This window comes from Mastigoproctus giganteus, chromosome 3, assembly GCF_048544385.1.
Source record: "Mastigoproctus giganteus isolate SK-2022 chromosome 3, ASM4854438v1, whole genome shotgun sequence".
NCBI lineage: Eukaryota > Metazoa > Arthropoda > Arachnida > Uropygi > Thelyphonidae > Mastigoproctus > Mastigoproctus giganteus.
The window spans coordinates 10,587,714-10,837,001 of record NC_143577.1 but is presented as its reverse complement, the minus strand read 5'-3'; the positions used below and the strand labels follow the sequence as shown (position 1 = coordinate 10,837,001).

Below are 249,288 nucleotides of genomic sequence, written 5' to 3'. Positions count from 1 at the left end.
AGTGTCTTTTTTTGCGCATATTTCTAACTTTATTTCTTGTACCGTCTGGGCGGGAGGGGGGTTCCGCGCTTAGGATGAGTGGGGTATACCACTTATCTATCTTCCTTATGGCCTGGTGTTGTGTTGTTCTCGAAGCAATCCTTAAGGTTAACTATCGCTGTTTTCTGTTGCTCTATCAGGTGTATCAAGCTCTTCCTCCCTCTTTCCGAGGTAGTGTTAGTCTCTCCACTGCTGACTTCGGGTGGTGTTGGCGGTTCTTGGTCATCATTGTCCTTCCCTTTCGCATGATATCTTCTACTCGGTGTAAGTCAAATCTATGATCCTGAATGTGTATGTTAGTACTGGAGCTGCATAGGTGCTTATGGCTTTAACCGAGCTCCCGCTGTTCAATTTTGATTTCAGCAAGCTTCTGAGTCTCCGATGATATTTTTCTGTGAGGCACTTCTTGATTTCCTTGTGTTCTAACTGCTCAGCCAGCATCATCCCCAGTTATTTGTAGGTCAATCCTTCTGTCATAGCTTCGATCTCTTTACCAGTCGTAGTACCTTATAGACCTAGTCAAGATCCTTGGCTTATTCTGAATTAAGACAGCAAGATTTTGGAAGTTAATTAATACTTAAGTGTCCGTAGATTTCCCGTTCGTAACGCTGCCATTTCTATAAGATACAAAGTTATATTCCGAACTAGATAGCGTTAGCTTAGCTTAGTATAGTATAGTATATTATATAATATTGTCAATTAATTAGAAAAATCTTTTAATCTTGTTAAACTTCATTGTCAATAAATTGTACGTTTTAACTAAAGACATATAACGACTTAGATATTACAAACGTAACATAATTAATTACTACATAACTTGATACGGAAGTTATATAAACGGAACTTGTAGATAATACTCGATACTGAAAAAAATATATAGATATATAGTGTTATAAATGAGTTAGGATACAAGTTTAGGGTTATAATTTTGTACTGAAATTGAAATTTTTAGCATTAGCATTAGCATTAGTAGAGGCATTTGATGCAAGAAAGCAAACTTATGCAGCATCAGCCAAAAAAAAAAAAAAAAAAAAAAACCCACTTCCACTTCACCCCTCTGTTCGTTCAAAATACCTGTCCAGCTGAGCCTTAAACTTATTTAGGCTATCAACCTCCACTACAAGGATGGAAGTCTGTTCCACCAACCAATGATATTAAGAGTAGGAGACCGGCGGAATTACTTAGCAAGTACAGGTCACTGTTGAAAAAAAGCCGTGAATTAGGATTGAATTTGAAAGTGTCTGCAATTCTGCCAGACACGATAGGAGGGAGTATATGATGAGAGCCTTGTCGATCAATTCGGCCCTGGAGGGATTGTGCAAGGCTCAAGGGGTAGAATTTTTTTCAGCCTGGACTGTACTTGTTAACAGGAGAGATTGCTTCTACAGGGATGGGATACACTTAAATAGAAAGGGTGCAAGAATTTTTGCTGATGCTGTCGAGGCAGTGTTAGGTGGGTCGGAAAACTGCTAGTTGGGGGGGGCATACAAGGACTAATAGATTAACAGTAGCCACTGGCAGAGGTGGAAGTGATTCTTGCACTACTTCTATTGAAATGAGCAGAAGCCTGAAAAACAAGCTGCAGGATATTTCAGAGACTGCTGGGAGTCATTGCGGTACAAGAAAACACATGGGTTGTGTTAGGGTAGCTAAGAATAGAAACAGGTGCATGTATACCTGCGTGTACACCAATGCTAGGAGTTTGGTAAATAAATTTGATGAATTTGAGGTATTGCTCAAAACATCAAAGGCAGATATTGTTGGGATATCAGAGACGTGGTGTCATACAGATATAAGTAATGCGAAACTGGAATTTGAGGAATACAATGTGTATAGAAAGGATAGATAGGACAGGAGGGGAGGAGGTGTTATGCTATTAATTAAGAAACCCATAAAGTCCAAGGAAGTGAAGCCACTCGACATCGATGGACAGGGCAGTGTCGAGTCAGTTTGGTGTGACATAAGCATAGGGAAATCAAAATTGAGAGTAGGAGTGTGCTATAGGCCTAATGACTCTGGTGAGTATAATAAGATATTGTACAGGGAAATAGAGTGGGCCAGTAAATCAGAGAGTGTTATAATGGGTGATTTTAATTTCCCAGATATTGACTGGAATTTGTGGGTTGGTCACTCGCACACTAGCAAGGCTTTTGTGGATTTATTGGATGATTGTTTTCTATATCAGCAAGTTCGTGAGGCAACAAGAGGGAGCAATACTCTTGATCTGATTATCAGTAGTGATTCTTCATGCATTAAGAATCTGCAGATAAATGAACCACTAGGTGGCAGTGATCACAGTGTGTTGAAGTGGGATTTACTCAAGGAGGTAACTACCATCAGAGGTAAAGGGAAGGGTTTTTGTTTTCGTAAAGGCGACGATGATGGTCTGAGACAGTATTTAAATTCTATACAGTGGGCCCAACTGATGATGTTACCTACAGCAAACTCAAAATGGGAAGCATTCAAGGAACTAATCTTGGAAGCTACCAGGCTTTACATACCAACTAAGAAATATTGTTCAAGGTTTAGGACTAAATGGTTGTCAGACGAACTAATGAGACATTTTTTTTTTTTTTTTTTTTTATGAGAACCCGAAACACGAGAGGTATTAAACCTATAGTACTTAGTACCGTGCTTGGGTTGGAGGTTGAGAAGACGAAAGAAGATATTTGTTGATATTGGACTTGAACTTCTGTAGATTGTAATTTTCAGGAAATACGTATGAAGGAAGGTTGTTCCAGAAAACGGCAGTTGAATGAATAAATGAGGAAGATGAAAAGTTGGTTCTGTGGGTTTGAAGTTGGACAGTAAATGGATGTTGGCTGGTGGCGGCACGTGTTCGGGCTGTTTTGAAAGAGAGAGCGGGAATTATAGAAGCCAATTCAGAAAAACAGTGCCCATGGAAGTATCTGTAGAAGAGGCATGCAGCAGAAACAGTGCGTCTATGAGACAGCGAGTGGAGAGACTCTGTTAGAGATGAATCATTAATTAACCGAACTGCCCTCTTCTGAATGGAATCAAGAAGCCTGAGAGAGGTTTTGGGGGCACCACCCCAGATGTGGGAACAATATTCCATGGCAGGGCGGATTTGCGATTTATACAGAGTGAGCAGCTGTTTGGGAGAAAAGTAACGCCGAGAGCGAAAGAGAAAACCAAGTTTTTTAGATGCAGAGGAAGCAATATTTGTAATGTGCTTGTGCCAAGAGAGATTAGAAGTCAGGGTAATCCCCAAAAGAGATATATCATTTTGCCTAGAAATCGGAGTGTCACTAAAGATAAGCATAGGAGCAGAAGAATCCTTTTTGCGAGATATAAGACAAGATTGAGTTTTAGAAGGGTTGAAATCAACTAAGTTGTCTTTGCCCCACTGGAGAATTACCTGAAGATCGGCATTTAAGGAATTGGCAGCAGATTTTAGAGAACTTAAAGCTGATTGAGCTGGACAAGGTTTCTCAAAATGGAAAGTGGAATGCAATGTGCTATCATCGGCAAAACTATGGATAGGATTTCCAGTCAATGGAAGAAGGTCATTGATATACAAGAGGAAAAGAGTGGGGGAAAGAACTGAACCTTGGGGGAAAGCGGCATTAGTGGAGAAGTTAGAAGACAGAGAGCCATCTACCATCACCCTCAGTGAGCGATCAGAGAGAAAACTGGATAACCAATTACTAAAAACAGTTGGCAAACCATAAGATGGAAGCTTGTTTAGAAGACCTTTATGCCAAACACGATCAAAAGCCTTTGAGATGTCAAGAGCAACTACTTGTGTTTCACCGAACCTTTCCATTGAATTAGTCCATAAATGGGTAACATAAGCCAGAATATCACCAGTGGATCGACACTGACGGAATCCATACTGGCGATCGTTGATCAGACGGAAAGTTTCTAGGTAGTTTAAGAGTTGGCGGTTAATTGATTTCTCCATTACTTTAGAAAGAGTAGAAGTAATTGCAATGGGACGATAATTGGATGGGAGGGATTTGTCACCCTTTTTAGGAACTGGCTGGATATGAGCAAATTTCCAAGCAGAAGGAAAAACACCTTTGGAATAAGAAAGTGAAAAAAGGCGGCAAAGAATAGGAGTAAGTTCAGGAGCACAGGTTTTGAGAACAAGTGGAGAAATACCATCAGGACCTGGAGCTTTCTTAGCATCAAGATTCATCAAAATCCTTCTGATATCCTTTTGACGGAAGACCACAGGAGGCATTGAATGGAGCGTGTTAGGAATGGTGGGAGGTGTTTTACCAAGATCATTAATACATGAGCTCAAAGAAAAATGGGATGCTAGCAGGTCAGCTTTATCCTTGGCTGAAGTGACAACAGAACCATCTGGTTTGGACAGAGGTGGGAGCAGAGATGGGCAAAATTTGCGGCCAATAGCTTTGGCAAGAGACCAGAATGCTCGGCTACCATTAGGGCAAGAAGCAAGTTTTCTACTCTTAGCCTGTTCAAACTCTAGTTTGGACTGATTAATAACTGCTTTACAATTGTTTCGAGCTTTGGTGTAGGCAGAAAATGAAACTGAAGAATTAGAAACAAGCCAATTACGATATGCAACGTTCTTCTCTTGGACAGCCTTAGCACATTTATTGGAAAACCAAGGTTTAGATAAAGGACGAGATTTTAAAGTGGAGTGTGGGATAAAGGATTCCATTCCTGCAAGAATAATTTCACTGACACGATCTGAGCAAACGTTGACATCAGAAGTTTTGAAACAGTAATCAGACCAAGGAAAAGAAGAAAAGAAGTCTCGCAGGTCATCCCATTTTGCATTCTTGTAATGCCAAACAATATGAGTTTGGGAATAGCCATGAGATAAAGGTTCCATTGGAGAAGAGGCAATCACCAAGTTGTGATCTGAAGTGCCTAAAGGACCTCTCACTTCAACCTTGTACTTAGAAGGGTTGTTTGTGAGAAAAAGATCAAGCGTATTGGCTGTATGATTAGGATTGTCCGGTATTCTTGTAGGTAAATGAACAATCTGTGCTAGGTCATTAGTAATTGCAAAAGCCTCAGCATCTCGACCTGCTGCGTCGGTGTGACTAGAAAACGGAAGCCAGCTGGAGTTGTGAACGTTAAAATCACCAAGGAAAATTACCTCACTGTTGGGAAAGTTGGACTGGAGAAAGTGAAGTTGCAAAGAGAGGAAGTCAAAGAGCTCCAAGTGATTAGTGGAGTTGGGAGAACGGTAGAGACAACAGATAAATTTTACATAATGAGGTAGAGAGATTTTAAGCCAGAGAAGATCAAAGAGAGGAGATTCCAAATTGCCAAGTCTCTGACAGGGAATATCAGAACGGACATATGCACAAGTACCACCTTTGAGGCGAAAGGAATCATACAGCAAATAATTTGGACATCTGAGATGAGCAGTAGTTGAATCAACTGATAACTGAGATTCAGTCAGAAAAAGTACTTGGGGTTTGGAAGACTGCAAGTGGAAATGGACATCGTTGAGATTAGAATTGAGACCACGTATATTTGTGAAATGAATTAGGAAGTCCTTGGGAGGTTTAGATCTTTTCGCAGATAAGCTTGCTCTATTATTTTGACAATTCATGGTGTATTCAATAGTAAGAAAAAGTGGGTGGGACATGCTGTATGAAGTAATGAAATTTTTGGATATGGCGTACATGTGGTAAGAATATACCCAGATCCTTGACATAACGTGGCCTCGACAATGCTCCCCGCATACACACTACTCGGACTCCCTCCAGTCACTATCTGGCAGAGTAGAGGTAGCAAGATTATACACTAGCTGATCCGGAAGCTTCCTAGAGAGTTACCAATAGGTTCAGTCCGGTGTACTAACTAGCGGCCGGCCTGCGAACACCGTTTTAGAGCTGTACCCTCGAAATGTAAGGAATATTGGATCTCGCCACGACATTCATCAATGTGGCAGAGAAGCAACATGTGGCAGAGAAGCAAAATGCATGGGATACATACAAATTAATGGGTAACATGGAAGCCTATGATACATATAAGTGGGTCTGTAACCAAGTCACAAAGGAGATTAGGCAGGCAAAGGCAGACTACGAAAAATCCTTGGCAAAGTATGCAAAGATAAACAGAAAAGAGTTCTTTACATATTTAAACTCAAGAAGGAAAGGGATGAATCAGATTGGTCCACTGGATATTGATGGTTCAACAGTTGAGGATCCTGCTCAGGTGGCTAACAATCTAAACGAGTATTTTGCATCTACATTCACGCATGAGGAGTTATTCAGGAAGGAGAATGATGTAGGTAAAGTAAACATTGGCAGTGAGCTGGATGATTTTGTAATAACTGAGAGGAAAGTGGAGGAGAGATTGGTGAGGATAAACATAAAAAAGACACCTGGCGTGGATGGGATCTATCCAGTTATATTAAAGGAGGCAGCAAAGGAAGTAAGCAAACCCCTAGCCATAATTATGAGAGCTTCTTTGGACTCAGGGGAGGTACCCATAGACTGGAAATGTGCAAATGTGACCCCAATTCACAAAGGAGGATCAAAGGCTGACACAAGTAATTATAGACCTGTGAGCTTAACTTCTGTTCCAGGAAAATTAATGGAGGCACTGGTTGAAGAAGCACTGCAGGATCATCTAGACAAGAATTCAGTTATAGCTCAGACGCAGCATGGTTTTGTTAAGGGCAGGTCTTGCCTGACCAATTTGATTGGATACTATGATGTAGTCACAAAAGAACTGGATGCAGGGATTAACTTTGATATTATATATTTGGATCTTAGAAAGGCTTTTGATACTGTTGCACATGGAAGACTGCTGCACAAATTGGAGCAGTGTGGCATTGGAGGCAAATTGCTGCTATGGATAAGAGGATGGTTGAGTGGCTGAAGACAGAGAGTGGTAATCAATGGACACTGCTCAACGTGGACTAATGTTATTAGTGGAGTTCCTCAGGGTTCAGTGTTGGGTCCGTTGTTGTTTTTGATGTTTATGAATGATATTGATGATGGGATATCAAGTTTAATGTCCAAGTTTGCAGATGATACAAAGGTTGGCAGGGCTGTTAAGGACACTACTGACGCTATGCTGCTGCAACAGGATGTGGAAAGGTTGAACAGATGGGCTGAGAGGTGGCAAATGAAGTTTAACATTGACAAATGTAAAGTACCACATATGGGAAACAGTAACCCCAGAGCAACGTATCAACTCTGCGGTACTACACTGACAGGGGTGGAGAATGAAAAGGACCTGGGGGTAATTGTGCAGGCAGATATGAAGTTCTCTGAGCAGCGCAGACGAGCTGCAAGAGTAGCTCATGATGTCTTGTCAATGATATAAAGGAATTTTTCTAGCAGGGATAAGGAGGTGATTATTCCCTTGTATAAGGCAATGGTTAGGCCACATCTTGAGTACTGTATACAGGTCTGGAGGCCTCATTTCAAGAAGGATGTAGAGCTGCTGGAACGGGTACAGAGAAGGGCAACAAGATTAGTGAATGGAACAAAGGGTTGCTCTTACGAAGAAAGGCTTAAGTTTTGCAAATTACAGAGTCTGGAGACTAGGCACCGGCGAGGTGATCTGATAGCGGTGTATAAGGTTTTGAATGGTTTGAGCATGCTCAATGCCAATGGGATTCTTCATCTTGCTCAGAATAATCACCTCAGAGGGCATAAATTCAAATTGAGGAAGGACGGATGTCGGATAGATGTGCGGAAATTTGCCTTTGGCCAGCGGGTGGTTGGTTGGTGTAACCGACTTCCATCACTTGTTGTTGAAGTTGATAGCCTAAACAAATTTAAGGCTCAACTGGACAGGTATTTCGAGCGAAAGGAGGGGTGAAATGGGAGTGGTGTGTGTGTTTTTTTTTTTTTGTTTTTGGCTGATGCTGAATAAGCTTGCTTTCTTGCATTATAAGCCTGTACTAATGCTAATGATAATGCTAACCAATCACCCGCTGGCTAAAGGCAAATTTCCGCACGTCTATCGTACATCTGTCTTTCCTCAATTTCAATTTATGCCCTCTCAGATGATTATTCTGAGCTAGAGGAAGAATCCCATCAGCATTGAGCATGCTCAAACCATTCAAGGCTTTATACACCTCTATCAGATCACCTCGCTGGTGCCTAGTCTCCAGACACTGTAATTTGCAAAACTTAAACCTTTCTTCGTAAGAGCACCCCTTTGTTCCATTCACTAATTTTGTTGCCCTCTCTGTACTCGTTACAGCAGCCCTACATCCTTCTTGAAATGAGGCCACCAGACCTGTATACAGTACTCTAGGTGTGGCCTGACCATTGCCTTATACAAGGGAATAATCACCTCCTTATCCCTGCTGGAAAAATTCCTGTATATCATTGACAATACTCCATGAGCTACTCTTGCAGCCCATCTGCACTGCTCAGAGAACTTCATATCTGCCTGCACAACCACCCCCAGGTCCCTTTCATTCTCTACCACTGTCAGTGCAATACCACAGAGTTGATACGTTGCTCTGGGGTTGCTGTTTCCCATGTGTAGTACTTTACATTTGTCAATGTTAAACTTCATTTGCCACCTCTCAGCCCATCTGCTCAACCTTTCCAGATCCTGTTGCAGCAGCATAGTGTCAGTAGTGGCCTTGACAACCCTGCCAACCTTTGTATCGTCTGCAAACTTGGACATTAAGCTTGATATACCTTCATCAATATCACTTATAAATACAGAAAACAATAATGGACCCAACACTGAGCCCTGAGGGACTCCACTAATAACATTAGTCCACGATGAGCAGTGTCCATTGATTACCACTCTCTGTCTTCTCCCCCTCAACCACCCCTTTATCCATAGCAGCAATTTAGCATTAGCATTAGTAGAGGCATATGATGCAAGAAAGCAAGCTTATTCAGCATCAGCCAAAAAAAAAAAGAAAAAAAAAAAAAAAAAAAAACCAACCACTACTCCCATTTCACCCCTCAATTCGTTCGAAATACCTGTCCAGCTGAGCCTTAAATTTGTTTAGGCTATCAACTTCAACAACAAGCGATGGAAGTCTATTCCACAAACCAACTGCCCGCTGGCTAAAGGCGAATTTCCGCAAATCTATCCGACATCCGTCCTTCCTCAATTTGAATTTATGCCCTCTCAGGTGATTATTCTGAGCAAGAGGAAGAATTCCATCGGCATTGAGCATGCTCAAGCCATTCAAAGCCTTGTACACCTCTATCAGATCACCTCGGCGATGCCTAGTCTCCAGGCTCTGTAATTTGCAAAACTTAAGCCTTTCTTCGTAAGAGCAACCCTTTGTTCCATTCACTAATCTTGTTGCCCTTCTCTGTACTCGTTCCAGCAGCTCTACATCCTTCTTGAAATGAGGCCTCCAGACCTGTATACAGTACAAAAGGTGTGGCCTGACCAATGCCTTATACAAGGGAATAATCACATCCCTGTCCCTGCTAGAAAAATTCCTGTATATCATTGACAAGACACCATGAGCTACTCTTGCAGCTCGTCTGCACTGCTCAGAGAACCTCATATCTGCCTGCACAATTACCCCCAGGTCCTTTTCATTCTCTACTACTGTCAGCGTAGTACCACAGAGTTGATACGTTGATCTGGGGTTACTGTTTCCCATATGTAGTACTTTACATTTGTCAATGTTAAACTTCATTTGCCACCTCTCAGCCCATCTGCTCAACCTTTCCAGATCCTGTTGCAGCAGAATAGTATCAGTAGTGTCCTTAACAACCCTGCCAACCTTTGTATCGTCTGCAAACTTGGACATTAAGCCTGATACACCATCATCAATATCATTTATAAATACAGAAAACAACAATGGACCCAACACTGAACCCTGAGGAACTCCACTAATAACATTAGTCCACGTTGAGCAGTGTCCATTGATTACCACTCTCTGTCTTCTGCCTCTCAACCATCCCTTTATCCATAGCAGCAATTTGCCTCGAATGCCACACTTCTCCAATTTGTGCAGCAGTCTTCCATGCGCAACAGTATCAAAAGCCTTTCTAAGATCCAAATATATAATATCAAAGTTATTCCCTGCATCCAGTTCTTTTGTGACTACATCATTGTATCCAATCAAATTGGTCAGACAAGACCTGCCCTTAACAAACCCATGCTGTGTCTGAGCTATTTGCCTCCAATTTGCCTCCAATGTCACACTGCTCCAATTTGTGTAGCAGTATTCCATGTGCAACAGTATCCAAAGCCTTTCTAAGATCCAAGTATATAATATCAAAGTTATTCCCTGCATCCAGTTCTTTTGTGATTTGCATCATGGTATCCAATCAAATTGGTCAGGCAAGACTTCCCCTTAACAAAACCATGCTGTGTCCGAGCTATAACTGATGTCTTGTCTAAATGATCCTGCAGTGCTTCTTTAACCAGTGCCTCCATTAATTTTCCTGGAACAGAAGTTAAGCTCACAGGTCTATAATTACTTGTGTCAGCCTTTGATCCTCCTTTGTGAATTGGGGTCACATTTGCACATTTCCAGTCAATGGCTACCTCTCAGGAGTCCAAGGAAGCTCTCATAATTATGGCTAAGGGTTTGCTTACTTCCTTTGCTGCCTCCTTTAATATAACTGGATAGATCCCATCCACCCCTGGTGCCTTTCTTGTGTTTATCTTCAATAGTTTCTCCTCCACTTTACTCCCAGTTATTTCAAGATTCTGTAGCTTACTGCTAGAGTTGAATACACCTCTCACATTCCCCTCGCTGAATAACTCCTCATGTGTGAATGTCGATGCAAAATATTGATTTAGTTTGTTAGCTACCTGAGCAGGATCATCAACAGTTGACCCATCAATATCAAGTGGACCAATCTGATTCATCCCTTTCCTTCTAGAGTTTACATAAGTAAAGAACTCTTTGCTGTTTTTCTTTGCATCCCTTGCCAAGGATTTCTCGTAATCTGCCTTCGCCTGCCTAACCTCCTTTGTAACTTGGTTGCATATCAACTTGTATCTATCATAGGCCTCTGTGTCATGTGTTAATTTGTAAGTATCCCATGCATTTTTCTTCTCTGCCATATGCCTCATTAGTTCATCTGACATCCATTTTGGCCTAAACCTTGAACAATATTTCTTAGTTGGTATGTAAAGCCTAGTAGCTTCCAAGATAAGTTCTTTGAATGCTTCCCATTTTGAATTTGCTGTTGGTAACATCATCAGTTGGTCCCACTGTATAGAATTTAAATACTGTCTCAGTCCATCGTAGTCGCCTTTACGGAAGCAATAACCCTTCCCTTTACCCCTAATGGTAGTTACCTCTTTGAGTAAATCCCACTTCGGCACACTGTGATCACTGCCACCTAGTGGTTCATTTATCTGCAGATTCTTAATGCATGAAGGATCACTGCGGATAATCAAATCAAGAATATTACTCCCTCTAGTTGCCTCCCGAACATGCTGATGTAGAAAACAATCATTCAATAAATCCACAAAAGCCCTGCTAGTGTGTGAGTGACCAGCCCCCAAATTCCAGTCAATAACCGGAAAATTAAAATCTCCCATTATAAGACTCTCTGATTTACTGGCCCACTCTATTTCCCTGTACAGTTTCTTATTATACTCATCAGAGTCATTAGGCCTATAGCACACTCCTACTCTCAATTTTGATCTCCCAATGCTTATGCCACACCAAACTGACTCAACACTGCACTGTCCAGCGATGTCGACTGTCTTCACTTCCTTGGTTTTTATATGTTTCTTAACTAATAGCATAACCTCTCCCCCCTTCCTATCCTGTCTCTCCTTTCTGTAGACGTTGTACTCCCCAAATTGCAGTTCTGCATCCCTTATATCTGTGTGACACCACGTCTCTGATATCCCAACAATATCTGCCTTTGATATTTTGAGCAATACCTCAAATTCATCAAATTTATTTACTAAACTCCTAGCATTATTCCTTCCTGGGTGGTCACTAGTGCAATTTTATTGAAATTAAATCGAAATCATGACTCAGACCAGAGCAGCAAAGCAAAAGGCTCAAGCTAAATGGAGTGCTGTGGCTCAAGGGAGAACTGATGGGGGAAGTTGCCCTAAGAGGGATATCAGAGACGATATCAGAGATGGGAACCGAGAAGCACCTTCAGCAACAATTCCAGATCGCCGAAGAATTCAGCAATGATATTAGGATGGAATTTGGTGTAGACAAAGGGAAGACCCGGATTGCACCAGGGAAAATTAGTCAACCGAAACTACCAGCTGCAGACTGGTAAAGAGATCGAAGCCATGGCAGAAGGAGAGGCCTACAAATACTTGGGGATGATGCAGGCTCAGCAGTTACAGCATAAGGAAATTAAGGCCTGCCTGACTGAAAAATACCATCAGAGACTCAGAAGCTCGCTGAAAACAAAGCTGAATGGAGGGAACACAGTTAAAGCCATAAACACCTATGCAGTCTAAGTGTTAACATACTCCTTCGGGGTCATAGATTGGAATAACACCGAGTTCGATGATATCTTGAGAAAGACAAGGACAATGATGACCAAGAGCCGCCAACATCAGCAGAAATCTGCCGTGGATTGACAGTTGCCCCGGAAGGAGGAGGATATCTTGAGAAAGACAAGGACAATTGTGACCAAGAGCCGCCAACATCACCAGAAATCTGCTGTGGAGAGACTGACAAATGCCCAGGAAGGAGAGAGGGGTCTGATAGACCTCACTGTGCAACAGAAGACAGCGATAGTTAACCTGCAGGATTACTTCCAGAAACACACAGCAGCACTCCAACAGGCCATACGGAAGATAGACAAGTGGTATACCCTATTCAACCTAAGTGAGGAGTCCCTCCCCACAACAAGGAAGTACAAAGGAAGCTAAAGATGGGCAGAGAAGACACTACAATGATCTCCACCAATATCACATAGATAAAATTGCTTCCAATGCATGGCTCACAAGTGGGATGCTCTTCCCCGAGACTGAAAGATTCATGCTCACCATCCAAGATGAGGTAATCAACACCAGGAACCATAGAAAATACATTGCCAAGGAGACGAGTGTTCGATGACACATATCGACAATGCCACCTGTCCTCGGAAACGATCCAGCACATTACATAGGGAAGGAAGGTGATCACCCAGATTGAGTATGCCCATAGATATGACCACGTAGCCAGGATAATACATCGGAAGCTAGCGAGGAAATACCTGTTGACCAAAGAAAGTGTACTATACAACTACAAACCCCAGACAGTACTAGAGACCCCAAACCACAAGCTGTACTGGGACCGCACCATAATAACTGATAAGACCATCCTGCAAAACAGACTGGACATAACCCTTGTCGACAAGATGGAAATACTACTTACCTGATTGACATAGCGGTTCCCAATGCTGGCAATGTCCAGAAAACCCATGAGGTAAAAATTAGAAAGTACACGAGCCTGAGACATGAGGTTAAGATGTGGCATATGGAAGAAGTAACGACCATCAGATCATTGTGTGAACCACAGATATGGTGCCAAAGACCCTACATAACAGCCTAGCAGCAATAGGTCCTCCAGAGAACACCTACAAGGAACTGCAGAAAGTCGCAATCCTGAACACCTGTAGGATAGTCAGAATGTTCCTCTACCAACAGTAACACCAGACATACCAAGTACACAGGGTGGTCCCTGTGTACTTGGTAATAATACCCATCATGCAGTGGAATCCCCTAATCAGGAGAAATAATACAAGAGCAGTAAAATAATAATTCAATCCAGGAGAGTAGTCACCTCCTGTGAATCAGCGCTATCTGATGGTTAGTGCCTCGGTTTGTAGGGTTTTAAGGAAAATTATGTTTAAATAATTTAGTAAGCTATTTTGATAAGGATTTAGGGAACAATTTTGATTAGTTTATTTGGATTTTCACACGGCATTTGACTCTCTCTCACTCCTGAATGGTTACTGTATAAGCTGGAACATGTTGGGATTACTAGAAGAATTCTAAGATAAATTGCAGGATGGCTGAAGGGTAGATGGCAGAGTTGAATTTAATGGGTATTCTTCGGATGGCTGTACCATGATGATATCCAGCTGAGTACCCTGGCACCCTGGGTGTGCCAAGCCCATAATCACCAGATGTGAGCCCCTATTTATGGCTTTGAATGAATTGAATAAGCTTAATGCTAATGGAATCCTTCCTCTTGCTCAGATTACACATGAGGGGGCCATAAATATACTGAGGAAGGTTGCTGTAGGTAGATATGAAGAAAGTTACCTTTAGCCAGCAGTTGGTTGATTGTTCGAACAAACTTCCATCTGGTTTTGAAGGGGTAGGTGGTTTGAATAAATTCAAGGAAAAACCAGGCAAACTGTTAGAAGGGATGAACAGGTGTTATGGAAGTGTAGGCCATTTTATCTAATGCTGATAAGCTTTCTTTCTGGCAGCATTTGCCGCTATTAATACTAATGGTTATATAAAAGAAAAGTCTTCAATCAAAGCAATTGTCTGTCACAAGTAGTAATATAGTGTCCCAGTTAATCATAGATTTTTTTCTTTAACAATAAGTTTTATCAACAATATTTTTAAGCTAAGTGAAATATGTAAAGATAAAGATAATGTTCCAATACCTTAATCTGCTCCTGATTAATTTTTAACAGTAAAAATTAATTATGAGCAAAGTGTCTTGTGTAAAATGTCATCGGTTTACATTTGATGAAATTAGAAATGGTTCAGTTGCAACTTGGAGTTTGGTGGAATACCCTCAGCATACCAAATTATCTGCTATTTTGTCAGACTTCAGCAAACATACAGATCACTTAATACCCAAATTTGGGAGCCTTCTGCTATTAAAACAAAATTTATTCATATTAGAGATGCATGTTCTATTGTCTACATCTGTATCAGTTGTATAATGATGTATAATTCCACTGGAGTAAAAACATTGACTCATACCCCCAAAAATTTTCTAATATGTGAAAAAATTATAAGTGACAATTAAAAGCATGCATTTGTAACACTGTATCAGGGTAACTTAACCAATAATTTAAACTTTAGATTATGTTGAGCCAAGTGTTTCTCTGTCATTAACTAGTATCATTCATTCCATAATATGTCTTCACCAAGATCCAGAAGTGTAGTGAAGACATCATTCATTCCATATTATGTCTTCACTACACTTCTGGATCTTAGTTGATTTCGTTAAGAATTCCGGAATATAAAAAGTAGCATGCAAAATTGCAAATCAGTTATACTCAATCAAACTACATATTTTTTATGGTTTAAAAAGGAAATAGTGTGATACGAAGTTTGAGCAAAAAGTTTAATGAATGCTCTTTTAATTTTTTTTTTTAGGTGCATCTAGTAGTAGTAGAAGTAGTAGATCTACTACTCAGGCCATATATACACCGATGAGCCAAAACATTATGACCAGCGAGTTGTTATGCAAATCGAAGCAACTGCAGGTGAACTACAGCACATCACGGCTCAGGACACGGTATAAAAAACACCTGATACTGAGCTCCGTTAATCAGTGTTACTCTTGTTCTTCAGATGGGAAAGGTAGCAGACTTAAGCGGATTTGACAAAGGCTAAATTGTAATGGCCAGACGACTGGGTCAGACCATATCTGAAACAGCACAGCCGACGGGATGCTCACAGTCAGAAGTGGTTAGTAACTACCGAAAGTGGTCCAAGGAGGGAAAAACCCACGATCCACTGGGGAGGTGTTGGATGACCACAGCTTATTGATGCTCGAGGTGAGTGAAAGCTCTCCTGAAGAGTATGTGACAACAGAAGAGCGACTGTGGCGCAACTCGCTGGTGACAAGAGTAATGTGTCACAACACACAGTACATCGAACCCTGCTGAAAATGAGGCTGCGTAGCCGCAGGCCACTCCGAGTGCCCATGCTAACCACGGTTCATCCGTGACAGCACCTACAATGGGCATGTGAGCATCAAAACTGGACCTTGAGTGATTGGAAGATCGTCTGGTCCAATGAATCAAGTTTCCTGTTGCACCATTTGGACGGCCGGGTACGTGTGCATCGTTTACCTGGGGAAGTGATGGTGCCTGGATGCACCATGGGATGAAAACAAGCCAGTGGCAGTGGTGTCATGCTTTAGGTGATGTTCTGCTGAGATACTCTGGGTCTAGTCATCCATGTTCCGGGCACTCTGACGTCTACCACCTACCTAAACATCATTGCTGATCAGGTACACCCTTTCATGGCAATGGTCTTCCCCTCTGGTGAGCTTTCTTTCAGCAGGAAAATGCACCATGCCACACCGCCCAAATTTTTTGAGACTGGTTCGCAGAACATGAGGAAGACTTCCAGGTATTGCCCTAGGCTCCAAATTCCCCCAGACATCAATCCCATCGAGTATGTGGTTTGTGTTGGAACAGCAATTCCAATGTGCAGTGTCTCAACCACGGACCTTACAGGAGTTAAAAGGATCTGCTGGTTACGTGTTGGTCCCAGATACCACAAGCCAAATTTAGAAATCTTGTAGCATCCATGCCTCACTGGATACGAGCTGTTTTGGCTGCATGTGGAGGACCAACATCATATTAGGTAGGTAGTTAATGTTTTGGATCATCAGTGTATAATATGCCTGTAAATTGCATGTGTTCTCCGACGTTTTCAGGAGAAAAACTGTACAACCCCCACTTGAGGCCAACTAATTCAGCTATGTTGTGAAAATGACTCCAATAAAAATTTCTCCCATCATTTACGGGATTTGAACTCAGGTCTTTTCCATTCAGTGTAGGGAGGGCAGCGATTATTTCAACTGTGCTACCCACAAGGGCTTTTAATTATTATTTTGAATACATAAGTGAAAAGCAATAGCAGAAAGATCATGATTGGGGCAGTAAAAGATCTTCTGAGCATGCATACACCAAGTTTAAACTTATGTGTCAGTCTAGTGGCAAGCTGCTTTGAGTGAACACTTGCTTTTCTCTCATTTATCATGTGTACTAAAAATGACTAAATTTGAAGGCAAACAATTTTGACAAAACACATATTCCCATGCTGAACCTGCCTTATTTCCTTGATTTGGCACCGTGTAAATTTTTGGCTATTCTCAAAATTAAAACAGGAAATTAAAGAGCAATGATCTGAGTTAATTCAAGAAATCCAATCAAGCGCAACAAACCATCTAAAAGTGTTCACAAAAGAAGACTTCCAAAAATGTTTTGATGAGTGGTAGGCATGAAGGAACAAGTGTTTGGTTGCAGAAGGACATTATAATTGAAGAATATTAAAAATATAAAAATTTTTCACTGAATAAAATTAATATTTTGCAACATCCACTGAACTTCTTGATCAAACCTTGTGGCATTGGAGGCAAATTGCTGCTATGGATAAAGGGATGGTTGAGTGGGAGAAGACAGAGAGTGGTAATCAATGAACACTGCTCTTCGTGGACTAATGTTATTAGTGGAGTCCCTCAGGGTTCAGTGTTGGGTCCATTATTGTTTTCTGTATTTATAAATGATATTGATGATGGTATATCAAGCTTAATGTCCAAGTTTGCAGACGATACAAAGGCTGGCAGGGTTGTTAAGGACACTACTGATGTTATGCTGCTGCAACAGGATCTGGAAAGATTGAGCAGATGGGCTGAGAGGTGGCAAATGAAGTTTAACATTGACAAATGTAAAGTACTACATATGGGAAACTGCAACCCCCAGAGCAATGTATCAACTCTGTGGTACTACACTGACAGTGGTAAATGAAAAGGACTTGGGGGTAATTGTGCAGGCAGATATGAAGTTTTCTGAGCAGTGCAGAATGTGTGCAAGAGTAGCTCATGGTGTCTTGTCAATGATACACAGGAATTTTTCTAGCAGGGATAAGGTGGTGATTATCCCCTTGTATAAGGCAATGGTCAGGCCACACTTTGAGTATTGTATACAGGTACTGTTGTACACAGTACTAATCTTGTGTATACAACAAGATTAGTGAATGGAACGAAGGGTTGCTCTTATGAAGAAAGGCTTAAGTTTTGCAGATTACAGTGTCTGGAGACTAGGCACCTGCGAGGTGATCTAATTGAGGTGTATAAAGCCTTGAATGGTTTGAGCATGCTCAATGCTGATGGGATTCTTCCTCTTGCTCAGAATAATCACCTGAGAGGGCATAAATTCAAACTGAGGAAAGACAGATGTAGGATAGATGTGTGGAAGTTTGCCTTTAGCCAGCAGGTAGTTGATTGGTGGAACAGTCTTCCATCTTTTGTTGTGGCTGATAGTCTAAATAAATTTAAGGCTGAGCTGGACAGGTATTTGAAATGAACGGAGGGATGAAATGGGAGCGTTTTTTTTTTTTTTTTTTTTTTATGGCTGCATAAGCTTGCTTTCTTATAATTGTTCTTTTGTACTCTAAAACCCACTTGTAATTTACAGTACCTTTAAATACTTTTTTTCCTAAATTTCTTTATTGCATCTGGTTGCACGTGCTCATTTTTAATCTAAACATTTTAAAGGATGCTTGTTCAACATACCCCTACTTTATAAAGACATTAAATTCATACATTAAAAATTTGCATAAAACAGGCAATACTAGTGTTCTATTTATACTGAATTTATCAATTTTGTAATTAATCAAGAAACACAAAATTGCAATTAATTTCTTTTTATTCTACAGCTACACAAGTTTCACAAAAATAATTGCTACTTCTTATATTTCTTAAACACAGTTGGCAAACAATCATGGATGGCTTGTGTGTTTATCACCATATATTTACCTTAGAAGGTTTCCATCAAATTGATTTAGCTAATGGCCAGATACACTTTTTTTTTTTTTTTTTTCACAAAAATATAAACTTCACTACTAGGTAATGTAATACCCTATAAGCTATCAAAATGTCATAAAGGAAGGATATATATTACAAATAATCAAGAAAAAAATATTTCAATAATCTTGTAATCTTATGTACAAGCAGTTGTTTGTACAGGGGGACTTATCTGAACACCTTGCTTTAAAACTTCACTCAAAGTTCAACTTTCTAATCTATTTTTAAATGGTCTCAAAACTGAACAAGAATGTTGATAAATAATGATGGCTCCACAAAACTAATGTTAGATGGGGAGGATGGGGTGGGGAAGTACTTCATAAAATGGTATCATATTTCAGATTTAATCCAATTCCTGAAATTAAATTTTTAACAGTTAATACTGCATTGTTAAGCGCTGGGGGGGGGTGGAAAGAAAAAAAAAAAAAGAACTGGAGAAAGCTTAAAATAAAAAGGCACTTCACACAAAATAGTGTGATAAAAAAACACTACTCAAAAAAAAGTTTATTTTAAAAGAGACATTAAGGCCAGGCCACTTTCATATGAACATTTGTTTGCACACTACATACATTTCAAAAAATAAAGACTTATATACAATCAAATTCATCTAAGAAAATCATAGCAAATAGTATCCAGGGCCAATTTAAGGCATTTTGCCCCCCCCCCCACTTCAAGACATATGAAAGTCTCTTATATATATTATTTATAATTATACATTAAACATCTTTTGCATGTGGTGCCTTAAGGCGATCACCTCTCTCTCTCTCTGCCTCATTTATTGGTCAGGCCTTGAACACATCTCTTAATTGATTCTGACGATATAACTTTATATAAAAGAGTTGCAAACTGCAATTTACTAAGCATACACAAGAAGCGTGCATTAACTTATGTAAAGATCAAGACAAAACATTTCAATAAATTAACATGGTGTGCAAACAAACACTCATTTGCAGCTTAAGGGATCCTAATATAATAATTGACATATAGTAAAAGACATATTTAAGGCATTTTAATAAAAACAGAAACAAATTCACAAGTTTCATATAAGAATAATACACAGATAAAAATATAAAATACCAAACAACTAAAGAGTATTATTTTGTGATTGATTAGTGCTACCTTTATTAACAAAAATCTATGGTAGCCTTGTTAATAATCACAAAATATGTACTTTAGTATAGCAGGAATATATATATATATATATATATATATATATATATATACACACACACACACACACACACACACCACACGTACAGAAAACTCTGTAAAATCTGGCATTATCTGAAATTCTTTAAAATCTGGCACAGTTTACAAAAAAAATAATTTTTACAATCTAAAAATATTAAGAAAGCAATTCCATGATCACATTTGCCTATAAGAAAACATGCAAAAAAAATGGGGCAACATTTTTATCTTTTAGTGTTATTGCTCAAACTTCATAACTTAGTGTGAACTGCTTTTACATATTACTACATGTGGCTAGTCATACAGCAATTGAGTGAGCTGTGGCCAGTTTAACATTACTTTAGAATAGCTGAGAGAAAAGAGATAGAAAATGCCCAGTGTGGGTACAAAGAGAAAAATGTATGCCTGATTTAATCTATAGTTAATCTCTTCCATTAACAGCAATTTACTGATGATCACACCATACAGCTTGTCAGCTACACAACAAGTTATGATGGCAACAAAAATAAAAGCAATCTTTGTTATTACATGCAAGAAATTGATTGAATTTCTCCACAGTATATTATTCAAATAAAAATGTCATGAAAATTGATAAAGACTGCATACAAGTCATAATAGAAGAATAGTTAATTATTTTTTTCTTCCACTGTGAAAGTATTTTTTTTCTTGGAAGCACATTCATTGATATTCCTCTAGTACTATATTGTGCATGCATTTCAAATTGAAATTATTGTGCATGACATCATTTGCTGTGACTTGGTTTATTGCCATTTGTTGGGCTCCGGTAGCCATGTTATCAAGAGCGCAAGACTGTACTGAGTGGAGTGTGCGGGGTTTGAGACCAGCTGTCGGTAGTCGTGGACTTCCTCCTAAGTAACTCGAGTTAGTCAGTCTCAAGGCAAGGCAGGGTGTTATTAGCAAGTCAAATCCAAGGATCCTGACTAGAAATGCATTCGAAATAAATAAATAAATAAATTGCCATTTGTTGACAATTAACAAATTTAACTGTTATCCATATTTGTAATCACTAGCATTACCTTTTAGTCATAAATGTTTAGAGATATAAGTAGGTTCAGTTGTTAGTGCTTAATATTCATTGAAATGTGCCTCTCCAAAACTGCTCAAGTACTACAAATCCGTAAAATTTTAAAAAATATGGCACTTCTCAATCTCCAAGGATGCTGGATTTTAAAGAGTTCACTGTATATGAATTGCATTTTGTAAACAGCACATTTCACTAAATAAGACTATCTATACTTGGATTTTCTAGCATATAAACAGATGAATACATTCAATGAGTATATAATATTTCCCATATTAACATGACTAGTTTATAGCCTGTAATGAGCTTAATATGATTGTATTAATACAGTAATATCAACACAAAGACAGGCAAGCATTCAAATGTTCACCAAAATGCACGTGCACTACAACACGTTACATATATTACAAGATCACAAAAATTATGAAGATATAGATTAATCATATAATCTATTTACATAGAAATATTGTCTATAAAGAAAATAATATATATATATATATAGACACATTACAAGATATTTTAACAATGTATTTTTTGTCAATAAATATTGTTATTCCAATTTAAATAATTTTTTTCCCAAAACATATTATTCCAGTAAAGCAATTTCATTTTATTTTCTCTCCCTCTCTCTAACAAGTTATAACATATCAATAAAAATATTAAATCTATTTTATGTGTTTTAACTGTTTTTAAACTTTAAATAAATTTCTGACTCATTTGTGTTTTTTATGTAAATGACTCGTTAATAAATCTGAATTTGAACAACAATGCATACTGAGCATTTAAACAAATAAATGCCTATGTATTCAAGTTAGGCTAGTTAGTGAGAAAACTGGTTGCTACTTGACTATCATTGGCAACCTCTTATTATTTCAAAATGTTAACTTATATATAAAAAAAATCCACTCTAATATATAATTCACTGAAAGAATGAAATATCTGTAATGCAGGTTCAATGTCATTTCATTCCATTTTAGCAGACAATACAGCAACCAAAAAAAAAAAAAGTTAGCCTGTAGTAAGTTTATGAAATGTAATTCATTCAATCATTAATAATATTCATACAGTAAACCCTCAATATAACGGATTTCGGATTTAACGGACCGGACAAATAATAATACAGTAATGTACATCTCGACCATATATTTTTTTTAGGTTATACAAAACTTCAGTGTTATTATTAATTAAAATTTAATAATAATTACCTATTTCCATTATTGTTTTGATAATTGCCTTTTATTTTTATAATCAAATTCAGGAAATTGTAGTCAGGAAATTGTTTTTTATTCTTTCTGAAAACGTGTTCAAATAGCTCTTTTCCCAGATTACAGATAACAGCAGGCGGTGACTTGCGAGCTGAACATGACTCAGGACACTAAACTGCAGGTCTACCGACTTGCTTTGTTTTGGTCTCAGTCTACCTCAAGCTATCGTGCGGTCAGGTTTTATATAGAGTGTTTCTGTGATTTCTGAATTGTGACTTTATTTATTAAATAAATTTGCAATCCTTACAATTTAAAATGTAATCAAGGGATAGAGGAGTTAAAAGAAAATGTGTGAACTTAAATGTGGCACAGAAATTAGAGCTAATTGAGAAATTAGAACAAGGCTTCTCAGTAGCACGTGTTTGTGAAATTTACGCCGTAAAAAAACAAACTGTTTCTGATATCCGTAAATCAAAGGCCAAATTGCAACATTTTATATTTACAACAGAATATTACATATTCTTTTTTATAATTTAATAATTTTATATTGTACAGTACTGTATATTGTATTAACTAATTAACAAACAATCAAATAAAATAATAATAAAAAAAAATAAGTAAAAAAAAGTAAACTTTCCTTTCATTTGGTATCTGAATCCATTCGGAACCTACAAACATTGCCATTTCCTGAAGAAGTGATGCTTGGAGATGGTTTTCTGTCTATATTAGTTCATTTACCTTAGTTCATTCATTGTTAAGTGGCAATTCTGGTGAGTGCATGCCTCCCCCCCATTTTGACTGATAGCTACTGCTGTTTCCCATATTAACTCAAGGTAAAAAAAATGAAAATAGCAAATTCCTAAATAAAGTGGAAAATTACACCAAAATGAGATGATTTTGATGTAATTTGCAATGTCATTTGCAATGTTTATAAAAGAGATCTGGATGAAAAAAAGGTTGAAGTTGAAATGAGTAAACATTAACTGTAACTCAAACTGTAAGAACACAATCAGATAAAATAGGAGATTTATTTAGAAAACAAGAATGATTTGTATTACGCTGCACAGAGATATGCTACTGGATTTTTCAAATAAAAGGAAAAAATAAGCATTACATAATTTGGCAGATATAATGAAAATTAAGAAACATACATCTGAAATAGCAACCAAAATAGCACTGCTTACCAGACTTACCTCACTGTACTCATAACGTCCACTGCTGAAAGCTTTTTTCTAATGTCAGGGACTAAAAAAATATTTACATTCCATAGCTTTTTGTTTTTTTTTTTTTTTTTTACTTTAATTATTTAATAGCTTTAATAGCTTATTTAATAGCTTTAATTATTTACATTCCATAGAACGAGTACAGAGAAGGGCAACAAGATTAGTGAATGGAACAAAGGGTTGCTGTTACGAAGAAAGGCTTAAGTTTTGCAAATTAAAGTGTCTGGAGACTAGGCACCAGCGAGATGATCTGATAGAGGTGTATAAAGTCTTGAATGGTTTGAGCATGCTCAATGCTGATGGGATTCTTCCTCTTGCTCAGAATAATCACCTGAGAGGGCATAAATTCAAATTGAGGAAAGACATGTAGGATAGATGTGCGAAAATTTGGCTTTAGCCAGCGGGTAGTTGGTTGGTGGAACAGACTTCCATCCCTTGTTGTCGAAGTTGATAGCCTAAATAAATTTAAGGCTCAGCTGGACAGGTATTTCGAACGAACGGAGGGGTGAAGTGGAAGTGGTTTTTTTTGTTTTTATTTTGGTTGATGCTGCATAAGCTTGCTTTCTTGCATCATATGCCTCTACTAATGCTAATGCTTCACAACAGAGGCTGAACAGTGTGGCCACTATCAACACACACAATTACATCATAAAAACATCAAGTTAGAAGCAAGAAACCTTGGCAGGAAAATTCATAAGTAAAATGAACACATAACAATAACAAAAGAATTATGACATTCTACAATTATTTATTCATAATTATATTCATAAGGATATGTTCTATGTTCACACAGAGTAACTCAGATTGTGTGCACAGCAGATATAGTAGCTGAGGTTCACTTCAAAGCTACCACAGTCTCTGAATCGAACCTCAAATAATTTGCACACTCCAGTGCTCATGATCATAGATACACACTCAACACTGGATCTGCACAATTCATTGTTAATTGTGGTGCAGGTATACTGGCTGCCTTAAGCAATTAGAATGAGGCTGTAATGTCTTCTGATCACACATCATTGGATTTATGAGTTTCTACTGTACAAAGTACAAAAGAAAAGGATAATGACTTTTCTGTACCAAGTACATTAAAGTCAGTATCCTTGGAGACATAACACAATTCTGTTTTTTTTTTAAGGTAATGTACATAATTTAAGATTATTCAGGGGTAATTTGTTATTTTTATTAGATAATAAAAATATTGACCATGTAGTAACCCACTATGTGATTTTATCAGATAATAAAAATATTGACCCGTGACCACGTAATGACCCACAGGACCATGTGCAGTAATGACTCCGCCTCGACCGCCTTTATCCCATTCTACCCGAACCTATCAAAACAGATTTCTAGTCTTAAATGCTCATGGGATAAAGTGCTTACAGCTCCTGGACAGGTAGTTGAGATCCCTCGTTTCAAGAGTTAAAACATCATTTCCCTCCCTGATGCAGAGTGGATTAGTCTACCGTATTCCCAGCTGTGACTGCACTGCTGCTACGTTGAGGAAACTGGCAGGAAGCTCAGTAGTTGTGTTTCTGAACACGAAAAAGCTATCCGTTTAGCGGACGTGGAGCACTCAGCCATTGCTAAGCACTTGTGGTCGACCCAGCACGACACTATCCCATGGCATGGTCATGATTACTGATCGGTTTCTACTGTACAAATCATCATCACCGTTGACGTGCCTGGTTGGAATCACTGCATATCTCATGCTGTAGCGATTCCTTTAACTAGAACAGAGGATGCTGTGTCCATCCTCTTGACAAACATTGGCATTTGCAACATTCCAAGGCATTACAGCTACAACTACAAGTTTTCCCTTCTAACAGCTAACTGTTACTTACATGCAGTTCACCATTCATGACTGCCATGGCGTGCACATAGAGTTCTATATTTTAGATTAATGGTCACAACTGATGAAGGACGCCTTCCAGTCAGAAAGCTATGTATTACTTTCCTGTATTATTTTTACTTGTGCTTTGTTTTTGTTTGTGTGAACATCAACGTATTTTTTACTGCAACCTGTCATTTTCTTTCCATTTTTGCTCTGTGGAACAATAATTTATTACTATTAATATGAATCCAGAGCACGTAGGCCTTTTTGCTTATAGTATGGAATTTGGACTAGACAAATGCAATACCCATGGACTGCACTGAGAAATTAGTCAGCTGAAACTACCAGCTGCAGACTCATAAAGAGATGGAAGCCACAACAGGGCACAAAGAGATCAAGGTCTGGCTGACTGAAAAATACCATCAGAGACTCAAAAGCGTGCTCAAAGCAAAATTGAATGGAGGGAACACAGTAAAAGCCATAAACACCTATGTATTCCCAGTGCTAACATGCTTTGGAATCACAGATTGGACTAACACTGAGCTGGAGGATATCATGAGAAAGACAAAAACAATTAGCATTAGTAGAGGCATACGATGCAAGAAAGCAAGCTTATGCAGCATCAATGATGACCAAGAGCCGCAATACCACCTGAAGTTGGCAGTGGAGAGACAGACCATAGCACGGAGAGGAGGAGGAAGGGGCTTGATGACCATATTGAGAAGCAGAAGAAAATGATAGTAAAACTAAAGGATTATTTCGAAAAAAAAAACAGCGGCCACTCTAACAGGCTATAAGGAATATGAACACTAGGAACTATAGAAAATACATCATCAAGGAGCCTGGAGTGACAGCTGACACATATTGACAATACCATCTGACCTCAGAAACGATCCAACACATCACCACAGAATGCAGACAGAGTACACTTTTAGATACAACCAGATAGCCAAGATAGTACATCAGAAGGTAGCAATGAAATACCAGTTGATTAAAGAAAGTGTACCATATTACAAGAACCCTAGGCCATACTAGAGACCACAACACACAAACTGTATTGGGACTGTGCCATAATAACAGACAAGACAATAGCACACAATAGACCGGACATAACTCTCGTCAACAAGAAGGAATAGATTACTTTATCTGTTCGAAATAGCAATGTCGAACACAGGCAACCTCCAGAAAACTCACGAGGAAAAGATCAGGAAGTACACAGACCAAGGCAGGAGATCAAAGAGATGTGGCATATGCAACAAGTAATGACATTCTGATGGTGTCAACCACCAGTATTGTGCCAAAGCCCCTACACAAGTGCCTAGCAGCAATAGGTCTCCCAGAGAACACCTACAAGGAACTTCAGAAATTCATAATCTTGAACACCTGTAGGATAGTCAGAGAGTTCCTCGACCAACAGTAACACTGGCACCAAGTGCACAGGAACTGGTACCTGTGATTTTGGTGCCAGTAACCATCACAGGGTGGAACCCCCCATCAGGGGGAAATAATAGAACAACAACAACAACAATAATAATAATAATTTTGAAAAAAAAGCTGTGAGTTAGGGTTGAATTTGAAAGTGTCTGCAATTCTGCACAGACACGATAGCAGGGAGTACATGACGAGAACCTTGTCGATCAATTTGGCCCTGGAAAGATTGTGCAAGGCTCAATGGGTAGAATTTTTCTCAGCCTGCTCTGTGCTTGATAACAGGAGAGATTGCTTCAACAGGGATGGCATACACTTAAATTCAAAGGGTGAAGAATATTTGCTGATTCTATCGGGGCAGAGTTAGGTGGGTCCGAAAATTGCTAGCTTGGGGGGGGGATACACGGACTAATAGATTAACAGTAGCTGCTGGCAGAGGTGAAAGTGATTCTTGTACTGCTTCTATTGAAATTAACAGTAACCTGGAAAACACGGTGCAGGAGATTCCAGAGACTGCTGGGAGTCATCGCGGAACAAGTAAATACATGGGCTGTTAAGGTAGCTAAGAATAGGAACAGGTGCACGTATACTTGTGTGTACACCAATGCTAGGAGTTTTGTAAAAAAATTTGATGAATTTGAGTTGTTGGTCAAAACTTCAAAGGCAGATATTGCTAGGATAACAGAGACGTGGTGTCACACAGATATAAGGAATGCAAAACTGGAATTTGGAGAGTACAATGTATACAGGAAGGACAGACAGGAATAGGAAGGGAGGAGGGGTTATGCTATTAGTTAAGAAACACATAAAATCCAAGGAATTACAGCCAGTCAATACGGTTGGACTGTGCAGTGTTGAGTCAGTTTGGTGTGACATAAGCACTGGTAAAGCAAAATTGAGAGTAGGAGTGTGTTATAGGCCTAATGACTCTGATGAGTATAATGAACAACTGTACAGAGAAATAGAGTGGGCCAGTAAATCAGTGTCTTATAATAGGGGATTTTACTTTTCCCAGATATTAACTGGAATTTGTGGTTTGGTCACTCACACCTGGCAAAGCTTTTGTGGATTTACTGGATGATTGTTTTCTACAGCAGCAGGTTCGGGAGGCAAATAGAGGGAGTGAAACTCTTGATCTGATTATCGGTAGTGATTCTTCATGCATTAAAAATCTGCAGATAAAGGAACCACTAAGTGGCAGTGATCACAGTGTGCTGAAGTGGGATTTACTCGAAGAGGTAACTACCATCAGGAGCAAAGGGAAGGGTTTTTGCTTTCGTAAAGGCGACTACTGTGGTCTGAGACAGTATTTAAATTTTATACGGTGGGACCAACTGATGATGTTACCAACAGCAAATTCAAAATGGGTAGCATTCAAAGAAATAATCTTGGAAGATACTAGGCTTTTCATACCAACAAAGAAATATTGTTCAAGATTTAGGCCTAAATGGATGTCAGACGAACTAAGTAGACATGTGGCAGAGAAGAAAAATGCATGGGATACATATAGATTAACAGGTGACACAGAAGCCTATGATAGATATAAGCTGGTCTGTAAGCAAGTCACAAAGGAGGTTAGGCAGGCAAAGGCAGATTACTAGAAATCTTTGGCAAAGGATGCAAAGAAAAACAGCAAAGAGTTCTTTACTTATGTAAACTTTAGAAGGAAGGGGATGAATCGGATCTGTCCACTTGATATCGATGGTTCAACGGTTGATGATCCTGCTTAGGTAGCTAACAAACAAAATGAATATTTTGCATCTATATTCACACATGTGGAATTATTCAGGGAGTAGAATGCCAGAGGTGTATTAAACTTGGGCAGTAAGCTAGATAATTTTGTAATAACTGAGAGTAAAGAGGAGAAATTGTTGAAGATAAAAATAAGAAAGGCACCTGGGGTGGATGGAATCTATCCAGTTATATTAGCATTAGCATTAGTTGAGGCATTTGATGCAAGAAAGCAAGCTTATGCAGCATCAGCCAAAAAAAAAAAAAAAAACCACTTCCACTTCACCCCTCTGTTTGAGATGTTGAGGCTTTCGCAATTAATAATGACCTTAAACAACCTAATAATGGCTATTAGACAATGTTAACCACACAGCCACTGCTCTTGATCTTTTTCACACAAACAACACCCAAGTATACAGTCAAGATCAGTGGTCTTCTAGTCACCTCAGATCAAAAAATTGTGATGGTCACTTCTCCAATGGTGCCTTTCTCTTGTGGCCAGTCTCAATAACATCCTATTTTGGCAATACAAGCATGCAAAATAAGATGATCTGAAAGAATTCTATTCTTCTTTTCCTTTGTTTGATTGCAGTTTTATATCTTCTGATGTTAATTTTTCCTTGGAGGCAGCAAAGGAAGGCAGCAATATTAAAGGAGGCAGCAAAGGAAGTAAGCAAACCCTTAGTTATGAGAGTTTCCTTGAACTCAGGGGAGGTACTTATGGACTGAAGATGAGCAAATGTGACCCCTAATCCAAAAGGATTATTAAATTGAGACACAGCCTGTTAGTTTAACTTCTGTTCCAGTGAAATTAATGGAGGCACTGCTTAAAGAAGCATTGCAGGATCATCTAGACAAGACTTCAGTTATAGCTTGGACACAGCATGGTTTTGTTAAGGGGGAAGTCTTGTCTGACCAAGACTTCTCCCTTAACAAATTGGATACTATGATGTGGTCACAAAGGAACTGGATGCAGGAAATAACTAATATCATATATTTAGATCTTAGAAAGGCTTTTGCACATGGAAGACTGCTGCACAAACTGGAGCAGTGTGGCACTGGAAGCAAATTGCTGGTATGGATAAAGGTATGGCTGAGTGCGAGAAGACAGAGAGTGGCAATCAATGGACACTGCTGTTCGTGGACTAATTTTATTAGTGGAGTCCCCAGGGTGTTCAGTGATAGGTCCATTGTTGTTTTCTGTATTTATTAATGATATTGATGATGATATATCAGGCTTAATTTCCAAGTTTGCAAAAAATATGAAGGTCGGCAGGGTTGTTAATGACACTAATGACAGTATGCTGCTGCAACAACATCTAGAAAAGTTGAGCAGGTGGGCTGAGAGGTGGCAACTGATGTTACATTGACAAATGTAAAGTACTGCATATGGGAAGCAGTAACCCCAGAGTAATGTATCAACTGTGTAGTACTCCAATGACAGTGTACAGTGTGAAAAGGACCTGGGTTTAATTGTGCAAGCAGATATGAAGTTTTCTGAGCAGTGCAGACAGTTTGCAAGAGTAGCTCATATTGTCTTGTCAAAGATATACAGGAATTTTTCTAGCAGGGATAAGGAGGTGATTATCCTCTTGTATATGTCAATGGTCAGGCCACACCTTGAGTACTGTATACAGATCTGGAGACCTAATTTTAAGAAGGATGTAGAGCTGTTGGAACGAGTACAGAGAAGGACAACACGATTAGTGAATGCAACAAAGGGTTGCTCTTACAAAGAAAGGCTTAAGTTTTGCAAATTACAGTGTCTGGAGACTAGACACCTGCGAGGTGATCTGATTGAGGTGTATAAAAGCCTCGAATAGTTTGAGCATGCTCAATGCTGATGGGATTCTTCCTCTTGCTCAGAATAATCACCTGAGAGGGCATAAATTCAAATTGAGGAAAGACAGTTGTAGGATAGATGTGTGGAAGTTTGCCTTTAGTCAGATGGTGGTTGATTGCTCGAACAAACTGCCATCTGTCATTGTAGAAGTTGATAGCTTAAATAGATTCAAGGCAGAACTAGACAAACATTTGGAACGAGTGGAAGGGGTGAAAAGAGATTTTTTTTTTTTTTTTTTTTGGTGATGCTATATAAGCTTGCTTTCTTGCATCATGTTCCTTTGCTAATGCTAAAATATTTTACAATTTATATTTTTTATACACTGCAATTTAATTTTTCAGTATTTTTTTAAATTTAATACCTATTTTTAAATAAGGCTGGGTGATGATTGGGAACCATAAAAATCATAAAATATTAAACCAGGAGTGTGATAATTAAACATTTAAAAGCATTCTCATATGAAATGAATGAAATAAAAAAAATCTGTAAAGAGATAAGCATGACTTTGGTTTGTCAAAATGAAGAAACACAAAACTTAGGACCACTGGAAACTAAGTTTTTGAGGATGTTCACCTTTGTCTAATATGAAAATAAAAAAGTGGAAGGTAGTGCAAATGAACTTATATTATGGAAGGGTCACATATCAAAGATAGTAATTTAATATTATAAATGGCTAGAAATCTCAACAGGAAAATAAGCATTAAGCAATTGGTTATATTAAAATGTCATAATGGCCAGAGATTTAAATATTTATAATTTATTAGCTAAATGCAGTTTAAAATAGGCTCAATTTTGTTTTTACACGGTGAATGGCAAAAACAATTGCATTGTTTATTAGTCACATAAAATTTACTTATGTCACCAAAACTAAAACCAGCAGTTATATATGTACAACGCACACATGGTTGCTGGTTTCAGTTTGCTTCAACTGGGAGTTTTATCTATAAAGCAACATTTTATTCAGTCATCAATCATGTTAAATCACCATTTCCATGACATTTTAAGTTTTCTTCGGTATCCTTTGCTGCTGAAAAGGATACCAGAAACAATATCAATATATGCAGCTAACTGTGGATTTATCTATTTTATTGTGAGTATTATCAGTAAACATAATTATGTCAATTGCAATCTCAGTATTTGATAAGTCTGTATTGGTGGAAAAGTAACAGAACTTTGCATTCGAAAAAATAACACAAACTTGATCAGAATTTATAAACAAGTAAGCTTCTCATAAAAGTCGGAAGACACGGTAATAGTATGTGGAAGCACTACCCTGGTAACAAATGTTAGCTGATTTAAATTTCATTACTGGCATTAATATTAGCAAGTCTTATCTTCATATAAGTTGACAACAACCTCAGAATACATAAAAATTTATTTTACAAAAAATATTCAAGGATTTTAAAAGGATTTTAATAAAAAGCATAATATTACTGTGTGTACCACAATTAAATTGTGCATAACAATATTAAAACATTTAAGCACATAGGATATACATGACAATAGAATAAATATAGTTCCAAAGTAGAGTCAATTACTTGAAAAGCTGCTTAAATATTTTTAATTGAATCATCATATTTGAGATTAAAATTGATGATATTTATGAAATAGCACAATTAGTATTTCAAGAAGCACTCAGAATTATCTAATTAAAACTATGTTCCATAATTAACTCCTGATATTATACAAAGTGCAAAATACTTTAAATTGTAAGGATAAATTAATAATAGCTAAAGCAATAATTCCAATTTGAAATACTGATTTGCAATTTATTATTAAATATGATTTCAGTTTAATTTAAAATATATTAAAATTTTATATCTGAATGCTCAAACACATGACAATTGAGAAAGGCTAATTTAAACATTCATTAAGCATGTAAATGGAATGAATAAAATGCAAACAATTTTATTCATAATTCGTAACAATTATATTTAATTTCACAATTACTAATATGAAGACAAAAAAACAAATATTTTAATATGAAAAATATATTAATGCCACAATTCATTTCACGTGAATAAATAATTAACATGCAAGGTTTTATTATCAAAATATAGTGATAATTAGAATTTCACTATTTAAATATTATATTATATTACAAGATGATTGCCATCTATATGTTCCTTGCATCAAATAAAAAACTACTTTCCTAATAAAAAAAAACTAAAAAACAACATTACTACATGACTAGTTTGAATAACAACCATAATTTTTTTTCAGTTTAATTATTCAAAAATTATTTTACACTTCTTTATAAATTCTTCATTTAAAAATTATAAAAAATGCAATAAATATTAATAAAATAAGAACATATGAAGGAAAATAAGAACATATGAAGAAAGGAAAGAATGAATAAAGAATATGGTAACCAAAATAACGTCCTCAAAATATAAGTTAAGTGAAAAAAAATAAAATAATAAAATAACCACAATACAGAAGTTATGTGCCTTAACTAGTTTTATATTTTGAGTTCTCAAATTCACATTCGAAGTTCTTGAAAGTTTTGATTCTCTATCTCTAGTGTGAATTAATAAGAAAAAGTTTTCAAACAGCATAATTTAGGGAAAAATGACAGACAAATGAAAAGAATTCATTTGCTAAATTAAATGAAAAACTTTAAAATTTCTGTTAGACAAATGGATTCTGTTTATTTGTCTATCCTTTCATGACTTTTTATTCTGATGATATCAGTGATGAGCTGGAGTCGGTTTGCACTGGTTCACACAAACCAATTACTAAAAATTTTCATAATCTGCAAACTGGTTTGCAGATTATGAAAATTATGAATAATCTTAATTTTATAAAATGGTATAGAAAATAATATGGTGTACAAAATGAACTTTAAATGCAAAGGAATGCAAATTTCTAGTACAGTGGTTAAGAGAGCCAGTTCTATAACTGCACATAAGTATTCAAGTTTGTCCTAACGCGAGAGCCGAGGTGAACGTCTAGTTTATTATTTTACCAACAGGGGTCAGTTGCATATGTTTTGTTCTTTATGTTGATATGAGCATGCAAGTCAAGTATAATTGCTGTCAAAGTTCTTCCTGTGCAGAGAGAGAGAGAGAGAGAGTTCCTTATTTTTTGTATTAATTTGTCGAAGGTGGACTTACTTAACCGTTTTGCTATACAATTCAACATGACCAGTCATAGTCTCTGTTTGTTTCTAATAAACTGCATGTGATATTTCAGTGGGTAATACTAATTGAGCTGTTGTTGTACGACTGAAGTTTTCTATTTAATATTATTTTCCCTTTATTAATGAAATGCCAGAAAAGCATTAGTAATTGGTTTTCCAATAAATTGAAATATTATTAGTTTGAAATTTTAGTAGTAAAAATAATGGTTTAAATACTGAAAATGCAGATGACAATAATTTTGGTGATGAAAAAATTTTAAATGTTGAATCATCTGAAATTGTATCTGTTAGAAATAGTTATTGTTCATCAATGATTATTGATGGAGGTGGCATCTTACAGAGAATCTTTCAAAGTTCATTGCCAAGCAACAACAAGCCTGCGAAGCAGTTCAAGTTTTTACTTGTTAGTTATAAAATATTTTTATGTGACGCGATCTTTTGCAAATTCATTATCTTTTATCTATGTAACTTGATTTAAAGTTCTTAATAAAATATTATTAAAACTAACAGGTTATGGGCCCAGTTGACAGTGTGCGTCGTAAGTGATCAAAAATTGATTCACTTTTTAACGTGATGCAATCCATTGGAAATACTTCAGTTCGATCGTATTTTGAAAAGCTTGAAGGTAGCTTGAATTATATTGATTGGAAATACATCTAACGAACTGTGGTGATTTGTGGGATTACATGGACGGCACAAAATCTGAAAACAGGTTAGAAAAACGTGCATTAGCAGCCACTGTGTCCGGTGTCAAGTCATACATTTACACGGAGATTCATGAGCTGAAAACTGACCTAGAAGTATGAGAATGACTGGAAAAGTATATGAGTCAAAAGGACTTTCAAGCGTAGCTGCATTTATTGAACAATTAGTGATGATTCATTATTCTGAATGTAAAGGTATAGATAAATATCTTAATGAAAAGGTAAGATAAGAATTTCGTTATCAATAGCCATTTAAAGGCTATTGATAACGAAATTAAAGATGTCATCTTAGTCGCATTGACATTTTTTAGTTTTCCCGATCATTATAAACTGTTAATTGTGACACTTGAAAATTGCAGTGCACAGTTTACAACTGATTTGGTAAAAGGACGTCTCTCTCTCTCAGCCAAAGCGTTGAAATACGAAAATGAAGGCAAGGATTCTGCTTTGTTTACAAAATATAAAGTGACAAATAAAAATAATGTGAAGACTCTGGCGCAACGGTGCACCTCACAGGACAAAAAGACTGGTTAACAAATGTTAAGCAGTTAGAGAATGGCAGCACTGTCACAAATGCATCGGGACAACATTGTCAAATTACTGCGATTGGAGAAATGATGATTTAGCTTCGAGTCAAAGGAGAAGTAATCGAGACACCAATTCGAGATATAAGGTACTCAGAAGGACTCAAGTTTAATTTAATCTCTTGTCAGCAGCTGGGAAAAAAAGGTGCGAGGATGACATTCCAAAATGCAGAGATGTGTGAACTGACGGATCGTGCAACTGGCAAGCTGACTGCAGTAGCAAAATCAACAGATGGGGAACTCTACAAACTGGAACGCGTTCATGAGACCACATGTTTTATGAAAAGCAGCAGCAAGTACGAGATTTGGCATCATCGACTTGGACATCTGAGTACAGGCGGCATGGTACGATGAAACTTTGAGAAGGAACAGTAACGGGCATCAATTTTAAGGATAAACTTACAAATGATGTTTGCATAGATTGCGTGAAAGGAAAACACAGGCTACCATTTCCTAAACAGAAGGCGAATTGCGCTACTTGCAAACTTGGTCTGATTATTCAGATTTATGTGGACCAATGAAAGAAAAATTGATTGGCGCAAGAGTTACATATTCACCTTGATTGTTGTTGTTATGGGAGTTTAATGGGGCATAAGCTACTATGGCTATAATGTGCTTATATTCACCTTGATGGATGACTCGATACAAAAAATGTTCATATACTTTCTCAACAGCAAAACTTGGAGGAATTCAAGGATTCAAGGTTCGAGTTGAAACTGAGACAGCGCTCAAGATGCATGCAATTCATACTGATAATGGAAAGGAACATGTTAATCGCGATTTTGAAGATTTCCTAAAAAAACATGGGATTCAACATCAGACGACAGTGCCATATACCCGAGCAAAATGGCACTGCTAAACAAAAAAATAGGATGCTTTGTGAATAAGCATGCTCAATGCTTTACGATGCAAATTTACCAAAGGAATATTGGGCTGAAGAGGTAAATATGACATGCTACTTGAAGAATTTGAGCCCAACAGTTGCTGTAAAGAACATGACATCTGAGGAAGCGTGGAGTGGAAGAAAACCAGACCTGACAAGGCTACGAGTTTTCAGATGTGTAGCCCACGTACACTTACCACAAGGGAAAAGAAAGAAATGGGACACAAAGTCAGATGAGTACCTCTTTGTCGGTTATTTTGAGGGTTAAAAAGCATGCAGACTTATTAATATGGAAACAAAAGTGATCAAAAAGGCCGAGATGTAATTTTTTATCAAAATAGATTTTTAGCAGCCAAGAACGTACGCATTCCTGATGAATTGTTCTCCGATAATGAGCCAGCGGTCGTTATTCAAGAAAAAGAAGGTGACACTGGAAGTGATCAGCAGAAAACAAGGAGTATTCAGATGCCAATAAAGAAGGAAAATTTGATTTCAGAAGAGGAAGATGACATTGAAAAAGAGACCACCGTCTATTACAGTGATGAATCGAGCAGTAAGAAGAGCATCGAATCATCAGACAAGACTTTGTGCAAGGACTCAGATAGCTCATAAAATGAAGGCGACAATGCATATTCGAATGAATCGACATTACCAGAAAATCGGACCAATTAAGGACACCTTTGATGTGAGTGTAAATTACCAGGAAGATATGATGATTATGTCATGGCTGCAGCTATGGATATCGAGTCAAGTGGTGATCTGAAGAGCATCAAGGAAGCTCTTTCTTGCAGCAATGCAAAGCAATGGTGACAGGAAATGCAAAAGGAATATGACTCACTCATCAAGAAGGGTACCTGGAAGCTGGTCAACCTTTCAAAGGGTGAGAACCTATATCCTGTAAGTGGATTCTAAGAAAGAAGAAAAACAATGCTAAAAATACAGATTTATACAAAGCATGGCTGGTTGTTTGCAGTTATATGCAAGTTTACGGCATCAACTTTCGCACCTGTAGTGCGAGGAACGACTCTTCGATATCTAATTTCCTTGGCTACCATTTTATATTTGGACATCGATCAAATGGATGCTGTGATGGCATTTTTGCAACCAGAATTGGATGACGATATCTATATGGAGCAGCTTGACCCTTTTGGTAGACAGAAATGAGACAAAGGCACTCAACAGGTCTGCAAACTACAAAAGGCGATATATGGTTTTAAACAATCACGATGCCTGTGGAACTAGAAGCTGGATAAGAAGTTACGTAACCTTGGTTTTACTCGGCAAAGTTCAATATTTCTGTTTATTACCTGATCGTCGAAGATAAGATCGTTATAGTAGCAATTGACATGGACAATTTCATGGCATTTTCAAATCACAAGAGGAGCAAGAATTAACTCAAAGCTGAGCTAATGAAGCGATTTGATACGAAGGACCTGGGCAAAGCAAATCATTGCCTTGGAATACGAATCACAAGAGATCGAGAATAGGGACAGACTCCTTTGGACCAAGAGAGCTACACAGAAGAAATCCTCAGATGTTTCAGTATGAGTGATGCGAAACCAGTGACCACATCGATGGAGTGTGGAAATAAATTGAGCAAGGACATGGCTCTGATCAATGATGCCAAAAAAGAAGATATGAAACATGTGCCTATATCAAATTGAAATTGGCAGTATGCTTTTCGCAACACAAACTACACATCATCCCGACATATCATTTGCAGTGGCAGCATTGAATAAATTCAACTCCAATCCTGGAAGAGAACATTGTCTGCAGTCAAAGGGGTCATGGGGTACCTGAGAGGATCTAAAATGCAAGAATTGTCTTCACAAAGACCAATCCAGCCAAAATCGTTGGCTACGCAGATACAGATTTTGCTGACAACCGAGCAAAATCAAGGTGGCAAATGGAGTGATCAGCTAGTCCATTGCCACCCAAAATTCCGACAGCCAGAGTCCTGATGGCCAAAAATCCCGACTGTATTTAAAAAACAAAATTAGAGTCTATATCTCAGAAACTGTTTTTGCAATAAAAAATATTTTTCATGTAATCAAAACGGCCACTAAAAACATTAAAATTTTATTATATATATCAGTTCACAAAAACCACATTACTGACAATAATCACAGTTTAATGATATCAAAATCACAGATTAAAATTTGCAAAAAATCATACAAATTATAATCAAACGTTTAAGTATTATAATAATAAGAAGAAAATGGGATTTTTTTTTTCGGGGATATTTTTTCCTGTTACCCCTTTCAAAATATCTTGCTGGCGCCCATGGTGCTTGTCAAAGAAATTCATGAAAGTACAACTAATAAATAAATGTATAAATTTATTTATTAGTATAATTACAAATTATACTAATAAATAAATGTATAATTACAGATAAATGTATAATTACAGTTTTAGTTATGCTAATGATATTTATGACAAATGTTATGCAGCTGCCAAAATGCATTATGCTAAATTTTCATATTCTGAAAGTATTCTTATTTCAAGTTTTTTATCTTTAGCATTGTGTACCTATAATTATTGCTCAAATGCCCTATACAAATACCAAAATTTGACTTGAAAAATTACCAATTAAATGCAATATAATAAGGTAAAATTAATTAAGCCGTTTTTATTTGGCAATCATATTTTAAAACTGTTTGTTTCTGTAACAGAAAACATGATCTTCAAATTGAAAGAGGTATTTGTCATTAAAATTTTTATTTTTTATATTCTTTCTATACAAAATTAATCTAATATGGTAAATTTTTACTTACTAATAAATATACAGAATTATATTAATATATTTTTACAATATATAGTAGATACTGTTGGGATTCTGGGCTGTTGGGATTTTCGGCTGTCGGGATTCTGGCCAGACCCCAGCTGGTCAAGTAAAAAGCAGAAAACTGTGGCTCATTCAACAACTGAGGCTGAGTATATGACACTCGCCTATGCTATGCAGGAGGTATTATGGTTGCACATGATGATCGAGGAGTTGAAAGTTATGGACATTGGAGGCATAATACCAATCCATACTGATAAAAAGGTGCATTGGACCTTACAAGGAATTCAACTCACCACACGCACACCAAACACATTGATGTGTTTGGTGTGTGTGTTCATAATTTCATTCGTGATGTAGCAAGAAATGGCTGAATTGAATTTTTGAAGGAGATCACGGAGCAGTGGTGGCAGATTCTCTAACAAAAGCTGTCAATTGCTGCAAACATGAGTGGTGCCAAGCTGAAATGGGCATTCGTCTCATGTAAACCCTTTTTTTTAGAACCTAGGAGATGCACCTCATCAAGGGGTGTTAGAAATAGTTATCATTCATTGATATAGGTTTTGACAAACACAATACTTAAGAAAAATTTAATCAGATTTTGTTCTGATGGTGTGAGCACCATGCTTGGACATAAATCTGGAGTTGCTACACAACTGATTTATGATTTTCCAAACATTATAATTTGCCACTGTTTGAATCATCAGCTACAAATGGCTTTAGATGATGCTATAAATGTCAATGAAATAAGCCATTTTAAGATTTTTTTGGAGAACATTTATGCAATTTTTCAGCAGTCAAATAAAAGTCAGTTGAAACTTAAACAATTTCTGAAGAACTATACTGAAATCATCAAAATATGGCATTTTTGATCCAGGCTTCTTCTAGCCTTAGTTCTGTGAAAGTGGTCTGGAGAGCTTACCAGCTCTTTATATTTACTTTTCAAAATATAAGAAATTTTCTGGAATGGAAAAAACGATTGAAAAACCAGAAATTTTTAAAAGATTTAGCACTAATGATCCACATTTTGGATGAACTTGCATCGTTATCAAATGCATTGCAAGTAAGGCAATTAAGTGTAGGAAAGGTAAATAAGCTAAACTAAAATAAGTAAATAAGAATGATTCATTTTTCATACAATTAAAAGACAGTTTTGGTATTCACAAAAATAAATTTAATGAAATGTTAGAAAGTGATGCCTTTAAATGCATAGTTTGAAGATAATGTAAGTTTTAAATAACTGCCGTGAGACAAAGTCATAGAGCGTATTATTGAAAAAATTAAGGTAAGACATTCAGTCAAATAACAACCCAGTACAACAGTGGTAACCAAGGGACATTTCAGTATCTTGTTATGACTGAATTGGGTTCCATTCCAATCAGCAGAGAACAAGACAATATGGATAAAACGGGGTCAGAAACACTAACACCAAATAATGGAGGACTGAGAAAATGTTGCTAGTCTGATGAATCCCTGCTGTTTCACACTGATGGGAGAACCGGAATATTACAATAACATCATAGATCCATCTGCTGGGTGTTAACAATGCAGGCTGGTGGTGTTGGTGTAATGATGCAAGAAGCATTTTTATGGTGGACATTGGGTCCTTTGATACCAGTGAAGAAACATTTGAATGCCACAGATTATCCAGAAATTGTTTAAAAGGCCAGATGTTCTGAGGGCTAAAGGAAAATCTATAGCCTTCATACAGTGTTCCGTTCATGAATAATCTGGATCATTTCATCCCCTAAATATTCAACAAATGCTTCCCAAAAGGCTCTTGTAATGAGTGTTATAAAGCTGTATGTATCCCTCAAAAAAAAAAAAAAAAAAAAAAAAAAAAAAAAGGAAGGTGGCTGGGTGGTGTTGGGGAATTCCTTGATCTGTTGAGTCTTGTTAGTTTGACAACTTGAAAATGGGTAGAATCAATATCAAGTAAATACAAGAGAAAATATTCTACCACTTCCCGATATACCTAAACGAATTTCAAGAAGTAGTAATAACTGAGGGATGCAAGCCAGAACAATGTTTTAGCATCAGTTCATGTACACACCATTCTGAGAATCAGGGTTGAGCATGAATTAACCATTTGTTAAACAAAGCAAAAGTCATATGATAGATAAAAAAAGAACTTATTAATTATAAAAGTTTTCAAAATTAAGGACATTCAAATTTTTTATTATATCAGAACTAATGTTTTTTATACTAGTGAAATCTTTTGATTTTTTTTATTATTCTTTATAATATTCGTGTAAATACACCATGTTTACCCACAAGTTTAACTACACAAGTAGTGTAAAGGCATCGTTTGATTTTATCTCATATTGTGGCTACCTTCACAACGAGATACCAGGTATTGCACTACTTTGAATAAACAACGCTTCTCTAATAGAGGAGACTACTGTTATTTATTCCCAGTGGGCACCACCACCCAGATGGCACTGTTTCGGAGCTTGTTGGCTCACTCATCTGTGGGCCGGCAGGTACCCTGGTAATGCAAACATGCCATCACGGTTGCAAAGTTAATTCCACAATATGAGCGATGCCAAATGGTATAGGTAATAATAATATTTTGAAGACTAAATGCACAAGGCATAATATGTTATTGGTTGAAGTTAACTATATAATATTGGTGTAAATACACCATAGTTTACCCATGTTTGTTCGAAGTAGTGCAATACCTGGTATCTCGTTGTGAAGGTAGCCACAATATGAGATGAAATCAAATAATGCCTTTACACTACTTATGTAGTTAAACTTAAGGGTAAACTATGGTGTATTTACACCAATATTATATAGTTAAATTCAACCCATAACATATTATGCCTTATGCATTTAGTCTTCAAATTATTAATCTTTTAAAAAATGAAAAGATTTAATGAGACCTAAAAAAATAAAAATAAGTAGGATAAACTTGTGAACTTGATGCAAAATTTTATGTAATAAAAATTTACATCAAGTTTATAATCCCTAATTTGAAAATGCCTATGCTCCATGAAAGTTTCAATAAATGCATCCACCAAAATCAGCGGTCACCAAAATTTTTTATGCTAGCAGGCATAATATGACACTTGTTGAAAAGGCAGCAGGTACCAAAAGAAAAAAATCTTTTATGTGTAAAAGTCGAAACATTACATTATATAATCATAATGCATAAAATCTGGAAAAGGATAATGCTAAAACATTAGTAGTGAGAGATCTATTTTGAGTGTTATGATAGAAATCTGCATTAGCTTTTATAAAGTATTCAAAATACAAATTAGTAATAAGATATATCTGAGTATTCTGTTTATCTATAACACAGCATGTTAGCTACTTATGCATATAAACATATTTTTATAGTTTATAATTGTTAAAGTTAAACTTAAAAAAAAAAAAAAAAAAAATCAACAGCAATTCTTTCTTCAGCAACAACCAGGTAGGTAACTTTAATCATGCCACAGACAAAACTAAAAGGTATAATGTTTGTGACCATAACTTTAAACTGTCAGCTGAAATAATTATAATCATACATTGATATTTTTATAAGTGATTTCATTAGCACTTATTTGTTATGGGTGACATCATTTTTTTGTATAACATTCTATTACTACATTAAAATTATACTATTTTTAAACTATACTATTGAATTTAGAGATTCCTGAATTTAACTTAATATAGAAACAATGCATTCTTAGAATACAATCTATAATTTTTTATGTAATTATAACTTATATTGTTTTTGGCTCTACAGGAAAATCCACTTTAAAAAAAGATTTCCTTCATTAATGTTTGACTCAAAATATTTAAATCTCCTGTTTCATATTTATCTTATTTTTCATTTTTAAATCCTGAAACAAGGGCAATTTAGTATTACTAAATTTAGTATAACAATTCATATATATAAGTATTATATATGAATTGTTAAAACAACACAAAAAACAATATACATTCAACCTAAAAGATTAAGTAAACATTAAAAATATGTACACCCCCCCCTTAGATATAAACAAGATAAAATACATCTTTAACTGATAATTATAGCAAAAACACAACAGAGGAATCAAATTAAACATTCATAAATAAAACATAAATAACAAATACCATTTTGCATTTATAACAATCACAGACAATCTAATATCATAGTTGAAATAGCATCACATGGAAACATATTAAAGCATATTTCAGCATGGAAACATATCAAAGCACATTTCAAAAAAAGATATCTGAAAATAACAAACAAGAGATATTTTTGAATTATAATAACAATAAACTTGGAGCAGAGTAAAATTTTTGGAATTTAAAACCACAAATGAGTTGAATATTTGAATATATGATTATATGATATCCTTTTCACATTTCAGTTATAAGTATAATTTCATCTTACATCGCTGTTTCCACACAAGCTACTACATTTGTAGTGGTAGATGCATTCTGAATAGTAATATCCAGCAAAGGACCTCTGCGAAGATCTTGTTGTGGTCCCCTTGCTCTACTTTCACCACGAGCTCCAAGGTTATTTGGGTCAGGTCCTCGCCATAAAGATGGATCAGGACCTTTATAATTTTTTGGATCTGGACCAACCCATGGCATATATTCCTTCCTGCAAATGTTTAATATAGTTGTACATTTCATACCATATGTTAGTTCTTAATAATTAAAAACCATGTTGTTATCATTGTTATTATTTATTTATGTCCTTTTTTGTAAATTCACCTTCAAAATGAAAAATACTAAAAGGAATTTAAGACAGTTTTTTTATTAATGGTACTTACAGTAAGTGGCTTTCGCATGGTCCCTTCCTAAGTGTAGCATCTGGTCCTTTAGACCTAGTTCTATAACTGGACACAGGTACATGATCTTCTCGAGTACTGGTAGCTTTGGATACCCTATAAGAAAAGTTACTACGACATGCATATTTTGTATTTTTAGTATTTTTAATATAACATTTAATTCATTTTAGAATATTACTGCAATGTCCACTTTATTAAATATTATACAATACTCAATGAAAGCTAATATAGTGACAAAACTCCTTGCTGTTTACATACAAAAGTGCGATAAATTTATAAATGCATGCAAAATATTTTGACACAAAATCTCCATAATGTTGAAAAAGATGATAATTTTGTTTAGAATGTTTTTTGATCTGTGCAAAGATGGAGTAGTATTTTTGTACAGACAAAAAACATTTTAACATTAATAAAATAATTAGATAAGGAATCTATATACTGGGTGTCTCAAAAATATTGGTACAAACGTTTAGGGGAGGTAGGTAACATCTAAAGGAATGTGAATCGCATAGAAACCCAAACCGGAAACGTCACCATAAGTCGGTACACGGCGCTGTTCATCAGTTCACGAGAGGGAAAATTTCTGGTTTACTCATTCAAGCAGTAGTCGCCACACGAAGAGCATGCATTGACATATGAACTGTGAGCTGGCAGACATGCATCTAGTGTATGGATTAGCAGAGGGCAATGGACGGCTCGTCCATTGCCCAAATTTATGGAGAACGCTTCCCAGACAGACATGTACCAGACCACCATTTGTTTGCACATGTGCATCAAAATTTGTGCGATTATGGGTCATTTAGAGGTAACAGGAGTAGTGCGGGCAGACCACATTCGACGCGAACTCCCGCCATGGAAGAAAGTGTGTTGAATGCTGTCCAGAATAATCCTACTACCAGCACATGTGCCATTGCCTCTGCCTTAGGAGTGTCTCATTGCAGTGTACAGCATGTCTGGCACGACGATTCCTTACACCTCTATCATCTCTAAAGGGTTCAGTTACTGCTCCCCCAAGATCATTCTGCACGTGTGGCTTTTGCGCAGTGGTTTCTCCAAGAAAGTGTTCAAGACTTGAATTTTCCAGCCTATGTTTTGTTCACGGATGAGGCTTATTTCACTCGGGAAGGCTTATTCAATCAGCACATTGCGAAGCGATGTTGTGCCCACACATGAGCATTGTGCTTATTCAATCAGCACAATGCTCATGTGTGGGCACAACATCGCTTCGCAATAAATCTGTGGGCAGGTATGGTCGATGACTGTTTAGTCGGCCCATACCTGTTACCGTCCCGTACGAACTCCGCTAAATATCGGATCTTTTTTGAACAAGTTCTACCAGGGTTACTTGACAATGTTCCAGCAAATGTCAGATGCAACATTTGGTTTCAAAATGACGGGGTGCCTGCCCATCAAGGAAGGTGTGTTCGTGACAATTTGAACAGGCGTTTTGAGCGTCGATGGATTTGCCATGGTGGACCCGTTGCCTGGCCCCCACGCTCACCTGATTTATCGAGCCTTGATTTCTTTCTGTGGGGGCCCTCAAATCTATCGTGTATGAATCGCCTGTGGAGACAGAAATGGATATTTCCGCCCTCCACAGGCGATAACAATAACTGCCCTCTTCTGAATGGAATCAAGAAGCCTGAAAGAGATTTTGGGGGCACCACCCCAGATGTGGGAACAATATTCCATGGCAGGGCGGATTTGCGATTTATACAGAGTGAGCAGCTGTTTGGAAGAAAAGTAACGCCGAGAGCGAAAGAGAAAACCAAGTTTTTTAGATGCAGAGGAAGCAATATTTGTAATGTGCTTGTGCCAAGAGAGATTAGAAGTGAGGGTAATCCCCAAAAGAGATATATCATTTTGCCTAGAAATCGGAGAGTCACTAAAGATAAGCATAGGAGCAGAAGAATCCTTTTTGCGAGATATAAGACAAGATTGAGTTTTAGAAGGGTTGAAATCAACTAAGTTGTCTTTTCCCCACTGGAGAATTACCTGAAGATCGGCATTTAAGGAATTGGCAGCAGATTTTCGAGAACTTGAAGCTGATTGAGCTGGACAAGGTTTCTCAAAATGGAAAGTTGAATGCAATGTGCTATCATCGGCAAAACTATGGATAGGATTTCCAGTCAATGGAAGAAAGTCATTGATATACAAGAGGAAAAGAGTGGGGGAAAGAACTGAACCTTGGGGGACACCGGCATTAGTGGAGAAGTTAGAAGACAGAGAGCCATCTACCATCACCCTCAGTGAGCGATCAGAGAGAAAACTGGATAACCAATTACTAAAAACAGTTGGCATACCATAAGATGGAAGCTTGTTTAGAAGACCTTTATGCCAAACACGATCAAAAGCCTTTGAGATGTCAAGAGCAACTACTTGTGTTTCACCGAACCTTTCCATTGAATTAGTCCATAAATGGGTAACATAAGCCAGAATATCACCAGTTGATCGACACTGACGGAATCCATACTGGCGATCGTTGATCAGATGGAAGGTTTCTAGGTAGTTTAAGAGTTGGTGGTTAATTGATTTCTCCATTACTTTAGAAAGAGTAGAAGTAATTGCAATGGGATGATAATTGGATGGGAGGGATTTGTTACCCTTTTTAGGAACTACTGGATATGAGCAAATTTCCAAGCAGAAGGAAAAACACCTTTGGAATAAGAAAGTGAAAAAAGGCGGCAAAGAATAGGAGTAAGTTCAGGAGCACAGGTTTTGAGAACAAGTGGAGAAATACCATCAGGACCTGGAGCTTTCTTGGCATCAAGATTCATCAAAATCCTTCTGATATCCTTTTGACGGAAGACCACAGGAGGCATTGAATGGAGCGTGTTAGGAATGGTGGGAGGTGTTTTACCAAGATCATTAATACATGAGCTGGAAGAAAAATGGGATGCTAGCAGGTCAGCTTTATCCTTGGCTGAATTACCCTTGGCTTAATTAGACCGGGGTTCGAGACCGTGACCACCAAATACGGAGGATGCGGAAAGGTCAGGAAATGACCACCGCATATCCCGGAGCAATATGGCCTTAGTTGCTAATGCTCCTAAAAACCAAAACAACAACAACAATTTATAAGCATATAAATTAAAAGCAAAAAATGAAACCTTCCATGACAAATGCATAACACATACTGAACAAGGATTAGCGAGAAACATCCACGCTCGCGATTTTGTCAACCCTCTCCCACTCACCCACCCACTGAACGCTGATTTGACTGGGAAAGATAATTTTAGCCACGCCCATGTTTGTTTATGGCGGAAGATATTCACGGCGCTTTAAAATTCACATTTTTTTTTTAGGTTTCATTTTATATTAAATCAGCGATCGCGAATACGCGAAACCGCAAATACAGATACCATGAATAGCCGGGGTTTACTGTATAAAGAAATTTTTATGGTATAGATTCACCAATTAAAAAAATAATCGCAAGCATTTTGAAACTGGAAACCATAATGGAGGAATAATAAAATTCAGGTGCACATAATTTTAATATACAGGGTGTTTCAAAATTATGTATACACACTTTAAAAACAAAAAATATAAATTTTTTTACAACAATAAAACTTTAATTGTTCAAACTGCCCTCCATCAGCATTAATGCATGAGTGGCATCTATCTTCAACAGATCGACATAATGAAATTCAAAAATCAGGTGAAATGTTTTCTGCTTCTTGTTGCATTTTCATCCACAATTCCTCCAATGTTTGCAGTTTGTGACTGTAAACCCGATTTTTCAAGATCCCCAACAAAAAAATCGAAAGGGGTGAGATCTGGCGACCTTGGAGGATATTCAAAAGCACTCCCTTGATGACCTATCCAGTGATCATGAAATTCATTGTCAAGATAATCGTGCACAGCTGTATGATAATGTTGAGGTGCACCATCTTGTTGAAAATATACCAATGTACCTGCAAACATGTCTTTGATTTTTGGTACAGGACAATCCCTCAACAAATCCAGATAATTTTTTCCATTAATAGTGCCATTAAATCGATAGGGACCAATTATTCCATGTGAAGACAGCCCCATCTACACAGTAATGCCTGGTAGATTGACATCTTTCTTAGAGTGATGTGTGGATTTTCAGTGGTCCAGTTTGCTTTTGTTCCATATTGCAATTTCCAAGCATGCTGAGGTTCATTGACATTTTTATATTTCCAATACCATTTTATAATTGCCATTCTTTCTCCAAAACTTAATTGGGTACTCTCCATCGTTTTAGAGGTATCTATAAAATAAAACAAAAATTAAATTATTGTAAAAAAATTGTCTATTTTTAAGACAAAACTGGAGAGACAAGTGTCCCCAGACAGTAGAGACAGAAAAAATATAATACTGAATAGCATTCTTTTCTCAAACAAATTACACAAACATTTTACACTAAAGTGATCATTATGTTCAGAATGAACATAAAGTGAAATATGTTTCTTTTTAACTTTATCGGTATACTACCTTCAGTTACAATTAAATTTTATGTGAAAAAAAAAAAAAAAACTTCTTTTTCACAAAATGTCAAAATGTCTTTTTCACAAAATACTGGAGGCTGAAAAGGGAAAAAAAAAAACAGTATTAGGGTTTAGCAACTTGCTATCCTACACTTATTAAAACTGCTCTGTTCAAAATGTGTTCCAAAAATGTTTAATATGTATATCAATGCAAGTTCTTGCTACAAAAGTGTGGTGTCATTTCAATCACTGTTTTCATTTATGCCTGTGAATATATGTTAGCTTTCAGTAACTATACTGCTTCATGTTTATCATAATGAGTTTAGTTATGAAATAAATATTTTGCTCAACACAGAATATGATACATTTCACACTGTATCAGAATTGTAGTATATATAGAACTGACCTTATAAAGTGAATGTAGGAACTATTAACCAAGTAAATGTAAGGCAAGCTCAGTACAGTAATGGGCACAAAGGCAGTAGCATAAGATTAAAAAGAAACAAAAAAAAAAAAAAAAAAACAAAACAGTTATGAACTTACTTGATAATTTCTTTTCTGAATTTTGGACGATTCTGTCCATCTGTTGGCTTTCTTAAGGGGGAAGCAGGTTTATGGCTATAAAACACAGAAAAATTTCTGAGCAGTCATTAAGTATAATCGATGTAGCATGATTACCTGAGCACAACTCTGTGATTTATGACATCTTAAATAAAATGGCCAAATTATAAAATGTATTTTTTATTTTTTATGGTGGCCCAAAAACGCAAGATATTAGAACCTACAATATTCTAGCGCTGTGTATGAGTTGAAGGTTGAGAAGATATTTGTTGACAATGGACTTGAATTTTTTTGTATATTGTAATTTTCAGGAAATGCATATGAAGGAAGGTTGTTCCAAAGAACAGAAGCAGAAGAAACAAATGAGGAAAAGTTAATTCAATGAGTTTGGGATTAAACTGCAGACAGATGCTGACACCAGTTCAGGAAGTGTTTTGGCTCCTAATTCTGGAGAATATTATTGATGGTCAGCTTTACAACATGTAGCAGAAACTGATTCAATTGCTATCTCATATCATACTCTTCCCACTACCAGAAGATACTGATCCAGCTTTCCTTTAAATTTCATCAGATTGCCAGCCTCAACCACTCAAGAATGCAGTTTTTTTCCAATGTAATCTACAACTCACTGACCAAACATAAACTTTCATAGGTTTTATCTATTTATTATTATAATTAGCCATATGGTGCAAGGAAGCCTGAGGCTTTTGCTGCACCAGTCAAAAAAAAAAAAAAAAAAAAATTGAGTTTGTGTGTGTGTGTGTGTGTGTGTGTGTGAGTGAGAGAGAGAGAGAGAGAGAGAGAGAGAGAGAGAGAGAGAGAGAGAGAGAGAGAGAGAGAGAGAGAGAGAGAGAGAGAGAGAGAGAGAGAGAGAGAGAAAGAGTCAGAAGTAGAGGGGAATCACCAAGAAAGAGAATATCCAGCTCATGACCCTGGGTGTGCCAAGCCCATACTCACCAGATGTGAGCCCCTGGGGTAGTATAAGTATAAACCATTGGGTATTTCACCGATAGTTTATATTTAAGCCTCCTAATTTATACTTCATTTTAGTATGAATATTCCACTATTATACAATTTTCACTATTATACCCCTCAATTCTGGGATGTCTAGTTTCCAAACTCTGTAATCCATTATGTTCCTGATTTATCCTCACCAGATGAGATGGCTGTTTTTGGTCCGCTCAAAAAAAAAATGAAGTACCAGGTACATAATAAGTTGCTGTCGCTCTACTCTGAGACTGATAGTGTCACTGATAATGTTACAGTGGCAGCCATTAAAATGTCTTTACTGCAGGAACTCATTATGAAACTGGTATAGTAAAATAAATAAAAAAAGTATTGCTGCATTATTTTTATTGAAAAAATAATTTCAGTACAATGAAATAATTCGTATAAAATATATTATAATAACAATAAAATTATTATTATTATTTTTTTTATGTGAACCCCAAACACGAGAGGTATTAGAACCTATAGTACTTAGTACCGTGCTTGGGTTAACTGTTGGTCTGTGGTAACTGAAATAAGATATATAATTTTGACACTTAAATGATTTTAATTCCCGAGTGAATACTCCATCGATTGTCATTCCATTATGTGTAGTATTTACTAAAGTATTTGACTTAATATCTAAATTGAAGACATCTTTCATAAATTTACAAAACTTCTTTCCAGCCTCAGAATTTAATTCTAGATTGAAATCACCAACGAGAACTATAGGTATACGTCCAGTGGCTCTTCCAATAATTTTGCACTTTCAATGGAATATGGCATCAAATTCTTGTTTGTGAACTTTTGAATTATATCTAATAACATCCCTGGAGTGATGTATATGGCAACGATGAAAATAGAATTACTATTGAATTTGCACAAAGATCCACAAATGTCTCCAATTTCATCTGATACCGCTGTCGCATTGCTGCTATTATGTTGTGCAAAGATATGTGGTGTACTGATGATAGTTGAACCTTCATGTTGCTATATCGCAACATCGCCACTATGAACATCCGACCTTTTAAATTGAGTCACACATTGGAATAGTTTAAGTAATATATGTTCATCATTATCCAACCACGTTTCACTTAATATCAATATTTTGGATTGCTGTAAGATTGTGTCCGTTTCGATATCTTGAACATGGGCCAGTAAACTTTGTACATTCATTGACGATATAGATATACCACTTTGTATGAAATCTTGCAGTTCATCCTGTAGAGAAGGTAGCTAATTTTTCAAGCGATCTAGTTCAGCAGGAAGTTCTATATTACTAGTAGCTTTGCCGTGGTGAAATGTGAAATCGTCGTGGGGATTTGTAATATATAAACCTTGCAACGAGGTCACTCAAGATAACACTTCATATACAAGTTGCTGTTGATGATCTTTCTCATAATTATATACAACTTTGTCGAAGGTCCCTCCTTGAGATTTATGTATAGTCAAAGCATAAGCACATACTAAAGGAAATTGTATATATCTACATATTAATTTCCTATTGTTCTTGAATGGAATCGTAGTCGATCGTTTTATAATAGGTATGGATTGACTAGGTAAATGTTTACCTTTCACATATTGTTTATAACGAGATTGAAGTAACTGTAACCTATTTTTGACTCAGGAAATTTCATCCATACTCGTTTAACTGTTTTGTCGTAACTTAAATTCGAAATATACTAAAGTACCGATTGCACCATTTACCAATCCATCGACCACATCTATATTCATAGTAATCATGTAAGGTTTTCCTTTAAATTATGGTAGAATGTATGGAAGTCCTGCAGTTTCAGTCACTGACATTTTATGAATTTTATTTCGAATCCCTTGCGGACATAAATTAGTAGCATCTTCTTTGGTAACAAATCTCAATTCTATAATTTTAAGTTCATCTGGTAATAAGGCTTCTCCATTGCTTATTTTTATAAGCATTTTAGAAAATGTACTATCGGACTGCTGAACAATTGTACTAATTCATGAAATTGTAGTGAATACCATAATTCTGGAGCAATCTCTAATGACTTGTTTATCAATTCTTTCGATTCTAATATAGAATGAGTAATGTTAGCTGTTATTCTTACTGATTTAAATGTAATTTGCAAATTTTCTGCGGTATGCATTTGCATAATTTTCATTGCCATATATAGCAAAAGTTAGGGAGTTACTCCACAATGATCAGATCTAAGAATTTCACTCAATGTCGTCATAAAGGGAGTAATTTTCAATCCATTTTTAAATTTCAGTGCATGTCCCAAAGATACAGCTAGAAAAGAAAGTTCTTCTACATGTATATCGAATATGAAACTTGTTGGAGATGATTTCTGACCCAGTGCTATACATAAATATTTATTTTCAGACCATAATAATGTTTGTTGTTGAATTAATAATAGTTCATCATTGTTTACGGTTTCCACAATTTCATCTGAATGTTCCTGTTCACTATCATCATTTGTCCCCAAGAAATCGTCACTCACTTTTATGCCGTAGAATTTATACAAAGGTGAATTTATCAAATACCGTAACCATATCTTCACTATTTTCTTCTGCATACATCCTTGTAGATATGGTTTATGTATGAGTTTTCATTTTATATGTACATTAATGGCATAATCGTCATCAATTCTCTAGGTAATTGATGAACCATCGTATTTACGTTAACTGGTACATTTATTACTTGTCCAATGATCCCATAACGTAAACAACGAATTTGCATAAAAGATAATTGTTGTGATATATGAAAGTTACATCCAGTGGAGGCAAATGAGTAGGATATGTTGGATATATAAATCCAGTCGATGTGGGCATAGTTGGTATCTGTCCCTCTTTTAATGAAGTATGACATGTATTACACATCATGAAAGTACACACTTCTGTAGCCAGGTGGGAAGGAGCCGCAGTGCATAGCACATGCTTCTTGATTAGACCGGGGTTCGAGCCCGTCACCACCAAATACGGAGGATGCGGAAAGGTCAGGGAATGACCACCGCATATCCCGGAGCAATATGGCCTTAGTTGCTAATGCTCCTAAAAAAACCCAAATAAATAACTAACACACTTCTTGTAAATGAAATTCATTTTGAAGTAATTCATATTAAGTTGTTGGAAATGGTTTCAAATCTAATTGAAACCATAAACGATAACAAACATAACAACTAAATCCAAATGGGTTTTTGTACACTACTAGTTTTTCAAACTCACTTTCATTTCTAATTTCACTTTTTTTCGTGCACGATATTCCTTCATTCGTTCTGCTGGAGTTTAAGATTCCTGATAAGTTTGTTTGTTTATTTGGTTTTTAGGAGCATTAGCAACTAAGGCCATATTGCTCCGGGGTTATGCGGTGGTCATTCCCTGACCTTTCCGCATCCTCTGTATTTGCTGGTCACGGGCTCGAACCCCAGTCTAATCAAGAAGCGTGTACTACGCACTGCTGCTCCTGCCCACCTGGCAACGGAGGTACCATCCTGATAAATATCAGGTATAGTAGAACTCTGTAGTTCAATTTCATTATGCTTCAGAATAGTTTGACTTTCTAATTTCCTTTTCTTCCATTCACGATATTCCTTCATTATTTCAGCTCAAGTTTTTTTGGGTGCAGTTTGCAAACTCCCAGGCATAACGAAACACTCTTGTTGAATTTCATCTGGATTCACATTTCTGTCCAACTTCCCTATCTTTCTTTCACAATATTCCTTCGAATGCTGGGCTGTAGATTTTGGCACAGTCACTCGCATATTAATCATTATGCTGATATAACGGTATAATGTAGAGTGTCACTGCTCAGTTGTACTTGTTGTGTCACTGCAACTTGTTGCATTACTGCACTTGTTGCGTACAATTGAGTTTTCTTGGCGCATGCATTGTATTGCGTCACTGCAGCCACGAGTACAACACATGTGCATCAGGTTTCATGACAATTTCTAGGTAATGTAATGCTTTTTTCCAAATAAAGCTGATAAAAACGTTTTTAACGTAAAAAAAAAAAAAAAAAAATCAATGTCTTTCCTTAGATGCAGCCTTCGGACCAGAGCACAGTATTACAAATGTAGCGCATCACTTTATTTATATATATATATAAGGTGGTGTTATAATTGATGAGCTATTTATATGTATATATATAAGTACCTCACCAACTTATATACATACATATTTAGCAGCAATATATTAAAAAAAAGAGCAGAATATGAGCAAAGAAACAAATAAATAATGAAGACAGAAGTAGAAATGGAAGGAAAGTGTAAAGAATATGTAGGTAAAATATTAGCATTAGCATTAGTAGAGGCATTTGATGCAAGAAAGCAAGCTTATGCAGCATCAGCCCAAAAAAAAAAAAAAAAAAAAAATAAATAAATAAATAAAAAATAACCACTTCCACTTCACCCCATATATTCACTTACAGAATCACTGATAAAACACAGTATCTTCCTGGCCACCTGCTTATAGGTGATCAAGAAACAAATTGCTTTGTGTCAGTTTTAATCCTTGATAAAAGTCTACAATACAGATTAAATAGATTTAGCATTAGTAAAGGCACATGATGCAAGAAAGAAAGCTTATATAGCATCAGCCAAAAAAAACACTTCTCATTTCACCCATCCACTCACTCCAAATGTTTGTTTAGTTCTGCTTTGAATCTATTTAAGCTATCAACTTTTATGACAAATGGAAGTTTGTTCCAGCAATCAACCACCTGCTGGCTAAAGGCAAACTTTCGTACATCTTTGTTGTTTTTGTTATGGGTTTTTTGGCACCAGGACCTCCTGGGCCATATTGTGCCTTTTCATTATTAGCTTATGACTGAGTTATTAATATAATTGTTATAAGAGGCCATTATATACATTTATGCTTTTCAAGTATAACAGTGCTTCAAAATTTGCATTATTTCCAAGTATGTGTAGTAAAGTTAAAGGTTCCGGCAGATTGGATGCAACTTGAATATTTAGGGCATTCTATTAGAATATGTTTGATTGTTAGCTGAGTCTGACAGAATGGTTGATTGATTGATTTAGATTTTATTGGCGCATTAGCAGCTTTGACTATAATGCGCCAAGACCAGAGACAGAATGGACATTGAGGTGGGTTTTCTCTCATAAGCAAGAACAAATGAGTTGTATATGAGTGTCCAATACGGAGTTTTGCCAAAATCATTTCTTCTCGTCTGCTTTTCCTGAAACTAGAAGTCCACAACTGAGGTTCTTTTTTAATCTGAAATAGTTTATTATTCGCTTGCATTTGCCACAGATCAGTCCATTGAAGTCTACATGCTGTTTTAACAGTGGATTTATAATCAGTGTGTAGGACTTTCAGATGGTAGAATGTTTAGCAGCACGATCTGCACTTTTATTACCTGGGATGCCGACATGCCCAGGGATCAGCAGAAGGTGACCAACTGTTTGGATGTTTGATATTGGTATAATTGAGACCATATCTGTTTCAGAATGGGATGTTGGGAAAAAGTAGTAGATTGAATGGCAGTGACGGCACTTAAGGAGTCGGTATATATAACAGCTTTCTTGATTTGCTGCTTGGTTATATTATCCAGAGCTAGTTTTATTGCATACAATTCTGCGGTATAGACACAGCATTCTGTAGGAAGAGACACAGCTATTGAAAAAGCAGAAGAAATTGCTGCAGCACCTACAGCTTCATCTGTTTTGGAGCCATCTGTATAAATATGAAATTTCTCTGCGTTTTCTAAGGCGTGGGCTTCATGCAGCTGCTGAAAGTTGTTGTTTGGAAGGGAGCCTTCTCTCCATCTCAGAAAGAAATTATCACAGAGTGGCGAGTATTGAGACCAGGGATATTCAAGAGGAGCAACGTCTTCAAGGATATGCTGGAGGTTAATATTCCAACTGAGCATCAGTTCTTGCAATCTAATAGGTTTCCATTAGGTTTATTACGGTATAGCATTTCATACTGAGGGTCAAACAGGTATTCCCAGCAAAGATGAGATGGAATACTTTTAATTTTTGCAGCATAGCTACATAGTAGGGATTTTTGTCTGAGGTGCAATGGCAGTTCATTTGCGTCAATATACAGGCTGTGGACTGGAGACCTTCTGAAAGCTCCTGTGGCTATCCTTAGGGCACTATGTTGAACAGTATTCAGACGTAACAAGGCATTGTTTCTTGCAGAGTCATAGACAGGTGACCCGTAATCTAAGCGGGACCAGATAAAAGTTTTATAAAGATGGCCGCACATCTATCCTATAACTGTATTTTCCTCAATTTGAATTTATATCCTCTCATTCTGAGCAAGAGGAAGAATCCCAGCATTGAGCATGCTCAAACTATTAAAGGCTTTCTACAGCTCAATCAGATCACCTCAGAGGTGCCTAGTCTCCTGACACTGTAATTTGCAAAAATTAATCCTTTCTTTGAAAAAGCAACCCTTTGTTCCATTCACTAAACTTGTTGTCCTACTCTGTACTCGTTTCAGCAGCTCTACATCCTTCTTAAAATGGGGCCTCCAGACTTGTATACAGTACTCAAGGTGTGGCCTGACCTTTGCCTTTACAAGGGGATACTCACCTCCTTATCCCTGCTAGAAACATTCCTGTAAATCATTCACAAGATACCATTAACTACTGTTGCAGACTGCTCAGAAAACTTAATATCCACATGCAAAATTACACCCAGGTCCTTTTCATTCTCTACCACTATCACTGTAATCCCACACAGTTGATACGTTACTCTGGGGTTACTGCTTCGCGTATGCAGTACTTTACATGTGCCAATGGTAAACTTCACTTGCCACCTCAGCCCATCTGCTCAACTTTTCTAGATCCTATTGCAGCAGTGACTGTCATTAGTGTCATTAATAACCCTGCCAACCTTCATACTGTTTGCATACGTGGAAATTAAGCCTGATATACTATCATCAATAAATACAGAAAACAATAATGGATCCAACACTGAACCCTGGGAAACTCCACTAATAACATTAGTCCATGAAGAGCAGTGTCCATTGATTGCCACTCTCTGTCTTCTCCCACTCAACCATACCTTTATCCACAGCAGCAATTTGCCTCCGATGCCACACTGCTCCAATTTGTGCAGCAGTCTTCCATGTGCAACAGTATCAAATTTCTAAGATCTAAATATATGATATCAAAGTTATTCTTTGCATCCAGTTCCTTTGTGATCACATCATAGTATCCAATCAAATTAGTCAGACAAGACTTCCCCTTAACAATCCCATGCTGTGTCCGAGCTATAAATGAACTTTTCTAGATAATCCTGCAGTGCTTCTTTAACCAGTGCCTCCATTAATTTCCCTGTAACAGAAGTTCAACTAACAGGTCTGTAATTATTTGTGTTGCCTTTTGATGATCCTTTGTGAATTGGGGTCACATTTGCACATCTCCAGTCAATGGGTACCTCCCCTGAGTCCAAGAAAGCTCTCATGATTAAGGCTAAGGGTTTGTTTACTTCCTTTGCTGCCTCCTTTAATATAAGGAGGATAATTAAAACATCCTTTAATCTTGCACTGCTTCTATTGAAATGAGCAGAAGCCTGAAAAACAAGATGCAGGATATTTCAGAGACTGCTGGGAGTCATTGCGGTACAAGTAAACACATGGGTTGTGTTAGGGTAGCTAAGAATAGAAACAGGTGCATGTATACCTGCGTGTACACCAATGCTAGGAGTTTGGTAAATAAATTTGATGAATTTGAGGTATTGCTCAAAACATCAAAGGCAGATATTGTTGGGATATCAGAGACGTGGTCACACAGATATAAGTAATGCGGAACTGGAATTTTGGGAATACAATGTGTATAGAAAGGATAGACAGGACAGGAGGGGAGGAGGAGTTATGCTATTAGTTAAGAAACACATAAAGTCCAAGGAAGTGAAGCCAGTCGACATCGATGGACAGGGCAGTGTCGAGTCAGTTTGGTGTGACATAAGCATAGGGAAATCAAAATTGAGAGTAGGAGTGTGCTATAGGCCTAATCACTCTGATGAGTATAATAAGATATTGTACAGGGAAATAGAGCAGGCCAGTAATTCAGAGAATCTTATAATGGGGGATTTTAATTTCCCAGATATTGACTGGAATTGTGGGTTGGTCACTCGCACTCTAGCAAGGCTTTTGTGGATTTATTGGATGATTGTTTTCTACATCAGCATGTTCGTGAGGCAACAAGAGGGAGCAATACTCTTGATCTGATTATCAGTAGTGATTCTTCATGCATTAAGAATCTGCAGATAAATGAACCACTAGGTGGCAGTGATCACAGTGTGTTGAAGTGGGATTTACTCAAGGAGGTAACTACCATCAGAGGTAAAGGGAAGGGTTTTTGTTTTCGTAAAGGCGACTATGATGGTCTGAGGCAGTATTTAAATTCTATACAGTGGGACCAACTGATGATGTTACCAACAGCAAACTCAAAATGGGAAGCATTCAAGGAACTAATCTTGGAGGCTACTAAGCTTTACATACCAACTAAGAAATATTGTTCAAGGTTTAGGCCTAAATGGTTGTCAGATGAACTAATGAGACATGTGGCAGAGAAGAAAAATGCATGGGATACATACAAATTAATGGGTGACATGGAAGCCTATGATAGATATAAGTTGGTCTGTAACCAAGTCACAAAGGAGATTAGGCACGCAAAGGCAGACTATGAAAAATCCTTGGCAAAGGATGCAAAGAAAAACAGAAAAGAGTTCATTACATATTTAAACTCAAGAAGGAAAGGAATGAATCAGATTGGTCCACTGGATATTGATGGTTCAACAGTTGAGGATCCTGCTCAGGTGGCTAACAATCTAAACGAGTATTTTGCATCTACATTCACGCATGAGGAGTTATTCAGGAAGGAGAATGATGTAGGTAAAGTAAACATTGGCAGTGAGCTGGATGATTTTGTAATAACTGAGAGGAAAGTGGAGGAGAGATTGTTGAGGATAAACATAAAAAAGGCACCTGGGGTGGATGGGATCTATCCAGTTATATTAAAGGAGGCAGCAAAGGAAGTAAGCAAATCCCTAGCCATAATTATGAGAGCTTCTTTGGACTCAGGGGAGGTACCCATAGACTGGAGATGTGCAAATGTAACCCCAATTCACAAAGGAGGATCAAAGGCTGACACAAGTAATTATAGACCTGTTAGTTTAACTTCTGTTCCAGGTAAATTAATGGAGGCACTGGTTAAAGAAGCACTGCAGGATCATCTAGACAAAAATTCAGTTATAGCTCAGACGCAGAATGGTTTTGTTAAGGGCAGGTCTTGCCTGACCAATTTGATTGGATACTATGATGTAGTCACAAAAGAACTGGATGCAGGGAATAACTTTGATATTATATATTTGGATCTTAGAAAGGCTTTTGATACTGTTGCACATGGAAGACTGCTGCACAAATTAGAGCAGTGTGGCATTGGAGGCAAATTGCTGCTATGGATAAGGGGATGGTTGAGTGGCAGAAGACAGAGAGTGGTAATCAATGGACACTGCTCAACGTGGACTAATGTTATTAGTGGAGTTCCTCAGGGTTCAGTGTTGGGTCCGTTGTTGTTTTCGGTGTTTATGAATGATATTGATGATGGGATATCAAGTTTAATGTCCAAGTTTGCAGATGATACAAAGGTTGGCAGGGTTGTTAAGGACACTACTGACACTATGCTGCTGCAACAGGATCTGGAAAGGTTGAACAGAGGCTGAGAGGTGGCAAATGAAGTTTAACATTGACAAATATAATGTACTACATATGGGAAACAGTAACCCCAGAGCAACGTATCAACTCTGCGGTACTACACTGACAGTGGTGGAGAATGAAAAGGACCTGGGGGTAATTGTGCAGGCAGATATGAAGTTCTCTGAGCAGTGCAGACGAGCTGCAAGAGTAGCTCATGGTGTCTTGTCAATGATATACAGGAATTTTTCTAGCAGGGATAAGGAGGTGATTATTCCCTTGTATAAGGCAATGGTTAGGCCACATCTTGAGTACTGTATACAGGTCTGGAGGCCTCATTTCAAGAAGGATGTAGAACTGCTGGAACGGGTACAGAGAAGGGCAACAAGATTAGTGAATGGAACAAAGGGTTGCTCTTACGAAGAAAGGCTTAAGTTTTGCAAATTACAGAGTCTGGAGACTAGGCACCGGCGAGGTGATCTGATAGAGGTGTGTAAGGCTTTGAATGGTTTGAGCATGCTCAATGCCAATGGGATTCTTCATCTTGCTCAGAATAATCACCTCAGAGGGCATAAATTCAAATTGAGGAAGGATGGATGTCGGATAAATGTGCAGAAATTTGCCTTTGGCCAGCGGGTGGTTGGTTGGTGGAACCGACTTCCATCACTTGTTGTTGAAGTTGATAGCCTAAACAAATTTAAAGCTCAACTGGACAGGTATTTCGAACGAACGGAGGGGTGAAATGGGAGTGGTGTGTGTTTTTTTTTTTTTTTGCTGATGCTGAATAAGCTTGCTTTCTTGCATCATATGCCTCTACTAATGCTAATGCTAATAATCGGACAGATCCCATCCACCCCATTGTTGAAGATAAATACAAGAAAGGCACCTGCCTTTCTTGTATTTATCTTCAACAATTTCTCCTCCACTTTACTCTCTCAATTATTACAAGATCATCTAGCTCACTGCCAGTTTATTTCATCTATGGCATTCCCCTTCCTGAATAACTCCTCATGTGTGAATGTAGATGCAAAATATTGATTTAGTTTGTTAGCTACCTGAGCAGGATCATCAACAGTTGAACCATCGACATCAAGTGGACCAATCTGATTCATCCCCTTCCTTCTAGAGTTTACATAAGTAAAGAACTCTTTGCTATTTTTCTTTGCATCCTTTGCAAAGATTTCTTGTAATCTGCCTTTGCCTGCCTAACCTCCTTTGTAACTTGGTTACAGACCAGCTTAACCACAGGGGCTCACATCTTGTGTGTGGGCTTGGCACACCCAGGGTCCTGAGCTGGATATCATCATTCTTCTCTTTCTTGGTGATTCCCTTCTACTTCTGACTCTTGTTTTCTCTCTCTCAAGGTAATTCAGAATTTTTTTTTTTTTTTTGGCTGGTGCAGCAAAAGCCTCAGGCTTCCTTGCACCATATGGTTGATGATAATAATAATAAGAAGAATAATAATATCTATCAGAGGCTACTGTGTCACATGTTAATTTATATGTATCCCGTGCATTTTTCTTCTCTGTCACATGTCTAATTAGTTCATCTCACATCCATTTAGGCCTAAATTTTCAACAATATTTCTTTGTTGGTTTGAAAAGCCTAGTAGCTTCCAAGATTAATTCTTTGAATGTTTCCCATTTTGAATTTGCTGTTGGTAACATCATCAATTGTTTCCACCATATAGAATTTAAATACTGTCTCAGACCACCATAGTCACCTTTACGAAAGCAAAAACCCTTCCCTTTACCCTTGATGGTAGTTACCACTTTGAGTGAATCCCACTTCAGCACACTGTGATCACTGCCACCTAGCGGTTACTTTATTTGAAGATTCTTGATGCATGAAGAATAACTACTGATAATCAGATCAAGAATATTACTCCTTCTAGTTACCTCCAGAACATGCTGCTGTAGAAAACAATCATCCAATAAATCCACAAAAATCTTGCTGGTGTGTGAGTGACCAACCCACAAATTCCAGTCAATATCTGGGAAATTAAAATCCCTCATTATAAGACTGTCTGATTTACTGGCCTACTCTATTTCTCTGTACAGTTTCTTATTATACTCATCAGAGTCATTAGGCCAATAACACACACCTACTCTCATTTTTCCTTACCCAGTGCTTATGTCACACCAAACAGACTCAACATTGCATTGTCCACCCACATCAACTGGATGCACTTCCTTAGATTTTATGTGTTTCTTAACTAACAGCATAACCCCCTCTCCTCCCTTCCTGTCCATCCTTTCTGTACACATTGTACTCCCCAAATTCCAGTTCTGCACTACTTATGTCTGTGTGACACCATGTCTCTGATATCCCAACAATATCTGCTTTGATGTCTTGACTAGCACTTCAAGCTCGTCGAATTTATTAACTTTACTCCTAGCATTGGTGTACATGCAAGTATACACGCACCTGTTTCTACTCTTAGTTACCCTAACACAGCCCATGTATTTACTTGTTCCAGTATGACTCCCAGCAGTCCTGGATATTGTCATTGCCTTGCTATCCAGGCTGCTGCTCAATTGCATTTCAATTGCTGCAGTTGGGGAATCACTTTCACCTCTGCCTGCAGCTTCTGTTAATCTATTAGTCTGTGTATTCCCCCCCCCAAGCTAGCAGTTTTCCAACCCACCTAACTCTGCCTCGATAGCATCAGCAAATATTCTTGCACCCTTTCTATTTAAGTGTATCTCATCCCTGTAGAAGCAGTCTGTCCTGTTAATAAGCACAGACCAGGCTGAGAAAAATTCTACCCCTTGAACCTTGCACAGTCTTTCCAGGGCAGAATTGATCGACAAGACTCTCATCATATACTCCCTCCTATCGTATCTGGGCAGAATTGCAGACACTTTCAAATTCAACCCTAACTCAAGCCTTTTTTTCAGCATTGTCTTGTACTTGTTAAGTAATTCTGCCGGTCTCTTACTCTTAATATCATTAGTGCCAACATGTACAACAATATCACCCTTTGTGCCCTTAAAGGATATCTGCCCTACAACGTCATCAACTTTTGCCTCTGGCAGACATACCCTGGTCCTGTTCCATCTATCCTTTTTGCACAATATGTTCCCCGTTTCCCTGACAATAGAGTCACCTACAACAACTAGTTCCTTTGGGATCCTCTGCCTTTGGGGTTGCTGCTGTGTTGCGTGATCTTCAAGTGCAAGCTCTGGCATTGACGTGGGCAGCTGAGAGCTTGATGGGCCCCTCAATTTAAATCCTTCAAGGGCATCCACCCAGTCCTTCAAGCTCTCATAAAAGCCCATAACAATGCCGAGTTGGCGCCTGATTTCCTCACACTCCTTACATTGCACACACACAAAGACATTCCCCTTGGCAATATCATGTCCTGTTCCTGATTGAACCACAAACATCAAACAAGCAGTGCATTTCAACAGACTGTGATTCAGAGGACAACTGCCCCCCCCCCTCAGTTCTCCCCGAGCCACAGCACTTTCACTAGTTTCAGCTTTTTGCTTTGCTGCTCTGGTCTGAGTCATGATTTCTATTCAAGTTCAATACAATTCCAATACAAAATATAACCCTAAACCTATACCCCAATGCAGTTATAACACTATATATATGTATTTCAGTATCGAAAATTATCTCCGAGTTACATTATATGACTTTCTTATCCCCGTCAACTTATATTAATTTATGATGTTATGTTTGTAATAATTGGTCGCTATATTTATTTAGTTAAAAAAGTACAATTCAATTGACAATGAAATTTAATAAGATTAATAAATTTTACTGATTAATTGATACTACTATACTCGCTATCTAGTTTTCCATTAAACCTTACGCTAGCACATGTTGTACTGTATAACAATGGCAGCAAGTAACGAATGGTTAATCTATGGACACGAGGTATTTACTTTCCAAATCGCGCTATCTAAATTCAAAATAAACCATGGACCTTGACTAGGTCTATAAGCTGCTTATAGAAAATAATGTGTGTGCGATGTAAGGAGTGGGAGGAAATCGGGCGCCAACTCGGCACTATGGGCTTATACGAGAGCTTGAAGGACAGGGTGGAGCAGTGTGGCATTGGAGACAAATTGCTGCAATGAATAAAGGGATGGTTGAGGGGGAGAAGACGGAGAGTGGTAATCAATGGACACTGCTCATCGTGGACTAATGTTATTAGTGGAGTCCCTCAGGTTTCAGTGTTGGGTCCATTATTGTTTTCTGTATTTATATATGATATTGATGATGGTATATCAAGCTTAATGTCCAAGTTTGCAGACGATACAAAGGTTGGCAGGGTTGTTAATGACATTAATGACAGTATGCTGCCACTGCTGCTGCAACAAGATCTAGAAAAGTTGAGCAGATGGGTGAGAGGTGGCAACTGAAGTTTAACATTGACAAATGTAAAGTAATACATATGGGAAGCAGTATCCCCAGAGTATCGTATCAACAGTGTGGTACTACACTGACAGTGGTAGAGTGAAAAGGACCTGGGGGTAATTGTGCAGGCAGATATGAAGTTTTCTGGCAGTGCAGATGGTCTACAAGAGTAGACCATGGTGTTTGTCAATGATATACAGGAATTTTTCTAGCAGGGATAAGGAGGTGATTATCCCCTTGTATAAGGCAATGGTCAGGCCACACCTTGAGTACTGTATACAGTACTCAAGGTGTACTGTATACAGGGCTGGAGGCCTCATTTTAAGAAGGATGTAGAGCTGTTGGAACAAGTACAGAGAAGGGATTCTTCGAATTTGAACAGGCGTAAAAACTTCGCCTGTTCAAATGTACTCTCGCACTCACTCCATTTACATATTTACATTTGGTTTGGCTTAGTGAATTCACCACTGGTCAATATCAAAATTTATATTGTGTAGCTTTGTTTTCTTATGTTGGAACCATAGAGGGCTTACTATATTTAAGATAATGCTTACCTTAGTTGTGTCATAGGTTGTATAGGGACACCAGTGAATGCTTGGCTGTTTCTCAGCAGTTCACTATGGAAATACAATCTTTGAGATCTATAGATGTGGATGCCCCCCCTGATAAAATCATACCTGTGATTCCATTCCAATCAGTTTTTCAATTTTTATGATGTTTGCATTCACCTGTTGGATTTTCTTCCATGGTCTATTGACTTGAATAAAGGCAGAAGTTGCACCATTATTAGCAAAATGCTATGGGATGCTTGCTCATTTGGTAAAGGGAGTAATTTTCTAATTTTTGCAGTAGGTCTGTAATTTTCTATTTTTCTGTGTATTTATTTGTTATATTCTTTTTTTCTATTAACAATTAATTAATTATGAGTTTCTTTTTTTTTGTTGCATACAGGTAACAGCAGTTCCTGGAAACATAACACTTGCTATAGTTCAGCAATATGTATATATGGTAAAAAGCACACAGTTTTCAATTTGAAATTGTATAATAATACCAAGTATGTTTATTTTCCTTTTATCTTTGAATAGATTGGATGGCCCCAGGTGCTTTGTTTACCTTTACTTGCAACAATTTCCTTCCAATTTCCTTCCTTTCATTTATCATAAAATCGTTTAACTCTCCCAATCAGTACCAAACAAATTTTTAGCATCTCCTTCTCTAAAAATTTCACGTGTGAATGTAGATACAAAATATATATTCAGTATGTCTGAAAATATATATTCAGTATGTTTGAAAAAATATATTCAGATTCCTCTACTCTCTTAAAAATAGTCTGAATCCTTTTTCTGTCCAACTCCAAACTCACAGAACTAACTTTAAATCTTCCTCAACTTCTACTTGTTTTTTTTTTAGAACAATCTTCCTTCTCATATATCTTCCAAAAAATTAAATTACAATCTACAGAAATCCACTTCTAATGTCAACATGTATCTTCTGTCTGCTCAGCCTTCAACCCATACATGGTACTAAGTACTACAGGTTCTAATACCTTTTGTGTTTGGGACTTTCACATAAAAAAAATCCATCAATGGATGTCATCCGTAACAAGTGAGTGTTGGTTCATCCCCTCCTTATATTCCCCCTGCCCCCAACTAAGTCAATTACATACTAATTTATACTTGCTATAGGATTCTATCCCCTGAAAATTTATAAAGATCCCATGCATTTTTATTTTATGCCACGAAACTAATCGTCATCTGACATCCATTTTGATCTAAACTTTGAACAATGTCTCTTTATTGATATAAAGAGCTTAGCAGCTTCTATCATTACTTCTCTCAGCACTTAGCATTTGTGCTCAGAGAAATAATGATAGAAGAATGACAGATTGGTAACAACAATGATTTGTTGTACTGAAAAGAATTTAGAAATTGTCTAAGACCACTGTACAATCACTTTGCAACAAAAATCCCCTTTGCTTCACCTTGGACGATAATTATTTCTTTAAATAAGTTTGATGCCATTAACACTACAAAAGTAAATTACCAGAAATGAAAGATGTGATCAATACATCTGCATACATACCCAGGACTTTTTGATGGTGTTCCTTCAAGGGAAGAAGAAACCGATTCACCTAAATAATAATAATAATAATTAAAATGAGACAAGCAATGTCGATATTATCTTTCAAATTAGTTAAATATTATAAGAATCACTTAAAAAGTAAAGGATAAAAAGTAAAGAAACTAAATAACAAATATCATTAAAAATCAAAAAAAGTTAACCATAGTGGAAGATTATGATTATGCTCTTAAATTAGATTTTATCAATCCTCTAGGTATCTCAGATTACAACTTTGTGAACATCTCTTCTCCAAGCTTCTATCCCATTCATAGCTATTCTTAGTGTAATTTCACATTAACAACTGCAAAATAGGATGATCTGCTTGATTTACATTCCTTTTTTCCTTAGTTTGACTGTTTTATGTCTCTGATTAAATTATGTTATTAAAATTATTCTTGTGATGATGGATCCATTATTGCTTGTCAAAAGCAAGATTTTTCAAATAAATGTGCTAAGACTGTTAAAGGTACAAAATAAAATATATCACAACTGGTTTGTATCCAAATATCCAGCTTCATTTTCTACCTACACCTCAGAGACCACAGGTCTGGTTGGTTGGTTGGTACATGTAGTGATTTTATTATTACTATTATTTTATTTTTTTCACAGGTCTGCATGTAAGCAAACCACTGTACCTACAGTACTTAGTACTGTGCATGGGTTGGAGGTTGAGAAGATGAAAGAAGATATTTGTTGAAATTAGACTTGAACTTCTGTAGACTGTAATTTTCAGGAAATACATATGAAGGAAGGTTGTTCCAGATCAACCTTCCTTCATATGTATTCTTTGGAAGAGTCTACATCCTTCTCAGATGGATATTATTACCAAGAAAGATTGGGTGGAAGAGGGATGTAAATTGCAAAGTCTGAAAACTAGGCACTTGCATGTTGACCTAACCGAAGTGCTTAAGGCTTTGAATGGGTTCAGCAAGCTAAATGCTAATGCATCTTTACTCTTTCTCAGAAAACATATATAAGGGACCAATTTAAATTGAAAAGGATGGTCACCAGATGGATAAACTGAGTGTGAAGGACTGCACCAGGTCAGCAGCAAGGCTTAAGCAGAAACCTAATGTGTTCCCACTGTCATTCAATACACTATCAAGCTTTGACCATTAGCCTGTAATATTGAGATCTGGTGCAATGATGCACTGATTCATGCTACTGTCACCATACTCAGGTCCTGCATTCAATGTGGAATAACTAGAACCAGGATTCAACAGACAAGGTGACTTTTTCTAATCCTGAAATGTCCAGCATTCATGCATACAATGTACTTGTATCTACTCATTTCTAGATGACAAGAATGGATACTGGTAGCTCACCTATTGTTATACTTCATCTATGACATGGTCCAACACATTGTACATTTCAACATACCCCTTTGCACACTACTGTTATGGTGCACTGTCCCAAGCTGTTTTTTGGCTACATGACTGCCACTGGCTGGATGACTTCTGGATGCTGGATCATTGTTTGATACACAACTGTGTGCATGTGTGAGAACCTCAGTGGATGTCAGCATTCATGCACTAGTATGTCTGGCAAGAACTATCATAAATGCACTTAGGTTGTGTTGCTCACTCATTCTGCCACTATAACGTACGCACGTTATGACTACCTGATTTATACACCATGAGTGGCCAGTTTATTAGTTACACCTATCACCGGGAAAACTGACTAGTTTGTCTCTGACAAACTAGTCAATTTCCTGGATGATAGGTGTAAGTAATAAACTGACCACTCATGGCGTATATGTATTGTGGGCTTTGCTGAAAGTGATCTTAGAGTAAAGCCAACAAAAGTCCACTTACAGATGTAGCCATGAGTTGAATAATTCACTAAAAAGGCCTCTGTGGTCTGAAAATCTATCCATAATTGATGCCACAAACTCTGACCAATTATAACTTTATAAACATAAATAAAATAAAATAAAATTACAAATAAAATAAATAAGTAAAATCACTGTAAAATGTAGTATAATTTAAAATATCATAAATCATATGAATTCATATCAAATCATATAAAAACTTTTGAAAATACTATACATTAAAAGCGTTAAACCCATACTAATGAAGCTTTTGGCAGCATCAGCTGCCTTCCTCAACATAAGTAGTGCTGCATCAACAATTCATTATAAAGCACTAAGCCTTCCCAGCAGACCCAGGGTGTACTATTGTAACTGCACATACTCTGTTTCCTGTATATATATCAGCACTGGAAGTGGCACGGGGCTGTACGACCTTAAAACGCTCATCCCTATCCAGGATAAAGGTCTCAAACGTTACATTAATCCTACAACCCTTATCCCTATTCAAGTTATGATCACCCAAGGAACAAATCCTTAGGCTCTCCAGCCACTTCCGGTTCCAGAAACCCTCTACCTTATCTGTAATTGGAGCTCCTTCAGCTGTTACACCATGCCCGGTTTCCCAGGCATGTTCTGCCACAGCTGACCCCGAGACATTAGCCAACCTAAGTGCCCCACTATGCTCCCCCAGTCTATCGCGTAATATGCACTTAGTCTCACCTACATAACATCCCCCACAATCCGGACACAAATTTTGTAAACAACCCCACTGTTGTCAACTGCCACAACAGGGTCTTTAACCACCACCATCACCGTGTGCAGCTTCCCGGTCGGAAGCTGCACACAACGTAATTGGTATGACCATAGGATGCAGGTTATTGGCTGCAAAACACCTGGATAGTAGGGAATGTACGCGGTGGAACCAGGTACCCCCCTCCTCCCTCTGAGTATCATGTCCACAACAAGAACCTTCAATCACATTCCGGGGGTATCCACATCTCATAAGGTCGGCCGTGACCTGTTTGATTTCTTCCTCCCTATCCTCCGAGGCAGAGCAAGCCCTGCGCATTAAAGCCCTAACCACACCCTTCTTATGACCCCCAGTCTGGGCAGAACCAAAATGAGTATACTGGGGCCTGGCACATTGCCTTCCTAAACACTCTTGTTTTTAATTGTCGGCCCACCCTGTAAATCTAGGCATCCAAAAATGGCAGAGCACCCCCCTCCCCCACTCGACTTCGGAGGCAAACTTTATAAAGGAGGAGCCACTATTAAGCCAATTGAGAACCTCTGGCCCACGTCCCCTTACGTAGTATAGCGAACGTATCATCCACATACCTCTTCCACGCCCGCAGGGGTAGCGGACCAGAGGAACTCTACATGCTATCCTCAAATTCGTCCACTGCTAAATTAGCAATGACTGCACTAATAGGTGAACCCATAGCCACACCCTGGATCTGCTGATACATCACACCTGCAAATATTATAGTGGTGTCGGACAAACACAAGCTAACACCTTCGCATATGTCCTGTACACTCAAATTCGTCCTATCTCTCAAGTTATTATCGCCCTCCAAGGCCGTTTGGACACAATCCAAAACATGATCCAACGGAATGCACGTGAATAACGACACCACATCAGATGATATCAAAATTTCTTCTTCTTCAATGTTCTGATCCTGGACAAACCGTATAAATTCCTGACTATTCTTCACTGTCCAGCCAGTCCGGCCCAAAACAGGAGAAACCAAACCTGCCAAAAATCTGGAAAGGGTATGCATCGGGCTGCCCACAAACAATACAATTGGCCTCAACGGTACACCTACCTTATGCACTTTAGGTAAACTATAGAATCTGGGTAATTTTTATGGTTTACCTAAAGTGCATAAGGTCGTACCAATTACGTTGTGTGCAGCTTCTGGGTCAGAAGATTCGCACGGTGATGGCGGCGGTTAAAGACCTGGTTGTGGGAATTCAGACTAAGCGCAGATTACGCGATAGACTGGGGGAGCATAGTAGGACGCTTAGGTTGGCTAATGTCTCGGGGTTGGCCGTGGCGGAACATGCCTGGGAAACCGGGCATGGTATAACAGCCGAAGGAGATTGTAATTATAGATAAGGTATGGGGTTTCTGGAACTGGAAGTGGCTGGAGAGCCCAAGGATTTGTTCCTTGGGTGATCATAGCTTGAATAGGGATAAGGGTTGTAGGATTAATGTAATGTTTGAGACCATTATCATGGATAGGGATGAGCGTTTTAAGGTCGTACAGCCCCGTGCCACTTCCGGTGCTGATATATATGGGAAACGGAGTATGAGCAGGTACCATAGTACATCCTGCGTCTGCTGGGAAGGCTTAGTGCTTTATAATTAGCAACTAAGGCCATATTGTTCGGGGATATGCGGTGGTCATTCCCTGACCTTTCCGCATCCTCCGTATTTGGTGGTCACAGGCTCAAACCCCAGTCTAATCAAGAAGCGTGTGCTACGCACTGCTGCTCCTGCCCACCTGGTTATGGAGGCGCCTGTAAGGCCTTGTATTTTATAGCATTAAAACATAGCTGTCACTTCTATGACCACCCTTCAAGCCTATCAAAGTTGTCCTGAAGACGTGCTGACCATTACTACTCTCCAATCTTTACATCATCTGCAAAAATTTTGACATCACACCCTGTATCCCTTTCATCAATGTCCTTTCAGAAAACCAGGAACAACAGTGGTCCTGGTATTGTTTGTTAAGGGATCCAACCTTTTTTTTGCCAGTCCAACCTGAAGAGTAACCATTAATCAAAACTCTCTGCCTTCTACCCTTCAGCCACTCTGTGATGATCCATCTACTAATTTTCCTTGTGATTGTTCCGGTTTATATGGTAATGTCTCATGCAGGACTGAGTCCAATGTTTTACTATAATCCAAATAACCAGTGTTGAAGTTATTTCCTACATCTAGCTTATGAGTGACCTGGTCAAAACAGCTGATCAGGTTGGTTACAGATGATTTTCCATTTACAAAACCATGTTGTGTTTCAGAATTCCATTTCTATCTAGATGACTCTGTATCATGCTCATGATCATTGCCTCCATGATTTTCCCTGCTACTGAAGCCAGACTGACAGTCAGCAGCTGCCCACTTTGCTCTTAGAACTGCCTTTATGTATTTATTCATAATACGTTGGCATGTGTACAGTCCAAAGGAATCTTTACTGAGCACAATGATGTGCTCATAACTAATCTTCATGGTTCAATGCACTCTCTTGCGGCCTCCCCAAAATTACTGGGTATATGCCATTAATTCCAGGAATCTTATTCACCTTTAAACTCAAACGTTTTTCTAATAAACAGTCTTATGTTATTTCACTATCACTAATTTCATGCTTCCCAGCTTCACTCACATATTTTCTCCTCACCATGAAGGATCTTTCAAGTGTAAATATTGATATGAAATACCCGTTCAATTCATCCTCAACATCAACTAGGTTTTCTAAGACTTTCTTGTACTCATTAAACAAGGGTCCAGTTTAATTTTTTCTTTTCTTCTTTGTATTCATATTTGTGAAAAATGTTTTATTCCTTCTTTGGTCTCTTAGCCAGTGAATCCTCATAAAAGTGCAGAAATTAAACTAAATGACAAATATAATTTTTTCTGTGACTTTCAACAGAAAGTGGAACGTGACATCATTTCTGTCCAGCTTTGTTTTTAGTGATGAAGCCACTTTTCATTTGAACAGGAAAGTCTACAACTACAATGTTTGGAATTGAAAATGCTCACCTAGCCACGAAGCATGAACACAGTACTCCTAAAAAAAAAGAGTAATAAATGAGTCATGTGCCATTTCACATCAGAATATTTATGACCTTTTCATTTTTACGGAAAAGGCAATGACTGGGCACATTTACTCAGACATACTAAATAAACTGGCTTATGTCTAAACTTCATGAAGATTCCACTGATTTGATCTTTCAGCAAAATCTAAATCTTCATGATCTCTTTCTCCACGATTTGAATTTATGTCCTCTAGTTGTAGCATTATTTATAATAGTGAACATTCCACTTTCATTCATTTTACTTTCCTCTTACAGACCATAATTAGACCCTCCTTCTATGGTACCTAGCAACCAAGCTCTGATGGCAAAGTCTTTCCTCATATGGGTGTCACTTGCTGATTTCATCAGGTGTGTTGCCCATCTATGGACCCTTTCACAAGGCATGGTCTTTTTTAGTTACAGTCTCCATACTTGGACACTATTCCAAGTGTGGTCTTACAATCGTCTTATACAATGGGATTATGTTCTCCAAACTCTACAAGAAAATATTCGATAAGTCATTGATAAGCCACCACGGGACCCTCCTAACTACCTGTCTATACTGCATAGAGAATCTCATATTTATCTGTATCGTAACATGCACATTTTTTCCCTCTAATGTTTTTAATTCAACCCATCAAGTGTACAAGTTATCCTGAAGTTGCTATTCCCAAGTGTAAGACCTCGTATTTTGCTTCATTAAACGATAGCTCTCTATTTTCTGACCATCACAGAGGAGTGTTCCTTGGTTAGGCCTCTGTGATGGTCAATAGTTAATAATCTGCATTAACTGATAATCAACTAACCTTTACAACTTCTGCATAGTTTTACATCACACCCTGTGTCACTTCACTAATATCATTTAAGAAAATTAGAAACAAGAGTTTACTTGGTACTAATCCTTGAGGGATCTCACTTCTAAAAGATTTACTCAAAGAGGTAACTACCATCAGGGGTAAAGGGAAGGGCTTTTGCTTTCGTAAAGGCGACTATGATGGTTTGAGACAGTATTTAAATTCTATACAGTGGGACCAACTCATGATATTACCAACAGCAAATTCAAAATGGGAAGCATTCAAAGAACTTATCTTGGAAGCTACTAGGCTTTACATACCAACTAAGAAATATTGTTCAAGGTTTAGGCTTAATGGATATCAGATGAACTAATGAGACATATGGCAGAGAAGAAAAATGCATGGGATACATATAAATTAATGGGTGACATGGAAGCCTATGATAGTCTGATATGGTCTGTAACCAAGTCACAAAGGAGATTAGGCAGGCAAAGGCAAATTATGAGAAATCCTTGGCAAAGGATGCAAAGAAAAACAGTTCTTTACTTCTGTAAACTCTAGAAGGAAAGGGATGAATCAGATTTGTCCACTGGATATTGACATTCAACAGTTGAGGATCCTGCTCAGGCGGCTAACAAACTAAATGAGTATTTTGCATCTACATTCACACTTGAGGAGTTATTCAGGAAGAGGAATGCCAGAGGTGTATTTAACTCTGGCAGTAAGCTAGATAATCTTGTAATAACTGAGAGGAAAGTGGAGGGGAAATTGTTGAGGATAAACATAAAAAAGGCACCCGGGGTGGATGGGATCTATCCAGTTATATTAAAGGAGGCAGCAAAGGAAGTAAGCAAACCGTTAGCCATAATTATGAGAGCTTCTTTGGACTCAGGGGAGGTATCCATAGACTGAAGATGTGCAAATGTGACCCCAATTCACAAAGGAGGATCAAAGGCTGACACAAGTAATTATAGACCTGTGAGTTTAACTTCTGTTCCATGAAAATTAATGGAGGCACTGGTTAAAGAAGCACTGCAGGATCATCTAGACAAGACTTCAGTTATAGCTCAGACACAGCATGGTTTTGTTAAAAAAGTTAAGGAGGCCTTGGCCTCCTTAACTTTATCTATAAACTTGTAGCTGTTGTAGGCTTCAGTATGTTTTCTTGCTCTATAGCTTTCCTTTGCTATATTTTTCTATTCTAATAGATTTCCCAGTCTATATCAGCTTGGTTATCCAGACTTCTCACACCCAGTAACCAAGGGTCCATTCTGATTTGTTTTTTTATTTCTATTCACATACATAAAAAACTCCTTGTCTCCCCATTCTTTGCACTCTTAGCCAGTGCTTTCTTACACTCAGCCTTGGCCTCCTTAACCTATTAAAGGTCAAATTGGAACTGTTGTAGGTTTTGTAGCTTGCTCTGTAGCTTTCCTGTACTATCTTTTTCTGCTGTATTAGACTTGCCAGCTCCATATTCATCCATCCCAACATCCTCCTCATGCTATATTTTCTTAATGGTATATATGCATTCATGGCTTCCATGATTATTGCTTTAAAGGTATTCCTTGATTCTAATGTATTCACCCCCCCACTATGTAATCTACCTAATCAATAGATGACATGTAGCGCCTTAACCTGTCATAATCCCCTTTTCTGAAATCAAAACCCTTACCATTACCTTTAAATACCACAGTCATCTTTCTTCATCTTCCAACTAATGACTGTTGTCACTACTCACCAATGATTCCTGTACTTTAAGTTCTGTGATGTCATCTGATTCATGAGTAATCATTAGGCCAAGGATATTCTTATTCCCCTAGTATTTTCTCTGACATGCTGGTACAAATAATTATTCATCTAGTTTATTTAAAATTTTTGTTCACTCCTGCATATTCCACTCAATTTGGGGATGGATGAAGTCATATAATAAGACATTCACACTTTTTTTGTCCATTCCATCTTCATGTAGAGTCTCATTATACTCTTCTCATCTGTAGATTAGTCCCACTCTCATTATAACTCTGCTTCCAACTAAATCATACACCACAGATTATATCCTAACAGGCATAACTTTTGACTCAGCTCAACCTCTTTTGATAAGAAGCATGACTTCAAACTTCATCTATCTTCTCTATCCTTCCAAAATACATTATGCACACCATGGTGGAATTCATCATCTCAATTTCCAGGTGGCACATATTTTGTTAGCCCTATTATGTCAACATTAGTTCTCCAAACCAGTAGTTCAAATTCACCCATTTTGCTGCCAACACTCCTGAAATTACCATAGATGAAGTTAAGACTAAGTATTCTTCTACAGGTTACACTGACACACATCCTTTGAAGTTATTTAGGCTTGATTTTCTAGTTCTATCTTCCCACTCATTTTAAATGTTGCCGCCCTCTAAATCTTGCCAACATCAGCTGTTTTGGAAACAAACAATTCTTGAGATGTGTGTAAGCATTATTTTTTACCTATATCATCAGATAAATGCATATCTATATTACCCTCTCTCCTCTGAAACCAGTAGTTTCCCCCCAAACCCTTAAGGTATCCTTAATGATATTGGCAAAAACTCTTGCGCCACCTTTATTCAAATGAATACCATCTAAGTGCTCTCCACTGGAGAGCACTTAAGAGGTAAGAAATTCTCGTTGAATATGGAGGTAAAATATGCAGTCCAAAAGTTTTAATACCAATCAAAGGTGTCTTCAAAACTGGAATACAAAATTCCCCAGAACAGGAAGTGCAGCCTGAAAGTTGTAATTTAATTGAAATGTTATGATATTAGTTTAAGAGCTTCCTAAGAATATTTCTAGAGTCCTAATATCATTCATTAGACTACCTGTATCCTGTGATGCAGAGGCATGACGGCTTCTAGGGGGAACAGGAGGTGCTTCTGATGGAAGTGGAATGGGCTGTGCTGATTCACTTTGAGGTGCTGAATAACCAGTTCCGTCTGATGATTGTGCTGGTTCAGAATGAGGTATTGGCTGTTTGGTACTAAAACAAAGCGAAACATCTTTATAACAGCAAAAGGAAAAAATTAAACATTTAAAAAAATTTACAATTAAAAAAAATTTTTTTTTTTTTTTTTTATAGAAATGAAAACAGCATATGGCATAGTATGCTGAGAAAAAAATGGAATGGTGTGCTGAGAAAAAATTCTTTGAGAAATGCTCTTCTGCACACAATTCAATTTATTATTTTTATGTGGAATATATAAGTTTAAAATTGGATCACACATATGAGGAGGTATCAAAAAGTTTGTACCCTTACCTAGAAATAATAGCCCTAGAAAGGTGAAACTTCACAGAGACTTTAATCCTTTTCTATGTACTCTCCATGTATAGTAACATATTTCTCCTATCTATGGATCAGTTGTTTAATGCCTTGATCATAGAAGACTGCACTTTTTTGCCTGAAACGACGATTCCACTTCATTGATGACTTCCTGAGACTAATCAAAGCGGCATCCACGCAATAGTTTCTTCATTTCTTGAAACAAGAAGTCTGATGGTGCCAGGTCAGAAGAATAGGGTGGGTGCTGCAGTAGTTCAAAGCCACACACAAATCCAACAGTTCGCGAGAACATTGCAGTTGACATTGCTTCTGCAAAGGCATCAGTAATTAGCATTAGTAGAGGCATATGATGCAAGATAGTGAGCTTATACAGCATCAGCCAAAAAAAAAAAAAAAAAACCACTTCCATTTCACCCCTCCATTTATTCGAAATACCTGTCCAGCTGAGCCTTAAATTTATTTAGGCTATTAACTTCCACAACAAGGGATGGAAGTCTGTTCCACCAACCAACTACCCGCTGGCTAAAGGCAAATTTCCACACATCTATCCTACATCTGTCTTTCCTCAATCTGAATTTATGCCCTCTCAGGTGATTATTCTGAGCAAGAGGAAGAATCCCATCGGCATTGGGCATGCTCAAACCATTCAAGGAGTTATACAACTTCTATCAGATCACCTCGCCGGTGCCTAGTCTCCAGACACTGTAATTTGCAAAACTTAAACCTTTCTTCGTAAGAGCAACCCTTTGTTCCATTCACTAATCTTGTTGCCCTTCTCTGTACTAGTTCCAGCAGCTCTACATCCTTCTTGAAATAAGGCTTCCATACCTGTATACAGTACTCAAGGTGTGGCCTGACCATTGCCTTATACAAGGGAATAATCTCCTCCTTATCCCTGCTAGAAAAATTCCTGTATATCATTGACAAGACACCATGAGCTACCCTTGCCGCCCGTCTGCACTGCTCAGAGAACTTCATATTTGCCCGCACAATTACCCTCAGGTCCTTTTCATTCTCTACCACCATCAGTGTAGTACCACAGAGTTGTTACGTTGCTCTGGAGTTGCAGTTTCCCATATGTAGTACTCTACATTTGTCAATGTTAAACTTCATTTGCCACCTCTCAGCCCATCTGCTCATCCTTTCCAGATCCTGTTGCAGCAGCATAGTGTCAGTAGTGTCCTTAACAACCCTGCCAACCTTTGTATCGTTTGCAAATTTGGACATTAAGCTTGATATACCATCATCAATATCATTTATAAATACAGAAAACAATAATGGACCCAACACTGAACCCTGAGGGACTCCACTAATAACATTAGTCCACGATGAGCAGTATCCATTGATTACCGCTCTCTGCCTTCTCCCACTCAACCATCCCTTTATTCACAGCAGCAATTTGCCTCCAATGCCACACTGCTCCAATTTGTGCAGTTCCAATTTCTATGTAATCTTGGAACCCATCGTGTGGAGACCTTGGATATACGCAGATGGTCATGTAAAATACTGTCGGCAGACCCATAACTAATTCCCACTGCATTTGCGATGAAATTAATTGTCATATGTTTGTCACTCAGTACCAGATGTTCAACCTTAGCAACCGTCTCAATGTCTGTGAATGTTGTTGGCCTTCCTTCTCTTGGCTCATGAAAGACACACTGAAACTCCCGTTTCCACTTTTTTACAGTGTTAAAGGATGGGCAATTCTGCCCATACACAGCTTTCATTTCTTCATCAATTTCCTGAGCTTTCTTGCGCTGCAAATGCAGGAACTCAATCACTGCTCGATACTCCACTTTGTCAACCACAGCATCCTACCTCAGATTCCGGTCTCCACCTCTGAAAACGTTCATATCAAAATGTTCGTACCCTGACCTACGGGATGTTTGTTTGTTTGTTATTTGGTTTTTAGGAGCATTAGCAACTAAGGCCACATTGCTCCGGAGATATGCGGTGGTCATTCCCTGACCTTTCGGCATCCTCCATATTTGGTGGTCAAGGGCTTGAACCCTGGTCTAATCAAGAAGTGTATGGTACGCACTGCTGCTTCTGCCCACAGAGGCGCCTGACCTACGGGAATGAAATTCCACATGTTAGTTATTGAATATGTAGACAACTTATATTAAAAATTGAATCTCCCTACTGATGTTTTATCTAGGTCAGGGTACAAAGGTCTTGATACCCCTTCGTATTTCATGGATGTATCCTAAACTGCTTCTTTCATGTTCCACATATGGTAATGCAAGTAAAATCATTATTACGATAATCCTATGATACTGTTAAATTCTAAGAGGATATTTTTAATTTAATCAGATTCTGAGAAACCACATTAAGTTTTGAGGTTAACATATTCACGGTAGACACCGAGTAAAGTTTCAACTGTATTATGCTAAAAATCAAATACTATTTATTAATAGGATTAATAAATATCCAATAAAATCTAAAATTTATGTTGAAAATAGATGCCAACTGTTGAAGATATTACTGCTGTGAATTAAATTCAATACATACAAGGTGTGGCTAAAAAAAATTAGAATCATTGCTTACCAATGCCTTACTATTATGCATGTCAACAGTCTATATCATGCGGTAGTTTGTTTTTTCCTATACAGATCATTGCAATTGGTTAAGTTTTGATTAAACCATGAATCAGTGTTTTAACACTTCAGTGGTAAAATGGGTGGTCATAATTTAGAGCAAATAACTGTCATTAAATTTTTAGTGAAACTTGGTAAAAATGGCACAGAAATATTGGAGATGTTATGGGAATTGTACATGATGAAATCACAAGTCTGCCATGTGTGTATGAATGGCATAAATAGTTCAGAGAGGGAGGGTAAGATGTCCACAATGTTTTCTGTTTAGGGGAAAATAATGGAGTCACTGGTTAAAGATGTATTGCACGATCATCTAGACAAGATTGCAGCAATAATTCAGACACTACATGGGTTTGTTAAGGGAAAGTCTTGTCTGACAAATTTGATAGGATATTATGATGTGGTTACAAAGGAACTGGATGCAAAAAATTATTTTGATATCATATATTTGGATTTCAGGAAAGCTTTTGACACTTTTGCACATGGAAGACTATTGTACAAATTGGAGCAGAATGGTATTAAGGGTAAGTTGCTACAATGACGGGCTAAGAAGTGGCAAATGAAGTTTAACCTTGACAAATGCAAAGTACTGCATATGGGTAGAAGTAACCCCAGAGAAATGTACCAACTGTGTGGTACTACACTTAAGGTGGTAGAAAATGAAAAAGACCTGGGAGTAATTGTGCAGTACCACACAGTTGGTACGTTTCTCTGGAATTTTGCTAGTAGGGAAAAGGAGGTGATTATCCCTATGTATAAGGCAATGGTCAGGCCACACCTTGAGTACTGCATACAGGTCTGGACTACTCATTTTAGGAAGGACGTAGAGTTGCTTGAGTGTGTACAGAGAAGGGCAACAAGATTAGTGAGGAGAATGAAAGGGTGGTCTTAGCAAGAAAGGCTTAAGTTCTGCAAACTCTGCCTTCTTAAAGGAGGCAGCAAAGGAAGTGAGAAAACCCTTAGCCATAATTATGAGAGCTTCCTTGGACTCAGGGGAGGCATCCATAGACTGAAGATGTGCAAATGTGACCCCAATTCATAAAGGAAGATCAAAGGCTGACACAAGTAATTATAGACCTGTGAGTTTAACTTCTGTTCCAGGAAAATTAATGGAGGCACTGGTTAAAGAAGCACTGCAGGATCATCTAGACAAGACTTCAGTTATAGCTCGGACACAGCATGGTTTTGTTAAGGGCAAGCCTTGCCTGATCAATTTGATTGGATACTATGATGCAGTCACAAAAGAACTGGATGCAGGGAATAACTTTGATATTATATACTTGGATCTTAGAAAGGCTTTTGATACTGTTGCACATGGAAGACTGCTGCACAAATTGGAGCAGTGTGGCATTGGAGGCAAATTGCTGCTATGGATAAAGGGGTGGTTGAGGGGGAGAAGACAGAGAGTGATAATCAATGGACACTGCTCATCATGGACTAATGTTATAAGTGGAGTCCCTCAGGGTTCAGTGTTGGGTCCATTATTGTTTTCTGTACTTATAAATGATATTGATGATGGTATATCAAGCTTAATGTCCAAGTTTGCAGACGATACAAAGGTTGGCAGGGTTGTTAAGGACACTACTGACGCTATGCTGCTGCAACAGGATCTGGAAAGGTTGAGTAGATGGGCTGCATACGAATGCAAATGAAGTTTAACATTGACAAATGTAAATTACTACATATGGGAAACAGCAACCCCAGAGCAACGTATCAACTCTGTGGTACTAAACTGACAGTGGTAGAGAATGAAAAGGACCTTGGGGTAATTGTGCAGGCAGATATGAAGTTCTCTGAGCAGTGCAGATGGGCTGCAAGAGTAGCTCATGTTGTCTTATCAATGATATACAGGAATTTTTCTAGCAGGGATAAGGAGGTGATTATTCCCTTGTATAAAGCAATTGTCAGGCCACACCTTGAGTACTGTATACAGGTCTGGAAGCCTTATTTCAAGAAGGATGTAGAGCTGCTGGAACGAGTACAGAGAAGGGCAACAAGATTAGTGAATGGAACAAAGGATTGCTCTTACGAAGAAAGGCTTAAGTTTTGCAAATTACAGTGTCTGGAGACTAGGCACCAGCGAGGTGATCTGATAGAGGTGTACAAAGTCTTGAATTGTTTGAGCATGCTCAATGCTGATGGGATTCTGCCTCTTGCTCAGAATAATCACCTGAGAGGGCATAAATTCAAATTGAGGAAAGACAGATGTAGGATAGATGTGCGGAAATTTGCCTTTAGCCAGCAGATAGTTGGTTGGTGGAACAGACTTCCATCCCTTGTTGTGGAAGTTGATAGCCTAAATAAATTTAAGGCTCAGCTGGAGAGGTATTTCGAAAGAACAAAGGGGTGAAGTGGAAGGGTTTTTTTTTTTTTTTTTGGCTGATACTGCATTACTTTCTTGCATCATATATCTCTACTAATGCTAATGTAATACAATTTGGGATTAAGAACTACGATACATTATTTAATAATCTTAAAGACTGTAGACTTGGCAACAATGACAATATATTCTCACTAGATGTTACCTCGTTATATATGAATGTAAATGTTGAATACACATTAGATATTATTTGGGATATGTTAAATAATAACTCGACACCGATTAATTATATGAAGATACCTATTAAGGAAATTTTTCACTTAATTAAACTATTAGTTGAGGCCAACTATTTTGTACAAACAAATTTTTTTGATTACCAATGAGTTTGAGCCTGAGTGGCTTAATGTCAGAGATCTATCTCTCAAAGATTGAGCATATACATTTGACACCTTTTCGATCCCATATCACATACTATGGGAGGTATTTAGACGATGTTCTAGTTGTTACTGATAATAGTACTATCCAAGACATTTTACATTCGTCTAATAATATTCATTCTAGACTCAAATTTACATTGGAAAGGGAGGATACGGATACAAAGTCATTAAACTTTCTAAATTTCACGCTTACTCGGGATTCGAATAAAATCCAATTTAGCATCTATTGAAAACCTACAAACACCGGTATGCTTCTACATTATAATAGCTATCACCTGTTCACCTACCAAAGATCGATTATCTTTAATCAATTTCTAAATGCCTATAAATATTCAACGACGGGCTCAGAAATACAAATATTAACTAGCAGGTTCTTAAACAGGCGTTATCCTCTTGCCACAATAAACTGAATTAGGGTACAGGCTAAGGATAGGATAGGATAGGATACAAAATACTACACCAACCAACAATAGTAATATCAAAAAATACTTTATTTCTGTCCCATATGTTGAACAGTGGCACAAACAGCTTAATAGATTCTTTAAAGATACCGAATTTAAAATTGTGGCCAGGCCAATACGGAAATTACACACTATACTGAACAATTGCTCGGTTCTTTCCGCGTTTGCAACACAAATTAATGACCTGGTATACAACACTTCTTGTTGTGATTGCGACTCATCTTACCAAGGTTCGATGCGTTTTTCTCTGAATATTCGTGTAACTCAACATGACACCTCAGTTCGTGCTTCTCGTTCAGCAGCGTCAGAATTAGCCTTTCATACCATTAACGAAAAACATACTTTTTTATTTAACGAGGCTAAAATACTTAATGTCTAACGTAATTATACGCAACTATTAATTGCAGAAACCGTAGAAATTAAATAACACGAGAATTCTGTTAATGTTCGTCAGCCATATTTGATCTCCGATGTGCAGACCTTTACGCGCATGCACGAAGACAAATAATAAATATTTAAGTTTCATGTTCAACCCTATTCAGTAATTTTCATTCCTGATCACGACATACGATCGAAAAGCGTTGTCAGCTTCAGGAAGGAAAATCGTTTTGAATATTTTCGTTAGATTCTTTTTAATATTTTTAATTGCGTTAAATTGATTTTTAATTGTGTTTAACTGGTTTTTAATTATTTTTTACGCTAATGTAAGTTTTTCAATTTTTTTGTTTTAATTTCTGGAGAGTATCGTACGGAAGTGTTCTACATACTATATTGAGGTAAACTCCTCTTATTATTTTACAAATATTAATTCTTATGGAAAAAATCTATATATTGACATACTTTTCTAACCTTAACTGCAATGTTTTCAAGGACTGAGAGTAACCAATGTGTGTTAATGTGCACATTTCTATTCTGAACAGTTAAAATATATTTTACTTTTTTACCTGTCTTGAGGGGTCATAGCTGTAAGGAACTGTTTAGCACGTTCATCATTATAATTACTGCTCTCTAATGCCATATTGACTAGCGTTCTAGATACTGCTGGAAACTGATCTTGTAATTTGGTTAGCACTATCAAAGTAAATAAATACAAATACTCATTAATTATGTTAATACATAATGAGTGCAGAGATAGTTTATGTATATAATATACTGTACATAATATATGATGAATACATACATATCAACAATATATTAATCAGAAAATCATAGAATAGTTTAAAGCAAAATGCAAATGCATATGTCAATATCAAATATATTCCCAAAAATACATAAAGATAAGAAATACCCAATATCAAATTGTACAAAAAAAAAGCACCTTGCTGAAGTGGAAATATCCTTTTGTGTTTTTTTTTTATTTATTAGTAATAACTTTTAAAGAATCTTTCAGCATTTTGATTATTTGATTATAAAGCTTAAAAAAAAAAAAACCCTAAACAAATAGCTAAATAGCATAAACATATACAGCAACACATAAAATAAAATAGTTCTTTACACAATTTCTAACCAGAAACGGGCCACTTCAATAATGTTGCCTCCAAGAGATCAAGCATGTTGCAAGTTGTAGGTGCAAGGAGGCAGCAAATAAGATGTTTTGGTGTTTGTTCAGCTCCACATGCACAGAATTGAAATTTTGGTTTGGATACCCCATTTCTTCAGGTTGTCTCTGGATCTACCCACACCACTTCTAATTTTTTTAAGATGGTTGAGTGACTGCCAAACTTTCCATCCGTATAGATGTCCAGGTGTAATTTTATAATAAAATAAAAGGGGAAGTTTATAATAAAAACTGCCCTTAAAAATACATCATTTCACATTTTATAACTGAAGAAAATGTATTGTTTTCTTCAGTTATAAGCACATTAAAAACAATAGGATTGTGCTTGTTGGAATAAATTCAAATAGAATTTTAGTTTACATTTCAAGTGGTTTTAGATGCGAGGTAATTTTCTAATAATGAGAAATTATTTGTATTTTAAAATTTTTTTAATCTGTATTTTCTAAATATTAAAACATGAAAATATTGGAACTAATTTGTGTATCAGTGCCATTTGTTTTAGTTACCTTATGTTTTAGTGTATTTTATGGAATAATAATAATTAAGCTTAATTAAACTGTAAATAAGTAACATGTGTAAACTTTAAGCTTAATTAAACATCAAATTTGACAAGCTGGTCAAATCTGATTAGTTTAATTAAACTAATTAACCCTTTCATGAGTGAGTTTCTGGAACATGTGTTCCAGGAATTCACTTTCCTCGTAAAGTTCTGCCAGTGGGTTCCCAAACGATTGTATTTCCACCATTACCGCTATACAGTCAAACGACAAGGGATGCTCCCACGAAAGAAAGAAAGACAAAATGTGAGAAAAGAAAAGAAATGAAATGTGCTCAAATATGGTAGTGCTCTCTTTAATAAAAAATAAAGAAAACTAATATCATTTATAAAGTTACATTTACACCATTTTTCCCAATAACTGGCATTCCTTTGAATTATTTAGATTTCATGCAGTGTTAATCTTATTATTTAGATTTTATGCAGTATTAGTTTTATTTAAATTTTATGCAATGCTAATTTTATTATTTAGATTTTATGGCAAATTCATGTATTGTGTTATATACTGCTAATTTAGCACTAATATCAACAACACACATTCAATTTACTGTTTGTTTCTTTCTCTGCTCCACCTCTTCCTTTCTGAACTATTCTTCTGTTGTATATCCATCTGGAAACAAAACTTAATAAAAGATCTGTTTCAACTCTACAACTAACCGTGTTTTTAAGAAACCATTATCTTTCCCTCCCTTTTATGTTATGAAAATTTCTCACTTCTCTAAACAGGGCCCTAGAGATCTATGTAAACAAAATAACAAATGTGCATTCTAACTAGATGTCTAAAGCAACAAATATTTAACCAATGAAGACATGACACATCAAGGACAGCTAAGGAAAACAGGAAATATATTAGAAAATTTACAAAAAAATAGCATTAGTAGAGGCATACGATGCAAGAAAGCAAACTTATGCAGCATCAGCCAAAAAAAAAAAAAAAAACCCCCTCCCATTTCACTCCTCCATTCGTTTCAAATACCTGTACAGCTCAGCCTTCTTAAATTTATTTAGGCTATCAACTTCCACAACACAAGATGGAAGTCTGTTCCACCAATCAACTATCCGCTGGTTAAAGGCAAACTTCTGAAAATCTATCCTACGACTGTCTTTCCTCAATATGAATTTATGCCCTCTCAGGTGATTATTCTGAGCAAGAGGAAGAACCTGCTTGGCAACCCAAAGGTTGCGGGTTCGATTCCTGCCTCGGGCTTGGATCAAAGTACTGCAAAAACCTTGGGAGGTGCAATATGGCCACAAAAGCCGATGCGCCAACAACTACCAAATCAAAAAAAAAAAAAAAAAAAAAAGAGGAAGAATCCCATCAGCATTGAGCATGCTCAAACCATTCAACGCTTTATACACCTCAATCAGATCACCTTGCAGGTGCCTAGTCTCCAGACACTGTAATCTGCAAAACTTAAGCCTTTTTCGTAAGAGCAACCCTTCACTCCATTCACTAATCATGTTGCCCTTCTCTGTACTCGTTCCAACAGCTCTATATCCTTCTTAAAATGAGGCCTCCAGACCTGTATACAGTACTCAAGGTGTGGACTGACCATTACCTTATATAAGGGGATAATCACCTCCTTATTACTGCTAGAAAAATTCATTCTTGTATATCATTGACAAGACACCATGAGCTACTCTTGCAGACCATCTGCACTGCTCAGAAAACTTAGTATCTGCCTGCACAATTACCCCCAGGTCCATCTCACTCTCTACCACTGTCATTGTGGTACCACACAGTTGATACGTTACTCTGGAGTTACTGCTTCCCCTATGTAGTACTTTATATTTGTCAATGTTAAACTTCATTTGCCACCTCTCAGCCCATCTGTTCAACTTTTCTAGATCCTGTTGCAGCAGTGTACTGTCATTAACAACTCTGCCAACCTTCGTATCATCTGCAAACTTGGACATTAAGCCTGATATACCATCATCAATATCATTTATAAATACAGAAAACAACAATGAACCCAACACTGAACCCTGAGAGACTCCACTAATAACATTAGTCCACGATGAGCAGTGTCCATTGATTACCACTCTCTGTCTTAACTCACTCAAACATCCCTTTATCCATAGCAGCAATTTGCCTCTAATGCCACACAGCTCCAATCTGTGCAGCAGTCTTCCATGTGCAACAGTATCAAAAGCCTTTCTAAGATCCAAATATATGATATTAAAGTTATTCCCTGCATCCAGTTCCTTTGTGACCACATCATAGTATCCAATCAAATTGGTCAGACAAGACTTCCCTCTTAACAAAACCATGCTGTGTCCGAGCTGTAACTGAAGTCTTGTCTAGATGATCCAGCAATGCTTCTTTAACCAGTGCCTCCATTAATTTCCCTGGAACAGGAGTTAAACGAACAGGTCTATAATTACTTGTGTCACCCTTTGAACCTCCTTTGTGAATTGGGGTCACATTTGCAGATCTCCAGTCCATGTCCAAGATCTCCTCCCCTGAGTCCAAGGAAACTCTCATAATTATGGCTAAGGGTTTGCTTACTTCCTTTGCTGCCTCCTTTAATATAACTGGATGAATCCCATTCACCCCGGGTGCTTTTTTTATGTTTATCTTCAACAATTTCTCCTTCACTTTCCTCTCAGTTATTACAAAATCATCTAGCTCACTGCAAGAGTTTAATTCACCTCTGGCATTCCCCTTCCCTCATGTGTGAATGTAGATGCAAAATACTCATTTAGTTTGTTAGCCACCTGAGCAGGATCATCAACTTTTGAATCATCAATATCCAGTGGGCCAATCTAATTCATCCCTTTCCTTCTAGAGTTTACATAGGAAAAGAACTCTTTGCTGTTTTTCTTTGCATCCTTTGCTAAAGATTTCTCATAATCTGCCTTTGCCTAACTAATCTCCTTTGTGACATGTTTACAGACCAGGTTATATCTATCATAGATTTCCATGTCACCCATTAATTTATATGTATCCCATGCATTTTTCTTCTCTGCCACATGTCTCATTAATTCATCTGACATCCATTTATGCCTAAACCTTCAACAATATTTCTTAGTTGGTATGTAAAGCCTAGTAGCTTCCAAGATAAGTTTTTTGAATGCTTCCCATTTTGAATTTGCTGTTTGTAACATCATCAGTTGGTCCCACCGTATAGAATTTAAATACTGTCTCAGACCTCCACAGTCACCTTTACGAAAACAAAAAGCCTTCTCTTTACCCCTGATGGTAGTTACCTCCTTGAGTAAATCCCACTTCAGCACACTATGATCACTGCCACCTAGTTGTCCCTTTATCTGCAGATTCTTAATGCATGAAGAATCACTAATGATAATCAGATCAAGAGTATCACTCCCTCCAGTTGCCTCCCGAACATGCTGCTGCAGAAAACAATCATCCAGTAAATCCACAAAAGCTTTGCTAGTGTCTGAGTGACCAACCCACAAATTCCAGTCAATATCTGGAAAATTAAAATCCTCCATTATAAGACACTCTGATTTACTGGCTCACTCTATTTCCTTGTACAGTTATTTATTATACTCATCAGAGTCATTAGGCCTATAACACACCCCTACTATCAATTTTGATCCCCCAGTGCCTATGGCACACCAAACCGACTTGACACTGCACTGTCCAGCGATGTCAACTGGCTGCACTTCCTTGGATTTTATGTGTTTCTTAACTAATAGCAAAACCCCTCCTCCCTTCCTATCCTGTCTCTCCTTTTTGTACACATTATACTCCCCAAATTCCAGTTCTGCCTTCCTTATATCTACGTGACACCACATCTGTGATATCCCAACAATATCTGCCTTTGATGTTTTTGACCAACACCTCAAATACATCAAATTTATTTACCAAACTCCTTTCATTGGTGTATACGCAAGTATACATGCACCTGTTCCTATTCTTAGCTACACCAACAGAACCCGTGTGTTTACTTGTACTGCAATGACTCCTAGCAGTCTCTGAAATACCCTGCATCTTGTTTTCCAGGCTGCTGCTCATTCAATTAAAACGCTTAAACCTTCTTTCTCCTACTGATCCCTTTCACGACAATTTCACAATAAACGGTTCAAAGGCAGTTGGTAGAAGTTCTAAAATAAACTTTCTTTTCTAAGTATAGCAATCAAATATTTCAGCGAAGAGTGGATGACACTGCAAACAATTTTCTCACTATGTAAATGCTTCACAAAAAAAAAACTGCAATTTCTAAAGTTACCTTTACACCATTTTCCCCAATAACTGACATTCCTCTTGCTGCTTGTGTATCTAGAAGTGTAACAACTTATTTTATTTTTGCAGGTATCACCTTGCAGTTTTAATGTTCAAGCTGAATCCTGGTAGCCTTGATAGGATCAAATAACTGAACTGCTATATATTTAAAGCTTCACAAAATGAAACTTGATTATAACCACATTTAAGAAAGGTGACAGAATTCATATACATAACTGTACCAAGTGATCATTGATAATATATCATATAGGCACCATATAAAGTTCCTACAAAAAAACTCAGCAGAGCTATTTTATTTGGTTGCATATCTCTGCTATCATGTGATTTTTGCTGATTGTGTGATATTCACTGGTCTGAGAGTACTGGTGGTCATAATGAAAATCACTGACAAGCATGCAGCAACAATGATGAAGTTGCCATGATAAAAATAAGCAACTATGAATGACTAGCTTTTTTTTTTTTTTTTTTACAACAACAAATAGATGGATACACTTCAGACTAAAATGGGTAACCTTTCTAATTGTGCCTGTTGAAATGTTGAAAATGTGGTAGCACCACACAGTGCAGTGAGAATAACTAGTGAAGCATTAGTTGGTACAAAAAGCCTAATAGCTTCTACAATTACTTCCCTGAATGCTTTCAATTTAGAATTTGCAGTTGGTAATATCATCAGCTGGTCACTCTGAATAGAATTTAAAAGCTGTCTGAAACCACTGTAGTCACCTTTCGGAAAGCAAGGTCCCTCCCCTTTATCTTTAACAGTAGTTATATCTTTGAGAATATCCCACATCAAAACACTGTGATCACTGCCCCCTAGTGGTTTCTTATCTGAAGATTCCTAATGCACAAAGAGTCTCTGATGATAATCAGATCAAGAGCACTGCTTTCTCTTGTTGCTGGCATAGAAAACAGTCCTCCAATATATCCAGAAAAAAAACTTGCTACTGCGAAAATAACCAACTCATAAGTTCAGTAAATGTCTAGAAAGTTAAAATTCTCCATTATAAAACATTCTGAGGTTACATTGTCTGCATTTGATGACTTAAACTGGTACTTCAAATTCATCAAAGTTGCTTGCTATAGTCCTAGTATTAGTGCAATACACAAACATATATACAATTGGTTTTGTTCTTAGTAACCATAATACAGCCATGTATTTGCTTGTCCCATGAGGACCCCCCCCCCACCTCAGAAAGCCTTGTAATCCCTAACACCTTGCATTCCAGGATGATGCATGTCCTAATAGAAACAGTGCAAGAATCGCATTGATCTCTGCCTGCAGCTGCTGTTAATCTAGTAGTCTGTGTATCCCTCACCATGCTAGTAGTTTCTGGTCATCATACTGCCTCAATAGCATCAACAAATATTCTTGCACCCTCTTCTATTTTTAAGAATATCCCATACCTCTAAAAACAATCTCTCCTATTAACAAGCATAGACCATGCTGAGAAAAATTCTCAGTGGTCTATGCTTGTTACATGCAAAAAAAATTTGTATGCTATAGGGAGTTTCATTTTGACCACAGGGAGAAAGTAAACAGAAAGATTAATAAACATAACTGCCTTTCAAATTGTTTAGCATAAAATTCAAAATCTATTTATAGGCCAAGATGAACTAGACTGAGCATATCACTTTGCTTGAAAGGCTCACACCACACCACAGTGATGAAACAATAACAAGAGCTTTGATATATACTAGTTAATAAAACTAACATAAATTCTTGTCAGCTGCATTAGGTGGAACAACAGTGACAGGACGTTCAGGAACTATTGGATGATGCAATTCTGGAGTTGGCTGAGGTGCTGGCTGTTGTTGTTGACGTAGACCACTGTTTGGACGTGTAATAGGCGTGTCTCGTTTTTTATAACCCATATTAATCAACCTGTTGCTAGCTTCTTGAGCATTGTTGTCACAACTGAAAATAAGATAATGCAAAATTAGTAGTACTTAGTGAGATGTTACTTCTCTGGTGTTTATTTTTAATAATGCAGAGCATAAATTATCTTTAAATTAATCTTAAAATAAGAGTTAACTCAGAAATTCAAATAAAACAGTTATTCAAAATTCAAAATAGTTTTGAATAAAAAGTTTTTTTATACTGCATGCACAATGGGATTAACGTGGCAATGTATCAGTTGTACCCAGAATAAGTTTTTTTTTTTTTTTTTTTTCTTTTAATGAAAACCACAAATAAGAATGGTACTAGAACCTATAGTACTTAGCACCACTTATGGGTTGAAGGTTAACAGAAGATGGGGCATCAGACTTCATTCAGTTCATAAGGGAGAAGTGACATAATGCTGGTATTTGTGCATGCTAGGGGGGAAGGGGCTGCTTTGGTGCTTACAATTTCTGCACACTAGACTGCCATAGTTTGATTACAAGCTTAATCTGATACAGTTTGTTTGTTACCTGCTGATGCCATGAATTTTACAACTGCAAATATAACTTATTACAGATTGCTTGCCTGTAGTCTGTATAGGGTACTTAAAGGTAAAGATTATTCCTCAGGGTATGGTTTGGTTGCAGTACCAGCCAAATCATTTCCTCTAATCCCAATGTGGCTGGGAATCCAGCGAAAGTGAATATCGAATTCACTTTCAGAGAGAGTGCATATCATGTGCAGAACCTGAGAGGGTTGGATGAGTAGTATCTCATCGCTGATAAAGCCTGTAGTGCACTTAAAGTATCAGTGTATATAATAAACCGTTGATATTGGCGAGTTCTTATGTGATTCAAGGCTAACTCTATAGCGTGCAGCTCTGAAGTTTCTGATAATTTTCTGATAATACTATATGAGCAGATTCCCCCCCCCCACATGGGGGGGAAATCTGCTCATATAGTATTATCAGAAAAAATAGCAGCAGATCTCCAACGATTCCAACTTGGAGCTGTCTGTGTAAACTGGCAAGAAGTCACAATATTCAGCATGGTGTTTTGAATAGAGCTGAAGGTAGACAGAATACAAGGTATCAGACTTCATTCAGTTCATAAGGGAGAAGTGAAATGCTGGTATTTGAGCATGCTAGGGTGGAGGGGGCTGATTCAGTGATCAGGCAACCTTGCCTACTGTGATATTAACCTCTCTGAGTAGGTCTTGGACACAAATACCAAATGAGGTGAGCAGTCTGGTAGGAAGCACATCTTAAAAGTAGAGACATCATTTTCCTCTCCTGCAATGCAATAAACTGCAGCATTATGATGCCTTGGTAAATATTTTTGGTATGCCACACCAAAAACTGATTTTTTGGGCATGTAAAGGGGTTTCACCTTGGAGGTTTTAGGAATAAAAGCAAAGGTTTTAGATACCAACCCCCATCTCCACTGAACACTTTCCCATAGTCATAATAATCAAGAAAGTATGACGTATATTCAAGGCTGTTATTCTTTGTAAGATAAACTCATCATGAGTTAGTGTTTATATTTGAATAGTCACACCAAAATGCAAACATTGGCACTGTCTTCTGACAGAAATGAATAGATAGCTAACCCTCCTCCCAACAAATCTGACAGATAAAAAAGTCATCTGATGGTAAAAATGGTTCAGTAGTCAGTAATCAAACCTTATTTTTTTACTGATATCTAATGAATATCAATGCATCTAAAATATTCAGCTTGGCCTATTTATCGCAGAACTAAAGGTACAGTAGAAAAGTGTCAGCCAATCTAATCAATACATTTTTTCTTATCCTCTAGCAGCAAATATGCAAGCCAGTTAGCTACAAAGCTCATTAAAGCATTAACATTAGTAGAGGCATATGATGCAAGAAAGCAAGCAGCATCAGCCAAAAAAAAAAAACCTTCCACTTCGCCCCTCCATTCGTTCGAAATACCTGTCTAGCTGAGCCTTAAATTTATTTAGGCTATCAACTTCCACAACAAGGGATGGAAGTCTGTTCCACCAACCAACTACCCGCTGGCTAAAGGCAAATTTCCGCACATCTATCCTACATCTGTCTTTCCTCAATTTGAATTTATGCCCTCTCAGGTGATTATTCTGAGCAAGAGGCAGTATCCCATCAGCATTGAGCATGCACAAACCATTCAAAGCTTTGAACACCTCTATCAGATCACCTTGCCGGTGCCGACCGGGCTAGCTGGGTGGGTAAAGTGCCTGCCTGGCAACCCAAAGGTCGCGGGTTCGAATCCGGCCTCGAGCTTGGATTAAAGTACTGCAAAAACCTTGGGAGGTGCATTATGGCCACAGAAGCCGATGCGCCAACAACTACCCAAAAAAAAAAAAAAAAAAAAAACCTTGCCGGTGCCTACTCTCCAGACACTGTAATTTGCAAAACTTAAGCCTTTCTTCGTAAGAGCAACCCTTCATTCCATTCACTAACCTTGTTGCCCTTCTCTGTACTCGTTCCAGCAGCTCTACATCCTTCTTGAAATGAGGCCTCCAGACCTGTATACAGTACTCAAGGTGCGGCCTGACCATTGCCTTATACAAGGGAATAATCACCTCCCTATCCCTGCTAGAAAAATTACTGTATATCATTGATAAGACACCATGAGCTACTCTTGCAGCCCGTCTGCATTGCTCAGAGAACTTCATATCTGCCTGCACAATTACCCCCAGGTCCTTTTCATTCTCTACCACTGTCATGTAGTACCACAGAGTTGTTATGTTGCTCTGGGGGTTGCTGCCATATGTAGTACTTTACATTTGTCAATGTTAAACTTCATTTGCCACCTCTCTATTTGTAGTACTTTACATTTGTCAATGTTAAACTTCATTTGCCACCTCTCAGCCCATCTGCTCAACCTTTCCAGATCCTGTTACAGCAGCATAGCCTCATTAGCGTCCCTGCCAACCTTTGTATCGTCTACAAACTTGGATATTAAGCTTGATATACCATCATCAATATTATTTATAAATACAGAAAACAACAATGGACCCAAAACTGAACCCTGAGGGACTCCACTAATAACATTAGTCCATGATGGGCAGTGTCCATTAATTACTACTTTCTGTCTTCTGCCACTCAACCATCCCTTTATCCATAGCAACAATTTGCCACCAATGCCACACTGCTCCAATTTGTGCAGCAGTCTTCCATGTGCAACAGTATCAAAAGCCTTTCTAAGATTCAAATATATAATATCAAAGTTATTCCCTGCATCCAATTCTTTTGTGACTACATCACAGTATCCAATCAAATTGGTCAGGCAAGACCTTCCCTTAACAAAACCATGCTGTGTCTGAACTATAACTGAATTCCTGTCAAGATGATCCTGCAGTGCTTCCATTAATGTTCCTGGAACAGAAGTTAAACTCACAGGTCTATAATTACTTTTGTCAGCCTTTGATCCACCTTTGTGAATTGGGGTTACATTTGCACATCTCCAGTCTTTGGGTACCTCCCCTGAGTCCAAGGAAGCTCTCATAATTATGGCTAACGGATTGCTTACTTCCTTTGCTGTCTCCTTTAATATAACTGGATAGATCCCATCCACCCCAGGTGCCTTTCTTGTATTTATCTTCAACAATTTCTCTTCCACTTTACTCTCTCAATTATTACAAGATCATCTAGCTCACTGCCAGTTTATTTCATCTATGGCATTCCCCTTCCTGAATAACTCCTCATGTGTGAAGGTAGCTAGCTACCTGAGCAGGATCATGAACAGTTGAACCATCGATATCAAGTGGACCAATCTGATTCATCTCCTTCTAGAGTTTACATAAGTAAAGGACTCCTTGCTGTTTTTCTTTGCATCCCTTGCCAAAGATTTCCCGTAATCTGCCTTCGCCTGCTTAACCACCTTTGTAACTTGGTTACAGATCAGCTTATATTTATCATAGGCTTCTGTGTCACATGTTAATTTATATGTATCCCATGCATTTTTCTTCTCTGCCATATGTCTCATTAGTTCATCTGACATCCATTTTGGCCTGAACCTTGAACAATATTTCTTAGTTGGTATGTAAAGCCTAGTAGCTTCCAAGAAGTTCTTTGAATGCTTCCCAATTTGAGTTTGCTGCTGGTAACATCATCAGTTGGTCCCAATATATAGAATTTAAATACTGTCTCAGACCATCGTAGTCGCCTTTAAGAAAGCAATAACCCTTCCCTTTACCCCTGATGGTAGTTACCTCCTTGAGTAAATCCCACTTCAGCACACTGTGATCACTGCCATCTAGTGGTTCCTGTATCTGCAGATTCTTAATGCATGAAGAATCACTACTGATAATCAACTCAAGAGTATTGCTTCCTCTAGTTGCCTCCCGAAAATGCTGATTTAGAAAACAATCATCCAATAAATCCACAAAAGCCTTGCTAGTGTGTGAGTGACCAACCCACAAATTCCAGTCAATATCTGGGAAATTAAAATCCCCCATTATAACACTCTCTGATTTACTGGCCCAGTCTATTTCCCTGTACAATATCTTATTATACTCACCAGAGTCATTAGGCCTATAGCACAGTCCTACTCTCAATTTTGATTTCCCTATGCTTATGTCACACCAAACTGACTCGACACTGCCCTGTCCATCGATGTCGACTGGCTTCACTTCCTTGGACTTTATGGGTTTCTTAATTAATAGCATAACACCTCCTCCCCTCCTGTCCTGTCTATCCTTTCTATACACATTGTATTCCCCAAATTCCAGTTTCGCATTACTTATAGCTGTATGACACCACGTCTCTGATATCCCAACAATATCCGCCTTTGATGCTTTGAGCAATACCTCAAATTCATCAAATTTATTTACCAAATTTATTAAAGCATGAGATATTAGCAAGAGAAATTATCAAACATCTTTTATTAAAATATTATTGCATTAATGGATAGCAGACAAATTAAGATTAATAACATACTTGTGCAGAACATCAAAAAGAACATTCTCATCCACTTCTGGAAAAACTAGTTTCAGGTATCGCAATTTCATTTTAGGTGAACTAGGAAGAGGGCTTTGGTGACGACTGTTTCCTCCACGATTACCAGCAACTAATGCAGCAATCACTTCATGTTCTTGGTTATTATTACTGAAATAAATTGTAACTCACCATTATTAATATTACATAAGATTAAATACCAATATAGAAATAATTAAAATACCTTCATTTCTACACCTGAAAAAATTAAAGGACTTCATGAGACTAAAATAATTTGTAACCTGTAAAAAGAACTATCTCCTGTGGGGGGGGGGGATTTGATCAGTTATAGGAGAATAAAAAACATGTAGTGTAGCAATAAAAGAGGTGGGGGTGAAAGCATGACTAAAATCATTTGTATATGCAACATTTCAGTGAAATTTCAGGTCATAAAATTCTAAAACGACAGTTCAAAAGATAAAGCTGAAACATGCACATCTAATGATATTCTGTTACTTGAATTTGAGATTTTTCCCTCCTCTTGTTTCAGTGCTCAAGCTTCAGGAATTTCCTATAAAGTGTGATCCAATTTATTTGAATCTGAGTCCCCATTTTTTTGATAATCAAATGCCAAGACTATCACAAAATCGTGCTCATCCTTATAAAAAAAAAACTTAAAATCATTTGGAAATGGTGATGTGCCATTCAGAAAAAAGCTGACAATATATAAAACAATTGTTAACTGACTAAACAGTATCTCAGTAATACTCAAGAGTTCCTGTTAGAGGTGTACACTCCCAATAAGTAACACCACCACTGTTATAATTCTATCTTGATGACTGGGAAATGCTGTGTTCCTTACTAAGACATGACAGGATTGGTCTTATACTTGTTTTTAGAAACAACACTGTTATCTATATTACCTAAAAACCTAAAATTTTATCTTTAATTGTTCAAAATTAATAACTTTAATCATTTAAATTTTTGTTTTTAAAAACAATGTTGTTATCCAAGAGAAGACCTAAAATTTCATCTTTAATTAAATAACATAATAATCTCTTGTGAAAAAAAAAATGTGATCAGTTATAGAAGAAGAAAAAAACAGGTAAAAATATGTATTGTATTAATAAGAGAGGTAATAATAATAAGAGTACTAAGTAATAACATAACGAATAACCAAACTAACTGTGCAATACTACTCGCAGGGTAGTGGAGAATGAAAAATACCTAGGGGTCTTTTTCATTTTCCAGAAAATTTCATTGGATATTAGCATTAGCATTAGTAGAGGCATTTGATGCAAGAAAGCAAGCTTATGCAGCATCAGCAAAAAAAAAAAAAAAAAAAACCCCACTTCCACTTCACCCCTCTGTTCGTTCAAAATACCTGTCCAGCTGAGCCTTAAACTTATTTAGGCTATCAACCTCCACCACAAGGGATGGAAGTCTGTTCCACCAACCAACCACCCGCTGGCTAAAGGCAAATTTCCGCACGTCTATCCTACATCTGTCTTTCCTCAATTTGAATTTATGCCCTCTCAGGTGATTTTCCTGAGCTAGAGGAAGAATCCCATCAGCATTGAGCATGCTTAAACCATTCAAGGCTTTATACACCTCTATCAGATCACCTCGCTGGTGCCTAGTCTCCAGACACTGTAATTTGCAAAACTTAAGCCTTTCTTCGTAAGAGCACCCCTTTGTTCCATTCACTAATCTTGTTGCCCTTCTCTGTACTCGTTCCAGCAGCTCTACATCCTTCTTGAAATGAGGCCTCCAGACCTGTATACAGTACTCTAGGTGTGGCCTGACCATCGCCTTATACAATGGAATAATCACCTCCTTATCCCTGCTGGAAAAATTCCTGTATATCATTGACAATACTCCATGAGCTACTCTTGCAGCCCGTCCGCACTGCTCAGAGAACTTCATATCTGCCTGCACAACCACCCCCAAGTCCCTTTCATTCTCTACCACTGTCAGTGTAGTACCACAGAGTTGATACGTTGCTCTGGGGTTGCTGTTTCCCATGTGTAGTACTTTACATTTATCAATGTTAAACTTCATTTGCCACCTCTCAGCCCATCTGCTCAACCTTTCCAGATCTTGTTGCAGCAGCATAGTGTCAGTAGTGTCCTTGACAACCCTGCCAACCTTTGTATCGTCTGCAAACTTGGACATTAAGCCCGATATACCATCATCAATATCATTTATAAATACAGAAAACAATAATGGACCCAACACTGAGCCCTGTGGGACTCCACTAATCACATCAGTCCACAATGAGCAGTGTCCATTGATTACCACTCTCTGTCTTCTCCCCCTCAACCACCCCTTTATCCATAGCAGCAATTTGCCTCCAATGTCACACTGCTCCAATTTGTGTAGCAGTCTTCCATGTGCAACAGTATCAAAAGCCTTTCTAAGATCCAAGTATATAATATCAAAGTTATTCCCTGCATCCAGTTCTTTTGTGACTGCATCATAGTATCCAATCAAGTTGGTCAGGCAAGACTTCCCCTTAACAAAACCATGCTGTGTCTGAGCTATAACTGAAGTCTTGTCTAAATGATCCTGCAGTGCTTCTTTAACCAGTGCCTCCATTAATTTTCCTGGAACAGAAGTTAAGCTCACAGGTCTATAATTACTTGTGTCAGCCTTTGATCCTCCTTTGTGAATTGGGGTCACATTTGCACATTTCCAGTCTATGGGTACCTCCCCTGAGTCCAAGGAAGCTCTCATAATTATGGCTAAGGGTTTGCTTACTTCCTTTGCTGCCTCCTTTAATATAACTGGATAGATCCCATCCACCCCGGGTGCCTTTCTTGTGTTTATCTTCAACAGTTTCTCCTCCACTTTACTCCCAGTTATTTCAAGATTCTGTAGCTTACTGCTAGAGTTGAATACACCTCTGGCATTCCCCTCGCTGAATATCTCCTCATGTGTGAATGTCGATGCAAAATATTCATTTAGTTTGTTATCTACCTGAGCAGGATCATCAACACTTGACCCATCAATATCAAGTGGACCAATCTGATTCATCCCCTTCCTTCTAGAGTTTACATAAGTAAAGAACTCTTTGCTATTTTTCTTTGCATCCCTTGCCAAGGATTTCTCGTAATCTGCCTTCGCCTGCCTAACCTCCTTTGTAACTTGGTTGCATATCAACTTGTATCTATCATAGGCTTCTGTGTCATGTGTTAATTTGTATGTATCCCATGCATTTTTCTTCTCTGCCATATGCCTCATTAGTTCATATGAAGTTATCTAAGCAATGTAGACAGCCTGCCAGAGCAGCTCATGGGGTTCTTGTCAATGATATACAGGAATTTTGCTAGTAGGAATAAGGTGGTGATTATCCCTTTGTATAAGGCAATTGGTCAGGCCACACCTTGAGTACTGCATACAGGTCTGGAAGCCTCAGTTTATGAAAGGTGTGGAGCTGTCGCAACGAGATTGGGGACAAAGAAAGGCTTAAGTTCTGCAAATTGCAGCTTCTGGAGATTAGGCACTGCAAGGTGATCTGATTGAGGTGTATAAGGCCTTGATTGGTTAGAGCAAGCGCAATACTGATGGGATTCTTCCTCTTGCTCAGATTATTTTTTTATTTATTTTTTTTTTTTATGAAAACCCCAAACACGAAAGGTATCAAAACCTATAGTACATAGCACCGTGCATGGGTTGAAGGAGAAGTATGGGGGGAGGGGGATGCACATGAGTGGGCATAATTTCAAATTGAGGAAAGGCAGTTGTAGAATAGATGTGCGGAAATTTGCCTTTAGCCAGCAGGTGGTTGACTGCTCGAACAAACTTCCATCTGTTGTTGTGGAAGTTGACAGCTCAAATAAATTCAAGGAAGAACTGGGCAAACTTTTGGAGTGAATTTGGTTGATGATATTGGAATCTCATCAATTTGTGAGTGCCACTATTAGCAACTTTGTGCCAAACAGTAAATAATTAGTCTGTGCAAGCAGCCATGCAGTGTGCATGGAAGAAAAATGGCTAAGGTAAAGAAAGCCTGCATGAAATTTACCGGTAAAAGTACTTTGCCATAACGGCATTTGTATTGTTGCTTGCTCAGTAAACAGACTGTGGGTGTTATCGGTCTGGAGTAGAAGTTGAATCCCGTGGGAGCTTGAAACCCTCCCGAGGAGGGGGGGTAACCTGACCTTTTTTTCTTTAGAATCACTAATTGAATTAACTAATTGAATCATGAACAGAGTCATATTGGAAGTTCTGGCATTGTAAAAAATGTTCATAATGTAGTTTCACCAGTAAACCTTTTGGAAGTTTGCCGTGCTTCTCGTGTGGACTTCCTTTGCCTTTTTTTTTTCTTAATAAACAATTTATCCACTAGTCCACCAGTGATTCTAAAGAAAAAAGGTCAGGTTACCCCCTCCACTTTGGCAGGGTTTCAATCTCCCATGGGATTCAATTTCTACTCCTGGCCGATAACACCCACTGTATGTTTACTGAGTGAGCAACAATAAAAATGACGTTACAGCAAAGCACTTTTACCGGTAAATTTAATTGAACTTTTGCATGCTTCTCGTGCAGGCTTTCTTTACCTTCGCCAGAAAAACTTCTAATTAAACATGTAACAAAACATTATATGATTTAGTCAGTTCTTTCAGTGTTACATTTTATGCTACACATATTATTATTAGCCATATGGTGCAAGGAAGCCTGAGGCTTATGCTGTACTGGCCAAAAAAAAATTCCCAAGTTACCCTGAGAGAGAGAGAGAGAGAGAGAGAGAGAGAGTATAAAGGAATCACCAAGAAAGAGAAGAATGATGATATCCAGCTCATAAGTGGTTTTTGTGTTTCAATTTTATTACCTGTTGGTCAAGTTGAATAAGGAAATAATCATTCATACTGTTGGAACTAAATCACTTAAAATCTATTATCTGCAAGTATAACCCCTAGTATCAGGATGTATTGACTCAATTTGTATTGAGTCAATACAGTAATTTAGTAAAGGAGCAGGGTTTTTCATTTCAATGTAAGCTGTTTAAATTAAAAAGAAAGTTGCTCCTTTATTAATTAAGTATAAACCAGGGTGACCAGACATCCCATTTTTAAGTAAGAATTACCATTGTACCAACAAAAATGAAATAGACAGAACACAGTCTATTTTTTTTTTTTTCCAATGGTACTATTTCATTTAGAAGTTATATGATTTAGTCAGTTCTTTCAACGTTACTTTTTATGTTACAAATATATTTCATAAGTGGTTTTTGTGTTTCAAGTTTATTACCTGTTGGTCAGGGTGAATGCACTGCAGGAAATAATAATTGATACTGTTGAGACTAAATCACTTAAAATCTCTTATATTTGTAACATACAGTAACATGGATAATGTTTCAGGGTTTCAAGTATTTAAATAATACAATTATAATAAAATAATGTTTACATATTCAACATCTGTTCCCAGTACACTTGAGTTTGTATTATAGAACTACCAGGCCTGATGTAGCCCAGTGGTCAGGAGCGAGAGTGCATAGCACGCGTTCCTTGAGTGCACTAGGGTTCAAGCCCGTGACTACTAAATATGATAAATATTTGTATTGACGATTTATTGTAAACTCTACTGACTTGGTTGTCATGCCGGAGTATAAACAGAAAATTTATTTATTTATTTACAATATAAATAAAACACAGGGTCATCTGTAAATATGACTGTTTAGACTTACAATGTCATGTATCTAAAATCACTTATATCGTGGTCACATGTTCACAATTTGTATGCATATTTATGCACTGTCACACATGTGTCTTGTGTTTTAATTTTAAAATCTGGTCTTCCTAGAATACACTGCTTAACAACTATTTAACATGCAGTTCAGTGTAAAGCATATCCCCGTAATGCTGTATATACTTTACAATGAACTGCATATCTAGAGGCAGTTAAGAATAAAATAATGTTCATTCTCAATATGACTGAGGCAAGAAGCATTTACATATTCACTGTGACTGCACACAAATTCAATTAAGAGCAGCCAAATTTTCACTACCACAATTCATAATGGACTGTGCATTTTTCATGGCAACATACAGGCTTGAACTCATAACTTCCATACTTGTGACCACTACATACGAGAATTCGGTCAGCTATGAGCTTACATAAATGTTTATATCACTGTCTTGGAGTTGTGACCAAAAAGCTTAGCTACAAATTGCAGTAAAACCTATGTATATTTTGAAAAAAATATCAGGTGCAAATTATCTTAGTTTAAGCCTTAAAAATGCCAATATTTCTAACAATTCAGTAAAGGGCAGGCAGATTTTTCATCTCTTGAAAACCAACTATTTGGTTATCACAAAAGCACAAAATATCACAGTTAAACAAATAAGTGCTTTACATATAAGTGAGAAGAGTTATGACTCATATCCAAAATTTCTAAAACTTTTACATCAAAAATAAGGGTACTCACCAAACAACAAAAGCGGAGATTGTATCCACCAAAACTACAAAACGGACATGATATTAGCATCAGCATTAGTAGAGGCATTTGATGCAAGAAAGCAAGCTTATGCAGCATCAGCCAAAAAAATAAATAAATAAAGTAAAAAATAAATAAATAAAAAATAACCACTTCCACTTCACCCCTCTGTTCGTTCGAAATACCTGTCCAGCTGAGCCTTAAACTTATTTAGGCTATCAACTTCCATGACAAGGGATGGAAGTCTATTCCACCTAACAACCACCCGCTGGCTAAAGGCAAATTTCTGCACATCTATCCTACATCTGTCTTTCCTCAAATTGAACTTATGCCCTCTCAGGTGATTATTCTGAGCAAGACGAAGAATCCCATCAGCATTGAGCATGCTCAAACCATTCAAGGCTTTGTACACCTCTATCAGATCACCTCGCTGCTGCCTAGTCTCCAGACACTGTAATTCGCAAAACTTAAGTCTTTCTTCGTAAGAGCACCCCTTTATTCCGTTCACCAATCTTGTTGCTCTTCTCTGTACTCGTTCCAGCAGCTCTACATCCTTCTTGAAATGAGGCCTCCAGGCCTGTATACAAGGGAATAATCACCTCCTTATTCCTGCTAGAAAAATTCCTATATTCATTGACAATACACCATGAGCTACTCTTGCAGCCCGTCTGTACTGCTCAGAGAACTTCATATCTGCCTGCACAACCACCCCCAGGTCCCTTTCATTCTCTACGACTGTCAATGTAGTACCACAGAGTTGATACGTTGCTCTGGGGTTGCTGTTTCCCATATGTAGTACTTTACATTTGTCAATGTTAAACTTCATTTGCCACCTCTCAGCCCATCTGCTCAACCTTTCCAGATCCTGTTGCAGCAGCATAGTGTCAGTAGTGTCCTTGACAACCCTGCCAACCTTCGTATCGTCTGCAAACTTGGACATTAAGCTTGATATACCATCATCAATATCATTTATAAATACAGAGAACAATAAAGGACCCAATACTGAAACCTGAGGGACTCCACTAATAACATTAGTCCACGATGAACAGTGTCCATTGATTACCACTCTCTGTCTTCTCCCCCTCAACCACCCCTTTATCCATAGCAGCAATTTGCCTCCAATGCCACACTGCTCCAATTTGTGCAGCAGTCTTCCATGTGCAACAGTATCAAAAGCCTTTCTAAGATCCAAGTATATAATATCAAAGTTATTCCCTGCATCCAGTTCTTTTGTGACTGCATCATAGTATCCAATCAAATTGGTCAGGCAAGACTTCCCCTTAACAAAACCATGCTGTGTCCGAGCTATAACTGAAGTCTTGTCTAGATGATCCTGCAGTGCTTCTTTAACCAGTGCCTCCATTAATTTTCTGGGAACAGAAGTTAAACTCACAGGTCTATAATTACTTGTTAGTTAGTTAGTTATTTGGTATTTAGGAGCATTAGCAACTAAGGCCATATTGCTCCGGGATATGCGGTGGTCATTCCTTGACCTTTCCGCATCCTCCGTATTTGGTGGTGACGGGCTCGAACCCCGGACTAATCAAGAAGCGTGTGCTATGCACTGATGCTCCTTCCCACCTGGCTACGGAGGCGCCATAATAATAATAATTACTTGTGTCAGCCTTTGATCCTCCCTTGTGAATTGGGGTCACATTTGCACATCTCCAGTCCATGTGTACCTCCCCTGAGTCCATGGAAGCTCTCATAATTATGGCTAAGGGTTTGCTTACTTCCTTTGCTGCCTCCTTTAATATAACTGGATAGATCCTATCCACCCCAGTTGCCTTTCTTGTGTTTATCTTCAACAATTTCTCCTCCACTTTACTCTCAGTTATTACAAGATTCTCCAGCTTACTGCTAGAGTTGAATACACTTCTGGCATTCCCCTCGCCGAATAACTCCTCATGTGTGAATGTCGATGCAAAATATTCATTTAGTTTGTTAGCTACCTGAGCAGGGTCATCAACAGTTGACTCATCGATATCAAGTGGACCAATCTGATTCATCCCCTTCCTTCTAGAGTTTACATAAGTAAAGAACTCTTTGCTGTTTTTCTTTGCATCCCTTGCCAAGGATTTCTCGTAATCTGCCTTCGCCTGCCTAACCTCCTTTGTAACTTGGTTACAGATCAACTTGTATCTATCATAGGCTTCTGTGTCACGTGTTAATTTGTATGTATCCCATGAATTTTTCTTCTCTGCCATATGCCTCATTAGTTCATCTGACATCCATTTAGGCCTAAACCTTGAACAATATTTCTTAGTTGGTATGTAAAGCCTAGTAGCTTGCAAGATAAGTTCTTTGAATGCTTCCCATTTTGAATTTGCTGTTGGTAACATCATCAGTTGATCCCACTGTATAGAATTTAAATACTGTCTCAGTCCATCGTAGTTGCCTTTCCGAAAGCAATACCCCCTCCCTTTACCCCTAATGGTAGTTACCTCTTTGAGTAACTCCCACTTCAGCACACTGTGATCACTGCCACCTAGTGGTTACTTTATCTGCAGATTCTTAATGCATGAAGAATCACTACTGATAATTACATCAACAGTATTACTCCCTCTAGTTGCCTCCCAAACATGCTGATATAGAAAACAATCATCCAATAAATCCACAAAAGCCTTGCTAGTGTGTGAGTGACCAGCCCCCAAATTCCAGTTAATATCTGGGAAATTAAAATCCTCTCATTATAAGACTCTCTGATTTACTGGCCCACTCTATTTCTCTGTACAGTTTCTTATTATACTCATCAGAGTCATTAGGCCTATAGCATACTCCTACTCTCAATTTTGATCTCCCAATGCTTATGTCACACTAAACTGACTCGACACTGTCCAGCGATGTCGACTGGCTTCACTTCCTTGGATTTTATGTGTTTCTTAACTAATAGCATAACCCCTCCTCCCTTCCTATCCTGTCTATCCTTTCTGTACACATTGTAATCTCCAAATTCCAGTTCTGCATTCCTTATATCTGTGTGACACCACGTCTCTGATATCCCAACAATATCTGCCTTTGATGTTTTGAGCAACACCTCAAATTCATCAAATTATTTACTAAACTCCTAGCATTGGTGTACACGCAAGTATACATGCACCTGCTCTTCCTCTTAGCCACCCTAACACAACCCATGTGTTTACTTGTACCCCCATGATTCCCAGCAGTCTCTGTAATATCCTGCATCTCATTTTCCAGGCTGCTGCTCATTCCAATAGAAGCAGTGCAAGAATCACTTTCACCTCTGCCAGTGGCTACTGTTAATCTATTAGTCCTTGTATCTCCCCCCCAATCTAGCAGTTTTCCGACCCACCTAACACTGCCTTGATAGCATCAGCAAATATTCTTGCATCCTTTCTATTTAAGTGTATCCCATCCCTGTAGAAGCAGTCTCTCCTGTTAACAATTTACAGACCAGGCTGAAAAAAATTCTACCCCTTGAGCCTTGCACAATTTTTGCAGGGCCGAATTGATCGACAAAGCTCTCATCTCATAATGGCATACACAGCAGAAGAAGCAATATTAAACTCAGCCATGAAAATACCAACTTTCAGAAATTGTATGGCACTTGGATCCCAGTGGAAAATTTGGTTGTAATTTTTTGAAGCAGCACATTTGATAATGCCAGCCAAACCCATGCTATAATATGTTCTGGCTGATTTGGTGATAATTCAATTCTATAAAAATTAAAAGTTTGTAAATTTATTTAGATGCTTAACTTTTATCCTACATGCTAACTTAATTATTACCAGTATATAGTTAGCATTAGCATTAGTAGAGGCATATGATGCAAGAAAGCAAGCTTATTCAGCATCAGCCAAAAAAAAAAAAAAAAAAAAAAACACACACCACTCCCATTTCACCCCTCCGTTCGTTCGAAATACCTGTCCAGTTGAGCTTTAAATTTGTTTAGGCTATCAACTTCAACAACAAGTGATGGAAGTCGGTTCCACCAACCAACCACCCGCTGGCCAAAGGCAAATTTCCGCACATCTATCTGACATCCGTCCTTCCTCAATTTGAATTTATGCCCTCTGAGGTGATTATTCTGAGCAAGATGAAGAATCCCATTGGCATTGAGCATGCTCAAACCATTCAAAGCCTTATACATCTCTATCAGATCACCTCGCCGGTGCCTAGTCTCCAGACTCTGTAATTTGCAAAACTTAAGCCTTTCTTCGTAAGAGCAACCCTTTGTTCCATTCACTAATCTTGTTGCCCTTCTCTGTACCCGTTCCAGCAGCTCTACATCCTCCTTGAAATGAGGCCTTCAGACCTGTATACAGTACTCAAGATGTGGCCTAACCATTGCCTTATACAAGGGAATAATCACCTCCTTATCCCTGCTAGAAAAATTCCTGTATATCATTGACAAGACACCATAAGCTACTCTTGCAGCTCGACTGCACTGCTCAGAGAACTTCATATCTGCCTGCACAATTATCCCCAGGTCCTTTTCATTCTCCACCACTGTCAGTGTAGTACCGCAGAGTTGATACGTTGCTCTGGGGTTACTGTTTCCCATATGTAGTACTTTACATTTGTCAATGTTAAACTTCATTTGCCACCTCTTAGCCCATCTGTTCAACCTTTCCAGATCCTGTTGCAGCAGCATAGCGTCAGTAGTGTCCTTAACAACCCTGCCAACCTTTGTATCATCTGCAAACTTGGACATTAAACTTGATATCCCATCATCAATATCATTGATAAACACCGAAAACAACAACGGACCCAACACTGAACTCTGAGGAACTCCACTAATAACATTAGCCCACGTTGAGCAGTGTCCATTGATTACCACTCTCTGTCTTCTGCCACTCAACCATCCCCTTATCCATAGCAGCAATTTGCCTCCAATGCCACACTGCTCCAATTTGTGCAGCAGTCTTCCATGTGCAACAGTATCAAAAGCCTTTCTAAGATCCAAATATATAATATCAAAGTTATTCCCTGCATCCAGTTCTTTTGTGACTACATGATAGTATCCAATCAAATTGGTCAGGCAAGACCTGCCCTTAACAAAACCATGCTGCGTCTGAGCTATAACTGAATTCTTGTCTAGATGATCCTGCAGTGCTTCTTTAACCAGTGCCTCTATTAATTTACCTGGAACAGAAGTTAAACTAACAGGTCTATAATTACTTGTGTCACCCTTTGATCCTCCTTTGTGAATTGGGGTTACATTTGCACATCTCCAGTCTATGGGTACCGCCCCTGAGTCCAAAGAAGCTCTCATAATTATGGCTAGGGGTTTGTTTACTTCCTTTGCTGCCTCCTTTAATATAACTGGATAGATCCCATCCACCCCAGGTGCCTTTTTTATGTTTATCCTCAACAATCTCTCCTCCACTTTCCTCTCAGTTATTACAAAATCATCCAGCTCACTGCCAATGTTTACTTTACCTACATCATTCTCCTTCCTGAATAACTCCTCATGCGTGAATGTAGATGCAAAATACACGTTTAGATTTTTAGCCACCTGAGCAGGATCCTCAACTGTTGAACTATCAAGATCCAGTGGACCAATCTGATTCATCCCTTTCCTTCTTGAGTTTAAATATGTAAAGAACTCTTTTCTGTTTTTCTTTGCATCCTTTGCCAAGGATTTTTCGTAGTCTGCCTTTGCCTGCCTAATCTCCTTTGTGACTTGGTTACAGACCAACTTATATGTATCATAGGCTTCCATGTCACCCATTAATTTGTATGTATCCCATGCATTTTTCTTCTCTGCCACATGTCTCATTAGTTCATCTGACAACCATTTAGGCCTAAACCTTGAACAATATTTCTTAGTTGGTATGTAAAGCCTGGTAGCCTCCAAGATTAGTTCCTTGAATGCTTCAAATTTTGAGTTTGCTGTTGGTAACATCATCAGTTGGTCCCACTGTATAGAATTTAAATACTGTCTCAGACCATCATAGTCGCCTTTACGAAAACAAAAACCCTTCCGTTTACCTCTGATGGTAGTTACCTCCTTGAGTAAATCCCATTTCAACACACTGTGATCACTGCCACCTAGTGGTTCATTTATCTGCAGATTCTTAATGCATGAAGAATCACTACTGATAATCAGATCAAGAGTATTGCTCCCTCTTGTTGCCTCACGAACATGCTGATGTAGAAAACAATCATCCAATAAATCCACAAAAGCCTTGCTAGTGTGCGAGTGACCAACCCACAAATTCCAGTCAATATCTGGGAAATTAAAATCCCCCATTATAAGACTCTCTGATTTACTGGCCCACTCTATTTCCCTGTACAATATCTTATTATACTCATCAGAGTCATTAGGCCTATAGCACACTCCTATTCTCAATTTTGATTTCCCTATGCTTATGTCACACCAAACTGACTCGACACTGCCCTGTCCATCGATGTCGACTGGCTTCACTTCCTTGGACTTTATGTGCTTCTTAATTAATAGCATAACCCCTCCTCCTCTCCTGTCCTGTCTATCCTTTCTATACACATTGTATTCCCCAAATTCGAGTTCCGCATTACTTATATCTGTGTGACACCACGTCTCTGATATCCCAACAATATCTGCCTTTGATGTTTTGAGCAATACCTCAAATTCATCAAATTTATTTACCAAACTCCTAGCATTGGTGTACACGCAGGTATACATGCACCTGTTTCTATTCTTAGCCACCCTAACACAACCCATGTGTTTACTTGTACCGCAATGACTCCCAGCAGTCTCTGAAATATCCTGCATCTTGTTTTTCAGGCTTCTGCTCATTTCAATAGTTGACAGAAATAAAGAAAAAAAATAAAATAAAAGAACCAAAAGGATGATAAATTACAGAATCACATTCTGAATTATTCATACCTAACTTAAGAACAAAGCTTCGTAAGATATACAAGCATAATATTGTTCTAAGAAAATAAATATTTTCTTATAAACTAAGAAATATTGTTCAAGGTTTAGGCCAAAATGGATGTCAGATGAACTAATGAGGCATATGGCAGAGAAGAAAAATGCATGGGATACTTACAAATTAACACATGACACAGAAGCCTATGATAGATACAAGTTGATATGCAACCAAGTTACAAAGGAGGTTAGGCAGGCGAAGGCAGATTACGAGAAATCCTTGGCAAGGGATGCAAAGAAAAACAGCAAAGAGTTCTTTACTTATGTAAACTCTAGAAGGAAAGGGATGAATCAGATTGGTCCACTTGATATTGATGGGTCAAGTGTTGATGATCCTGCTCAGGTGGCTAACAAACTAAATGAATATTTTGCATCGACATTCACACATGAGGAGTTATTCAGCGAGGGGAATGCCAGAGGTGTATTCAACTCTAGCAGTAAGTTACAGAATCTTGAAATAACTGGGAGTAAAGTGGAGGAGAAACTGTTGAAGATAAACACAAGAAAGGCACCTGGGGTGGATGGGATCTATCCAGTTATATTAAAGGAGGCAGCAAAGGAAGTAAGCAAACCCTTAGCCATAATTATGAGAGCTTCCTTGGACTCAGGGGAGGTACCCATAGACTGGAAATGTGCAAATGTGACCCCAATTCACAAAGGAGGATCAAAGGCTGACACAAGTAATTATAGACCTGTGAGCTTAACTTCTGTTCCAGGAAAATTAATGGAGGCACTGGTTAAAGACGCACTGCAGGATCATTTAGAAAAGACTTCAGTTATAGCTCAGACACAGCATGGTTTTGTTAAGGGGAAGTCTTGCCTGACCAACTTGATTGGATACTATGATGCAGTCACAAAAGAACTGGATGCAGGGAATAACTTTGATATTATATACTTGGATCTTAGAAAGGCTTTTGATACTGTTGCACATGGAAGACTGCTACACAAATTGGAGCAGTGTGACATTGGAGGCAAATTGCTGCTATGGATAAAGGGGTGGTTGAGTGGGAGAAGACAGAGAGTGGTAATCAATGGACACTGCTCATCGTGGACTGATGTTATTAGTGGAGTCCCTCAGGGCTCAGTGTTGGGTCCATTATTGTTTTCTGTATTTATAAATGATATTGATGATGGTATATCGGGATTAATGTCCAAGTTTGCAGACGGTACAAAGGTTGGCAGGGTTGTCAAGGACACTACTGACACTATGCTGCTGCAACAGGATCTGGAAAGGTTGAGCAGATGGGCTGAGAGGTGGCAAATGAAGTTTAACATTGACAAATGTAAAGTACTACACATGGGAAACAGCAACCCCAGAGCAACGTATCAACTCTGTGGTACTACACTGACAGTGGTAGAGAATGAAAGGGACTTGGGGGTGGTTGTGCAGGCAGATATGAAGTTCTCTGAGCAGTGCAGACGGGCTGCAAGAGTAGCTCATGGAGTATTGTCAATGATATACAGGAATTTTTCCAGCAGGGATAAGGAGGTGATTATTCCATTGTATAAGGCGATGGTCAGGCCACACCTAGAGTACTGTATACAGGTCTGGAGGCCTCATTTCAAGAAGGATGTAGAGCTGCTGGAACGAGTACAGAGAAGGGCAACAAGATTAGTGAATGGAACAAAGGGGTGCTCTTACGAAGAAAGGCTTAAGTTTTGCAAATTACAGTGTCTGGAGACTAGGCACCAGCGAGGTGATCTGATAGAGGTGTATAAAGCCTTGAATGGTTTAAGCATGCTCAATGCTGATGGGATTCTTCCTCCAGCTCAGAATAATCACCTGAGAGGGCATAAATTCAAATTGAGGAAAGACAGATGTAGGATAGACGTGCGGAAATTTGTCTTTAGCCAGCGGGTGGTCGGTTGGTGGAACAGACTTCCATCCCTTGTGGTGGAGGTTGATAGCCTAAATAAGTTTAAGGCTCAGCTGGACAGGTATTTTGAACGAACAGAGGGGTGAAGTGGAAGTGGTTTTTTTTTTTTTTTTGGCTGATACTGCATAAGCTTGCTTTCTTGCATCAAATGCCTCTACTAATGCTACTAATAATGCTAACATGAAGGAACACTGAATATTTATATTGCATGACAACAGAAATGCACTATCTATTAGATAATGTCTAATGCTTAAAGTAAGAACTACAACATTCAGAAACTCGATCTCCCCATCACTAATTTTCCAATGAGTCACCAATTTTGCTTATATACAACATTAGATGTTCCCATGATTTTCTGACAAACTTTTCCATTGTCTAAATTAATTGCATGTATTTTAGTTTACTGTGAGAGAGTAATTTGGCTAGTGGATTGTAGAAGGCAGACAAACTGCATTCTACAGCTAGCTGTACAAGTACTGAAGAGTGAACATTACATTCATCTGTTATTCTTATTTTCCTTTCAAATAAAAATACGACGGCCATTTTCAATCTCTAACCTACCTTCTATATAGTCGTTTAACACTAGTTTTCAACTAGTTTTTTTTAACTTGACAGTGATTTTTCAGCTAGTTGTTTCACCTGGAATTGCAACAAAAATAGTGGCACTGGATCTGACAGGTTCCAACTTTCTATGAAAATAAATTTTTAGTTTTTCTGAATTCTGCTTGGAATATATGATTATTTCATATTTTGTTAGTGGATTGCAATACTTAATGTACACTCGTTTTCAAAGAAAGTGCATCACCCCTTAAAATTGTAATTGTCATTTGAATAACGTAAGTATATGGCAATATTGCTTACAAATTGCATCAGATAAGATTGAAATGTGTAGTGATGATGTAATATTGCATCATCCTCTTATTGCACATTCATGATGGTGGGACTGTTAGTAATTCTGGGTATAATCCCCATGCACAAACACACTGTGGGCAACCACCCAGTGAACCAACGTAAGCAGGGGTCAAGATGTTCCCACACCACATGGAGAAATGCCGTCCCTCTGTGTTACCAGGCAATACTAGGTGGTAGATGACTCTCATCAACCGGTGCAATACCGCCACTTTGCTTATTGGAGGCTTGAAGTGGTGGAACCCATGTCAGTCTCCAGAGCTAAGTTCTGGTCAACCCTTCCCCATCTCTTCCATCAAGCAGTATGACTGATGACTTTTGAGGTTATGATGAACATCATGGCGAGATCCAATCTTCCTAACATTTCGAAGGTACAGCTCTAAATTGGTGTTTGCAGGCCAGCCGCTACTTTGTACACTGGACCGAACCTATTGGTAACTCTTTAGGAGGCTTCCGATCAGCTAGTGTATAATCTTGCTACCTCTACTCTGCCAGATAGTGACTGGAGGGAGTCCAAGTAGTGTGTATGCAGGGGCATTGTTGAAGCCACATTACGTCAAGGATCTGGGTATATTCTTACCATGTGTATGCCATATCCAAAAATTTCATTACTTTATACAGCATGTCCCCCCCCCCACTTTTTCTTACTATTGAATACACCATGAATTGTCAAACTAATAGAGTAAGCTTATCTGCAAAAAGATCTAAACCTCCCAAACACTTCCTAGTTCATTTCACAAATATATGTGGTCTCAATTCTAATCTCAACGATGTCCATTTCCAATTGCAGTCTGCTAAACCCCATGTACTTTTTCTGACAGAATCTCAGTTATTGGTTGATTCATCTACTGCTCATCTCAGTTGCTCAAATTATTCGCTGTATGATTCCTTTCGCCTCAAAGGTGATACTTGTGCATATGTCTGTTCTGATATTCCCTGTCAGAGACTTGGTAATTTGGTATCTCCTCTTTTTGATCTTCTTTGGCTTAAAATCTCTCTACCTCATTGTGTCAAATTCATCTGTTGTCTCTACCGTTCTCTGGGAGAACAGTAGAAAATTAAAGCCTGAAAATTAAACTAAAAATTGTACAAGAGGCTGATAGGATGGAAGGAAGGAAAACAACATCCCTTTACCTACTTTATCTACAATACTGAAAAACTGAAAAAGGCTTAAAAAAGTGAGTGGCACTGGAGCAGCGATGAAAAACAGGAAATGAATTTGTGGGGCAAAACACGAGGAGCTTGAAACAAAACTTTTCGAGTGGTACCAACAAATGCGTGCATCTAATTTGCCAATATCAGTTCCAATTTTGAAAGAAAAGGCAAATTATGTAGCTCAGCAACATGGAATTAGTGACTTGAAATGCAGCAATGGCTGGCTCCAAAGATTTAAAGACAGGAATAACTTGGTTTTGCAAAATGTTTGCAGTGAGTCTGGATTAGTTGAAAAAGAAAAGGCTATAGAGTGGTTGTGTTCTGTATGGTCCATTCTTGAAAAATATGAGGCAAAGGATATTTTTAATCTTGACTAGACAGGTTTATTTTATAATTTGCTGCCAAACAAACATTTGCTGTTTGAGGAGAGTCTTGTCATGGTGGAAAATTAAGTAAACAAAGAGTCACTATTCTGTTATGCTGAAATTCAGATAGCAGTACAAAACTATGCCCACTTGTGATTGGTAAGTTTTCCAAGCCAAGATGTTTTAATGCAGTTAACCAACTTCCCTGTGTTTATGAGGTCAATAGAAGTGCTTGGCTTATGGTCAAAATTTTTCAGTCTTGGTTAGCAAAAGTGGATAGAAGAATGGCTTCAGACAAAAGGAACGTTTTGATGATTCTAGATCATTGTACAGCACATTCTGACGAGACACTTAAGTTGACAAATATACAGCTGTTATTTTTACTCCCCAATAATGCCAGTTTAATGTAACCACTGGATCAAGGCATTATTTATAACCTCAAGAGAGCATACAGAGCCCTCCTGATAAGGTACTTGATCAGCAGCATAGAAGGAGGGCACAATTTGCAGCCAAACTGGAATGTCTTGGATGCTATCCGTAATCTTGTTATTGCTTGGAACAGTATTGAATCAAGCGTAATAATCAACTGCTTTAGAAAGAATGGCTTTGGAGAGAGAGAATATCATCAAAAAACATGGTCCAGCAGATGAATGTGATAGTAACATTGAAGAATGAAGGAATTTAGCATTAGCAGAGACATATGATGCAAGAAAGCAAGCTTATTCAGCATCAGCCAAAAAAAAAAAAAAAAAAAAACACACACCACTCCCATTTCACCCCTCCGTTCGTTCGAAATACCTGTCCAGTTGAGCTTTAAATTTGTTTAGGCTATCAACTTCAACAACAAGTGATGGAAGTCGGTTCCACCAACCAACCAACCAACCAACCACCCGCTGGCCAAAGGCAAATTTCCGCACGTCTATCCGACATCCGTCCTTCCTCAATTTGAATTTATGCCCTCTGAGGTGATTATTCTGAGCAAGATGAAGAATCCCATTGGCACTGAGCATGCTCAAACCATTCAAAGCCTTATACACCTCTATCAGATCACCTCGCCGGTGCCTAGTCTCCAGACTCTGTAATTTGCAAAACTTAAGCCTTTCTTCGTAAGAGCAACCCTTTGTTCCATTCACTAATCTTGTTGCCCTTCTCTGTACTAGTTCCAGCAGCTCTACATCCTTCTTGAAATGAGGCCTCCAGACCTGTATACAGTACTCAAGATGAGGCCTAACCATTGCCTTATACAAGGGAATAATCACCTCCTTATCCCTGCTAGAAAAATTCCTGTACATCATTGACAAGAAACCATGAGCTACTCTTGCAGCTCGTCTGCACTGCTCAGAGAACTTCATATCTGCCTGCACAATTACCCCCAGGTCCTTTTCATTCTCCACCACTGTCAGTGTAGTACCGCAGAGTTGATACGTTGCTCTGGGGTTACTGTTTCCCATATGTAGTACTTTACATTTGTCAATGTTAAACTTCATTTGCCATCTCTCAGCCCATCTGTTCAACCTTTCCAGATCCTGTTGCAGCAGCATAGCATCAGTAGTGTCCTTAACAACCCTGCCAACCTTTGTATCATCTGCAAACTTGGACATTAAACTTGATATCCCATCATCAATATCATTCATAAACACCGAAAACAACAACGGACCCAACACTGAACCCTGAGGAACTCCACTAATAACATTGGTCCACGTTGAGCAGTGTCCATTGATTACCACTCTGTCTTCTGCCACTCAACCATCCCCTTATCCATAGCAGCAATTTGCCTCCAATGCCATACTGCTCCAATTTGTGCAGCAGTCTAAATACTGTCTCAGACCATCATAGTCGCCTTTACGAAAACAAAAACCCGTCCCTTTACCTCTGATGGTAGTTACCTCCTTGAGTAAATCCCACTTCAACACACTGTGATCACTGCCACCTAGTGGTTCCTGTATCTGCAGATTCTTAATGCATGAAGAATCACTACTGATAATCAGATCAAGAGTATTGCTCCCTCTTGTTGCCTCACGAACATGCTGATGTAGAAAACAATCATCCAATAAATCCACAAAAGCCTTGCTAGTGTGCAAGTGACCAACCCACAAATTCCAGTCAATATCTGGGAAACTAAAATCCCCCATTATAAGACTCTCTGATTTACTGGCCCAGTCTATTTCCCTGTACAATATCTTATTATACTCATCAGAGTCATTAGGCCTATAGCACACTCCTACTCTCAATTTTGATTTCCCTATGCTTATGTCACACCAAACTGACTCGACACTGCCCTGTCCATCGATGTCGACTGGCTTCACTTCCTTGGACTTTATGTGTTTCTTAATTAATAGCATAACCCCTCCTCCCCTCCTGTCCTGTCTATCCTTTCTATACACATTGTATTCCCCAAATTCCAGTTCCACATTACTTATATCTGTGTGACACCACGTCTCCGATATCCCAACAATATCTGCCTTTGATGTTTTGAGCAATACCTCAAATTCATCAAATTTATTTACCAAACTCCTAGCATTGGTGTACACGCAGGTATACATGCACCTGTTTCTATTCTTAGCTACCCTAACACAACCCATGTGTTTACTTGTACCGCAATGACTCCCAGCAGTCTCTGAAATATCCTGCATCTTGTTTTTCAGGCTTCTGCTCATTTCAATAGAAGCAGTGCAAGAATCACTTCCACCTCTGCCAGTGGCTACTGTTAATCTATTAGTCCTTGTATCCCCCCCAACTAGCAGTTTTCCAACCCACCTAACACTGCCTCGACAGCATCAGCAAAAATTCTTGCACCCTTTCTATTTAAGTGTATCCCATCCCTGTAGAAGCAATCTCTCCTGTTAATAAGTACAGTCCAGGCTGAAAAAAATTCTACCCCTTGAGCCTTGCACAATCCCTCCAGGGCCGAATTGATCGACAAGGCTCTCATCATATACATCATAATTTGAAAGAGCATATGGATTTTGTTGGCGAATTTGAAGAGTTTGTGAAGGTGGATGATGAAGTTGCTACCACTGCAATGCCAACACCAGAAGAGCTGCTGAGCAACAAACAAAATGATGTTGTTGTTGTTACCAGTGACAGCGAAAGTGAAGAAGCACACACACTGCCATCTAAAAAAAGATGCCTAAAATGCATTGAACATAATAGAAAATGTGTTGGCCTGCAGTAATGTTGATAAAGAAACAACTATTGCATTTGATAATGTCTGCAAACAACACTGGATTCTTTCTTTAAATTAGATTAATATACTCAAAAAGTTAATGGTTTGTATGTCTCCTTTTATATTAAGATTGTAATTCTTTTTACTGTGATACTAAAATATCGTATATCTCAAAATATATACTGTACAATATTTTCATTTCCATTAATTGCTTTTTTCTTAGTTTATCATACAAATAAAATAAAATCTTTAAAAATACGTTATTTCTATTACTGTATTGTTAGACAAGGCCTTTGTTTTTATTTTTATTATTTTATTTTATTAATTTATTTTTGATATTATTGCTAGTTATTATTATTCTTAGATATACAATATCTACCAAAAAAAAACCCCAAAAAAAAACTAAAATTTTGACACTTTTTGGGGGATCTGGTTACTACAAACTTCGTTATTACAAACGTGAAAATTTAGGTCTCTTGAACTTTGTATTAATGAGATTTGACTGAATCACTTATTTAAAAGGAAGTGTTTTATTTGTAATGCAATAGCAAATAAATTCATAATGAACAGCACAGGGAAAAAAAAAAAGTGGTCACATGGAAAAATCACCTTTTGCGTAATGCTTACTTCAATTTTCCTTCAGTCTGGTATAGCAAAAGGATATTAAATCATAAATACAATAATTTAGTAATATAAAGAGAATCACCTTTTTAATAAATTTCGAATGTGCTCCGCATCCACTGTAGGGAAAAAGTTTCGCAGCTTTTGAACTAATCCTTCATCTATTTGCATCTGCTGAGCCTCTTGCTGCTGTAAAAAAAAAAAAAAGTCAAATAAATAATGAAAGAAATAAATACACAGTATAAATAACACAGAGTAGCATGAAAAAAATATATTAAAAATAAATTCATCAAATGATTAATGCTTTTTACCTTTAATGATGATGATTTGATTTTCACACTCATAACATTACAAATTCTCTTTGGCAAGGAATTAACTAAAGTTTATAGAAAGATTTATCTAGTTTTTCCCATAAAAACTTATTTTTGATAGTAATCTTTGAACTGATTACACTGGTGATTCTGACAGATAGTTTCTAGTGAGGTCTGGCAATACAGCCAACTGTTCCAGATATATTTTTATGATTTTTAAACAAATTAACTTTTACACTTTGTAACAAAGTATGTTGTCTTGTTGCAACAACCAACCAGATTTTTCCTATAAAAGCTTATCTTTCTTGTAATTCTTAAACTGACCACACTAGTGATTTTTACAGCTGATATTTTCCATTGGGATCTAGTTATGCAGCCAACCAATCCATATAAATATATAATTTTATTATTTTTAAACCAATTAGCTCTTTACACTTTGTGGCATTATTGATATGAGGGCATCATTAGACTTTGGAGAGATTCCTCTTGAAAAGTGCCAATGCACTGCCATTACATTACAGTTCTAAGAGTGAAATGGGTAATTAGACTGGTCAGTTTAACTTTAATGGTAGGGGAAATCATGGATGCAATGATAAAGCGTGAAATACAGGGACATTTAGGCAGAAATGAAAATTACATAATATGATTTCATTAAGGGAAAATCATGTTTACTCATGAGCATAGGATGTAGGAAATAATTTCAATGTTATTTGAATTTTACCAGAGAATTTGACTCAGTCCCTCATGAAAAATTATTGTATACACTAGAACATACTGAAATCACAGGTAAGATGCTAAGATGAACTGCAGGTGGTTGCAGGACAGGAGGCTGATTAATGGTTACTCTTCAGATTGGGCTAATATAGGAAGTGGGGGTTTCACAAGGATCAGTACAGGGGCTGCTGTTATTTCTGATTTTATTAAGTGACAACCCAGTTATGAAGTATAAATCCATTCTACAATATGAGAGATGCTTAATGGTGTGCATAGTTTAATCTAAAAATACTTCTTGGCTAAATATTGTGAATACCTTCACAATATAAGTCCATTTTGTGGACTCATACTTCATAACTGGGTTGTCATTATTGCAATAAGGGTACCTGCCCACCCACCCACCGATGAGTAAGCCAACAAGCTTCAAAATGGTGCCATCTGGGTGGTGGTATCCGCTGAGAATAAGTAACATTAGTCTTCTCCACAGGTGAAGCATTACTTATTCAAAGCAGTGCAATACCTTGGCCACTCATTGTGAAGTGTATTCACAATATGAGATATAATTAAACAATGCATTCATATTGTCTTGGTAGTAGAGATGATGTACGCATAGTAACCATGCATAAACCAACTCTTTCAATATTCTTAGGCATTTAGCCAAGAAATATTTTTAAATTAATTTTATATTATAAATTCATTATTAAGTTACTGGACCATGATTAAATGATTAAACTAAAATTAAACACTGGATCATTATTCAATGGAGATGATACTAGATTGCTAAATAGTAGCCTGTAAGATGTTCAAGGATCTCAGAATAAAATATATAAGGGACATAGAGAATTTGGCATGCAAATTAGGTAGACAAATTCAAGAATTATGAAAATTGAGAGATAAAAAGAATATTCAGATTTCAGACTAAATAACCAAAAACTGGAATCAGTAATTCTGTGTATCTCGGAATAGTCATTAATGAAAGTGAAAGATTAGACATTGAAATAAAAAAATACAATAACTGAAGCAGGGCATGTAGGAAGTTGATTAAACATATCCGTTTTGATCAAAAGAGAAATTAGCCAAAGGACAAAATTAGCTGTTTACAGTACAGATTTTAAGCATATTTTAAAGTATGAAGCTGGGAATTGGATAAGAAAGGAACTTTGAATCTTCAGAAATTACTTTTAAGAAAAATGAATGGAACTAACAGATTGAGCCGAGAAGTGGCAAGTGAAAAATGCCAGGTACTGCATATGGGTACCAATAATCACGGATGGGCTGCTAGAACAGCTCAGGTTTTGTTAATGATATACAAGAAATTTGCCGGAAAGGATAAGGATTTGATTATCCAGTTGTATAAGGCAATATCTTGTACATGCTTGGAATGGGTGAAGAGAAGAGCAATAGATTAGTCAAGGATACTCTTACCACACAATTTCAGCTCTGCAAAGTGCAGCATTTGGAAACTAGCACCTGTGAGGGGGAATGACTGAAGTGTTTCAGGCTTTAAATAGATGGAATTCCACTAATAACATTAGTCCACAAAGAGCAGTGTCCATTGATTACCAATCTCTGGGAGATGATAGAGAGTGGTAATCAATGGACACTGCTCTTTGTGGACTAATGTTATTAGTAGAGTTTCCCAGGGTTTGGTGCTGGGCTCATTGTTGTTTTGTGTAGTCGTCAATGATATTGATGAAGGTATATCAGGCTTAACATCCAAGTCTGCAGATGATACAAAGGTTGGCAGGGTTGTTAACGACAGTAAAGACAGTATACTACTGCAACAGGATCTAGATAAGTGGGGCAAATGGGCCGAGAAGTGGCAACTGAAGTTTAACATTGGTACATGCAAAATACTGCATATGGGTAGCAGTAACCCAAGAAAAATGTATCAACTGTGTGGTACTACACTTAGGGCGATAGAGAATGAAAAAGACCCGGGTGTAATTGTCAGTCAGATATGAAGTTTTCTTAGCAGTGCGGATGGGCTGCCAGAGCAGATCATGGAGTCTTTTCAATGATATATAGGAATTTTGCTAGCAGAAACAAGGAGGTGTTGATTATCCCATTGTACAAGGCAATTGTCAGGCCACACCTTGAGTACTGTGTACAGGTCTGGAGGCCTCATTTTAGGAAGGATGTAGAATTACTAGAATGAGTACAAAGAAGGGCAACAAGATCGGTGAGGGGGAACAAAGGGGTGCTCTTCCAAAGATAGGCTTAAGTTCTGCAAATCGCAATGCTTGGAAACTAAGCACCTGCGAGGTAATCTCATTGAGGTGTAAAGGCCTTGAACGGGTTGAGCAAGCTCAATGCTGATGGGATTCTTCCTCTTGTTCAGGTTACGAACCGAGGGGACATAGATTCAAATTGAGGAAAGACAGTTGTAGACTAGATGTGTGGAAATTTGCCTTCAGCCAGCAGGTAGTTGATTGCTGGAACATACTTCCATCTCTTGTTGTTGAAGTGGATAGCCTTAATAAATTTTAGGCTGAGCTAGACAGGCATTTAGAGTGAATGGATGGGTGAAAAGGGAGGGTTTTTTTTTGGTTGATGCTGCATAAGCTTGCTTTCTTGCATTGTATGCTTCAACTAATACTAATTGGCCAAAATAAATGATAATAGCATTCTTACTCTTTCTGAGACAACACACATAAGGAAACAAACTTAAATCGAAGAAGGATGGTGCAGGAGAGATGTGCAAAAATATGCTTAAGCGAGAGAGTAAATGATTGTTGGAACAAACTACCATTTGGTGTTGTAGAAGTAGTTTAAATAATTTCAATTTTTTTCTTTTTTTTCTTTTTTTTTTTTGGCTGATGCTATATAAGCTTGATTCTTTGCATCATTTGCCATTATTAATACTAATAATACAAAAGAATCATACTTACAAGCCCATGAAATCTGCCTGAAGAGATTTTTGTCATACTTTCCTAAGTCTTGTCACATACCACAACTATCATATTCCCTTTACCAATAATCATTTTACATCAAACTGACTAATGTTACCTTGATGTGATTCAGCGAATATTCTTGACACCTTCAGGCAGTTTGGTAGTTTCTGATGAGAAGCATGTCTTCTTTTCCCTCTGTCTCTCTTATCTCTTCTGAACACACAACGTTCACCAAAATATCATTCCAAAATGAAATTTTCATCTTTTATTTCTGAGCACTATTACTCAGTAAGCCCATCTACACCAGTGCTAGTTCACTTGATCAAAAGCTCAAATTCATTTCAATTCATTTAAAATACTCCTTGCATTAAGCTGTTTTTTACAATGAAACAAATTATAATAATTCTACAACCGGTGTATTTTATTTAAGACAGAGATGCACTTACGAAATAAATATAATGTGAGCCCCTGGTCTTTGGCCATGATGGGACAGTTGCAACTTTACTTATTTATCTATATTATATTCATCTAGTTGCAATAAAGATTTTCTCTCTCTCTATCTAAATTGTAATAAGTCAATCTTGAGACATTGTTTGTTTTAAAAGTAGTTTAGTGTCATTTGGTGGAAAAGACTACCAGTCTCTGCTTTAAAGAAGTCTTCTGTGTAGTATAAGCAAGGTCCTTGCATCTCTGTTCAAATACATTCCTTCTAACAACTAGGGTAAGCCACGGTTTATTCCTATCATTCTTGAAGCATCCCCGAAGTCTAGAATTAATCAACAAGGTTCTCAATCATATAATTTCTTCTGTTATGTCTGAGCAGAATTGCTGACAGCACAACATTTTACATTTTTACCTATCTTGTGGTGGCATTTTTAAACATAAACTTATATTCTGTGAGCAAGTCCCCAGTTTCATTTTGTTTTTATTTTCCACATTGATAATCATAAAAGAACTGTTCTACAATATCATTAATTTTTGCTCCAGTCACATATGCCCTTATCCTAATACGCCTATCCATATATATATATTACTTATTTCTCTAACAATTCAATCACTATAAGTTCATACTTCTGTGGGACCAACGTCTTCTGTTCCTGATAATCTCTCCTTGCATCCAGACATATAGGAGTAGGCATCAACATTGTGTTGGGCCCTTAAGGTACCTCTCATTTATTTTTCTCTAAGGCATTAACTCTTTTTCTTAGGTGTTCAATCTCATCCTTCAAAATGCCAAATTTTCACTTTATTTCACAAACTTTCACTTTATAATGTTGAATGAATTCCACAAAATTTGCAAATAAAACCAAGCTTACAAAGCATAAAAATTCAGGAATTGTCAAAATATAAGAATATGACCAGAAGGACTATTGGTTCCATTTGTACTGAATACATCTGAACATAACATGATTATTTTCAGTAAAAAAAAAAAAAAAAAAAAAAAAAAAAAATGTGGCCAGGATTCCACTGGATGCTTGACATCCTCCCTGCCTGGTGGCACATGTGTCGCAGTGAGAACAAATAAATGTGATAATGCAGGTTCACTGCATGCAGTCCATACAAAGTACTTGATTGACACAGACAGGATTTGACAAACTTTGAGAAAGGGATGATTGTTAAGTACTGGCTGAAAGGTGGCAGGATTATGAAAACTGCAAATCATGTGGGACTGTTCATAGGGTGCCGCAGTTAAGGTGTTTCGAGAGTGGATGGCTAGTGGACAGAGCAGCAGTTTCCAGGACAATGGTGGGTGCACACAATTCACCAATGGTTATGGTGAAAGTAGGCTATCCTGCCTTGTGCAAACAGTGGAACAGCTGATACTTTAGATATTAACCAAGGGACAACCAGTATTGTTTCCAAGACTACAAACAAATAAATCCTCCTCCTCTGTATGGGCTTGCAGAGTAGGTATCTGATCAAGGAACACGTGCTTACAACCACCCATCACCAATGATGATTGGGAACAAAAGTTGCCTTCCCCATGAATTATAATTCCTGCTGTGCTGTGTGGATGGTAGATGGAGCATAAAGCAACAAACTGTGACTGTGGAGAGGAATCACTCTGATGCCCTGGTCCAACAGAAACAAGCAGGTGATGGCAGTATTTTGGATGGGGATATTTTCCTGGGAATCTCTTGGAGCTCTCATATCCCTAGACCATACTCTGAATGCTAAAAACTATATTCATCCATTGTGGCTGATCAGGTACACCCCTTCATGGTGACTGTCTTCAGGGATAACACAGGCATGTTCCAGAAGGATAATGTACCATGCCTCGTTGCTTGCACTGTTCGAGTGTGGTTTGCCGAACACAAGTGATTTCAAGGTGCTACCTTGGTCACTGAATTTGCTGGATATGAATCCCATATAACATCTCTGGGATATGTGGTTGACATATCTGAAATTTGGGTCCTCCAACATCGACTATTGCAGATCTATCTGCAATAGTCGATTGTCGTGGAAGTTGATAGCGTAAATAAGTTTAAGGCTCAGCTGGACAGGTATTTCGAACGAACAGAGGGGTGAAGTGGAAGTGGTTATTTTTATTTATTTATGTTACTTTTTTTTTTTTTTTTTTGGCTGATGCTGCATAAGCTTGCTTTCTTGCATCAAATGCCTCTACTAATGCTAATGCTAATAATGCTAATCTACAGGATGCAATCCTGGTAATGTGGCACAACATACCTCCTGCAATGTTCAAAGGCATTACTGAGTCCATGCCTCACTATGTAGCAGCAGTAATGTTGGCAAGAGGAGGTCAAACCCACTATTAGTTATGTGGTCATAATGTTTTGACTGGAGAGGACAGTGTATATCTCTTAATTCCCCAACTGTATATTTTATTTTCTTCTCACGTCAAATTCTATGATATAACTGTGTGTCCGCGTGCATGCACTCATATATATAATACAGTAAACCCTTGCTATTCGCGGTATCTGTATTCGCAGTCGCTGATTTAATATAAAATGAAACCTAAAAAAATGTGAATTTTAAAGCGCCGTGAACATTTTCCGCTATAAAAAAACATGGGCGTGGCTAAAATTACCTTTCCCGGTCAAAACAGAGCTCAGTGGGTGGGGGGAAGAGGGGGTGACAAAATCGCAAGCGTGGATGTTTCTCACTAATCCTGGTTCAGTATGTGCTATGCGCTTGTCATGGAAGGTTTTGTCGTTTGCTTTTAATTTATATGCTTATAAATTGAATAAATTTATCAATTTATAAATTGATATGCTCACAAAAGTGATAAATCTACCGTTTTGCATTGGGACTATCCATACTGTAAGAGAATGTGTTAATTTTATTCTTTTTGCTTTTTTGGCTTCATCTCACCTCTCTTCCACTCCACTGTTATGGACAAGTATAGAAACGCAGTTCCTGATACATGGTCAGGTGTAGTCCCCTGATGAAATACCTGACCATGTATCAATATTTACCACTGATGACATCAGATTTTTGCTATCCCTGTTTTTGACTTACAGGTGACCCCTGCTTAACGCTGATAATTCATTCCCGAAAAACAGAGCGCTAAGTGAATCAGCACTAAGTGAGCGCCGCATTCTGATAATGTAACATATGTATTTGTGAATCGCTGTCTATGCCATAGGATATTTCTTAATCAGTAATAAACGGTAGTGAAAAGATGCACAAATTTCATTAAAAATATTTAATATTAAAAATTTGTACATATAAATATTCTCCATTACATACGTGTATAATTATGTGGTAAGTATCTACATTATGTATCAAAATTAAACTTAAAATGCCAATTAAAATCATGGATTTATTCATCCGATGGCCCTGGGCTGCCGAGTTTTCATAACTTTGGTTGATTTTGGGTTGTACTTTGGTCATCTTCCTAGTAAATTATAAGGGGTTTTACTTTAAAATCCCAGCAGCGTTACCACCCAACAATAAAGTCATTCGATCCTTTGCCGCTTTGAAGACTGGCATGTTTTTTTTTTTCTTCTTTGAATATAAAACTTCTTTTAGGCATTCATTTCCAAAAAAAATCCTGTTTAATATATGTTAAAAACTTGTTGAGAAGTTTAACACGACTCTTCAATAATTTTTAGAAGCTCGTTTTTGAAAGTTCTGGCTCCTTCTTGATCTGCACTTGCGGTTTCTCCCTGGATTTTAAATATATCTTACCAGCCCTTACTAGCTTTAAATAGTTCCACATTTTTTTTTTTTTTTTTTTTTTTTAAAGGTGAGCTTTCTTCAGATCATCATATAGACTAATTGCTTTTTCTTTAATAATATTTAATTTAACGGAATTGTGCATTGGATATTATCTTCAATAAAATTATTCAGAAGTGTCTCTATTTCAATTATAATAGCCGGCCTAGTTGCTTGCAGTGGAACAGCTGTCTTTCCCGCTGCAAAAATGAATTTTGTTTTTTATAATTGTTCTTACAGTTGAACCTGCCAGTCCTAAATTATTGGCACCCACCGGTATTGCACTATCTCCGGTGGGTGTGGGATTTGTGCCCATGGCACTAAAGGTAATAGTAGACCCAGGCTTGGCTGCTTGTGCCTGGGGACAGGCAGCGGCTGCCTGGGTGTTGGCTGCTCCCTGGTGGCAAGGTGGACATACACAAGCGATAAAAAGCTTGCTGAGTTTCTGCACCACCACAGACGTGCAAGGTGGAGATGGGCTAAGGCCTAGGAGCCACCCTTGATACAGGTAAAACACACACACACACACACACACACACACACACACACACACACACACACACACACACACACACACACACACACACACACACACACACACACGTGTTCATATATAATATAGTATATATATAGGTATAATGAGAATGATAATGCTAATGTATATAAAATTGTATATATATATTCTCTGTAAGTTCTTGTATATAAAATGTAAAGAATTGTGTGTACAAATAAATGGAAAAAAAAAAAAGTCCTAAATTATTGCACACATTCACTTGTCATTGAATGGAATTGATTCGCTTCAAAACGTATAATTTAATTTTCAAATTCAGTATTTTTCTTACCTTAGTAGGCTTTGTACTGTGTCCAGACATTGTTCCTTTTTAATTCTTATCCAGCATTATTAGTCTTCAAAAATGTAACTGCGTTGCATTAATTATGATACAATGTTCGAGTAAACTGCCCATTACGGACAATGTCTAACACTGTACTGAATGATGACTAGACTTCGGATAAATGCATATAATGCAAATATTACAAGCAATATACTTGAACATTTTTTAAAATGTTGATCTCGGAACTATGTAACAAGTCACCATAGTGCAATTAAATTAGCGTGAGAAACTGCTATTCATTTTCTAGCTATCGACTACATCAGATAAAACATTTTTGTTAAACATGCCAAAAATTCAATCTGTACGCTGGTAAAAGAGCTTTATAGTGAGTTGTGACAGCATTGGAGTGAGATATGGGTTATAACATAAGAACAGCATTATAGCGAACCACATTATAACGAGGGCCTGCTGTATAACTAAATTTGCCCACCCATATCTGATGACCGCTCTACCACCTTTTATTTTACTTTATTTTGTTTAATCATTTGGTATCAATCATTTTACTTTACAGCTCCATCACTTCTAATTGGCTTTGCAATTCAGCCCATGATTTTCTTAATTAATCATAACATTTAGGATATTAACATTCTTTCATCTTTCACAAACCTACTATACTTCTTTTTTCTATTATCTTTACCCTTCTAGTCCTTGGTACTTTGCGTATTATTCACCTCCATCTATGCAAATTTTATCAGACCTCTCTATTCTTCTTCTTCTTCCAGTCATACAGTTCCCTGAGGAGCTGTTGTGGCACCAACAAAATCCTCCAACTGCATCGATCATATGCTATATGAGCGGCATCGCAAAGTGTCATGCCCAAAAGTTCACTGATCCCATCCTTCCACCTAGTTGCAGGTCTTCCTTTAACAGCAGTTTTTGGAATTAGTTTTGTTATGGTCTCTGTGGCATCAGATAATGTGGTGGTATACCATTGCCGATTTTGAAAGGGGCTGGCTTTAATCATAGGAAAAGTCATCGTGCATCCCACGAGATGCTCTTGAAGAGGAAAGGTGACTACAGCAGAGCCCCACTTAGTGCAGAAGGCTGATTATAACTGGTTTTACATCTATTCTTGCATACTTATATATACTTTTGCATCCTTTACTGCTATTTTGCATGTTTTGGTGCATTGGTCATACCTTTCTTATTTATTTTTATCCATCAACTGCAACTTTGATTTTATATTACATTTAATATATATGTGCTGTTAGAATAAAAATGGGGTGAAAAGTAAATTAAGTGATAGTTGAGAGATAAAAATAAAAATAATATGACAGTTGTACCTGAGCATGCAAAGCACCAGCATAGGATACAAAAGTTTATATATATGAGATAAAACTAATGGAGGCATAAATTACACAAAATGCCAAAACTAATAGGGGAAGGATAGCTGAAATAGGAAATACTGAAGGCGGGAGAAAGAATGTGAGTATCCTATATGATATAATTTATTAAATAAAATTATACGCTGAATTGGATAGCCAATTAGAGAGAAGGGAGCTGTAAAGCAAAAATGATTAGTTTAATATATGAAGTACACTGCATTCATGGGATACCTGGTTCCTGGGCAATGCAATGCTGTCACCCACTGCTTGGCAGGTATATAGGTACACTGCATTCACGTTGATGGTAATTCAATGTCAGTATGGATAAACGTCATGAATTAACCAACTTTGAAAGAGGCATGATAGTAGGTGCCTGATGCACAGGTCACTCTATCGTGGAGGTAGTACAGAAATTGCACTATCCCCATTCGAAAGTATCATGTGTGTATTGGGAATACGTCATTTCTGAAATAAAATCTCATTGTGAGAAAGATAGTGGATGAATGTGGCCTTTCTTGAATTGTTTCAGCCAACTTGAGAGCAACAGTAGCACAAATCGCCACTGACTTCAATCAGGGAGGTTCCAGAAACGTCTCCATCAAGTGATCATTAGCCATGATAGGTTATGGGAGCTGCTGACCCACCAGGGTCCCACTGCTAATGCCACGGCACAGGACTCTACGTCTCAAATGGACAAAAGAACATCGGCACTGGACCTTAAATAATTGGAGACAAGTCTCCCGGTCTGATGAGTCCCATTTCCACTTATTTTGAGCAGACAGGAGGATGCATATCTGGCAGAAACTGCACAAAGCTATGCACCCCCCATCATGTCAACAAGGAACTGTTCAGGCAGGTGGATGGTCGGTAATGGTCTGGGCCATGTTCAGCTGGCACACATTGGGACCTCTGGTACATCTAGATAAACCTCTAAACAGTCCAAGTTATGTGACCATCCTTGCATAACATCTGCATCCCTTCATGGTATTTGTGCACCCACAGGGCAATGGACTCTTCCAGCATGATTTTATTTGATTTGATTTTAGTTTTATTGGCACAAAAACAACCAAGGTTATACTGCGCCAGGTTCCAGCATGACAATGTGCCTCCCCACAGAGCCACAGTGACTAGAACATGGTTCAAAGAGCATTCCGCAGATTTTATCACCATGGAATGGCCTCCCCGTTCACTGGACACGAACCCTGTGGAGCATCTTTGGGATGCTGTGGAAAGGTCCATTCGAGCTTTGGATCCGCAACCCAGGAATGTGACAGAATTATGGATAGTGTTGCAGCAAGCATGGATGGATGGAAACACCTATGGAACGCTTTCATGAACTAGTGGACTCAATGGCTCGCCATGTGACTACCCTTATCCAAGCGAAAGGTGGGCCTACCCATTACTAGATAGGTATCCCATGATTTCTGTCCACTCAGTGTAATAGCAAATATCAGATAAGGGTGGGATAGTTTAGTTTTAAGTCCAAAAAAAAAATAAATTAATTAATTAATTTAAAAAAAAATATATATATATATAATTTTTTTTGTTTCATAAAAAACACAAACCTACCCTTTGTAGTTTAGGCGTAAGATGCTCATGGGCCATTGTATGTGTCTGGGCACGAGGATTTCCCTCTGCCAGCAAAGCACTTACTACGACATTTTCCCTATTATGATACCTGAATAAAAGAGAAAAATACATTAAGGAAATATAACACATAAAAGTATTATATTTTGAATAAAATTAAAATTCAACTCAATATACAAGTCAATTCACATGACTCTAACTTGTATGACATAGTGAGTTTTGTCACACCATTCACAGAAAAGTGAATGGTGACAAAACTGCCCAAATCTCATGAGGAGAGGGCTACTCCTAGGCATTTTTAAGTGACTTTGAAATAGTTGGCTGCTGATGGAAGGGGCATGTACATTATAGATATTCTTTGACTTTTGGAAATTGATTGTTAACTAGAAATAAAAGGTTTAATCTGAATATTGCATAATACTTCCACAAAACTTAGTTTCAAGATCGGGATAATAAAAAAAATATATTTTCTGATAAAAATCAAGAAAAGTTCTAATTTTTAAAATTTGTAATTTTACAGTTTTGTATGTATATAACTGCTAACGATTTGTATGTAAATACCATAAATACTGTCATATCAGTAAATATGTACCAAATATGATCTGGAAATAGTATTGCTTACAAGTTGGAGTCTGCTCATGAGGCTAGTGAGAGCCAATGTGCTCAAAGCTGCTAAGGTGACTTTTTTTATTTATTGATTTGAAATTATTGTTTTTGTATAACTTATGATTTAAATTTAGTAGTAAAGTATTTTTTTGTGATTTTCTGATTAATTTGGTGCATTTATTCTTTACTCAACCTTGCAAATGCATTGAAAACCACAGCAGATACAAGAAGTTTCTACGTAATGTAGCAGTGCAATCAGTATCAGCAGAGGATTATAAACTATAAATTACAGCACTATTTATGTGTTTTAATAATTTAACTTGTCATGTAGATTGTAACATATGACAGTAATATTCATAGAGCTTTTATAATTGGTGATTTGGTATACATAGCTGGCGTGAGATTTCGATTCACATGGGTGGCAACAGATAGTTAAATTTATTATCTATTATAACTGCAGTAGAGCATCAGTTGTCCGGAAAAATTAATGCCAGACCTCTTCCAGATAGTCAAATTTTCCAGATAACTGAACGTAACATAAGATTAAATAAATTCTGTTATAATGTATTAAGGTAAAAGAAAATGATTTTAAATATCATGAAAAAAATGAATTTATTTAATTAAAAATAATAATAATTTATACATAAAAATTTCTACATTTACATATGTATGTATATTTGGATAAGTATTTTACTGCAAATTTTATGTAGAAAAAAATTTAAAGTAAATTTTAAAAAAAAATGTTCAATTGTTTTTTGCTCCGTTTGTTGTGACCATTTTTTTTTTGTTAATAAATCTCAAGTTCCTTAACTTGAGGAATATCGCATTCTTCCTGTTTTTCTGCCCATTTTAGTGCCATTTCTTTTTGTTGACATTTTACTGTAAGAAATTGGGAAAAATAAATTGCACAGTTTTGGCCTGATATTATTCTTACCGAATCTGAAGATAAACTAAACATAATATTTTTTTTTTTTTTATGAAAACCCCAAACACGAAAGGTATCAAAACCTATAGTACTTAGTACCGTGCATGGGTTGAAGGAGAAGGATGGGGGGAGGGGAGTGCTGGAAACTTTGCTCTAGAGACTAAACATGGGTTTCACCACTTCAAGCCTCCAATAAGCAAAGTGGTGGTCTTTCACCAGTTGATGAAAGTCATCTACCACCTATAGTATATGAAATGAAGAGAACAAAATATGCCACGGAAAACTGGATTCAGAGAAGCATATGACTAAACTCTATAACTCATGATTTAATAATCCAAAATTTCACCAGATATACGAAGTAAAAAAACAGAAATACTCTCATAACATAATAAACATTTGTCTAAAATACTACCATTAATAAAAAAAAGAAGAAAAATCAGCCTTTCAAATTATTCCGGATAACTGACATTCTATTGTACTTAGATTTTACAAACATAACTTTATAACTTAATACATATAACTTAAATTTGATAGGAGATAAAACTCGATACTGAAATATATATACAGGGTGTCTCAAAAATACACGGCATAACTTCAGAAATGAGTTCCTCATATGTAGACAATAAAAATATTTTATATCAACATAGTTCCGGAAATGCTTGGTTTCCGAGTTTTGAAGTCTGTCTATGACACTTAACTGTTCACATCACCTTATAGTAATTGTTCAAAATGTCCACCTTCTGCCTGAATATAGGCCTGAATACCACTGGCAGAATATTACTTGCGCAGGGTAATCTGCTGGTGACAAGGCTTGTACCCATTGCAGATGGTAAGGATACAGTTGTTCTCGCAACACTCTCCAAAGAGTCGAATGTTGAACACCAGCTGCATTCCTATTCTGCGCGTACTGATTCCAGGAGTGGCAGGCACAACATCCAAAATCTCTTCCTCTATTTCAGGAGTCGTAGATCTTGGTTGTCTTCTGTCAGCAGCACGAGGTGTAAAGGTCCCATGTTCAAAAAGGCGACAATGGATGCCCTCAAACGTTTTCCTGTCGGATATCACTCTGGGAACCTTTCGTGGTACAAACGATGAGCCTCCAGAGCACTGCCATCCGTCAAACCATACATAAAGTGCATATCCGCTTGCTCCTGATTTGAGTACATTGTCGGAATGGAAAACCACCAGATTCTGTCAGTACCTTTTGATGAAGGAAATCAGCTGCAGGAGATAAGACATTCTGGTTAATAACTCGGGAACCAAGCATTTCCGGAACTATGTTGATATCAAATATTTTTATTGTCTACATGCGAGGAACTCATTCCTGAAGTTATGCCGTGTATTTTTGAGACACCCTGTATATAGTATTATTACTGCATTGGGATATAAATCCAAATGTACAGTTTTTAAATTCTGTACACTGGGACCAACTGATGATGCATTTTTCAGAATGCATCATCAGACAGACCAACTGGTCACGGGGTTTTGTCAATGATATACAGGAATTTTGCTAGCAGGGAAAAGGAGGTGATTGTCCCTCTGTATAAGGCAATAGTCAGGCCACGCCTTGAGTACTGCATACAGGTCTGGAGGCCTCATTTTAGGAAGGATGTAAATTTGCTTGAGCATGTACAGAGAAGGGCAACAAGATTGATGAGGGGAATGAAGGGATACTCTTACCAAGAAAAGCTTAAGTTTTGCAAATTGCAGTGGCTGGAGACTAGGCACCTGCGAGGTGATCTCATTGAGGTGTATAGGGCCTTGAATGGGTTGGGCACACTGAATTCTGATGGCATTCTTCCACGTGTTCAGATTACGAACCTAAAGGAGCATAAATTCAAATTGAGGAAAGGCAAATGTTGAATAGATGTGCAGAAATTTGCCTTTAGCCAGTGGGTGATTAACTGCTGGAACAAACTTCCATCTGTCATTGTGAAGTTGATAGATTAAATAAATTTAAGGAGGAACTGGACAAACATTTAGAGGGAATGGTTGTGTGAATTTTTTTTTTTTTTTTTTGGCTGATGCTACATAAGCTCATACGCTTGCTTTCTTGCATCACATGGCATGATTACTATTACCATAGGTTTAGTGTTATAATTTTTATATTTTTAATTGTATTGAAATTGAATCAAAAAGATGCCTCAGACCAGAGCAGCAAAGCAAAAGGCTCAAGGCAGTGGCTCAGGGCATGGCCGCTGCGACCCTATGTGCCACCAGTAAGCAAAATCAAATTTGCAGCCCCAAAATATTTGGATTAGAAAATAAAATAAGTTGTAAATAATTATTAATTATTGAAAAAGAAAAGAATTACTTCAAAAGGTAAACATCAAATCTCACATATAATATAATGAAACAACAAACAAAAATAACAAAATCATTCTGAAATTCTGGATATAAACTTTAAATTCTAAATCACAGTAATCGTACAATAATAAAAATAAAATGAAAATTATACAAATTTATGTTTCCTTGCTTTAAGAGATGCAAATTTATTAATTATTTCATTTATGTTGATTTGTTCCATAAGATCATTTTCTATTGAAATTATTGCCCAGTACAGAGTCATTTGAGACATTTTTGATTAATTTTTAAAAATCCGTTCACCTGAGGTAACTGAAACTGGTAAAGTTAGACAAATTCTTAATGAAACTATTACATTTGGAAAACTATCTATAAAATCGTTTTTAAAAATATATACACTTTAAATGGAGTCATATCGTGTTTAATATAAATCTAATAACTAAATCATCGATATCAGACTCATCGTGATCAATGTTACTTAACTTAATATGTAAATCTTTGCAAGATTTAATTAATTGTCACAAGACCATTCTTTAATTCAGAAATATTATGAAACATTTTAAATATTTCTACATGTTATTTCATATCTGTAAACCTTTCAGCTAATGAGAAAATTACTATGTCCATAATTTGAAATAAAAAAATTAATTTTGAAATTTTGTTGCGGACCCTGAATAGCTTCATCTCTGCTTCGATTATGAAATCGAAATTACGCTTTTTCAATCTTTTCCTTACAGTTCTAACCTTTGAAATGAAGCTTCAATGCCAATGATAGCAGCCATATTATTAGCCAAATCGAGAATTTTTTGGACTGCTTCCTCTGTTCTATTTTCTTTAAAATATTTCATGACATTTTGTAGACATTCAAGAGATTCATATATATCAAAATCCTTTTTTTTTTTTTTTTTGGAGCATTTTACTTACCAGATTAATTTTATTAAAAATATGATGCCAAATTATAACTGAACACATATCCAGATAATAAGAAAATTAATGGAAGTCTGCAACGTCATGTACTGTATTTATTTCAAATGAATTACCATGTTTGAATACTAGTAAATGTTAACCAATCGGATGACCAGTGCAACTTCTGGCAGTTGAATAGGTTTTACGAGTACCACTAAGTTACAGAATGGTAATCCCTTTAACTCTTAATTTGTACTTAGTAGCAGCACTAATTGTCTCAATTGCCTGAAGGCCAGTGGTGCGAACTGTTAATGCATTACCAGTTAAGTCTCTTGTAATCCGTTCATTATATAGAAATTTTCTTTTCTATGGAAACTATTTTATATGTAATTACCAAGGGGAATTCAAAAAATATCGCTAAACAGAAAATTTCATTTTAAAGAAATTTGTTAAACATAGGTCCAACTTGTATATGTCAAAAAAAAATTTTGGCACCCACCTGAACTGTCGCCCATAAATGATGTTTACCTCACCTACCCACTTGTGGCAGACCTGGCTCAGGGGAGAACTGAGGGCAGGTTGTCCTCTGAATCATATTTAGCATTAATAGAGGCATATGATGCAAGAAAGCAAGCTTATGCAGCATCAGACAAAAAAAAAAAAAAAAAACCACTCCCATTTCACCTCTCCGTTCGTTCGAAATACTTGTCCAGCTGAGCCTTAAATTTATTTAGGCTATCAACTTCCACAACAAGGGATAGAAGTCTGTTCCAACAACCTACCACCCGCTGGCTAAAGGCAAATTTCCGCAGATCTATCCTACATCTGTCCTTCCTCAATTTGAATTTATGCCTTCTCAGGTGATTATTCTGAGCAAGAGGAAGAATCCCATCAGCATTGAGCATGCTCAAACCATTCAAACCTTTATACACCTCAATCAGATCACCTTGCCGGTGCCTAGTCTCCAGACACTGTAATTTGCAAAACTTAAGCCTTTCTTCGTAAGAGCAATCCTTTGTTCCATTCACTAATCTTGTTGCCCTTCTCGTACTCGTTCCAGAAGTTCGTCGTAATGTGATTTGATTGTACAGTGAACCAATTGTAAAGGGAGGGGTACATTGTATTTTTAACTATTTACATGAAACTTCGGATAATTGGGACAGCCGCTTAATAGGGCCAAAATGCACTAGTCCCGATGTGTCCCAAATAACCGGAATGGTCTATACTTTACATTTCTCGATGTTAAACTTCATTTGCCACCTCTCAGCCCATCTGCTCAACTTTTCTAGATCCTGTTGCAGCAGTGTACTGTCATTAGTGTCATTAACAACCTGCCAACCTTCGTATCGTCTGCAACTTGGACATTAAGCTTGATATACCATCATCAATATCATTTATAAATACAGAAAACAACAATGGACCCAACACTGAACCCCGAGGGACTCCACTAATAACATTAGTCCACGAAGAGCAGTGTCCATTGATTACCACTCTCTGTCTTCTCCCCCTCAACCATCCCTTTATTCGTAGCAGCAATTTGCCTCCAATGCCACACTGCTCCAATTTGTGCAGCAGTCTTCCATGTGCAACAGTATCAAAGGCCTTTCTAAGATCCAAATATATGATATCAAAGTTATTCTTTGCATCCAGTTCCTTTGTGACTACATCATAATATCCAATCAAATTTGTCAGACAAAACTTCCCCTTAACAAACCCATGCTGTGTCTGAGCTATAACTGAAGTCTTGTCTAGATGATCCTGCAATGCTTCTTTAACCAGTGTCTCCATTAATTTGCCTGGAACAGAAGTTAAATTAACAGGTCTCCCTTTGATAACCTGTGTCTTCCTTTGTGAATTGGGGTCACATTTGCACATCTCCAGTCTATGGGTACCTCCCCTGAGTCCAAGGAAGCTCTCATAATTATGGCTAAGGGTTTGCTTACTTCCTTTGCCACCTCCTTTAATATAACTGGATAGATTCCATCCACTCCAGGTGCCTTTCTCAGGTGCCAATCTTCAATGAAGGTGAAGATCATGCTTATCATATTTTTTGACTCAAAGGGCATTATTCATTATGAATCTGTCTCATATGATCAAACAAGGAACCAGGAATACTACAAAAGAGTTCTGTGGTGAATGTGTAATGCTTAATGGAGAAAATGGCTAGAAAAGTGGCCATTAGGGAATTGGCACTTATAATTATGACAATGCCACTGCACACTTGGTGCTTTATATTCTAGAATTTCTTGTGAAGAACTCCATCACTGTGGTCTCCCACATACTGTACTCAGGTGTGGAAATTTTCTCCCTATGATCTTTTTTCCCCAAGCTTAAAGTCCCCCTGAAAGGTCACAAATTTGCAATGACTGAGGAAGTTATTCAGAATGCAACACTGGAACTATTAGTAATTCCAGAAAAAAAAAAAAAATAATAATAATAATAAAAATAGACTAATTCAGAGAATATCCATTCCAATAGCTGATAAGTCTCATTAAATCCAAAATATTATCCCCTCCCAGACTTTTTGATTATATCTTTTTGATTATATTTGATTACGCACTTATTCTAATGCTTCTGCAAATTCTGGAAGCATCCTGATAGGCTTCTTTTTGAATTATTAATAGTTCCTGTGTCATATTCTCAATAATTTCCTCAATCATTATAAATCTGTGAACTTTCATAGGAGACTTTAAGCTGGGGAACCATAATAATCACAGGGGTGCTAAATCTGTGCTAAAAGTAAAGCAGATTGTAATTACAGTAAGAGTGCCTTTTGAGAAATTCTTGAATGGAAGATACTGAAAATGAATAATATAATGTCATAATGCAAGTCTCAATTCCCTAAAGCTCACTTTTATGGCTGTTTTCTTCAAACATCATCAGATAACTGTTTTCTAGTATTCTGGGTTTACTCCTTGACCACGAGAATAAATTCATAATAATTAATGTCCTGCCAGTCAAAATATACAAAAAGCATGATCTTCGCATTTGATTTGATCTTGCTTTTTTTGGGCCTGGAAAAAGAGGCTTTCACTGAGAAGAATGAGTCTTTGTTTCCAGGTTATAGTACATCCATGATTTATCACTATTGGATCTTCATCTGTAAGCTGACAAAGATCTTGACAAGCAAGAACTCACCACTCTCTTTGTGATCACTGCTGAAGATGTGAGGCACTAACTTGGCCGAAACATGCTGCATTCCCAAAACTTGTGTTAAAATTGACTGATATCAATTTCTCTTGCAACTTTGCGGATAGTTAAAAGTCAATCCTCCTGATCAGATCGGATCAGAGCAAGGATCATCTTCAAAATACAAGCAGCCCTCTTTAAGCTTCTTGAACTACTGAAAACTCTTTCAATGACACACAGCATCCTCTCTAAAAACTGTTTTTATCATTTTGTTCTGTTGCACATTTCCCTAATTTTAAATAAAATTTTATGCAAATCTGCTGCTCAGTAAAATCACACATTTAAAAATGTAATGAAACAAATAACACACCTTCTATTCAACACATCCTGATTTAGAGTGACTGCTGATAAACAGGTGATTCATGTGTCAGTAATTCTGAATTAGTCGAACTGCCAAACATATTATGACAAGCTGAAACTTGCTACAAAGCCGCAATTTCAAGATTCAGACTCAGTCCTCATACTTTCTTACATAGTTTCTCAGTCTTCATACATATGGATTGTTTTGAAACTCCACAAGTGTGTATTACTATGTACTCCACCATCTACTGAATGTGTTTAGTAGTAACAGAACTTCATTATTATTTTAATAATAGAAAGGCCTTGAAAATCAGAGTATACATGCTGCCCACTTGATATCACTTTACTCGTGACACTCAGACAATGTGGGCTTATGCAAACCAAAGCTGAAAGAATTCCCTGAAATTTGGACCTAGAAACTGATGATATTGAACCAAGTGACACAGAAACGGTAGAGTATCTTGATTTCAAATAATACCACTCTGTATGTTTTTGATGTTTATAAACTAATAGCTGTTTTTAACTCAGTTTTTTCTGCTTATTTCAGAAATGTTACTTGTTTTTTCTATCATATACACAAATCACTTAAGTTGATGTCACAAGTTGCATTACTGAATGTATTAAGTTAGGAGTAAATGCTGAGAATTTGTAAACTAAATCTTCACATGTCAGCAACATTACCTCAGTCATTTGTTTCTGGATCTTGAGAGCTCCATGCGGCAGTGCTTATCAGTGTGAGCTCAGTTTATTTTTGAAGTTATTGTGTCAAGCTTGTGCTAAAAAAGTTAGTAAAATGTCTTCGCACAAGTGTTGAACAATTCAAACTTATTTTATTGTATTTATGAAAGTTACGTAGTCCTCAGGCAAAGAAAAGATAGTACAGAATTTGTAAAAAAATGTGTATTTTGCTTATTTTGGAGTGAAACATGGTGACCAAGATAAACAATACAATGGGCTCCACATAAAGTTTGCTGAACCTGTGTTGAAGCATTGAGATTGGAAAAAAATGGCAAAAAAGAAGGTTATATCATTTGCAATTTCAATGATTTGGTGGGAGCCTACAAATTACTGTGATGGCTGTTACTTTTGCTTCGTTAATGTAGAGGGATACAATGCAAAGCATAAGAAGGGCATTGTTTATCCTAATATTCCATCTGCCATAAGACCATATCCTAATATTCCATCTGCCATAAGACCATATCCTAATATTCCATCTGCCATAAGACCATATCCTAATATTCCATCTGCCATAAATAATCTACCAATTCAATGTCCTACACTTATATTGGAGAATGTAGCAGCAGGAGTGCTGAAAGTGAAGCTTCTGAAGATGAAACTGAAGTCTACATGGTTGGAGACATTGAGTTCAGCCCTCAATTGTTTGTTGCGGGCTGGACCCAGATTGTTTATACAGCATGAACTGAATGATCTGATAAGAGATTTAAATTTACCAGAGGAATTTGCAGAACTCCTTGTTTCTAGACTTAAGTCAAAACTTTTCCTAGCACATGGGATATTTTCCTCATGGTACAGATACAGAGAATAACAATCCCTATCTTTCTCAGGAAGACTTTTTTTTGCAGTAATATAAATGACTTAATGAACTATTTAGTAATTAGTTACAATCCTATAGAGTGGAGACTTTTTATTGACTCATCAAAGAGGAGTCTCAAAGGTGTGTTGCTCCACAATGGAAATAAATATGGGTCAATTCCAGTAGCTCACTCTGTGTATTTGAAAGAAACATATGAGAACTTGAAGTTGACAAATATTAAGTATGAAGAACATGGTTGGTTTGTCTGTGCTGACTTTAAAGTGATATGCATGTTACTTGGACAGCATCTGGCTAAACAAAAAATGCCTTGCTTTTTGTGTGAGGGGACAGTTAGCATTAGCATTAATTGAGGCATATGATGCAAGAAAGCAAGCTTACAGCATCAGCCAAAAAACCCCCCCTTCCCATTTCACCTATCCAGACACTCCAAATGTTTGTCTAGTTCAGCCTTAAATTTATTTAAGCTGTCAACTTCCACAACAACAGATGGAAGTCTGGTCCAGCAATCAACCACCCGCTAGCTAAAGGCAAACTTCCGCACATCTATTCTACAACTGTCTTTCCTCAATTTCAATCTATCCCCCCTTAGGTTCTTAATCTGAGCAAGCGGAAATATCCCATTAGCATTGAGCCTGCTCAAACCATTCAAGGCCCTATACACCTCGATCAGATCACCTTGCAGTCTCCAGATGCTGCAACTTGCAGAACTTAAGCCTTTCTTCATAAGTGCATCCCTTTGCTCTCACCAATCTTGTTGCTCTTCTCTGTACTCGTTCTAGCAACTCAACATCCTTCTTGAAATGAAATCTCCAGATCTGTACACAATACTCAAGGTGTGGACTGACCATTGCCTTATATAGAGAGATAATCACCTCCTTCTGTCTGCTAGCAAAATTCCTATATATCACTGACAAAACTCCGTGACCTGCTCTGGCAGCCCATCTGCACTGCTCAGAGAACTTCATATCTGACTGCACAATTACCCCCTAGGTCTTTTTCACTTTCCTGAGTGTAGTACCACACAATTAGTACATTTCTCTTTGGTTATTGCTACCCATATGTAGTACTTTGCATTTGTCAATATTAAACTTCAGTTGCCACTTCTGAGCACATTTTCTCAACTTATCTAGATCCAGTTGGAGTAGCACACTGTCTTTACTGTCATTAATAACCCTATCAACTGTCGTATCATCTGCAAACTTGGACATTAAGCCTGATATACCTTCATCGATATCACTGATAAATACACAAAACAACAATAGGCCCAGGAACGAAACCTGGGGGTTTCCACTAATAACATTAGTCCACGTAGAGCAGTGTTCATTTATTACCACTCTCCGCCGTCTCCTGCTCAACCATCCCTTTATCCATTGAAGCAAATTGCCCTTAATACCATAACGCTCCAATTTGTACAGCAGTCTTCCACATGCAACAGTATCAAAAGATTTCCTGAAATCCAAGTATATGATATCAAAATATTTTTTCCATCCAATTCCTTTGTGACCACATCGTAGTATCCAATCAAGTTGGTTAGACAAGACTTCACCTTAATGAACCCATGCTGTGTCTGAACTATTACTGTAGTCTTGTCTAGGTGATCCTGTATTACCTCTTTAAACAGTGACTCCATTATTTTCCCCCTCAACAGAAGTTAAACCAAGAGGTCTATAATTATTTGTGTCACCCTTTAAACCCCCTTTGTGAATTGGGGATACATTTGCACATCTCCAGTCAATGGGCACCTCCCCTGACTCTAAGGATGCTCTCATAATTATGGCTAAGGGTTTACTTACTTCCCTTGCTGCCTCCTTCAATATAACTGGATAGATTCCATCTGCCCTAGGTGCCTTTTTTATGTTTAATTTCAGCAATGTCTCCTCCACTTTGCTCTCAGTTATTACAAAATCACTTAGCTCCCTGTTAGAGACAGATAAACTTCTGCCATTCTCCTCCTTGAATAACTCCTCATGTGTGAATGTAGATGCAAAATACTCATTTAGTTTAGCATTAGTTGGGTAAGGAGTAAGCACTGGGATGTCAACGTTTGGCCAAAGAGGGTAAGTTTGTTGCCTGGATCAAAGAACATGTTCATAAACTATTGGTAGACCCCAAAACTGTCCTCTTTCCACCCTTGTAGTTTGGATTAGCTTCAAGTTTATTGTTGAGAACTTCTTAGGGAACAAGGAACCATCCAAACTACAAGAATATAGTTGAAAATATTTTGGCAAACTTCAAGAAGTGGGCTGTACAATTAGAGTCAAGGTACATTTTTTACACTCCCACATTGACCACTTCCCAGAAAATCTAGGAAGTGTTATTGAAGAACAGAACGAGAGGTTTCACCAGGACATTAAAGACATGGTAATGAGGTACCAGGGGAGATGAAATGACAACATGATGACTGACTTGCTGGATGCTGAAGAGGGACGGTAATGTAGAAGGAACTGCAAGAAAATAAAATATGACCCATCATAGATCAGTTTTTAAAATGAGAGGCGAGTGTTTCGTGGACTTTTTACCACACTGCATTTTTTATAATTTCATTACAGTTTTTTATAACTGTTATAACTTTAGTGCTCAAATGCTGCCAAGATTAATAAAAATTTGTGAAAAATCAAATTTTGTTTCATCATTTTTGAAGAAACCCAATGTGATGGGAAAAAATGGAAGTCATTTTTGAAATCAGCATTAGAAAATGATTCAGAAACATCCTTTTTCTGAGAATATACCAGTGAATTTTTCATAAAAGCAGAGTAGTGTAACCAGAATGTAATTTTAAACCAGTTTTTAATTTCATAATAATCTCAGTAGTGTACCGAAAATAACATTATGTGGTTATTTTCAGGTGGTAGATGACTTTCATCAACCGGTGAAATACCACCACTTTGCTTATTGGAGGCTTGAAGTGGTGAAACCCATGTTTAGTCTCTAGAGCAAAGTTTCCAGCATCCCCCCCCCATACTTCTCCTTCAACCCATGCATGGTACTGAGTACTATAGGTTTTGATACCTTTCGTGTTTGGGGTTTTCATAAAAAAAAAAAAAAAAAAAAAAATTAAAAAAAAAAATAATATCAAAGAATAATAATGACACTAATTAAAGCACATAAATTCAAGGCTACCTGTTATCAAAAATACAGAAGTTCCTGTTTACACTTACAGGAAGATAATGAGCCTAATGCTGGTACTCAACAAGGGATACAGAAACATCGCCAACTGTTAAGTAGTTGTATTTGGTGGCAGTTTTAATTTACTTATTAGTAAACTTTAACCATTTGATAAGTGTTTAATTAGTGTTGATTTTATATCCATTAAATCTAACTAGTGTTTTAATGAAATTTAGCATTAGTAGAGGCATATGATGCAAGAAAGCAAGCTTATACAGACAAAAAAAAAACACTTGCCATTTCACCCATCCATTGCTCTAAAAGTTTGTCCAGTTCTTCCTTGAATTTATTTAAGCTATCAACTTCCACAACAACTGATGGAAGTTCGTTCCTGCAATCGACTACTCTCTGGCTAAAGGCAAATTTCCACACATCTATTCTACAATTGTCTTTCCTCATTTTGAATTTATGCTCCCTCAGGTTTGTAATCTGAGCAAGAGGAAGAATCCCATCAGCAATGAGCCAGCTCAAACTATTCAAAACTGCTCAAACCACAATCAGATCCCCTCATGGGTGCCTAGTCTCCAGATGCTGCAATTTGCGGAACGTCTAGTTTAAATTATGAACAAATTATAGTCTCACTCTTTCCAAATTCCATGAATCTCTGTGTTGGCTATACAATATTTGAAAAAATTACTTCTTAAAGGATAAAAATTACTTTGCCTTTAAGGAGCATTTTTTACTTGTGGGAGCAATGAATACTGCAGAGCAAATGAAAACTTAGGACATCAATTGGTAAGAAATTATTATCATGCTTTTTTCTTTAAAAATTACTGAAGCTTGATGTTTCTGTCTGAAGTGGAAGCAGTGCACATAACTTCAATGAAATTATTTTATTTTAACAGACCAATTAAAGGATTATTTAAATAGATTTATTTAAATTAAAAAAACATCAGCAAAACAAACATTTTTTCTGATGAATACGAAAAAAAAATATAAACAAAAGACTTAGAATTATACTTTTAGTAATGAGCACTCTTAAACTGCATACATATTAAGATAGTTTATTCAGTTAATAACTAAATTCCTATACATTAAAGTGATTTTTCGGGAATTTTGCTGGTACCTATCACCAACTGTTAAGTAGTAAAATCTTAGCCACATATTGGCTGTTATCAGCCCCACTTAGCCAGCAGGGGGCTGATAACAGCCAATATGTGGTCTGATGATGGGTACCAGCAAGGTTCCCAAAACATCACCTTAATATTCACATATGGAAAATCACCACATAATGTCCTTCCCAACTATATTAAATAAAAGCTTACTGTCTTAAAAGCTGCCAAATATGACCTTCTTCTACTGTTGGGAATTGTAGACATAATTTTGTAAGAGCTCGTTCATCAACTTGTACAACTCCTCCATCCTGCTATTAAGGTATGGAAAAAAAAATAATAAATTTATGGATGCATTCTCTTGATAAAACTTTAAAAATATTCAAAATAGTAAAAAAAAAAAAAAAAAAAAAAAAGATTATGCTCATTAAAATATTTCAAAAAATCAGTATCAATGACCATTTAACCCTCTGATCCCAGTGTAAGTTTTCACTGCACATCATTAGGTTTAAAGTAAACGCAACTTACATAGTTCTCAAAAAATTGAAAAATAATTCTATACCAAGTAATTAATCCTCTGTAGTTTTTACTGTCTGATTCTTCCTTCTGCCTTAATTTTCATAACAAAATACAAAACCTTACTTAGGTCATGTTAATATCCTGCTTCAGGATCTGTGTCAAGAAATATTTCTACTGTTTCCTTCCCCCATCTCCCCAAGAAAAGGGTATGACTTGTCCTTTACAAAAGTAAAATATGTAAACAGAATGCAAAAAACACTCTTCAAGAATCCTAAAGTTATATATTTACTTGAGGAAGTGGCAAATGTTCAGTTAATGTTAGCAAACATTAATTTTAATTGCAGCATGAAGTAATCAGTTCTCAAATTTGCTAAAAACACTGTTAAAATATATAATTTTTTTTAAAAATGTCATTAAAAACTTGCTTTTAAAAGTTACCAGAAATTTGAAAATGTCATCTTCCTCTCTACAGATAAATAGCATGTTGGAGTTGGTGGTGGGGTACTGAAATTACCTTGTTTCAGGATATAATTTTATAACATAGGATTAGAGGGTTAGTCTAGTTCTTTAATGACAATGACATTATTAATGGCAAATTTAACTGATATTAACTGCTCCTCAATATACAGGGTGTTTCAGTTAAACGTTTCAGAACTTCTAAGAGGGGTAGGGTACATCCTGACAACTCGAAATCATATAGCAATGTGAGGTCGGAAATGCTTTCCTGAAGCGGTGTTGTACACAGAAGCACCATAAAGAAAAGAGACCGTAAGTGAGAAATCGTTTTAATAATACATGAAAAGAAGCAAAAGGTACATGGATTAAAGTAAGTGTTCGAAGTTTCTTCCACGGGCTACAATGCACGCCTCACATCTCCGACGCATGGACATCCGAACATTCTGGAATACTCCAGGCGAATTTCGAATTACTTGAACAAGAACGCCAAGTTAGTAGGATGGATGATTACACGAACGCAGAGTTAGCCGATATGCATTTGGCGTATGGGGCTGCAAATTGTAGTGGGCCAGCCGCACAGCGTTTGTACGCGGAACGATATCCGACGAGGCGTATTCCCAGTCATAATTTCTTTGCAAGACTGCACCAGAGGTTAGCTGAGAGAGGTTCATTTGAAAGAGCTGACAGGGACAGGGTAAGAACAGCACGGACTCCAGCCGTCGAACAGAATGTGCTGCAGCATGTACAGGGGAATCCAAGAACGAGTACACGAAGTCTAGCAAACGCAGTCGGGGTTTCCCATTGCAGCGTCTGGAGGATTCTCCGAGAACAAGACATGCATCCGTTTCACGTGCAGCGTGTCCAGACACAGCAACCGGAGGATTATGCACCTTGTATTGCTTTCGCACAGTGGTACCTTGGAAAATGTGCTACAAATCCCCTTTTTCCTGCTGAAGTGTTGTTTTCCGATGAGGCATCCTTCACAAGGGAAGGAATTTTCAACACGCATAACGACCATATCTGGGCGGTCGAGAACCCGCATGCAATACGACGTTGCAGCACAGATTCGATTTTCGGTCAATGTATGGGCCGGTATTATGGGAGATCACCTCATCGGACCTTACCTGTTACCGTGTCGTCTAACCGGACCTATCTACTTGATCTTTCTGCAGCAAGTATTGCCACAACTTTTGAGAGATGAACAGATTTCTGCATCGACGCAACAGACAATGTGGTTCCAACACGATGGAGCCCTTGCCCATTATAGCGGAGATGTTCGTAACTACCTGGATGTCACATTTGGTCAACAGTGGATTGGACGTGGTGGTCCCGTGCGTTGGCCTGCTCGGTCACCCGACCTATCATGTCTTGATTTTTATTTCTGGGGTCATATGAAATCGCTAGTTTATGACACCCCTGTTGACAATGCTGAGGAGCTGGTTGCAAGAATCGCAGTAGCTGCCGAAGAAATTCGAAATTCGCCTGGAGTATTCCAGAATGTTCGGATGTCCATGCGTCGGAGATGTGAGGCGTGCATTGTAGCCCGTGGAAGAAACTTCGAACACTTACTTTAATCCATGTACCTTTTGCTTCTTTTCATGTATTATTAAAACGATTTCTCACTTACGGTCTCTTTTCTTTATGGTGCTTCTGTGTACAACACCGCTTCAGGAAAGCATTTCCGACCCCACATTGCTATATGATTTCGAGTTGTCAGGATGTACCCTACCCCTCTTAGAAGTTCTGAAACGTTTAACTGAAACACCCTGTATATATAAAATGATAGAGAAATTAAAAGAATAATAATAATAAAGAAATAATAAAGGGAGAGAAAAGAAAGAAAGATAAAAAGAGTATAAATAATTTATAGTAAATTTTTAAGAGAGAATGAGAAAAAAAAAGGTGGATTTAATATAATACCTATAAATTTAATCAAGAAGAAATATAGCTGTACCAGGAAGGACATTGCCATACAACTTGCAACCTTGGTATCATCATAAGGTGTCAACCTTATGATGATGACACTGGAATTGCAAGCAGTAACAGCAATATTGTGTCTATTTCTGAAGTAAAATACATGAAAATAAAGTTATAGACAAAGCATAAGTAAAAAATAAAATTTATGATTAAAATTAATAGAAACTAAAAGGAACGGAAGTAGAAGAGAGGGATGAGATGATTTATGTGGATAGCACATAGTTTACAGTTGACATTGCAAAGACAATAAATATATACGAAAGGAGAACAAGAATAGAACTTACCAAAATCAAAAGAAAAAAATTTTGTTTTTCTATTTTCTATACAATGTATGTATTTTCTTTTTTTTTTGTTAGATATCACTAGTTTATGTTTTATATTTCAAAGTTTAATTTTTTTTTTTTTTTTTTGTTGGATGTCACTAGTTTTAGCTATATGCTAAGTTCTGTTCTTGTTCCATATATATTTACTATCTCTGTAGTGTCAACTGTAATTAGATGCCATCCATATAAATCAACCTTCCCTTCTACTTCTGTTTATTTTAGTTTATATTAATTTTAATCAAAAATTTTATTTTTTACTTATGCTTTGTCTGTACCTTTATTGGCATGTATTTTATATCAGAAATAGAGACACGATATTGCCGTTATTGCTTGCAAATTCAACAGTTGGCATTTGATGATGGTGCTAGGGTTGTGAGTTGCACAGCAATGTTCCTTCTTGATTAAACGTATTATATGGCTATATTCTTTCTTGATTAAATTTATATATATTTATATTAAATCCACTTTTTTCTCTCTCTCTCTCTCTCTCTCTCTCTGTCTTCTATCTATTAACTATTTATACTCCTTTTATCTTCCGTTCTTTCTTTTTTTTCTCCCACTTTATTATTTCTTTATTACCCTCTTATTTTTTCTATTATTTTATTTTCCTTGCATTGCTGAGGTTTAGCTTTTGCTGAGTTGGGCTGTATTCGCCTACTTTCTTGCTTCCCCCTTTTCCTTTTATATATATATATATATCGAGGAGCAATAATTATTGGTTAAATTTGTTAGTTCACTTGCAAGCATTTAATTTTATACTTTGTCTATATACTTTTTTTTTACTAGCTGAAATTTGACAATTTTGTAATCAATTAAAGTTTTAACAAACATTAAAAAATAATAAGTTCCAATATGAGTATGAAAAAAAAAAATAAAAAAGAGTACACAATACACTACTAAACTACAGTAAACTATAAAAATCTAAACTATATAATTCAGTCACATGCCTCTACTAAGTTCTTCTAAAAACAAACAAAAAAAAATCAACTTTAGTCATGCACGGAATCATTGCATTATGCACTGCTGTGACTATGTATTCACAATAGTAGTGTGTTAGTACCTTGAACCTGAATGGTGTTCTTGGGCTTCCAAAGTATGGGGAATAACCACCCTGCTGGGTAAGGATGCATAAAGCAAAGGGTTAGTATTTTAAAATTCTGGAGTTATGTATAAAGGTATTTTATACAAAAACTTTTGTAACTAATTCTCGAAATGACTGTAATTCATAAAAATAAATACAAAAAAGGGAAAAAATCTGATATAAAACTGTACCAAGAAATTGTATAAAGTTACCTTGAATTGTTGAAATAAATTAGTACATTAAAATTTATGATAGGTGAATATACGTCATACATCCCAATAAATATAAGAATAACAGTTCATAAAAATATTAGAAAAACAAAAAGCTTAATTTTTGCCCTTGGGATTAAACCTTAATGCCCAGTGTAATTATATAACTATTTATACATGTTTATATAAATAGTTTTTACATATTTATTTTTTTATTTAATGGGCAATAATATAAAAATATAATCAATATCAAAATCCTACACCGACCGGGCTAGCCGAGTGGGTAAAGTACCTACCCGGCAACCCAAAGGTCGCGGGTTCGATTCCCGCCTCGGGCTTGGATCAAAGTACTGCAAAAACCTTGGGAGGTGCAATATGGCCACAGAAGCCGATGCGCCAACAACTACCAAATCAAAAAAAAAAATCAAATCAAAATCCTACACCTCAAAACAGTGCATGCTTCACATATACATTGTTACTGCATTTTGATAAATTTTGTGTTGCTATTACATAACTTTATATGCTTATTACAGTATGACTTAAAAACTTCTTTTCAATGGGTAAATTCCTCATTGTCATTACAACCTGACATTCCCACTGAATCAAATATAACTTCTACCTGATTGCAATTTCAATGGGATTTTTTTAAATGAAAACCCCAAGCATGAGAGGTATTAGAACCTATAGTACTCAGTACTGTGCATGGGTTAAAGAAAATACTTGTTGACATCAGACTTGAATTTTTATAGTTTGTAATTTTCAGAAAATAAGTATGACAGGAGGTTGTTCCAGAAAGTAGAAGTTCAAGGAATAAATGAGGAAGAAGAAAAGTTGGTTCTGAATTTGAAGTTGGACAGTAAAAGGATGCTGATGGTTGTGGCACGTGTTTGGACAGGTTTAGAAGAGAGAGCGGGAATTACAGAAGAAGGGTATCCGTGAAAGTATCTATACAAAAGGCATGCAGCAGAAACAGAATGTCTATGAGACAGAGAGTGGAGAGACTTTGTTAGAGGCGAGTCATTAATTAACCTAACTGCCCTCTTTTGAATGCAAACTAGAAGCCTGAGAGAGGTTTTGGGGCACAGCACCAGATGTGGAAACAATATTCCATGGTAAGGCAGGTTTGAGATTTGTAGAGAATGAACAGCTATTTGGAAGAGAGTAATGCCGACAGTGAAAGAGAAAACCCAGTTTTTTAGATGCAGAGGAAACAATATTTGTAATATGCTTAAGCCAAGGGAGAGATTAGAAGTCAGGGTAATCCACAATAGATATCTTGCCTAGAAATCGGAGTGTCATCGAAGATAAGCATAGGAGCAGAAGAACCCTTTTTGCAAGATATGACACAGGACTAAGTTTTAGAAGGATTGAAATCAATTAGGTTATCTTTTCCCCACTGGAAAATTACTAGGAGATCAGCATTTAGGGAACTGGTAGTGGATATTTGAAAAGTTGAAACTGTTTGAGCAGGGCAAGGTTTCTCAAACTGGAAGGTGGAATGCAATGTGCTATCATCAGCAAAACTATGGATAGGATTTCATATACAAGAGAAAAAGAGTAGAAGAAAGAAGAACTGAACCTTTGGGAACACCACCATTAATGGAGAAGTCAGAAGACAGAGAGCCACCAGCCGCAGTGAGAGAGAAAACTGGATATCCAATTACAAAAATCATTTGGCAAATCATAAGGTGGAAGCTTATTTAAATGACCTTTATGCCAAACACAATCAAAAGCCTTTTAAATGTCAAGAGCAACTGCCAAACTTGTCCATTGAATTTGTCCATAGATGAGTAACATAAGTCAGAATATCACCAGTGGATCGACACTGACAGAATCCACACTGGTGATTGTTGATCAAATGGAAGGTTTCTAGATAGTTTAAAAGTTGGTGGTTAATTGATTTCTCCATTACTTTAGAAAGAGTAGAAGTAAGTGCAATGGGATGATAATTGGATGGAAGGGATTTGTCACCCTTTTCAGGAACTGGCAGGATATGAGCAAATTTCCAAGCAGAAGGCAAAACACCTTTGGAGTAAAAAAGTGAAAAAAGGTGAGACAGAACAGGAGTAAGTTCAGAAGCACAGGTTTTGAGAACAAGTGGAGAAACACCATCAGGACCTGTTGTTATTGTTATTGGGTTTTTAGGAGCATTAGCAACTAAGGCAATATTGCTCCGGGGCTATGTGGTGGTCATTCCCTAACCTTTCCGCATCCTTCGTATTTGGTGGTCACGGGCTCGAACCCTAGTCTAATCAAGAAGCGTGTGCTACGCACTGCTGCTCCTGCCCACCTGGCTACGGAGGCACCCAATCAGGACCTGGAGCTTTCTTAGCATCAAGAGTGATCAAAATCCTTCTAACATTCTTTTGACAAAAGACTACACGAGGCATTGAATGGAGTGTACTAGGAATAGTGGGAGGTGGTTTACCAAGATCATCAATACATGAGTTAGAAGAAAAGTAGAATGCTAGCAAGTCAGTTTGGCCAAAGTGGCAATAGAGCCATTTGATTTTGACAGAGGTGGAAATGAGTGTTGTTAATCACATGATTATTCTATACAGAACTATAATCATATGTGTTTATAATTCTAATTAATAATAATAATAAACATGACAAGATAATCCTGTTCATCATATATGAATAAACAATTCAAACCACAATGTTTTTATTTGGAAATATTAACATGAGCAATGGAAGAGAGGAAACATACATAATAACATATAAGTGGGATGGATAATATTGTTACTATTACTCCTGTCTGAAGTAAGATTAATATGGTTTATTCACAAGTATGGTCAGTGTAGTGGAGTACACAATAGATACTGAGAAACTAACATTTCTCAGATTTCTGCCATAATTCTAAATATGCTGCCAGAATGAAAAGAATGGTTACTCATCTATATAAAAAGCAGCACTTTATAGAATAACATCATATTTAAATTTAGTAGGAACAAAAAAGCACCAGTTCACATGAGTTAAATAATTTATTTTACTGTCTGATACAATGGTACAGAGAACCTCTTACCCAGCACAAAATAACTCCATAGTTGCTATTTGCTACAATTCAGGATTTTATGCTAAATTCTATCCTCATATTAAAATTTTGGCTTAAATAAATCAGTAACTACACAGCTCCTATCCCCTCACCCATAAAATAAAGAAGAATGGAGGGGACAAAAAAGCGAAAATTTTTGGTTAAAAGATGAGAATTGGCATAAAATCCTGAAATACAGTTCGGCTCCTGTTGCTCTCGTTTCTTAACATTTGAGCTGGCACTGATAGGTCTGTATGGAATTAAGCTTTTTCTTTAAATTTTTTACATCACTCTTTTCTTTCTGCTATTCTATTAACTGCAGCTAATTCTAGAGTTGTTTTATGCTCTATCTTAAACTATTAAATTATTGAACTTAAATAGATCCAATTTTTTCCTTTCCTTTTAGTAAATATATTAACTTTTCTCATATTAGATAGTATGAATCAGAGCTGTAATACTCAATATGTTCTACGTTGATAATAATATTAGTAAATTAATAAGAGGAGTTTACCTCAATATAGTACGTGGAACACTTCCGTATGATACCCTCCAGAAATTAAAACGGAAAAAACGAAAAAATCGACAACTTACCGGTCCATTAAAGTAAAATATAAATAATTAAAGTAAAATATAAACAATTAAATAATCAATTTAACACAATTCAAAATCAATTCAAAACAATTAAAATTAAAATTAACGCAATTAAAAGAATAACGAAAATATTCAAAACGATCTTCCTTCCTGAAGCTGACAATGCTTTTCGACCGACTGTCGTGATCACAGGAATGAAAATCACCGAATCAGGCTAAACCTGCAACTTAAATAGTGATTATGTGTCTTCGCGCATGCGCGTAAAGGTCCACGCATCGGAGATCAAATATGGCCGCCGAACATTAACAGAATTCTCGTGTAATTTAATTTCAATGGTTTCTGCAATTAATAGTCGCGTATAATTACGTTGAACGTTAAGTATTTTGGCCTCGTTAAATAAAAAAGTATGTTTTTCGTTAATGGCATGAAAGGCTAATTCTGACGCTGCTGAACGAGAAGCACGAACTGAGGCTTCGTGTTGATTTACACGAATATTAAGAGAAAACCGCGTCGAACCCTGATAAGACGAGTCGCAATCACCGCAAGAAATGTTGTATACTAGATCATTAATTTGTGTTGCGAACGCGGAAAGAACCGAGCGATTGTTCAGTATAGTGTGTAACTTCCGTATAGGCCTAGCTATAATTTTAAATTCGGTATCTTTAAAGAATCTGTTAAGCTGTTTGTGCCACTGTTCAACGTATGGGACAGAAATAAAGTATTTTTTGATATTACTATTGTTGATTGGTGCAGTATTTTGTATCCTATCCTTAGCTTGTACCCTAATTCGATTTATTGTGTTAATGGGATAACCCCTGTTCAAGAATCTGCTAGTTAATATTTGTATTTCTGAGTCCAAAGCAGAATCCGTCGTTGAATATTTATAGGCATTTAGAAATTGATTAAAGATAACCGATCTTTTGTAGGTGAACGGGTGGTAGCTATTATAATGTAGAAGCATACCGGTGTTTGTGGGTTTTCGATAGATGCTAGATTGTATTTTGTTCGAGTCCCGGGTAAGCGTGAAATTTAGAAAGTTTAATGATTTTGTATCCGTATCTTCCCTTTCCAATGTAAATTTGAGTCTAGAATGAATATTATTAAACGAATGTAAAATGTCTTGGATAGTACTACTATCGGTAATAACTAGAACATCGTCTAAATACCTCCCATAGTATGTGATACGGGGACGAAAAGGTGTCAAATGTATCTGCTCAATCGTTGAGAGATAGATCTCTGACATTAAGCCACTCAGGCTCAAACCCATTGGTAATCCAAAAATTTGTTTGTACACCTTGTCTCGAAAGGTGATGTAGTTAGCCTCAACTAATAGTTTAATTAAGTGAAAAATTTCCTTAATAGGCAGCTTCGTATAATTAATCGGTGTCGAGTTTTTATTTAACATATCCCAAATAATATCTAATGTGTATTCAACGTTTACATTCGTATATAATGAGGTAACATCTAATGAGAATAAATTGTCATTGTCGACGAGTCTACAGTCTTTAAGATTATTAAATAATGTATCGTAATTCTTAATCCCAAATTGTATAACCTGTCTAAAAGGTTTTATAATGTTATATACATATGTGGCTAAGGCTCAAAATGCCGAGTTCCTGTAGGAAACAATAGGTCGAATCGGAAATCCAGGCTTGTGTAATTTTACCTGACCAAAAAGTGCAGGAATATTGTATGTTCTGGACTTCAATTCCTTCAACTGAACCATAGTAATGTAGTCGTTTTTACGATATGTGGTTAACGTTTTATTGTATTGATTTACCAAATTGGTAAACAGTGTCGGGTCCACTTCACGATAAGTGGAGGTATCAGACACAACTGAATCTAACTTATTAATATAATCATGTTTATCTAGTATTACCACTGTGTCTCCTTTATCTGCCCTCTGTATAATAATGTCCTTATTTTCTCGAAGTTCTCGTAAAGCTGAACTGTCATGTGTATTCAATTTAGGAAGTCGCGTTTCTTTTATGTTATTCACTACTTGGTTAACTTGTTGAATAAATACATCTTTTTGTGGAACACTACGAAGTCCAAATTCAATATCAATTACGCATTGTTTTTTTGGCAGCTTTCGAGGTGGTAAATTATAATTTAATCCTTTGGATAAAAGTGAAATCTGGTCCTGCGATAGTGTACACGAGGAAAGATTTGTAACCTGTTGATATGTCGGTTCGTTGGATACTGGGTGAGGGGGTGTTCGTGAACTAGCCGACATATTCTGTGGTAGTGCGTTGGACTGCTTTGGACTCAGAAATACAAATATTAACTAGCAGATTCTTGAACAGGGGTTATCCCATTAACACAATAAATCGAATTAGGGTACAAGCTAAGGATAGGATACAAAATACTGCACCAATCAACAATAGTAATATCAAAAAATACTTTATTTCTGTCCCATACGTTGAACAGTGGCACAAACAGCTTAACAGATTCTTTAAAGATACCGAATTTAAAATTATAGCTAGGCCTATACGGAAGTTACACACTATACTGAACAATCGCTCGGTTCTTTCCGCGTTCGCAACACAAATTAATGATCTAGTATACAACATTTCTTGCGGTGATTGCGACTCGTCTTATCAGGGTTCGACGCGGTTTTCTCTTAATATTCGTGTAAATCAACACGAAGCCTCAGTTCGTGCTTCTCGTTCAGCAGCATCAGAATTAGCCTTTCATGCCATTAACGAAAAACATACTTTTTTATTTAACGAGGCCAAAATACTTAACGTTCAACGTAATTATACGCGACTATTAATTGCAGAAACCATTGAAATTAAATTACACGAGAATTCTGTTAATGTTCGGCGGCCATATTTGATCTCCGATGCGTGGACCTTTACGCGCATGCGCGAAGACAATCACTATTTAAGTTGCAGGTTTAGCCTGATTCGGTGATTTTCATTCCTGTGATCACGACAGTCGGTCGAAAAGCATTGTCAGCTTCAGGAAGGAAGATCGTTTTGAATATTTTCGTTATTCTTTTAATTGCGTTAATTTTAATTTTAATTGTTTTGAATTGATTTTGAATTGTGTTAAATTGATTATTTAATTGTTTATATTTTACTTTAATTATTTATATTTTACTTTAATGGACCGGTAAGTTGTCGATTTTTTCGTTTTTTCCGTTTTAATTTCTGGAGGGTATCATACGGAAGTGTTCCACGTACTATATTGAGGTAAACTCCTCTTATTAATTTACTAATATTAACTTTTCTCATAATATCCTTGTGGGCATCAGTGATGATACTTGTGAAAATGATATGAGCACTTGCCACGAGATGCTACACCATTGTGTGAAAGAAATCACTGTATGAAGGTTCATCCTACTCTCAGATTCTGGATGCATTTCATATAATCTTGGTGTGACACACATCCAACACATCTATTTGAATCAGTTACCAGTGTGTGTGTGTGTGCGTGCATACATAGGAATATATTATTCTATTATTCATCACATCACAAACAACTGTAAAAATGAAAGTACACTACATAATGAATTTTTTTTTTTTTTTTTTTTGAAGCAACTCAAAATATTTTCATAGAGGCATTAATAGGTTTCTATACGGGCTCCATTTGTAGTCCAAAGGATGTTAAAATGATATTAAATTTCAAGTCAACTGTTGACCAGCATGAGTAATGTCAGAGAAGTGCTACGTTTTGTTACCATGTACACAGAGTTCATTCACACTTTGAGCTTTAGTATGATACACTTGTTTCTTATTGTTAACCTTGGAAAAATCCAGAAGTATTATATCGGGGAAGGGAGAGGGGCCCAAAATTAAAATTTTTAAGTTGGCAAAAACACCACAATTGAAAAGTCAAGTACAATATTATAAATATATATTAGATAGTATGAATCAGAGCTGTAATACTCAATACGTTCTACGTTGATAACAATATTTGTAAAATAATAAGAGGAGTTTACCTCAATATAGTACGTAGAACACTTCCGTATGATAACCTTCCAGAAATTAAAACGGGAAAAACGAAAAAAATCGACAACTTACCGGTAACATTAGAGTAAAATTTAAATAATTAAAAAACCAATTTAACACAATTCAAATCAATTTAAAACAATTAAAAATCAAATTAATGCAATTAAAAGAATCTAACGAAAATATTCAAAACGATTTTGAATTTGGATTTTGGAGGAAGGAAAATCGTTTTGAATATTTTCGTTAGATTCTTTTAATTGCGTTAATTTGATTTTTAATTGTTTTAAACTGATTTGAATTGTGTTAAATTGTTTTTTTAATTATTTATATTTTACTCTAATGTACCAGTAAGTTGTCGATTTTTTCATTTTTCCCGTTTTAATTTCTGGAGGGTATCGTATGGAAGTGTTCTATGTACTATATTGAGGTAAACTCCTCTTATTATTTTACAAATATAAATATATATAGAATAAATTTTATATTTTCCTCCGCTGCTACAGTGCAATGATGATGTGCTTTTCCAGTCTCCAAATAGTATGGAGAGAATGAACTTGTTTCCTTTATATATATATAAAGGAAATGCAATTATACATATATACATAATATATAATATAATATATAATATAAATATATAATATATATATATAAATGCATTCTGCCTTCCAAAAATATTTCAAAATTTGTATTTTTTTTTTTTTTTTTTTAATGTGACCCCAAACACAAGAGGTATTAGAACCTATAGTACTTAGTACCCTGCTTGGGTTTGAGGTTAAGAAGATGAAAGAAGATATTTGTTGACATTGGACTTGAACTTCTGTAGATTGTAATTTTCAGGAAACACATATGAAGGAAGGTTGTTCCAGAAAACGGCAGTTGAATGAATAAATGAGGAAGATGAAAAGTTGGTTCTGTGGGTTTGAAGTTGGACAGTAAATGGATGTTGGCTGGTGGCGGCACGTGTTTGGACTGTTTTGAAAGAGAGAGTAGGAATTATAGAAGCCAATTCAGAAGAACAGTGCCCATGGAAGTATTTGTAGAAGAGGCATGCAGCAGAAACAGTGCGTCTATGAGAAAGCGAGTGGAGAGACTCTGTTAGAGATGAATCATTAATTAACCTAACTGCCCTCTTCTGAATGGAATCAAGAAGCCTGAGAGAGGTTTTGGGGGCACCACCCCAGATGTGGGAACAATATTCGATGGCAGGGCGAATTTGCGATTTATACAGAGTGAGAATTGTTTGGAAGAAAAGCTGATTGGAAGAAAAGTAACGCCGAGAGCGAAAGAGAAAACAAAGTTTTTTAGATGCAGAGGAAGCAATATTTGTAATGTGCTTGTGCCAAGAGAGATTAGAAGTCAGGGTAATCCCCAAAAGAGATATATCATTTTGCCTAGAAATCGGAGTGTCACTAAAGATAAGCGTAGGAGTAGAAGAATCCTTTTTGCGAGATATAAGACAAGACTGAGTTTTAGAAGGGTTGAAATCAACTAAGTTGTCTTTGCCCCACTGGAGAATTACCTGAAGATCGGCATTTAAGGAATTGGTAGCAGATTTTCGAGAAGTTGAAGCTGATTGAGCAGGACAAGGTTTCTCAAAATGGAAAGTTGAATGCAATGTGCTATCATCGGCAAAACTATGCATAGGATTTCCAGTCAATGGAAGAAGGTCATTGATATACAAGAGGAAAAGAGTGGGGGAAAGAACTGAACCTTGGGGGACACCGGCATTAGTGGAGAAGTTAGAAGACAGAGAGCCATCTACCATCACCCTCAGTGAGCGATCAGAGAGAAAACTGGATAACCAATTACTAAAAACAGTTGGCAAACCATAAGATGAAAGCTTGTTAGAAGACTTTTATGCCAAACACGATCAAAAGCCTTTGAGATGTCAAGAGCAACTACTTGTGTTTCACCGAACCTTTCCATTGAATTAGTCCATAAATGGGTAACATAAGCCAGAATATCTCCAGTGGATCGACACTTAAATAAATAAATTTTCTGTTTATACTCCGGGATGACCAAACGGTCAGAGAAGTTCACAAGATAGACAGAATACAAGAAACAGTACCGTATTCAGTAGTCACGGGCTTGAACCCCGGTCACTCAAGGCACGTGTACTTATGCACCAGCGCGCCTGACCACTAGGCTACGGCTCGTTGATCAGACGGAAGGTTTCTAGGTAGTTTAAGAGTTGGCGGTTAATTGATTTCTCCATTACTTTAGAAAGAGTAGAAGTAATTGCAATGGGACGATAATTGGTTGGGAGGGATTTGTCACCCTTTTTAGGAACTGGCTGGATATGAGCAAATTTCCAAGCAGAAGGAAAAACACCTTTGGAATAAGAAAGTGAAAAAAGCGGCAAAGAATAGGAGTAAGTTCAGGAGCACAGGTTTTGAGAACAAGTGGAGAAATGCCATCAGGACCTGGAGCTTTCTTAGCATCAAGATTCATCAAAATCCTTCTGATATCCTTTTGACGGAAGACCACAGGAGGCATTGAATGGAGTGTGTTGGGAATGGTGGGAGGTGTTTTACCAAGATCATTAATACATGAGCTGGAAGAAAAATGGGATGCTAGCAGGTCAGCTTTATCCTTGGTTGAAGTGGCAACAGAACCATCTGGTTTGGACAGAGGTGGGAGCAAAGATGGGCAAAAGTTGCGGCCAATAGCGTTGGCAAGAGACCAGAATGCTCGGCTACTATTAGGGCAAGAAGCAAGTTTTCTACTCTAAGCCTGTTCAAACTCTAGTTTGGACTGATTAATAACTGTTTTACTACTGTTGCGAGCTTTGGTGTAGGCAGAAAATGAAACTGAAGAATTAGAAACAAGCCAATTACGATATGCAACATTCTTCACTTGGAAAGCCTTAGCACATTTATTGGAAAACCAAGGTTTAGATAAAGGACAAGATTTTAAAGTGGAGTGTGGGACAAGGAATTCCATTCCTGCAAGAATAATTTCACTGACACGATCTGAGCAAACTTTGACATCAGAAGTTTTGAAACAGTAATCCGACCAAGGAAAAGAAGTCTCGCAGGTCATCCCATTTTGCATTCTTGTAATGCCAAACAACACGTGGTTGGGAATAGCCATGAGATAAAGGTTCCATTGGAGAAGAGACAATCACCAAGTTGTGATCTGAAGTGCCTAAAGGACCTCTCACTTCGACCGTGTACTTAGAAGGGTTGTTTGTGAGAAAAAGATCAAGCGTATTGGCTGTATGATTAGGATTGTCCGGTATTCTTGTAGGTAAATGAACAATCTGTGCTAGGTCATTAGTAATTGCAAAAGCCTCAGCATCTCGACCTGCTGGGTCGGTGTGACTAGAAAACGGAAGCCAGCTGGAGTTGTGAACATTAAAATCACCAAGGAAAATTACTTCAAGTTAGGAAAGTTGGACTGGAGAAAGTCAAGTTGCAAAGAGAGGAAGTCAAAGAGCTCCAAGTGATTAGTGGAGTTGGGAGAACAGTAGAGACAACAGATGAATTTGACACAATGAGGTAGAGAGATTTTAAGCCAGAGAAGATCAAAGAGAGGAGATTCCAAATTGCCAAGTCTCTGACAGGGAATATCAGAACGGACATATGCACAAGAACCACCTTTGAGGCGAAAGGAATCATACAGCAAATAATTTGGGCATCTGAGATGAGCAATAGATGAATGAACCGATAACTGAGATTCTGTCAGAAAAAGTACATGGGGTTTGGCAGACTGCAAGTGGAAATGGACATCGTTGAGATTAGAATTGAGACCACGTATATTTGTGAAATTAATTAGGAAGTCCTTGGGAGGTTTAGATCTTTTCGCAGATAAGCTTGCTCTATTAGTTTGACAATTCATGGTGTATTCAATAGTAAGAAAAAGTAGGTGGGACATGCTGTATGAAGTAATGAAATTTTTGGATATGGCGTACATGTGATAAGAATATACCCAGTTCCTTGACATAACGTGGCCTCGACAATGCTCCCCGCATACACACTACTCGGACTCCCTCCAGTCACTATCTGGCAGAGTAGAGGTATAGAAGGCTAGCTTCCTAGAGAGTTACCAATAGGTTCAGTCCGGTGTACTAACTAGCGGCCGGCCTGCGAACACCGTTTTAGAGCTGTACCCTCGAAATGTAAGGAATACTGGATCTCGCCACGACGTTCATCATAACCTCAAAAGTCATCAATCATACTGCTTGATGGAAGAGATAGGGAAGGGCTGACCGGAACTTAGCTCTAGAGACTAAACATGGGTTCCACCACTTCAAGCCTCCAATAAGCAAAGTGGTGGTATTTCACCGGTTGATGAGAGTCATCTACCACCTAGTACTGCCTGGTAACACAGAGGGGCGGCATTCCTCCATGTGGTGTGGGTGCCACACCTCGACCCCTGCTTACGTTGGTTCACACCTGGGTGGTCACCCACCAGGTACTTGTGCATGGAGGTTATACCCAGGATTACTAACAGTCCCACCATTGTGAAGTTGCAAGCAGAGGATTTGGCTGTCACAGACCGTCCGGACTTCGCCGAAATTGGGTCCACTTGACTTGAATGTCACCCGAATATCAGTTCCATCAGCGTTTTAGACTCCCAGGTAGCAAGTACAGCTTGTCTGGCATATCTGAGAGAATGTCTGTGACGACCTCAAAGGTATTAAGGAATAATAAAATATTTCCAACCTGCAATGATAAGTGATATACAATTAAAGTTATGTATTGGTTTCCTCTAGACTTCACTATTTTTCTTTATTCACAACCTGGCATAAGAAAGCAACTTAAAGCATTAAGTGAAACATACTTGCACATTTACACTGAGTGGACAGAAATCACGAGATACCTACCTAGTAACAGGCAGGCCAACCTTTTGCCGGGATAAGGGCAGTCACACAGCAAGGCACTGAGTCATTAGTTCATGAAAGCGTTCCACAGGTATTTCCATCCATGCTTGCTGCACTGCTGTCCACAATACCGTAGAATTCCTGGGTGGAGGATCCAAAGCTTGAATGGACCTTTCCATAGCATCCCAAAGATGCTCCACAGGGTTCATGTCCAAACGGGAAGGCCATTCCATGGTTATAAAATCTGAGGCAGTTGCTCTTCAAACCATGTTCTAGTCACCACAGCTCTGTGGGGAGGTGCATTGTCCTGCTGGAAGAGTCCATTGCCTGGACTGGTGCACGACGACCATGAAGGGATGCAAGTGGTCCACAAGGATGGACGTGTAACCTGGACCAGTCAGAGATGAGCCTAGACATACAAGAGGTCCCAACGTGTGCCAGTTGTACATTCCCCAGACCATTATCGACTGTCCACCTGCCTGAAAAGTTCCTTGTTGACATGACAGGTGCATAACTTTGTGTGATTTCTGCAAGATAAGCACCCTCCTTGTTCACTCAAAATAACTGGAAACAGGACTCATGGCCAGGAGACCAGTCTCCAGTCATCCAAGGTCCAATGCTGATGTTCATTCACCCAGTTTAAGGCGCAGAGTCCTGTGTAATGATGTTTGCAATGGGACTCTGGTGGGTCGGCGGCTCCCATAACCTACTGTGGCTAATGATCACCAGATGGTCTTGGTGGAGACGTTTCTGGCACCTACCTCGTTGAAGTCTGCGGTGATTTATACCACTGTCACTCTCTAGTTGGCTGAAACAATGCAAGACAGATGTCGATGGCCACGTTCATCCACCACCTTTGTCTGCCCAGAGCACTGTCCATGATGAGATGTTATTCTGGAAATGGTGTATTCCTGATACACTCTTGATATTGTTGATCGGGGATAGAGCAATTTCTGTACCATCTCTGGAATAGAGTGACCCATGCATTGGGCATCCACTATCACCCCACTTTAAAAGTCGGTTAACTCAAAACATTTATCCATACTGACATCGAATTACCATCTATGTGAATGCAGTGAACCTATATACCTGCCATGCAGTGGGTTGTCCACTAGCGAGATAGGTGACAGTGTCGCGTTGTCCAGAAACCAGGTATACCCTGAATTCTGTGCTTTCAGTGTATTTATTATTGAAATCATTGAGCTCTGACTGAATGCATTTATAAGGAGTGCAGTTTTCTTGTAACAATCAATGAATATGGTGGAGGAAAACTTTTATAAAAATAATATAAAAAAATATATAACTAAAACCTGGTCTCCGCAGCTTGTCACAGACATTCCTCCAGGTATGACAGCTACAGCTGGTACTCGGGAATCTAAAATGGTGACAGGATTCAGATCCCCTTATGAGTCAAGTGAACCAAATTTTGTATAACTAATTAATTATAGTTCTATAATTAAGTATGGTCATTCTGCAACAACCAAATCCTATGCTTGCACCTTCTCAACAGCGGGACTATTAGTAACCCTGTGTATATCCCATGTACAAGGTCAAACACCACACCTAATAAACTGGGAGTGGCCACCCAGTATGTACCAATGTAAGCAGAGGCTGACCCTCTGCTTACATTGCAACAGTTGTAGAAGACTCTCATCATCCAGTACAGTACCACCACTTTGCTTATTGGAGGTTTGATTTGATTTGATTTGGTAGTTGTTGGCGCATCGGCTTCTGTAGCCATATTGCACCTCCCAAGGTTTTTGCAGTACTTTGATCCAAGTCCGAGGCGGGAATCGAACCCGCGACCTTTGGGTTGCCGGGGAGGTACTTTACCCACTCGGCTAGCCCGGTCGGCTCCTTATTGGAGGCTTGAAGTGCAAATTTAGTCTCCAAAGCAAAGCTCCAGAAACCACCCTCTCCATCTCTTCTTGCACGTAGTGTCTTTTCTGAAGGTATAGTTTTGGAAGACAAATTTTTGTCCATAGTACAGCAGTCTCCAACAGTCTCTCTACTTTTTCTAGTACCTTTACTCCAGCTCTGAAAATACCTTCTTAGAATCCAAAGAAAATTTCCTGCTGCTTCAAGACTTTGTTCTGCCTCCAGTTCCTGCTCCTGTTCCTCTAGTTTCCTAACATTCATGGTGGCATTGACCCTAGGTCCATGCAGAATTAAAAACTTTTTCTTTAAATTTTTACTCTAGTAAAAAATTCCTGTTCCTGCTCTTGTTCTTCCAGGTTCCTAACATTTGTGCTGCCACTGACCCAAGTCTGTGAAGAATTAAACTTTTTCTTTAATTTTTTTTATTACACTTATCTTCTCTTTCTGCTATTCTGTTTCTTGGATGAGTCTGTAAATGTGCTGGCACCAGTGCGGGATTTCAGTATTAGTAGCAGCAAAGAATGCAAGCTTATATAGCATCAGACAAAATAATAATAATAATAAAAAAATAAATAAATAAAAAAAATACACTTCCCACATCACCTCTAATAATTTGTCTAATTCTTCCATAAATTTAAATTACCCACTTCTATGACACCAGATGGAACTTTATTCCAAATAATCAACTACTGAAAGCATATTTCCACACATCTATCCTACAATCATCCCTCCTCATGAACCCTTGAGGAGGGATGATTGCCCCCTTATGTGTATTATCTGAAGAGTAAGGATGCTATTAACATTTAACCTATTCAATCTATTCAAAGACTTAACCTCAAGCAGATTTCCTCACAAGTGCTTAGTTTCCAGATGCTGAAATTTCCAAAACTGAAGCCTTTCTTGGTAAAGGTACCCCCCAACCCCACACACTAATGTTCTTCTTTGCACTCGTTCCAACAGATCCACACTCTTCCTAAAATGAGGATTCTAGATCTCTTTCCAGCACTCAAGATGTAGCCTAACCATTGCCTTATACAATGGAATAACTACTCCATATCCCTGCTGTAAATTCCTGTATATGTATCATTGACAAAAACCTGTGAGCTGTCTTAGCAGCCCATCTGTACTTCTCAGAGAACTTCATATCTGACTGCACAATTTTGTTGACACTGGCTTTGTTCAAGTGTAGGATTTTCCCCTCTCTTTAATTTCTCTCCTCTTCCTTTTTTGTTTATGCTATTTGATTTTTCTTTTATTATTATTATTTTTAGGCTCCTAGGGTATAGGATTGCCGGCACACACAGGGTTAACCTCTACCTTCCTGTGAGTGTGGGCCAATAAGTAGAGTAGTCAGAAACAACACAAGACACATAATACACAGATATAGCATTATATACCGATATCCAGCATTTTTCATCATCACATATCATTCCATATATCCAGCGATATCATCACATAACACATATATCCAGCGATATCATCATATAACAATTTTCACTGTTATGTGATGATACATAATAGAGTTATGTATCATCACAATGTACTCAGGCAGAGTTTAACTAGCATTCAGTAAATGCCCTACATAATGCACAACAAATTTCTAAGTCCAGTGTTTTTGAGGTTATGATGAGCATCATGGCAAGACCCAATATTCCATACATTTCAAGGGTTCAGGATGGCAGTTAAACAATCCACTGGATATACAGTTTTCACAAGATGGTAATAATCCACTGGATTAAACCTAATGGTAACTTTCTAGAAGGCATTCAGATCTGCTCCCTCTTGCTGCCTCAACTCTGGCAGCTACTGGCGGAGGAAGTCAAGTTGTGAATGTGCAGGATGTGCTGTTGAGGCCATGTTATGTCAAGGAGATGGGCATGTTTTTGGTGGTATGTGTGTATATCATACTCAAAAATTTATAATTAAGTCATGAATGTTACTTCTCTGCTTTTACCTAATCTACTCAATACACCATGAATAGTCAAACTAATACAAAAAAGCTTATCTAAATCACCCAATAACTTCCTCACTCATTAGTGGAGTCCCATAGGGTTCGACGTTGGGTCCTCTGTTGTTCTGTATATTTATCAATGATACTGATGAAGGTATATCAGGCTTAGTGTCGAAGTTTGCAGATGATACAAAGGTTGGCAGGGTTGTTAATGACACTAATGGCAGTGTGCTACTGCAACAGGATCTAGATAATTTGGGCAGATGGGCTAAGAAGTGGCAACTGAAGTTTAACCTTGACAAATGCAAAGTACTGCATATGGGTAGAAGTAACCCCCAGAGAAACGTACCAACTGTGTGGTACTACACTTAAGGTGGTAGAAAATGGAAAAGACCTGGGAGTAATTGTGCAGTCAGATATCAAGTTTTCTGAGCAATGTAGACAGGCTGCCAGGGCAGGTCATAGGGTTTTGTCAATGATTTATAGGAATTTTGCTAGCAGGGAAAAGGAGGTGATTGTCCCATTGTCCCTCTGTATAAGGCAATGGTCAGGCCACACCTTGAGTACTGCATACAGGTCTGGAGGCCTCATTTTAGGAAGGATATAGATTTGCTTGAGCATGTACAGAGAAGGGCAACAAGATTGGTGAGGGGAATGAAAGGATCCTCTTACCAAGAGAGGCTTAAGTTCTGCAAATTGCAGTGGCTGGAGACTAGGCACCTGCGCAGTGATCTGATTGAGGTGTGCAAGGCCCTGAATGGATTGAGCATGCTGAATTCTTATGGGATCCTTCCACTTGTTCAGATTACGAACCTAAGGGGGCATAAATTCAAATTAAGAAAAGACAGATGTAGAATAGATGTGCGGAAATTTGCCTTTAGCCAGCGGATGGTTAATTGCCGGAACAAACTTCCATCTGTCGTTGTGGAAGTTGATAGGTTAAATAAATTTAAGGAGGAACTGGACAGGCATTTGGAGGGAATGGTGTGATTTTTTTTTTTTTTTTTTTTTTTTAGCTGATGCTGCATAAGCTCATACACTTGCTTTCTTGCATCACATGCCACTACTGTACTTTGTTGTTGTTATTTTGGTTTTTAGGAGCATTAGCAACTAAGGACATATTGCTCCGGGATATGCGTGGTCATTCCCTGACCTTTCCGCACCCTCTGTATTTGGTGGTGACGGGCTCGAACCCCAGTCTAATCAAGAAGCGTGTGCTACGCACTACTGCTCCTTCCCACCTGGCTACGGAGGCGCCCCCATGCCATTACTACTACTACTATTTTAAAAATATATGTGTTCTCGGTTCCAATTTCACTGATGCCCATTTCCATCTATAATCCACCAAGCCTCATTTAATATTTCTGACAAAATTTCAATTACCAGTTGCCACAACCACCATTCATCTCACTTGCTCAAATTATTTGTTTTATGATTCCTTTCACTTTTAAGCTGGAACACTTAAATTCTACTTTCTTTAGTCTAACTTTCCTAACAGCAAATTTATTTTCCTTGATAATTTTAATGTGCAGAACTTTAGTTGTCTTCAATTTTCTAGTTATATGGCTCCAGCTGGTTGAGATACTGAGGCTTTTATAATTACTAATGATCTTATCAGATTATCCTAACCACAAACCCAACTTTCTTGATATTTTCCTCCAAAACCCTTCAAAGTACAAAGTCAGTCAATGTTAGTGAACATCTAAGCACCTCAGACCAGAAATCGATGGTCTCTCTCTGATGGACCCCCCCTTTTTCTCAGCCATTATCAGCTTCATCATGTTTGGCATTGTAATAATGTGAAATGAGATGATTCATGATTTCTGTTTCTCTTTTAATTGTCAAATCTTGGTTTTCCAATAAATGTGTCAAGTCCATCCAAGAATGTAGCATATTACAACTGGTTGGTATCCAAATCACCAGCTTCATTTTATGCCTACATTGAAATTTGCAAAGCTAATAACTGCACTGCATTACAGTTATTAATAAAAAAATTCAATTCCATCTATATTCCCCCTTCTTTAACACCTGATAGTTTAAATGCATCCTACTTTTCTTCTTCTGTATTGACAAGCTTGGTAAATCACCTCCCACCATACCATCCATGCAGCAACTTCCTTGATTTGAGAAAAAGATGTCAGAAGAATTCTGAACAACTGTAATACCAAGAAAGTTTTGGTAAAAATACAAATATACAAAAAGTGGGTAAAAATACAAAACAAACCAGGCAAATCTCTACCAATATATATATTTTTTAATTCATAAAAAAAATCTGATGTAATACAGTAAATTCCAAGTAATTTTTGCAATTTCCATTAAAAATTGTAGTTCAGATTTCTTATCAGCAGAAAGCACCAGAGAACTTTTCTTAAAATGCAGACTGATGTTATTAAACATATATTAGTTAAAACAGTAACTATATTAGAGTTAATGCAGTGATAGCATTAAGTAAAATGGAAAAAAAGTTATTTTCAGATGAACTTAAAAATTGTATTTAAATAATAGATTTGTTTTCCTACATTCTTCCACTGCTTGATAATTTGTTACACTTTTGAATGTTGTAATCAGAATATATTTTATTATTTTATGTTATTTGGAATTTGCATAAAAAATAAAATACAGTACAACATTATCTTAATAGTTATGAACTCAGTTATCATGTGATTAGTCATTTAATGCAATATATTAAATTTCAGTTATTTCAGACAATAGTTAATATATATATTTTTTTTCTGAAATCTGAATACCGCAGTATTCATTGAAAGATGCTGGTATTCAAAACCACTTTAAACTGCCATAAGCTTTTATTAATTAATTACCATTAAGTTTTCCTTACTGCTGTTTTTGAAATGTTCAGCAAGAGATAGGATACTACATATATTTTTTTGGTAAACTAGTTAGTAAAATGTGCTTTGCAAAGGGTATTGTAGGTGATTGAATAAATGGTGGCTGTGGATTGTTGTAAGTATCAGTAACTGAATGATACAGACAAACTAAAGGGGTAGGTCTGAACTAAAAAAAGTGAAAGAATACGGAAATAATAATAACCCCCATTTTCTGCTAAAATTAAACCGTCATGAGAGTACTATGAAAAAGTTCTTCATAAAAACTCATGTACACAACTTAATACAAATTTGCTTCACATTTAACTTTTACTTCAAGATTTCTTCTTATTGATTGCTCTTTGTAATACAGCCTTGAAAAATGCTTCCTTTTTATTTCCATTTACACTTCTTAAAATTTCTCATTTCTGAAGGCTCAAATTTCTGGTCAATTCTTTCATTCTTACCAAGCTCTTGGCTCCAAATTGCTTAAAAACTATATTATAAACAGTTAATTTGCCTTTTGAAATTTCTCTTTTATTACAAACAAAGGTTTAATTTGCTTCCTACACTTCCTTCTATACGTATTATATTGTTTATTTCCATGTCTAAACTTTATTAAAGACCAGTTGCCAGTGAATACAATGTTAAGTCAGTTTGATGTGACATAAGTACTGAGAAAGTAAAAATGAGAGTAGGAGTGTGCTATAGGCCTAATCGCCCTCATGAGTACAACGAACAACTGTACAGAGAAATAGAGTGAGCCAGTAAATCAGAATGACTTATAAAGGGGGATTTTAACTTTACAGATACTAACTGGAACTTGTGGCTTGGTCACTCACACAATAGCAAGACTTTTATGGATTTATTGGATGACTGTTGAGAGAGTAGTACTCTTTAATAGTAACAGTAATCGTCGCATGTGATGCAGAAAGCAAGCGTATGAGCTTATACAGCATCCGGCAAAAAAAAAAAAAAAAAAAAAATTCACACATCCATTCCCTCTAAATGTTTGTCCAGTTCCTTAAATTTATTTAACCTATCAACTTCCACAATGACAGATGGAAGTTTCTTAGCTAAACAATAGCTAAACATAAGGTTGATGACGTTGTAGAGCGGATATCATCTTTTAAGGGCAGAAAAGGTGATATAGTTGTACACATTGACACTAATGATATTAAGAGTAGGAGACCGACAGAATTACTTAACAAGTACAGGTCACTGTTGAAAAAAAAAGCCGTGAATTAGGGTTGAATTTGAAAGTGTCTGCAATTCTGCCCAGACACGATAGGAGGGAGTATATGATGAGAGCCCTGTCGATCGATTCGGCCCTGGAAAGATTGTGCAAGGCTCAAGGGGTAGAATTTTTTTCAGCCTTGTCTGTACTTCTTAAGAGGAGAGACTGCTTCTACAGGGATGGGATACACTTAAATAGAAAGGGTGCAAGAATATTTGCTGATGCTATCGAGGCAGGGTTAGGTGGGTCAGAAAACTGCTAGCTTGGGGGGGGACACAAGGACTAATAGATTAACAGTAGCCACTGGCAGAGGTGAAAGTGATTCTTGCACTGCTTCTACTGGAATGAGCAGCAGCCTGGAAAACAAGATGCAGGATATTTCAGAGACTGCTGGGAGTCATTGTGGTGCAAGTAAACACATGGGCTGTGTTAGGGTAGCTAAGAAAAAGAACAGGTGCATGTATACTTGCGTGTAAACCAATGCTAGGAGTTTGGTAAATAAATTTGATGAATTTGAGGTATTGCATAAAACATCAAAGGCAGATATTGTTGGGATATCAGAGACATGGTGTCACACAGATATAAGGAATGTGGAACTGGAATTTGGGGAGTACAATGTGTACAGAAAGGATAGACAGGATAGGAAGGGAGGAGTGGTTATGCTAGTAGTTAAGACACACAAAATCCAAGGAAGTGAAGCCAGTCGACATCGCTGGAGAGTGCAGTGTCGAGTCAGTTTGGTGTGACATAAGCATTGGGAGATCAAAATTGAGAGTAGGAGGGTGCTATAGGCCTAATGACTCTGATGAGTATAATAAGAAACTGTACAGGGAAATAGAGGGGGCCAGTACATCAGAGAGTCTTATAATGGGGGATTTTAATTTCTCAGATATTGACTGGAATTTGTGGGTTGGTCACTCACATGCTAGCAAGGCTTTTGTGGATTTGCTGGATGATTGTTTTCTACATCAGCATGTTCGGGAGACAACTAGAGGGAGTAATACTCTTGATCTGATTATCAGTAGTGATTCTTCATGCATCAAGAATCTGCAGATAAAGGAACCACTAGGTGGCAGTGATCACAGTGTGCTGAAGTGGGATTTACTCAAAGAGGTATCTACGATCAGGGGTAAAGGGAAGGGTTTTTGCTTTCGTAAAGGCGAGTATGATGGTCTGAGCCAGTATATAAATTCTATACAGTGGGACCAACTGATGATGTACCAATTCTGCCTGATGATGTTACCGACAGCAAATTCAAAATGGGAAGCATTCAAAGAACTTATCTTGGAAGCTACTAGGCTTTACATACCAACTAAGAAATATTGTTCAAGGTTTAGGCCTAAATGGATATCAGATAAGACATATGGTAGAGAAGAAAAATGCATGGGATACATATAAGCTGGTCTGTAACCAAGTCACAAAGGAGATTAGGCAGTCAAAGGCACATTATGAGAAATCCTTGGTAAAGGATGCAAAGAAAAACAGAATAGAGTTCTTTACCTATGTAAACTCTAGAAGGAAAGGGATGTATCAGATTGGTTCACGGATATTGATGGTTCAACAGTTGAGGATCCTGCTCAGATGGCTAACAAACTAAACAAGTATTTTTCATCTATATTCACACATGAGGAGTTATTCAGGAAGGGGAATGCCAGAGGTGAAGTAAACTCTGGCAGTGAGCTAGATGATTTTGTAATAACTGAGAGGAAAGTGGAGGAGAAATTGTTAAGGATAAACATAAAAAAGGCACCCAGGGTGGATGGGATCTATCCAGTTATATTAAAGGAAGCAGCAAAAGAAGTTATCAAACCCTTAGCCATAATTATGAGAGCTTCTTTGGACTCAGGGGAGGTACCCATAGACTGGAGTTGTGCAAATGTGACCCCAATTCACAAAGGAAGATCAAAGGCTGACACAAGTAATTATAGACCTGTGAGTTTAACTTCTGTTCCAGGAAAATTAATGGAGACACTGGTTAAAGAAGCACTGCAGGATCATCTAGACAAGACTTCAGTTATAGCTCGGACACAGCATGGTTTTGTTAAGGGAAAGTCTTGCCTGACCAATTTGATTGGATACTATGATGCAGTCACAATAGAACTGGATGCAGGGAATAACTTTGATATTGTATATTTGGATCTTAGAAAGGCTTTTGATACAGTTGCACATGGAAGACTGCTGCACAAATTGGAGCAGTGTGGCATTGGAGGCAAATTGCTGCAATAGATAAAGGGATCGTTGAGGGGGAGAAGACAGAGAGTGGTAATCAATGACACTGCTCATCGTGGACTAATGTTATTAGTGGAGTCTCACAGGGTTCAGTGTTGGGTCCATTATTGTTTTCTGTATTTATAAATGATATTGATGATGGTATATCAACCTTAATGTCCAAGTTTGCAGACGATACAAAGGTTGGCAGGGTTGTTAAGGACACTACTGATGCAATGCTCCTGCAACAGGATCTGGAAAGGTTGAGCAGATGGGCTGAGAGGTGGCAAATGAAGTTTAACATTGACAAATGTAAAGTACTACATATGGGAAACAGCAACCCCAGAGCAACGTATCAACTCTGTGGTACTACACTGACAGTGGTAGAGAATGAGAAGGACCTGGGTGTAATTGTGCAGGAAGATATTAAGTTCTCTGAGCAGTGCAGATGAACTGCAAGAGTAGCTCATGGTGTCTTGTCTTGAGTAGGGTAAATTTTTCTAACAGGGATAAGGTGGTGATTATTCCCTTGTATAAGGCAATGGTCAGGCCACACCTTGAGTACTGTATACAGGTCTGGAGGCCTCATTTCAAGAAGGATGTAGAGCTGCTGGAACGAGTACAGAGAAGGGCAACAAGATTAGTGAATGGAACAAAAGGGTGCTCTTACAAAGAAAGGCTTAAGTTTTGCAAATGACAGTGTCTGGAGACTAGGCACCTGCGAGGTGATCTGATAGTGGTGTATAAAGCCTTGAATGGTTTAAGCATGCTCAATGCTGATGGGATTCTTCCTCTAGCTCAGAAAAATCACCTGAGAGGGCATAAATTCAAATTGAGGAAAGACAGATGTAGGATAGACGTGCGGAAATTTGCCTTTAGCCAGCGGGTGGTTGGTTGGTGGAACAGACTTCCATCCCTTGTGGTGGAGGTTGACAGCCAAAATAAGTTTAAGGCTCAGCTGGACAGGTATTTTGAACAAACAGAGGGGTGAAGTGGAAGTGGTTTTTTTTTTTTTTTTTTTTTTGGCTGATGCTGCATAAGCTTGCTTTCTTGCATCATATGCCTCTACTAATGCTAATGCTAATAACTAAATAACTAAACATTCCCGCAAAAATGAATTAAGATTTATCACCATATGTTTGCCATGGTGTAGTTTCTACATGTGGATGTACCACCACACAGATTTTGTCATGCACTTTGTTCATGGTTTGTTTCCTTCTCATACAAGAAGGCGAGGGCGCTGACTCTCTTTAAAAATTACAGCTGTGAGTTGCAGGCTCCGAAAAACAATAAGTGTTTGCCTTTTTATTTACATAGTTGTTATTTTATATTGTACTTAATACGTAGTCTTATAGTTATAGTTACGCTGGTTATTTTTATTTTAATTTAGATAAACAGTTTTTGTAGATATATGTAATACATACGTAAAACCGTTATTTCGTTCGAATCTTGCAGCCATTGTTTTTGTATATAGTGGTAGGGAATTCAAATTTTTAATTAAGGTAGTTAGGTAGCTCTAACGTATAATTTAGAGTAATACGCTTCACTGTTTCTATTAGATAGCGTAGTATTGACATTTAATTAATTTAATTTATTGATTTTATTAATTTAAAGTATCATGCCCCAAACTAGAGCAGCAAAGCAACGGGCACAAAGTGGCAGGAGTGCTGTGACTCGGGGGAAGAACTGAGAGGGGCGATTCTCGAATGCATCACAGCCTAAAAAAACGTGCAACTTGTGAAATGTTTGCCGAACTCTCTGGAACGGAACATGACATTGCCATGGGGGATGTCTTTGTGTGTGTGTGTGTGTGCAATGTAAGGAGTGTAAGGAAATCAGGCGACAAATCACCGTTGTTATGGGCCTATATGAGAGTTTGAAGGACACGGTGGATGCCCTCGAAAGATCTAAATTGAGGGGCCCATCAGGCTCTCAGCTGTCCACATCAATGGGAGAGCTTGCACTTGGTCATCACACAACACAGCGGCAACCCCCAAGGCAGAATGCGCTGGTCACACAGGAACTAGTAGTTGTTGGCGACTCTATTGTCAGGGAAACGGGGAACATGCTTTGTAAAAAGGATAGGTGCAACAGGACCAGGGTATGTCTGCCAGGGGCAAAGGTTGATGACGTTGTAGAGCGGATATCATCTTTTAAGTTCACAAAAGGTGATATAGTTGTAAACGTTGGCACTAATGATATTAGGAGTAGGAGACCGGCAGAATTACTTAACAAGTACAGGTCACTGTTGAACAAAAGCCGAGAATTAGGATTGAATTTGAAAGTGTCTGCAATTCTGCCCAGACACGATAGAAGGGAGTATATGATGAGAGCCTTGTCGATCAATTCGGCCCTGGAAAGAATGTACAAGGCTCAAGGGGTAGAATTTTTTTCAGCTTGGACTGTACTTGTTAACAGGAGAGACTGTTTCTATAGAGATGGGATACACTTAAATAGAAAGGGTGCAAGAATATTTGCTGATGCTATCGAGGCAGTGTTAGGTGGGTCGGAAAACTGATAGCTTGGGGGGATACAAGGACTAATAGTTTAACAGTAGCCATAGGCAGAGGTGAAGGTGATTCTTGCACAACTTCTATTAGAATAAGTAGCGACCTGGAGCGTGGGGTGTTAGGGGTTTCAGGGACGGATGGCAGTCATCCTGAAATAGGTGGGTATATGTGATGTGTTAGGGTAACTAAGAATAGGAGTAGGAGCAAGTATGCTTGCACGTAATGCTCCTAAAAACCAAATAACAAACAACAACAAACAAGCTTGCACGTATACCAATGCTAGAAGTATAGTAAATAAATTTGATGAATTTGAAGTGTTGGTCAAGACATCAAAGGCGGATATTGTTGGGATAGCAGAGACGTGGTGTCACACAGATATAAGGAATGCTGAACTGGAATTTGGGGAGTACAATGTGTACAGAGAGGATAGACAGGATAGAAAGGGAGGTGGTGTTATGCTGTTAATTAAGAAAAACATTACATCAAAAGAAGTGCATCCAGCTGATATAGATGAACAGTGCACTGTTGAGTCAGTTTGGTGTAACATAAGCACTGCGAAAGCAAAAATAAGAGTAGGAGTGTGTTATAGGCCTAATGACTCGAATGAGTACAATGAACAATTGTACAGAGAAATAGAGTGGGCTAGTAAATTGGAATGTCTTATAATGGGGGATTTTAACTTCCAAGATATTGACTGGAACTTGTGGGTTGGTCACTCACACACTAGTCAGACTTTTGTGGCTTTATTGGATGATTGTTTTCTGCAGCAGCATGTTCGAGAGGCAACCAGAGAAAGTAATACTCTTGATCTGGTTATCAGCAGTGATCATTCGTGTATTAAGAATTTGCAGATAAAGGAACCACTAGGTGGCAGTGATCACAGTGTACTGATGTGGGATTTACTTAAAGATTTAATTACCATCAGGGGTAAAGGAAAGGGTTTTTGCTTCCGTAAAGGTGAGTACAGTGCTCTCCGACAGTTTTTAAAATCTGTACAGTGGGATCAACTGACGATGTGAACAACAGTAAATTCTAAGTGGGAAGCGTTCAAGGAATTAATCGTGGAAGCTACTAAAAGTTTCATACCTATTAAGAAATATTGTTCAAGGTTTAGGCCTAAATGGTTATCTAATGAACTAATGAGACTCGTAATAGAGAAGAAAAATGCACGGGATGCATATAAATTATCAAGCGACTCAGAAGCCTACGGCAGATATAAGCTACTCTGTAATCAGGTGACAAAGGAGGTTAGGCAGGCGAAGGCAGATTACAACAAATCCTTGGCAAAAGATGCTAAGAAAAACAGCAAGGATCTCTTTACTTATATAAACTCTAAAAGGAAGGGGATGAATCTGATTGGTCCACCACTTGACATCGATAGTTCGACTGCTGATGATCCTGCTCAGATAGCAAACAAACTGAATGAGTATTTTGCATCTACATTCACACATGAGGAATTATTAAGGTTTAAAAATGGCAGAAGGTTATCAAATTGTAGCAGGATACTTAATGATTTTGGAATAACTGAAAGCAAAGTGGAGGAGAAATTGTTGAAGTTAAACATAAGAAAAGCACCTGGGGTGGATGGGATCTATCCAGTTATATTAAAGGAGGCGGCAAAGCAACTAAGCAAACCCTTAGCCATAATTATGAGAGCGTCTTTGGACTCAGGGGAGGTTCCCACGGACTGGAGATGTGCAAATGTATCCCCAATTCACAAAGGGGGATCGAAGGGTGACACGAGTAATTACAGACCAGTTAGTTTAACTTCTGTTCCGGGTAAAATAATGGAGTCACTGGTTAAAGATGCATTGCAGGATCATCTAGACAAGACTGCAGCAATAATTCAGACACTGCATGGGTTTGTTAAGGGAAAGTCTTGTTTGACAAATTTGATAGGATATTATGATGTGGTTTCAAAGGAACTGGATGCAAAAAATAATTTTGATATCATATATTTGGATTTCAGGAAAGCTTTTGACACTGTTGCGCATGGAAGACTATTGTACAAATTGGAGCAGAATGGTATTAAGGGTAAGTTGCTACAATGGATAAAAGGATGGTTAAGTGGGAGAAGACACAGGGCGGTAATCAATGGGTGCTGCTCTTCGTGGACTAATGTTATTAGTGGAGTCCCAAAGGGTTTGGTGTTAGGTCCACTGTTGTTCTGTATATTTATCAATGATATTGATGAAGGTATATCAGGCTTAATGTCGAAGTTTGCAGATGATACAAAGGTTGGCAGGGTTGTTAATGACACTAATGGCAGTGTGCTACTGCAACAGGATCTAGATAATTTGGGCAGATGGGCTAAGAAGTGGCAACTGAAGTTTAGCCTTGACAAATGCAAAGTACTGCATATGGGTAGAAGTAACCCCAGAGAAACGTACCAACTGTGTGGTACTACACTTAAGGTGGTAGAAAATGAAAAACACCTGGGAGTAATTGTGCAGTCAGATATGAAGTTTTCTGAGCAATGCAGACAGGCTGCCAGGGCAGGTCATGGGGTTTTGTCAATGATATATAGGAAGTTTGCTAGCAGGGAAAAGGAGGTAATTATCCCTCTGTATAAGGCAATGGTCAGGCCACGCCTTGAGTACTGCGTACAGGTCTGGAGGCCTCATTTTAGGAAGGATGTAGATTTACTTGAGCGTGTACAGAGAAGGGCAACAAGATTGGTGAGGAGAATGAAGGGATCCTCTTACCAAGAGAGGCTTAAGTTCTGCAAATTGCAGTGGCTGGAGACTAGGCACCTGTGCGGTGATCTGATTGAGGTATATAAGGCCTTGGATGGGTTGAGCACGCTGAATTCTGATGGGATCCTTCCACTTGTTCAGATTACGAACCTAAGGTGGCATAAATTCAAATTAAGAAAAGACAGATGTAGAATAGATGTGCGGAAATTTGCCTTAGCCAGCGGGTGGTTAATTGCTGGAACAAACTTCCATCTGTTGTTGTGGAAGTTGATAGGTTGAATAAATTTAAGGAGGAACTGGACAAGCATTTGGAGGCAATGGTGTGATTTTTTTTTTTTTTTTTTTGGCTGATGCTGCATAAGCTCATACACTTGCTTTCTTGAATCACATGCCACTACTACTACTACTACAAACATTCACGGTTATACCAGATGTAATATCCTGTGCTGGATTTTTCTCCAGTATGATCTTACAGATTCAGAGCAGTATTTCTACATTCTGTTAGTAATAGTTTTCCATTTGGCATTGTTCTGTAATAACAATCATAATCATATTTTTAAAATAAATCCTAAATTTTTAATTATTCTGAGTATTTTCTTTAACTCCATTTGGTGCCTATGACAATGACCACATTTGTTACACTCTAATAATGCTATTCACATTCACATGGATGCAACCATGGTAATGATAAAAGTAGTAGCGGTAGTAGATATGCTGCCAGTTCAGCTCATGGGGTTTTGTCAATGATATACAGAAACTTTGCTAGCAGGGATCAGAAGGTGATTATCCTTCTGTATAAGTCCATGGTCAGGCTGCATCATCTTTATTACCGTATACAGGTCTGGAGGCTTCACTTTAGGAAGGATGTAGATCTGCTGGAACAGGTGCAGAGAATTGCAACAAGATTGGTGAAGGGCGCTCTTATATAGAAAGGTTTCCGTTTTGCAAATTGCAGTGTCTCGAGACCAGGCACCAGCAGGGAGATCCAATTGAGGTGTTTAAAGCCTTGAATGCATCGCGTAAGCTGAATGTTAACGGTATTCTTTCACTTGCAGAGACTACACACATGAGGTTGCATAAATTTCAGTTGAGGAAGGATAGATGTGCAGAAGTTTTTATGCAGCCAGCAGGTGGTTGATTGTTGGAACAAGCTTCTGTTTGTTGTTAAGGAAGTGGATGGGTTGAATAAACTCAAAGGAGAAGTAAACAAAATTCTTGGAGGGTATCGATGGAAAAAATGGAATACAGGGTGGTCAAAATAAGGTGTGGGGGGGGGGGTAAATGAATATGGTTCACTTTCATATTTTAGTTAATTTTTTTTTTGACTGCATTTTGCTATTGGTAATCTCAAATTAACATATTACCCAAGAAATGGCAAACTAAAGGTAATTTAAAAAAAACTTAGAAGTAATTAAATAGCCTAATATGAAGTTTTCAGATAGGCTTCTAGGACAGCATATAAGATTTAGTTTATACCAATTTGGAAATTTTGCCAGTAATAGTAATAGTGGTATGTGATGCAAGAAAGCGAGTGTATGAGCTTATGTAGCATCAGCCAAAAAAAAAAAAATTCACAACCATTGTGTGAATGGTTGTGTGAATTTTTCGGCACATTTCCACACATCTATTCTACAGCTGTCTTTTCTCAATTTTATCACTCATTATAATCCAGTAGGCATATGTTTGCAGGAAACCAACTTGACTTCCAAAGTGTCTCGTCTCCCTCTATTAAAAATTATAATCTCTTCAGAAGAGACAGTGATAAAACAAATACAGCTGTGGAAGTGTTGCCATTTTAGTGAAACATACATTTCCATCGAAATACATATCACTACGTACTCACTTAGAGGCCGTTGCAGTCTGTGTTATTAGTGGCATATGATGCAAGAAAGCAAGCTTATACAGCATCAGCCAAAAAAAAAAAAAAAAAACCCACTTCCATTTCACCCCTCCGTTCATCCGAAATACCTGTCCAGTTCTTCCTTCAACTCATTTAAGCTATCAACTTCCACAACAACAAATAGAAGTTTGTTCTAGCAACTAACACTCCCTGGCTAAAGGAAAATTTCTGCCCATCTATTTTCCAACTGTCTTTTCTGAGTTTGAATTTATGCCTCTTCAAGTAAATCAAAAAAAGCAAGCATAATTTGAGCAAGAGGAAGAATCCCATCAGCTCTGAGCTTGCACAATCCATTCAAATCCTTATACACCTCAATCAGATCACCTCGCAGGTGCCTAGTCTCCAGATGCTGCAGTTTGAAAAACTTAAGCCTTTCTTCGTAACTTTTTTCCACTCACCAATCTTGTTGCCCTTCCCTGTACTTGTTCCAGCAGCTCTACATCCTTCCTAAAATGAGGCCTCCAGACCTGTATGCATTTCTCAACGTGTGGCCTGACCATTGCCTTATACAAAGGGATAATCACCTCCTTATCCCTGCTAGCAAAGTTCCTGGTATGTCATTGACAAGACCCCATAAGCTGCTCTGGCACCTGTCTTCTGGAAACCTTCATATCTGACTGCACAATTATCCCCAGGTATTTTTCATTCTGTATTATCATGAGTGTAGTACTATACAGTTTGCATGTTACTTTGGGGTTACTGCTATCTATGTGCCATACTTTGCATTTGTCAATGTTAAACTTTAGTTGCCACCTCTCAAACCATCTGCCCAAATTTTCCAGATCCTGTTGCAGCAGCGTACCATCGTACAGTCATTAATAACCCTGCACAACCTTTGTGTCATCTGCAAGCTTGGACATTGAGCCTGTTATACCTTCATCAGTATCATTTGATAAATATAGAAAACAAAACTGGCCACGAACCTTGAGGGATTCCACCAATAACGTTAGTCCACAATGATCAGGGCCCATTAATTATGACTCTGTCTTCTCCTACTCAACCATCCTTTTATCCACTGCAGCAACTTTCCCTCAATGCCATACTGCTCCAATTTGTACAGCAGCCTTTTATATGCAACAACAGCAAAGGCTTTCCTAAAATACAAGCATATGATATCAAAATTATTCTTTGCATTCAGTTCCTTTGTGACCACATCACAGTATGAAATCGAATTTTTTAGACAAGACTTCCCATTAACAAACCCATGCTGTGTCTGAACTATAACTACAGTCTTGTCTAGATGATCCTGCATCGCTTCCTTAACCAGTGACTCCATTGTTTTCCCTAGAACAGAAGTTAGACTGACAGGTCTGTAATTACCTGCATCACGCTTTGTTCCCCTTTATGAATTGGGGACACATTTCACATCTCCAGTCCATGGGGACCACCCCCTGAGTCCAAGGAAGCTCTCATAATTATGGGTAAGGGTTTGCTTACTTCCTTTGCTGCCTCCTTTAATATGACTGGATAGAGACCGTCCACCTCAGGTAACTTTCTTATATTTAACTTCAACAATTTCTCCTCCACTGTCCTCTCAGTTAGGGGCGCCTCCGTAGCCAGGTGGGTAGGAGCAGCAGTGCATAGCACATGCTTCTTGATTAGACCGGAGTTCGAGCCTGTGCCCACCAAATACGGAGGATGCGGAAAGGTCAGGGAATGACCACCGCATATCCCCGGAGCAATATGGCCTTAGTTGCTAATACTCCTAAAAACCAAATAACAAACAAACAAACCTCTCAGCTATTAGAAAATTACTTAGCTCTCTGTTAGTTTGATAAACTTCTGGTCGCCACTTCTGTACAAAACTCCTCATGTGTGAATGTAGAGGGAAAATACTCATTCAGATTGTCAGCTAGCTGTACATGATCAAAGATTTTTTCATAATCTGCCTTCGCCATATCTCTTTTGTGAATAATCTACTTTGTAGATTAGTCACGCAGTTCCAAATCTCCTTTGTGAGTTGATTACAGACTAGATTATATCTACTACTGGCTTTTATGTCGCCTGATAATTATTATATGCATCCCATGCATTTTTCGTGTCTGTCACGAGTCTCATTAGTTCATCTGACAACCATTTTGGCCTAAACCTTGAACAGCATTTCTTGGTTGTTGAAAAGCCTAGTTACTTCCAAGATTAATTCCTTGAATGCTTCCCATTTATAATTTGCTGTTGGTAATGCATCACAGTTGGTCCCACTGTATAGAATATAAAAACTGTCTAAGACCACCATAGGCTTCTTTCTGAAAGCAAAAACCCTTTCTTTTCACATGATGGTTGTTATATATTTAAGTAAATGCCACATCAGTACACTGTGATCACTGACACCTAGCAAAAACCCTTGCACAAATGAATACTGTCTCTAAAAATAGATTCCTCCTACCTACAAGTGCAGGCCACACTAATAAAAATTTTCCCACTGAGCCTTTGCAGAGTCCCTCAGGTCTTAAGTTAATCCACAAGGCTTTCATTTAACTGCAGATTCTTAACACTTGAATAATCACTGCTCATAATCAGATCAAGAGTATTACTCCCTTTGGTTGCCTCTCAAACATGCTGCTGTAGGAAACCATCATCGAATAAATTCACAAAATTTTTGCTATTCTTAGAGTGACCATCCCACAAGTTCCAGTCAATATCTGGGAAGTTAAAATCCCCTATTATAAGACATTCTGATTTACTGGCCCACTCTATTTCTCTGTACAGTTTTTCTTTGTACTGATCAGAGTCATTAAGCCTCTAACACACTCCTACTCTCATTTTTGCTTTGCCTGCAGCTATTGTTATTCTGTTAATCTGTGTATACCCTAAAGCTAGCAGTTTTCTGACCCACCTAACACTACTCGATAGCATCAGCAAATATTCTTGCATCCTTTCTATTTAAGTGTATCCTATCCCTGTAGAAGACTATCCTAGTCTCTCCTGTTAACAAGCCCAAACCATTCTGAGAAAAATTCTATCCCATGAGCCTTGCACAATCTCTTCAGGGCTGAATTGATTGATAAGGCTCTCATCATATAGTTAGGTCTGAACGCGTATGTCTGCAATTCTGACCAGACACAACAGGAAGGATTACATGCCGAAAGCCTTGTGGATTAACTTAAGACCTGAGGGACTCTGCAAAGGCTCAGTGGGAAAATTTTTATTAGTGTGGCCTGCACTTGTAGGTAGGAGGAATCTATTTTTAGAGACAGTATTCATTTGTGCAAGGGTTTTTGCCAGTATTATTGAGAATACCTTAAGTGTTCAGGGAAACTGCTAGTTAGGGGAAAAAAAGATAATATATACACATGTTTATCTGATGATATGGATAAAAGTAATACTTACACACATCTTTAGAATTATTGTTTGTTACAACACAGCTGATATTGGCAAGATTTTGAGGGTGGCAATGTTTAAAATGAGCGGGAAGATAAAGCTAAGGAAACAAACCTAAATAACTTTAAAGGGTGAGTCAGGATAGTAAACTATAGAAGAATACTTAGTAATGCTGACATAGTAGAGCTAACAGAAATCTGATGATAGCTGGAAATTGGGAATGATGAGTTCCACTATGGTGAGTATAATGGATTTGGGAAGGATACAGAACATAAAAGAGGTGTGGGGTTGCATTTTTTATCAAATGCAACCTGAGAGTGAAGAGCGTTAGCTAAATTATGCCTATCAGAATAGAATCTGTTTGGTGTGATTTAGCTGGAAGCACAGGTATAATATCACTGGAACTAATCTACACACCAGAAAAAGTATGACAAGAATCTCTACATGCAGATTAGCATTAGCAAGGGCACATGATGCAAGAAAGCAAGCTTATATAGCATCAGCCAAAAAAAAAAAAAAAAAAAAAAAATGGAATGGATAAGCAAATGTGAATGTCTTACTATGTATGATTTCAATCATCCCCAAATCGATTGGAATAAGTGGGAGGAAAACTCAACACGGGGAACAAAATTTTTAAATAAACAAGCTGATTATTATTTGATTTGAGTTTTATGGCACATGAGAAACTAAGGGCATGACGTACCAAGTCAAGATTATTATTTGTACCAGCATATTAGAGAGAGTCTTGTCTTCATCATTACTCACAAATCAGATGACATCACAGGGTATAATGTAGAAGAATCATTGGCAGGTAGTAATGACACAGTTATTACTTGGAAGATGAAAAAAGATGACTGCACTAGTTAAAGGTAATGGTAAGGGTTTAATTTCAGAAAAGGGCACTATGGCAGTTTCAGGCACTGTGTGGCATCTATTAATTGGACAGATTACAAAGGGAGGGTGAATATATTAGAATCAAGGAATACCTTTAAAGCAATAATCATGGAGGCCATGAATGCATAAATACCATTAAGAAAATATATCATGAGAAGGATGCTGGGATGGATGCAAACGGAACTGGCAAGTCTAATAGAGCAGAAAAAGATAGTACAGATAAGTTAGAGCAAGCTATAAAACTTACAACAGCTCCAAGTTTACCTGTAATAGTACCACGGGTAAGCTTAAGGAGGTCAAGGCTGAGTATAAGAAAGCACTGGCTAAGAGGGCAAAGAATGGGAGACAAGAAGTTTTTTTATGTATGTGAAAAGAAAGATTTGTAAAATAATAAGAGGAGTTGACCTCAATATAGTACACTTCTGTATGTATATTGAGGTAAACTCCTCTTATTATTTTGCAAATATTAATATCAACGTAGAACATATTGAGTATTACAGCTCTGAGTCATACTATCTAAGTGAATAGAAAGAAGAAAAAACAAATCAGAATGGACCCTTGTGTACTGGGTGTGAGAAAGTCTTAGATAACCCAGCTGATGTTGTGGATGAATTGAACAGGTACTTTGAATAGGTCTTTACTGACAAAAGACCCTTCATGCTGAGCACAGACTCTGCAAGTGAGACTGAGACATATGAAATTAGTAATTTTGTAATTACAGATGACTGTTTATTAGAAAAACTTTTGAGCCTAAAGCAAGTGAGGCTTCTGGAGTTGATGGAATATACCCAGCAATTCTGGCAGAGGTGCCAGAGAGTGTATTGAATCATTCAGGTTAATTATGAGGCATTATTAGACTCAGGAGAGATTCCTTTGGATGGGAGAAATGTCAATGTATCAGAATATATAAATGAAGTTCTGAGCAATGATTAAGAGTGCAATCCAGGGACATTTAGATATAAATGGCATTCTGAAGAACATACAACATGGCTTTGTTAAGGGAAAATAATGCTTAAATAACTTGCTAAGCTATTTTGACATAGTTACTCATGAGATGGATGCAGGGAACAATTTCAACATAGCTTATTTGGATTTAGCAAGGCATTCGACTCAGTACCTCATGGGAGTTTACTGTATACACTGAAATATTTTGGGATTACCAGAAAGATTATAAGATGGATTACATGGTGGCTGCAATCCATAATGGATATTCTTCACATCAGTGTAATGCCAGAAGTGTGGTTCCCAAAGACTGGTTTTTGGACCATTGTCATTTCTCATTTTCATAAATGACACCAATGAAGGGATAAGGAGCATGAAGTCAAAATTTCTAGCCAACATAAAGGTTGGGAGAGTGATTAATGATAAGTGGGAGCAGCACTCCTTCAGGATGACTTGAACAGGCTTCAAGTTGGTCAGAAAAGTGGCAACTACAAGGTGTGGCAATAAAGTTCCTGGACTAGTGTGTTGCGGTCATGGTTACAAGTTCAAAAATAAACCGAAGTAGTTTGTTTGTTTGTTATTTGGTTTTTAGGAGCATTAGCAACTAAGGCCATATTGCTCTGGGATATGCGATGGTCATTCCCTGATCTTTCCACATCCTCCATATTTGGTGGTGACGGGCTCGAACCCCGGTCTAAATCAAGAAGCGTGTGCTATGCACTGCTGCTCCTTCCCACCTGGCTACGGAGGCACCTACCGAAGTGGTATGCTGTAGTTCAAAACTTCCTCCAACAGATGGTGGTACACATTGTTGAGCAGACTAACAGGTTGCAAGTAATAACCAGTTTCGTTAGTAGCATTAATGCTCTGTGTCATTCATGATTTTGCAATGGAACAATGAATGAATATCAAATTTTGCTTTACACTGAGTAAAGCTGTAAAACAGAAATGTGTGAAATGTTAAAAACTGTTTATGGTAATAAAATGTTAACTTTTACTAGTGTGTAGTGTGTGTGAGTGGTATAATCAGATCAAAGATGGATGTGAGAACGTTCATAATGACCCAAGAAGTGGGTGTCTCTCAGCCTCCTGAAATGAGAGTTGCAAAAGTTTGGGAAGCTGTGGCAAGAGATCATTGTTTGACACTCAGAATGATGGCTGATGGGTTGGATATGAATAAGGAAGGTTTGCACAAAATTTGTGCCACACAGCCTCAACATTGACTTAACAAGTGTGGCACAGCCTCACTTGTCAAGTCAATCCTAATTTCCTTGATTGTGTTGGATATTTCAGTCAAAGAAATTAGGAATGTCTTGACAAGTCTGGATGAAGTCTTCACATGATGGCATTCTTTGTTGCTTCTGCTCATCAACAACTCAGAGAATATGCATCACAGAATTCAATGAACTTCAAAATTATCACCAAGGCTCAAAAAAGTTTTGTTCACAGAAGTTCAGGGTCAAGACGATGCTGATCACATTTTTAAACAAATGGGGTGTGATTCACAAGGAATTTGTACCTGAAGGGGAGACAGTTGATGCTGCATTCTAAGTGCAGGTGCTTCAAAGACTCCAAGTGCGTTTCCCAAGTGAAGCTACAATTTCAAGAGAGACAGTTGATTTTTGTTGCACGACAATGCCCCCTTTCCACACTTGTGAAGACATTTCTGACAAAACAAATCATTGTGCAGATCAACCACCCACCCTACTCTCCCAATCTAGCACCAGTGGACTTCTTCCTCTTTCCCAAGGCGAAAGAGGAAGAAGAAAAGGAAAGAGACTTTTGTAAAATGTAACTGCCAAACTGAACATTAGTTCAGTTCAGCAGTTACATTTTTCATTACATTAGCATTAGCAAAGGCACATTATGCAAGAAAAAAAACGTTGAATCTATTTAAGCTATCAACTTCTACAACAACAGATGGAAGTTTGTTCAGGCAATCAACCACCCGCTGGCTAAAACGCATCTATCCTACAACTGTCTTTCCTCAATTTGAATTTATGCCCTCTCAGGCAATTATTCTGAGCAAGAGGAAGAATCCCATCAACATTGAGTATGCTCAAACCATCCAAATCTTTATACACCTCAATCAGATCACCTCGCAGGTGCCTAGTCTCTATGCACTGTAATTTGCAAAACTTAAGCCTTTCTTTGTAATAGCAACCCTTTGTTCCATTCACTAATCTTGTTACCCTTCTCTGTACTCATTCCAGCTCTGTGGATGCCTTCAATGACTCTTTTCAGAAACTTTTAGAACAGTGTAATAAGTGCATTCAATCAGGTAATAAAAATAAAACCATTTTTCAGCTGCCTCATTTTGTCTTCTTCTTATCGCACCAGTCCTGCAACTTTATTGTTACACCTCATGTTTTATTACAGCAAAATGTAAAGCCTTACACTTGGGGAATAACAACCCCCAAAATAACTTTTATACTTGGTGGAGATGAATTATAAATAATTGAAGAAGAATAGGTTCTGGGAGTTACAGGCAGATATGGAGTTTTCTGAGCAGTGTAAACAGGCAGCCAGGAAAGCCCATGGTGTCCTATTGATATTTCATACAATATCCTGCAGAGATAGGGAGGTAACAATTCCACTGTATAAGACAATCATAAGACTCCATTTGGAATACTATATCCAAATATGGAGATCTCATCTGTAAAAATGATACTGAGCTTTTTGAAAGGGTCCAAAGATGGGCAACTCATATGGTTAGATTGGCAAAAGAACACCCATATAAGGAAAGAGGTGCCTCAGTAGCCAGGTGGGCAGGAGCAGCAGTGTGTAGCACACGCTTCTTGATCAGACCGGGGTTCGAGCCCATGACCACCAAATACGGAGAATGCGGAAAGGTCAGGGAATGACCGCCGCATATCCCCGGAACAATATGGCCTTAGTTGCTAATGCTCCTAAAAACCAAATAACAAACAAACAGAGTTTGGTAACTTTTTTTTTTTGGTAGTTGTTGGCGCATCGGCTTCTGTGGCCATAATGCACCTCCCAAGGTTTTTGCAGTACTTTGATCCAAGCCCGAGGCGGGATTCAAACCCACGACCTTTGGGTTGCCAGGCAGGCACTTTACCCACCTGGCTAGCCCAGTCGGCGTTTGGTAACTAGGCACCTTAGACAGGACCTGAGTGAAGTTCATAAGGGACAGGACCTGAAAGGTTCATAAGGCTCTGAGATGAGTTGGTAAAGTAAATGAAGGAAGAATTTTCACTTAATTCTAGAACATTAGTTCTCGAATTTTGTTATAAAAAATTCTAGAACTAATGGCCATAAACAGGGGAAGAGGTTTAGACTAGATTGTAGGAAGTTTTCTTTTAGCCAGCCAATGAATCGTAGGCATGAATTTTCATTTCTTCACCCTCCATTTATCGATCTATGATGAAGCCATTCGGTCTGCATGGGCAAGCAAAATACTAATCTATAAAAATTTACTTCAAAAGTGAAAGATCTAGCAGGAAGTTGAATAGCATATAACAATAATGAAACTACAAATTCTGCCCCCCCCACATGCAAAATTCTTGAACAGATTCTCCACAGATGTTTTTTAATGGTCTACTACAGTAGCAGATCTGAAGGAGGTAGACGATTTTCTGCAGAGAAAATAGTAAAGTAAAAGCTTTGTTATCCAGCATTCAGTTAACCAAAAAGCTCTAGTAACTGACATGTTTATTTTTTTTGAACAGATCAGTTACAGGAGTTTATCCTTACAGACAAATTCGAAAAAATGCAACTCATCATGGTCCATATCCCTTTTATAGCAAAAAAAAATTAGTGACACGATATTTTTATTTCCTTTTTCTGTAGAACTTACTTATTATATATTATAATGAAGATGTATATATTATAAAGAAGGGGCATTCAAGTATTACATGATCAGCTATTTAAATACCACATATCAAATTAAAATTCAAAACTAAAATAATTACTTACTGCTTGGTGGTAACTGATATATAAAAGAAAGTTCTCTGTTATGGGATATTTGAAAAGTTCATGGCCTGGGTATGAAGGGTTTATTTGAGGATTCCGGTAAGATATTACTTTTAATCCCCTTTGGAATCAAAACACTTTTGCCACTGATGCTGCAATGTATTAATTCCTGCCGCAAAGAAAGTTTTCCCTTGGGCCTCCAAGAATGCATCCACTGTAGCAATGATATTACTGTAGACGGGAAAATGGATGGCAGCTAGGTATTTTTTCAAATTAGGAACTAGGTGAAAGTCTGAAGGTGCTAGATCTGGTGAATATGGGAGATGGTTCAAAATTTCAAAGTTGCACTCATGCAGTGCAGCCATGGCAATGACAGACTTCAAGTGTGTTGTCCTGGTGGAACAAACCTCCTTTTTCTGAGGTTTCTACAGCATTTTTCTTTGATGTTTTCGTGCAAATGACTCAAGATCTGCATAATATGCCCCTGTCACCATTTGACCTTCCTGAAGGTAATCCATTAGCAACACTTCATCAGCATCCCAAAAACTGATGCTATCACCTTGCCAGCAGAAGGAATCAACTTGGCTTTCTTTGGAGGGGAGAAGACCAGTGTTTCCACCATTTGGACCACTCCTTTGGCTGAAAGTGATGGCCCATCTCATCTATGGTCACAAACCCTGCAAGGAAATCTGTTGAATCTGCTTGAAAATGAAAATGTTCACTTGACTTGATAACTCTTGTGCATTTTTGATTTGCTGTCAACAACTTTGGAACCCATCATGCTAACACCTTTTTCAGAATGATAACCTCTGTTATTATGTGGTACACATGTTCAGATGAGATGCCCAAGACACTGGCGATGTACTGAACTGTCACTTGTTGATCACTCATCACCAGATCAATGCACACTGTCCACAACTTCTGGAGTGATGGACATTGCAGGTCTTTCACAGTGTGGGTCATCTTCCAGGCACTCCCTTCCTTGTTTAAATTCTGCTGCCCACTCCTTAACCACGGAATAGAAAGAGGCATCCTCCTCCAATTTTGAAACCATATCCTCATGAATTGCCTTTGTCATTAGTTCCTTTATTCCCAAATATTGGATAACTGCAGGGCAACTGCGTTTGTTCATCTTCCATCATTCACACAACTACAGGACCTGTAATTAAAAAAAAAATATGTTACTGAAACTGCATGAAACTTGGTTGGTTACTATTTGAAGTGTTATACATTAAGTACAGAAAATTTTAACACTGTGCCACTATTCTTTCATACTCAGACCACGAACTATTCAAATGCCTTCTGTATGATCTGGTCATTCAAGCTTGTTTGTGAGAAATGAATACTACAGTTATTTGCATTTCTGCATCATGGTCTACATCTACATGTATCAGCAATATTTAAGAGAAAATGCGTAAATGTTTAGTTTGAATAGATGTTACAATCCTCTTTACATTTTGTTCTATACTTATATTATGTTGGTTGCATATCCAAAATCTTAGTTTTACTATTGTTATTCACCGATTATTCCTAGATTGAAAAGATGCTCAGATAACCATAAAACCCTAAATATGAATGGCTAATAACAAAGCTTTTGCTGCAATTGGAAGCCTAATAGTCCCAGAAGAATTCAATTCTACTGCCAAAGTGACCTAAGTATGTTACATTCTCACTGTGTATAACAGATTTGGTACTGATATTTTAAAAACATCTTAAGCTAAACTTTAAAACTGAAAAATATATCAATTAAATAAGTATTTATTAACTCTAATAATATAACAGCTGAAAATTTATGAATGAAAATTTTCAAATATCAACAGTGTGCAGATATTGGAAATAGCAAGCTTTTACATTCATTTGCTAATTTTTTTTAGATAACTTATAAGTGGTCTGATTTTAAAAATTTCTAAGCTGAAATTGACAAATTCCCAAACTGAGAAGGCTACATAAAGTATTTTTACTTGTAGAATTTGATTTTAAGACTTATGCAGTCAAACTTATTCACTTTTAATTCCTTTATAAAATAAGCAGCAGCAGCATGCTTTCTAGAGTTCAATATTTATATACCTTTCTATATAAATATTGAGCTCTAGAAAAAGATAATTCAAATGAAAGTTGCAAAAGTTAAGTGAAAGCTGTATTTCACAAGCAAGGACTTTATGCATATCAATCTTCAATGTAGTCCCCATTACATTTAATACACTTCCTCCAACATGGCACTGTCTGGATTTCTGTGATTGATGCTGAAACAATTGGTGCACCATTATATTCAAAACTTAGTGTGGCTAAGTTTAATGAATATGGAGGATGGAACAATACCTCAAACTTCATCTCCCATATATGATTCACTGTAGAATGAGAAATGTGAGGAAGAGCAAGTGTTATCATGCATAAACCTGAGGATAGCAAGCTGATGTTTATTTTGAATTGCTGGTTTTAATTGGTTCAGAAGTACATCATAGTATTTGTCATTGTTTCTCCTCTCTCCAAATAATGTTCAAGAATCATTCCTTTATGATACCAGAATACAGCAAATAACACTTTCCCAGTTGATGCTTGGATATAGACACTTTCTCAATCAGTGAGCCTGCATGATGCCACTATGGACTTGTACATTTGCTTTCTGGTGCATAATAGTGCACTAGAAAGTGCACCCAGGATTCATCTCCAGTCACTTATATTCTAAGATGGTTTCCTCCTTCATGCTCAAACTGTCCAAGAAGGAGGAAACCATCTTAGAATAATGAACTCCATTTCCTTCAGTGGAGTTCATTATTCCTTGATGTATCCCTTAAATCCATTGAGGAATAACAAAAAGAATCCATCGAGCACATACTTTTTTGAAAGTGTAGCTCCTTGCAGTGAATCAACAGTAATCTTGCATACTGTGGTAGTTTCTTCAATGTTAATGCAACAGTTTCCTTGTCATATTACTATTCAAGCACAGTATATTAGTGTATTTAAAAATTGGATTACTGATTGCATCTCTACCATGGTATGTGACTGCAAGAGTACTGCCACTTGAAAATGACTTTTTCCAAATAACACCAGAAGATGGTGCCACGTGAGTAGTCAGTGTTACCAACAGGCTTCTATCAATAAAATTACATAAGATTATCATCAACTTTGCATAATATGCATTTTATGTTGGTTTTGCAGTTTTCATTTGAATGCCCTTTGTATATCATACTTTTACAACTTAGGAACTAGAGAATTTCTGAATTCCCATATTAATTTTTTTGTTTACATTATTTATTGAAGACAGGTGAACAAAAAAATTGGTTCAAACACTTGTACAGAGTTGGTAAAATGTGTTTAATGACTAAAAAGATTAAAAGACTAGTGTTTATTTTAATAGTGCAAAGAAAGAAATCATATAACATTATAATAAAAAATATAATTTTTAAAGAAAAATGCTGAACTTTCCTCAGTCATCAAAAACATTAAAGCATCTAAAAACTAATAATTTATAAAACTTTTCAGAGCAACTGTATTTATAAATATATATATATATATTAATCTTTCATTTTTAATGTAAAATTTATATTAACCACCCAGGCAGTCTCTGAAGAACAACAATAAAACAATCCAATGTTTAAACACAATTATTAAATAAAACTTTTTAAAATTCAGTTTTAAAAAGTTTCTATAAAAAAAATGCTCGATTTGCTGATGTTCTATACAAAAATGCCCGATTTACTGAATTTTTATATCTATATTAATAATATTAACAATTCAATAATTTTTTAAACAACTGATTTTTGGAAGCACTTCATCCCATTTTGTAAACCAGATTTTTATGTGTCTCGGGCACTGCATTTGATTGTTTTATTTATTTATTTTTTTAATTAAAAAATAAGTCTATTTTCAAAGTTGTTCTGTTCATTAATTTAAAAAAAAACTGTTCTATTTATTAATTTATAAATAGAATAATTTTGGTTCCATTTATAAATTAGACATTGTCAAGTTTAATATCATAATTAAATGTATGTTTTCCAATAGGCCAATGATCACATCCAAAACAAAAATGGTGTTGTTAGTAGCATATCTTGCCAGGCAACTAATAATTTTATTAATAAGAGCATTAAAATAAACACTGCTCTGTGTTAATTGAAACCAGGCCGTTTGGGTGGTTAAGCTCAAGAATGAAGGCCGATAAAGTAATTATATATGCATGCACAAGAAAATTTTCACACAAAAGTTTTAAACAAAGAGAAAAGCAAAGTAACCCTTAAAAATGTGTCACCTGTGGTGGAGCAGTTGTGGAAGCAGCAGCAGCAGTAACAGCACTAGCAGATACATTGGAAGGATAGTGCACAGTACCATAATAGGTAGGATAGGCCTAAAGATGTATCAAACATACAGCAAGGCAGGTTTGTTTAGAAAACAATTATTATAAAACCTCTCACTCCCAAAAAAAAAAACTAAATAAAGCACTACTTTTATGTATACCCTTCTACTAAAAAAAAGTACCAAATAGGCTAAGCTTCAAGCAAAACAATTCTATACCTATAACAATACATACATGAATACTCACACTCACAGATACACACAACAGCAGCAGGATGGGTAGAGAGAGAGAGGTGAAAATAGTGATAACTTTTTAAAATACTTATAGCTTTTATAATACAAATGTGAGCATTTTTAAGCTCAAGACAATGAAATTTAAGAGGCATACTGATTAGGCATGCACTAAAAATGTTTGCATCTTTAAAAGCAAATCAAGAAAGGAAAAGTCACAATTTATTCAACATATTTTACTTATACAATAAAGACTAACTGATTAAATGTGTAAAAAATAATATTTAAATTCATCATAAATGTATGTCATTCTGACAAAATATTTAATATGTCATTTACATTATTTGCTATATTATTACATTTGAGTGCCCTAAGCACATTCATCTAGTAAATTTCTGTAGTCAGAGACTTTCAGTCCTAAACTCTTTTAGTACTATATTATTAAAGTATTAAAAAATAATACAAGCAAGTAATTCTTATAGAGAACAGCCTTAAATCAGTTAGTAGTCAAGTAAAATCATATACCAGATATTGGCAACTGTAAAGCTTTTTTCCACTCTACTCAATAGACAAACTATGACAAATATGACCTTTGAAAACACTAAATTACTCCTGAATGAGCAGAATGGTATTTGAGTGAAAGCAAGAAATACATATTCGAAAATGTATGTAGTGTGTCACATTTCAGGTACATTCAATTCTTTTTTTTTTAATTGAATTTAATTTTTCTTTGAAATTAAATGAATTTCTATTTTCATGTGATTAAGAGAAGCAAAAAAGTAACTAATGTATTAGTATTAGTAGTAGCTGTTTGTTTGGGAATTTTTTAGGTGCATTGGCATCTATGGCCATAGTGCGCCATTAGTAGTAGCAAATGATGCAAGAAAGCAAGCTCGTACATCATCAGCCAAAAAAACTTCTCATTTTACCTATCTATTCCCTGCAGTAGTTTGTCTAGTCATTCCTTGAATTTAATAAAGTAGTAAAGCTATCCACTTCCACAACAACATATGTAAGTTCTTTCCAACATTCAACCACCAGCTGGCTAAAGGCAAACATCCACACATCTATTCTGTAACTATCCTTCCTCAATTTGAATTTATACACCACTGTACGTAGTCTGTCAAGAGAAAGAATCCTATCAGCACTAAGTTTGCTCAATTCATTCAAAGCCTTAAACACCTCAATAAAATCACTTTGCAGGTTCTACTCTCCAGATGATACAATTTTCAGAAATGAAGCCTTTTTTGGTAAATGCACCTCTTTCCCTCACCCCGGGGGCTCACAACCGGCGAGCCCCCGGGGGCTCACATCTGGTGAATATGGGCTTGGCAAACCCAGGGTCCTGAGCTGGATATCATCATTCTTCTCTTTCTTGGTGATTCCTTTATACTTCTCTCTCTCTCTCTCTCTCTCTCTCTCTCTCTCTCTCTCTCTCTCTCTCTCAGGGGGTAACTTGGGGGGAATTTTTTTTTTTTTTTTCTTTTTGGCTGGTGCAGCATAAGCCTCAGGCTTCCTTGTACCATATGGCTAATAATAATAATAATAATAATAATAATATTGCTGCCACTCTCTTGTACCCACTCCAGCAGCTCTACATCCTTCCTAAAATAACGCCACCAGATCTTGAGTACTGTATGCAGTACTCATGATGTGGCCTGACCATTGCATTATATAATGGGATAATCACCTCCTTATCCCAGCTAGCAAAATTCCTGTATATCATTCACAAAACTCCATGAGCTATCCTGGCAGCCTGTCTGCATTGCTCAGACAACTTCATATTTGACTACACAATTACTCTATGGTGTTTTTCGTTTTCCAGTACCCTGAGTGTGGTATCACACAATTGGTATGTTACTCTGGAATCACTGTTACCCCATCTGCGTAATTTTTCTAGATCCTGTTGCAGTAGCATACCATCATTACTGTCACTATCTACCCTGCCAATCTTTTTGTATCATCTACAAACTTGGGCATTAAGCCTGATATGCCTTCATCAATATCATTAATAAATATAGAATATTAACAATGGGCCTAGCACTGAACCCTGGGAGAACTCGCTTAATGGACATTGCTCTCAGTCTACAAAGAGCAATGTCCATTGATAACTACTCTCTGAATGCCACACTGCTCCCATTTGTACTGTACAACAGTCTTTTATGTGCAACAGTATCAAAAGCTTTTCTGAAATCCATGTACAGTATATGATATCAAAATTATTTTTTGGATCCAGTTCCTTTGTCGCTGCATCATAGTATCCAACCAAATTGGTCAGACAAAATTTCTTATTAACAAACCCATGCCACGTGTGAAGTGTTACTGCAGTTTTGTCCGGATGGTCCTGCATTACTTCTTTAACCAGTGACTTCATTATTTTCCCTGGAATAGAATTTAAGCCAACAGGTCTGTAATTACTCATGTCACCCTTTGAACCCCTTTATACTTGGGATACATTTGCACATCTCTAGTCCAAGGGGACCCCCCCCTGAATCCAAAAGTGCTCTCATAATTATGGCTAAGGGTTTGTTTACCTCATTTGCTGCCTCTTTTAATATAACTGGATGGATCCTATCCATCCCAAGTGCCATTCTTATGTTTAACTTCAACAATTAAGTAGGAGACCGGCGGAATTACTTAACAAGTACAGGTCACTGTTGAAAAAAAGCCGTGAGTTAGGGTTGAATTTGAAAGTGTCTGCAATTCTGCCCCAACACGATAGGAGGGAGTATATGATGAGAGCCCTGTCGATCAATTCGGCCCTGGAAAGATTGTGCAAGGCTCAAGGGGTAGAATTTTTTTCAGCCTGGTCTGTACTTGTTAACAGGAGAGACTGCTTCTACAGGGATGGGATACACTTAAATAGAAAGGATGCAAGGATGTTTGCTGATGCTATCGAGGCAGTGTTAGGTGGGTCGGAAAACTGCTAGATTGGGAGGACACAAGGACTAATAGATTAACAGTAGCCACTGGCAGAGGTGAAAGTGATTCTTGCACTGCTTCTATTGGAATGAGCAGCGGCTTGGAAAATAAGATGCAGGATATTTCAGAGACTGCTGGGAGTCATTGGGGTAAAAGTAAACACATGGGTTGTGTTAGGTTAGCTAAGAAAAAGAACAGGTGCATGTATACTTGTGTGTACACCAATGCTAGGAGATTGGTAAATAAATTTGATGAATTTGAGGTATTGCTCAAAGCATCAAAGGCAGATATTGTTGGGATATCAGAGACGTGGTTTCACACAGATATAAGTAATGCAGAACTGGAATTTGGGGAGTACAACGTCTACAGAAAGGATAGAGAGGATAGGAAGGGAGGAGGGGTTATATGATATGACTTGATTGGATACTATGATGCAGTCACAAAAGAACTGGATGCAGGGAATAACTTTGATATTATATACTTGGATCTTAGAAAGGCTTTTGATACTGTTGCACATGGAAGACTGCTACACAAATTGGAGCAGTGTGACATTGGAGGCAAATTGCTGCTATGGATAAAGGGGTGGTTGAGGGGGAGAAGACAGAGAGTGGTAATCAATGGACACTGCTCATCGTGGACTGATGTTATTAGTGGAGTCCCTCAGGGCTCAGTGTTGGGTCCATTATTGTTTTCTGTATTTATAAATGATATTGATGATGGTATATCGGGCTTAATGTCCAAGTTTGCAGACGATACAAAGGTTGGCAGGGTTGTCAAGGACACTACTGACACTATGCTGCTGTAACAGGATCTGGAAAGGTTGAGCAGATGGGCTGAGAGGTGGCAAATGAAGTTTAACATTGACAAATGTAAAGTACTACACATGGGAAACAGCAACCCCAGAGCAACGTATCAACTCTGCGGTACTACACTGACAGTGGTAGAGAATGAAAGGGACTTGGGGGTGGTTGTGCAGGCAGATATGAAGTTCTCTGAGCAGTGCAGACGGGCTTCAAGAGTAGCTCATGGTGTCTTATCAATGATATACAGGAATTTTCTAGCAGGGATAGAGAGGTGATTATTCCCTTGTATAAGGCAATGGTCAGGCCACACCTTGAGTACTGTATACAGGTCTGGAGGCCTCATTTTAAGAAAGATGTAGAGCTGCTGGAACGAGTACAGAGAAAGGCAACAAGGTTAGTGAACGGAACGAAGGGGTGCTGTTACAAAGAAAGGCTTAAGTTTTGCAAATTATAGTGTCTGGATTCTAGGTACCGGCGAGGTGATCTGATGGAGGTGTACAAAGCCTTGAATGGTTTGAGCATGCTCAATGCTGATGGGATACTGCCTCTTGCTCACAATAATCACCTGAGAGGGCATAAATTCAAATTGAGCAAAGACAGATGTAGGATAGATGTGCAGAAATTTGCCTTTAGCCAGCGGGTTGGTGAAACAGACTTCCATCCCTTGTTGTGGAAGTTGATAGCCTAAATGAATTTAAGGCTCAGCGGACAGGTATTTCGGAAGAACGGAGAGGTGAAGTGGAAGGGGTTTTTTTTTGTTTTTTTTTTTTGGCTGATGCTGCATAAGCTTCCTTTCTTGCATCATATGCCTCTACTAATGCTAACTTGTGATTAATATAGTAAATTTGCAATAATAAAACAATCTCTCCAAAAAAGAAACTTTCATGTGCACAGTACTTAAACCAAGATCTTTTCCTTTCTGTGCAAGTGACATATTTTCCATTTGTAATATAATATCAATCATTCACATAACATTCAGCAACTTAAAACATTGGGTGCTTCAGCTGAAATATAAAAGTATACGGATAAGTTATTATATTGATTTTAAAAAAATAACAATAAATAAAATAAAATAATTGCTAGACTTCTAGTTGTCTAATTTTAATGAAATGGAAAGACTAGACAAATATTTCTAAAAGAGCCAAATACAAAATTTCATGAAACTCCGTTCACAAAGAGTCAAGATGTTTGTGGAGATGAATGCACTTGGCAAAGACAATAGACACTTCATATATATATATATATATATATATACACACACACACACACACAGGTAACACAGTAAATAAAATCTCGTATAGTGTGAAACCATGTTATATGGGATCTAAGAACCAGTTCAAAAAGGGTGGTTACGTTCCAAAACCTAACAAAAATACACCTTTTTTTTATAACAATCAGAAACTTAATTTTTATTAAAAATAGTAATAACTTAACAAACGTCATACAAACTGTGATTCATATATGTCAGATAATGTAAATTCATTTAATTTTCTTCCTTTTCTTCACTGCTAAGCACAATCAAATGAAAACATTTTCTCTGTTTCAGAATATCATCACTCCATTTGTCACTTTCTTCTCTAAATTCATCTCCACTCCCCTCTCTAGATTTATTTTCAGAAAACTTAAATATTTTGTATAACATGGCAAAGCAAATTTCCACAATTAAATAATTACACTGAAGTCTGAAACACAAATGCCTATATTATATATTATCAAAATACTTTTATGAAAGATAATTGGGTATTATTATTATTTTTCCAGATTAATTATATATAAAAATATTCACTAGTCAGTGGATGCACTATTAATCACACTGTGACACCACCAGGGGCTCACATCTGGTATGGGCTTGGCACACCCAGGATCCTGAGCTGGATATCATCGTTCTTCTCTTTCTTGGTAATTCCCTTCTATTTGTGACTGACTATATCTCTCTCTCTCTCAGGGGTAACTCAGAAATTTTTTTTTTTTGGTTGGTGCAGCAAAAGCTTCAGGCTTCCTTGTACCAAATGACTAATTATAATAATAATAATAATCACCTTCTGAACTTTCTTCTGCAGCATCTACATTTTGTGTATCTTCTGCTCTCTTTAAAAAATCAGTAATTTGGGTTTGTTTGCTTTTGCTTGATAGATCTTTGTATTTTTCATAATATGAAGCTAAGCATTTTTGAAGCTCCCTTTTGAACTTTTTGCTCCTTTCAGTTGAAGGAGCTGCACTCAAAAAGTAAGATTCTAATTGCTCGGCTAAGTTTATGCCTTCCTGTATGCTTTTTAGTGTAAAATTTGGAACTTCAAAATTTTCATGGCACCTCTGTAGCCAGGTGGGTAGGAGCAGCAGTGCATAGCATATGCTTCTTGATTAGATCGGGGTTTGAGCCTGTGACCACCAAATACGGAGGATGCGGAAAGGTCAGGGAATGACCATCGCACATCCCCGGAGCAATATGGCCTTAGTTGCTAATGCTCCTAAAAACCAAATAACAACAACAACAACAACAAAATTTTCATTTGTGCTATCATCCTCTGAATTGATTGCTTCATTAAAATTTAAATTTTTGCAACGTATGATATCCTTTACCTTTTTTTTATGACGATCCAAAATTTGTATCTGACTTTAGAGAAATAGTTTCTTTTGAGGGTGCTTTTTTACTTTCCTTAGGCATAATTTAGGGCTAGGATTTAATTCCCAACAAAGAAATTATTCCAATACGGTTCTTAAGAATAAAGTTTAGTAATACATACCAGAAAAATTTATAAACAATCAAATAAAAACCAAAATCACCATACAAAAAAACCTTAAAAGTCACGAACTGCATGCTTCAAAGTCACAAATGGTCTCAAAAAAGCACAAGTTCAATAGCACAGAACCTAACACGGGGATTTTCCAACAAAATAAAATACAGGGATTTCGCAATAATTTTCACAAAAAAAAAAAAAAAAAAAAAAGTTGAAAAATTGCATCCAGGGTTTTTCCTGCACAAAAACTCAAAAATACCGTGTTATGTGAGGTCTGCTGCTAACCTCACATAACCATGCTATGTGAGGTTTCGCTCTAACCGTGATATAAGTATTGTGTTGTGTGAGGTTTGCCACAATTTATCAATCGTGTTGGAGCAAAACCGTGTTCTAGAAGTACCATGTTATATGGGGTTGCCTGTATGTGTATATATATATATTTTTTTTTTATGAAAACCCCAAACACAAGAGGTATTAGAACCTATAGTACTTAGTACCATGCTTGGGTTGTAGGTTGAGAAAATGAAAGATATTTGTTGACATTAGACTTGAACTTCTGTAGACTGTAGTTTTCAGGAGATACGTACAGAGGAAAGTTGTTCCAGAAAACAGTAGTTGAATGAATAAACGAGAAAGATGAAAAGTTGGTTCTGTGAGTTTGAAGTTGAACAGTAAATGGATGTTGGCTGGTGGCGGCACGTGTTTGGATTGTTTTGAAAGAGAGAAAGAGTGGGAATTATAGAAGCCAATTCAGAAGAACAGTGCCCATGGAGGTATCTGTAGAAAAGGCATGCAGCAAAAACAGTATGTCTAAGAGACAGACTAAGGAGAGACTCTGTTAGAGAGGAGTCATTAATTAACCTAACTGCCCTCTTCTGAATGGAATCTAGAAGCCTGAGAGAGGTTGTTCTCACATCTGGGGCGGTGCGCCCCAGATGTGAGAACAATATTTCATGGTAGGACGGATTTGTGATTTGTACAGAGAAAAGAACAGAGAATTGGAAGAAAAGAAATTTGTACAGACAATTGGAAGAAAAGAAATGCCAAGAGTGAAAGAGAAAACCAAGTTTTTTAGATGTAGAGGAAGCAATATTTCTAATGTGCTTGTGCCAAGAGATATTAGAAGTCAGGGTAATCCCCAAAAAAATATTATTTTGCCTAGAAACTGGAGTGTCACCAAAGATAAGCAGAGAAGAAGAAGAATCCTTTTTGTGAGATATAAGACAAGACTGAGTTTTAGAAGGATTGAAGTCAACTAAGTTGTCTTTGCCCCACTGGAGAATTACGTGGAGATTGGCATTTAAGGAATTGGTGGCAGATTTTCGAGAAGTTGAGCAGGGCAAGGTTTCTCAAAATGGAAAGTGGAATGCAATGTGCTATCATCGGCAAAACTATGGATAGGATTGCCAGTCAATGGAAGAAGGTCATTAATATACAAGAGGAAAAGAGTGGGGGAAAGAACTGAACCTTGGGGGACAACAGCATTAGTGGAAAAGTTAGAAGACAGAGAGCCATCTACAATCAACCTTCAGTGAGCGATCAGAGAGAAAACTGGATAACCAATTACAAAAAACAGTTGGCAAACCATAAGATGGAAGCTTGTTTAGAAGACCTTTATGCCAAACAAGATCGAAAGCCTTTGAGATGTCATGAGCAACTGCTTGTATTTCCCCGAACTTTTCCATTGAATTTGTCCATAAATGGGTAACATAAGCCAAAATATCACCCGTGGATCGACACTGACAGAATCCATACTGGCGATCATTGAACAGTTTACTTTAGAAAGAGTACAAGTAATTGCAATGGGACAATAACTGGATGGGAGGAATTTGTCACCCTTTTTAGGAACTGGCTGGATATGAGAAAATTTCCAAGCAGAAGGAAAAACACCTTTGGAATAAGAAAGTGAAAAAAGGCGGCAAAGAACAGGAGTAAGTTCAGGAGCACAGGTTTTGAGAACAAGTGGAGAAATACCATCAGGACCTGGAGCTTTCTTAGCATCAAGGTTCGTCAAAATCTTTCTGACATCCTTTTGATGGAAGACCACAGGAGGCATTGAATGGAGCGTGTGTTGGGAATGGTGGGAGGTGTTTTACCAAGATTAGTAATACATGAGTTGGAAGAAATAAATTTAATATCTGATTGAGATGTGTAAGGCCTTGAATGGGTTGAGAAAGCTGAATGCTGATAGGATTCTTCCTCTTGCTCAGATTAAGAACCTGAGGGGACACAGTTTCAAATTGAAGAAAGACAGTTGTAGAATAGATATGCAGAAATTTGCCTTTAGCCAGCTGGTAGTTGATTGGTGGAACAGACTTCCATCTTTTGTTGTGGAAGTTGATAGTCTAAATAAATTTAAGGCTGAGCTGGACAGGCATTTGGAACAAATGGAGGTGTGAAATGGAAGGGTTTTTCTTTTTTTTTTTCGACTGATGCTGCATAAGCTTGCTTTCTTGCATCATATGCCTCTGCTAATGCTACTCCTCTTCGTTCACCAATGTTATGAGTGGGGTCACACAGTGCTTCTAATCATAAAATTAAAATAAGTAAAAGGCACACCTTTCCATAATCCTGGAATCTACTAAGCTGAAATTTTATAGTAACCGTGAACATACACAATGGAGTTAATAATGGCTATGTTGATGTTCAAAAGAATGTGCAAGTTCACTGATCGTTATGTGTGATGTAATTTCCAAAACACTTCCAAAAAATTTAATACCGTGGAACTATATATTAAAAATATTAAATGTAGTTCTATGAATGAAGTGTTGCTTCTTCCCCCAACAGAACCGTGACTTTTGTCACACACTCTAGAAATGATATCTCTGTACAGAGCTAATGGAGCCTACTTTTCACTTCTTCCAACATGGACAATAATGGAAGTCATCTTAACCTTGTTTAAAGGAAACAGTGATTCTGCATTAGAATATCCTCAGGAACCTCTCCACCTCACAATATATATGGTAAATTTTTGAATCAAACTGTATGCATAAGAGTTTTAAATGGATGAATGGTACTTACCATACGAGTGTTAGTCAGTCTATAAATGCAAGGCCCTAAATAGATGACACATAACATTTCAGTGGCAGCCATCTTGTTTGCAATATGGTTGACTGTAATAAAAATGCCTCCTTCAGAATATCACAGTACCCCCCAATCACAAGTATTGTAAATTCTGTCCAGATTGGAATGTAAACATCTGAATTCTATATAGGGTGCCACTTACAATTTCAGTAATGGCAAACTTGTTTCAACAGTATTAGTACAGTATTACAATTGACAAATAATGGACAGAAAAAACTAATGCTTATGAAGCATTAGTTTCAAAATAAATAAAAGATGAATAATAATAATAATAAGCAAGGAAATAGCAGTTGATCAAATAAAGTGTACCGTACTATAAGTACGAACCCCAGGCAGTACTAGAGACCCCAACCCACAAGCTGTACTGAGGCCATGCCATAATAACGGATAAGACAATCCTGCACAACAGACTGAACATAGGTGGCTCCGTAGCCAGGTGGGCAGGAGCAGCAGCGCGTAGCACACACTTCTTGATCAGACTGGGGTTCGAGCCCATGACCACCAAATACAGAGGATGCGGAAAGGTCAGGAAATAACCACCGCATATCCCCGGAGCAATATGGTCTTAGTTGCTAATGCTCCTAAAAACCAAATAACAACAACAGACCGAATAATTGAAAGAAAAGGCTACCTATCTGATTGACATAGCAGTACCCAACACTGGCAACCTGCAGAACCCATGGAGAAAAAATCAGGAAGCACACGAACTTAAGACAGGAGATCAAAAAGATGTGGCATATGCAACAAGTAACAACTATCTGATCATCATGTCAACTACTGATATGGTGCCAAAGACCCTACATAATAGCCTAGCAGCAATAGGTCTCCCAACGAACACCTACACAGAACTTCAGAAAGTCGCAATCCCGAACACCTGTAAGATAGTCAGAGAGTTTCTCGACCAACAGTAACACCAGACATAACAACAACTACCCTGTGTACTTGGTAGCAATACTCGTCGCAAGGTGGAACCTCCAATCAGGGAGAAATAATATAAGAGCAATAATAATTATTATTATATTTGAAACAGCTTCTAAAATAATGCTTCTCTGCATTAAATTTTGCCATCAACAGCATGTTATGGAGACAGTGCTTGGGCATGTGCTCTTTGGAAACAACTAAAACTCCTCATTCAGTCAACATAAATATCATTTTTTAATCAGGTAATATCCATTGGGCAAATCTGTTATCCATTAAAAAGTAAAGCCACTGCTGTGACCAGCTTTGGAACTTATTGGTTACATCATCAGACAGCAGTTCATTCTACTAGCAACCTTGGTCAAGCAGTGAATAGATATATTGAATCTAAACAAGGAGCCAAGCAGTCAGTAATAAAATCCCAATTGGAAACATTATTTCTTTTATGTGGGTTATGTGTTTTTATCTGACATATATTAAACCCTATATAGAAGTTGTATGAGGCCAATATTATAGTATAATTAATAAAAGAGGGGGAGGGTTTCAAAGGCAGGTTATTACAATATTTGAAACAACTTCTAAAATAAAGTTCCTTTACATTAACTTTTGCAGATAACTAACATGCAGTAACAAAAAGAAGTGTTATTTTATTATTATAGAAGCTGTTTCAAATATTGCAAACTGCAGTATTTGAAAAAGCTTCAAATATTGCTATTCTGTTTTCAATCAGAAGTTTCATTAAAATGTAACATCAAAAGTTTCATTCAACCACAACATCAAATAATGATGTCATATTTTCCATCAGAGTTTTATTACAATCTACTGCTTGGCTGCTAATTTATTTTCGACACACCCATTCATTACTCAATACAAGGTTGCTAGTGGGGCTACCTGCTGTCAGATGATGGACCAATAAGTACTGAAACCAGTCATGGAAATGCCTCGAGTTTTTAATGGATTTGCCTAATGGATGATGTTATACAATTAAAAAAATATATTAATTACTTTAGGTTGATTATGTGGACAGCTGGAATGACTTTTAAAGAACATATGCCTGGGTGCTGCCACTGGATAGATCACAGCATTCCCTCATGATTGACTGCAAAAGTTAATGCAGAAAAGCATTATTTTTGAAGCTGTTTCAAGTATTGTAATAACCTGCATTTGAAACAATACCCTCTTTTATCAATTATATTATTGTTATATTAATAATTATAATATATTCAATTATATAATTAATAATAGCTATAATATATACCTTATATCCCTTATCATCTATTTCCTTCCTGAGATTTACTAACCCGTTCTTTAAATTTATATAAACTCTCCAGTTTCACAACTTTAGGTTGCAGTTTGTCCTAACAGCTAATAACTCTTAAGCTAAAAGAAAATTTTTCATAAGTCTGCAGCAATAGCAAAACTACTATACCACTGGCTCTGCCACCTGGAAGTGGAGGGGGCAATAATTGGTTTTGCATGGTTATTAAAGGGCACAAGAGGCCCACTCGAAACCCTTGCAGAAAGGGAGTCAGAATTTGTAGTTTCACACCACTGGTCAGCAGTTATCCTTTCATAACTTAAACACACATATACTAAGAAAGTGAAAAGATATTGTCAAAGTTTAGTTCATCCAATCCTTTTATAGTCTTAAAAACCTATTTAGATTACTAGGTTATTTAGATGCCTTGTTTCCAGAATTTGCATTTACAATACTGGAGTCTTTCCAAGTGGTGCCTCCATAGCCAGGTGGACAGGAGCAGCAGTGCGTAGCACACGCTTCTTGATTAGACAGGGGTTCGAGCCCGTCACCACCAAATACGGAGGATGCGGAAAAGTCAGGGAATGACCACCGCATATCCCCGGAGCAATATGCTCCTAAAAAACCAAATAACAAACAAACAAATCTTTCCAAGTATAAATAATGCTTTATATCAATAACTAATAGCGTTGCTTTTCACTCTACCCTTCCCGGCAGGTCCAGATCATTCCCAAAATGGGATTTGAAAACCCCATTTTGGGAATGAAGTTTGGAAATGGTGGTTAAGCCTCATCTTATGTGTATAATACATACGATATGGCTTCACCACTGATTTATACACTGGAGAACTTCATATCAGATTGTATAATTATCCTTATATCTTTTCTCTGCAACTACCTTAAATACATCACTCTCTAGACAGGGTAATCTCGGATTACTGTCATTCAAGTGCAAATTTGTATAGTATATTTGTTTTAAATAAATTAAAAATTCTCCTTCATTTGTTTAGAAGGGTCTAGGTTTAAATTTATCACCATCTTGAGGACTCTTTCTAGGCCTTTTCTAACATAGTTGAGTTAATCAGTCTCAAGTGGTGGGGGAGATCACTTTTTTTTTTTTTTTGGCACAAATTCTGGGTTCTTATCTTGAAAATAGGTTAACTACTTATGCAACTTAACCTTGTGAACACAGTTATCTGAATCACGAAGAACATGAAATTAAGAGAAATGATTCCATATCTCAGTCTCAAAATGAGTTTCCTGTAAATCTGAGTGAGAACCAATTGATATGTCTGAAGAAAATACAGAATCCTGCAACGAGGAAGAGGGGCATCTTTTAAGCAGATAAACACTGGCAATTATTTTAAAGCTCTAAAGTAAATACAATACATAATGTGTAATTCAGAAATGGAAAATAATGTAATTTTATTCTGGCATAACTTTTGTACTGTAGACAGATCATATGTAAAATCAATTATCCAAAAAAATCAACTAACTGAAATATCCGTGGATTCCAGTTGTTTTGGATAACTGGGACTTTTCTGTATTGTAATATTCTTTGTCTAAAATAAGATATTAAATGGCTATTTTTCATCTCTGATAATATATACAAAAAAAAATAAGTCTGAATATTTTATTTTGGTTAGATTAATCAATTAAGTATTTACTGCGCAAATATGCAAAGAGTGGCCTGATTCAAATAATGATCCATTCAAAGCTCCTGATGAGTGTAGGCCCATGTTCATGTGAATGAATAAAGGTATAGCATTTTCTTAATTAGTTATTTTCTTATTTTAATAATGTTCATAGGCTAAGCACAACATCTAAATTAGTTGACAGCCGATTTATGTTAGTATGTGATTGCTGGACTTTATTTTCCATCAATTAGGCTTTGTCAGAACAAAAAACATTATGTTTTTTGTTCTAACAAATAAAATAAAACACACACACACACACACACACACACACACACACATATATATATATATATAATTGTGTGCGCACATGCATAATTAATTAGCACCAAAATTTTTTCAGTTTCACAATATCACCATAATACCTCCCCTTCTCCCTGCAAACAATACAGCATAAGTCCCCTCTATGCAGTCTTATTCCTCTTTAATTAGTGGTTCCACCCACATACTTAGCTGCTGCAATCAGTTGTTTCAACTGCAATCAGTAACTCATATTACTGATTACAGCAGCAAATTGGTAATCTATGATTTGCTGCTGATCAGTTGCAATGAAGTTATCTTATTTATTTTGTGCTATATAAGATAATGTATAAAAGAAAATTATTAACATATGTCTTTATTTTATTAACTACTACTGATTCATCATTATACAAGAACTGATCAAAATGTCTGGAGAATGTTGCAAAAAATGTATTTTATTCAATGATAAATGTTCACATTGCTAATATTCTTCAATATAATCTCTTACAACTATACATGCTTGTTCTGTTGTGCCTGCCAAAACATTTCTGGAAGTCATCTCTTGCCTAAAAGCAGTCCATCATGTTTGACTGGATTTCCCGAATTATTTTCCTTTCATATCCTGTTTTAATTTTGGGAATAGCCAAAAATTACATGATGCCAAATCAGGAAAATAAGATGTGTGTGGCACAATGGAAGTTTCTGTCAGTCAAGAGTTGTTTGCACAGTGTTCAAATTTCATCATCTTCAGTACATGCAACAAATGAGAAAAACAAGTGTTTACCCAAAGTGGCTTTCCATTAGACTTGCACACAGCAACAAGTTAAAACTTGGTGTGCATATAGCCCACTCACAATCTTTTAGCTACACTATGCATTTGCCCTCATGGGTAGCACAATTGGTATAACTCTCGTCCTCTCCACACCAAGTGGAAAAGACCCGAGTTCAAATCCCATTAATAATGTGAAGAAATTATGAGCCTTTCTCACAACACAGCTAAGTTAGTTGGTCTGAATAAAAGGTAGCATGATTTTTTCCTCCCATAAACTCAGAAACAATGAAATGCACACAATTTACAAAAATAATACACATAAAGATGCAATATGGTCTAAGTCACTGATAAGCTTAAAATCCTATGCATTCAAGGTTAATCTGACTTTTTGATCAAACCTCGTTATATAAATGTAATAGAGAAAGTGCAAGTTTATTCAATCAAAAAGGAAAAATTTATTTCACACATGTTTGGATGGTGAATAAATTTCATGTGTACCTATTGAAAGATGGTTTTAGGAACCCATGCTGCATCGTATAAAAGTGTCTGACTAAATACCATTAATGCTGCAGATTTATCATATGTACGCAAAATACAGTAAAAGCTTGACATGTACCTGAAGTACAGAAAAAACTTGCTTTAATGGTAATTTGGTAATTCATTCCAGTAAGCCAATACACCATTTTACTAGAAAGAAAGAAATATATATAGTGACTGTAGTTGCTAGAACATTACGAAAAAGTGCTAAACTGTGAAATAAAAAACATTAAATGCTATAATACGGTATTTTATCAAATGACTCTCTACCGATATGACCCGCCTGGCAGGTTGGTGGAAGGTGATGGTGAGAAAAATACTCACTTCCTGGCAGTGAAAAGAAGTGAGTATTTTTGATTGATGGTAATTTAATTTAATTGATGGTATTTTAATGGTATTTTAAATAATGGTAAATACCTTCAGATTAAGGCATTTACATGACCAGGTAGTGTGTGAATGAAAAGCACAGTTCAGTGGATCCATTATTTCTGAAATCCATTAAATGAATGTCACCATCAAAGTTATGAAACTGGTCCCGCACAGATGAAAAACTTGGCTGGGTGGACACTGTCCATTATTTCCAAAACCAATTAAACAGGTCTCTTAAAGTAAGGGTTTACTGTATTAAAACATGCACAGAGAATTTCATGTAGTACAATTACAGAAGTAGGAATCTTTCCAGAAAGTACTTCATATCTGGCCCACACACTAAAGAATATTTGTGTAAAGTGGTTTCCACATGTTGAACAAATGATCAGTATGCCAAGTATGGTTTGCCATACAACATCCATTTCCAACATTGGCAGTGGCAGGAACAGCATTCTTAATTACCGTGATCATTTGACCTTTATTGCCATTCCTTGATTATTACCATTCTTAATTACCTTTGACCTAGAACTGAAGTGTTGAGCAGTTGTGATATACATCATATTCTTCACCAAGCAGGGGCTTGCATGTGAGCCATCCTGTACCACTGAGCGGCCAATAATTATGTGCTGTCATTATGTTGTGGTATACTTCTAAACTCAACCATATCAAGAATAAATGGAAATTTATTTACTATTTACAGTAAACCCTTGCTAATCCAGATTAACTGGGGGAGGGGTTATCTGGATTAAGTGATAATTTGGATTAGTGAAGCAAAAGATAGCCCTAAAAGAAAAAAACTTAAAACACAAATAAATGGAAAATTGAATGATATAGGTAAGTGCTGGTGAAAATAAATAAAAAAATATCACTGTAGTCTTTATTTAAAAACTATAAAAAAGACAATACATTTATCCATCTATCAATGGATAAATGTATTGTCTTTTTATACATTTATCAGGTGGCGTTGGTGTGCAATGCCAACACCACTTGATCATTGCTGTACCACTGAGCGGCCAATAATTATGTGCTGTCATTATGTTGTGGTATACTTCTAAACTCAACCATATCAAGAATAAATGGAAATTTATTTACTATTTACAGTAAACCCTTGCTAATCCAGATTAACTGGGGGAGGGGTTATCTGGATTAAGTGATAATTTGGATTAGTGAAGCAAAAGATAGCCCTAAAAGAAAAAAACTTAAAACACAAATAAATGGAAAATTGAATGATATAGGTAAGTGCTGGTGAAAATAAATAAAAAAATATCACTGTAGAGTCTTTATTTAAAAACTATAAAAAAGACAATACATTTATCCATCTATCAATGGATAAATGTATTGTCTTTTTATACATTTATCAGGTGGCGTTGGTGTGCAATGCCAACACCACTTGATCATTGCTGTGAATACCACTTAAATACAGCTTCTTCCAGTAACACTTCATTTGGTTTTTTTAATGTCTGTCTATTTTATATACTACTTTTATCACTCCACACATTGAATTTTAAAGCAAATGTCTTTATAGATTCTTTTTGTTTTTTAATATCTGACACAGCCTGTTGGCAATAAATACCAAATTCTCCAGCATTTTTTTTTCCAGGAACACCATTTTCAAGTTGTTCTACCACTTTGAGCTTGTTAATGATAGTTAAAAGTACAGCCATTCCCTGGCTTACATAATACTCAACTTACGGAAATTTGACTTTATGTAAGTTTTTGCCGGCCAGTGCAAACTTAATAAAATCGTGAAAATGCATTTTGCATCTCATAGGAATAAATGGAGGTATCATGAAAATATCGTAATGTGAACCCAATAATGCATCGTTTTTTTTTTTTTTTTTGGTAATTCATTCCAAGACCTCGAAAGTTTAAATTTTCGCTATATAACTAAGCTATTTATCTCTCTAAAAGGTCATTTTTATAATAGAAATTGCACTGCCCTTTCATCGTTATTATATGTTCCGCTATAAGAATCAATTTTTAACGCCTTTGTGTTATTTTTCTAAAACACATTTCTGGAGGTCACTACCTAAAACAATAAAAACAATTTGCACTTTCCAGTTTATTGGGCTTTTCTGTTAGAGCAATCTATTATAAACAGGTAGTACACTCGATCTTATTGCATTTGCGATAATCCCAATGACTGGAATTCTGTGGGTTTTTACGTTACAGTATTTATGGTGAAATGAGTTCCCCTTCACTGAAATCTTCAATCATATAAAAAACATAAATAAATTTTTATAATCTTCTCTTCATTCCTATTTATTTATTACAATGGTGAAGAGAAAGGGACCAATGGGAAGTGCAAGTGCTGGCAGTGCTAGGAAACAAAACAAAATTGATTTAGAAATGAAGATTATTAAGAAGTACGAAACAGGACAAAGTTTGTCATATATTGTGCAGAATTAGGTCTCGCTACTTCAACAGTGAATAGTATTTTAAGGGACAGTGCACGCATAAAAGAATATGTTAAAGGATCAACGCATTTAAGATGGAAAAGCTATTAATAATATGGATGGAAAATCAGATCCAGAAGCAAGTGCCCCTGAATCTAATGGCCATTCAAGCAAAAGCAACAAGTATTTATGAAGATATTAAGGATAAGTACGGCGAACTCCAAGCCAAGTTCGTGGCAAGCAACAGGCGGTTTAATAGGTTCAAGCATCGTGCTGGTTTCCAAAACATTAAAGTATGTGGTGAAGTTGCCAGTGCCGATTCTGCAGCTACAGAGAAATTTTATGATGTGTTGGAAAACACTCCTTCTAAATCTCCACAGCCCTCAACTTCTGCAATGGTATGCTTATCAGCTGGAGAGTTCATTCTGGCAACGATGCATAAAAGATAAAACTTGCTGACGTTATTGCCTGTTTCCTCTCTCTTTTTGTAATTTTATAATTTTGAAATTTTTGTAATTTTGTGCACTTTTGTAATTTTTTCCTGCACATGAGATAAAAGAAATTGAATAAATAATTCTATTTACAAGTTCCTCGAACATTTATTTTTTGCTTCAATCAAATTTGCAAGTGCTGCATAAGTATTTAGGGAAATTCTGACACGTAGAGTTCCATGGAACACAACCCTTACGTAAGTTGGGGAGTGGCTGTAACATGTTTTCTTTTTATTCCACTTTTTTAATTCTTTAGAACCCATAATTACATAAAATGTGTTAATTAATGTACATATGTATATATTTATAAAGTAGTATGCAAATGAAGCGATATAAGCAATAACATCTGTCCAACTCAGACTCAACAACGATGCTGAACAACACACAAGACAATGTATGTTCTGTCTCTCTCTGTACAGTCAACCAGTGCACAGTCAGAGTTACTCATTTGCCTTCCTAAATCCCATGTATCTTTCAAAGTACTCAACCGTGAACAGAATTTTTCATATTTTGATCCAGATTATCCAACATCCGGATTAACTGTAACCGGATTAGCAAGGGTTTACTGTATTTATAGGTTATCTGCATTGTATCAGAAGCACTTGAATTACTGAAATATGTCACGTCACAACTTAACTTCAAGCACAATACAGTACCCCATTAGCTGGGATGTGCAAGAATTGCTGTGCATGACTTGGAGTTTGGGGGTGAGGCTGGTATCCCCCTCCTTATTCCCTGGAGCTATCTCTTATGCAATTATTATTTTTTTAATTGAGAAGATCCCAAAATACACTGATTTTTTTTTTTCTCTTCAACAATTTTTTTTGCTTCTCTTGTTCAAGTTGTAATGGGCAGAATGTGGCTTTAAATAACAAGGTACTTACACAAATGAATCTTCTGACCATGTATTTTATTTACACTTTTTGAAACTAGAATAAGGGAAGTGAGAGACAGCAATCAAATATTGAAAAGGAGGTGACTATACAAAAAGGGGTTAAGAACCCATACTTAAGTAAAGGAATCATTTTGGGTACATTGGTCTGAATTTGCAAATGCCAATGAACACACAGCTATAAGAAGTTGTTATATGTTGCCTGCACACAACCAATTACAGCAATGACTGCTCATCTAACTTACTGAGAGAAGTGCCAATGTTGGTAGTGATTATGTTAAGTAGGAGGATGATGTAGGTTGTTGTTGTGGCAGTTCATTTTTGTTAATTGTTTGGTGTCTGTAATATACACCAATCACATATAGGATACTTCCAAAATGTCCCTTGTAGAATATCTTATTAGGCATGCTATTTGAAGAGAGGAAGCTCATTAAAAACCATTCAATAAAAATTATTTGGAGGACCATAAATGAATTGTTTCAAATGTCAGTAATTAGGAAAGAAATGCACTATATTTTTCTGAAGTAGATGTACTTTCCTAATAATTTTTAAAATTTCAGACCTTTTTTTTTTTTTTTTTTCCCACACAATACATATTAAAAATGTCTTTGACCAATTAAACATATAGTCTCAGTCTCATATATTAGATTATTATATTTTTAAATCTCTAATCCAATACTACTTGAAAAACAAACTTTGGAAATACAGATGATTTTCTGGAACAACTGGAGAATATAATTTTTTATATTAATACAGCTACAGGAGACTTACATCTGCTTAAACTTTTAAACACCATGTACAAACAAATCACAAGATTAAACACACACACAAGACAGACAACGGGATGCAGGTTAAGCAAATATCATGCTACAGAAGGTAGAAGTGCAGGGGTTAATGCTAATATCAAAACTGCATGCACTGTTAAGTGATCACCTTGACGACTCCTGTGGGTGGCTTCCCCATTCCATATAGATAATACTTTGCATAAGATCCCTGGTGAAGATATATAAACATGGAAAATGACTGACAAACAAGGCAATTCAGGGATCAGTTTGTGGGTGACATGTTACTGTTAAGTTAAACAGTGAATTTTTGCCAAATAAGTGTTGCAAGAATGCAGCAACATTAATCCAAAGCAAATAAAACCATAACACAATTGTTTTTTTAGTAGTTAATATTGAAATCTTAAAGTTATTGTTCTAATACTCAACAGATAATAAAAATTAGTTTTTAATTTTTAACCATCATTAATTTTTAATTAAACAGAAACTGGGTACAACATAAAATTTGCACAAGGTGAATAAAGAATTGTAAATAATTTGCTTTTTTGTGATAAAAGTATTCCAATATATTATGCTTATAATAAATGAATTTTACACAATTTAATGTGCAAAATTTATTTATTTTACAAGTTCATTTAAAGTAATTAATGGGTCAAGTTCACTTATGAGTATCACAAACTACTAATTTTTGTTAATCACAATTCTCCTAAATAAAAAAAAAATGCTTAAAAGAACAGATACTGCACCCAGTCCCCATTCTGAAGAGATATTTACAAATACTTATATATTAAATGCATGTATATAGATATATTTAATAGTGTAGGGAAAAAAAATTCAGTCCTAAAAAGCCAACATAAAAAAAAATGCTTATTTCTGTTCCAAGAAGCTTTTTTATAGCATAGCTTAGTTACCGAAGGCAAAACAGCTCACCACATAAGAGCAATGCATGTAAAAATTTAAATGGCCATCAGCAAAGGCAGTGCACTGCATCAGGGAGTGCTGTGCTGCACCAATTACATGCTAGGAACTATACACATGCTTAAAAGTCCTAAAAATGAAAAAAGAAAATAAAGTCACAGATCAAGGCACAGAAGAAAGTCATTCCTGTCCATGAAAAATTTGCAATAAGTGCTCATCACAGTTATAAAGCAAATACATTTTATTTAAACTTTTTTTTTCCCCTGCAGTAAAAATAACTCTACATTATTAATTTCATACCTTGAATGCCATATTAAGAAAATTTCAATAACTAAAAGTAGCACGGGCACACACACACGCCCACTGATATAAAAAATAATACAAAATTTCTCTAGTTTTAAATTTTTAATTTTTATTTCATTATAAAATAGGCCAAGACAATTCATGATATATCTGCACTTTCAAAAAACATTACAAAACAAATATGTAATGAATTATGAATACAGATCCAGGATAAAATTAAAATCGAAATACCAAATCATAATTTGAAATGAGATTACTTTAACTCCCTCTTAACCTGGCAGCATTTGCTCAATTATTATGGGAACACAGGAGGATCATATCTAGTCTTTTTAATAGAGAAAAAAGGAAAAAACATTCCTGAAAAGTACTGTGAATCAGAGTTGGGTGAATATGGTTTTAGAAAAGAAGAGAATGACCCCTTCCCACAATACAAAGGTGTTGATGGAAGCTGGTTTTAATTTACCTGTAGTCAACTACCTGTATAGAAGCCTTGTGTTGTTATTCTCCATTTTGTATTTAAGGAATTTAATTATATAATCTAACAGATTAGGATCATGAACATTGGTAATGGGAACAGATAAAGATAAGCAAAGTTCAAAAATTTCTTAAAATTAAATTCCAATTTAATGCAAAATTTGATGCAATTCACAACTGTGGAGAGAAATTGATGTGAAGAGCATCAAATTCTTGAAATTTCATGGGAATGTAATTTCACATTAATTAACTTTCGAGAAATATTTATGATTGGTAGCCTCTGAATGTTTACAAACTGATATTCTATGAGATATTCTAGTTTGGAATGGATGATATCATTCATCTTAACATTATGATATCCTTAACCATCGGTGATGAAATCTATTCCCTTACTCAGATGCCATCTAACATAAGGCAAATTCCAAAAACCACCACTGAATGTGACACTAACTATTTACTTCTTGGTTTTCATTAAATTAGCCTTTGCTAACATAAAATATTAAACATTCTGTTATCCTATGTTATCAGTTTAGTTAAATATGCATTTCTGTGTATAATAGTAGAATGCTATAGTAGGGCAATACATTACACAGTTATTCAAAATTTTATAAAAATGAATACTCCCAATGATCATTTATGAGCAACACTACTACCAACAAGGAAATGAAACCTACTTCCATGCCAATATTACTTGCCTATAGAGAGTGTTCAAAAAAGATGCTTCATAAATTGGATTCAAGTGCAAAACTAAAACAAAAAGTTCATATAAACATGCTGCCTGTTTGAGTTATAAATGACAAGAGAAAAGTGTAATCATTACCATGTACGAACACCAAATTTTTAATTAGTTATCAAACCTTTTTCCTGGTTCCGTAATACATGCTTTCACAGGTCAAACTAGTGAATGCTGTACCTCTCTAGAAAATCCTATGTAAGAGTGACATCAGAATCAGATTTTTGCCTTATCTATCATATAAGACTATTCAGTGAGCTGTAGGTCTTGTGCACACTATTTAAATGGTTATTATTGATACATACACTTTTAACAAATACACAAATATGAACCACATGTTAAGATGATGCTCATGGAAATGCAGCAAAAACAGCTTAGACCACAATAAGTATCCCCATCAGTTCTTGCAGTAGCCCATCACCTGGGACAAATGGATCTATCCATTATCTACAAAAAATGAAATCATTAAATCTAAATGATTATATACTATATAACATATGTGTACCTACTACAACATAGTACTAAGGATCCCTGTTTGCAAGTAACACAGCAAGTTTTACAGAGGATGGAATTGTGAGAGTTGCAATAAGAATATTTAAATTTTGGGCACAACAAAATCCCAGTGCAATAACTAATAGGGTTTATCAAATAACATTTTCTATATATATACAGGCCAGTATTCTAGGAGACTGACATATAAATCTATATATACCAGCACAACTCAATGAAACTTCCTACTGACATTTTCTTGAATACATCTTGCCAGAACAGTTTAAAATGCACTGCTTACAAATTAACTGATAACCTCTGTTCATGCATGATTGTAACTGATAACTGCTCATTTGTAATGGTACATCAGTATATTTCAGTCACTAGGAAGTATCTGGATGGTTAATATCGATCATATAAAATGGATTGTTAGTAGTAGAGTAACACGCAAATGGATTTTTACAAAGCTTTTAGGAACATCTAAAAACCTTTGTTTGCATTATGGATATTAACAACTGTGAGGAGTTGTAGCAATGAATACAAGATGATGAAAAAATATGCAACGTGCCAGGAATCTTGCAATAGGTGTGGCAATTGACAAAGCAAAACATACAAAACTATACAAGGGGGAAGCTATAAAAAATTTTGAGTACTGAAGGATGATTAAGAAATCACATGACACAGATTAAAGTTTTATTTTTGAAAAAATACTGGCAACTTAAGCACAAGCAAGAAATTAGAGAGCAGTATGCCATCTTACCTTACCTTACATTATTTTTCTAACAAAATATGTATGCCTTGAAGACTAATGTTTTCAATCACTGTTACAGCGATGGTCTTTAGCACTTCCAGTACATGTGGTTTATTCTCGCAGACCACCTTTTAGATATTCCAAAAGCAAAAAATACAGAAATGACAAATCTGGTGATTTTAGGGCCACAGTTCTTCAGAAATTAGATAATTGAAGAGGAGCTCCGGTAAAAAGGACAGATGTGTCGTATGTTGCTGACCTGGCAAAACTAACAATCATGTTCATCTACATAAAGGAGTGAAATGAAGTGTGATGATATCTCTGTATACTGCTATTCATTGTTCACTACTACTGTGTGGCCCCACCACACAGCAGTAGTAGTAGTAATAATAATGGCAAATGATGCAAGAAAGCAGGCTTATATAGCATCAGCCAAAAAAAAAAAAAAAAACCTACACAGTTTACCCATCCATACCCTCCAAGAATTTTTTGTGGTTCCTTGAATTTATTCAACCCATGGCTGCAGGATAGATGCACAGAAGTTTGTCTTCAGCATTTGCTTTGATTGTTGGAACAGGCTTCCATCTGTTGTTGTGGAAGATGTAGCCTAAGCATGGCCTTATACAGAGGGATAATCACTTCCTTATTCCTGCTAACAAAGTTTCTGTATATCATTCACAAAACCCCATGAGCTGTCCTGGCAGCATGTCTGCACTGCTCAGAGAAATTAATGTCTGACTGCACAATTATCCCCGGGTCTTTTTCATTCTCCACTAACCTGAGTGTAGTACCACACAGTTGATAAGTTACTCTGGAGTTACTGCTACCCATATGCGGGGTATCTTGCATTTGTCAATGTTAAACTTCAACTGCCATATCTTAGCCCATTGACCCAAATTTTCTTGATCTTGTTGAAGTAGCTTGCCCTGACAATTGTGGCTAACCAAGCTGCCAACATTTTTTGTATCATCTGAAAACAAAAAAGATAGACATTAAGCCTGATATAACTTCATCAATTTCATTTATAAATATTGAAAACAACAACGGGCCCAGCACTGAACCTGGGGAACTCCACTAATAACATTAATCCACAAAGAGAAGTATCCATTGATAACCACATTCTATCTTCTTCCACTTAACCATCCCTTTAACTGTAGCAGTGACTTGCCCTTAATGCCATATTGCTCCAGTTTGTACGGCAGTCTTTTATGTGCAACAGTATCAAAAGTCTTCCTGAAATCCAAATATATGATGCAAAATTATTTTTTGCACCCAGTTTCTTGGTCACTGCTCATAGTAATCTATCAGATCGATTAGACGAGACAGCCCCTTAAACAAATCGATGATGTGATTGCAGTATAATTGCATGCCAGTCCAGATGGTCCTGCATTACTTCTTTAATCAATGATTCCATTATTTTCCCTGGAATAGACATTAAGCTAACAAGTTTGTAATTACTTGTATCACCCTTTAATCCTCTTTTTTATGAATTGCAGTCACATTTTCACATCTCCAATCCATGGGTACCTCCCCTGAGTGCAAGAAAGCTTTCATAATTATGGCTAAGGGTTTGCTTACTTTCACTGCTGCCTCCTTTAATATAACTGGATAGATCCCATACACCATCACAGGTGCCTTTCTTATGTTTATCTTCAACAATTTCTCCTTCACTTTGCTCTCAGTTATTACAAAATCATTTAGCTCACTGACATAGTTTAATACACTTCTGGCATTCCCCTCCTTGAATAACTCCTCATGTGTATATAATAGGATGTATATAATAGGGATAGCATTTAAGGAAAACAAAAAAAGTCATGAACCTGTTATATGATTGGAGTAGTGTGCAAGCTCGCAGGGGTGTGGGGATGTTAATATGGGAAGTGTTTTGTTAGAAGACACTAGGAGCTCTTGATATCAGTGGTGCAATATCTGAATGTTAGGAAAACCTTAATGTCATGAACCAGATGACTGGCTAGGTCATGTCACTAATTCCACAGCTATAGTTACCTTCAGAAAATAACATCCCATCCAACGGATCAACAACAATAGGAGAGGTTCTAGACAAAAGGGTTGCCTTTCTACCTCCCTGGAACGTGCAATCACCAAGTAATAAAAATTGCTTATATTTTATTAACATCTGTTAATCCACTGACAAAAAAAATACCTCTGGAAAAGTTCATCTCTTGCTGAAGTAAAAGAAAAAATTTTCTTAAAGGATTAAATATTACAAAACATGTGAATGATTTCACAATGCAAATGAACTTTGCTTTATAATTTAATAAAGCATGACTTAAACAATTTAAAATAATTTAATATTTTATTACAATTCATTTCCAATTTAATTAAAAGCTATCAAAATCAAAATGTATATCTCAAAGGTCTTTCGAAAGAATTAAGAAAAATTGTTGTCAGTTAGCATAATAAAGAAATAAATTATAGATAGTGAAACTATTAAAAAATAAAATATAATTACACTAACAACAAATAGTCACTAAAGTAAACTGTATCTCACTTCAGACTTACCTGTTGAATTTGTGGATGTCTAAGCCGAGGATCTTCCCATGTTGTTGTATGTTCAACATGATTAATAAAGTAACTAAAACAAAATGAATTTTTTTAAATAAAAATGTTCATTAAATTTTTGTTATAATTTCATTAAATTAAAACAAATAAAAAAAGCAACTCATCTGGCTTAGGCTTATTTCAAGTTTTTTTTTTTTATTTAATTACATAAAAAAAAAATCTATTTGGTCGTCAACACTGTCTAAATAAAAACCAAAACAGCTCAGCATTAGTAGAAGCAAATGATGCAAGAAAACAAGCTTATGTAGCATCAGCCAGAAAAAAAAAACCTTCCCATTTCACCCATCCATTCGCTCCAAATGGTTGTCTAGTTCTGTCTTGAATTTATTTAAGCTGTCAATTTCCACGACGACAGATGGCAGTTTGTTCCAGAAATCAAGCACCTGCTGGCTAAAGACAAATTTCCACACATCTATTCTATAACTGCCTTTTACCAATTTGAATTTATGTTCATTCAAGCAATTAATCTGGGCAAGTGGAAGAATCCCATTGGCATTCAGCTTGCTCACACCATTCAAGGCCTTATACACCTCAATCAGATCACCTTGCAGGTGCCTAGTCTCCTGACACTGCAATTTGCATAAATTAAACCTTTCTTCATAAGAGCAACCCTTTGTTCCATTCACTAATCTTGTTGCCCTTCTCTGTACTAGTTCCAACAGCTCTACATCCTTCCTAATATGAGGTCTGGAGGCCTCATTTTAGGAAGAAAATACAGTACTCAAGGTGTGGCTTGACTACTGCCTTATACAAAGGGATCATCACCTCCTTATCCCTGCTAGAAAAATTCCTGTATATCATTGACAAGACACCATCAGCTACTCTTGCAGACCTTCTGCACTGCCCAGAAAACTTCATATCTGACTGCACAAATACCTCCAGGTCCTTCTCATTCTCTACCACCTTGAGTGTAGTACGACACAGTTGATACGTTACTCTGGGGTTACTGCTACCCATGTGCAGTACTCTACTTTTGCCAATGTTAAATTTTAGTTGCCACCTTTCAGCCCATCTGCTCAACTTTTCCAGATCCCACTGCAGTAGTGTACTGCCATTAGTGTCATTAACAACCCTGCCAACCTTCGTATCATCTGCAAACTTAGACATTAAGCCTGATGTACCTTCATCAATATCATTAATGAATAGAGAAAACAACAACGGTCTTGTCTATATGATCCTGCAGTGCTTCTTTGACCAGTGTCTTCATTGATTTCCCCGGAACACAAGTTAAACTAACAGGTCTGTAATTACTTGTGTCACCCTTTGATCCTCCTTTGTGAACTGGGGTCACATTTGCACATCTCCAGTCCATGGGTGCCGCCCCTGAATCCAAGGAAGCTCTCATAATTATGGCTAAGGGTTTGTTAATTCCTTTGCTGCCTCCTTTAATATAACTAGATAGATCCCATCCCCCCAGGTGCCTTTCTCATGTTTACCTTCAACAGTTTCTGCTCCACTTTGCTCAGTTATTACAAAATCATTTAGTTCACTGCCAGAGTTTAATACACCTCTGGCATTCCCCTCCCTGAATAACTCCTCGTGTGTAAATGTAGATACAAAATACTCATTCAGTTTGCTAGCTACCTGAGCAGGATCATCAACAGTTCAACCATCAATATCAAGTGGACCAATCTGATTCATCCCCTTCCTTGAAATTTACATAAGTAAAGAACTCTGTGCTGTTTGTCTTTGCATTCTTTGCAAAAGATTTCTCGTAATCTGCCTTTGCCTAATGTCCTTTGTGATTTGATTACAGAGCAGCTTATATCTACCATAGGCTTCTGTGTCCCCTGTTAATTTGATGTATCCCATGCATTTTTCTTCTCCACCATGTCTCATTAGTTCATCTGACATCCATTTTGGAGTAAACTTTGAATAATATTTCTTAGTTGATATGAAAAACCTAGTAGCTTCAAAGATTAATTCTTTGAATGCTTCCCATTTAGAATTTGCTGTTGGTAACATTATCAGTTGGTCCCACTGCATAGAATTTAAAAACAGACTCAGACCACCATAGTCACCTAAAGCAAAAACCCTTCCCTTAACCCTTGGTTGGTAGTTGTTTGTTTGTTATTTGGTTTTTAGGAGCATTAGCAACTAGGGCCATATTGCTCCGGGATATGCGGTGGTCATTCCCTGACCTTTCCGCATTCTCCGTATTTGGTGGTGACGGGCTCGAACCCCGGTCTAATCAAGAAGCGTGTGCTACGCACTGCTGCTCATTCCCACCTGGCTACGGAGGCGCCTGGTTGGCAGTTACCTCTTCGAGTGAATTCTTTGAGCTTAACATACTATACAGTGGCCAATCCCCCCCCCACCACTCTACAAAGCCAAATGTCATGGTCTAAACAGAACTGAATGTCACTACATGACCCAAGAAATCATTTCTTTCCACTTCAATATTATGTCAGATATCTCATATACAATCCCCCATTTGCAAACAAATCTGTTTATTGTTGAGATAACTGGGAACCCATTTCATGTTGATGTTTTACTGCAGGCTGTCATAGATGATAGTGTAGGCAGCCCCATCACTGATATCCAACTTCAGCATATCACAAACTGTTGTCCAAAACATTTTCTTCAGTGGTAAGGAAAATCATCCAGGCAATCAAATTAAACATTTTCTTCTGTCACAATTGTGTGAACATAGCATACAAATGTCCTCCACATTTTTTGTTACTTCGAAGTAATGATTTTCTCCTTTGTACACGACATATTGTTATCAACATATGCCATTTCCACTGCCCTCTGCTGTAAGAACCTAAATAACACTATGTTACACCAGCTTGAATTATAATTCAAGCTGGTGTAACATAGTGTTATTTAGTTTCTTACATTAAATGGCCTCACAACTATGAGAGCATCACTGGAGTTGGGAAAGATTCCTTTAGATCTGAAAAGTGCAAATAAATAAATACCGTATTTCCCCATGTATAAGATTTTTGAAAAATTTGGGGTCTAAAAACTGGGTGCATCTTACACAGTGGTTGTAGATTTTTTTACTTGCATTTCCCGCTTTTTCGTGCTTGTTGTCTTTGCACTCATTGTTTCGCACTTGTTACTGGTATATTAGGTTACGTTGTGTCACGCTCTGCCCAGAAAATGGTTCAGAAAAGATTTTCGTACAGTGCTGAATTCAAGTTAAAAGTGATCCAGTTTGCAAAAGTGAATGGAAATTGTGCTGCTGAACGTAAGTTTGGTCCTCCTCCAACTGAGAAAACAATCCGAGACTGGCTACGGGAAGAAGAAACCCTCTAAATGGCCTGGTTTAGAGAGGGAATTGAAGAGCAAAGGGCAATTGGAATTCCTGTGTCCACAAAGATGGTTCAGCATGAGGCAAGAAGAATTGCTGATGAAAAAGAAGTTACTGATTTCAAAGGAGGACACAATTGGTGCTTCAGGTTCATGAAACAGAATGGACTAAGCATGCGTACACACACCAGACTTGCCCAGAAGATGCCTGAAAGCTATGAGCAGAAGGTTCTTGAATTTCATCGTTTTGTCGTTCAATGTCGGAAGGCACATCAGTTTGAGTTGGGACAGATTGCAAATATGGACAAAGTCCCCCTTCAATTTGATGTCCCAAGTAACAGAACTGTTGATAACAAGGGGGGGTGAAAACTAACTGTGAAGACAAGTGGACATGAAAAGAGCCATTATACAGTTGTTCTAGCTTGTTGTGCTGACAGAACCAAGCTGCCTCCTATGCTGATTTTCAAACACAAAACAATGTCAAATTCCTCGAGGAGTGATTGTCCACATTCATGACAAGGGTTGGATGGATCAGGATGGGATGAAGAAAGATCTGGTTTGAGAAAGTTTGGAGCAGGAGACCAGGTGGGCTCTTACGCAAACCTACCCTATTGGCGCTTGATCAGTTCAGGGCACACATAACAAAAAACACAAAGAAGATTGCTGCAGAGCAAAAAACAAAACTTGCCGTCATACCTGGAGGTTTGACATCCCAGCTCCAACCACTTGATGTCAGCATTAACAAACCCTTCAAAGCTGCCACGAGACACAAATGGAACCAATGAATGAAGTCTTCTGGTGACAATTTGACACCAGCAGGAAGAGTGAAGAAACCAACTATAGGAGAAGTTTGTACCCATGTGAAAAGATCCTGGGATAATATCAAGATTGAGATCATTGTCAAGTCATTTAAGAAGTGTGACATTTCAAATGCCATAGATGGAACTGAGGACGAGGCAATATATGAAGACTCGTCATCAGACACAAATGAGGACAAGCTAATGGATGGGAGTTTTGACAGTGATGAGGAATTGTATGAATTTTATGATGAATAAAACTTGAGTTCAGTAACTTTATGTAATACATTTTATTTCAAATTTCAGGCCCCAAAATTAAGGTGCGTCGTATACATGGGAGCGTCTTATACATGTGGAAATACGGTACATAGAAAATAATTTTTTTTTTTTTTTTTTTTTTGGTAGTTGTTGGCGCATCAGCTTCTGTGGCCATAATGCACCTCCCAAGGTTTTTGCAGTACTTTGATCCAAACCCGAGGCGGGATTCGAACCCGCGACCTTTGGGTTGCCAGGCAGGCACTTTACCCACCCGGCTAGCCCGGTTGGCTAGAAAATAAATAAATACAGAGAGAGAGAGAATTTATTTGTTGTTAAGGTATTATTTAATGTAATTTGCTGATGGAACTAATATTCAGGTGACATGTGAGTCAAGTGAACCACATTTTGGAAAAATCCGTCATTCTGAAACAACCAAATCTTCTGCTTACACCTTCACGATAGCTGGACTGCTAGTAACCCCGGGTATAACACCCATGTGCAAGTTCTGAAATATGGTATCTAGTATACTGAAATTGACCACCCAGGTTTGAACCAATATAAGCAAGGGTTGAAGTGATGTGTCCACACCACACAAAGGAATGCCGTGTCCACACCACACAAAGGAATGCCAGTCCTTTATATTACCCAGCAATACTAGACGGTACATGACTGTCATCTCCAATAAACAAAGTTGTAGTGCAATACCACCACTTTGTTTATTGGAGGCCTGAAGTGGTGAAACCCCCATTTAGTCTCCACAACAAATGCTTCTGGTAATCTCTTCCCCAACTCTTCCATTATGCAGCATGATTGGTGTCTCTTGAGGTTATGATGGACATTACAGAAAATACAATCTTCCTTACATTTTGAGATTACAACTCTAAAACAGTGTTCACAGGCCAGTCACTAGATAGCCTACCAGACCGAACCAACTGGTAACTCTCTAGGAGGCATCCAGATCAGCTACTGTATAATCTCGTTGCCCCTACTATGCCAGATAGTGACCAAAGGGAGTCTGAGCAGTGTGTATGCAGGGAACATTGTTGAGGCCATGTTATGTCAAGGAGCTGGGTATATTCTTGCTGTTCTGTATGCCATATGCAAAAACTTCATTACTTCAGACAAAATGTCCTCCTACCTTTTCTTACTACTGAATTTATCATCAATAGTCAAACTAATAGAATAAACATTAAGATAGCCCTTTAGATCTGAAAAGAAAAGCTAAACAATTATTATTAGTCCAAAGTAGATTTTGAACAGGCTAAGTACAGAAAACTTGCTACTTGTCCAATTAGTAGTTAAACACCTTGGTCTCTTGCCAAGGCAAGACTTCTGCACACCCACCTGTGTTAACAACTGATAAGATGAAATTGACCCATCAGGTTTTATATGAAACTGACTTAGCATTAGCAGAGATGTATGATGCAAGAAAGTAAGCTTATACAGCATCAGCAAAAAAAAAAAAAAAAAAAGACTTGCTTGCATCCTATGTTTCTTCTAACTTTTGTACAGACAACCTCGATAAACCACCTCTTATCATTCCCAGTACACTCCACTCAATCCCTCTTGTGGTCTTTCATCAATTAGTATTAGTAGTGGCAAATGATGCAAGAAAGCAAGCTTATAACAGCATCAACCATAAAAAAAAAAGAAACACTTCCCATTTCACCAATCCATCCCTTCTAATAGTTTGTCTAGTCCTTCCTTGAATTTATTTAAGCTATCCACTTCCGCAACAGGAGATAAAAGTTTGTTCTGACAACCCACTGCCTAAAGGCAAACTTTCATACATCTATTCTGTAACTGTCCTTTCTCAATTTTAATTTATGCCCCTTCACGTGTGCAGTCTGAAGAAGAATCCCATCAGTGTTGAGCTTTCTCACACCTCAATCAGATCACTTCACAGGTGCTTAGTCTCCAGATAATAAAATTTGCAGAACTGAAGCCGTTCTTGGTAAGAATACCCATTGTTCCTGTCACCAATCTTGTTCCCATTCCAGCAGCTCTACATACTTCCTACAATGAGACCTCCAAACTTATATTCACTATTCAAGATGTGGCCTGATCATGTCTTATACAATGTGATAATTATCTCCTTATCCCTGCTAGAAAAATTCCTGTATCATCATCATCAGCCATTTTCAATCCACTGCAGGATGAAGGCCTCTTTCCAGTTCCTTCTGTTTTGTGTAATGACCATCCATCTACTATCCACAAACTCATGAATTTCATCTGCCCATCTCCGTCATTGTCTTCCAGGTTTTCTTCTAGCTCCTCTTGGGTACCATTCTGTTATTCTCTTAGTCCATCTGTCATCATGTCTTCGAGCTATATGTCCAGCCCAAGACCATTTTAGTTCTTTAGTTTCGATAAAAATGTCCTTTACTTGAGTTTTCTGCCTAATCCATGTGTTTCTCTTCTTATCTAACAGTCTGATTCCCAGTATAATTCGTTCCATCCTTTGCTGTATAGTTCTCAGCTTCTCTTCCATTCTTTTGGTGAGTGCCCAAGTTTCACTTCCATAAGTCATGGTGAGTAGTATACATTGGTTCATTATTTTATGTTTCAGACAAATTGGGATATTGCTCTTCAGTATGTGACCATATTTGCTGAATGCTATCCATCCAAAATTTATTCTTCTCTTGACTTCCAGCCATTAATCATTATTATGGCTAATGACTTGTCCCAGATAAGTATATGAATTCACCTTTTCAATTACTGCTCCTTCAATCATTATTTCCCTTTCTGTGGCATACTTGTTCATCATTACTTTTGTTTTAACCATGCTCATCTTTAGTCCAAAATGCTTACTAACTCTGCATAGCTGATTACGATTTTCCTCTAATTCTTTTGGATCGTGGCTTATGATCAGAATGTCATCTGCAAATTGTAAATGGTTTAGGTACTCTCCATTCACATTGACTCCTTTCTGTGACCAGTCCAATCTTCTGAAAGCTTCAAGTGCAGCAGTAAACAACTTCGGAGATATTGTCCCCTTGTCGAACTCCTTTCTCAATTTTAAATTTGCTACTGTCTTTGTCTAGTCTAATAAAGGAGGTAGCATTCTCATATATTTTCTTCAAAATCATAATATATGGGCTATGTATGCCTTAACTTTCCAGTGCCAGAAACATTGCCTTATGCTGTATGGAGTCAAATGCCTTTTCATAGTCCACAAATGCCAGGCATAAAGGTGTTTTATATTCAATTGCTTTCTCCATTAGCTGTGATATTACGTGAAAGTGATCCATAGTTGAGAATACTGTCCTAAAGCCAGCTTGCTCTTTCAGTTGATTCTTATCAAGTATTCTTTCTAATCTGTTGAACAACTTACAGATGTGGGATAACAAGCTAATTGGTCTATAATTTCCAAGTTCTGATTTATCTCCTTTCTTATGCAGCAAAACTATGATTGCATTATTCCACTCCTTAGGCATCACACCTTTTCTAATGCATTTTGTGAAGAGTCTTGCCAGTTTTTGTGCTATGTCTCTTCCTCCCAATTTTAACAACTCTACAGTAACTTCATCTTCCCCGGGGGCTTGCTGATTCTTCATTTTTTTCAACACATGTTCTACCTCATCAGGAAGGATATCGGGTATGTCATATGTGTTACTAATTTGCGATCCATCTTCCCCACTGCTGGCATCATTCCCTCGCTCCTTGTATAATTCTCTATGGTAGTCTTCTGCTATTTGAATTATGCCTTCTCTGCTATTTATAAATACGCTATCGCTATTCTTCAGTTTCAGTATCATTTGTCTTTCTGTATTACTACACATGGCTGCTGATTTAAGTCCTTTGTTTTCCCTTAATGCTTGTTCTACTTTTCTTGTATTAAATCTTCTTATGTCCTCTCTGAGTCTCTTTCTAATGGCTTTGCATAACTCAGTATACTCAATTTTCTCCTTGTTAGTGTTTATCTTGTTCTTCATTTGTCATCTTCGGTTCATCATGACAATTGTTTCTTGACTAATTTTTCTTCTTTAGATTTCTTTTTACCTATAGGTTTTTGGGCTTTATCACTTTCCTCAACTCCTAAACTATCTTGAAACTTTCCATTTGATCAATGATTGTCAATATGGATTCTGTCAGTGTCACTCCACTGGTGATATACTGGCTTATGATATCCATCTATGGATAAAGTCAATGGAAATGTTTGGTGAAACTCAAGCGGTTGTTCTTGACATTTCAAATACTTTTAGTCATGTTTGGCATATCTTCTAAATAAGCTTCCATTTGTGGACTACCAACCAATTGTTTTCTGTATTTGGGTATCCAGTTTTCTCTTTGACCACTCACTATGGATGATGGTTGATGACTCATGTCTTCTAACTTTTCCAATAATGCTGTTGTTCCCAAGGTTAAGTTCTTATACCCACTCTTTTTCTCTTGTATATTAATGACCTTTTTCCATTGATGGAAATCGTATCCAAAGTTTTGTGGATGATAGCACACTGCGGTCCACCTTTCAGCTTGAGAAACCTCAACTGGCACAAACAGCTTCAACTTCTCAAATATATACTATCAGTTCCTTAAATGCTGATCTTCAGATAATTCTCTAATGGGGAAAAGATAACTTAGTTGATTTCAATCCTTCTATAACTCAGTCCTGTCTCATATAAAGGGGTTTGCTTATGAAGAAAGGCTTAAGTTCTGCAAGTATATCAAGCTTAATGTCCAAGTTTGCAGACGATACAAAGGTTGGCAGGGTTGTCAAGGACACTACTGACATTATGCTGCTGCAACAGGATCTGGAAAGGTTGAGCTGATGGTCTGAGAGGTGGCAAATGAAGTTTAACATTGACAAATGTAAATTACTACATATGGGAAACAGCAACCCCAGAGCAACGTATCAACTCTGTGGTACTACACTGACAGTGGTAGAGAATGAAAAGGACCTGGGTGTAATTGTGCAGGCAGATATAAAGTTCTCTGAGCAGTGCAGATGGGCTGCAAGAGTAGCTCATGGTGTATTGTCAATGATATATAGGAATTTTTCTAGCAGGGATAAGGAGGTGATTATTCCCTTATATAAGGCAATGGTCAGGCCACACCTAGAGTACTGTATACAGGTCTGGAGGCCTCATTTCAAGAAGGTTGCAGAGCTGATGGAACGAGTACAGAGAAGGGCAACAAGATTAGTGAATGGAACAAAGGGGTGCTCTTACAAAGAAAGGCTTAAGTTTTGCAAATTACAGTGTCTGGAGACTAGGCACCAGCGAGGTGATCTGACAGAGGTGTATAAAGCCTTGAATGGTTTGAGCATGCTCAATGCTGATGGGATTCTTCCTCTTGCTCAGAATAATCACCTGAGAGGGCATAAATTCAAATTGAGGAAAGACAGATGTAGGATAGACGCGAGGAAATTTGCCTTTAGCCAGTGGGTGGTTGGTTGGTGGAACAGACTTCCATCCCTTGTCGTGGAAGTTGATAGCCTGAATAACTTTAAGGCTCAGCTGGACAGGTATTTCGAAGGAACAGAGGGGTGAAGTGGAAGTGGTTATTTTTTATTTATTTAATTATTTATTATTATTATTATTATTTTTTTTTTTTTGGCTGATGCTGCATAAGCTTGCTTTCTTGCATCAAATGCAAGAAAGCAAGTACTCTACTCATGCTAATGCTAAAGTTGCAGCATCTGGAGTTTAGGCAGCTGTGAGGTGATCTGACTGAGGGGTTTATGGCTTTGAATGGTTTGAACAAGCTCAATGCTGACGGGATACTTCTGCTTGCTCAGATTAAGAACCCAAGGGGGCATAGATTCAAATTGAGGAAAGACAGATGTAGGATAGATGTGCGGAAATTTGCCTTTAGCCAGCGGGTAGTTGGTTGGTGGAACAGACTTCCATTCCTTGTTGTGGAAGTTGATAGCCTAAATAAATTTAAGGCTCAGCTGGACAGGTATTTCAAATGAACGGAGGGATGAAGTGGAAGTTTTTTTTTTTTTTTTTGGCTGATGTTGCATAAGCTTGCTTTCTTGCATCATATGCCTCAGCTAATGCTAATATCTCCGAAAAAGGATTCTTCTGCTCCTATACTTATCTTCGATAAGTATAGGAGCAGAAGAAAGCTATACTTATCTTCGATAAGTATAGCTTTCTACACAAGATCACATATCTCTATTAGGGATCATGCTGACTTCTAATCTCTATTGGCATAAGCGCATTACAAATATTGCTTCCTTTCAACTAAAACACTGGGTTTTTTGGATAAACTCCAGTGTATGGATATCTTAGACTCCATTCAAAAGAGGGCAGTTAGGTTAATTAAATGACCCATCTCTTACAAAGTCTCTCCACTCTACGTCTCATAGATGTTCTGCTTCTGGTGCATGCTTTTTTATAGAATACTTCTATGGGCACTGTTCTTCTGAATTGGGCTCTATAATCCCTCTTCTTTCTTTGAAACCAGTCCAAACATGTGCCACAACCAGTCAGCCTCCTTTTACTGTAAAACCTCAAACTCACAGAACCAACTTTTCTTCTTCATCACTTATTCCTTCAACTCTACAGAAATTGAAGTCTAATGTTAACAATTATCTTCTTTTCATCTTCCCAACCGTCCACCCATGCACGGTGTTAAGTACTCTTGAGTTCTAATACCTTTCATGTTTGGTGCTTGTGTTTTCATAAAAAAAAAACATAAAATTCTTTCATGAAAACAGCATGGCCAATTTGCAACAGTATGTATCTATTGTGAAGTATCATGGCTGTTAGCCTAATTTCAGTCATGAAAAGCTTCCATTTTTTGGTTTATGTTCTCTTCAAAGGCATCAAGCAGTTCATCAATATCATTACAGCAGTGAAGTGAATCATCTACAGCAAAATATAAAGCAAGCTCTTTCTGTTTATGAAATACAGATACAGTTATACCTTTCTAAAGTAATTCCTATTCCTTTGGCCTAGATCTCAAAAGCTCTGCCTGTACCTTAGATAGATTCAAAATCACAGAATCATTTAATTCACTTGGAGTTATAAGATGAAGCTTGTTTTGGTCTGGCATTTGTCATCTGATTCAAAGCTTGTATGACTTGTTTCCATTAGAACATCTGTGCTTTAGTATTAGTAATGGCATATGATGGAAGAAGGCATATATAGCAGTAGTACAAAAAAAAAAAAAAAAAGAAAAAAAGAAGAAGAAGAAGAATATGGGAAAAAAATCTACATCATTTTCCCATCTAAAAATATGTCTAATCCTTCCTTAAATTTTTCTAACTACCTACTACCACAGCACCACACGGAAGTGTGTTCAACAAGCAATTACTCTGGCTGAAAGCAAATTTTAGCACATCCATCCTGCAAACATCCTTTTCCAATTTAAATTCAATTCCCATTTGCACATCATCTGAAAAAGAGTAAAGATGCCATCAGCATTTAGCTCATCCAATCTATTTAAATCTGTAAAAACTTCAATCAGATCTCCTCACAGCATAATTTTCAGATGCTGTAAATAATAGATTTCAGATTTACTGAGTACCCATTTGTACCTAACTGATTTCTTTTATTGCTCTTCACTGTACCTATTCAAACAGATCCACATCCTTCCTAAAATGAGGCTTCCACACCTATATGCTGTACTCAAGAAGCGAGAAAATTGCTTCCTTACCCTGCTGAACACGTTCTTGTATATAATCAACAACATCCAATGAGCTATTCTAACTTGTTAGATATTTGGTTATTTGGTTTTTTTAGGAGCATTAGCAACTAAGGCCATATTGCTCCGGGGATATGCGGTGGTCATTCCCTGACCTTTCCGCATCCTCTGTATTTGGGCTATTCTAACAGTTTGTCTGTACTATACAGAGAAATTTATATACCCAAAGGCATTTTTCATTTGCTACAACCTTGAATTTCATATGTTATTCTGAAGTTACTGCTATCCAAACACAATCTTTTAATGACAATCTGGCAGAACAGGTAATTCATCACTGTGACTTGGGTTTAATGGCGGATGGAATATTTTATATTAAATGTTTTTTCTGTCTTTCCCTTTCCATCCCTCAATTTGAGTTAAGCAAAAATAGCAGCTGTTGATATGAATGGCAAAATTAGTGCAACATATATGAGTAGTATTGCTCTTGTCTTGATCACCTAATTTGCAGACATTAGCATAGGCATATGATGCAAGAAAGCTAGCTTATGCAGCATCAGGTGATTATTCTGAGCAATGATCAGGTGATGATCACCCTCTCAGGTGATTATTCTGAGCAAGAGGCAGAATCCCATCAGCATTGAGCATGCTCAAACCATTCAAGGCTTTATACACCTCTATCAGATCACCTTGCCAGTGCCTAGTCTCCAGACACTGTAATTTGCAAAACTTAAGCCTTTCTTCGTAAGAGCAACCCTTTGTTCCAGTCACTAATCTTGTTGCACTTCTCTGTACTCGTTCCAGCAGCTCTACATCCTTCTTGAAATGAGGCCTCCAGACCTGTATACGGTACTCAAGGTGTGGCCTGACCATTGCCTTATACAAGGGAATAATCACCTCCTTATCCCTGCTAGAAAAATTCCTGTATATCACTGATAAGACACCATGAGCTACTCTTGCAGCCCGTCTGCACTGTCAGAGAACTTCATATCTGCCTGCACAATTACCACAGGTCTTTTTCATTCTCTACCACTGTCAGTGTAGTACCACAGAATTGATACGTTGCTCTGGGGTTGCTGTTTCCCATATGTAGTACTTTACATTTGTCAATGTTAAACTTCATTTTCCACCTCTCAACCCATCTGCTCAACCTTTCCATGTCCTGTTGCAGCAGCATAGCGTCAGTAGTGTCCTTAACAACCCTGCCAACTTTTGTATCGTCTGCAAACTTGGACCATTAAGCTTGATATACCATCATCAATATTATTTATAAATACAGAAAACAATAATGGACACAACACTGAACCCTGAGGGACTCCACTGATAACATTAGTCCACGATGAGCAGTATCCATTGATTACCACTCTCTATCTTCTCCCCCTCAACCACCCCTTTATCCATAGCAGCAATTTGCCTCCAATGCCACACTGCTCCAATTTGTGCAGCAGTCTCCCATGTGCAACAGTATCAAAAGCCTTTCTAAGATCCAAGTATATAATATCAAAGTTATTCCCTGCATCCAGTTCTTTTGTGACTGCATCATAGTATCCAATCAAATTGGTCAGGCAAGACTTCCCCTTAACAAAACCATGCTGTGTCCGAGCTATAACTGAAGTCTTGTCTAGATGATCCTGCAGTGCTTCTTTAACCAGTGCCTCCATTAATTTTCCTAGAAAAGTAGTTAAACTCACAGGTCTATAATTACTTGTGTCAGCCTTTGATCCTCCTTTGTGAATTGGGGTCACATTTGCACAACTACAGTCTATGGGTACCTCCCCTGAGTCCAAGGAAGCTCTCAAAATTATGGCTAAGGGTTTGCTTACTTCCTTTGCTGCCTCCTTTAATATAACTGGATAGATCCCATCCATTTGTTTTCTGAGCAATGCAGACAGGCTGCCAGGGCAGGTCATGGGGTTTTGTCAATGATATATAGGAATTTTGCTAGCAGGGAAAAGGAGGTGGTTATCCCTCTGTATAAGGCAATGGTCAGGCCACGCTTTGAGTACTGCGTACAGGTCTGGAGGCCTCATTTTAGGAAGAATGTAGATTTACTTGGGCGTGTACAGAGAAGGGCAACAAGATTGGTGAGGGGAATGAAGAGATCCTCTTATCAAGAGAGGCTTAAGTTCTGCAAATTGCAGTGGCTGGAGACTAGGCACCTGCGCGGTGATCTGATTGAGGTGTATAAGGGCTTGAATGGGTTCAGCACGCTGAATTCTGATGGGATCCTTCCACTTGTTCAGATTACGAACCTAAGTGGGCATAAATTCAAATTAGGAAAGGACAGATGTAGAATAGATGTGCGGAAATTTGCCTTTAGCCAGCGGGTGGTTAATTGCTGGAACAAACTTCCATCTGTCGTTGTGGAAGTTGATAGGTTGAATAAATTTAAGGAGGAACTGGACAGGCATTTGGAGGGAATGGTGCGATTTTTCTTTTTTTTTTTTTTTGGCTGATGCTGCATAAGCTCATACACTTGCTTTATTGCATCACATGCCACTACTACTACTACTACTACCCCAGGTGCCTTTCTTGTGTTTATCTTCAACAATTTCTCCTCCACTTTACTCTCAGTTATTACAAGATTATCTAGCTTAATGTCAGAGTTGAATACACCTCTGGCATTCCCTTCGCTGAATAACTCCTCATGTGTGAATGTCGATGCAAAATATTCAGTTTGTTTGCTACCTGAGCAGGATCATCAATAGTTGAACCATCGATATCAAGTGGACCAATCTGATTCATCCCCTTCCTTCTAGAGTTTACATAAGTAAAGAACTCTTTGCTGTTTTTCTTTGCATCCCTTGCCAAAGATTTCTCGTAATCTGCTTTCGCCTGCCTAACCTCCTTTGTAACTTGGTTACAGATCAACTTGTATCTATCATAGGCTTCTGTGTCACGTGTTAATTTATATGTATCCCAAGCATTTTTCTTCTCTGCCATATGCCTCATTAGTTCATCTGACATCCATTTAGACATAAACCTTGAACAATATTTCTTAGTTGGTATGTAAAGCCTAGTAGCTTCCAAGATAAGTTCTCTGAATGCTTCCCATTTTGAATTTGCTGTTGGTAACATCATCAGTTGATCCCACTGTATAGAATTTAAATACTGTCTCAGACCATCATAGTCGCCTTTACGAAAGCAATAACCTTTCCCTTTACCCCTGATGATAGTTACCTCTTTGAGTAAATCCCACTTCAGCACACTGTGATCACTGCCACCTAGTGGTTCCTCTATCTGCAGATTCTTAATGCATGAAGAATCACTATTGATAATCAAATCAGGAGTATTACTCCCTCTAGTTGCTTCCTGAAAATGCTAATGTAGAAAATAATCATCCAATAAATCCACAAAAGCCTTGCTATCGTGTGAGTGACCAACCCACAAATTCCAGTCAATATCTGGGAAAATAAAATCCCCCATTATACGACTCTTTGATTTACTAGCCCACTATTTCCCTGTACAGTTTCTTATTATAATCATCAGAGTCATTAGGCCTATAGCACACTCCTACTCTCAATTTTGATCTCCCAATGCTTATGTCACATCAAACTGACTCGACACTGCACTGTCCAGTGATGTCGACTGGCTTAACTTCCTTGGATTTTATGTGTTTCTTAACTAATAGCATAACCTCCTCCCTTCCTATCCTGTCTATCCTTTCTGTACACATTGTACTCCCCAAATTCCAGTTCTGCATTCCTTATATCTGTGTGACACCACATCTCTGATATCCCAACAATATCTGCCTTTGATGCTTTGAGCAATACCTCAAATTCATCAAATTTATTTACCAAACTCCTAGCATTGGTGTGCACGCAAGTATACATGCACCTGTTCTTTTTCTTAGCTACGCTAACACAACCCATGAGTTCACTTGTACTGCAATGACTCCCATCAGTCTCTGAAATATCCTGCATCTTGTTTTTCAGGCTTCTGCTCATTCCAATAAAAGCAGTGCAAGAATCACTTTCACCTCTGCCAGTGGCTACTGTTAATCTATTAGTCCTTGTATATCCCCGAGCTAGCAGTTTTCCGACCCACCTAACACTGCCTCGATAGCATCAGCAAATATTCTTGTACCCTTTCTATTTAAGGGTATCCCATCCCTGTAGAAGCAGTCCCTTCTGTTAACAAGTATAGACCAGGCTGAAAAAAATTTTACCCCTTGAGCCTTGCACAATCTTTCCAGTGCCGAATTGATCAACAAGGCTCTCATCATATACTCCCTCCTATCGTGTCTGGGCAGAATTGCAGACACTTTCAAATTCAACCCTAATTCACGGCTTTTTTTCAACAGTGACCAGTACTTGTTAAGTAATTCTGCCGGTCTCCTATTCTTAATATCATTAGTGCCAACATTAGCATTAGTAGAGGCATTTGATGCAAGAAAGCAAGCTTATGCAGTATCAGACAAAAAAAAAAAAAAACACACTTCACCCCTCTGTTCGTTCAAAATACCTGTCCAGCTGAGCCTTAAACTTATTTAGGCTATCAACCTCCACTACAAGGGATGGAAGTCTGTTCCACCAACCAACCACCCACTGGCTAAAGGCAAATTTCCGCACGTCTCTCCTATACCTGTCTTTCCTCAATTTGAATTTATGCCCTCTCAGGTAATTATTCTGAACTAGAGGAAGAATCCCATCAGCGTTGAGCATGCTCAAACCATTCAAGGCTTTATACACCTCTATCAGATCACCTCGCTGGTGCCTAGTCTCCAGACACTGTAATTTGCAAAACTTAAGCCTTTCTTCGTAAGAGCACCCCTTTGTTCCATTCACTAATCTTGTTGCCCTTCTCTGTACTCGTTCCAGCAGCTCTACATCCTTCTTGAAATGAGGCCTCCAGACCTGTATACAGTACTCTAGGTGTGGCCTGACCATTGCCTTATACAAGGGAATAATCACCTCCTTATCCCTGCTGGAAAAATTCCTGTATATCATTGACAATACTTCATGAGCTACTCTTGCAGCCCGTCTGCACTGCTCAGAGAACTTCATATCTGCCTGCACAACCACCCCCAAGTCCCTTTCATTCTCTACCACTGTCAGTGTAGTACCACAGAGTTGATACGTTGCTCTGGGGTTGCTGTTTCCCATGTGTAGTACTTTACATTTGTCAATGTTAAACTTCATTTACCACCTCTCATCCCATCTGCTCAACCTTTCCAGATCCTGTTGCAGCAGCATAGTGTCAGTAGTGTCCTTGACAACCCTGCCAACCTTTGTATCGTCTGCAAACTTGGACATTAAGTTTGATATACCATCATCAATATCATTTATAAATACAGAAAACAATAATGGACCCAACACTGAGCCCTGAGGGACTCCACTAATAACATTAGTCCTAATAACTTAGTTTATTAGTACTAATAACATGTACAACTATATCACCTTTTGTGCCCTTAAAAGATGATATCCGCTCTACAACGTCATCAATCTTTGCCCCTGGCAGTAATGAGGTTCACATGATTTATTTAATAGGGTCATTACAGACAGGGAGATTTGTGTAATTAGAGCATGCATAACAAAAGCTATCTGGTGAATTTTAATTAAAGAATACCAATGATGGCTGTAGGATATATGTGCAAAAATTTGTTTTCAGCAAGAGAGTTTGTTCCAACCATCGTCAAATGATGGCTGGGACAAATTACTGTTGTGAAAGTGGGTAGTCTGAATCAATTTAATGAAGGATTACATAAATTATTAGATGAAATGCAAAGATGAGGTGGGTAGGTTTTTTTTTTGATAATACTGTATAAGCTTGCTTCATTTGCCACTACTAATACTAACAACTACCCTTATTTAAATAATGAATTTTAAGCCAAGTTTCTCAAGAGGAAAATTTCATATATTTCATGCAAAAAGAAATCTCAACATCAATAGAAACTTCCCAAGCATTAAATAAATTACAGTATAATATGATCTACATTTTAGTTTATTCCCCTGAAGAAGAGTTACAGTTTGGAATCGATATTTGAGATGTTTTGTACATAGTCCTCATCTTATTAAATGTACATCTTGACTTATGCAGCAAGGAGTGTATTCATCATCATTCTGTGCTACTCTTCATATATCACACTTTAATACATTTTTTAAGATTTAAAGGAAGCAAACAAAAGCATATAATATATCTATTCTTATTTAAATAATAAATTGCATATAATCCCTACAGGGATTGCATACAATTTATTCTCCCTACACAATTTGCTCTCCATACAGAGAGCAAAATTTCATGTTAAATCTTAACATCAATAAAAACTTCCCATGCCATAAATAAATTACAGTATAACAACACATAGCAGAATGTGACCTAAAGTACAGTTTTCAAAAATTAGTACATCACTGGTCTTAAAAATAATAAAAGCACATATTACTGAAGTGGCAATTTAATTAAATTTACTTTTAAATGATGTAAAATAAATTAAAATATTTCAAACATCTTTTTAAACTAATGCCACCTATATAATATTTACAGGTATTATAACCTGCCAGTTCCTTGGTTGGTTTAGGTCAAAAATTAATACATGTGGGAAGGGGGGGGGAGCTCTTGATTCAGTATTGGTGTAATAGTAGCTTTAAATCCAACCTACATGCTTACAGAGATACACTGCATACACGCTACTCTAAAGTGCAACCTATTAATGAGTACATATATATAACAGAAAAAAGTATGGGAAAAACAAATAAATAGGATGGATAATGGCAAGTTGACAAAAATATTAAAGAACTGGAAGCCTACTGCCAAAAAAAAAAAACAGAGAAAAGTCAAGAAGATAGAATAATGATCTATCCTAAGCCCAACAGGTAGTATAGTATATAATATTATCAATTAATCAGTAAAATTTATTAATCTTGTTAAACTTCATTGTCAATTAAATTGTACTTTTTAACTAAACACATATAACAACTCAGATTTTACAAATGTAACATAATCAATTAATACATAACTTGATACGGAAGTTATATAATGGAATTCGAAGATAATACTCGATACTGAAAAAATATATATAGATATATAGTGTTATAACAGCGTTGGGATACAAGTTTAGGGTTATAATTTTGTACTGAAATTGAAATTGAATTGAAATCATGACTCAGACGAGAGCGGCAAAGCAAAAGGCTCAAGCTAAATGGAGTGCTGTGGCTCAGGGGAAAACTGAGGGGGGGCAGCTGCCCTCTGAATCACAGCCTTTTAAAATGCACTGCTTGCTTGATGTTTGTGGAACAATCAGGTACGGGACATGATATTGCCAAGGAGGATGTCTTTGTGTGTGCGCAATGTAAGGATTGTGAGGAAATCAGGCAAAAACTCTGTGTTGTTATGGGCCTATATCAGAGCTTGAAGGACAGAGTGCCCTCGAAGGATCTAAATTGAGGGGGCCATCCAGCTCTCAGCTGTCCACATCAACACCAGAGGTTGCACTTGATCATCATGCAACACAGCGACAACCCCCAAGGCAGAATACGCTGGTCCCATAGGAACTAGCAGTTGTTGGTGACTCTATTGTCAGGGAAACAGGGAACATGGTATGTAAAAAGGATAGGTGGAACAGAACCAGGGTATGTCTGCCAAGGGAAAAGGTTGATGACATTGCAGAGCGGATATCATCTTTTAAGGGCACAAAAAGTGATATCGTTGTACACGTTGGCACTAATGATATTAAGAGAAGGAGACTGGTGGAATTACTTAACAAGTACAGGTCACAGTTGAAAAAAAGCCGTGAATTAGGGTTGAATTTGAAAGTGTCTGCAATTCTGCCCAGACACGATAGGAGGGAGTACATGATGAGAGCCTTGTCGATCAATTCGGCCCTGGAAAGATTGTGCAAGGCTAAAAGGGGTAGAATTTTTTTCAGACAGGAATGGAATACACTTAAATAGAAAGGGTGAAGAATATTTGCTTATGCTATCGAGGCAGTGTTAGGTGGACTGGAAAAACAGCCAGCTTGGTGGGTACACAAGGACTAATAGATTAACAGGAGCCACAGGCAGAGGTGAAAGTGATTCTTGCACTGATTCTATTTACCCTGGAAAACAAGATCCAGGGTATTTCAGAGACTGCTGGGAGTCATTGCTTACATTGCGTGTTTTACATCGCTTACATTGCAATGTAAACACATGGGTTGTAAACAACCCATGTGTTTACATTGCGGTACAAGTAAACACATGGGTTTTCTTAGGGTACTAAGAATAGGAACAGGTACATACATGTATACTTATTTATACACCAATGCTAGGAGTTGGGTAAATAAATTTGATAAATTTGGGGTATTGCTCAAAACATCAAAGGCAGATATTGCTGGGATATCAGTGACATGGTGTCACACCGATATAAGGAATGCAGAACTGGAATTTGGGGAGTACAATGTGTACAGAAAGGATAGACAGGATAGGAAGCATAACCTAATAGCATAAGGGTTATGCTATTAGTTAAAAAACACATAAAATCCAAGGAAGTGAAGCCAGTCGACATTGCTGGACAGTGCAGTGTCGAATCAGTTTGGTGTGACATAAGCACTGGGAGATCAAAATTGAGAGTAGGAGTGTGTTATAGGCCAAATGACTCTGATGAGTATAATAAGAAACTGTACAGGGAAATAAAGTGGGCCAGTAAATCAGAGAGTCTAATAATAGGGGATTTTAATTTCGCAGATACTGACTGGAATTTGTGGGTTGGTCACTCACACACTAGAAAGGCTTTTGTGGATTTATTGTATGATTGTTTTCTACATCAGCATGATCGGGAGGCAACTAAAGGGAGTAATACTCTTTATCTGATTATCAGTAGTGATTCTTCATGCATTAAGAATCTGCAGATAAAGGAACCACTAGGTGGCAGTGATCACAGTGTGCTGAAGTGGGATTTACTCAAAGAGGTAATACCATCAGGGGTAAAGGGAAGGGTTTTTGCTTTAGTAAGGGCAACTATGGTGGTCTGAGACAGTATTTAAATTCTATAAGGTGGGACCAACTGATGATGTTACCAACAGAATTCAAAATGGGAGGCATTCCAAGAATTTACCTTGGAAGCTAGTAGGCTTTACATACCAACTATGAAATATTGTTCAAGGTTTAGGCCTAAATGGATGTCAGATGAACTAATAAGACATATGGCAGAGAAGAAAAATGCATGGGATACATATAAATTAACACTCTTCTGACACCGATAGAGCTACATAAAAGTTCCTCTTGTCATTGACCCGATACGAACGAGGATCTTTTACACCCGGTGTTCAGATAGTAGTAGTAGCAGTAGTAGTAGTGGCATGTGATGCAAGAAAGCAAGTGTACGAGCTTATGCAGCATCAGCCAAAAAAAAAAAAAAAATTGCACCATTACCTTGAAATGCCTGTCCAGTTCCTCCAGAAATTTATTTAACCTATCAATCCTCACAACGACAGATGGAAGTTTGTTCCAGCAATTAACCACCCGCTGGCTAAAGGCAAATTTCTGCACATCTATTTTATATCTGTCTTTTCTTAATTTCAATTTATGCCCCCTTAGGTTCATAATATGAACAAGTGGAAGGATCCCATCAGAATTCAGCGTGCTCAACCCATTCAAGGCCTTATACACCTCAATCAGATCACTACGCAGGTGCCTAGTCTCCAGCCACTGCAATTTGCAGAACTTAAGCCTCTCTTGGTAAGAGGATCCCCTTCATTCTCCTCACCAATCTTGTTGCCCTTCTCTGTACACACTCAAGCAAATCTACATCTTTCCTAAAATGAGGCAGTACTCAATCACCTCCTTTTCCCTGCTAGCAAAATTCCTATATATCATTGACAAAACCCTCATAACCTGACCTGGCAGCCTGTCTGCATTGCTTGGAAAACTTCATATCTGACTGCACAATTACTCCCAGGTCTCTTTCATTTTCTACCACCTTAAGTGTAGTACCAGACAGTTGGTACGTTCCTCTGGGGTTACTTCTACCCATATGCAGTACTTTGCATTTGTCAAGGTTAAACTTCAGATCCTGTTGCAGTAGCACACTGCCATTACTGTCATTAACAATTCTGTCAACCTTTGTATCATCTGCAAACTTCGACACTTATCCTGATATACCTTCATCAATATCATTGATAAATATACAAAACAACAGAGGACCAACACCGAACCCTGTGGGACTCCACTAATAACATTAGTCTACGAAGAGCAGCACCCATTAATTACCACCCTCTGTCTTCTCCCACTCAACCATCCTTTTATCCATTATAGCAACTTACCCTTAATACCATTCTGCTCCAATTTGTACAAGAGTCTTCCATGCGCAACAGTGTCAAAAGCTTTCCTGAAATCCAAATATATGATATCAAAATTATTTTTTGCATCCAGTTCCTTTGTAATCACATCATAATATCCTATCAAATTTGTCAGACAAGACTTTTCCCTTAAAAACCCATGCTGTGTCTGAATTATTGCTGCGGTCTTGTCTAGATGATCCTGCAATGCATCTTTAACCAGCGACTCCATTATTTTAACCGGAACAGAAGTTAAACTAACTGGTCTGTAATTACTCGTGTCCTCCCCTGTGTCCAAGGATGCTCTCATAATTAAGGCTAAGGGTTTGCTTAGTTGCTTTGCTGCCTCCTCTAATATAACCTGATAGATCCCATCCACCCCAGGTGCCTTTCTTATGTTTAACTTCAACAATTTCTCCTCCACTTTGCTCTCAGTTATTACAAAATCATTAAGCACCCTGCTACAATTTGATAACCTTCTGCCATTTTCAAACCTTAATAACTCCTCATGTGTGAATGTAGATGCAAAATACTCCTTCAGTTTTGTTTGCTATCTGGGCAGGATCATCAACAGTTGAACCATCAATATCAAGTGAACCAATCAGATTCATCCCTTTTTCTTCTTTTTGGAGGTTATATAAGTAAAGAAATCCTTGCTGTTTTTCTTAGCATCTTTTGCCAAAGATTTCTTGTAATCTGCCTTTGCCTGCCTAACCTCCTTTGTGACCTGATTACAGACTAGCTTATATCTGCCATAGGCTTCTGAGTCGCTTGATAATTTATATGAATCCCATGCATTTTTCTTCTCTGTCACGAGTCTCATTAGTTCATTTGATAACCATTTAGGCCTAAACCTTGAACAATATTTCTTAATAGGCATGAAACTTTTAGTAGCATCCACGATTAATTCCTTGATTGCTTCCCACTTAGAATTTACTGTTGGTAACATCGTCAGTTGATCCCACTGTACAGAATTTAAAAACTTTCTGAGACCACTGTACTAACCTTTACGGAAGAAAAAACCCTTTCTTTTAACCCTGATGGTAATTATATCTTTAAGAAAATTCCACATCAGTACACTGTGATCACTGCCACCTAGTGGTTCCTTTATCTGCAAATTCATAATACACGAATGATCACTGCTGATAACCAGATCAAGAGTATTACCCTCTCTGGTCGCCTCTCGAATATGCTGCTGCAGAAAACACTCATCCAATAAATCCACAAAAGTCTTACTAGTGTGTGAGTGACCGATCCACAAGTTCCAGCCAATATCTGGGAAGCTAAAATACCCCATTATAAGACATTCTGATTTACTAGCCCACTATTTCTCTGTACAATTGTTCATTGTACTCATTCGAGTCATTAGGCCTATAACACACTCCTACTCTTATTTTTGCTTTCGCAGTGCTTATGTCACACCAAACTGACTCAACAGTGCACTGTTTATCTATATCAACTGGATGCACTTCTTTTGATTTAATGTTTTTCTTAATTAACAGCATAACACCTCCTCCCTTCCTATCCTGTCTGTCCTTTCTGTACATATTGTACTCCCCAAATTCCAGTTCTGCATTCCTTATATCTGTGTGACACCATGTCTCTGCTATCCCAATAATATCCGCCTTTGATGTCTTGACCAACACTTCAAATTCATCAAATTTATTTACTATACTTCTAACATTGGTATACATGCAAGTATACATGTACCTATCCTTATTATTAGTTACCCTAACACATCCCGTATACCCACCTGTTTCATGATGACTGCCATCAGTCCCTGAAACCCCCAGCACCCCTTGCTCCAGGTCGCTACTTATTCTAATAGAAGTTGTGCAAGAATCACCTTCACCTCTCCCTGCAGCTACTTTAACCTTTCAGTCTGTGAATCCCCTCAAGCTAGCAGTTTTCCGACCCAGCTAACACTGCCTCGATAGCATCAACAAATATTCTTGCACCCTTTCTATTTAAGTGTATCCCATCCCTGTAGAAGCAGTCTCTCCTGTTAACAATGAGGCCTCCTGTCTGGAGGCCTCATTTTAAGAAGGATGTAGATCTGTTGGAACGAGTACAGAGAAGCGCAACAAGATTAGTGAATGGAACAAAGGGCTGCTCTTAAGCAGAAAGGCTTAAGTTTTGCAAATGACAGTGTCTGGAGACTAGGCACCTGCGAGGTGATCTGATTGAGGTGTATAAAGCCTTGAATGGTTTGAGCATGCTCAATGCTGATGGGATTCTTCCTCTTGCTCAGAATAATTACCTGAGAGGACATAAATTCATATTGAGGAAAAACAGATGTAGGATAGATGTGTGGAAGTTTGCCTTTGGCCAGCAGGTAGTTGGTTGGTGGAACAGACGTTCATCCTTTGATGTGGAAGTTGTTAGCCTAAATAAATTTAAGGCTGAACTGGACAGGTATTTGGAATGAACGGAGGGGTGAAATGAGTAAGTTTTTTTTTTTTTTTTTTGGCTGATGCTGCATAAGCTTGCTTTCTTGCATCATATGCCTCTACTAATGCTAATGCTTGATGAGAAAAGAAGGCATTAATCTGTATACAGGCTAAACCCTATAGAGTTTTACTGTTGTCACTACTTTATGCTGAGTTGGGTTGTATCTGGCAGTATTTTAGCATAAGCAGAGGCATATGATGCAAGAAAGAAAGCTTATTCAGCATCAGCCAAAAAAAAAAAAAAAAAAAATCCCTTCCCATTTTACTGATCGATTCATTCCAAATGTTTGTCTAGTTCTGCCTTGAATTTATTTAAGCTATCAACTTCCGCAACAACAGATGAAAGTTTGTTCCAGCAATCAACTACCTGCTGACCAAATGCAAACTTCTGCCATCTATTCTACAGCGGTCTTTCTTCAGTTTGAATCTATGTCCTCTCAGGTCTGTATTCTCATCAAGAGGAAGAATCCCATCAGCATTGAGCCTGCTCAATCCATTCAAGGCCTTATACACCTGAATCAGATTGCCTCCCACAGGTGCCTAGAAGTTGCAATTTAGAGAACTTAAGCCTTTCTTCATAACAGCACCCCCTTTGTTCACTTCACTAGTCTTTTTGTCCTTCTCTGTACTCGTTCTAGCAACTGTACATCCTTCCTAAAATGAGGCTCTTATCTCTGATCACAAAATTCCTGTATAACATTGACAAGACCCCCATGACCTTCTCTGGCAGCCTGTCTGCACTGCTCAGAAAACCATATCTGACTGGACAATTATCCCCAGGTCTCTTTCATTCTCCTCTATCCTGAGTGTAACACCACCCAGTTGGTACATTTCTGTGGGGTTACTGCTACCCATATGCAGTACCTTGCATTTGACAACACCATAACATTAGCAAAATCTAAACATTTAAGTTTAAACTTAAATCATTAACAAAAGCTTAAACACTAATGTGTAAAAGAATGAATTTCTAAACCAGTGGTATCAAAATCTATATACAAAATTTAACTAAGTTAACAATCAGAAACATTCAATTTCTAAAATCAATCCAAGCAGTATAAACAACAGTGTTAAAAAATTTTGAAGCACTAATTAAAATTTTAATTAGTTCAAGTGCCAGAGGATTAAACACAACATAAAAGTGTACAATATATAGTTTAAATTATAGCAGGCTTCTTCTGATTTAAAGACAAGATACTAAAGTAGCAATGTTAATAGTCACCACACAATATGTACACCAAATGGTAAACCCAGAATATATACAGTTCAAAATCAAAGTTTACTCAACGACTTCCACAGCGAAAGTTCATTAATATGATCATACACAAATATGTAACAGTCAAATATTAGATTTTAATTATTGACAACGGAGTCGAATAACACTATTCAAACATGACGCCATATACAAAAAAAAAAAAGAAAAAAAAGAAATCCAATTGGCATAATGATACATCTCAAATAAATACATACACGTAAATTTTTCTTTAATTAATACTAAGATACTTACTATCTCCCAGTGCGAGGATCATATCTGCACTCCCAGCCTGGTGGCAACGGCTCTTGACTTGGCTGGGGATGAACTGCCGCCATTGTTTCTTACCTCACAAACGTTTCAATCCCAGCGACACCATACGCTTCCAACATCAGCATTAACTGATGCGGATCAGAAGCTGGAGCACTAATCAGAAGATGTCTATGCAAATCAAATGCCAATAGATGAACTTTTAACATAAGCATAAAAGTGTCTATTCACTGATTCCCCCTTTCAGAACTAATAGCGATTTTGGTAGAATATAGATAGGCAATGCATGGTTCGAATGTCAAATTTAAATATACGATGTAGTAAGATAAATATGTGAATAAAATACAATAATGTATATTTGTATGTAATAAATGACACATCTCAAATTAAAACATACATGTAATTTTTTTTTTACATGTATGTATTTTATGTGAGTGTAACACCGTGTAGCACTAATCATTACAGCAATATTCCAAAAATTAAATGAGCGTGATAAAATAAAATTAAAAAAAGATACAAAAAAGTAACATAAAAATTAAACAAACTAACGTAAATGTGAAGGCATGAAAATAAGTGTATAAATAAATACAGTAATAATGAATGAATTATTACTGTATTTGTATTACTGTGTTCGGCTGAAAAGCCGAAATAACGCAAGGTAAGCAAGCAAAGTGGTCCCTTTAAGCGACAGTCCATGAAAATGGACTGTCGCTGTTGGACTGTTGAAATGCGATAATTTCAAATAGAAGAGTGCTAGAGAGAATAGCATTAGCATTAGTAGAGGCATACGATGCAAGAAAGCAAGCTTATTTAGCATCAGCAAAAAAAAAACCTTTCCATTTCCCCCACCCGTCCATTCACTCTAAACGTTTGCCTAGTTCAGCCTTGAATTTATTTAAGCTGTCACGATTTCACAACGACAGGTAGAAGTTTGTTCCAGCAATCAACCACCCACTGGCTAAAAGCAAATTTCTGCACATATATTCTACAACCGTCTTTCCTCAATTTGAATTTATGCCTCTCAGGTATGGAATCTGAGCAAGAGGAAGAATCCCATCAGCATTGAGCTTGATCAAACTACATGTATTCAAGACCTTATACGCCTCAATCAGATCACCTCGTAGGTGTCTAGTCTGCAGACACTGCAATTTGCAGAACTTAAGCCTCTCTTGGTAACAGTACACTTCTCTGTAGTCGTTCTAGCAGTTCTACATATTTCCTACAATGAGGCCTCCAGACCTGTATCTTGACCATTGCCATATACGAGGGAATAGCCACCTCCTTATCACTGCTAGCAAAATTCCTGTATATCATTGACAAGACACCATGAGCTACTCTTGCTGCCTGTCTGCACTGCTAAGAAAACTTCATGTCTGACTACATCCAAGGTCTTTTTAATTCTAGTGAGTGTAGTACTACACAATTGGTATGTTACTCTGAGGTTACTGCAGTACTATGCATTTGTCAATGTTTAACTTCGGTTGCCACCTCTCAGCCCATCTGCTCAAGTTTTCCAAATCCTGTTGCAGTAGCATGCTGGCTTTACTGTCATTAACAACCCCACCGACCTTGTATTATCTACAAACTTGAACATTAAGCCTGATTTACCTTTATCAATGTCACTGATAAATATCAGGGACATTCCTATGGAATGTGGAGCCCAGGTGCCAATCGTAATTTGGCATTTTCCTCAAAAATAAATTTTTTGTTGTACTTTTATTCATATAATAATAATTAATAACAAAAGTAATACAATTATAATTATTGACACCCAATTTACATAATCACAACCAATAAAAAGTATAAATTAAAATTTAATTACACAGTGAAAAATCTTAGCAGCATATCACTCCAATTCAACGAGCAAAACCACAATGAAGTATCAGTCTCATAGCTCGTTTGTCGTATATAGACCCAGGGCGACTTGCGCTGTCTTTCAGCGGATTAGATCATCCACGAAATTCCATCCTTCAATAGAATACAGGAATGAGTCCAGCACAATGTCATAGAAAGTTACTGTGAACGGTATTTCTGGAAAAATTTTGACCAAGAAAGTAAGAAAGTAAAAAAAGCTGAAGTCCACATGGAATGAATATTAAAGGATTAATTTATATAGTAAATTTTCGAGTAGACATGTATTATGCACACATCAACAAAAGTTCAGTAACACGTTCATATTCAGAAAAATATGACATATTTAAAAGTTTCACCATGTGTATATAAGTTTCAGGTTTTCAGTCGCCCCTTGAATGTTGGCATCCGGGTGCAATGCACCCCTTCTTCCTAGGGACGGCCCGCCTTTGAGAGACGTTGAACTTCACAAATATCATTCTTTATTCTGTTGCCATCTGTCAATATTGTATAAAACTGCAAATGTGCATGCTCCGTGCATGCAGTAAATGATCATGACATAAAGAGGAATGTGTTCATTGCAGAATATGATCCCAAACCGTCATTTAAAACCAGAATGATCTATGATTTTTGCAGGAGATTTCAATGTAAGGCACCTTCAACAAAATTTGCGATATGGAAGCTTGTAAAACTCTGTGAGGAAAAATGTTGTGAGCAAGGTTGAATTTATTGAGGCACAGTATATCAGTTGTTCCAAGTCCTCATGTGTGAAGGAGGCCCCAGAACAATGCAATTATTGTTACTCCAGGGTGCCGTGATCTTATTTTTGTGGCGAATAAAAATATTTGGGCGTTGTCAAATATTTTTATTTGGTCGAGCGCCCAAATATTTCTCAATGTATGCCAGATTTCCAGATTTGGCATACATTGAGTTTACCCACACATCGACTGTTATGATTGAGAAATTTTCAGCACACGTACTTCATGCTCAAGTTGTAATCCTGATGGCGTCATCATTTTTAATGTTTTCGTGACAGAACAAAGAATGTGAATGTTACTTATAAATCCATGACTGTAGACTCATTTATTTGAATGTATTCACAATTTCATGAGTTTTTATTCAAAATGTCTATTTTATGGACGTGTACGTAATCTTCATGTAATCTAAAATTAGAGGTTTTTGGGACATCACCAAAAGAGTTTAAAAACAGAAACTGTCATATTAGGGCCACTTGAGAATTACCTCATCTACTTCAGTCTATTCTGTCCTTAAATTGCCTGTAATTCTCCAGTCGGTTTGCCTATTTTGCTGAATGAAAAACCCGAGGGGGAGAACCTTGCTGTTCTCACTTGAGACTGACTAACTCAGCTATGGAGTGAGAAAAACCCATAAATGTTCCTCGCATCAGTCACAAGAATAGAATCTGGTCTTTTTCACCCAGTGTGGGGGAGAACAGTGATAACCACTGTGCTACCCACAAAGAGCCTAAAGAGTTAAAAAAAAAACGTCGTGCTAATTACAGGTAATGAACATGCTCTCATTATTTACCAAATGATGGGTCCAAAGCGTGATAACTTTTTACAACCATGGCGTTTCGACAACAGAATAATGGGCATTACACTGTTCTTACAGTTTCCTATGCTTACTTAATTTGCACTGAACATCTTGACTATTTAAACACCACTGCAGTAAAAAGTTGTCTCACTTTGTTAACCCTCATGACATAAGGAACGAGAGCGTATTCACAAAACTCTAGTTTCCACCATGGTTCTCTAATTCTTTTCAGATGCCATCTCAAAATCGAATTGTGCGCATGCGGTTACATGCGGTGGCTGCACAAGAATTTGCTCTTGTTAAGTCCCTCAGTTTTTATGTTTAAGTAAGAGTAACCCAACAACGTTTTATACTCTTGGATTGCTAGAACCGACCCCTTTCCAATGGTGATGTCCGTTTTTATTTCACTGTTTCAGGTAAAGCACCTTTTTACATTTTTAGCATCGCATGTTGCCTGCCTTTGTCTCGTTGCATATAGCTTGAACAACCACCATTGTTCAAGATAATTCCCGGACAAGACCAAGGATAGCCCAGGGCTATATAAAGAGCTTCTGTAAATAAAGCAATAATGGACGTCTGTTGCTGTTTACAATCCAACTCCAGCAGAGCTAATTAAGGGTGAGCATTGTTTTTCCTTCTCCCTTCACCCTCATAGTGATAATGGCTGAAGCTAGCATTGCACCCATTGAAAAAAATATGTAGCGTTTGTCTAAAAACCGATATTCTTACAATTAAATGTATTATTTGTGGTCAGTTTTTTGAAGGCTGCTGCACCTCCTTGAATATTAAAAAACTTAGCAAAGCAAAGAAACAAAATTTTATTTGCCTTTTGTGTGCAAAACAACAGGGCAGTTCAAAAGAATCAACTGTTCTTGTAAACGCGGATGAAGACATTCAAACTACATAGCAAATTTTATCTGAAGTAACGGAACCCCCTCCCCCGCTCTCTTTCCGCAAGGTTTTGAGACCAAAACAACTTCCTCATACTGGAAGACTCAATTGAAGACATCCTTGGTTGTGATACCTGCTCAGAAAATTGCGGGCATGGAGCACTGCCGTCCTTCACAAGACAGCACGCTGGAAAATCTCACCAGCAAGAAAAATTAAGGTAACAGGCCAGATCAACCAGGTTTGAAGATTAGCAAAACAATCGATCGCCTTTTGCATCGTGAGGTCGATTATTCTCCCACCACTAATAACAAAGCCAATTGTCAGTCCAGCAGTTTGGCAAGTGCCTCTATGATTACACAGGAAGATGCAGTGGACAAGTGTCAGAGCTCTGCTACCTTTGAGGCTCATATCCGGAGATTCTTCATGTCCCATCATCCTACCCCCTTTAACCAGCTTTTATTTAAATCACTGCTGAGCAAATCATCAGCGAAAACTTAAGCGAGAAACAAGATAGCGAAAGTACCCCACAGACTACAGGACTCAAGTTTCAATAGCATATCGCATTCGGCTTTGCCAGAAACAAGTCACAACACTTTGAATGGAACCCACACTACTGGTAATGATGTCTGGCAGTGTACAGCACCTAGCTTTTTTAATCGCAAGGGTCACGGTATTGACGTCCGTAGCACACCCAACCGAGATTTGAATAAGCTGGCCAAATATAATATTACAGCCGTTCCTACACGAGAGAATATCTTTATTTCCAGATTAGGCCCTTCAACCAAGCCCAGAAACATCAAAGACATGTGTAAAACTGAGTTTGGGTTAACAGTAGAAGTTAAACAATTAAAAAAACGAGGCATCTTGCTTACGCGTCATTTGTTGTCATGTGCAGAGCTGCGCCAACCCGGTGGTGCAAGTGGTGTACCACACCATTGTGACAATGACTAAGGGGCGGCAGAGACTAAGAGTCAGTAAAGACCAATGTTCTGTAAACACTAAAAGAGACAGCAAAGACTAAGAAGACTAAAAGTTCAATGTATCAAATAATGTGTTTTGTCGTATTTTATATTAACATATAATGAATTTTAAATTTAAAACTTTTGTGTTGTATATTTCTCAGATGACTGGGTAAGGAAACGACTCTCTGGTTATGAACATAGAAAAAGAAAGAAAAAAAAAATGAAAAGCGACCAAATAAAAAAAGCAACAAGTTCGATTACCAGGTTTCTGGATATTCGGCCACAGCCAGGTCCATCTATTTCGATTTCGTCTAGCTTTACTATATTAAAAATGTGAACATTTTTAACTCTGTGGCCAGTTTAGAAAGGCGATATCCACTCCAATACACCCTATATTTTTTGCCACTGATATAAGGTGAGAGCGATTGCTACTCCGTGCGTAAGAGCTCTTTTCAACAGCTCCGTCTTGATGCCATAATGGTTGGGCGACAATCTAGATGCTGTCCCACTGATGTCTCAGGTCAATTCTCAGCAAGAGACCGACACTCGATCGCGAAGAACGAACATCGCGGAAGTTGTTTCATGTAAACGGTGAGAAAGGCTGTGATTCTCAGCTTAGATATCAGAGTAATGCCGATTAGAAAACATATTTCTGGGTGTAATATGAACTAGAAACTCCTACTAGACTATTATAGTCTGGTAACTGATGAGAATTCATAGACTTTTGGAACTGATGAGTAATGCTGGACAGTCTACAGATGCACCCCCATGCAGTGCCAAAGCTCCTCTTTCACCTCTTTGTAATTCCATTTTATTTTGCGTCACACATCGATGACAAAAAACCAATGGTTTCCTTTCCCCCACTAAATCGGTCTTTTAGCCAATACCATTTTCCCTATTCCTAAAAGGGGGGACCTATTTATACTAAAAGGAGAAAAGGGAAAGGAAGTATGATGGTGATGACTTGAGTTTAAACAGATGTAGTTTGACATGCAGAGATCGGACGGAGATCCGTGAGGCAACTGTGAAGAGAGAATCTTCACATAGTCGTGAGAGTGATAGCCACACGAAAATCGGAAGTCGTTGAAGATTAAACCGAAGCAAGAGAGAGAGAGAGGAAGGAAGAGATGCCGATAACAGCATTCTTGAAGGAAGATAACTGGGTACCTGAATCCTTGAAGCCACCCAGAAGTTGTTCTGGTAAGTTTATTACGGCAAATTAACCTAACCAACCCCACAATAGATTCCATCTCGTTCTATAACTTATGTCTCATGCTCACATTCCTCCTCATAAGTATACATACTGATAAGTATCTATTTTACTATGTTTAAATGCCAGGAGCTATTAGTTATATTACTCATCAGTAAATGTCTTATTACAGCCACTATTAAGTTCACTAGCCAACCTCACACAAACGCTCAAACACTATAATAGCTTGAAGCCTTATGTTTCCTCTGAGATCCAGGAATGATTGTATTCTAAGGATACACGAAGAACACAAACTGAATGCTACACATGTAACTCACATTTGTTAATTGATGAAGAGTAGTGAGCTATTTTAATACAGTACTTGTGTAATCAATTAACTGATTGTCAACAAAGACTTTGTAAAGATGTACACAACTTTGTTATATTTGTTTACCTCCGTCTCTTGACTATTCTCTCTAATATACACGTTTGATTGTATTCATATAAGTTGTTTAAAAGAACCATTAATTGCGGTCACCCTGGGGCTCCCCCTTATCTAAGAGGTACTCTGGGTGAAAAACACAACGCCTCTTGATGTTGCAGTTTGCTCTGTACCTCTTAGAGTAAATCTAAGAACACAAGATTTTGTCTTGAATGAACTGCTAGACGCTCATATTAATCCCAGTCTTTCTGGTTTCTCATTTTAGTGTCGGAAACCTGCCTGGGAATCTCGTTATTCATATTAAACACTGTCCAGCAGGCGCCCTACACTATTACAGAAGTGACTTCGGAACAACTACTATCGATGAAGAAACCGAAACACGTGAATTATCACCTGTCCAAGATGTTGACATTCCAATTCAGCAAGAAACATCAGGCGCAAATGAAGCAAATTCGAATGAAGAGGAAAGTGAAGATTACAATAGTGGTGGAAAAAAAAAAATATTGGTATACAAGATGAACTAATTTCACTTAGTGATCCCGGTAAATAGCCACATATTTTAAATAATAAGATAAGAATGATATTGGTTGAAAACAAAACAGAACAATTAAAAAAATTTGATTTTCCAAAAGATAATAATAGAAGAAACTTTTCTATTAAATATTACGCTAAAAAGTTACAAAATGGTGAATCACTTTCGCATAATTGGTTACTGTATTCGATTTCAGAAAATTCTGTCTTTTGTAATAATTGTAAATTATTTTTAAATAACACTATTTCAGTTCCAGTTGTAAACGGTGGATTCAAAGATTGACATTTAACAAGACAGTTGAATATTCACGAAAAAAAAGCAACATGCATGCTGAATGCTCTAAAAAATTAATTAATTTGCGTAAAAACTTAGAATTACAAAATACAGTAGATGCACATCATCAAAGTCTGATAAATCAAGAAAATATAAGATGGCAATCAGTATTAAAGAGAATAGTTCTTTGCATTCAATATTTGGCAAAACCAAATTTGGCTTTAAGGGGTACTAATTCAAAATTATCCGATAATAAAATGGTATTTTAATTATAAGAACAAAAATTTTAGATAAACTACAGGAACCTAAATATTATTCTTTGATTTTAGATTGTACACCTGATGCCAGTCAACAGGAACA

The 249,288-nt window shown here is 37.3% G+C and overlaps 1 protein-coding gene across 1 annotated transcript; it reads right to left on the bottom strand.

Annotated features, from left to right (window-relative positions):
- Positions 1–42,400: 42,400 nt before the first annotated feature.
- LOC150087705 (uncharacterized) lies at positions 42,401–241,329 on the bottom strand. Its single transcript, XM_090369854.1, has 15 exons — positions 241,220–241,329; positions 215,051–215,123; positions 188,690–188,785; positions 141,397–141,497; positions 127,164–127,272; positions 115,364–115,467; positions 93,873–94,040; positions 88,764–88,966; positions 81,672–81,798; positions 74,455–74,612; positions 65,162–65,210; positions 48,065–48,139; positions 43,053–43,166; positions 42,665–42,880; positions 42,401–42,503 (listed from the first exon to the last, which is right to left on the bottom strand). Exons 1-15 carry the CDS (start codon positions 241,300–241,302, stop codon positions 42,401–42,403), a joined length of 1,779 nt encoding a protein of 592 aa, XP_090225980.1. The 5' UTR covers positions 241,303–241,329.
- Between the last annotated feature and the right edge of the window lie 7,959 nt (positions 241,330–249,288).

Excerpts from the sequence above, each read along its gene's own strand:
- LOC150087705 (XM_090369854.1), bottom strand. The coding sequence starts at position 241,302 with ATGGCGGCAGTTCATCCCCAGCCAAGTCAAGAGCCGTTGCCACCAGGC. Across the intron at positions 215,124-241,219 it reads GATCCTCGCACTGGGAGATA|TTACTTTATTAATCATGTTG; the intron begins GTAAGTATCTTA and ends ATTTTGTTTTAG. Across the intron at positions 65,211-74,454 it reads CTCTGCATCACAGGATACAG|GTGAATCGGTTTCTTCTTCC; the intron begins GTAGTCTAATGA and ends ATTATTATTTAG.